Source organism: Pleurodeles waltl, chromosome 2_2 (assembly GCF_031143425.1).
Source record: "Pleurodeles waltl isolate 20211129_DDA chromosome 2_2, aPleWal1.hap1.20221129, whole genome shotgun sequence".
In the NCBI taxonomy this organism is placed as follows: Eukaryota; Metazoa; Chordata; class Amphibia; order Caudata; family Salamandridae; genus Pleurodeles; species Pleurodeles waltl.
Genome location: NC_090439.1, coordinates 916153225 through 916441582, shown reverse-complemented (window position 1 = coordinate 916441582; position 288358 = coordinate 916153225). Strand labels below are relative to the sequence as shown.

The following is a 288358-nucleotide window of genomic DNA, read 5'->3' as shown; positions in this document are numbered from 1 at the left end:
CTGAGCAGCATGTGCAGCGTAGTGGTAGGCGGGGAACGGACATGGTTGGGCACCCCTTTCATAGCCACAAAAGGGGTAAAAAGCAGAATGAGAGGGATGAGAGGCAGCAGCGAGGCCAAGAGACCGGGCCGTAGCCTAGGACTTCTTAAAGCGCTCGAGCGCTGAGTCTACTTGGTCCGTGAAGAGACTGGTGCCATCAAAGGGCATATCCATCAGAGTAGATTGGACATCCCCTGAAAAGCGAGATGTTCGTAACCAGACGTGGCACCTCAAGGCCACCATCAAAGCAACTGGTGTGCTCAGAGAGACGGCCGTATCCAGCCCACATCTTATTGTGAACTTGGCTGCGTCTATCCCATCAGCAACAGCCTAGGAGAGAATGGTCTGGGCCTTCTCTAGGACCTGTGGCAGGACCTGCATGACAGCATCCCATAAAGAATGGGTGTAAGGGCCCAAAAGGCATGCGGTGTTCACGGACAGCAATGACAAGCTGGAGGAAGAAAACAACTTCTTCTCAAGGTGGTCCAGCCTCTTTGATTGCCTATCCGGAGGTGCGGAAGGGAATGCAACATAGGACTTTGAGGCTTGGATGACAAGGCTCTCGGGGTAGGGTGCTGGGTCAGGAAAGCCGGGTAGTTAGGCGCAGGCCTATGAAGGTGGGCTATTGTCCTATTAAAAGGAGCCCCTTTGCTGGGTTTGGACCAGGTCCCCAGCAGGAGATCGTGAGGGCTTCATTGAAGGGCAAAAGGGATTCTGATGTGAAGCCCCAGGCTGAAGCACCATAGGTCAGGAGATTGGTTCTGGTAGCCACTAAAGGCAGCTCAAGGCCCAGGACCTCGGCAGCTCTCTGCACCATCATGGAGTAGGAAGCCCCCTCCTCTGTAGCTATGGTAGTGAGAGAAAGCAAACCAGTGTCAAGTGAGGTATCCAGACCGATGGCTTCCCCCAGTTCCTGAGCCCTGTCCATAGGGTCTTCAAGCTGGAATTCTAAAAGGTCCAGCGACCCTTACATACTCGCACCAAATTCGTACCCATAAGAATAAGGGTCAGGATCCGATCTAGGGACCAAAGTCCCAGTGGAAGTTGGAATCGGCATCAATCTATGCCACCCCAACTCTTTGTCAGAATCGGTGATGAGATTAGGATTGATGCCGTCCACAGGCCCAGGTGACGCCAGGAGCGTCAACACCGGAACCGTCTAGGACGACCATAAAGGTGCGACTGACACAGATCCAAAGCAGATCCTTGGTTTCCCCTCGGAGCTAAGGCTCAAGCCGCCAGCGTGGAAACCAAAGGGGCCCCTTCCAACCGTGCGGGCCCAAAGACTTCCCAACAGGACCAAACTGCCCAAAGATGAGGTGCATGGCCTCGTAAAATTCCTTTAATTGGGCCGGGTTGGCCCCGGATCTCAGAGATTCTGGGATGTGCGGAGCTGACCCAGAAACAAGCTCCAAAGATAGAGGTCTAGAGCAATGATGCTCCTTCCGGGTTGCATTGTCCGACCGACAGGTTGAAGTCAAAGAACGTTTGTGCTTCTTTGACTTCTTCTTGTGCTTCCCTGAGTGAACCGACGATTTCAAATGGGATGAGGTGGAGTGGAGATGGCTCTGCGAATGGTCTCAGGACCTGCCTCTCTTCCGAGACCAGGAGCGAAGCGGAGCCAGACGCCGGGCTGTAAGTAGCTTTAGGGACCACTCCCTCAAAGCCTTCGGGTTCATGGCCCAGCAGTTGGAGCATGATTTCGGGTTGTGGTTACTCTCCAAGCACCACAAACACACCAGGTTGAGATCCGTCACCGACATCATGCAGTGACAGGAGTCACTGGGTTTGAAGCCAGTCTTCCTTGATGACATCTCGATGCACCAGAAGTAAAAAAACTTAAACAAAAAGTTGAAAGGCCAGTCAAAAAGTGACTAAGGGTATCTCTCTCCGGATCTCGGCGTAGACTGGTGTGGAAAAAAAAGAGAACTGACATCAGCATGCTGCAATTTCGTATCTAGTGATCACAACGCCAACGACGGACACACAGTCCACTGATGCCATCTAACGCGCACAGAGGTACTGCTCGAAGAAAAATCTCTGGATCCAGACTGATGTCTGGGGAAAATTCTAAGCTAAGAAATCTGCAAGTAGAAGTCTCTATCAGATATTGGATGTACAAATATTTCCACTATGGACCCAATACTGAATAATCCAGAAGGAGTTAAAAGGTAACTCTAAACTCATCACTGATCCAGATTAGGACAGTAAGCACAGCCACAAAGTTGAATGCCATCTTTTAGAGGTGTGCTCATTTCTCTCATCCCCATTTCTCTTGTGTTACGTTTCAGTGCATGTACATTTTAGGGCATTGGGTGTCCTCTGTCAATTCGTGGGTCCCTTAGCAATGATAAAAGAACCAATGCACATCAAGAAAAGAACAGAAAATGTCAATGACATGGAGAAAAAAACTTACATTATACAGTATTATGTTTAGGCTGTTCAGGTGATGGGCCCCCAATATCTTCTAAATCACATTGTTAGAAATGGGGTCTTTGGTTGGCAGTCAGGTTACCTCCTGTCCAAGCAAGGACCCTCACTCTAGTCAGGGTAAAGGAGAATCACCCTCATCTTACCCCCGCTCACCCCATTGGTAGCTTGGTACGAGCAGGCAGGCTGAACTTCAATGTTCTAGGTTTAACGTATTTGTACCAACACACACAGTAACTTAATGAAAATACTACAAAATGACACAACACAGGTTTAGAAAAATAGAAAATATTTATCTAAACAAAACAAGACCAAAACAACAAAAATCCAACATACACAATTCAAGGTATTAATTTTAAAAGCAAAAGAGTCTTAAATCCTTTTGTAAACCGGTAAAACACTGTTAGCGTTGAAAAGTACCTGCATAGCATCAAAATAACACACACGGGCGAGTGTGTGTCAAAAAAGGTAAGCAGTGTGTCGATTTCTCACCCGCAAGCGAGACCGTGCGTCGTTTCTCCTTCTCCGGTCGGGTCGGCGTGCGTCATTTTTCCTATCCGCGGGAGAGCGATGTGTCAATCTGGGCAGGACTCAGGTCCAGGCAGGCGTTGCATCGTTTTTCCATGCGCTGCAAGCGGAGTGTCGATTTCAGCCGCGAAGCCAGTGGCGCGTCGTTTCTCAGCCATGCTCAGGAGGTTGCGTCAAAAATGTCCCCGCACAGCAGTCTGTGTGTGGATTTTCAATCTTGTTCTGCCAGCTTCACCTGTCAAGGCCCCACGAACTGGATAGGGCACCACTTGGCAGGGCAGGAGTCTCAGCAGAGAGTCCAGGGGCTGGCAGGGGAAGTCTTTGATGGCCCTGAGACTTCAACAACAGGAGGCAAGGTCAGGACAAGCCCTTGGAGATTTCTTCACAAGCAGGAATGCAGAACAAAGTCCATTCTTTGTCCCCTTTCACCAGGAAGAAGCATCAACTGCAGGATAGCTTCGCAAAGCGCAGTCACAGGCAGGGTAGCACTTCTCCTCAGCTCTTCAGCTCTTCTCCAGGCAGAGGTTCCTCTTGATGTCCAGAAATGATCTAAAGTCTGTGGTTTTGGGTACCCTTCTTATACCCATTTTGGCCTTTAAAGTAGGCTTACTTCAAAGGAAAGTCTCTCTTGTTTGTGAAATCCTGCCTTGCCCAGGCCCGGCCCCAGACACACACCGGAGGGTTGGAGACTGCATTGTGTGAGGGCAGGCACAGCCCTTTCAGGTGTGAGCAACCACTCCTCTCCTCCTTCCTAGCACAGATGGCTCATCAGGATATGAAGGCTACACCCCAGCTCCCTTTGTGTCACTGTCTAGAGAGAGGTGCAAACAACCCAACTGTCAAGCTGAGCCAGACAGGGAATCCACAAAAAGGCGGAGTCACAGAGTGGTTTAAGCAAGACAATGCTCACTTTCTAAAAGTAGCATTTTCAAACACACAGTCTTAAAATCAACTTCACTAAAAGATGTATTTTTAAATTGTGAGCTCAGAGACCCCAAACTCCACATGTCTATCTGCTCCCAAAGGGAATCTACACTTTATTCATATTTAAAGGCAGCTCCCATGTTAACCCATGAGAGGGATAGGTCTTGCAACAGTGAAACCCAAATGTGGCAGTATTTCACTGTAAGGACATATAAAACACATTAGTATATGTCCTACCTTAAACATACACTGCACCCTGCCCATGGGGCTACCTAGAGCCTACCTTAGGGGTGTCTTACATGTAAGAAAATGGAAGGTTTAGGCCTGGCAAGTGGGTACACTTGCCAAGTCGAGTTGGCAGTTTAAAACTGTACACAGAGACACTGCAGTGGCAGGTCTGAGACATGATTACAGGGCTACTAATGTGGGTGGCACAACCAGTGCTGCAGGCCCACTAGTAGCATTTGATTTACAGGCCCTGGGCCCCTGTAGTGCACTGTACTAGGGACTTAGCTGTAAATCAAATATGCCAGTCATGGAGATCCAATTACATACACATTTTACACAGGAGCACTTGCAATTTAGCACTGGTTGGCAGTGGTAAAGTGCACAGAGTAACAAAAACAGCAAAGACAGCGTCCAGCACACATCAACAACCTGGGAAACAAAGGCAAAAAATTAGGGGAGAATACGCCAAGGATGCCAACTCTAAAACACATAATGTAAATTTTCCACTTCTATAATTCCACATACATGGGCACTTGGTGGTCACTACCTACACCCTCAATCCCTTTTCTGCTTACAATGCCCTTGCAGAGTTTTGGCAACTGTTTTTAGCATTCGGTATACAAAGTTCGAAATTACCAAATGCTTTATAAAAAGTAAGAGTAAAAGAGTAATAGTAAGGCTTGAAAAAAGTCTGCTACTGGTCTGACTTTTCCTATTTCTGTGAATCTCGGGGTATCACTGTAATATGTTATCTCTTGTGAGAGAATCATCCCCATGTCCATAGAGCACAAATTAGCTAACTAAAGTTCATAATCGTGTGGGTGCAACATGGTAATGTTGAGCCAGGTCAGCAGTCCAGTGCCATCAGCCTTTCTCATGTGTCCACCTTGCCTCCACTTGCCCCACGGAATCCTGGGGTCTTAGTTCGATTAGTCACAAGAACCCTTCCGCAGGATTGGCATAGAATCCTCAGATGAATAATGTGACTTGCACACACCTGTATCCCAAGTCAACGAGTATGACAATGAAGATTTTCCCATTCCATTTTCCCAAAGGGAGAAAGGTGAGTTGGGCAAGAGAGAAAAGTTGGTGCTAGAGGTCATCTGATCTTCTTTTTAGGACAAGGTTGCTACTATCAGCAAGTCCTCACTTGACCTTTTACTGTGAATGTAGCAACACATTACTAATATATTTTTTTAATGTGCTTCCTGTATTGTGTGCATTCTGAAAAACCTGTTCATTTTACATCTGACTCTCAGTTATCCTTCCTTATTATCTAAAAGCGGAATGTAGTCATTAGTACGGTAATCTTTTACTCAACAAGTAAGTCAGGCCTAGAGGCTTTCTCATAACTTTTCATAGCAGATCAAATCCATGAAATCCAAGAAACCTTTTCCCAATGAACCAATAAGGTCTATAGCTTTTACCATTGGCTTGACACCATAACCAACACAGACCTACTGAAGTGAGCATATGCTGGCAACCATCATGTATACAGTTAAAAATACAACTATGTACAAAATTACCATTGGCAAAACAATATACAACCCTCTCAAAAGGTCCCATCAAGGATTATTACAGCCACATCTTCTACCCTCTGGGTTTATTACACAGGAAGACAAACACTAAACCATTTGCCTTCAATAGTAATATCTGGTATTTCATGTAACAAAATGCCAGACTATACAGCCTGTAACACCACATGATCACAGTCCATCGTAAAGGCCTATTAGCTTAATAAATGATTTACACAATTAATAAGACAAGCCTACTGCCTTTGTCCTAATGTTTAGTAATAAAGAAATTAGACCTATGGCTTCTGCCATAATTTTTATTAGTGAACCAATTAGGCCTTTATCCTTTATCTTTGCCATGTAAGCATAACCAACTCAGGCCTACTGCATTGACTGTGAGTGTTCCAGCAAGACGATTATCAAGAATACAGTCATAAAATTAGAAATATAAACACTGAAGTTGGCAAAGCAAAATACTAGGTCTCCTAGGAGGGTCTAAAAAAGGATTATCACAGTGGCATTTTTTTTATTCACACGGTCTGTCAAAGGGAATAACCAGCACCAAAACCCTTGCCTTCTACTGGTTTGCCATTTTAACGAACAAAGCCCTGCTGTATTGAGCATACTTTTTCACACATGGCAACCAAAGAAGAAGAAACACCATAATTATCTAATTATCTAGAAGTTAATTAATAGAATCTGAAGAGCCATTTGTGTGACCCAAAGGCCGAGCACAATAGATTAGCTCTATAAACATCCTGGCTCAAGCAGCTGGATAAACACATGATCACAGCTGTTTAGAGGGTAAGCTCTCTTTCTATGGACGCATGCAGCATTTGACAAACCAAAAACTGTACTAAGGTGGGTCAATGTCTGATTGGGTCTAGAAACCGTTTCTGTTTTACTCCTGAAAGCTCTTTTTTATCACATAAGATCAGACAACAGCTGCGTGGTCAAGCCAGATCTAAACATGGTTCTCATGTATAACGTTTGCTTCCAACATAAAACATTTTCATTCCTTGGGTTAAGTTCACACTAACAAAATTCAACAAAAAAGTGTAAGTTCACTCACCTTCCAATAGCCATCAACACAGCTACTGTGGCTATCAACACTTCTACTTCATTCTAGGGAATTATTCTTTCTACCACTGCTGTGTGCGCTCTTTGACTGTGATATATTTTTAGGTTTGGTGTTAGCCAAGACCTAAAAAAGAAAAAAAAAAATATATATATATATATATATATATATCTTCCACCAATAGACAAGACGTCACACACGGCACTCACAGGAATCCTTTTGTTTCTTCTTTATTCATTGAACAAAGATCGAGTTAACCCAAACACCACCAATGCGTTTCAACCAACAAGGTCTTGATCACGGTGAGTGAGTGATCCATTTACACATAATTTATAGTCTCTCCCATTGCATGCCTTTATGGGTATATATATATATATATATATATACATATATATATATATATATATATATAACCAAAAAAAAAAACACGACTTATCGGGGCTCAATTGTGGCGGTCTTGATATGGGATCGGAAATCCCATAAAATATTTTCAAGCTTTCTCACCCAGTCGGACAAAAAATCAAGACACCAGACGAACAGTTCAAAATATATTAAAGAAAGTGAAAATGTTCTTCCTCCCAACGCGTTTCAGCCGTAGCCTTGTTCACGGAGGTCAACACATGGCTTAGAAGGGAAATGTGCAGAAGTGTACATTGTGCGAGACAAGTACAGACACTGTGCTCGTTAGAGGATGTATATGTATGTTATATATGCTACAGTTGCACTTTAGTGACAAGTAGTCAGATGCTTTTTAGAGAGTTATTGCTTGTGCTAAGAATGAATAGAGATAACAATGTATTGAGCTACTGTGCTAATTAGGAATGTGATAAGAGATGTGAAGTCTCCATTGTGGACCAAGACTATAAAAGATGCTGTTTGTAATAGCTGAGTTGAGTGTGGTTTCAGTTACAGAACAGAGCTGTGCTCCCAGCCGTATTAAGGAAACACCGCCTGCGTCACTTGAATAGAACACTGCGGACAAATCAGGTGAGCATACACCTGCATATTCTAGCGGGCAGACCGGGGTCCAGAGGCTGCTGTCCTAAAGGGTGAAGAGAGGTTGGGCTTTGAACTTTATTAATGAAAGTGCATGATTCTGTGGCAATTGTAGTATGGGGGAATAAGTGCATGCAGGATTTGTGTGAGTTTTGAAATACAATGGTGATGCAGAAATGAAAAATGTTTCCTGGCCAGGCTGAAAGACTAGCTAGTAGAGATTCCCTTTTGTGATAGAAAGGAGGCACAATGAGTACTAATGCATTACCCAGGAGATAGCTCCTGGAAGAGGTAGTTATGTACTAGTGCATTACCTAGGGGACAGCTCCTGGAAGAGATAGTTAGGTGCTAGTGTATTACCCAGGGGGGCAGTTCCTGGAAGGGACAACTCATGTAAAGATTAATCAGATATCCCAGTTAGATCCAGAGGGTTAGAGTAGAGAAAGTGAGCAGAATCGGGTAACGCGTACGAAGTCTAACACTGCAGGAGATGGTCACTTTACCGGCACCAGCAGGCCTTGCTCTAAAAGGTCAGATGCCCAGGTTACAAATCCCCAGATTTAAGACATCGGGAAGGCGTCTTTGAGTGAGAGCAATCGAGGCTGAGGTGTCAATGGGGAGTCTGATGTTTAGGTAAGGGGACTACTGGATGGTCGGTGTCAAATTATTTTAGCCTGAGCATGTAACAGTAAAATTATAGAGAAGAGGCAAGGGTTCTTGACAGTGGTTATACAATCTGAAATAATATTTTTGATATCCCAATAGAAAAACTCAAAGTGGGGAAACATTAATGCAGATAAAACGCAAGAATTAAAAGTAGAAAATACCAAAACAAGTGGAAATAAATAAAAAGATCATCTGAGTGAGACTGATGATTCCCTGTGGCAGGAAACAGACACCCTTGACCTAGTTCTAAAATTTAAATGGACTCATGGCCAAACCCCATGCCCATGTGACACCCCTCGGTTTCAAATAATAATGCAGGAACCTACTGTATTAGAAGCCCTTCTTGCTGCATTTTTCTCAGACTTGTATGATTCTGGGATTTTAAATGATGGGAGGCGCACCACATCCTCTGTCATCACTAATAGTCATTTACATTCATGGTAACGTTATAACGCATATTGCGTCAGGCAACAATCCACTTCACCCCTCTATAAATGCACTCGATATTAGTATAGAAGAAGTGCTGCATAGGTCAGCAATCAGTATCGCTGATGTTCACCAATATGGTCTTACAGCGAAGTATGTCAAGTCAGGTAACACTGCATAAGAGCACTTTCCAACCCAGACTACTGCTATAGGTTAGCAACATTGATAAGTGCATATAAATAGTAGTAACGGAGATGAAGGGCAAGGAAAGGACACAAAGAGTGGACAGTAATAAGAGGTACATACAGGAAGCGTAAGTCCTGGGGGAAACCATGGATGCCCCCCTGGAACATATGATAAAAACCTTCCCATCAGATAAAAAGAAAATACACAAATATTGTAAGCAAAGGCGCAGAGATACTAAAGACCATGCCCAGTCATGGCCAAAGAAAGGGACATTTGATGAAGACATAGTTGAACATACACTGACTTACATTAGATCTAAATATCAGAAGAAGAAGAGAAAGAAGAGGGAAGCTATTCTGTCATTATGGTGGGTCTTCTGTGATAAGAAGACAAATGTAAAATTGACAGTGCCTAACGAGGCAACATCGCAGGACCAAGAGAAACCCCCAGAAAAGGCTCTAGAGGAGCCCCCACCATATGGTCTCTACTCTATTCTGCCAGGTACGGGATATCAGGATCCAATAAGGGTTAAACCCGAGGAGAAGAGACAGATGTGAAGGGGGCTTGGGGAATGTCTGGTCCCATTCCAACAGCTCCTCAGGCAGGCCCTGAACAGAAGGGAAGAGACAGGGCACAACTAAGTTGTAGCACACTAGAGAACAGGCAGAAAGAGACAGGAGCCTTGCCCCTCTTTGAGGGAAATGGACTACTGGGCAGGTCGTTCCAAGGTTGGGAGACACATCTGCGGAAACAATGAGAGAGCAGCTGGGGAATGGATGCAGGAAGAAAGGGATTGCGAAGAAGAGATACAGAGATCACAATATGGCGAACATCTCGTTGAGATAGAAAGGGGAGCATGGGCAGAAGTAGAAGACGAGGACTGGAACGAAGGGTCTGATATGAACGAGGATGCACACGGAAGTGACAGAAGTCTGTATGATCTTTGACCGCGCCCTACACGAAGGCTACAATTGATGGCAAGAGACCCACTGGAGACAAAGAGAAGGTCAATTCTAAAAATAACCAGATTGGGTCTGGCACCCATAGAAACGATAAAACAGAAAGAGGGTAGGTAATATTGTCAACCCTTTTCAGACGAACTGGCAATATGGACTGAAAAAGCTGGGAGAAAACCGTGGCCCAACAGAGGTCTTTCCAACCTTATGACTTAGCCATGGCAAAAGACTGTATACGACAGGGACGGGGTGCCCCAGGCTGGAACTATCCATACATGCAGGAATGCCTTGTGGTCTGGGAGATGTATGCCAACGACAAACTGACTGAAGTAATACATAGTAAAAGACCCGAGGTTAAGCCATAGGCCAACAGAGTTTATTATAAGAATGAAAGAACAATGGGTGCAGGAGGTCGGAAGTAATTGGGAAAATACAGGAGGAAATGCTCTTTTATTTTACAATGTGTTGAAGTGAAATCTTCACACCAAAATATAGTCAAATTTAGAGGGTTAGTAGGAATTGAGGCTTAACCATGGCCAGAAATACAGGCTCACATAATACATTATTTTAAACGAAAGCAAGAAAAGGATAAAGAGAGAACAGAGCAGGCAGGGAGGGGCACAGCTAAGTTGGTGCAACAGAAACTTAAGAAACTGAGCACGGAAGGGCCACTTGTGACAGCACCACCAGCAATTGTTGCAACGTCACTGCAAGGGCAGGCATCAGGAGGGCAGATAGTAAGTGATATGGGGAGGAGACAAGGAGGTCCGTCAGAAGAGCAAGGAATAATGTAGGGGAGAAGACAAGGAGGATATCAAGTGGGACAGCAGTGCTATTATTGCGGCAAGATGGGTCATTCTGCAAGAGAATACAGAGAAACGATGAACTCATGCAAGGGTGGCCTACCTCTCAAAGACAGGCTGCAATGCCACCACAGATGCAATGGGGCCACAACAATATGTGAGACAAGAATACCCCCAGACCCTTCAAACTCAGTGGATTGCACAACAGGGGCCAATGCCACAAAGTGGGCCCCAGGGTGGCAACAGCACCATGGGAGGGCAAGCGCAGGTTCAAGTAGGAGGAGTATTGGTGCAAGGAGTTAAACCCTTTTACGCACCGCCCCAAGTATCCAGTGGGACACTGACACTTAACTATGTCCAATGACAAAGCTCGCAGGTAACAACTATGGCCCGTATTTATACTTTTTTTGCGCCGCATTTGCGTCGTTTTGTGACGCAAAAACAGCGCAAACTTGCAAAATACCATTGTATTTTGTAGGTTTGCGCCGTTTTGCGTCAAAAAGCGGCGCAAATGCGGCGCTAAAAAAAGTATAAATACGGGCCTATGTGTCCATTACTATCGGTAACCCTCAGGTCAGAAGAGGAACCAACTGTGACGATAGCCATAGAAGGTCCCCCTATCAGTTTTTAATCAACACTGGGGCCACCAAATCTTGCATAAAGGAAGGAACACTACCACTTTCGTGCAACTCAATGGACACATAAGGGTTTTCTGGGGCTGTCAGGCAGGTTCCTTTCAGGAAGTCAGTAAACATGACTGTGGGTGACGCACAAATTGACGGGTCTATGTTGTATTCTCCAGAGTCACCTGTCACCCTTCTTGGAAGAGATCTAATGAGCAAACTGAATATGACCATCTTGATTCTAGAAGATGGATCGATGGTGTGTTAAACACCCGGTGTCACGCCAGGCAGGATACTGTCCCTCATAGCTCATGAGGAATTAAGGGAGCAGGCCAGAGCAGTACCAGTTGATTCAGAGGCTTTTTTGCTTGGCATATTCGCTCTGATAGCGCACACACCAGCACTGCAAGGGAAGACAGTGCAGTTACCAAAATAACTATTGTTTAGACCTTGCAAACCCCTGGACCCAATAACAGAACGAGAGATGGTACTGGACATATCAGTTCTTGACATATGACCAACATATGCAGTGTTCATCACATTGGATCAGAAGGAGGAAATGTGGGCATCAATAGTGTTCACAGAGCCCGGGGTCAAATTAAGGGATATCACAGAAGAGAAATTGTTTGATGATCACCCTTTAATTGGAACGTCATGTTTGAAATGGATATCTCCATTAGAGTGCATTTGCAATCTAGGACAGTGCCAAAACATGCACAAGACACTACAATTAGAGAGATTAGGCAAAAGTACCGGAAGGGCTATGGATAAAGGGGCCACATGACGTGGGACTGCTTAAAGGAGCTGAGCCTGTGAGAATTACATTGAAACCTTAAGCTATATTGCCCAGGATACATCAGTACCCTTTGTCCAAAGAAGCAGAAGAAGGTATCTTACCTACAAATCAGGTGTTACTTGAGCAGGGAGTGATATATATAAAAAAGACCATCACCTTGTAATATGTCAATTTTTCGATAAAAAGGCCAAGGGAGGAACATGGAGAATGATTAAGGATTTGCGATCTCTGAACGATATAGTCATTCCAGAATTTCAAGTGGTACCCGATCTATCAGTTATACTGACAAAAATCCCTAAAGATGCCACTTTATTCTCTGTAATCGATTTCAAAAATGCATTTTTTAGCACTCCATTACATCCCAAAAGTCAATATTTGACCAGGTTCACATTGGAAAATACGCAATATTGTCACAGGAAGCTCCAACAAGGCTTTTGCGAGTCTTCGATCATTTTTAATCGGACAGTGAAAAAAGACTTAGTCAACATAGAATGCAAGAGTATGCATTTACAATATGTGGACGACATTCTGATTTGTAGCGCCACTGAAGACGTATGTAGAGATGACACCATTGGCTTCCTCTGAATGCTTGCAGACAAAGGATACAAAGTTGGCAAAAATATTACAATATGTACAGACAGAGGTCCACTATGTGGGACAACTAATATCTAAGGATGGGAGAAAGTTGACACCTGAAAGAGTAGAAGGCATTAGAAACATGCCCAAGCCCACTACTACCAAACAACTGCAGCAATATTTAGGACTCTGTAATTACATGAGGCAGTAGGTATTTGATTATGCTATGTTGCCAGCACCACTTCTCACCGCATTAAAAGAGTCCCACGCAACTGCAAACAAAATAAATTGGACAGATGAGGGGGAGACAGCGTTCCTAGAGCTAAAGAAAGCAATCACAAATGCTCCAGTGTTAGGTATACTTGACTACAATAAATAATTCTACCTGTTTTGTCATTGTAACAGAATGACGATGACTGCAGTACTGACTCAAAATACATCTATGGAACACAAGCCAATTGCCTACTACATTGGGCTGCTAGATCCTGTCATGAAAGGTCAATATCCATGTGAGCAAGCCCAGCTACAGCAACATTTGAAGTCCGGAAGAGCACCACTGTAGTGATGGGATCACCTTTAACACTGTATGTAGAGCATGCGGTATTTGCTATTTTGCAAAGAAGCAAGAGCAATCTTACAACACAGAGAGCATCTGGGTACGAAGTAATACTTTCATTTCCATCCTTGTAAGTGGTCCGATGTCACCCCGTTAATCCAGCAACAATCATTGCACACCCAGTTACAAACAACAAAAAAGTACATGACTGTGCCAATTATGTGCCAGAAGAAGAGAACAAGGTGGGAGAGGACCACATCCATGGGAGCATACTGCTCTTTATGGATGGATCCTCTTTCATAGATCAGAAAACAGGGATTAGACATTCAGGAGCAGCAGTTGTAAGAGCCAAACAGCAGGGACCCTCTGATACCTTACAGATGGTGAGTCATGTACAACTACCCTCTCATTTTGCAGGAGTAGCTGCAGAACTAGTAGCTATTATTGAGGCACTGCAGCATGCTGAGGGGTTAGAAGTCACCATCTATTCAGATTCAGCATATGTCACCACCACTGTACATTCTAGCATTCACGAGTGGGAAAGGAGGGGGTTTCTTAAATCTGATGGGTACCCTGTGATGCACAGAGATTTACTTGTAACATTGATATAGGCTTTATCTCTACCATCCAAGATAGCAGTGATAAAATGTGCAGCCTATACAAATAAGCAAGTCCTTGTCTCCAGGGGTAATGCTTTGGCAGACTGGGCAGCCAAGGAGGCAGCCAAAACATCTCCACCTTATACTGAACCAGAAGAGCACATATTGGAAATGATGATGATAAGGCAACAAAATGATACTGAATTACCACCCGTACACAGAAACAGCATAATTACATCTATCTAGTTGCAAGAGCAGGCACAACCACATGAGAGGGAGCTCATACAATCACCAACAGTTTTCATTTATAGGCAGGAAAGTACAGGGAAACCTGTAATGCCACAAGCCTTGTTGTATACAGCGCTGGAGCAACTGCATCTCCCCACACACACAGCCAAAGAATATCTTCTTGCTACATTGCAGGCAGATTGGTTTATCCCACAATTATCTGAAACAATTACTGTATGTTGAAGAATGTGCAGAATGCCAACAATACAGCCCAAGACCCACACTAAAAGTTATTATGTCAACAATTCCCCGCCCAACAGGTCCATTTAAAAATCTACATTTAGATTTTGTTGACATGATTGATAGATGTAACAACTACAGGTATCTAATCGTAGCAGTCTGTCCTTTCTCAAGGTGGATTGACGCAAGACCCGGGGAACATAATGATGTCATGGCAGCAGCTACCTTTTTGATAAGAGAAGTGATACCTAGGTGGGGAATCGCAGAAGTGATCCGTTCAGATAACGAAATACATTTTGTTAATGCCATCTTTCAACATATCTGCACCTCCCTGGGGATAAAACGTAAATTGTCAGCTGTCTATCACACCCAAAGTAATGGTATAGTGGAATGCTTTAATGGCCTGTTTAAAAATAAAATAAGCAAACTGGGCGCTACATTGCATAAGAACTGATTCCACTGCCTTCTGTTAGCCTTGTATACTCTCAGAAACTAACCAGGAAGTGATCATCACTGGACCCAGCACCAGATAGTGACAGGGCGTCCTATGACGACCCCCTTAACAATAGTAAGACAAAAGACAGATGCTCATAAAACAGCTGAGGTTTTGGGGAATGAAATGAGCTGTTATTTGTCTCAGTTGCTAAAGTCTGCTAAGTTCTTCTCTAAACAGGTAGCACAACAGTAGAAGTGCACCATCGCAGCCCAGCAGATCAGTCCAATTTCTGTGAGTCGAGTGTACATTCGCAATTTTATAAGGCGATGGAAAGACCACAAGTTTGAGGGGCCTTATCCAGTCACCCAGAGCACCCCCAACGCAGTGAAAGTGGAGGATAGGAAACCATGATACACTTATCGGACATTAGACTGTCCCCTGCTCTGTTAAACATCGCCATCATTACAGGAACATTTACAGGAGAGCGAAGAGAAGGAGGAGTCACACTGTTTTCTTTTAAAGAGCGAGCGGTGTACCTTATTGGCTCTGCCAGCAGACATTTATGGATTACTGTTTTGTTTTTCTGCTTATTGTTGGAAAATGGGTTATTGGTAGGGCAGGTAGGTACCTACACCTAGCAACAAGCCACTAACCTCCACATAGGTACAGTTAGGTCTCAGTAAATTAATCCCAGCTCAACCCTTGGTAGCTTGGCAACGAGCGTCAAGGCTTAACTTAGGAGACAAAGTGTAAAGCATTCAAATATCACAAAACAGTAATTAAATAAAACACAGGAAACAGTTTAAAAATCCAAAACCAATTTATAAAAATAGTTTATATTTTTATCTTTAAAATGACACAAAAACGATTAAAATCGGTTCAGGGGAACCGGAGATATGAATTTCTAAAGAATTATTACTTTTCTAGCGCTTAGAAACAAAAAGCGCCAATCGGGTCATCTGGTTGCACCTCGACCGGGGCAAAGTCAAACTTTCAGGCCGACCGCGATGGAGCCCTGCTCGGCTACAGGTCGCGGGAGGCCTCGGTTAAAAAGTTACCTTCTGACTTAGTCTTTATTTTGAAGTTTTTCTTCACCGGGACGAACCTGCCAGTTGAATCCGACCTCCTGGAGCCCTTGTCCGGATACGCGATGTGGGTTTCCTCGGTGGAGTCTTTTACCTTCGGACTTAGTCGTTTTTTCGAGATGAAAATCCTTCGACCGGGGTAAACCTGGATCTTGATCCGACGTCCATGGAGCCCTTCTCGGATACGATGGCTGGGAGGTCCCGGTCAACTTTTTACGTTCGGACTTAGTCTCTTTTTTGGATGTTTTTCTTTACCGGGACGAACCACGAAGTCAGGCCGGGTCGCGGTTGAGGCAAGCCGGCTAGAATTTCCGCGGCGGGTCGGTCCCTCTCTGGAGCTTTTTTCCAAAAATTCTCAAATCTTTTCCAAACTTCTGGGGCTTCACCCAGATGTTCTTTTAAGGTTCTTTTGGGGTCCACAGCTCACCCCAAGGGTCCAGAAGTTCTGTGATGGTCCTTGGGGGGTGCGGACTTCAACTCCCAGAATGCACCTGGCGCAAACTCCTTTTTGGCCACTGGACAGTGGTCAGCTGGTCGCTTTCTTCAGGAGTTGGTGCAGGGGACTCTGGTTTAGCAATTTTTCACCTGTAGCAAACAGGGAGTCCCTCCTTGATCCAGTTGAAGCCAGGCAAAGTCCTTCTTGTGGTGAAGCCCAAGGTTGCAGCTGGTGCAGTCCTTCTGAGTGCAGGGTCCAGGTGCAGGCCAGGGGTCCAGCAGGGCAGTCCTTCTTCTTCTTTAGTTCCTTTCTTGTTGAATTCTGGAGGGGATCTGAGGTGTGGGTGCAGGTCTGCCAGTTTTATCCTTGCTCCTGGGTGAAAAGCAGGGGGGCCCTGGTTCTCCAATCAGGGACAGGGTCGTCCCCCTGTGATGACCACTTCCTGGGAAGTGTGGCAAAAATCCACCCCAGAAGGCAACAGTCTCTAAAAATCCAACATGGATGAATCTGATTTTTGGAGGTTACATCTGGCTGAGCCCACCCACTGGTGTGGCTAAAAATCATAAACACACCCCTCTCCTGCCCTCTCCTAATCTAATCAAGGGGGCACCTAATTGTCTGGGGTTGCAGGATGTGGGGGTGTTGCTGGGTGCTACAAATGTCCTTCTCTGCCTTTGAAGACCAGTTTGGCAGCCCTCCCCCTTCCTGCCTCACCATCTGCTGAGGGGAGATTCTCTCCCCCAAGCACATTCCTTTGTGTGAAGCCTGGCCACGTCACACCTCATCAAGGCAGCCTGGCAGAAGCTGCTGCAGGCTGGCCAATCAGAGCACAGCAGCAAAAACAATGCAGAGCTGAAATTGGCAACTTTTTAGGTAAAGTCTAAACTTTTTACCTGGACAAGTTATATTAAATCCAACAACTGGAAGTTGTGGGATTTATTTCAACAATCAATTTGATACCAAATTCTTGGTATGTAACATTTAAGGAGACTTTAAAATTTAAAATAAAGTCTGCCCATTCTAGCCTATGAAGGCCATTTACTTCAATGAGGGAAAAACGAATTTGGCTGTTTTTACCTCACCGGGCTTATAAATCTATTTTTATAAAGTCCCTGCTTATAGTTACATGGCACCCAGCCCTAGGGGCACATAGGGCACACCTTAGGGGTGACTTATATGTAAAAATAAGGTAGTTTAAGACTTTGGAAGTACCTTTAATTCCAAAGTCGAATTTGCATATAACTTTAATTTAAAAGCAGCCAGCAAGGCAGGCTTACTTTTAAAATGACACTGGGCACCTCAGCAGTGCACCTAGGTGTGCACCACCTATGCTGTGGTCCCTAAACCTACATGCCCTACCATATACTAGGGACTTATAGGTAGGTTAACTTAGCCAATTATAATTAGCCTAATTTGCATATCCATTTTACACAGAGCACAGGCCCTGGGACTGGTTAGCAGTACCCAGGGCACCTTTAAAGTCAGGAAAACACCAGCAAAAAGTGGAAAATGGGGGTAAAAAGTTATGGGGCCTCTGCAATCAGCCCTGTTTTCTCACACAACCCCCCCCCAGCCCACACGCCCAGGAGTCTCAGCCCAACCCTGGGAGAGTCTTCCTGGCTTGTTAGGCGAGGAAGACAGTGAAGAAAACTGGCTGTCCCTTTGCAGGGCCTACTCTGCCTTATATCCTCCTGTCAGGGTCACTCCCTATGGGTAGTGAAGCCATCCCAACAGTAAAAGGACCCAACTCAAACTGAAACTTCCCTCTAGGGGGGTCTTCCTCCTTTCTCTCTGCCAACTTGGGTAGTGAGGTGCCCACCTCCCCTACTCCAAACTTTGCTAGGGCAACACCTAGCTTACCCAAAGAGGTCACCCAACACTTGAGCAACCCCACCATGACCAATAGGGTCAGGGGGCCTAATTTGCTATTGGCCCTGGGGTCTGCCTCCCAGGCCAAGTACAGTGCTGCCAGGAAGGCTAGCACCCAGCAGAGGCTACTGACAGCTGTCAGTACCCAGAACCACACCCTAAGCTCTCCACTGACAGGTGGCTGAGCTGCTTTAAGGGCAACTTTGGGGTCCTGGCACCCCTCTTGCTGTCTAGAGTGGGGGGCTACCACCTCCTGTGGCAGACACCCTCCTTCAAGTCTCCCTTCTGTCAGTGCAGGGGCAACACCTTGCATCTGGACAGCTGCCTGACTACTCAGGACTTCCTTGGGGTCAGGTGAGGCCTCACCAGTGCCAACTCTGGGCTCCCCCCCTACTGGGGCAGAAGGCCTTTGGCTCCCTGGAACTCTCTTTAAGAGTGGCCTACCCTTCCTTTTCTTCTTTCCTTTTCTTGGGGACCCCTGTCTCCTAACTGTAGGGACTGACTCCCCAGGACTTTGGGTTGGGGGGGCGCCCTTGGCGACCACCCCATCTGTGACCAGACTCACCTCTGGGAGGTCATTGCCCAGGATACAATCTAGGGGAAGGTCAGCACTGACTACCACCCTAATCCAGTCAAGGATACCCTCCCTCTCTAGGGGCACTATGGCTACAGGTTTGGAGGTGACCTCCCCTGTGGCTATCCTGACTTTCTTTGTCTTTCCTGGGACATACATGTCTGGGGTCACTAACCGGTCACTCACTATAGTGTGACTGGCACAGGTGTCTCTCAGGCCAGTGGTAGGGATCCCATTCACTTGAATGTGGTGGAAGTGCCTACTCCCACCCTCAGGGATCACCAGCTTACCATCTGGTCCTGTCTCCCAGCACAATGCTAGGAGGACTTCATCATCTGAGGAATCCTCCTCTATGGCTACACTGGACAGCCCAGTGCTAACCACCTTCTTTGGACAGGCTGCATCTCCTCTGAAGTGACCTGTCTGCTGACAGTCAAAGCAAGCCCTACTGTCCAAGAGCTTTTTTAACCCTGGGTCTAACTGTCTCTGCTGGTCAGAGTGGGATTTACTCTCCTCCTTCTTAGGGTTCTGGGGTACAGAGGGAGTCTCTGTGGTGGGCTTACCACCTCCCTCCTTAGGTTTTTGGGGACCTGAGGACCCCCTTCCCACCACTAGCTTTGGATCTGCCCCTAGTGACTGTATTTACTGAGGACCGTTCTTCCTCATCCTCACTTGGGCTCAGATGCCTTCCCTCCCCTGAGTGGTTAGAGCTTGCACCCTCCCTTCTTTCTCCCTCCTCTGGAGCTTCTTCTGACTCTACCTCTTGGGCCTCAGCCCATGCTGTCAGGGATGTGATCAGGATTTGCTTCCTGAGATCAGTGGTTGCAGGCAACCCTCTTTCAATACACAACCCCCTAAGCTGGACTACTGTCAGTGTGGGTAGGCTAGCCAGATCAAGCTCCATGGTTCCCTAGTTTTGTGTCAACAAAAACTTTTTGCAAAAATTGGAAACAAGAATTTAGAAAAATTACAAAAATTCAATAATTGAAATTAATCCAAATTAAAAATTAAAAACAATTTTTGCACTAGGACAATTTAAAGGATTTTTAATTTGTTTTACCTAAAACTGTAACGTGATATTGAACACAAGTACAGGATCCCGTCGCTGCTTCCAATTATGTTGGAAAATGGGTTATTGGTAGGGCAGGTAGGTACCTACACCTAGCAACAAGCCACTAACCTCCACATAGGTACAGTTAGGTCTCAGTAAATTAATCCCAGCTCAACCCTTGGTAGCTTGGCAACGAGCGTCAAGGCTTAACTTAGGAGACAAGGTGTAAAGCATTCAAATATCACAAAACAGTAATTAAATAAAACACAGGAAACAGTTTAAAAATCCAAAACCAATTTATAAAAATAGTTTATATTTTTATCTTTAAAATGACACAAAAACGATTAAAATCGGTTCAGGGGAACCGGAGATATGAATTTTTAAAGAATTATTACTTTTCTAGCGCTTAGAAACAAAAAGCGCCAATCGGGTCATCTGGTTGCACCTCGACCGGGGCAAAGTCAAACTTTCAGGCCGACCGCGATGGAGCCCTGCTCGGCTACAGGTCGCGGGAGGCCTCGGTTAAAAAGTTACCTTCTGACTTAGTCTTTATTTTGAAGTTTTTCTTCACCGGGACGAACCTGCCAGTTGAATCCGACCTCCTGGAGCCCTTGTCCGGATATGCGATGTGGGTTTCCTCGGTGGAGTCTTTTACCTTCGGACTTAGTCGTTTTTTCGAGATGAAAATCCTTCGACCGGGGTAAACCTGGATCTTGATCCGACGTCCATGGAGCCCTTCTCGGATACGATGGCTGGGAGGTCCCGGTCAACTTTTTACGTTCGGACTTAGTCTCTTTTTTGGATGTTTTTCTTTACCGGGACGAACCACGAAGTCAGGCCGGGTCGCGGTTGAGGCAAGCCGGCTATAATTTCCGCGGCGGGTCGGTCCCTCTCTGGAGCTTTTTTCCAAAAATTCTCAAATCTTTTCCAAACTTCTGGGGCTTCACCCAGATGTTCTTTTAAGGTTCTTTTGGGGTCCACAGCTCACCCCAAGGGTCCAGAAGTTCTGTGATGGTCCTTGGGGGGTGCGGACTTCAACTCCCAGAAGGCACCTGGCGCAAACTCCTTTTTGGCCACTGGACAGTGGTCAGCTGGTCGCTTTCTTCAGGAGTTGGTGCAGGGGACTCTGGTTTAGCAATTTTTCACCTGTAGCAAACAGGGAGTCCCTCCTTGATCCAGTTGAAGCCAGGCAAAGTCCTTCTTGTGGTGAAGCCCAAGTGTGCAGCTGGTGCAGTCCTTCTGAGTGCAGGGTCCAGGTGCAGGCCAGGGGTCCAGCAGGGCAGTCCTTCTTCTTCTTTAGTTCCTTTCTTGTTGAATTCTGGAGGGGATCTGAGGTGTGGGTGCAGGTATGCCAGTTTTATCCTTGCTCCTGGGTGAAAAGCAGGGGGGCCCTGGTTCTCCAATCAGGGACAGGGTCGTCCCCCTGTGATGACCACTTCCTGGGAAGTGTGGCAAAAATCCACCCCAGAAGGCAACAGTCTCTAAAAATCCAACATGGATGAATCTGATTTTTGGAGGTTACATCTGGCTGAGCCCACCCACTGGTGTGGCTAAAAATCATAAACACACCCCTCTCCTGCCCTCTCCTAATCTAATCAAGGGGGCACCTAATTGTCTGGGGTTGCAGGATGTGGGGGTGTTGCTGGGTGCTACAAATGTCCTTCTCTGCCTTTGAAGACCAGTTTGGCAGCCCTCCCCCTTCCTGCCTCACCATCTGCTGAGGGGAGATTCTCTCCCCCAAGCACATTCCTTTGTGTGAAGCCTGGCCACTTCACACCTCATCAAGGCAGCCTGGCAGAAGCTGCTGCAGGCTGGCCAATCAGAGCACAGCAGCAAAAACAATGCAGAGCTGAAATTGGCAACTTTTTAGGTAAAGTCTAAACTTTTTACCTGGACAAGTTATATTAAATCCAACAACTGGAAGTTGTGGGATTTATTTCAACAATCAATTTGATACCAAATTCTTGGTATGTAACATTTAAGGAGACTTTAAAATTTAAAATAAAGTCTGCCCATTCTAGCCTATGAAGGCCATTTACTTCAATGAGGGAAAAACGAATTTGGCTGTTTTTACCTCACCAGGGCATATAAATCTATTTTTATAAAGTCCCTGCTTATAGTTACATGGCACCCAGCCCTAGGGGCACATAGGGCACACCTTAGGGGTGACTTATATGTAAAAAATAAGGTAGTTTAAGACTTTGGAAGTACCTTTAATTCCAAAGTCGAATTTGCATATAACTTTAATTTAAAAGCAGCCAGCAAGGCAGGCTTGCTTTTAAAATGACACTGGGCACCTCAGCAGTGCACCTAGGTGTGCACCACCTATGCTGTGGTCCCTAAACCTACATGCCCTACCATATACTAGGGACTTATAGGTAGGTTAACTTAGCCAATTATAATTAGCCTAATTTGCATATCCATTTTACACAGAGCACAGGCCCTGGGACTGGTTAGCAGTACCCAGGGCACCTTTAAAGTCAGGAAAACACCAGCAAAAAGTGGAAAATGGGGGCAAAAAGTTATGGGGCCTCTGCAATCAGCCCTGTTTTCTCACACAACCCCCCCACAGCCCACACGCCCAGGAGTCTCAGCCCAACCCTGGGAGAGTCTTCCTGGCTTGTTAGGCGAGGAAGACAGTGAAGAAAACTGGCTGTCCCTTTGCAGGGCCTACTCTGCCTTATATCCTCCTGTCAGGGTCACTCCCTATGGGTAGTGAAGCCATCCCAACAGTAAAAGGACCCAACTCAAACTGAAACTTCCCTCTAGGGGGGTCTTCCTCCTTTCTCTCTGCCAACTTGGATAGTGAGGTGCCCACCTCCCCTACTCCAAACTTTGCTAGGGCAACACCTACCTTACCCAAAGAGGTCACCCAACACTTGAGCAACCCCACCATGACCAATAGGGTCAGGGGGCCTAATTTGCTATTGGCCCTGGGGTCTGCCTCCCAGGCCAAGTACAGTGCTGCCAGGAAGGCTAGCACCCAGCAGAGGCTACTGACAGCTGTCAGTACCCAGAACCACACCCTAAGCTCTCCACTGACAGGTGGCTGAGCTGCTTTAAGGGCAACTTTGGGGTCCTGGCACCCCTCTTGCTGTCTAGAGTGGGGGGCTACCACCTCCTGTGGCAGACACCCTCCTTCCAGTCTCCCTTCTGTCAGTGCAGGGGCAACACCTTGCATCTGGACAGCTGCCTGACTACTCAGGACTTCCTTGGGGTCAGGTGAGGCCTCACCAGTGCCAACTCTGGGCTCCCCCCTACTGGGGCAGAAGGCCTTTGGCTCCCTGGAACTCTCTTTAAGAGTGGCCTACCCTTCCTTTTCTTCTTTCCTTTTCTTGGGGACCCCTGTCTCCTAACTGTAGGGACTGACTCCCCAGGACTTTGGGTTGGGGGGGCGCCCTTGGCGACCACCCCATCTGTGACCAGACTCACCTCTGGGAGGTCATTGCCCAGGATACAATCTAGGGGAAGGTCAGCACTGACTACCACCCTAATCCAGTCAAGGATACCCTCCCTCTCTAGGGGCACTATGGCTACAGGTTTGGAGGTGACCTCCCCTGTGGCTATCCTGACTTTCTTTGTCTTTCCTGGGACATACATGTCTGGGGTCACTAACCGGTCACTCACTATAGTGTGACTGGCACAGGTGTCTCTCAGGCCAGTGGTAGGGATCCCATTCACTTGAATGTGGTGGAAGTGCCTACTCCCACCCTCAGGGATCACCAGCTTACCATCTGGCCCTGTCTCCCAGCACAATGCTAGGAGGACTTCATCATCTGAGGAATCCTCCTCTATGGCTACACTGGACAGCCCAGTGCTAACCACCTTCTTTGGACAGGCTGCATCTCCTCTGAAGTGACCTGTCTGCTGACAGTCAAAGCAAGCCCTACTGTCCAAGAGCTTTTTTAACCCTGGGTCTAACTGTCTCTGCTGGTCAGAGTGGGATTTACTCTCCTCCTTCTTAGGGTTCTGGGGTACAGAGGGAGTCTCTGTGGTGGGCTTACCACCTCCCTCCTTAGGTTTTTGGGGACCTGTCCCCCCCTTCTTGGAGTCTCCCCCCTGGGACTTGACAACCACCCTGGTTCTCAACCACTCATCAGCTGCCTCCCCTAGCTCTCTAGGGTTGGTCTGCTTAGAGTCCACTAGATGCTGGCGTAACCTTTCTTGGATACAATTGGGCAAGATGTGCTCTCTCATGATCAGATTGTATAACCCCTCATAAGTATCTACTTTGTTACCAATAATCCAGCCCTCTAGTGCCTTTAGTGAAATGTCCACAAAGTCAACCCAAGACTGGGTACTGACCTTCTGGGTGTCCCTGAACTTCATTCTATATTGCTCTGGGGTCAGACCAAACTTCTTGGCTAAGCACCTCTTCATACTAGGGTATGAATCTGCTTCCTCCCCCCTTAAGGTCAGAAGCCTATCCCTCCCTGAGTTGGGGACCAACTCCCACAAAAGGGAACCCCAGTATTGAGGCCTAACCCTTCTCATTTGGAGTGCCCTCTCAAAGGCCCCCAGCCACTTATCTATGTCATCCCCCTCTACATAAGCAGGAACTACCCCCTTGGGTAATCTGGGGCAAACTCCCCCACCCATGGACACCTCAACTTCTTTATCGCTGCCTCCATCTCTTTTCTCTTTGTATGCCCACTTTTTCTTTTCTAGGGCCAGCTTCTCTGCTTCCAAAGCTATGTATGCTAGCTGGGCCTGCAGCTCTCTTTCTCTGATGGATGGGTTCTCTCCTCCTGAAAGGACCCCCTTCCCACCACTAGCTTTGGATCTGCCCCTAGTGACTGTATTTACTGAGGACCGTTCTTCCTCATCCTCACTTGGGCTCAGATGCCTTCCCTCCCCTGAGTGGTTAGAGCTTGCATCCTCCCTTCTTTCTCCCTCCTCTGGAGCTTCTTCTGACTCTACCTCTTGGGCCTCAGCCCATGCTGTCAGGGATGTGATCAGGATTTGCTTCCTGAGATCAGTGGTTGCAGGCAACCCTCTTTCAATACACAACCCCCTAAGCTGGACTACTGTCAGTGTGGGTAGGCTAGCCAGATCAAGCTCCATGGTTCCCTAGTTTTGTGTCAACAAAAACTTTTTGCAAAAATTGGAAACAAGAATTTAGAAAAATTACAAAAATTCAATAATTGAAATTAATCCAAATTAAAAATTAAAAACATTTTTTGCACTAGGACAATTTAAAGGATTTTTAATTTGTTTTACCTAAAACTGTAACGTGATAGTGAAAACAAGTACAGGATCCCGTCGCTGCTTCCAATTATGTTGGAAAATGGGTTATTGGTAGGGCAGGTAGGTACCTACACCTAGCAACAAGCCACTAACCTCCACATAGGTACAGTTAGGTCTCAGTAAATTAATCCCAGCTCAACCCTTGGTAGCTTGGCAACGAGAGTCAAGGCTTAACTTAGGAGACAAAGTGTAAAGCATTCAAATATCACAAAACAGTAATTAAATAAAACACAGGAAACAGTTTAAAAATCCAAAACCAATTTATAAAAATAGTTTATATTTTTATCTTTAAAATGACACAAAAACGATTAAAATCGGTTCAGGGGAACCGGAGATATGAATTTTTAAAGAATTATTACTTTTCTAGCGCTTAGAAACAAAAAGCGCCAATCGGGTCATCTGGTTGCACCTCGACCGGGGCAAAGTCAAACTTTCAGGCCGACCGCGATGGAGCCCTGCTCGGCTACAGGTCGCGGGAGGCCTCGGTTAAAAAGTTACCTTCTGACTTAGTCTTTATTTTGAAGTTTTTCTTCACCGGGACGAACCTGCCAGTTGAATCCGACCTCCTGGAGCCCTTGTCCGGATACGCTATGTGGGTTTCCTCGGTGGAGTCTTTTACCTTCGGACTTAGTCGTTTTTTCGAGATGAAAATCCTTCGACCGGGATAAACCTGGATCTTGATCCGACGTCCATGGAGCCCTTCTCGGATACGATGGCTGGGAGGTCCCGGTCAACTTTTTACGTTCGGACTTAGTCTCTTTTTTGGATGTTTTTCTTTACCGGGACGAACCACGAAGTCAGGCCGGGTCGCGGTTGAGGCAAGCCGGCTAGAATTTCCGCGGCGGGTCGGTCCCTCTCTGGAGCTTTTTTCCAAAAATTCTCAAATCTTTTCCAAACTTCTGGGGCTTCACCCAAATGTTCTTTTAAGGTTCTTTTGGGGTCCACAGCTCACCCCAAGGGTCCAGAAGTTCTGTGATGGTCCTTGGGGGGTGCGGACTTCAACTCCCAGAATGCACCTGGCGCAAACTCCTTTTTGGCCACTGGACAGTGGTCAGCTGGTCGCTTTCTTCAGGAGTTGGTGCAGGGGACTCTGGTTTAGCAATTTTTCACCTGTAGCAAACAGGGAGTCCCTCCTTGAACCAGTTGAAGCCAGGCAAAGTCCTTCTTGTGGTGAAGCCCAAGTGTGCAGCTGGTGCAGTCCTTCGGAGTGCAGGGTCCAGGTGCAGGCCAGGGGTCCAGCAGGGCAGTCCTTCTTCTTCTTTAGTTCCTTTCTTGTTGAATTCTGGAGGGGATCTGAGGTGTGGGTGCAGGTCTGCCAGTTTTATCCTTGCTCCTGGGTGAAAGCAGGGGGGCCCTGGTTCTCCAATCAGGGACAGGGTCGTCCCCCTGTGATGACCACTTCCTGGGAAGTGTGGCAAAAATCCATCCCAGAAGGCAACAGTCTCTAAAAATCCAACATGGATGAATCTGATTTTTGGAGGTTACATCTGGCTGAGCCCACCCACTGGTGTGGCTAAAAATCATAAACACACCCCTCTCCTAATCTAATCAAGGGGGCACCTAATTGTCTGGGGTTGCAGGATGTGGGGGTGTTGCTGGGTGCTACAAATGTCCTTCTCTGCCTTTGAAGACCAGTTTGGCAGCCCTCCCCCTTCCTGCCTCACCATCTGCTGAGGGGAGATTCTCTCCCCCAAGCACATTCCTTTGTGTGAAGCCTGGCCACTTCACACCTCATCAAGGCAGCCTGGCAGAAGCTGCTGCAGGCTAGCCAATCAGAGCACAGCAGCAAAAACAATGCAGAGCTGAAATTGGCAACTTTTTAGGTAAAGTCTAAACTTTTTACCTGGACAAGTTATATTAAATCCAACAACTGGAAGTTGTGGGATTTATTACAACAATCAATTTGATACCAAATTCTTGGTATGTAACATTTAAGGAGACTTTAAAATTTAAAATAAAGTCTGCCCATTCTAGCCTATGAAGGCCATTTACTTCAATGAGGGAAAAACGAATTTGGCTGTTTTTACCTCACCAGGGCTTATAAATCTATTTTTATAAAGTCCCTGCTTATAGTTACATGGCACCCAGCCCTAGGGGCACATAGGGCACACCTTAGGGGTGACTTATATGTAAAAATAAGGTAGTTTAAGACTTTGGAAGTACCTTTAATTCCAAAGTCGAATTTGCATATAACTTTAATTTAAAAGCAGCCAGCAAGGCAGGCTTGCTTTTAAAATGACACTGGGCACCTCAGCAGTGCACCTAGGTGTGCACCACCTATGCTGTGGTCCCTAAACCTACATGCCCTACCATATACTAGGGACTTATAGGTAGGTTAACTTAGCCAATTATAATTAGCCTAATTTGCATATCCATTTTACACAGAGCACAGGCCCTGGGACTGGTTAGCAGTACCCAGGGCACCTTTAAAGTCAGGAAAACACCAGCAAAAAGTGGAAAATGGGGGCAAAAAGTTATGGGGCCTCTGCAATCAGCCCTGTTTTCTCACACTTATGTTTTATCGTATTTGCAGCTGTATTACAATGGTTTCTTAATTCATGTATACTATTATGTCCAAATATTGTGCACTTGCAGAGAGAAGCGTATACATATAAGAATGCATCTCATAATATTCATACTAGCTTTTTAGATAATATGTGGTATCAGCATATGACAGAAGTAGGCATGCAAAGTACTAATGAGTCTTGCCTGGTATGCTCCTTAATTCTGCATGCCAGTGACTCAGATAGATTACACTCATCAAAAGAAGTACCTCCAAATGTCACAGAGTGTCTGTTACACCTTTTCCTGTGTAGAATCCGAGCACAGATGCAACCTTCACAGGTACAACAGGGAACCTTTTTAGTAAACATCACACAGTATGAGGAAGAGATAGCTGACATGAAGGATATCTTGACCGACTGTAAAGAGATAGAAGTGAAGCTAGAGGCAATGGCTGAGACAGGCGTTCTATGGTACAAGGGGGATAGGTCAAAGGCTAGAATATTAGAGTAGTGATTCCTCTGGGTATCACAACCTACTCTTATGTAAGGACTATTTAGCCACACCTAGGCCCCACGATTGTCAGGAGGCCATAACTCAGGGTAAACGGCTCAGTATACGTCCATGGTCAATGGCACCACGGCGCAACATTTGTGTGCAGAGCTCTCTCCTTATGGAGAGAGTGTAAAAAAAAACACTAACACACAACAGAACTCTCAGGCTATATGGGATAGGAATATACAGAGCCTAACCTGGGTATAACCACCTTCAACTCTTTGAGTGGGCCAAACACCCATTACCTTTTTCTTATGTTTCAGGTGAAACAGAATGATCTTGATAAGGAAGAATGTCAATTGCATCAACACAAGGTATAAGGCTGACATGCAATGGGGCACCTCCAGTCTGATGGACTACTATTTGCAGTGTGGAGAAAGGCTATATATGCAACTTCCTCCAGATGGAGAGGTCTCTGTTCCTTAGTTACTGTGCACACCCCCTCCATGGTGATTCCAGGAGTGGGCGTTTTGAAGCTACACGACCAGCACATGAGCCATTCAACAACCTTCTTACACCATCATTGGAGGAGAAGAGCTGCTGAGTATTTTGCCACTACAACTTGGGCAGAAATCCCACAGGAGTATCGGTTGTTCAATGATGCCCAGTTGTTTTTTGGAAGCATCTCCCATTTCTGCAAGCGAAAGCCATCAATGCCACGGAAGACGGTTTCAATGCAGTCAGAGAAGAGTTGTAAGCAGTGCAAGTAATGCTTATACAACATAGGTATGTGTTAGACTTGATGATGGCTATGGAAGGAGGGGTATGTGGCAAGATCGGTACAGCTTGCTGGTACGTACCAGCTAACAATGAGGACAATGGACCAATAACAGAGGACATACAGACTTTGTATAATTAACGGAAGAGAATGTTGGAAGAAGGGGGTGCCCCCTACGAGTGGTTTCCGAGGGTTGTTTTTGTGGATGCCGTCCTGATTACCAGAATTGCTTAAAGGACTTCTTCCAATCCTTGTGGTGATCCTTTTGGATGTATTGTCTTGTCCAGATTATTATAGGGTGTTGTAAGTCCAGTAGTTAGAAGTTGGGAGAGATGTTTACTAGTAGAGTAGTTACTAAAGTGTGGAAGGAGAAAGCAGAATGCATACACTGAGATAGGTACAATGGACAGGAAAGGTGAGCGGGTAGTTGAAAATTCAATACAAGGGGGGAATGTAATAGGCCTCAAGAAAAAGAAAGAAGGCTCACTCTGGTCAACACATGGCTTAGAAGGGAATTGTGCAGAAGTGTACATTGTGCGAGACAAGTACAGGCCTAAAACTGGGTGCGATGTTAGAATGGAGCGCAAGGACAGAAAGGAGAAGGGAGAGAGAGGCCAGGTGCAGGGCAAAGTAGTTACATCCGGTCCTTGCATACCTCAGATAAGTTAGAAGGTCACACACGAGAGCCTGTGCCACTTTCGGATACATCATGGCATTCCTAAAAGGGAGACACAGGATGCTTGTGTGCGTCAAGGTTGGTAGAGGGAGGAGGACAGGCTGTAAAACTTAAGAGCATGGAAGTAGCATAGGGAGGCTACACTGATAGAGTTCAGAGGGTGAGATCATAAGACACTGTGCGCGTTAGAGGATGTTTACTATATTATATACGCTACAGCTGCACTATAGTAGCAAGTAGTCAGGTGCTTTATTAGAGAATTATTGCTTGTGCTAAGAATGAATAGAGATAATAATGTATTGGGCTACTGTGCTAATTAGGAATATGATAAGAGATGTGAAGTCTCCATTGTGGACCAAGAATATAAAAGATGCTGCTTGTAATATCTGAGTTGAGTGTGGTTTCAGTTATAGAACTCAGCTGTGCTCCCGGACATATTTTTATTTGATAAACATATACTATATTGCCATCAGAGTAGTATGACTTCTTTATTCCTTGAAATTCAACACATAGATATATACATACACACACACACACACATATTACCAATACTCACCTGGGCTTTCAGTCAGCCCTTTTCATCCACTGTTCTACTATAGTGTCAGTCCCATTTTAATTCGGTCCACTACCGCATAGAGCATGAGGCTCAAGATCAGCCATTTATTTACCTGACTGAGTGATGGCATTCTGCTATTGCACAATGTGCACATTCACACAATAGGTAGTACTCTTCAGCAGCAGGGACTGCTGGTGCAATCTTTTTTTAATTGGAAAAAATACTTTTAGACAGTGCCAACAGGACGCCTGACCTATTGACTTTGCCACTGCTTGTTACCTTTTTATTTATCCGATAAAGGTCTGACCCAGTCTCAAGCCTACTAATGAAGTCAATACTCCAAGACCTTCAGTCTGTACTCGGGCAGCATGACAAACAACAAGTTAAAGTTCTAAAATTGAGTCTTCAGTAGTCCCCTCTCCAGAATGCCCCTTTGGATGGGCCATTCACAAGTGGGGACCTTTTGCTATATTTGTCTTGTGAGTGTCCAAGCAGAGAACCTCTGGCTATCTGGATCCCTCTCTGCACAAAAGGGATTCAAGAATTGGGTGAAGGATTAGAAAACATTGTATTCTAAATATATACATCAATACTCACTTCCACTTCTCTTCCTTCCCAGGGTTCTTATTCCTGAAGATATGAGAGACTTTTCACAGATAGCCACAGCCTTAAAAAACACACCCACTACAAACAAGGAAAACAAGTCTGTCACACTTTTGATCTGCAAAGTAGATGGTTTCACCCTGTCAGAACTAGGATAAAATCCCATACCAGGGATACCCACTAGTAAATGGAAATAATCCATAATTTACCCTTTGCCCTCCACACGTTTAAAGAAATATTAAAAGCCTCAGTCCATGAGATGGATAATACTCTTACAGAGTGAGGGTGACTCATGGAGACGGGGGGCCAATTGTGATAACTCAAGGAAACAATCAGACGCGGCTCCTCCGTGTGGGCGGAGGAGTGTCTCCACCCCACCCACGCCAGCAGCAACCGCTGCAAATCCTTTTACATGGAAAGGATAATAAACTCTTTTTAATATCCTTTCCATGTAAAAGGAGCAGGGCTTTGGAGGTGATGAGCTGAGGGGAGTGCACTGTGCACTCCCATCAGAGCACATGTGTGTTTGCTCGGCCGTCTCGGGCCAGCCAAACACAAATGCGCACAGGGCCCTGTCCAGCCCAGCAACACGGTTGATGGGCTGGAGAGAGCCTGCACAGGCTCCCAGTCTGCCTGGGAGCACCCTGGGTAGGCGCTCCCAGCAAATCCTGACGATGCTCTGAGCAGCATCAGGATTGGCGCAGGGCAGGCTGGCAGCCTGTGCCTGCAGCAGCAAGACGGGAGAGGAGCACGGCGCGGGAACAAAGCAGGCCCGTTTTTTTTAATTAATATCTCTTAAATTATTTTTTTCTCACGACCATCACCCCCCCCACACCTCACACGCCCCAACCCCCGCTCAGCCTCAGCCATGCGAGCCGCTCCTGGAAACAATACAGCGCTCCTAACCCAAAATCTCGGGTAGATAGATGATGGTTGCCTTCCCAGAGAGGGCGAACAAACTACCGCCTGTCCTCCATGACTGGGCCAAACTTTAGTGAGCACTGCTCATCTCTCACCCAGCACAAGTAATCCCTTCTCTTCCTGAAAAGAAGGTTGTAGATAAATGGGAGATTGTGGAATCACCAGATCTAGATTAAAATATGAACAATGTTCAGCAGAACCCCTTGTCTATGGGATAAACCCTATGCAGTACTTAATTTTTTAATAATAAATAAATGTATGTCAGTGCCTAAAATGTTCCTTAAGTAAGAGCCTCCTCCTTGCAGTGGGAAGCGCCCACTTCCACTACTGGTGTTGATCAATGCACTATGTTGGTCTAAGTGGCAGACTGTCAGTGTAACAGCTGTTGAACTTCTGTGCTGAGGCATAAACATGCAGTCAAACATGACCGTCCTACTAAGCCTATTTTTTTTTGCTCTTTTTGGGAAAATGTTGACAAATCAGTACTGAATAGCGAATTTTACATTAGCAGAACAGAAACCAAAAGATTCTACAGGGGCCCCAATAACGTAATAGAGATTACTTGCGGGCCTGAGACGGCTTCGGGTACCGCTGGCATCCGTGACTGGCTCCCCTCCTCCTCTTAAAGTTACCTTTGACAACATACATGATTTGCTGACCAGTTTGTTCTAACATCTTTGCTAGTAGAGAAACACATCTATGGAAGCCCAACACCTCCCCATGACTGCTGTTTTATTTCAGGCTGCGAACTGCAGGTTAATAGCATATTTGATGGTGTTTCATGGATAAATCGATCTCCTACAAAAACATGGTACAAAACCTGCTAAGTGGCAATCACTGGTTTAATAAAGCGGGAGCATTCACTTAACTATAAAAGCAGTTCCAATTATTATAACTCAGCAAACGGAAAGCACATGCGGGAAGCAGGGCTACAGGGATGGACTTTAAAGCAGTGGTGGGCAAACGATTTTCAAAGATGAAGCGCCACCCTCCAGCTGGCGACATTGATCTCAGTGGGATTGGGTAGTGAACAATCAGCCTTGGTATATTCTGAGGGGACGTAGGAGTCGCATTGGAGGAACCAATGGAAAGTGCTTTATGCCCAGTATTTCTACATGGGGTGAGGAGTCCACACTGAAAGGAGGGAGGTGGGAGGAGCATCACTGATTATATGCAGATACAGTACAAACTCACCGAAAATAAACTGATGCGTGCGCTTAAGGCCAGTGAGATAGCTCAGTGGGTTGAGTCCCAGCTTTGGAGATCTCTTTACAAACTACAGCTCACACTTTTGGGGAGACCAGCAACGCCAATCGACTTATGTTCCAGATGATAAAGAAAAGCAGTACCAATGAGCTTGAGAATAATTTCAGTTTTAACATAGCTTTCGATGGTAGTCTAATATAAAGTGCAGAAACTTGTTGCTTATGAGTGTTGGGGGTAGGGAACTAGGCATGCTTCTGATCATTAGTGATTAAGAACCGAGACCGGCTGGACACTGCTCAAAAATTAAGAATTAAAAAGTGGTTAATGTGATGGACTGCTGAACACACACGAGTGAACTAGGCACAGTTTTGCACACAGGCAGTACTCCATTCAGCACTTATTTACGCAGCTTTTCTTTAAAACTGGAGACTGGGATAGACTGAGGGCAGTTCAGTAAACATTGATGGAATAAGGGACAATACCACTAGTTATGTTAATGCCAAGATACTTTGAAAATGAGTAATGAGCCATACATAACCTCAATTTTATCACACACACAATGGCGTCAAAGGTTTTTAGGGTCTAGCACGCAAAGTGCTCTGTCCCTGTTGTAATCTCTCTATGGGCTTGAAATCACACCCAAATCACGCCCATCAGTTTGGTTGGTTCGTGGGCTTGCCTTTTAAAATTCGCTTGATTTCATTAGTGAAAGGCATGCATAGGACCTTTTCCGGTGTTTAGCCCGCCTCGAGTGCACCGGTCAACTACTGAAAACATACGAGGCTCCATGTTTTCCGTATGGTTTCTTGACTACTTTTTCTCTTTATTTCGTAGGCAGTGCGATCTAGCTGGGCAGTAGTCGAGCGCTTTGCATGACATCGACCCTGTTACATGTATAATTGCACTTTTGCCGGTAACATGGATAATTGCACTTCTGCCGATACGTTTCATTGCAAGCAAACTTCTGTTTCCTTTTGTGTCTCTGCTTTCCGCTCATGGTCGCCGTCGGCTTGCTTATGTGAAACTGTTTTACTTTTAATTTTCAGTTTATATGGCAAGAAATGTCTGGTTAGGAGTTTACAACGCTAATAGCTCTAACTCGAGCACACACAAAACCCATTGCATTGCAAATGCTTGTTTAAATATGTTCTAGATATAGAAAATAAAACACGTTTGCTTCATTAGTATAATTTTTCTGAATAAAAACTAAATATGGATGGTTTGTATTGTATCATTTCTACAGAGACTCATAGCCATTATCATATAACAGCAACATTTGTGTTGTTTTCTGATTAACCTTTTTCAGTACATAATACTAACAACTTTATTGTTCAATTAATCAAAATCATTACAAAAATTGACATAAGTGTACAATTTGAAAAGGATTAAAAGACTCGTCACAATATAAGGGGGAGAAAAAAAGCAGTCTGTCATGGTTTGGAGTATATGATTGAAAAGGATGCAGCAGGTAGGTCTATTTGACAGGGGCGTTTTAAGGCTTTAGACAAATGGGGGCAATTGCCCAGGACCCCCTCCTTCCAAGGAAAGAAAATTAACTTTTTCTCCATTTTACTTTTGTCTATTTCTTTATGTCAGCCTTTATCATATGGTTTACTTTTATTTGCTATCATGGGCTTTAATTAGCAGGAAATGTGGAATAAAGGTGTTCTAAACATGGGACACGAAAATATTTCTTGCCAGGGGCCTAAAAGTCCTTAAGATAACATTGTCTCACCTAAAGTAAAAATATTAAATATTTAAAGATGCCTTAATAATTATTAAAGTTGATGTATACAATTATTATAAGTACTTTACTTATAGTTAATAACATTTGTTGCAATATTTTTTGTAGAAGCAATAAAAACTGTTAAATGTTTTCTTATTAAATTAAAATATGCACTATTGTATAAATGTTAGCATTAAATTACATTTAGTTATATATTTTAACTATTTTAAATTATTTAATTTAAACTAATATTATCTTTTTTGAGTTTTACATTTAAATCCCTGCATTTATTATTTTCCTTGGGAGGGAGTTGCAGTCTAGTGGTTGGCCATGTGTGGTGCTGGACTTACAACTGTTTTATTTATTTATTTTAGTATTAACTTACACTCGTAAACTTAGCTTTGCCCCCTTTTTAGGAGGTTAGGACACTAAGGCCCTGATTATGACTTCGGAGGACGGAAAAGACAGTCTGCTGGAGTACGGACGGGTAGGTTTCTGCCAGTGTGGCAGCCTCCCCGCCAGGGCAACTACGAGTTCCCCGCTGTGTCAGTGGGCGGAAACTCAGTTTCCACCCACTGGCCCAGCGGGAAACAGCCTACAGCATTGTCTCCGGCTCGTAACAGAGCCACGGCAATGCTGTAGTGTGTAGGGTGCACCAGCACATGTCACAATGTTCACTGTCTGCAAAGCAGACAGTGAACATTGAGACGGGCTGGCCATGGGGGCCCCTGCACTACCCATGCCAAGTGCCCCCTGCACCCTGTCTCTGCCAGCCTTTTCATGACGGTGCTGCCACCATGAAACCGCAGGTGGAGAAGGGGGTAGTAATCCACAGGGCAGTGCTGCCATGGCAGATTAGGACCACCAGCACCGCCAGGCCGTCATGTAGTCAAATTCTGCCGGCCGACTGCAGTGCTACAGCTGCGGTCATAATATGGAGCTCGGAACGCCGCATTGGCGGCGGTACAACTGCTAACGCGAATCTGGTGGGCATTAGACTGCCAGGGTCGTAATGAGGCCCAAAGTCTACACTTCTGAGTAACTTAACAATCCAATTTTGGGAAGGGCCAAAAGCAGTAAAGTTTCTCAAAAGTTAAGAGTAAAGTTAAATGTGTAAATTGTTCACAAGTGTAACTTACTTTTGTGAAAGAACGCTACAGTCAAACAGACTCAGTGTTGTTCAATATTTCCGCCCAATATTTTGTGAGCTAGGATAATATCACAGCAGATGTATGAGTGTGCCGTTCACACCATACCCCTCTCTAACACTCTACGGACCTGAAGCTGTCCCATGCATGAATTTTCTCTGGAGTGTAATACCAATAAGTAGCTATTTTATTTTAGTTTTGTATTATTGGCTGTGCTCGAACCCTAGTAGATGGTTGAGGAAGATGTGCTTGTAGATTTCAAGGAGTATTTGTTTAGCCCCGGATGTTGTAATCAGCCACTTTTCAAAGAGTAGAAGCGTATGCCTAGCTGTAGGTCTGACAAACCAACTTGTGCTTAATTTGGTAGTATCTATGTCTCTCCCCAGGTACATAATTTGTTAGGATTTAATTCTCTTGTGATCATACAGATCACGAATACCTTTACAACACTCCTCCTGCAAAACAGCAAAACCATTGCCCCCATAGCAGGTGCAGTTAAGCTTACACATTATGGGAGTAATGGGGGATGGGATACTAGAAAGGCCAGGCTTAATTACTGCGGCATTGCATGGGCCAAGGTTACTCATGTTACTGGTGAAGAGTACAGACCCATGCCCTTTGCTTCTTGGGTAGTCAGAACACCTTCTATATATGTATCCCAGCAATCATCTGGTCTATAAAGCACCAGTATTTCGTCCTTTCCCTGCGATGCCACTCCACTATATGGCAGAGTTAGGATGCATAACAGTAGTTGGTTACGTTAGGCAATCCCAGACCTCTCCTCCTGCAATGGTTGGTACATTAGTTTAACTACCAGTCAAAGCTTCTCGTCGCCCAGACAAAACTGTAGATCATCCTCTGTATGATATGCAAAGTGCCATTAGGGGCCTGTAGCGTCGCTGTTATACCACATGTAAAACAATCTGGCCACGCTGTCATTTGGATCACTTCCATTCCCAGCCACGATAGCCCCCAATATGATAGGACTGAAAATCTGCCCTCAGCAACCTCATCAAGTTGGAGTACTTTTCCATTCTGTTGGGGGGGCTGTTTTACCCCCAGGTATTGTAACCATTTCTTCAAGTGTTCTTTTTGCTTAGTCTGGCCGTTGGCGTGGAGAAACTGAGAATATGAGACTACAGCCAGAGACCTGCTCATAAATTGGAACACCTCCACTGCCACCGGAACAGAATGTTCAGGGTCCAGGAATGTCACTGAAATATAATCCGAATACACGAATGTCTTATTCTCAGTGCGGCCAATGCTCACATCCCTCACACTGACATTCCACCTGATCGTTATCGCTAAGGGATCCGTGAACAGTCAAAAAACAATGCTGAAAAGGGGCAGCTGCCTCGTTGCCTTTCACAACTGAAATGGAGCTCTCGATGTCCCCTTTATTCTGATTTCTGGCTTGAGGGTTCTTATAGTTACTGAAAACCCAGGACAGGAACTGAAGCCCTTCCAGCGCAGCGTGTTTTTCCAGAATGGGCTAGTGAATCCAACCAAATGCCTTCCCTGCATTGACCGAGCAGGACTGCTGCCTTATTTTCCCTTCCTACGATGTCGACATGTAAAATAAACTTTATATATTTTTTTTTGTTTAGCAATTTCTTCCTTGGGTGAACCGGGCTCCCCTTTCTACATTGTCGATACGTAAAAAAACTCTTTGTATTATTGGAGCAGTTTCTTCCTTTGGTAAACCGGACTTGATCAGGGTCGGCACGGCTCTGCAAATGGGTGCTCAGCCTACAGTCCAAAATTCCCAAGAGCAGCGTGGTGTCTTCATTTAATAGAGAAATGGCCGGTAGGATGGGCATAACTGGGAGTCCTTGCACAGTTTGGGCTGGGCTGTGATAGAGACCTATTGCACTGATGGTGTTGTTACCCAGATTCGACCACAATGTTGAAAAGTTGTGTAAGCAAAGGCGCTACAGCCTAGCAAAAGGTCTTGTAAAACAGGGGTGGATATGTGTTGGGTTTTATCCTTCCTATTCTATTACCTCCTCTAAACTCTCTTCCTGGGCGGCAGCTACTCTGGCTGCTGAGATATCGTACAGGAGACTTGCAATCGTGTTGTTATAGATGTTGTGTGCCCTGTACACTGTGACTGAGTTTCTTAACATTCATGGAAGGTTTGTTTAACACCTGTGTCTGAGGTGGTTAGCGCCCGTGCGCTGGGTTTAATGGCAGACGTGTGATCCCACGATATTAAGTCCCTAGGTTTGCAGACTAAAAACGTCCTTGCTCTCTTCTTGTCCTTATAATATCTGTTTCAGCCTAAATAGTGCTTGTTCTACCCTTTCCGTGTTGAGTGCCCTGAGCTGCGCTCCGGTAACTGTGAGCTTATACCAGACTTTCTGTGCCCGTCCTTTTGAGCGCCTTCATTTTTTCTCCTGGCCTTTTGCTATCACGTTTTTTTCGTCTTTATTAGTCTTTGTAGATAACTAGATAAATATGTCCCTTGGAAATGTTTTCTATGCATCTGCCACACCCCTGTTGTTTTCTCGAAAATACAAAGCTATGGCCTTGTTAATTTGGTCTCTGTGTCTATGCATACTGAAAAGAAGGCTCTACGTTGCCTTTTTGAGAAGCTTTGGCGCACTAGGGAACTGTACTACGACGTGAATCGGTACATGCTCTGACACCTATGTCGGAGGCTGTTATCTGGCTCATCATGTTGAGCGAACCACTGAAATAATCTAGTCTGGATGTTTTATGTGCTGCCAAGCAATGTTCGACTTTTGGGTTGGTATGTTTACTGTGCCACCAAGCATCGCACCAGGTCTGTGTCTCTCGGCTATTCATTACTCTCTGCAGACAATGTCCCTATCCGCGCCATTCGATGTGCTGTCCTTTCCATATCTTTGCACATAACTAAGTATACGTACCACTCTAATTTTAAAATCCTTGTCTAGAGTTATGATGTTTTTTGGAATGACTAAATGTACGTAGATTCTTACACCACTCTTCCACTGCGGAAAATATGCAGTCAACGTATGCACATTAAAGCTATGAAGGACTTGCAGACATTAAACAAGTACAATTAGTGTGGACTTTCTTCTCTACTTCAGTCAACTCTTCAGGGGCGTCCCAATGCCTGAGTGTCCCAATCAAAAGGGGAACACAGATAAGGGCATTCATTGCCTGTTTGGACATATTAGGGTCAGGAAGGGCTCTGGGCCAGAAACCCTGTTCCAGTTAAATCAATAAGATGAAAAACAATCATGTCACTCAACAAGCACCCAATACTGCCAATTCCCACAATCTCACATAGATGTCACAAACAGTTAAAAACAGTATCCTCCCGTTCCACTAACTACTAGACACTCAATCTACAGCACACATATTCCGAATCATGCATATTAACGTTCGCTCTACACTAGTCTGCAGTACTCCACAAACCAGAAATTGCAGTCCTCCTCACCTATTACTACAAGCATGATGCCCTTTTCCTCACATAAAAACAAGATGCTTACCTTCAGCAACTTTCTTTCTAGGGAATACTGTATTTAACCACAGATTCCTCACTTTGTGAATACCCTAGCTGCAAGACTGAATCTGGATTTTTTCTCAGCATTACAGAGCGCCAGCAGGTGGCATTGTGCAGCTACACCTTGCCCAAGAAGTGATATCACAGCTACATATATATGCCACACCTGCTTGCTGACGTCAGTTTCTTTCTCAACTCTGTCTTCGCCATCAGAGGTGGAGACCAATAACTGGACAGATGTGACAGTGTGCAGATCTGTGCAGTGGAACCTTCTTATAGTAGAAAAGTGACCATTCCACAGAACAGGGTGGTGTTAGGACAGTGAAGAACGTAAAGTTTCTTACTTGTCGTGTAGTTTTGCAGCTTGAAGAATTTTCTGGATTTTCATACTGTGCATTATTGCGCCATCTAGTGGTTGGGCCCGGACTTGTCTCCAAAAACCTTTTTGTCCCTTCTTTGTTTTTGTGTTTGTCGTTGGCCATCCACATATCTCCATTTGGTGTCCCCTGTGACGTTGTCGCACTTCATCCAGAAGTTCCCACCTTTAGTCACCATCTTTGATTCTTTTTTTTCTTTGTCTTCTTGGCAGAGGTGGGTGGACCGCTTGTGAATCCAGAAAATTCTCCAAGTTCCAAAATACACCAACAGGAAAGAAACTTTATGTTTTGCAGCATGAATCTTTTCTGGATTCACAAGCTGTCCGTTGACTCTGTAGAGGTTTGCTCTTACTGAGGTGGTTGGGTTGAAGATGAAAATTGAATACTAAACAGATGTGAACATTTTTGTCTGGCTTGTGCTTCTTTATACATTTGTACATTTATACATTTATACAGTAGTGTCTAGTGAAAGAGTAAACTGATGACCATGTTGCAGCCAATGTCTGGTAAGGGTGTATTTACCAGAAAGGCGATAGTTGCTCCTTTTTTCCTTGTTGAATGAGCTCCTGGAGCTGCTTGCAGGGGTTTCCCTCCATTCTTGTGACATAACTGCATTGTTCATGCTATCCACTTTGCTCCTGAATTCTTGCTTACTGGTCATTGGAGAAAACTGTTTGTGGAGGAAACAAGGAGTTGTTTTGTTTTCTCAAAGGGCTTTGTTTTTTCAATATAAAACATAACTTCCTGTCTTGCATCTAGTGTGTGCAATGCTTTTTCCGCCAGATCCTTTGGATTTTGATAGCAACTTAGTATTTGTATACTTTGATTTAAGTGGAATTATGAAATCACTTTAGGTGAGAACTGAGGGTCAGTTCTCAGCACATACCTGTCCTTGAGTATATGAAAATATGGCTCTTGTAAAGTGAGTGCCTGCAATTCGCTTACCCCGCGTAGGGAAGTTATTGCTACTAGAAAGGCAGTCTTTAGAGAGAGCATTTGTAGATCTGCTTTATGTAAAAGGTTCAAAGGGACACTTCATTAACTGTGTGAGAACCACATTTAAGTTCCAAGCAGGAGCTGGTGCCCTCTTTGGTGATGCAATCCTCTTTGCCCCTTCCAAAAACCTTTTCACTACTGGTGATGTGAAAACACATCTCCCTGTGTCCTCTTGTGAAAGATGTACTTTTTTAAGAAGCATAGCTTAAATTGCATTCCAGAAGATGTGTTAAATATTTTAAAACCGTCTTTTCTTTTGTATTCTTTTTTAGAAGTCCTTGTTTGTAACATTAAAGTGTAGCATTTTCCAGTTTAAGGTTTCCTTGCCTCTCTAAGTGCAACCACTGTTTTTTTCTTAGGAACCATGTGGCCAAGTTCAAAGATTCTGGCTCTGAATGTAGAACCCTGTCTTTTTCCATTGACAATAGGTCTTGTCTTATTGGTAGTTATATTATTTTTCCCTGTGCCAATTTGATCAGTTCTGAGAGCCATGGTTGTCTTGCCCATTGTGGTGCAAGTAAAATTAATATAATTTTGCTGATTCTGCATTTTCTTATCACCCTCTGCATTAAAGGTATTGGTGGAAAAGTGTATGCACATCTCCCTAATAAGTTTATCAACTGTACATACCACAGTGATTGATGGTATGGTCGCCTGGAGGCAAAGCTTTGGAATTTCAAGTTTAGAGGCGTTGCGAATAGGTCTATTTTTGTAGTTCCCTATCCTGAAAGACCCTCTGAAGAACTGACTGGTTGAGTGCCCATCCGTGGGCGCATGACGCTTGTCTGCTCAATCTGTCCACCTCGAGGTTGTTCTTCCCACTAGATGCACTGCTAATATATCCATCTTCCTTTGGATTGTCCATCTTCAAATTTATTGTGCTAATTTGGATAGAGGTAGGGATTGAGTTCCCCCGTTTGTTGATATAGAAAGGTTGTAGTATTGTCTGGATAAAAACTGTCCTTGCTCAAAGCCCTTTCTGAAATGCTTTAAAGGCTCTGAGATTGGCCATGGGTGCACACCATCTCAAATGTGAACTGTCTGCTGTGATGTGCACTGTAAGGGTTGATTGTAGAAATGTTTCCCCTCCCCCAAGTTATCTGTGCTATGCTTCACCCCGCTCTCTTCCTCCACCTTCTGCGTGGCAACCACTAGATTCTTCCAATTCCCTGTTGCCTGGGACCATTGATTTTGCAGCTAGTCCTGAAATGGTCTCATGCAAAGTCTTGCATATGGAATCAAAGGGATACAGGAAGCCATCATTCTCACTAACTCACCCCCCCCCGTCCTCACTATCAGAGTTTGCCCCTTCTATTTAGTGCTGTGTTACGCTCAATAGGGTGCAAAAGCGCTGACATTGTGCGTTCTTGGCAATGAAGAGAATGAGGCAAGGGTTACCTCATTGTTGACGACGGACTGCACACCCCCAGGATTTAACTGCCATTCACACTGACATTCAAAAAACCTGGCAAGTGGTTAATGACTATCAAAATCTCTCGATGGCCCAGCCATTTCCAGAGGTAAAGAGAATTCTGGCACAGCCAATGAAAATGACACAACTCCAACAAACTGATGTGAAGCTCAGTCTCTCTGGTCCCACTGTAGTTGAGCAGTCACCACTGCATGTCTTTCGCAGTTATCTCCGAAGCCAGGATGAAATTCGAAAGGCTGACCTAGTATTGAGCCCACTGAGACTTCAGATTTCACTGCAGAGCCACCTGGCAAAGTTCACAAGCGAGAGGATGCAAGAGGCCAAGATGTCCCAAAGCCACTCTCACTGAGGTTGAAACATTAGTATCATAGCCTGAACATCCTGGACTTCTTGTGCTGGACAAAAAAGGGTCAACAGGGCACTCTATCCAGAATGGATCTGACAAACTGGAGCCTCTTCAATGGAGTCTGGTGTGTCTTTGGCACACTGATTGAGAACCCCAAAGATGTTAGGAGATCTGTCACCTGAAAGTGGTTCACGGTGGACTGCAGTCAGTCAGCCTTTAACATCTAGTCGTGGAGGTAGGGGAAGACTGATTCACCTGGCCTCAGATGTCCTGTGACCAACACCATCAGTTTCATGAACACTCGAGGTGAGTTAGGCTGAAGGGGAGCTAAAAAAACAGCAAATGCTCTTGGCCCACCTTGAACCGCAGGTCTCTCCTGTGAGGATGCAAAATTAGGCATCCTAAAGGTCTAGTGGCAACATTAAGTTTTCGTGATCCATGGCAAAAGAGAACCTGGGCCATTGTGAGCATCATTTATTTGTCCCTTATCAGGAAGAAGTTGAGATGGCAAAAGTCTAAAACAAGAAAAAAGCCTCCTACAGAAGCACCAGGAAATAATGGGAGTAACACCCAATATTTATTTCCAATGCAAACCCGCTTTATGGCTACTTTGTCCAAAGTAGGTGTTGTAGGGACAATTTGGATTTAGTCTACTCATAGATGCAGGTGTAGGCTGTTCAATAAGGAAGGCAAGTTCCCATAGGACAGATCAATGACACTCCTATTTACTAGAGGGCAAGAGCAAGGACTGACCCAAGTTTCCATTAGTGTGTTTGTGAGGGGCTTGTTAAAAGTTAGGAGTGGTTCTGTGGAGGATTGCCCAGGTTACAGGACATGCGTCAGTACATCTGTTGTGACCTCATTTGATGGCAGCTGCAAGTCAAGAACTTCAGCAGCATGCTGGATAACTACAGAGAAAGAGATTGATTATTTTGTGGAGGGGCCATGGGAAACTCAACCTCCTGTCTGGAGAGGTATTAAGCCTGGCCTTTGGAAGGTCCATGAAAAGGAGCTCATTATCATAGTAGTGAGATGCATCATCCCTGTCATATCCATTCCTCCACCCAAACCATGTTGGCTATGCTCTGAATTAGGGCAAAAAAGACTCTGGGGTTCTTGAGGGCAACTCCTGGACAGTAGAAGCGACCTATCAGTTTGAACTGGTGGCTTGGAATATGTGCAGACACAGCTTTGATCAAAGTCATGGCATATTCATCTTGGATATGGACAAGACAATTGGGTCTTCCTCTGGCAGCGGCAACGTTGCACAAACTTGTGTGAATCCTAAAGCTTTGTTCTAATTTGGCATGGTGTAGGAAGTTGGCTCTGTATGCACTATTTCAAAGTAAGGAATAGTATGCACAGAGTCCAAGGGTTCCCCTTAGAGGTAAGATAGTGGCAAAAAGAGATAATACTAATGCTCTATTTTGTGGTAGTGTGGTCGAGCAGTAGGCTTATCAAAGGAGTAGAGTTAAGCATTTGTTGTACATACACACAGGCAATAAATGAGGAACACACACTCAGAGACAAATCCAGGCCAATAGGTTTTGTTATAGAAAAATATATTTTCTTAGTTTATTTTAAGAACCACAGGTTCAAATTCTGCAAGTAATCTCTCATTTGAAAGGTAAGTACTTTAGGAACTTTGAATAATCACAGTAGCATTTATACTTTTTACATAAAACACAATAAGCTGTTTTAAAAGTGGACACTGTGCAATTTTCACAGTTCCTGGGGGAGGTAAAGTAATGTTAGTTTTTGCAGGTACGTAAACCACCTACGGGGTTAAGACTTGGGTCCAAGGTAGCCCACCGTTGGGGGTTCAGAGCAACCCCAAAGTCACCACACCAGCAGCTCAGGGCCGATCAGGTGCAGAGTTCAAAGAGGTGCCCAAAACGCATAGGCTTAAATGGAGAGAACGGGGTGCCCCGGTTCCGGTCTGCCAGCAGGTAAGTACCCGCGTCTTCGGAGGGCAGACCAGGGGGGTTTTGTAGGGCACCGGGGGGGACACAAGTCAGCACAAAAAGTACACCCTCAGCAGCGCGGGGGCGGCCTGGTGCAGTGTGCAAATACGCGTCGGGTTTTCAATGGTTTTCAATGAGAGACCAAGGGGTCTCTTCAGCGGTGCAGGCAGGCAAGGGGGGGGCTCCTCGGGGTAGCCACCACCTGGGCAGGGGAGAGGGCCTCCTGGGAGTCACTCCTGCACTGGAATTCCGATCCTTCAGGTGCTGGGGGCTGCGGGTGCAGGGTCTTTTCCAGCCGTCGGGATGTTAGAGTCAGGCAGTCGCGGTCAGGGGGAGCCTCGGGATTCCCTCTGCAGGCGTCGCTGTGGGGGCTCAGGGGGGACAACTTTGGTTACTCACGGTCTTGGAGTCGCCGGAGGGTCCTCCCTGAGGTGTTGGTTCTCCACCAGTCGGGGTCGCCGGGTGCAGTGTTGCAAGTCTCACGCTTCTTGCGGGGATTGCAGGGGTCTTTAAATCAGCTCCTCTGTAACAAAGTTGCAGTCTTTTTGGAGCAGGGCCGCTGTCCTTGGGAGTTTCTAGTCTTTCTTGAAGCAGGGCAGTCCTCTGAGGATTCAGAGGTCGCTGGTCCTGGGGAAAGCGTCGCTGGAGCAGGTTTCTTTGGAAGGCAGGAGACAGGCCGGTAGGACTGGGGCCAAAGCAGTTGGTGTCTTCTTTCTTCTTCTGCAGTGGTTTTCAGCTCAGCAGTCCTCTTCTTCATGTAAGTTGCAGGAATCTGAGTTCCTTGGTTCTGGGGAGCCCTTAAATACTAAATTTAAGGGTGTGTTTAGGTCTGGGGGGTTAGTAGCCAAACCTACTAGCCCTGAGGGTGGGTACACCCTCTTTGTGCCTCCTCCCTGAGGGGAGGGGGGCACATCCCTAATCCTATTGGGGGAATCCTCCATCTACAAGATGGAGGATTTCTAAAAGTCAGAGTCACCTCAGCTCAGTACACCTTAGGGGCTGTCCTGACTGGCCAGTGACTCCTCCTTGTTTTTCTCATTATCTCTCCTGGACTTGCTGCCAAAAGTGGGGGCTGGGTCCAGGGGGCGGGCATCTCCACTAGCTGGAGTGCCCTGGGGCATTGTAACACAAAGCTTGAGCCTTTGAAGCTCACTGCTAGGTGTTACAGTTCCTGAAGGGGGGAGGTGTGAAGCACCTCCACCCAGAGCAGGCTTTGTTTCTGTCCTCAGAGAGCACAAAGGCTCTCACTGCATGGGGTCAGAAACTCGTCTCTCAGCAGCAGGCTGGCAGAGACCAGTCAGTCCTGCACTGAACATTTGGGTAAAATACAGGGGGTATCTCTAAGATGCCCTCTGTGTGCATTTTTTAATAAATCCAACACTGGCATCAGTGTGGGTTTATTATTCTGAGAAGTTTGGTACCAAACTTCCCAGTATTCAGTGTAGCCATTATGGAGCTGTGGAGTTCGTTTTTGACAGACTCCCAGACCATATTCTCTTATGGCTACCCTGTACTTACAATGTCTAGGGTTTTGCTTAGACACTGTAGGGGCATAGTGCTCATGCACCTATGCCCTCACCTGTGGTATAGTGCACCCTGCCTTAGGGCTGTAAGGCCTGCTAGAGGGGTGACTTACCTATGCCATAGACAGTGTGAGGTTGGCATGGCACCCTGAGGGGAGTGCCATGTCGACTTAGTCATTTTCTCCCCACCAGCACACACAAGCTGGCAAGCAGTGTGTCTGTGCTGAGTGAGGGGTCCCTAGGGTGGCATAAGACATGCTACAGCCCTTAGAGACCTTCCCTGGCATCAGGGCCCTTGGTACCAGGGGTACCAGTTACAAGGGACTTACCTGGGTGCCAGGGTTGTGCCAATTGTGGAAACAACGGTACATTTTAGGTGAAAGAACACTGGTGCTGGGGCCTGGTTAGCAGGGTCCCAGCACACTTCTCAGTCAATTCAGCATCAGTATCAGGCAAAAAGTGGGGGGTAACTGCAACAGGGAGCCATTTCTTTACACAAGCCCCCACCAGCCCACAGGCCAGGAGACTCAGCCAACGCTGGGAGAGTCTTCCTAGTCTGTCAGGCGAGGAAGAGTAGAGGAAATAGGCTGGTTTGTTGCAGGGCCTACTCTGCCTTACATCCTCCTGTTCAGGTCACTCCCTCTTGGAAACTGACCCACTTCCACAGTGATAGGACCTAATCTGAACTGCCTCTTGTCTGTGCTTTTAATGTCTTCACCCATTCTCTCTATTTTGGGGTTAGAGGTATCCACCTCTGCTAATCTTATCTTAGCCAGGGTCACCCCTAGCTTACCCAAAGAGGTTACCCAGAGCTGGAGTAACCCCACCATGACCAACAGGGTCAGGGGGCCTAACTTACTATTTGGCCTGGGGTCAGACCACCATGCCAAGTATAGTGCAGCCATAAAGGCTAACACCCAGCAGAGGCCACTGACAGCTGTCAGTGCCCAGAACCACACCTTTAGCTCTTCACCTACAAGGGAAGGGGCTAAGTTACAGGCTTCTTTGGGTTCAGGGTGCCTGTCTGCTGTATTAGAGTGGGGGGTTACTACATCTTGCAGTAAACACCCTTCTTCCACTCTTTCTTCTGTTAGCTGAGGAGCCACCCACACAGGCTTAACAGTTGCCTGACTAGCCAGGACTTCTTGTGGGTCAGGTTGGACGTTACCAGTGCCACTTTTGGATTTCTCCCCTATTGGAGCAGAATCTCCTTGGCTTGCTGGAACCTTGGCTAAAGGCTGTCCACCCTTCCTACACTGTTTTCTTTTCTTTTTCTTCTGGGGCCTACTTGCAATTACTGCAGAGGCAGCACCTCCAGAATCCTTGGGAGAGGACTGGCACTGGACCAGTTCCTCTCTTGGGCTCTGACTAACCTCTGGGTAGTCATTTCCATAGAGACAATCAAGGGGGAGGTCTGTACTGACTACCACCCTTCTCCAGCTAAAAGTCCCACCCACTTCTATGGGCACAAAAGCCACAGGCCTATCAGTGACCCTGTCTGGGCTAACTCTTACTCTGGCTATCTCACCTGGGATGTACTGGTTTGAGAACACCAGCCTGTCATGCACAATAGTGTGACTGGCACAAGTGTCTCTCAGGGCAGTGGCTGGGATTCCATTCACCAGTAGGTGGTGGAAATGTCTACTTCCCTCTGGAATCTCCAACTCACCTGTTGGGCCCTTTTTCCAGTTGAAGGCTATGAAGACCTCCTCATCTGAGGAGTCATTCCCAATGGCTACACTGGTCACCCCTGGGATTTTGCTAGGGGGTTTGTTTTTGGGACAAGAAGTGTCCTTGGTGTGGTGCCCTGTCTGTCTACAGTTTTGGCACCATGCCTTAGTGGCATCCCAGTTCTTACCTTGGTACCCACCTTTGTTTTGGGTTGTGTCTCGGGGCCCACCCACCTGGTCTGGTTTTTGGGGGCCTACAGAGGACTCTTTTTCTTTGTTTCTAGTGTCACCCACTTTCTCCTGAGGAGGTTTTGTAACCCCTTTCTTTTGGTCACCCCCAGTGGAAGTTTTGGTTACCCTAGTCTTGACCCAGTGGTCTGCCTTCTTTCCCAATTCTTGGGGAGAAATTGGACCTAGGTCTACCAGATACTGATGCAACTTTTCATTGAAGCAGTTACTTAAAATGTGTTCTTTCAGAAACAAATTATAAAGCCCAACATAGTCATGCACTTCATTTCCAGTTACCCAACCATCCAGTGTTTTCACTGAGTAGTCTACAAAATCAACCCAGGTCTGGCTCGAGGATTTTTGAGCCCCCCTGAACCTAATTCTATACTCCTCAGTGGAGAATCCAAAGCCCTCAATCAGGGTACCCTTCTTGAGGTCATAAGATTCTGCATCTTTTCCCGAGAGTGTGAGGAGTCTATCCCTACACTTTCCAGTGAACATTTCCCAAAGGAGAGCACCCCAGTGGGATCTGTTTACTTTTCTGGTTGCACAAGCCCTTTCAAAAGCTGTGAACCATTTGGTGATGTCATCACCATCTTCATGTTTAGTCACAATCCCTTTAGGGATTTTCAACATGTCAGGAGAATCTCTGACCCTATTTAAGTTGCTGCCACCATTGATGGGACCTAGTCCCATCTATTGTCTTTCCCTTTCTATGGTTAGGATCTGTCATTCCAAAGCCAATCTTTTGGCTATCCTGGCTAGCAGGAGGTCCTCTTCACCTAGGCTATCCTCAGTGTTTCCAGAGGTGCTGGTCCCTCCTTTGAGGGAAGCAGCATCTCTGACTAGCACAGTTGGAATCAGGGATTGAGTGTCCCTGGGTTCCCTAGTTAGGACTGGAAGGTGGGAATTCTCCTCCAGGTCACTAACCTCCTCCTCTGGGTTGTCATCCTCAGAGGGGTTGGCTTTTTCAAACTCTGCCAAAAGCTCCTGGAGCTGTAGTTTGGAAGGCCTGGAGCCCATTGTAATTTTCTTTATTTTGCAGAGTGACCTTAGCTCCCTCAACTTAAGATGGAGGTAAGGTGTGAGGTCGAGTTCCTCCACATTCATCTCTGCACTAGACATTATGCTTCTAAAAGTTGAAATACTTTTTAAGAATCTAAAACTAGTTCTAGAATCTAATTCAAACTTTCACAAAACTTTTAAACTCTAAAAGAAATGCTAAACAGGGACTAACACAAGGCCCTAGCAGGACTTTTAAGAATTTAGAAAAATAGTTCAAATTGCAAAAATCAATTTCTAATGACAATTTTTGGAATTTGTCGTGTGATCAGGTATTGGCTGAGTAGTCCAGCAAATGCAAAGTCTTGTACCCCACCGCTGAGCCACCAATGTAGGAAGTTGGCTCTGTATGCACTATTTCAAAGTAAGGAATAGTATGCACAGAGTCCAAGGGTTCCCCTTAGAGGTAAGATAGTGGCAAAAAGAGATAATACTAATGCTCTATTTTGTGGTAGTGTGGTCGAGCAGTAGGCTTATCAAAGGAGTAGTGTTAAGCATTTGTTGTACATACACACAGGCAATAAATGAGGAACACACACTCAGAGACAAATCCAGCCAATAGGTTTTGTTATAGAAAAATATATTTTCTTAGTTTATTTTAAGAACCACAGGTTCAAATTCTACAAGTAATATCTCATTTGAAAGGTATTGCAGGTAAGTACTTTAGGAACTTTGAATAATCACAGTAGCATATATACTTTTTACATAAAACACAATAAGCTGTTTTAAAAGTGGACACAGTGCAATTTTCACAGTTCCTGGGGGAGGTAAAGTAATGTTAGTTTTTGCAGGTACGTAAACCACCTACGGGGTTAAGATTTGGGTCCAAGGTAGCCCACCGTTGGGGGTTCAGAGCAACCCCAAAGTCACCACACCAGCAGCTCAGGGCCGGTCAGGTGCAGAGTTCAAAGAGGTGCCCAAAACGCATAGGCTTAAATGGAGAGAAGGGGGTGCCCCGGTTCCGGTCTGCCAGCAGGTAAGTACCTGTGTCTTCGGAGGGCAGACCAGGGGGGTTTTGTAGGGCACCGGGGGGGACACAAGTCAGCACAAAAAGTACACCCTCAGCAGCGCGGGGGCGTCCGGGTGCAGTGTGCAAACACGCGTCGGGTTTTCAATGGTTTTCAATTAGAGACCAAGGGGTCTCTTTAGCGGTGCAGGCAGGCAAGGGGGGGGGGCTCCTTGGGGTAGCCACCACCTGGGCAAGGGAGAGGGCCTCCTGGAAGTCACTCCTGCACTGGAGTTCCGATCCTTCAGGTGCTGGGGGCTGCGGGTGCAGGGTCTTTTCCAGCCGTCGGGATGTTAGAGTCAGGCAGTCGCGGTCAGGGGGAGCCTCGGGATTCCCTCTGCAGGCGTCGCTGTGGGGACTCAGGGGGGACAACTTTGGTTACTCACGGTCTTGGAGTCGCCGGAGGGTCCTCCCTGAGGTGTTGGTTCTCCACCAGTCGAGTCGGGGTCGCCGGGTGCAGTGTTGCAAGTCTCACGCTTCTTGCGGGGATTGCAGGGGTCTTTAAATCTGCTCCTCTGTAACAAAGTTGCAGTCTTTTTGGAGCAGGGCCGATGTCCTCAGGAGTTTCTAGTCTTTCTTGAAGCAGGGCAGTCCTCTGAGGATTCAGAGGTCGCTGGTCCTGGGGAAAGCGTCGCTGGAGCAGGTTTCTTTGGAAGGCAGGAGACAGGCCGGTAGGACTGGGGCCAAAGCAGTTGGTGTCTTCTTGCTTCTTCTGCAGGTGTTTTCAGCTCAGCAGTCCTCTTCTTCTTGTAAGTTGCAGGAATCGGAGTTCCTTGGTTCTGGGGAGCCCTTAAATACTAAATTTAAGGGCGTGTTTAGGTCTGGGGGGTTAGTAGCCAAACCTACTAGCCCTGAGGGTGGGTACACCCTCTTTGTGCCTCCTCCCTGAGGGGAGGGGGGCACATCCCTAATCCTATTGGGGGAATCCTCCATCTACAAGATGGAGGATTTCTAAAAGTCAGAGTCACCTCAGCTCAGTACACCTTAGGGGCTGTCCTGACTGGCCAGTGACTCCTCCTTGTTTTTCTCATTATCTCTCCTGGACTTGCCGCCAAAAGTGGGGGCTGGGTCCAGAGGGCGGGCATCTCCACTAGCTGGAGTGCCCTGGGGCATTGTAACACGAAGCTTGAGCCTTTGAAGTTCACTGCTAGGTGTTACAGTTCCTGCAGGGGGGAGGTGTGAAGCACCTCCACCCAGAGCAGGCTTTGTTTCTGTCCTCAGAGAGCACAAAGGCTCTCACCGCATGGGGTCAGAAACTCGTCTCTCAGCAGCAGGCTGGCAGAGACCAGTCAGTCCTGCACTGAACAATTGGGTAAAATACAGGGGGTATCTCTAAGATGCCCTCTGTGTGCATTTTTTAATAAATCCAACGCTGGCATCAGTGTGGGTTTATTATTCTGAGAAGTTTGGTACCAAACTTCCCAGTATTCAGTGTAGCCGTTATGGAGCTGTGGAGTTCGTTTTTGACAGACTCCCAGACCATATTCTCTTATGGCTACCCTGTACTTACAATGTCTAGGGTTTTGCTTAGACACTGTAGGGGCCTAGTGCTCATGCACCTATGCCCTCACCTGTGGTATAGTGCACCCTGCCTTAGGGCTGCAAGGCCTGCTAGAGGGGTGACTTACCTATGCCATAGGCAGGGTGAGGTTGGCATGGCACCCTGAGGGGAGTGCCATGTCGACTTAGTCATTTTCTCCCCACCAGCACACACAAGCTGGCAAGCAGTGTGTCTGTGCTGAGTGAGGGGTCCCTAGGGTGGCATAAGACATGCTGCAGCCCTTAGAGACCTTCCCTGGCATCAGGGCCCTTGGTACCAGGGGTACCAGTTACAAGGGACTTACCTGGGTGCCAGGGTTGTGCCAATTGTGGAAACAACGGTACATTTTAGGTGAAAGAACACTGGTGCTGGGGCCTGGTTAGCAGGGTCCCAGCACACTTCTCAGTCAAGTCAGCATCAGTATCAGGCAAAAAGTGGGGGGTAACTGCAACAGGGAGCCATTTCTTTACACATGGGCATCAGTCCAGGAGTCGGAACAGAACCCGTTCCAGTGTCAGGAAGCACAGACAGCATCCTGGACAGATCCACCAATGGTAATCCAACAGGAGTCCTCCTCACATCCGTGTGGCCCAAATGTGTGCCAAAGGGATCAGGCAGGCTGCCGAACATCTGCAACACAGCCTCCTTGGCGGCCTCTACCTGTTGCCATGTTGCCAACGGACCTGGAAAGACAGGTTGCATTGAGACCAGTTGTGGAATCGGTTGCTTGGTAGGAAATCAGGATTGAGAAGCACCTTGATGTCCCTGCGACTCCTCTGTTTCAAAGTGGTGAGATGGAGAATCCTCTTTTTTCTTCTTGTTTTTCTTCTTTTATTTGGAGTTACCTGAAGAATAGGAGTGGGAGGAAGATCTTTTGTTGGAATGGCCTTGAGAGGAAAAGGGTCTTCGACTGGGAGCAGGTTGTATCTGACAGTTTGGCTTTGCCTTCCTGGATCGCCTTAGGATTCATCTGGGCAGTTATCACAGGACTTGGAGTCATGAAACAACCCTAGACTCCACAGATAGGCCTCACAGGAATCGGTCACAGACATTTCTTATAACACCCCCATATGGTTTTATGTAGGGACACGTCCCTCACTGGAAAAAGAAGAAAACATTTGTCAGACACAACGTAAATTCTTTCGGAGCGAGCTCTGGATCTGCATCTGAAGGTGTGAAAAGAAAGGAAAGGACAATCAGGGCGCAGGGGTGGAACATATAAGCCACTCCAAGTCACTTCCAGGGCAGGAAGAGGCCAATGCCAAGCCACACACCACCTCCTGGTGCACAGGAGCAATGCTGAGAAGAGTCTCTGGTTCCAGTCTTGTGTCTTGGGTATTCACAAGGTGAGGAATGTGTGATTAGAAGTGTCCATCAATAACATAGTTCACTACCACCCAGAAGTCCTTCTTCCTACAGGCTACAGTATCCATTTCGTGGACTTGCACATATACAAAGGCTTGATACCTTCCTCTCATCAGTAAATCCCCTACCACAGGCAAGCGACACAAACTGCAAGATCTTCTGACATGCCAATCCTCACTCTTCACCTCAGAGTGGGGAAGCATCACTTACATTGCGGTGAATGCAACGAAATGCATTTACAACGCATAGCTTTACCGCACATGCTTTTACCACGCATATACCTTTACCACACATGCCTTTACAACAAATTTCATTGTAAAGGCATGAGTAGTAAAGGTATTTGCGTGGTAAAGGTTTTAAAGGTAAGTACAGGTAAGTATTAAGAGGGTTGAAATTATATATATATATATATAAATATATATATATATATATATATAAAGACATATATATATGTGGGCATTTTTAGATTTTAGGGTGGGCATGGGTTTTGGGGTGGTAAGGGCAGTTTTAGGTTTTAGGGTGGGTATCGATTTTGGGGTGGTAAGGGAACTTTTGGGTTTTGGGGTGGGTAAGGGTTTTGGGGTGGTAAGGGTATTTTTAGGTTTTAGGGTGGGGTTGGGTTTTGGGGCGGTAAGGGTATTTTCAGGTTTTAGGGTGGGCATGGGTTTTGGGTGGTAAGGGTATTTTTAGTTTTTAGGATGGGTATGGGGTTTTTGGGTGGTAAAGGGTGTTTACGTTTTAGGGTGGGTATGGGTTTTGGGGTGGCAAGGGCATTTTTAGGTTTTAGGGTGGTTATGGGTTTTGGGGTTGTAAGGGGTGTTTAGTTTTTAGGGTGGGTATGAGTTTTGGGGTGGTAAGGGCATTTTTCGGTTTTAGGGTGTGCATGGGTTTTGGGGTGGTAAGGTTATTTTTAGGTTTTAGGGTGGGTATGGGTTTTGGGGTGGGAAAGGCATTTTTAGGTTTTAAGGTGGATATGGGTTTTGGGGTGATAAGTGCATTTTTAGGTTTTAGGGTGGGTTTAGGTTTTAAGGTGGGCATGGGTTTTGGGGTGGTAAGGGGTGTTTAGGTTTTAGGGTGGGTATGGGTTTTGGGGTGGTAAAGGGTGTTTAGGTTTTAAGGTGGGTATAGATTTGGGGAGGTAGGGGTATTTTTAGGTTTTAGGGTGGGTATGGGTTTTGGGGCGATAAGGGTATTTTTAGGTTTTAGGATGGGTATGGGTTTTGGGGTGGTGTTTTTTCAGGTTTTAGGGTGGGCATGGGTTTTGGGATGGTAAGGGTATTTTTAGATTTTAGGATGGGTATGGGGTTTTTGGGTGGTAAGGGGTGTTTACGTTTTAGGGTGGGTATGGGTTTTGGGGTGGTAAGGGCATTTTTAGGTTTTAGGGTGGTTATGGGTTTTGGGGTTGTAAAGGGTGTTTAGTTTTTAGGGTGGGTATGAGTTTTGGGGTGGTAAGGGCATTTTTAGGTTTTAGGGTGTGCATGGGTTTTGGGGTGGTAAGGTTATTTTTAGGTTTCAGGGTGGGTATGGGTTTTGGGGTGGGAAAGGCATTTTTAGGTTTTAGGGTGGGTTTAGGTTTTGGGGTGGTAAGGGCATTTTTAGGTTTTGGGGTGGGCATGGGTTTTGGGGTGGTAAGGGGTGTTTAGGTTTTAGGGTGGGTATGGGTTTTGGGGTGGTAAGGGGTGTTTAGGTTTTGGGGTGGGCATGGGTTTTGGGGTGGTAAGGGGTGTTTAGGTTTTAGGGTGGGTATGGGTTTTGGGGTGGTAAGGGGTGTTTAGGTTTTAGGGTGGGCATGGGTTTTGGGGTGGTAAGTGTATTTTTAGCTTTTAGGGTGTGCATAGGTTTTGGGGTGGTAAGGTTATTTTTAGGTTGCAGGGTGGGAAAGGCATTTTTAGGTTTTAGGGTGGGTTTAGGTTTTGGGGTGGTAAGGGCATGTTTAGGTTTTGGGGTGGGCATGGGTTTTGGGGTGGTAAGGGGTGTTTAGGTTTTAGGGTGGGTATGGGTTTTGGGGTGGTAAGGGGTGTTTAGGTTTTAGGGTGGGCATGGGTTTTGGGGTGGTAAGTGTATTTTAACTTTTAGGGTGGGTATGGGTTTTGGGGTGGTAAGGGGTGTTTAGGTTTTGGGGTGGGCATAGGTTTTGGGGTGGTAAGGGGTGTTTAGGTTTTAGGGTGATTATAGGGTTTGGTGTGGTAAGGGGTGTTTAGGTTTTAGGATGGGTATGGGTCTTGGGGTGGTAAGGTAGTTTTTAGGGTTTAGGGTAGGTAGGGTTTTTGGGTGGAAAGGTGTGTGTGTGTGTGTGTATATATATCTAACTATCAATCCATATATATATATATATATCCATATATATATATATATATATATATATATAGATATATATATACACACACACACACATATATGTATAACATACATTATTAATTTATATATATAAATGTATGGAAAATGTCACGTACCCAGTGTACATCTGTTCGTGCCATGTTCCGCTGCAGATTCACATGCTATGCACAGGTCCTGCCATCTAGTGTTGGGCTCGGAGTGTTACAAGTTGTTTTTCTTCGAAGAAGTCTTTTCGAGTCACGGGACCGAGTGACTCCTCCTTTTCTGCTCCATTGCGCATGGACATCGACTCCATCTTAGATTGTTTTCCCGCAGAGGGTAAGGTAGGAGTGATAGAGTGTAAAGAAAGAGATGTCCATGCAATGGAATAGAGATATATATACACATACGTACAAATTTAAATGTAACAAACGGCTACAGGCTCCCGGGGAGGAGGGAGGGCGCATGTGAATCTGCCACAAACAGATGTACACTGGGTAAGTGATATTTTCCATTCGATGGCATGTGTAGCTGCAGATTCACATGCTATGCATAGACTACAAAGCAGTTCTCCTCTCATAGGCAGTGGCTAGCCTGTAAGAGTTGAAGTTGTTTGAAATAGTGTTCTTAGTACAGCCTGCCCTACTGTGGCCTTTACAGATTTCTGTCATTGGTATATTCCCTAGAAATGCCACTGTTGCTCCCTTCTTGCTGGTGGAGTGTGCTTTTGGTGTTACTAATAGCTGTCTTTTTGCTTTTAGGTAACAGGTTTGGATGCACTTTACTATCCATCTGGCTGTTCCTTGTTTTGAGATAGGATTACCAGTATGTTTTTTTTTAATGCGACAAATAACTTTCGTTTTTTCTAAATGATTTTGTCCTGTCAGTGTAATACATTAAAGCTCTTTTAATGTCTAATGTATGTAGCGCTCTCTCTGCTGAGTCTGGCTGTGGGAAGAAGACTGGAAGTTCCACTGTTTGATTTATATGAAACGGAGAGACGACCCTAGGTAAGAATTTTGGGTTTGTGCGAAGTACGACTTTATGTTTGTGTACTTGTATAAAGGGTTGTTCAATAGTGAATGCTTGTATTTCACTAACTCTTCGTAGTGAAGTGATTGCAACGAGGAATGCTACTTTCCATGTTAGATATTGGATCTGACACGAATGCATGGGTTCAAACGGTGGACCCATGAGCTGTGTGAGTACAATATTGAGATTCCATGAAGGCACTGGTGGTGTTCTTGGAGGTATGATACGTTTTAGTCCTTCCATGAAGGCTTTGATGACAGGGACTCTAAATAGAGACTTGTTTTGTATATTTTGTAAATAGGCTGAAACAGCTGTGAGATGTATTTTAATGGATGAAAAAGCTAAATTTGCTTTTTGTAGATGAAGTAAGTAACGTACAATGTCTTGCATGGATGTGGAAAGAGGTGTTGTGTGTTTGGATTGGCAGTAAAAGACAAACCTTTTCCATTTGTTTGCATAGCACTACCTGGTAGTGGGGTTTCTTGCCTGTTTAATTACTTCCAAACATTCTGATGGAAGATGTAGATATCTAAACTCTAAGACTTCAGGAGCCAGATTGCTAGATTGAGTATTGCTGGACTGGGGTGCCTGATCAGTTGTTTGTTTTGTGTCAACAGATCCGGCCTGTTTGGTAGCTTGATGTGTGGTACTGGTGACAGGTCTAACAATGTTGTGTACCATGGTTGACGCTATAAGTATGAGTTTGAGTTTGTTTTGACGCAGTTTGTTGACCAGAAATGGAATGAGCGGGAGAGGGGGAAAAGCGTAAGCAAATATTTATCTAGTGTTGGGCTCGGAGTGTTACAAGTTGTTTTTCTTCGAAGAAGTCTTTTCGAGTCACGGGACCGAGTGACTCCTCCCTTTCGGCTCCACTGCGCATGGGCGTCGACTCCATCTTAGATTGTTTTCTTTCCGCCATCGGGTTCGGACGTGTTCCTCTTCGCTCCGTAATATATATATGATTTATGTTATACTTACCTCTAGTTTTTACCATGCATATGCCTTTACCAACTATGCCTCTACTACGAAATTTTCGTGGTACAGACATTTGTGGTAAAAGCATATGCATTGTAAAAACTTTTCGTGGTAAATACATGCGCGGTAATGACCATGCATTGTACTTACTGCGTTGTAAATGCATGCGCTGTTCCATCATACAACCCTCAAGAGTGCTACATTCCATTTCATCCACAAACCTCCTGGAAAGAACAAGTTCTTGGTTCTCCTCACCGATCCGACACACCCACACCTGGACCTACCACCATGTTACCCCTACCCTCCTGCTTAGTATCCTACCAACAAACTGAGATCAACCCCAAAGAGAAGACCAAACCCTTGAAATTAGTTTTATTATTATATTTCTCCATTGACAATCTAAACTCATTTATCATTTCCCAACTCCACGTCCAATAGCAATAACTTTCTAAAACACCATACCTGGTGGACTCCATCAGACCAGAGTTTAAGCTGTGTAAGAAAGAAAAAACAAGGCAACAGGCCTTTTAAATGTATGCACCCAGGATCCGAAACAACATGCCTGTGTCCATGATGAATGCCCCAACACTGTTCCAATTTACAAAACAGTTGAAGACACAACTCTTTAAACAACACTATATCACAGTGCAACAAAGGTGCACTTCCACTCCCAAATCCAGTTGCTTCTCCCATCTGTCATTGACCATACACTTGCCTGTGACCCTGTCCAGTGCCCTGCTACCTTTTGGATAGATTTGCGGTATGCAGATACATACATACATGATTTCTTATGCAAGTCAACTCTAAAATTGTACATTAAAATATCTGGAAAATACAAATACATCCCAGTATTTTCATTTGGTAGCCATTCAGTTTGCACTGATTACTTTTATTAGAATATCAAGAGATTGCATTTTGATATTCATACTCATGTTCTATTAATGCTGCATGACTGAAGTACAAAGGCAAGCGTACCAGCGCGTAAAACAATATTGCTGCTGTACATTTCAATCAAAGGTATTATCCAGAAATAGGTGGAGCCTTTACACTTTTTGATTGTGGTGTCAATTAAACATTCGGAAAGAAAATGGGATTTAGCAGAAAATGTTAACTACTGAAATGACATTTATCCATAAATAATTATTTGCGCTATGTTACAAAAGACATTTACAATGTGAGTGTTCCAGTCCATGACCCTGTGGATATGGTACATACGTCTGCTTGAATAATGAAAAACAAAACAGAGTATTTAATTATCTTTTCAAAAAGTTAAACAATTGCCTAAAATCCAAGGTAATTTTCCATTTAAATAAATAGAATGTGTAGTAATTTAATCACTCAAACAGAACATTTTAAGGTGGAGTTCACAATGACAAAACAATGACAAATTGAGAACTCCGGAAGAATAGATAGCGTCAAGGCAATTACATAAATCAGGCATTTTAAACAGTGTTATTAGAAGGACGTATTTGCTTTCACGGAGAACATTTTAGAGATACTGGCTCCTGCAACGGCTGGCAATGATTTTTAAGTAGGATTCTGTGACAAGGCAACCAAAACATGTCAAAACCATGGACTGACTTTACATCACTTCTGATTCAGAAAGACAGGTTTTGAAAATGTTGCACACTTTCCATGGCAAAAAAAAACAAACAAAATAAACTTGCTTATTCAGAAATGACTTAGTACGAATTTGTCTGAATCCAGGATTTCAGAAATGCTTGGGGGGGGCATCAGAATTTATGACTGTGTGATCTGAAGTGCTTCCAGCATGTCTTCTACTGCCTTTAGAGAGTACTTGGTTTCTTTTTTACTCCGGCCTGCAAACTAAAATAGGGAGATGAAGTTAACGCTATAGCAACCTCTTTTGTAAAAAAAAAAGCTTCATTACTTAAAGTAAAATATTTATTCCAATACAATTGGCGAATAACACTCCTAAACATAAACATAACTCAAATACAAATAAAAAAGCAGGAATCAGACTCATATACTAATAGAAATAGACACCGTTCCACACACAATGGAAACACGTTATTTTAAATATTATCAACAACTGCCATTTGACAAATCGTTTTGAAAACATATCTCACCATAAGGATTTTTTTTTCAGATATTTCTATAATGCAGAATTTTAAATCAGATAATTTATAATGAACACGTCACTGCAATTCTATCATTGCGGAGAAAAGATACTTGTTATGAGGTCAAACCTTTAAACAACACAAATGTGTTAAGTATCTTATCAAACCTTGTGGTGCTTGCGTGTCATCAAAATGAACCTTCCACTGACTCACCAGTCGGAGCACTTCTTTATCTTTACATTACCAAAACACAGTAACGATTTTTACAGCTATCAGAAGGCTGAAAAACAAATAGCAGCAATATAGTACGAAACTTGCAGCCTGAAACACACTAGGTATATGCAGCCACAAGGAAGGAACCCACCATCCTTCCATTCACTACAACTATTGGTACACGCTGTTTATCCCCATCTAAATATGCACTTTCAAAATAGTACAGAGGCAAGGATGGGAGGAGCAGATGGGACAAGTAACATGGGTTCAGGGGTCACGGCCATATCGTCGGAATCTATGCACAAGTGTACTCAGACAGATTCTGAATCAGAGAGGGCTCTGCTCCTAACCCACCAGGAGCAGAGACCTATGGTTCGTCACTGCCTTCCGCAAAGAGATAGTGTCATCATTAATAGCTTGTCAGGTTTTCCTCTTTCAAGCAGGTCCTGCTACTTAGTGCCTAGTCTGGAGGGATCATGCAGCACCTATAATCATTTCCCAGATGAAGACAGAACACAGAATGGGAATAATTTGTCCCAAAAAGGCCCTTGAGGGTGGAAAGACACTAACCTTCCTAGTAGCTCTCACTGGAGGGGTAGCTTCCATGGAGAGAAAAAGACAGAAGTTGGGAGAATTATGTTGGGACAAAGAGTATTCATGGGCTCTAAAGATAGTCAGCAGGGAGAAAATCCTTACCACCAGTCAAGTCAAGTAAGGTAGAAAATGTCCTAGTTCATTTGGTATTGGGGCGGGACCACATTGTAACCATCTGATGAAGAGGAAGGGATGCCGTTAGCTCAGAAGTCACACACTCTTGAGGGTGGCCTGATCAATGATCGGGTTCTTGGTTAACATGCCCAGGAAGTTTATGATCTCATTTTTGAGCCTCAGGTAGACTTCCTGTTTATTACAGAATCCTGGTTAAAAGACTGGTGCAATGCAGACATCGCTTTTGCACTCCCCACTGGTTATACCATCTCCAGGCAGGATAGACCTGACTTCCTCAGGGGTGGGTGGTTAGGGGGTGGGGGGCGTTAGGGTAAGGCTTTGCCATTATCTTTAGAGACTCACTCCAGGTTGACACTTTCAACCTCAGCATTTTAACTGGTGTGGAGAGCCTTGGATTTTGTTTTAGGCTCAGCCCCTCTCAATCCTTTGCTGGGGCTTTGATTTATCACCTGTCTAGTTCAGGGGCTACCTTTCTGTCCTCGCTGGGAGAAGCTCTAGCTCCCTTGGTGCTTCGATATTCAAACTTCACCATCTTGGGGAGATTTAACTTAGATTGGGAGCTTGAAAATAAACCAGAGGTTTTGAACTGTTTTGACACCCTGAGCTCCCTAGGACTTCATAAAGGGATTTTAGGACCTATTCATGAGGGAGGCCATACCCTGGATTGCTTTGTTCTTATAATTTTAACCTATCACTAGAGTCTCCCATTCCGATGAGCTGGTCAGACCACTATCTCATTCCTCCTAACATTAAACAGGGGCAAGACTACTCTTTGCTTTTGACCACCCAGTCAGTTCCATCTACTACTTTTATGTGGGGCAAGCTATCAAAGGACCCTGGATTCTTAAATTTCTATTTGAATCCACCAACATCCTACGAGGTCAATCAACAGACAATGCAACATCTTTTAACAATTGAATATCACAGTCAGCCACTAGCTTAGTGTCAGAGACTCCTGCGAGGAAAGTATCTAAATCTTCACCTTCACCCCCACTGGTTTAATCAGGCTTTAAGAGACAAACACTTACTCTGTAAGCAACTTGAAAGAAAATGGCACACAGCCTATAACCCAGAGGAATTGGTGCAATATAGATTAGCTTTAAAAGTGTATCACAAGCAGATTAAGTCTGCGAAACAGGCTTTTTTTGCTACTCTGAGGACACCCACAATGACCCAAAACTAATTTTTAAGATCTCAAACTCTTTTTTAAAACCTAGAGCATTTGCAACACAGATTCCTCCGTCACAAGCACTATGTGACAAGATCGCACTCTTTTTTTGTAGATAAGGTACAAGCCATCCAAAGGGATTTTATCACTCCGGCTTTCCCTACAATCGACTTGGAAATTGATAATCCATCGAAAGCTGGGACTGGTATTTTAGAATTCTTCCATACTATTCTGCTGGTCCATTCTCATCAGGCTATCCTAACTTTTACTTCGGGTTAACCCAATGATCCTTTTCCTCTCCACGTCCTTCATAAAGTGGTAAATCAGATATTGAATAAGTCTCTGATGACAGCTGAGGTCCCGGAGGAATGGCAGTTGTCTGTTGCTAAACCTCTGAAGAAAACACCCCTCTTAGATCCTACAATTCTATCTAACCTAGGTCCTATTTCACTGCTGCCAGCCCTGGCAAATTAACAGAAAAACTGGCAAACACCCAACTAATAACATTCATAGATGAAAACAATGTACTGCACCGTCTGCAATCAAGGTTCAAACCTAAGCATTCCACGAAATTTGCCCTGGCCCAGACATGCTAAAACCGACGTTGGACGCAGGAAAAAATGCTGCACTGATTTTATTTGACCTATCTCCAGCATTTGAAACAATTTCTCCTGAAATCCTTCTCCAGCACGTCAGACTGTGGAACTGTCGGACTGGCCTTTTTCTGGCTAAAATAATTTCTCACCAACCAAAGACAGATGGTTAAATGGTTAAGTTGGGCCTGTATTCTTCTGAAGAATACACAGTCACCTGTGGGTTCCTGCAGGGTTCCTCATTAAGCCCGGTTTTATTTAACATCTATATGGCGCTTTCAATTTCCTTGATTACATCTTTTGGAATAGATACAGATTCGTACACTGATGACACCCTGTTGATACTATTACTGGGTAAATCCTCACTGGGATCTGAGCAGAATTTTAAAAACAACTTAACTGTGATTATCCAGTGGATGCATGCAAATCACTTGAAAAGTAACACAGATAAAATTGAGATCATGCTTTTGGACAAGTCAAATGATTTTGTGCCCTCCCAGTGGTGGCCAGACAGTACTCCCCCCAACCTGCTAGTGTTGAGGTTGTTAGAAACCTATGAATAAAATTTGATGCTTTCCTGTACTTCTGCCCCCAGGCTCTGTCGGATGCAGGGACCTGTTTTAATTTAACTAAATCCCTTAAGAAATTCTTCGATCTCCTGCCTCTATCAGTTAGGAAAATTGTAGCCTGTGCGCTCACTTACCTCTACGTTAGACTATTGTAATAGCTTGTATGCTGGCTCCCTAAGCAGACCATACACAAACGTTAAGTTGCTGAACACACAGCTGCTAGAACAGTTCTTAAATTACCTACAAGATCATCAGCCTCTGCAGCTTTAAATACTCTTCATTGGTTGCCAGCCCACAAGAGAATTCTGTTTAAAATTCTCCTATTGACTTTCAGAGGTTTTATAGTGACTGGTCCCAAATTTCTTATAGCTAGGTTCTCTCATCACTTGAGTGCAGGAACCTTGAGATCCTCACAGGCCAATCTGCTTACATCAGCATCTTTCAGACTGAAAACCAGAGGAGGTAAATCCTTCACTGTCCTAGGCGCAAAAGCCTGCAACTCCTTGCCCAGACAACTAAGGTTCATAAACGTGGAATCTCTATTTAAAAAGCAGCTTAAAACATGGATCTTTGAGATCACTGGCAAGCTCTGCTACTCCATCATCATGAAGACAGTCAACTCCTTCTTGACTAGGAGCCTTCTCTTTAAGCAGACATTTTCCAACTAGATCCTCATTGCGTTAGGAAGCCCCCTTGGGAGTGACAGCTGTGCTCTATAAATGTTCAAATAGAACAGAATAGAATAGGAAGGGCTACACTCTAGGCAGACTACAGCGTGTATAAAAGGAACTCATTACATAAAGTGGGGTGGAAGCAAAACTAGGAGAGATGCTAAGCCAATCTCGCTTCTCCCATTTCCTTTTAAAATCTGTATGAAAGTGCATGGTGAAGGAGGTATGAATTGGCTTTCCAGCAGTGCCACAAACCTACTGTGTGCTTGGTGATTTCATCCAATGGGGAGAGGGGAGACACCTGATCACATTATTCTATAAAGAGCTCTTGGGGCTGGGGAGAGGGGAGACACCTGATCACATTATTCTATAAAGAGCTCTTGGGGGGCATGCTGAGCAACCCCTATGTAGCACACCAGGACTGGGAGAGGGAGCTGGAGGAGCCCATTATGGATGAGGACTGATGTGCGTGCATGCAAATTGGTGAGAACAATGTCTTGCAACCATAGATTTAAGTTACTACACTTTAATTTCCTAGACCGCACCTAGGTGACTTCTAGTCAGCTGAATAGAATGGATCGTTGAGGGCGGTAAGATGAATGCAGTGCAGGGAGCTGGAGGCCAACATTTTGCATCAGGCCTGGGCTGCAAAGGGGTCCTGAGGTTCTGGGGGGAAGTGGTGCCAAGGATTGTAGGTGGTAAGGGTCCTAGGGGGCATATGTCTGCGTATAGATTTCCCCTGCTCATGCTGCTGTTGTCTAAACAGTGAGTAGCCATTGGTTGGTTGAGAACCAGGGTATCAATGGCATCCTTATGGCTGAGAAATGTGCTCGAACGTGGTGTGGCGGAGGAGAGCCACATGCGGGCCTCTCGCACAGATAAAGGGTCTGCAGAGGCGATTAATGCATGGGGGCTTTCCCTTCACAAATGTAATGCCAAGGAGGATTCAAGCTTGGATGACAGCTCGGATGGGATGGGTGTGACTTATGCGTAAGGTGTGTATTACTGTACAACAGATGTGGCAGACGAGTGTGATACGGATGGCTTTTTTGCTATGACCCTAGCTCGATGACTCAGATCATATAAAGTATTAATCCCAATAACACATTCTTCTGATACTCCTTTTGCAATGTACAAGACTTTTCATTATTAAGAAAATCATGCAATATGTTGATTTGGGGGCTCTCCTACTTTATCCTTGAGACTTTCGCACAGCCTGTGTGGTGGTATTCAGTTAACTGTAAAAGCAGGTTCAATTGCTATAACTCGGCAAACAGAAAGCACTTTAGACAGGGAAGGTTTCCGAGATGCATTTTACAGCAGTGGTATTAACACAATTTTAAAAGGCAAAAGGTCACCCTCTAGTGGCAGGTTAGTGTCAACCAGCCTTGGCATTTGTTCTGATGAGTACACAAAGGAGTCCCTTTGGATGGACATAAGAAAATTGGCTTTATATGCCCAGAAATGCTATGTGGGGTGAGGAGCCACACTAACAGGAAGAAGGTGGAAAGATTACGCAGACTGTTACGTGGTGAAGGATGACATAGTTTGAACGCAGAGCCGGCTCTTGTTCGGAGTGCGCCATGGGCGAAAATACATTTTCTGCCCTCGCTGCTCCCGGAGAATGAAATGAAGCAGCTGGGGGCCCATTTCATAGGTATGTCCCTGGCTGGCTACATCAATAAAGATCAAATACTTAGCATAGCAGCAGCTACTGCCCTTGCTGCAGCTGGTGAATTGCATCTGAATACAAATATCTTGCATCTCCCCCAACTCCCCTGAATTGCCCATAGATTGGCTCCATCAGGCTGGTGCCAAGTTGTTTGTAGTGGTGGGCAGGGGTGTTAGCATGTAGCGGGATAGGGAAGATAGATGGGAGGACAGGGAAGGATGTTAAATACAGCGGTTGCAACAGGTTAAAAATAATTAGCAGAACTTTAAACTAAATCACTGGAGCCAATGTAGAGGGGTGTTGCTGTGTGCAGGGCCTTAATGCAGAGGGCTCTGAAAACCACTATGGAGACTGCACCATAGGCTGTGGCCCAGCCTGCACATTCCAAAAGCCAGCCCTATTTAGAAGGATGGTAGCATTAAAAAACTGAGGAAGGAGAGGAAAGGAGGAAGGAATACCTCACAAACACTAGGGAGAGGTGCAAGGGTTGCCACCGACTAGAAGCAGAGGTAGAACAAACTCACTGAATTGGAAATAACATGGGCACGCTTAATGCCAGTGAGATAGCTGAGTGGGCTCAGTCTCAACTTTTGATATCTATGTATAATCCTACAGGTTATAGCTTTGGGGCCCAACAAAGCAAACTCATTTATCCTCCAGAGGATACACATTCTGTAACAATGACGTGGATAATAATTTGAGTTTTAACTTTACCTTAAATGGCAATTGACCTTTAAATATTCCTCTCACACTTAATTATTAGGGATGCTGACACCTGTAATGTTCTGTTCTCACTTTAAAACTGAATACTTATTTATCCAACAGATTGACAAAAGTGATAATCGGGCCGAAGTCTAAAAAACTGTAGCTGGGATTTTAATACTAAAAGAAGCCGCATCCTTTAAATATTGGTTGGTACATTCATAACTATAACTGTTACTGGGAATAGGGAACAAGTTACCTTCGGTAACGCATTATCTGGTAGAGACTCTATCCAGCTGCAGATTCCTTACCTTTGAATTCCCTGGCGTCAGCTTCGAATCTGGAATCTTTTTGCTGAGCAATACCCTGCGTGCGCCGTCAGGGGGTGTCGTTCGGATCCGCGTGCGTCATCCGGCTCCGCTTGGCTTCGTCAGCGTCGTTGCAGCCGACGGTGACGTCATGGTCGCCTATTAAGGTGCCACCCTGGCATGCGTACAACAGTTCTTTTATATACAAAACTTCCACGCAAGAAGCGCAGAATCATGGATAGAACCAACAATTGTGCAAAACTAGGGCCCTGAAAAGGGATAAACCCTAACCCTACCAGACATATGCACAGAGCGGGGAGGCATGGGTGGGTGTAAGGAATCTGCAGCTAGACAGAGTCTCTACCAGATAATGTGTTACCAAAGACAAGTAACTTGTTCATCTGATAGAGACTTCTAGCTGCAGACTCCTTACCTTTGAATAGATACCCAAGCCATAACCTCATGGCGGTGGGCTGCAGATAATTCTCCTTACACTAAGAAGTCCTGTAGGACTGAACGGGCAAAGTGCCCATCTCTTTGTACGTGACTGTCCAGGCAGTAATGTTTTGCAAACGTGTGCAAAGATGCCTATGTTGCCGCCTGACAGATCTCCAGGACTGGTACGCCCGAGCTAGTGCAGTGGTAGCAGCTTTTCCCCTGGCAGAATGAGCCCTCAGTAGGCTGCTTCTTGGCCAATGTGTAGCAGATCTTGAAGCAGAGAATGACCCATCATGAAATGGTTTGCTTCCGCACTGCCCGACCCTTCTTTGCTCCAACATACCCCACAAAGAGTTGGTCATCCACCCAGAACTCTTTTGTGTGGTCAAAGTAGAACGGCAACGCCCTTTTTGGGTCCAGTCGGTGGAGTTGCTCTTCTTCCTTAGAGGGATGTGGTGGAGCAAAGAAGGTGGGCAGGGTGATGTTCTGACTCTGATGAAATGGGGTCACCATCTTGGGGAGGAAAGAGGCACATGTTCTAAGAACCAACTAGTTTGGGAACATGGTGCGATATGGTGGCTTGGATAACAGAGCCCTCCTGGCAGATGTTATCGCTACTAAGAAGGCTGGTTTGATGGTAAGCAGCAGGAGGGGACAGTTGTGCAAAGGCTCGAAGGGAGCACACATCAGAAATGTGAGGCCCAGATTTAAGTCCCATTGGGGTACAACAAAGGGTGTTGGGGTAAACATATGTACAAGCCCTTCAAGGAATCTATGTACAATGGGGGATTTAAACAGAGAAGGCTGAACAGGCAGCCGAAGAAATGCTGATAAGGCAGAGAGATAGCCCTTGAGAGTCCCCAAGGCAGAACTCTGCTGGGCAAGGAAAAGTATGAAGAGAGGAATATCAGAAAGAGAAGAAGAAAAAGGGATCAATAGACCTTTCTGTACAATAATATACAAAGTGTTTCCAACAGCAGGCATATACCGTTTTAGTGGAGGTACGCCTGGCTGGCAAAATAACTTTACAGACTTCGGAAGGAATGTCAAATGCCATCAACTGCTGCCACTCAATCTCCAAGCATGAAGGTGCAGAGTTGAGAACCCTCCCCTGCTGCTGCGACAGAAGATCCCCCTGAAGGGGCAGCATGATGGGAGAATTGATGCTCATTTTGAGTAGCTCGGGATACCAGACTCTTTGTGCCCAATCCGGAGACACTAAGATGACTTGGGCCCAGTTGCTCTTGATCTTCTTGAGAACTCTGGGCAGAAGTGGTTTGGGCGGAAAAGCACACAGGAGGCCTGATTTCCACTTGTGTCGAAAAGCGTTGCCGACCGATTTCCGCCTTGGAAACTCCAACGTGCAATACTGTAATTAACTACTGCACCAGTAAAAGGCATGGTGAAGGGCTTCCTTACCAGAAATTCAAAGGTTTAATTAAAGACACTGAGCAGGCATCAACGCCTTATGACTCCGGAGGTAGACAGCTGTAGATGGGTATTGTGTAGATAAAGGAGAACAGAGATTTGCATGAGCCACCTAGCAGCTCTATACATAGCCTGATAAGTCTAGATTTGACACCAGACAGCTGGCCAACAAGCACAACTAAAATCAATAACCATTAAAATCTTTCAACATCTAGGGAGGAACTTTATCTGTTTGATTGGTCTGTAGTATTTAGGTTTCTGGTAGAACATCAATCTTAGGTCAACAGGTATCTATTACAGTCACCCTTATCTCCACAAAAAACAATCGAGCACAGCTTAGGTTTGCAAAATCGCACGATAATGAACCACTTGGGAACAATGCCCTGTGTAGAGATCAGACCAACGTGCAGTTGTGTGATAGTAATGCATGACATTTTTGGTGAAAAATAAAGATTAAACATAACCACAGAAACTTCATACCAACCATCAAGCAACACAGTAGAAAGGTGATGATTTAGATCTGCTTTACAGCTGCAGGACCTGGACCACTCATATCCACAGAGCCCATCATAAATTTCTCTTTATAGCACAACATTCTAGAGGAAAATATGAGGCCATATGTCCAACAGCTAAAGCTTAGGCAAAAGCAGCTCATGCAAAAGGATGATCTTCTAAAATACACCTGGAATGGCCAAGTCACAACTCCAAATCTTAACTCCACTTGAGATGTTTTGGCTGAATGTAAATAAATGCCATCAAACATTATTGCGCTTAAACAGTTTTGCAAGAAGGTGTGGAACAGGGTTCCTGCTAAGAGATGTCAGAGATGGATAAATCCTTTCAGGAGACAGGGACATTCACTTTAAGTAAATGATGCCACACGTTACTGAATAAGAGAGTGCACTTAATTTTCCAGACAAGGCTAATGACTTTTGACTGTTTTTAATAACTAAATATTGACAAACTAAAACACGTGGGAGGACCTGGTCTGGCAGTTCGGGCTGGACTGTTCCAATGGGGAGCAGGGTCAAGACTTATTTGCATATGGCTAGGTCCAACCTGGGGTGATGTGGTGAGCATAACAACATTGGATTAAACACAGATCTGCCACTGGGGGTGAGCGTTTAAAAAGTTTCAACACTCCATCCGTCATTTTATTTTGTGGTGTTGCTATGTTCGCCCTAAGTCGCCAAGTTATGCCCAGACGTGGGTCCCATGCTGGCTGCGCCACTGGATTCAAGTTAGCCTGGCTGATGAGGAGTGATACCCCGAAACCAGTCTCAGGATGCTTGTTTCCAGTCCAGGGAGGACCTGGCTTGGCAGTTCAGGCTGGACTGTTCCCATTGGGAGCAGGGTCAAGACTGATTTGCATATGGCTGGGTCCAACCTAGGGTGACATGGCGAGCAAAATAACATTGGATTAAACCCAGATCTGTGACTGGGGGTAAGTGTTTGAAAAGTTTCAACATTCCGTCCATCATTTTGTTCTGTCGTGTTGCCAATGACTTTTGACTGTTTTTAATAACTAAATATTGAGAAATTGAAACACGTTTGATTTGTTATTTGAGGTTAGATTAATTCACGGTTAGGACTAGGTGAGGTCTAAATGAAGGCCGGCTATGTCTAGGCATGCACAGCCATACTGCACGTTAAGAGTCAGCAGGCTAAGGTGTAGGAGAAAGCTTCAAGGGTGACAACTCTAAACACAAGTTGTTTTTCTCTTTTTTGTGCCTCATGGATCCTGTGCCCTAGTGATTGGCACAGGAAGTGGGGACACAGTTTACATTTTTTATTGCATCGAGTCTTAAATAGTTTTAGATTTTCATACACATAAAAGATGTATCTGAACCCTTACAGCTACATTTTTATGCTATGGTAATGTGATTAGAAAGATAAAGCTTGCAGTGAAGAACAAATTACTTACCTTCGGTAATGCTCTTTCTGGTAGAGGCTCTAGTACCAAGTCACAGATTCCTCACCTTCTGATTATAGGCGTCAGACTAGATCTGGAAATGGCGCTGTGCGGCTCTACACTGACACCGTTTAGCTCCAGAAATGATGGGTGTAGTCTATTGAGGAACAGCGGCCGCATGATGATGTCAGTTGCTTTCAGCACTGTCAGCGCCCCCAATGAAGAACCCAAAAGCTAATTGGGAAGCAGTGTCCATATTCCTAGACTTGGGGTTCTTATTAATAGATAGGAGTCCAATCACAGTACAGTGAGGATGAGAGGCTCGGTGAGGAATCTGCAGCTAGATAGAATTTCTACCAGAAACAGAATTACCAAAGGTAATTAACATGTTCTCCTGATAGAGATTTCTAGATGTAGATTCGTCACCTTTTGAATAGACATTAAATCAATACCCACTTGGAATGGACTGAAACAAGAAAGTCCAGAGCAGACAAATGCCCCTTTCGGCCAACATGACTGTTCAGGCAATAGTGCTCTGTAAGCGTATGGCGGGATGCCCACAGAGCCACACAGCATACTGGGAACCCATGTACAAATGCAGTCGTAGCAGCTTTGGCCGTGGTAGCTTAGAGTGCTTTGGAAAGCAGTCTTTCTGGAGGTTGCTATATGGTCAATGCATAGCAGCTTAATGCAGAGCATGATGCGGCAGGAGATGGTTCTCTTCTGTACTACTTTGCTTTTTTGCGCTCCAGAAAATTACACAAAGACCTATAATTCACCCAGTGGTCCTCTATACAAACTATGTAGAACCTCAGTGCTCTCTTCGTGTCCAAGTTATGGCATCTCTCCTTCTCAGAGGGGTGAAGTGGCACATACAACGCTGACAGGGTCAGGGTTAGATGAGGAATGGCATCACAACTTTTGGCAAAAAAAGGATTTCCAGGCCTGCAGAACCAGTTTGTCTGAGAAGAAGGTGTATGGTGGATTGACACAAACAGCATGAAGCTCACTCACATGTCCTGCCGAAGTGATGGTGAGGAGGACCACAGCCTTAATAGTAGGAGCTGTGAAGCGGCACAAACGGAGTGCATGTCAGATACGACAGGATCAGATTAAGGTTCTTGTGGGGCATGACAATGGAAGAAGGGGGAAACATGTTGCAGCCCTTTTAAAAGGGTGAGTTAACTAACGAGGACTGATCTGGCAACCATAAGAAGGCCGAAAGGGCCAAAAGATAGTACTTAACTGTACTTAATGCAAAGCCTTGTCAGGTAAGAGACAAAACAAACAAAAGAATGTCAGATACCTTGGCCTGGAGGGGGTCAATTTGGTATGTACTGCACCAAACCACAAATTTGACATAACAACAGGTGTATACAGTTTTTATTGAGGGACGCCTGGCTGCCAAGATGACATCAAACACCTCCAGAGAGAGGTCAAAGATGCTCTTCTGTTGCTTCTCAATCTCCACGCATGATGTTCTTACTCTGACCTGAGGATTCGCTCCAGAGATTTGTATTTGTCGACTCCAGGAATGGGAAAGAAACCGAACCTCGGCAACAAATGTGAGCTGAGATGGTCCCAGCAAGGAGCCTTATTATGCTTGGCGACATCAAGTTTCATCTTGATGAGTTAGGGTGCTCCGTCAGGCGGAGCTGAAAGAAAATCCCTGACATCAGCATGTAGGAATGGTGCCTACGTAGGCCTTGCATGTCACTGCCGGAGTGGAATGGCACAGGAGCTTCTAAAACATTTCTGGATCTAGTCTGACATCTGAAAAATATTCATAAGGTGAGGGAATTTGCAGGCATAATAACAGAATGTGTATTGGTAATTTAATGGGGCCCTGCAACATGCTTTGAAATCTAGGTCTTTCAAAAAAGCGTATTTTAAACTGCAACTTTTACAGTAGCTTTAATTGAACAGGTTACAAAAGATTTTTTTTTTTTTTTTTTTTACAGTTCAATTTCTTGGGTTAGATACAAATTAAAAGTCTATTAGTTACTAATTTTCATGCTCCTGTAAAATGAAAATTAACAAGTTACTTGAGAAATACATCGATTTAAATTTAATAAGCATTTCTAGGAAGTCTAATAAAATAGTGAAAAACAGATAGAACCTACTTAAAACGCTTCTAGTTTACACAATGTTTTCTTAGAACACTGAACACAGTGAAAAGACAGCTGGTGACGGCCTCATGCTGATTTCAAAATGAGTTTTCTTACCAACTTGACAATTCCCATAACTCTTCAGCCCAATGGAACACATAACACTTAGTGGTGGTTCTTTCTGTCACTGAAATCGCAGATTTTAATATACCTGTACTAAAGTTAAACTGCAATAAAGAGTTCTGGTTTTAATTGGCTCTTGGAAAAGTACGCTTTCTACTGACTAAATGAAAACATCTAAAAACCCATTAAATTTAAAAGCAATGATTTTAAATCAAATGCCGTCTATCTACTTAGCACTTCGATTTAAGACGTGTTTCTTCTGTTTTCTAATAAACTTAATTTAGGCAACTTTTCATGACCTGCAGAGGGCGATTAAAGGATCAATAGCAGGTAAAATCACCATCAAAAGCTGTCAGACCTGTTAACCTCACTCCGACCCTTAGACTAGGGTCTGACCTTTGTATTTCAGAATTGCCTACCCTAGACTTCCTTTCATCCCTTGTTAAAATTCAATTTGTAGTAATGACAGGTGCAGAACATGTGCTAGGATATGGAAAAGGTTAATATTGTTGCAATTTAGCTACCATGGGCCGACGGTATTTAAAATGCGCACAACCTTTCATTCTGAAAGCACAGTTGTGTAGCAACCCACTTTCAAAATTGACTGCTTCTCGTAACTGCCCAAGGTAACAGAAACATAAATGAATACCACGATTTGAAGCGTGACAGGAAATGCCCGTTTCCTTTACCCATAATCAAAACTAAGCTACGCCTGGGTTAAAAGAGAACAAAATGCCCTCTCTACTCACCCACCTAGCTCGCAAACTGTAATTGCCTTTACGTGAAATTTGTGTTTCTTCAGTTCCCTACGAAATATGTTTGTTGAGTACTATAGAAACACACTATGGTAGAAACCTTATATATAATCTATGGGTACCCTGGCTAATCAAAAAACTGAAACAAGATGACAAAAAAGGCACATACATAAAAAGAGAGATGTACATTTTTAACCTTAAATATGAATTGGTAGGGGCTTTTTGGTTTACAGCCTCATGGAAAAAGGGTGAAGATGAGTTGCGTTTAGCGTTTTATAGGTAATATGATGGTTTCATTTTAAGTAACATTAAAGAATGCGGTGAGAGAAAATAGTCTTGCAAATTTTTTAATGAATGTTGAGGCTTTGCGCTTCTTTCAGCTTTACAAGAGGAAGGGGCGCGCAAACTCTTGAAAACAAATAGGAGATCAGTGATCTTGTTAAGTGTCTTTTGTGTAGGATCTGACCATCATTTGTACGGCGAACCATGATGCAGATGGTGAGGGGGCTTTGTCAATAATACCCTGGACATTAGGATCTTCTGTTTAGGTGTTTGTCCAAATTAAACATGAAGTTATGCTCTGTTTCTTGGGCCGCTAACAGTAGCAGGATTTACTTATCACATCTATGTCACAAGTAGAGCCTATGGATAAATCTTGGCAGAGGGCCTTTTTGTATTTTGGGTCGCTTCATAATCTGATTTGTTGGCCATTTTAGTTGAAGTAAGCCTTTTCTTTAACCCATTCGGTGATGACGGCCTGGCCATTCATCAGATGGTGCCGGAAATGCACTGGAAACCAGGCTTCCAGGAGAGCAGACTTTCTCTAGGTGAGTCCTTCCCTGGGAAGAGCGGCTGGGATGCGGTTCAGCAACCAGGCACAGGTGTGAAGGAAAGTACCTTCGTTCTTGGCATGGTTACCCCATTATCTGCCTGTTGTCAGTGTGTTTGACTGTGTCACTGGGATCCTGCTAACCAGGACCCCAGTGAGTATGCTCTCTACCTTCTAACTTGGTAACTTGTACCATTTTCACCCCACATTTGGCACACTGGTACCCCCATGTAGGTCCCTAGTATATGGCACATAGGTACCCAGGGCACTGGGGTACCAGGGGATCCCCATGGGCTGAAGCATGTACTATACCACCCATGGGGAGCCCATACAAAGTGTTCTGCCGGCCTGCCATTGCAGCCTGCGTGAAAGGGTGCATGTACCCTTTTTCACCATAGGTCACTGCACCAGGTCACTGTAAGTCAGCCCTATGACAGGCCCTCCTAGCTCTGAGGACAGGGTGCAAGTACCTGCGTGTGAGGGCACCCGTGCACTAGCATTTTCAAGGACTTTGTGAGTGCGGGGATGCCATTATATGCATGTACTGGACACAGGTCACTACTTATATTCAGCTATATAATGGTAACTCTGAACCTATGCGTGTTTGGTATCAAACATGTCCGAATCATACCTCAATACTGTTACCAGTATTGGAAGTATGATTCCATGCACTCCGGGGGCTCCTTAGAGGACCCTCAGCACTGCTCCTACTATGGTTTTCCGGGCAGCCCAAGCTGCTGCCACCCCTCAGACAGGTTTCTGCCCTCCTGCTGCTTAAACAGCTCAAAACCAGGAAGGCAGAACAAAGGATTTACTTTGGGAGAGGGGGGTAACACCCTGAAGACTCCCAGACTCGCTGATCAGGAGGATGATGGACGGAGTGCTGAACAATGTAAACACTCACCCCCAGTCACAGATCTGGGTTTAATCCATTGTTCTTTTTCTCACTGTGCCACCCCAGTTTGGACCCAGCCACATGCCAATCAGTCTTGACCCTGTTCCTCATGGGAACAGTCCAGCCCGAACTGCCAGGCCAGGTCCTCCCTGGACCGGAAACAAGCATCCTAGGACTGGTTTCAGGGTATCACCCTTCATCAGTAAGGCTAGCTTGAATCCAGTGGCACAGTGCGCACAGGACTCACGTCTGGGCATACCCTTCTCAATTGAGGCAACTATAGCAACACAAAAAGTGATGCTTTGACCAACATGAAGACATGTCACCAACTTCAGTAAAAAGGAGGCACGGGTGCTGAGAAACAGTTTATCTAGGAAGAAGTTGGTGTATGCAGGGTTAACTTAAAGCTCTTTCTGTGTACTGACTTGCTGATGCGACTGTCTTGATTGTCAGGAGTCTTAATGTGCAACATTAAGAGCGTTAAAACCAAACTGAGGTTCAACTGGGTGGAGACATATGTTGGAGGCCCTTCAGAAAACGTGCCACAACAGGTAACTGGAACATGGAGGGCTGAATTGGAAACCACAAAAAAAGAGAGATGGCCAAAAGATTGCCTTTAACTGTGCCCAGATCAAGAACTTGCATGGTAAAAGACAAAACAAACAGCAACACTTCAGACAAGGGTGTGGACAGAGGATCAATGTGTCTGTCAGTGCACTAAGCCAAACTTTTTTCAATGGTAGACGTACATGGTCTTTGCTGCCAACATGACTTCACATACTTGAGGAGGAAGATATAAGACTCACAACTGTCGCTGCTCAATCTCCATGCATAAAGGCTGCATGTGTGCAGCCTGCAGAACTCTGACCTGTTGCTGCGACAGAAGTCCCTTCCAAAGGGACAGCCTGATTGGAGGACCGATGTACATTCTCAGGAGTTCGGGTTACCATACTCTCCAATCCCAATGTGGAGCCAAAAGGATGACTTAAGCTTAGTCTACCCTGATCTTACTCAGAACTTGGGGAAGGACAGGTATCCGCGAGAAGCAGTATATGACTCCAGAGACCCATGTAAGTACAGACACGTCTCTGAGCAAAGGTCACCTTGGAAACTCAAACCTGCACTTGGGGTTCTCCCAAGTAGCAGAAGAGACATTGTACCACCTCTGGATGTAGATGCCGTTCGTGACCTGCAAGGCATCAATGATGACTTGGTCCACCCTGGCATTTAGAGACCAAGCCAGGTGCTCTGCGACCAGGAAGATGTACTGATGCTCCAGCCATGTCCAGAGGCGCAGAGGCTCTTGGCACAGGGTACAGGAACCCATCCCATCCTGTTTGTTGCAGTACCATATGGGGATGGTGGTGTATGTGAACATCTGAACTAGCCTTCCCTTGATGGAAGGGAGGAGGACCTTCAATGCCAAGTAAATTGGTTTCAACTCCAACAGATTGATGTGGAGCTCAGACTCCGCCATAGACCAGAGTCCTCTGATCTCCATCTCTCCCAGGTGGCTACCCCAACCCAGGAGTGGCACATCTGTCACTACTGTAAGATCTGGGTGGAAAAGGGAGAGGGGTTTGATGCGGACCCAATCTCAGTACATAAGCCGCCACTGCAGTTCTTCTCCTGTTCACTCTCATTATCTGGACCAGGTTGGAGATACTCCTCTGATGCCGTGCAGACCAAAACTTCAGGTTCCACTGCATAGTCTGCATATGCCAGGTGGCATGCTGTACCATCGGATGAAGGAAACCAGAGGGATGAAGGAAGCCAGCGGGATGAAGGAAGCCATGAAGAACCAAAAACCTCAGAATCAGTCTCACCAAATTCTCGATTACAGTCTGAAACATCAGAATCATAGCCAGAATAGCCTGTACTCATCATTCTGGAGGCCAGGTATGGAACTGCACTGTGTCCACAATGGCTATCATGAAAGGTAACGTCTAAGAGGGAGTTTGGCATAGTGATAGAAACCCCCAGTGAATGCAATAGATCAGTTGTACCCTGAGGGTCCGGTCAGTGACGACCACCTGGGGCGAGCACACCTTAAACAACCACTCGTCAATGTAGGGGAAGACTGGAACCCCTGACCTATGCAGATGGACTGCAACCAGTACCATCACTTAAGTGAACACCTCTGTGGCACTGGAGAGTCCAAAAGGGAGCACAGCAAAACAAAGTGCTCACAGCCTACCATGGACTGCAGGTAACGTCTGTAGGTCAGCAGGATGGGTACATGAAAATATGCATCCTGCAAGTCCAATGCTACAATCCAGTTCCCAGAGTCCAAGGCAGACAGAACCTAAACCAACATGAGCATTTTAAATGTCTCCTTTTTCAGGAATTATTTAAGAGGGCACAGGTCTAATATAGGGTGCAGGCCTCCATTCTTCTGCGGCAACAGAAAGTAGGGAAAGTAGGGGAATAGCATCCACAACCTACATCTGATGTTGCGACTCTCTCAATAGCACATTTGGCAAAAAGAGCCTACATTTCCTGACACAGCAAGGAGAGGAGGTCCTCCATCAGCCGATCTGAGACTGGTGGCTTGGGTGGCAGGATTCCCTTGAATGGATGGGCGTTACTGTGCTGAACAATTTGGAACACCCAGTTGTCCGAAGTTGTGGACTGCCAGCAGAACAAGTGGTGATTGATCTTAACATCGACCAGTTGTCCATGATGTTGCAAGGGCATATTATAGGAGTATGGAAGCTGCGGCTGTAGGTCAGGGTGGGGGATGGTGGTGGCGGACTGGGCAGATGTCTAGACATGGGATCCTATGAGGCTTGTGGGAGCCACGTCCTTAGCCACAAACTAACCAAGGAGTCTGCTGGCCATGGTGGGTAGATGGAAACGGACACGGGTGATAGCCCCCCATTATAGCCAGAGAAGGAATGACAGGAAGAATGGGGTTGGTGTGGGGCATGGCCAAGGAGAATCCCAATGGCCGGGTGGTGGCCCTACTGTCCTTAAACCGCTCGAGCTCTGAATCTGCTTCATCGTCAAACAGGTGAGTGCCATTTCCATAACGGATGCCTGGACATATCATGAGAAGCCAGTTGACCTCAGCCAGGCATGGCGATGAAGTGTTACTGATGAGGCAATCACTCTACCTAGGGAGTCTGTTGTGCCAAGTCTGCAGCCCATCATATACATTGCACCATATCTGTCCCTGGCAACACCCTTTGTTAGGATGGCTCGGGCCTCCTCCAAGACTATGGGCAACACTTGAGCAGTGTGTGTGAGAATACTGGCCCAAGAAGCACACTGATTACTGACTGCAGAGCAAGGCTGATGGAAGACAAAAATCTCTCACCAAAGGTGTCTAGCCTCTTGGACTCCATATCCAGTGGTGTGGTAGGGAACATGCCAGGGTTAACCTTGGAAATGGAGGCCTGGATGACCTTGGTCATTGGGATGGAGTGATTGTGGAATACTGGATCCCCAGGAATGGGGCGATGATGGTGGGCCATTGTCCTCTGCACAGGTGCGTCTGTGCATGGCTTGTCCCAGGTGCCAAGCAGGTGAAGGCTTCATTAAAGAGATTACGTTACATGGAGGTTATGGCAGGTTGAAGTACCTGTTCCAAGAGATTGGGTTATGACTGACACTAAGGGCAACGTAAAGTTCAGGACATCAGCTGTCCTCCGTACCACCCTGGCAAATGAATCCTCTTCCTTTTCAGACACACTAGGAGGAGAGACCAGGTCAGTGTCTGTTGAGGTTTCCAGACCACTGGTTTCAACCAGATCCTCACACCAATTATCCTCTGCTATGGTCTCCTCTAGGAGGTCAAAATAACCAGACCCGCCCCAATCTAATTCTCCACAGGGCTTGCCAACAAAAGAAAGCACTGTTTCCGATCTGGAGGGTCGTGGTCCAGTTGGAGCCGGAGTCAACACTCGATGACACCCGTCTGGATCTGTACTGGAGTCCGGAATTACAATGGGGTGGGCGGTGCCAGGAAAGTTGCCACTGGAACGGACACCAGTGGAGGTTGTGGATTCACAACCAGAGCCAGTCTGGATCCAGGAATGGAACTAAAGGGCCCAACTTGCGCAGACGGCAAACCATCTGGTAGAAATCTAGTCTGGGCACCTTCCGAACCCATAAGGGCCGAAGGGTTGGCTAAGCCAAGTGTTAAGTGCACAGCGTCATAGAATTTCTTTAGGTGGGGGGGTCTTTTTGACTCCAGGAAATTCAGGGAGGCATGAAGTGGACTTAGACTCATCTTCCGCAGGGAAGTGTGGGAGCGGTGCCTAGAATTGTGGTTTTGTTCCTGTGCCTAATTCGATGACGTGGACTAGTGCTGTGATGTGGAAGAGCATTTCAGGTTCTCAGTTTTCTTCTTCTTGTGGGACTTTTAAGATTTAGACCTCAACAACAACTGACAGGAGGGACTCTGAGAGCGGGCCTGAGGCCTTTTCTGCGGCCATATCTGAACCAGTGTGGAGTTGTCTGTACTGAGCAACCAGGAACCTTAAGATGCACTTTCGGACCGCCTCGAGGTTCATCGCATGGCAGTGTTGGCAGGTCTTGGAGTCGTGGTCTGGTTCCAGGCACCATATGTCAAAGATATCTACATGTGACAGGCTCCACAAGGTTTTTAGACAACATTCCTAATGCACACTGGGAGCTGAAAGGTCTAGTTTCACAAAAGTAAAAAGAAGTCAAAAAAATAAATGACTGAGGTAGTTCTTCCAGATTTGCGCTGATGGTGCAGAAAGAAAATAAATATCAGCCCACTGCGGTTGTGCGTATATAGACATCACAAGTCAAATCTGGTGTGGACAACACTGGCGCAGAGCCGATTGGTATACCCTACCAATATGCAGAGGCACTACTCAAGATTTACGCGATCCAGTATGACTTCTGGGGAATATTCTGTGGTAAGGAATATGTGGATAGAAGTCTCTGTCAGATACAGAGTTTATGATCGGCAGATGCTCGACTGAGAATACTAAAGTTCTCAGTCACATTACAGAACTAGCATCAGCAAAGCCAAAAAGTCTGAAACGTGCTAATGACTATAAGCACATGCACACACAAAAAAGTGCAAACTATTTGTGTGCTGTCTTCATGCAGCCTGCCTCTTTCTGTGTTAATTATTTTTTTTGTTTTCCCAAGTTTGTGGAGCAGCACCTCAAGTTTAGGGTGCACAGAGAATTGTTTTAAGTCTGTGCACACTGGTGCATGCCTATATTATACTTGTTAGGTTTCCGGTTTTGCATGGGGGTGGTTTGTTAGGGTCAGGATTTTGAAGGGAATGAAGACGTGGTCTGACCAATCTAACATGAGTGAGATACAGCTCTTTATAAAAATCAGGTCTGAAGTAGGAAGAAAATAGCAGTGCTGCAGTTCTTTATCATCCGACAGGAACGATTTGAGAGGAGATATCTCTGTCTTTTTCCCTAGCGGAGACTGAAATTTCCCAGAAAAAGAGATCCCAATTAGTGCTACAACCAAGAAAACATAAATAAAACTCTTTTTGTTCATAAGAGGGCAACACATGATGTCCATCCTCAGTGGTTTAGGAGTCGTGTTTGTAATCTCCAAGGTAATTGCTAGGGGAAGACATTTAATGAGTTAATCAGTTTGCATTTAGAGGACTTTTTGTGCGTAGAAAGATAGCCTATTGTCTGTTGACCTAGAGAGTGGCATGAAGGATCATCAAAGCTAACAGTATTGAAGGTAAAAGGTTTGGATGAGGGCAGATATGGAAGTTGCATTAGAGAACACATTGGAAACTGCTTTAGAGACTGCAGACCTACTACTGTTTAATAAAACAGCTTTGATGTGATGTGGAGGTGATGTGACACAAGTGAGACTAGGGCAGTCTTCTAAGGTTGCATGAGCAGAATTATTTTTGTGTTTTGTAAATCTAGCTCTGGAGAGTGGGCCAGATTTAATGGAGTTTAGTTTGAGACTATTGTATTTATCAATTTATATTTCGTGATTGATCAGCAGGGCCTGATGTTTGTGTTATTTGAGGGTTGTTTCGGAAAAGTTGGGGGGTAGAATCCCTCAGATGATCCTGAGATCATCCTGGAACCTGATCTGATTAGACACACTTTGTTTTAGGCCTAGCAGCTTCACACTGAATGCTCGTTAGCTCTTGATTTTAAGAGGTAGGTTTAGCAAGGCACATTAGCAAGATGGTGCCATGAAGTACCACTTATTAAACAGACAGAATAATGTAGTAAGGTGTCACAAATGCTCTAAAGGGAGTACATCAGTGTCATCTCACATTTGACTGATAGGGAAGTGTCAAATCATAATCAGTGCAACATCAGTATGAGTGGGTAAAACATTTAAATTAAAAGTGTGTTTAGGTGTAAAACTGTGCCGGTGCAAAAATGTTTAGGGGCAAAGTTGCCATTTCTGCAAGAACATTATCGTGGAGGCATTTTAGGTGTAAAAAATATTTAGGAAGAAAAATCACATTTAGGTTCACACCCACAGGTGCAAAATTACCTTTGTGCTAAATAAATAGGAGTGTGGTATCACAATGATGCAAACTATCTACGTAAAAAGATAAAATGTGATCCTGGTCCCTGAGAGAGTGGAGACATGGCTGGGGCTTCCCCGTCTGCAACATCGCCTCTACTCGCTGTAGATTTGGACACCAGCCGCAAAGCCATTAAGGATTTGAGGGAGGCAGCTGAGGCCAAGCTGGATGGCCTACATGTGGACCTCTCACCACTACAACAGGACCTGCGTGGTGTGGCCAACAGGATGACTGAAATCAAGACAAGGATCTCTGCTACTGAAGACGGCGTAGTGACCCTCAAGAGCCAAGTATTTACACTGACAGCCTCTGTGGCTGCCGTAGGCGAGCGACCAGAGGACGCTGAGAATCACTATAGGTGCAATAAACCGCCCCTAGTTGGGTTCCCTGTGACCATGGAGGGCCCAGACTTGGGCACCCTCCTTGAATCCTGGTTTAGATCATGGGTCCTGTGGGACAACTACCTAACTGTTTCGTAACTGAAAGGGAGTATCGGGCCCTGGCCAAGAAGCCTCCTCTGGCGGCCCAGCCTCACCCAGTGATACTGTGTGTACTTAATTTCCATGACTGCGACTCCATCCTTTGTGAGGCCCGCATTTGTCGAGATCTCTGGCATGAGAACTCTAGGGTACTGATCTCCCAAGACTACACAAGGGTGGTTCAGCAGCGGTGTCACTCATACAAGTAAGTCAAGTAGAAACTTCATGCTCTTAACCTCGGCTACATACTTCTGATCTCGGCCCTCTGCATTCATTTTCCAATCCTCGACCTACTTCTTCAACCCCCCTGGAGTAGGTCTGGAAGTGGGCTGTGGAAAGGCCCTTCCTGCAGAGCCTGGTGTCCATGGGTGTCCGTACGGGGCCGCAAAGGGGGTGCTCCAGGACTCGGATGATGGGGCCCACCCAGCGGGAAGTCGGAACTTCAGTGGCGGACGACCCAGATGCTGGGGTCCACATGAAGGCTCTGTGGCTATTTAGCTCCCTTGACAGTGTTCCTGACTCTCTGGCCTAGCCATTTCCATATCCAGACCACTCCTTGCTTCACTGAGGGACTGCGGCGAAGGAACACTGTCTGGTGACTCCTGCAGTGGTATTGTATTGCTTGGTTTTGTGGCCCCAGGGGTGTGTGTGGGGTGTGTGTCAGGTAAAGGGTTTTATTCTCACCTGAGCATGTTACCCTACTGACCCAATGTCTATCTGTCTAGCTGGCATTCGTATTTAGCTGAGTGCATTTTAGCTGTCAGGCACGTAACTCACTCTACGGGCTACGCTGTCCTCCGACCCCCTCAAGTTCCTTGTGCATTTTATTATTCTTTTTGTGATTTATGTTTTGCTCAAGAATGATAGATGCTTCAGCGGGAGACATTGGAGTGTGCGGATTTGTTTTACTGTCCCATGTTTGTTCTTGTGTTTCAGGTTTTTTTCTAACAAGTTCTTCATCCAAATACTCTTAAATTCCTGCTACAATTATGGGCCTTAATCTATATCCCGTCTCACGATGCTGGGTTCCTATCCGTAATGTTCATTGCGCTCTTCCACCCCCCATCATCTCATGGAACGTTAACGGTCTTCTTGACCATATCAAGTGAGCAGCAATCTTGCGCCGAATTAAACCCACAACCCCGCCGTTGTCTTACTTTAAGCATTTGCTGGGCTCCAGGTGCTTCTTTCTGGGCCGTTTTGGATGCAACAAGGTCATCTACTCTGGCTTTGCCATGGGGTTCACGTTTCTCCTACACAAGTCCTTTCCACTGATGGTCACCGAGGTACATATTGACCCGCTTGGAAGGTATGTGGCCATTGAGGGACAAATAACTTAATTTCCTGTTATGTTCCTCCCCCCTTATTGCAACCCACTTTACAAGCCCTTCGCTCTCCATTAGTGTTCCCTACCCCAGGCACTATCTTAGTGGGTGGGAGCTTCAATGCAGTCCCTGACTCTGGCCTTGATATTTCGGGCCCCCACCGCCCTGGCAGCGGATGCATGCCTCTCTACCGGTCATTCTGCTGTCGATGGCCTGAGACCTTGACTTGGCCCCTATGGCTGAGAAAAACGGCAAAGCCCTCTCAGGGCTCCAACCCGGGACAACGCGAGACACAGACGACCTCCACACTGAATACTATTTAAAGTTACAAACTATCTTGCTTCCGCACCTATCAGCCCGACATGTGGATGCGCTTCAACAGGCATCATTTCCCTCTGACTTGGACTGCGCCACCGTAGTTGTCCTTCCAAAGCGGGGCTCCTGGCAAATCAATGCTCCTCCTACCTCCAGATTTCCCTCGTCCACAATATTAAGATCTTTGCCAAACTCCTGAAGAACAGGCTACAAAGCACCCTTCCCTATCTTATTCACCCCAACCAATGTGGCTTCATTAAGTCATCTTTAAACCTGTAGCCGAGTGGGAGCACCACCCTGTAGTCACACACTTGTCAAGGGACCAGTGCCTCCTGACACTGTGTGTCTGGGTTTAAAGATGACTTAATGAAACTCGATACCCAGAGTGTGTATACGAACAGGGGTCAAATGCACCCGGATACACAGAGTAATAGAAGCTCTGACTTATGACAGGTAGGGGGCATAAACAAGGGGGAATCCAAGAGGTCCTGATGAAGGTCAAGTGACCCTGAGGGGCAGTAATAGCAGCAGAAACATGTTGACTGGTGAACAGGTACTGGGGTGAACAGGTAATGGTATCCTGCATGTCACCACCAGGAATCTATTTTTAATTCTGTCCAGGGGGTCCCTTAATAAAATTGAGGAGTGGACACCCATGAGATAGTTTTATGTATTGTTGAATGTTCAGAACCCTATTTTGTTTTGTATTGTTGTGTAGTGCTGTATTTTCCCCGCCCTTACTGCTCTATTCCTAACGTGGGTTTACGTAGGATTATGTTAGCAGAAGACCAATGATGAGGCATGTCACGATTACTGGGTGAGGGCAGTTTTTCTAACAGGCAGTCGCCCGCCCATAGGGGCGGGGAGACGGAGTGGTTATCTTGTCCCTTTTGTGATAAGTGGTAGATGTTTTGGGAGGTAGGACAAGGAAAAACTTTTCCTCTCACCCCTTCTTAAGTGTTTTGATGATGAAGCCCTCTCTCAGTCCTAAAGTCTGAGTCGTAATTTAGCCCTCTTGTTAGGTGAGTTCCACACAGCATTTAATACAGTCTCTTGGCCCTTCATGGATGCTGTCCTCCTGCAGCCTGGGATTAGCCCTAGGTTCCATAAGATGGAGTAGCTCCTGTAAAAGGCTCCTACTGCCAGGATCTGTGTCAATGGAATTCTTTTCTCCTTATTTCCGATCCGGCAGGGTAGATGTTAGGGCTGCCCGCTCTCTGTGTTACTATTCACCTTGGCTATCAAGCAATTGGCCCGCCTGATCCGTTGTGATGCTCAGGTCTCCGGCTGGGGATGGGCCGCCGGGCTTGAAAACTGGAATTCTTTTTATGCTGACGACATTCTTCTTTTTCTTGCCGATCCCTTATCCTCCGCTCCTCGTTTTATGGAGATTCTTCGCCTCTATGAAGAAACCTATGGCCTGCAATTTAACATGCACAAATCCTTGTTGGTGGAAGTTTCCAGGGACAAGGAGGGGTGGTGCTGATGCCATGATATACCGCTCAGGAGAAACGTTTTACTTTACTTGCATGCCCATGTCTCTCACCTGCCTGACTTGGCTATGACTCAATTTGCAGCCTTTGGCGGCTTCCCTAGATGGTAACCTGCGCAGGTGGCACCAGATGCCTCTCAATCCCATGGGCCACATTGCACTATTCAAAATGATGTGCCTTCCTCGCTACTTACACACTTTATCTAACTATCCTTATCCCATCCCTTGGGGATGGTTCCGTTCCCTAACTTATGAACTGATGTCTTTAGAACCACCACGTGGCATTCAACTCAACATGAAAATCCCCCTTCAATGGCCGACTGGGTGTCCCTGACATCTACGCCTACTATCTGGTGTTACATTTAGAGCCCATAAAAAGTTGTTCACTGGGTATGGGAAGATCCCGCATATCGCCTAGATCCTCATTTTACAGGCTTTGAAGGCCTTCTTCATTTGCTCTACAGTGGTCAACTGACCCTAACTACCCCATTGTGCACCCGCGCAGCACTAAAACTTACTCGCTGGAAAAGCCGTTTGACTGCTTTGATGCCCCTTTGGAGGGGAACCTGGCTTTAACAGGTGTCCAGCCACGAGGGCTTCATCCAGAGGGGCATCATGGGATTTGATGTAAATTAAGGGATTACAGGACCAATATGCTCTGCCACATACAGTTATACCGCTTCCTACAGTTGCACCTCACTTTGCAGGCTTACCTGCCCTCATTATCCCAGCTTCCAGAATTCAGCCCACTCAAAGCCAAAATTCTGATGGGCAGCTTGGGCCAGGAATCAGTCTCAATGATATATTGTTCTTTGGTAATTAATGCCCCTGATGCCTTCCCCTCTCTGAGGCAGAGATGGGAGAATTAGGTGGGTGAATTAAATGATGATGAATGGAGGGAGGCTTGCCTCGCTCTTCGGGAGCTGGTGATTTCCTCCCCCTTATGTATGGTTCAGGTCAGCTACCTACGTGCGACCCACCTGTCCCCAAATCATATACTGCATATGACCCAGTCTACATACTCTACCTTCGCCCACTGCGCTCTGCCCACTGCAGACTTTTACCACATGGCATGAAGCTGCCCTGGGTTACGTCCCTTATGGGATGGGGTTGGCTGTGAAGTATCAGATGTCTTGGGGCGTTCATTCGACCTGGACCCTAAGGTGGTGCTGCTGGTTGTCTTGGAGGCATTGGGGGTCCCCGCTCAGATGTTGCTTGCTTGTGGAAGCTCCTCTCGCCCTGCTCCCTGTAACAATGGTGCAGGGAAGTCGACTGGTGCGCCCGTCAGGAGAAGCTACTGTATGAGGCATGCAGACATCCCTAGAAACATGACAAAATATGGGGGAGGTGATGGGCTTTCTATTGATTACCATTGTGATTTCCCTTTTGGTGGGGTTGATGTTTTCTCTACATAATGCTATGCTACAGAATTGTTTTATGATTGAGTGCGCTGTACTGGATGACACTCGTTTTCTAAAATTCAATAATATGTATTTATCAAAAAAGAAAAGAGAGAAATTGTAGTAAGATGTCACGTAAGGTGGAAAACGAGTGCATCAGTTTGCTCTCACATTTGACTGACAGCACATTGGAATGCAAAAATCACATTTGGTCAACATCAGTGTAATAAAATTTTAGGGACACATTTATGTGCAATGTGACAGTGGTGTAAAGTAACAATTTAGGTGCAACATTAAGTAAGAATCAGAATAATATTGAGGACGCAAGTGGACACAATTATAAGTATAAAAGTACAGCTCACGCTTAGCTGCAAAATAATCCTATCAATAAGCGAATGATAACACTTGTGAGCATAAATGAGCACTGAAGTACATGATCACCTTGCTTCACTGTCCATGCACTAAGGTGGGCTACGAATAGGAACATGTTAGACTTCTGAACCCTAAAGCTCCTTTATGTCTTAGGTATGCTGTGTGACATAGGACTTGGATGGCAACCTAAATGCTCATTACACCTGGAGATATTTCTCAGTGTCACAAAAGAATGTTCTTAATACAATTATAATCTAACTGCCACTATGTTCTTTTAGGTTCTAGACTCTTGGTCTCCCAGATTTTTGATTTGGTCTGGAGTCAATTAAGACGATAATCATGTCAGCTTTTTCCACGCCGCCTATCAAGTAACTTCTACAAACTGAATGACCAGTTAATTTCCAAATATCTTTGGAAAGACAAAAATCCTAGAATCCTTCTCTGTCCATAAATGCTTGGGAAGAAACTGGGTGATGTTACGTTTGCGGACTTCTTCGACTACCATATTATTTAACAATGCAGGGTGCACGTTGGTTCCTTCTTAATTGTGTGGGACCACTTATGTGGCTTTCTCATGGAGTAAATCTGCAATGCTATTGGCTTCTTCCTTCTGTAGGAATTTCTCCCTCGATGGTGCTGCATGGCAAGAAGAGATTACATAACATGTTGACTTGTAGCCCTGCTCAAATCAAAGCAGCTTCCTCTTACCAGATGCTTTTAACAATAGTCAAATAAAAGGTTTTCTGTCTTTTATAAAAAGAGAAAAAAACGTGTTTACATTCTGAACAACATGCATGCTATGTCAAACAATTTCCGAGATGCACACTCATATGTTGAAATGTGGTGCTGTCACACAATTTCTTTTCAAAAGCCTATTGCCCTTTGGTTGTGAAAGGTAACATTCACATTAACTACATCGATACCATTCATTAAATTACCAACCTGATATGCTCGATTTATTTGGCTGGCTGCCCAGGCTGCATATTTAATGTTGTCTTTTTTCATCTTTGCACTTGCTTTGGGATTTGAAGCAATATGGCTAGCGGACTAGAAAACAAAAGAACAATTAACAGCACAAATACATTTAGATGGACCTCACCAGTCTAGCTCAGCCTTTCATTAAGTGTAGACTAGAGACAGCTTTACCAGTCTCTTTCTCACATCTAATAATGCATCTACAAAGCGAAAGAGGGGCAATGGGAGGGCCCCCTTCAGCCATTAGCTATTGTCAGCTCAAAATTCTAGAGGCACTGCTTGACTGAAATGTCATTCATGATGCACTGCATCTTGCTCGGACACAGCATCAACTATTTAACCGGTAATGCCCACAGATACTTCCACCTACGGAGTACTTCCATTTCAGAGCTTGGACAGTGAAACACTTATGCACTGAGGTAAAGGGTGCCTTGATAAACTTTATTTAAATGGTCTACTCCATATTGCATTGTGAGCTAGAGCATCCTGAGACATAAGAAATCTGGAAGGACTTGTGGCAAAACTGCCGCTGTGCGTGCTCGGCACATCATTCAGACGGATTAAGCAGACTGACCATGAATTACCAAATTAACAGATTTGCCTCCTCCTGCTTCCACATCCTCTACATGATCCGCAGAACCTTCAGATGCATTCCCATCAATACCAGGCCCTCATCATCAGCAGCCTTCACTACGTCAACGCACTCTATGCTAGCATCTCCACCCAGCGCCTCAAAAGACTCCAAACCATAGAAAACCCCATATTCATCCTGGAACCCCCCAAACAGACCCAAACCACCTCCCCACCTCAGAAGCCTCCACTGGTTCCCCATCTAGAAAAGAGGACAGTTCAAGATCCTCATGCACGCCTACAAAGCCCTACACAATCCAGGACCAGCTTACATCAATTCCGGACTGAACTTCCATCAACCCGCCAGACACCTCGGCTCCTCCTCACAAGCCATTGAGCAAAACCCCTGCATCTGTTGCAGCTGCAGTGAAGGTCGTTCCTTCTCCTACATCGACCCCAAAACCTGGAATGACCTGTCCCTCCACCTTTGAACAGCACCTGCTCTTGCGGACTTCAGAAAGAAACTCAAGAACTCTCCTCTTCGACAGAGAGTTTGCATCACAGTGCCAAACCCCCTAGGGGTGATTGTGCTGTGCTTTAAAAAAAAAAAAGTGCTTGAATGATTGATTGATACTGCTCTTCTTTTACAAAAGGAAAATAGAAAACAAATAAGAGAAAAAAACTGGGGCGGCCTGGGGCTCTTTAACAGAAGGAACTGGGAGTTGTGGTTCCAGATATATCGTAGGTTTCAAACTTGGAAATGATCTTCATTAATCCTGGACAAAAGACTTTACCTCTCGGAATGTGTCCCCACACAAACAGGCTATCAAGGGGCACAATAACCATTTTTACTGCTTGCGTGCAAGGTTGCTAGCAGAATTTTGCCCGGTTGATAACTGTGTAAATTGATGGTGTATGAGGAGAAGCAGTGCAGGTGCGCAGGACTTAACCTCTCAACAGAGTCCAGCAAAACCTGCAACAGTATTCAGTACACACAGAAGTAGCAATCTCCACAAAATGCAACACAAGCTTATGATGTCCGGCTTGTTGCTCTGCTGCTTTGGGCCAAACAGTGAAACGTTTTGTGCACTGAGTGCCCACGGTCCATATACACTTCACTCATCATTTGAGATGAACAAGTTACTTACCTTCGGTAACGCTTTTTCTGGTGGATACACTAGCTACCTGTGGATTCCTCACCTTGTAAATTCGATCCTTGCGCCAGCATCCGACGGAAAGTCTTCTTCCTAGCTGTCTACGTCGACAAGGACGTCATAATGGCACGGCTCCACGTGACTCCGTCTGACGTCAACGTGCCAATAAGAGGTCCTCGTCGGCGTACTGATGTCAGTTTCACCTCATTTTTTTCATGCCCTTAAGGCAAACAGGTGTAAACCGACCAAGAAAAATGATATTTAATATAGAAAGATATACGCACACAAAAACCTTGTCCATTTAAACCATATATTCTTGTTAAGAGCCTAAACACACCAATATACAACAATATGTAGAGAACAATCACTATATATATATATATACAGACATATATATATATATATATACATACAAATATATAAATATAAGAAGAAATATTAAACCAAAAACTGCAAGATAACTGTGAAATCAGGCAGGCAACGGGGAGGCGGGAGGGACCGTGAGGAATCCACAGGTAGCTAGTGTATCCACCAGAAAAAGCGTTACCGAAGGTAAGTAACTTGTTCTTCTGATGGATACAACTACCTGTGGATTCCTCAGCTTATGAATAGAGTCCCAAGCAGTACCGCACTCGGTGGTGGGTGCCCGCCTGATTACACCAAGAAATCTTGCAATACCGAGCGAGCAAAATTACCATCCCTCCTCATCTCAGAGTCTTAACAGTAATGTTTCATGAAAGTATGGAGGGACGTCCAAGTTGCCGCTTTACATATATCTATTAATGGAACTCCCCTCGCCAGAGCCGAGGATGCAGATTTAGCTCTAGTAGAGTGGACCCTGATACCTTCAGGAGGGACCTTTTTTTGCCAAAGAGTAACAGATCTTGATACACAAGATGACCCACCTGGAGAGTGTTCTTTCTGAACCGCTCTGCCCTTTCGCTGACCAGCACATCCAACAAACAGTTGCTCATCTAAATGAAAGTCCTTAGTCCTTTCTAGGTAAAAACTCAGGGCCCTCTTAGGGTCCAACCTATGGAGTCTCTCTTCTTCTTTAGATGGGTGGGGAGGAGGGTAAAACGCAGGAAGAGTGATAGTTTGCCCTATATGAAAAGGGGTGACAACTTTCGGTAGAAAAGCAGCCCTGGTTTTTAGAACCACATTATCAGGGAAAAACATGGTGAAAGGAGGCTTAACGGAAAGGGCCTGAAGCTCTCCAATCCTTCTGGCAGAAGTAATTGCGATTAAGAAAATGGTCTTCAAGGCTAAATATCTCAATGGACATGAATGCATGGGCTCAAAAGGCGAACCCATTAAGAATGTTAAAACAAGATTTAAGTCCCACTGAGGCATATGAAAAGGAGTAGGAGGAAAGCTATTCAACAAACCCTTAAGGAACCTATGTACAATTGGAGACTTGAATAAAGATGGCTGGTCCGGAAGGCAAAGAAACGCCGACAGAGCTGCCAAGTAACCCTTAACTGTAGCTATCGCACAGCCTTTCTTCGCCAAACTAAGAACAAACAAAAGTACATCTGAAAGATGGGCCTTTAAGGGATCTTTTTGGTTCTCTCCACATCACAGCACAAATTTTGCCCACCTTCCGGCATAAATAGATTTAGTGGAGTGTCGCCTGGACGATAGATTAACATCCACTACATCTGGTGGGAGAGAAAAGGAATTCAGGTTGCCCCGTTCAATCTCCAGGCATGAAGGTGCAGGCTCTGGAGGTGGGGTGTAAAACCTGCCCCTGCGATTGAGAGAGGAGATCTGCCTTGAGCGGGAGACGGAGCGGAGGGCACTGAGAGAGTTGAAGCAGGTCTGTATACCATACCCTTCTCGGCCAGTCCGGTGCCACCAAGATGACTTGGGCCCGGTCTTGACGAACCTTCCTCAAAGCCCGAGGAATCAAGGGTATGGGGGGAAACGCGTAAAGCAACTGGCCGGTCCAGGACAACTGAAACGCGTCCCCCAACGCCCCTTGCATCGGATACTGGAGGCTGCCGAATAACGGGCAATGCGCGTTCTCCCGAGTGGCGAATAAATCCACCTGAGGAGTACCCCACATCTCGAAGATGTGGAGGACTAGATCCGGATGGAGACGCCACTCGTGATCTAATGAGAAGTGACGACTGAGAACGTCCGCACGTACATTCAACACTCCGGCCAAATGATTTGCCATCAAGCAAATCTGATGGTCCTGAGCCGAGGACCAGAGTCGGAGGGCTTCTCGGCAGAGAAGATACGACCCCACACCTCCCTGCTTGTTTATATACCACATTGCGGTAGTGTTGTCCGTCAGGATCTGAACTGACTGACCGCGAAGAGAAGGGAGGAAGGCCTTGAGTGCCAAACGTACCACCCGCAATTCCAACAGATTGATATGCCAAATCTGTTCCCCTGGAGACCAATGACCCTTGATCTCCAGGTCCCCCAGATGAGCTCCCCACCCTAGAGTGGAAGCATCCGAAATCACTGTGGCCACTGGAGGAGGCAGTGAAAACGGTTTCCCTTGGGAAAGGTTGCCGTCCTCTGCCCACCAAAGAAGATCCGCTACAGCGTTCTTGGAAATCTTTATTGTGTCTCTGAGATCCCCCTTGTGCTGGAACCACTGTCTGCGGAGGCACCACTGAAGAGCCCTCATATGCCAGCGAGCGTGAGTGACCAACAGAATGCAAGAAGCAAACAGACCTAGCAGGCGTAAGACCTTGAGGACTGGAACTGCTGCTCCACTTTGAAACAAAGGAATCAGCGCCTGAATGTCCCGAACCCGCTGAGGCGGGGGTAGGCCCGAAACATTGTCGTGTCCAGTACTGCCCCTATGAACAGGAGGCGTTGAGAGGGCTCCAGGTGAGATTTGGGTACGTTTACCGAAAAACCCAGATCGAACAACAACTGGGTTGTCAGTCGTAGATGAGACAACACAAGCTCTGGAGACTTGGCTTTGATCAACCAATCGTCCAGGTAGGGAAAAACCGCTACTTCCCTCTTTCTGAGATGTGCTGCAACAACTGCCATCACCTTTGTGAAAACCCGGGGTGCTGAAGTAAGTCCAAACGGAAGGACCGCAAACTGGTAATGTTGCGATCCGACCACAAAACGGAGATACTTCCTGTGCGACTTGATTATGGGAACATGAAAGTACGCGTCCTGCAAGTCGACAGACACCATCCAGTCTCCTTCATTGAACGCCAATAGTACCTGCGCTAGGGTCAGCATTTAGAATTTTTCCTGCTTGAGGAACAAATTCAAAATCCTCAAGTCTAGGATCGTCCGCAACCGACCGTCCACTTTGGGAATCAGGAAATATCTCGAGTAACACCCCTGACCCCTTTCCTGCAACGGCACCAACTCTATAGCGCCCTTTGCCAACATGGTTATAACCTCCTGTTGCAACAACAGAAGATGGTCTTCTGAACAAAAGGAGGGACGGGGGAAAGGGAGGAGGGAACTCCTGAAAGGGGAGAGCATAGCCCTTTTCCACAATTCTAGCACCCACGAGTCCGTTGTAATTGACCTCCATTTCTGTAGAAAAAGACTCAACCTTCCCCCTACAGGAGAAGTATGACTGATAAAATGGGGAAAACTAGGGCTGCTTCTGCTGTTGTCCACCAGAGGAGGATGAAGAAGAAGAAGAAGAGAGCTGCTGGGCTGGACCTCTAGCCCTAGCCCTACCCCGCCCTCTAAAGGCACGATAGGGCGGATTGGCAGGTTGCTGGGCATAAGATTGGGACCTTCGAAAGGCAGAGCCTCTAACAAATCCTCGAAACCTACGAAAAGGTCTGTACGATGTAGCAGAAGGGGCCTGTAAACCCAGGGACTTAGCTGTAGCCCGACAGTCCTTAAACCGTTCAAGGGCAGAGTCTGCCTTGTCCCCAAATAGCTTTTCCCCATCAAACGGAAGGTCCATTAAAGTGGATTGTACATCTGATGAGAAACCCGAAGACATTAACCAGGCATGCATTCTCGTAGCCACCGATGTTCCCATGGCCCTGGCAATAGAATCTGTGGTATCCAGGCCAGATTGTATGACCTGCTGTGCAGCAGCTTGTGCGTCCAAGAAAAGGGACACAAAAGATTTTTGTATTTCCTGTGGCAGATCTTTTGCCATCTCCTTAGCAGAGTCCATTAGAGCATGGATGTATCTGCCTAGCACACAGGTGGAATTGGTAGCTTTTAGGGCCATGCTGCAAGAGGAGAACATTTTCTTTGAGGACTGCTCCATCCTCTTGGATTCCCTGTCAGTCAGAACACCTGGGAATGTACCGGGGGCAGACTTTGCAGAACATGATGCCTGAACCACCAAGCTCTCCGGAGTAGGGTGACGAGACAGAAAAACTGGATCTCCTGGGGCACTTCTATGCCTCCTCGCCACTGCCCTGTTCACAGCAGGAGATGTAACCGGCTTTTTCCATAGGTCTAAAATGGGCTCCGTCAAAGCCTCATTAAAAGGCAGCAAAGGGTCAGCACTGGAGGAAGATGGATGAAGAACCTCTGTAAGCAGGTTAGTCTTTACTTCTGCCGTGGACAAAGGCAAATCCAGATAATCAGCTGCCTTCCTCACCACCGCATGGAAGGAGGCGGCCTCCTCAGTAAACTCCCCCGGAGACACAATGTCCCACTCCGGGGAAGTATCTAAACCACTTGCAGTGGCAAGACCCTGGAAGTCATCGGAAGGCTCTATCTCACCTTCCTCAAGCCTTCTGTATTCTTCCTCCTCCAGAAGACTCAATGCCTTCCTCCAAGATCTAAGATGAATTTCCAGAGCCGGCGTTGACAAGGAATACATCGACGCCGACGATCTCGAACCCCGAACCGGTTCAGACAGGCTCCTAGATTCAACCGGCGTCGGTGCCGGCGCCGACCCGAAGTCGGCAGATGACCTTCTCGAAGCCGAATGGACGGAAGGAGATGGAGCCGGTCTGGATGAGGCCATCAATGGCGCCGGATGGCGCGGAGAAGGATTCAGTTGACATGCCTACGGATCCACGGTCCCAGGCGAAGGACTCTTGCCAGGGGAGACCCCCGACGCCGAACCACCAGTCTCTGCATGGCAGAAGGGCATGAATGGAGCAGCCCTGTACGACGCCGGCGAGCCCAAATTGAAAGCCAATGGCCCCATGGGACCCGCCGGTGCACCAGCAGGGGCCATGGATTGGAAAACAGCATACATCGCATTCAAAAATGCGGCCGGATCCGTCCCTGGAGTCGGGAAAGCTGGGTACTGCTGTGCAGATGTCTGCTGAACATCAGGATCCCTCGGCGCCGGTGAAAAGTGAGGACTACCTTGAGTGACCTCATAAACTGAAGGCGCAGGTGACAACCCCGGACTCTCCGGCTGAGGCGTGACAGTAGGACTCATCTCCCACATCCTCTGGCACCGTGATGAACTCGACCTCGATCGACTCCGCTCCGAACGGCACCGAGAGTCATGATGACGCCGCTTCTTATGTTTTTTGGGAGAAGCATGGGAGGAAACCTTCTTGTGTTCCTTCTTCTTTGCCTTGGCTAAGAAGAGCTTCGCCTCGTGTTCCTTCAGAGCTTTCGGATTCATGCTCTGGCACGAAGAACAACCTTCCACATCATGTTCGGAGCTTAAACACCAAATACAGTCCGAATGGTGGTCGGTCACTGACATCCGACCCCCGCATTCCCTACACGGCTTGAAACCGGACTTCTTCGGAGGCGACATTGTAACTTTGAGAAATCGTTACTGTTACCAACGGGCCAGGAAGAATAACCGTTGGCGTCGAAGCACGGAAAAAAGGAAAAACTGACGTCAGTACGCCGACGAGGACCTCTTATTGGCACGTTGACGTCAGACGGAGTCACGTGGAGCCGTGCCATTATGACGTCCTCGTCGACGTAGACAGCTAGGAAGAAGACTTTCCGTCGGATGCTGGTGCAAGGATCGAATTCATAAGGTGAGGAATCCACAGGTAGTTGTATCCATCAGAAAGTAACAAATAACGACTGAGACCTGTAGACCATGGCTCCTCGGTTCTCTGACATCCCTGCAAAGCAGGCAACCCTCTCTGCCACTTCAACAGGCTATCAATATTTTCTTATTTTAAAAATAAAGGACCTTTCACTAGCATCACAATCCATCATTTGGCATGCCATTCATATGTCTTTCTATGTAGGCTCTCCACAATGTGGCTTTGTCAGAGTGAAGTGTCCATATGATTTCTGATAGAAAAGTTCAAAGAGTTCAGCTATCACAGCCAGAAGTCTGCCTCTCTAGAAGCACAGTAAGCAGAGAAAACTAAAGAAGCTGAAGAAAGGTGTTTTAACTGTGCTGTATTAAAACCTGCCTAATCACTGCAGGCTAGCACCCTTCGTATAATCTGATCTTACCCTTTACACACTAGACATATCTGTGATTACCACACTGTGTGCATAAGTTAGGCCCCCATGGAGAAGGGCTGTACAAGTTTACTGCCTTTCCTTCAAGCTAGTGAAGAGTGAATTTCTAGGGGAGCCTTCATGTCTGAGTGTGCACAGTGCATTAAAAGCATGCAAGCATTTCTTTCCTTTACCATCTGGCAACCACCCATCAACATCCCATAACTTGTGTATGACCATAATAGTAGTACCTCTACCTTACCAAGCCCTTAGTAATATGTTAACCTCTGTCACTTCAAGCCTATTCCCATCATAAAATTACCAGACATACAAAAAAATGTTTTGCCAAAGTCTTCATCCAATGTTAAGGCTTATATTATCCTACATACAAACAACATTTTTAAAAAGCATAACAATTCAATACCGGTGAAAGTTGTTAAGAAAACAACCAATAGAGCATGAAAACTCCACTCGACCATTTCACACAAAAATTTACACATTTTGAAGGTGGTGGCAAGCGCTTGTCCAATCACCTCCAACAACGTTATTCCTGTCCATTCACAAAAATCTACTGATGGATGTGATAATCTAGTAAGATGTTAAAAGCTCTCACAGTGGGTCAAATAGATACAGAATGGCCGACTTTGCAGTGTTACAAAAATGAATGGAAGAAACCCCTTGTTTTTAGTTTGACGCCATGCTTTATAATACAGCTTTTTACTTCTACCATCTGCAATTGGAAAATGAGCACAATTCAATGCTTTGTGGCAGCTTGTGTTTCCAAACCGTTAAAAAGCAGTGTCAAGTTATGTATAGGAAAGCTGAAGAATTCTGCAGAATCTAGCAAGACCCAAGTGAGAAAGCACAGCAGAGCAAAGGACTAGTTAGTGAGATTGTCAGTTATGTTTTACACCAGGGATACAAAGATCAGGAGCGTTCGTGTCAGCCCACTACATGCTAGACTCTTCTCTGACAGGCTTGTTGGGACTAAGGTGAAGTCAGAGCAGACAATTTAGTCGTTGTTTAAAAGACTGGATATGTTGGTTCACAATCAGTCTCCTGTCATGCGAGAGGCAATCTTGTGGAACTATGGTGTAAAGTCGCCTACAAAGATCATTCCAAACGGACAGGCAGGGCTGAGGTACAGCGGAAGCGGGTCATGTAACATGCTAGTGACTGAAATGTCATAGCTGCTTAAGCACAGTAAGTACATTTTAGAAGGTCCTCTGAAAGTCTCTTAGGATTAGGGCAAATACAGTCAAATGTCGGACACACCGCTGAAAAACAAGTATGGTTGTAAAAGAGCCTGTTATGCATCCTAACAGGTTATGGACTTGCTTCAGCCTTACTTCATTAAACGCTTAAAATAAAGTCAATAGCACAGGGGTTGAGGTGATCATTGCTGCACCTTCATCCATAGTTTTGTACATAGTTAATAACACCATTGGTGCTCAAGTCTTGAGGACCAACCCCATAGGCCTCAAATAACCATGGGTTTTAGACATTAAGAAAGGACCCGGCACATCAAAGTGTTTATTTGTATAGTGGATTATGTAATTTTATTCTGGATCAATAAAAACAGTGATTCTATGAAATTGGATTGTGGAACTATGTGATTTTAGATGAAACTTGAAGAGATGGGCCAAAAAGCTCTTGGATACTAACAAACACTTTGATGTGCCGGGTCCTTTCTTAATGCTTAAAATAAAGTATGCAACTATTTTTGCAAATTAAAATATATATTATGGTACTTAAAATGATGTGTCAAATGGCCAAACATTAATGTATGTTTTCTAGAAAACAACACTTATGGAAACTGTACTTCATTAAATAATTCGATCTTTGTGTTTATTAGTAATCTGGTGACAAAGGAAAAGTAGAAAACACTTAAGGGTACTGAATAAAAGTGTTGTAAACTGCAATTTTAAAAGTACTGAACTTACCATATAAAGACCAAACAAAGCTCTCATGTTTCGATTATTTAGTTTCAGTGCTTGAGCAAAGTACTTTCTTGAGAGCTCTAAATTTTCAAGTCCACCCTGGGTATATTTTACCTATTTAAATAAGAGAAGCCTTTTAGAAAACTAATACAGACACATTAAATCTGAGCAATCACAGCAAAGCCAATAATAGTCCTGTGAAACACTACATGGAAAGCAGCAAAACCTCTGAACAAAACCCTTACCTTCAATAGCGGCACATAATTTTTCGTTCCTGTAGATATCGGCCATCCAGAAGATAAAGGAACAACTGTGGTGCTCATTAATAGGCTACAGATTGTGTGGATGTTTGCAGTTCTGAATACATCTAGCCTTTTTGAGTTTTTCTTTTTCACACAGTGTAAACCAGTAAAAGGAAAGGGCTCCTTCATAGAGTCATGATAAAGGGAACCTTGCTACTTAATCACTGCCAGGGATAAAATACAATTGTATGCGTTTATAACATATCTATACTTTATATGGGCAGACCGATACCCTCTCTGTCTTTAAGTGCTCTTTTAGACATTTTGCATATTCTGTACAGTGAGAGGTTGGGAGGAAGGTAAACACATATATTGGGTTAGGGTATGTAGCCACTATTTTTCTACTTCAAGTGAGACGCTTCACAAAAACCGAAGGCATGATAAAACTAGCACTGGCAAAGCCAATAGGTTTTGCCTATGCAATATCTCATCTTTGTCATTGCTTGTGTCACAGTGCTTTTCTTAAGTTATATTGTACAGCAACATTGACAAAGTTAATAGAATTTGCACGGGTGATCATATTTAAAAAAAAAAAAAAAAAGAAAGGTGATGAAAGGCAGTGGCGAAGGTCGAGAGTATACATAGATGCCACATCAAGACCTGAAAATCAAACGCCTACAGTGAGCACAAAAGAAACTATACACAACCTCACAACAATGAAGAGAAAACAGTTGCAAATTAGTTTCATTTTACCCAAGCTCTTGTCCTAATGTCTTTCATTGTCTACTTTCAACTGCCCCAGATCATGTTTTCAAACAAAGGTCAGGAACACTGTTTATAAACTGTTCCCTGTTGTTTGTCTTTATTTAACCATTTTGATGCAGCACTTTCACCGAAGCGATTTATGTATATCAAACCAGTACATAATGCAGAGACAGTTTTTTCCGTACATATTATAATAAAAAATGACAACCATATGCATTGCAATGTTATACAAGTTTAGCAACTAGTATTAACGTAAAAGAAAAAAGTAACATATAATAAATATAATAAATAGCAACTTAAAAAAATAGAATCAGAATATACAATTGTAAATTACAAGTAACCACATAATTAGTAAATGAATAGCATGTATTTCAGACATCAAATTTTAAATCAATCAAAGAACTTGTAAAGTGCACTACTCACCTGTGAGGGTCTCAGAGTGCTGAAAGGCAGGGGGGGGGCTACTGCTCGAACAGCCATGTCTTGAGATGTCTCCTGAAGGTAAGTAGGTGCTTAGTCTTTGCGGCGAGGTGGTAGGCCGCTGTCGGTTATTCTGCGGATGCATGGGATGGTGGCGAGAGCAAGGTCAGCGGAGCGAAGCTGTCGGGTCAGGATGTATAAGGAGAGCCGTCGGTTGAGGTATTCTGGTCCGGTGTTGTGCATTGCCTTGCGAGCGTGGGTGAGGAGCATGAACGTGATTCGCTTGTTGACGGAGAGCCAGTGTAGGTCTCTCAGGTGGGCTGTGATGTGGCAGTGGCGGGGGATGTCCAGGATGAGACATGCAGAGACGTTCTGGATGCGTTGCAGGCTTTTCTGGAGTTTAGCCGTGGTTCCTGCGTAGAGGGAATTGCCGTAGTCCAACATGCTGCTCACAAGGGCTTGGGTGATTTCTGGTTTCCGTGGGGATCCATTTGTAGATCTTCCGAAGCATGTGGAGGGTGTTGAAGCAGGAGGAGGTGATGGCGTTGACTTGCTGGGTCACTGATACTGAAGAGTCCAGGATGAATCCCAGGTTGCGTTTGTGGTCGGTGGTTGTTGGTGCGGTTCCCAGTGTGGCAGGCCACCAGGAGCCGTCGCAAGCGGAGGGGGTAGAGCCGAACATGAGGACCTCAGTCTTTTCGGAATTCAGTTTCAGGCAGCTGTTCTTCATCCTTTCGGCAATGGCCTTCATTCCTTCGTGGAGGTTGGTCTTGGCATTGTCCTTAGTGAGGGAGAGGATCAGCTGGGTGTCATCAGCATATGAGATGATGTTGAGGGCAATGTTAGCAAGCAGAGCCATGTAGACGTTAAATAGGGTTGGGCTGAGGGATGAACCCTGGGGTACGACGCAGATGATTTTGGTGGCTTCAGAGCGGAATGGAGGGAGGCGATCTCTCTGAGTTCTGCCGCTGAGGAAGGAGGTGATCCAGTCAAGGGCTCTGTCACGGATTCCTGCGACATTGAGGCGTGTGCGTAGGGTATGGTGGCAGACGGTGTTGAATGCGGCTAAGAGGTCCAGGAGATGAGGGTGGTTTTGGTGCTGTGGTTGCTAAGGAATCCGGATTGGGATGGGTCCAGAGTGTTGTTCTCCTTGAGGAAACAGGTCAGTTGTTTGTTGACAATTTTCTCTATGACTTTTGCCAGGAAGGGGAGCAGGGAGATGGGCCGGAGGTTCTTGAGGTCCTTTGGGTCCGTCTTGGGTTTCCTGAGGAGGGTGTTTTTTTCTCAGCGTCTTTCCAGCTCCCCGGGAAGGTGGCGGTCTCAAAGGAACTGTTGATGATCTTCCGGAGTAAGGGTGCGATGACGGAGCTTGCTTTGTCGAAGATGTGGTGAGGGCGGGTGTCAGATGGTGAGCCGGAGTGGATGGATTTCATGATTTCGATGGTGTCGTCGTCGTCACTGACGTGGGTCCAGGAGAGCAGAAGGCTGGTGAGTGGTGAGTCTGTGGTGTTGGTAGTTGACGGGTGGTAGTGGGGGGGGAGTCTGAGTGCTGAAGGTGTCATGGAAGTTGGCGATCTTGCAGTAGAAGAAGGTGGCTAGGGAGTCGCAGAGGTCTTGTGAAGGCAGGATGCCGCTGACGTTGGAGCCGGGGTTGGAGAGCTCCTTCATGATGTTGAAGAGCTCCTTGTGGCTGTGTGCGTTGTTGTCGATGCGTTCTTTGAAGGCAGTTCTCTTGGTGGTTCAGATGAGTTGGTGGTGTCTACGGATGGCGTTCTTGAAGGCTGTGTGGTTGTCCAGTGTCTGATCTTGGCGAAAGCAAAACATTGCTGGAAGAGTGTAGCAACTAGGCTGGCTGGTTGTTTAGCCGGAAAGATGTTACCTTGCACAATAACAGTTTGGCAAGTCGAGCAACTGAATTAGCCCTAAACACTGTGAATTGGCCCACATCATCATATGACTCAAATGGTCATTTGGACCGGTGATTTCTCTCTGGTCTGTGATAGAAAGCAATTTTCCTGAGGAACTAATTTTAAAAAATAAGGGCAGGAAGGTTTCAGTAAATCAAAAGCATGTTTTTTTTATAAAGTGCACTTTACATGAAGCACAAAAGAAGATACACAAGACCTGTGGGGAGAACACAACTGCACATTAGCTTGATTTTAGCCAACCTCTCGTCCTAACAGCTTTCCTTGTCCACTTTCAATTGACCCAGATCATGTTTTCTAAAGATCAGGACTTTAACTAACTCAACATGAACTAACACCAGGTCCACAGTACACATGCAGTAAACTTGTAATAATACAGTGCAACAAATGCCCAGAGAGGTTTACTAATTGAAAAAATTATGAAATAATAAAGTAATTCTATTACAAAATATGCTGCATTATGACGCATAATTTGCCTAATCTGGACGCATAATTCCAGTGACCCTGGTCAAGGTCACTGGAATGATGCGATTGTGCAGCCAAGGCGAGTTTTGCATAATTATAGATTTGCCGCATTTGCCACATAATCCATCATCTGCCGCACAATCTGCACACAGTAGTTTTTATTTAGCAAGCCACTTTTATACAGCGCTTTCACCAAAATCCCATACAATAAAACCTCACAAAGTAAAGCACCAAGCACTTTAAGATGGCTATAAAAAAAAAAGAAAATAAGCCTATGTTAGTAAGAAATTAAGAAAGCGCCTTGATAAATTGTACTACTAAAAGTGTGAACATATAAAGGTTTTATCGAGGCACTTTGTTCATTTTTTTACTCACATTTGCTTACACGCTATGTGTCTACACAGCGATTATTACAATTTGAGATCATATTAAGAAAATGAGATGATGAAAGGCAGTGGCTAACACAGTGACTCGAGGTAGAGGATATACATAGATCCAGCATCAGTGGTGAAAACCAAACGTCTGCATGGAGCACAAGAGAAGCGATACGCAACCTCACAACAATGGAGAGATCACAACTGCAAATTAGCCTGATTTTACCCAAGCTCTCGTCCTAATGTGTTTCCTCATCCACTTTCAACTGCCCCATATTATGTTTTCTAAAGGTCAGGGTACAAACTAACTCAACACAAACTAACTCCAGGTCGGAAGTAGACAATACAGTCCAAAGAACACATGCAGTACAAAAGTAAGCTGAATTAAAAAGGATATAAAACACAAATTAACTCCAGTCAGAAGTACACATGCAGTAGAAAAGCAAGCTGGATTAAAAAGAAAAAAAAAAACACGAACTACCTCCAGCTCTAAAGTACACATGCAGTAGACAAGCAAGATGGATTAAAAAGAAAAAAGTAGCCTTTCAGAGCGGAGGAAATGTGAAAAAGGAAGTAGTACGTGGGCCACGCTCCACAGAACAGAAAAACACATGAAAAGCATGATTTAAGCTAGAAATCACACACCCAAACCGATAAAGCACAAGAAAAAAAACAGACTATTGGGCAAGAAAACAAATGGTAAGTTAAAATGTAGTTGGAGGCAGATTTAAGCCCCTCTAAAGTAATTTTTCCACTCACAATAGTCTTCGCAAGTGCTGTGCAGAAGAAACCTAAAAATGTAGCAGAAAAAAGCCTAAAAAACAACTTAAAAGCCAAGCCCAAAATAGATTACTTCTGTGAAAAATTCTTCAGAAACAAAGGAGAAATCATCTGTCAGTGTTCTAACTTCCAACACTTGAGAGCTAAAAATACAGAGCCAATTCTTTGAGACAACTTCTTTAAGCACCATGTGAGATGGAAGCCTGGAGTCTTAAAGAGACAAGATGCTTTGCAGGCTCCGTATCACCTTGTCTTTCTTTGATGATAGTTAAGATTCCTTTAAAGCAGAACCAGGACTACAAGAATGCAACAGTTTCATCCATTTACATGTACACATAAGTGTACTGGTTACTTTATATGTTGAGTAAAGTCCCTTCTAGTGCCAGTGTATGTTTGCATGGCACTCCCCTCCCCACCTATCCTGTTCTAGTACCCTCTAGCCTTTGATGCCATGGCTTAAGAACAGGCCCATCACTTGCATTAGCAGCCTTGACCCCCCTCACCCCCCAGCCATGCCGTGCTCAGCAGAAGTGTTGCCCCCACTAGATTGTATGTCAGCTGAATCCAGAAAGCTCAGAGAGATTCTGCATAGTCCTAGTGTGTACCCAGGTGTCTGTGTGCCCACACCCAAAATGCAACACCAAGAAGGTCAACGCACTTTTTGCACACCCTTCACCAGCAATACCCGTCGAAACTGACGGCACTCAGTGTCACTATATCTCTTGATCTTTACTCACGAAGAGGCAGAGTTAGGCAGCAAAATGTGTTATAAGTGCTATGGTGTAGTTCTTTGCGGGGTGCTTTCTTTCTACAGCTCAAAGTATTTTGAAAAACTCAGAGTCTGGTAAGCTCTATCAGGTTCTTCTTTGTACTGGATGTGTTAGCCTCTTCAACCTCTCCAATATATGGGGGGGGGGTGAACGTGTTTAGGAGGGCACAGATGCAGCTGATTATTACTGCAATATTTATGACTAGCAATGAAGACACTATGATGAGGATATTTGGCGGCCTTCCTTTGATCTCTTGTGAGTGGTAGTTTTGGCTTTTTGGTGCTAAATCTCAAAATATTTTGGCACCTTGAAATGGCCAGGTGCTTCAATAAAAGAAAGATCGGAAGCAGGGAAGGCGTGCAGAATTTCGACAGGTCACAATCTTATACTCTAGGAAATTGAATACACGAAAGTCTGATTTCTGAATAAATATAGTTTTTTCCCCCAATCCGATGGCTATAATCAATTGGTCCAGTGGCAGTGCATCCTCCAGGTGTAAATAATGTAACAATTCAAGTTAGGAATGATTTTCCCTTCTCCAGAAGGATGCTGGGTGTAAAAGGCCTGCTACCAGAATACAGGTCTTGTGTCTACGTGACAGCAAGCTGTACACTTTCCATTGATCTACTCCTGAGTGAAACATTATGCATTCCTTTCTGTCATGCCTTAGATATAAAAGAACACGAAAGAGCAATAGGAAGCAAGGGCGGAGCAGGCCTTATCCCTTCTCAAAAGGAAGCAGCTAGATTCTACTTTTCACAGATCTTTCATACCAAAATGATGAGTGCAATTACATAAGGGTATACCCAAATGCAGCTTGCATCAACTGGGATTGTGTTTACAAACAATGAATTCATAATCTACTTAACTTTTCTCTACAACTGTGACAGTAGAAAATGTTGAATGAAACCTGCCACTATTATAATAAGAAAAACTATTAAGAAAAATGATTAGTGTCATCTATCAAGACATTATGTTAAAATATAAATATTACTAAATTAAAATAAACCACTTACTTCGGCAAACTGCTGACAATAAAGGTGATTGTGTGGATTAGTCATCATGAGCTCCTCCAAACAAAAGGCGGCTTTGGCATAGCTAAAGGAAATCAAAAGTAAAGATGTAACAAAGCCTACATCATGCACCAGGAGACATCAACTTCACACATACCATTCAGGGTATCCGTACTGTAACATGTCACGACAAGAATATGAATCTGGCGATCATAAAATTCGATGTTTAATATCTTTCAGAAAGCAAGCTAACCCCGTACTGCATTTTGCACAAAAAAAACAAAAGTTGGGAATCTATTCTTAACTGAACCCGAAACTGCATCACAAATACCTATAGCAAGTAAAAGTACCGGTAAGTAAAAGAAGCAGCTTAAGAAATTACATGTCCAACACGGCGCAAAGTATTGCTTACAATATCAAATATAAAACGTGCTTGTGGAGGGGGTTAAATGTTTAGCAGTCAAGGTCCATTGGAAAATATGATTTTGCCACTATGGTTCACATGTGTAGCAATCAAAGGAATAAACACTAATGGAATGACTGCTGATAAAAGGAAAGCTATGTTAAAACTGAAATGGCTTGTGTGTTTAATATTTTATTATAAACATAAATATATAAAAGGCAAAGTGATTTAAAATAACTTTCATTCCAAATGGACTGTACTGTTTTTTCTGGTCCATCGATAAAATCGGAACTGATGCTTAGATGTCAAAGAATTTCAGCAAATTAAACAAACTGTCACTCACGCACAACAAATGTATTTAATGGTCTGAAATGGAAGCAGTATTTTAAAAACAAGGCACGGTGTCGTACACAAACTACTGTTTAACATTAACAATAACTTATTCCGTACAATGCCAAATCTACCTCACCTGGCCTGGTTAGAAATTTTAACAGGTAAAACATACATAAAACTGCGACCAGGGCAAGACTTTAAATGTGCAGCTTTGATGCAATACCTATGGCACGTGATTTAAGGATGCAAAAACATACACATTCGCTTAGTGTTAATTCAGTTTTAAGAAGCAAATTAAACACCTGCTTAAATCTCAAACGAACGGGGAGTACTTTTGAACAGATTTACACACAATACACGCTTTTTAATATTTATTTGCAAAATTATCAGTTTTTATCTGTAACCTTAACTGAGTTCAAAAAGAAAATTGATCTTGTGATACTACAAAAAAGACGGTTTATAATGATAATTTCCTGCTCATTCCCCAAAAAACCTATTTCAATTGCTTTTCATATAGTCACTTGCTTTGTGTATTTTTTTCTTGTCTGTCCAACAGCACTTGTATACACTTGCAAACAGGGCGCCTGCATGGTGTGTCTTTCAGTAAACCATGTAACAGTATATTATAATTTGCTGCCATAGGAAATTTGCAGAAGCAATTCAGCTACATCTCACAGTAGCAAGTGTCTGACAGGAAATGAAACTAAGGTTATCAAAATTCTCACATAACTGCTTCAACTTAATAAATGGTTTTGTGTCAACAGGAGCCCATCCCTTGCACATGGCAGCAATAGGAGGGTGAGTATATGAAGGAGTACTTACTACACATAATTGTGAGAGAAGTATCATTCCATTTGGTTTATAACTAAAGTTTTAACAAGGAGTATATTTGTTGTGGTAAGGTGGATGAGGGTGAAAGGAGGTTTACCAAATATTAGTGGAAAATCAATTGTAAAATTATAATTTAGTATTCCACAATTTAAAATAGATTTGACCCACAAAGCTTAAAGGCAGACACGGAGATAAGATGATGGTGGTCATAAACATGATCACCTAAATGATATCAGTACACCCACAACACGCAGAATAGATGCAAATTCTATTTACAGGGCTTTTTTAAAGCCTTAAATATCACACAAAAGGCCTGGAGACACCATTCCATAATGCTTGTGCTGTGTAGCCATTTTAGTTATAGCTCCATGCACGTTATTTTAACACACTAGGCCGCTGTGCACTTTAACCTAGATATATTTTATTCAGCTTCACTTTATTATTATTACAATAACCATTTTTACGGTCTTGTTTATTTTCACCTATCTAACAGTTTTTGCCTATGCTAGCACTCTGTTCTTAAACAAGACATTCTTGATCACTCTGTGCTTCATTCAAGGCTGCAGTTCGGTACATTGCCGGTGAACGTGGTAGAAGAAGTTTAGTCTCCAACATTCGTAGAAAATACACATCCTTAAGTAGGGACATTTTCTCAGAACATCAGCTGTGTTATTATATAAACACTTCCTTGTCCCTTACACGTTAGAGGGAGATTCCAGCCAGGGAATCACAACTGTATGCTAATTGCTTCATTACAGATGCGAACGCAGACGACAGGCCTTTACTCAGGTATGGGGGTTGATGTCTTCCCAGGGGAATCTGAAAGGCAGAACTTGAGCTTAAAATGCTGAGCTCCAATTATAACTTAGATAGGAAATAGTCCATCGATCATAGTGACAATATGGTAGCGTTGTTTTTATGCTTCACTCTTCTCGTCACAATTTTAATACTATCATGTTGTGTCGTCCTGGTTATTGCAGCTCACACTTTGCTAGCTAAGATGCAGTTGTTTTATTAAACTTATTATTGAAACATATACTGCCTCTGTTTGTCGTTTATATATGAGACAATTGTAAATGAGAGAACTGGATGCAACCTGAGTGACCACGACTTCCCTGAGAAGCCTAGTATGTCATGCGCTCGGTTGCCCAATCATCACTATCCGTTGGTAGAGGTGAGGCACTGCTAGTTAGCCGGAGGAAAACCCGGATTAGAGCTTCAGGTGTCACCCGCAGTGGGTTAGACTCAGTCTCCCACACCGCAGATGATTCTGCTGCTCAAAATCCAGTAGTCTCATTAGAATAATGAGAGCCTACGCAACACTTGTACTTACTTGTATCGAATTTATACAACATTTTTAAAATACACATCCACACAACAATACATATTCAAGCTGTCTAACCAAAATAACACATCATCTCAGTCGGTTCACACAATTTCTTCAGCTAAAACGTTAATCTCTGAAGGTACAGAAAATAACTAACCCTTCATAAGCAAACCTTCTCAGTGCATTACCAATCTCTACATTTTACTACCACTAAAGGTAAAAATAAATAAACACACTCACTGAAACTCCACCTTGCTGCTCAGCACAGCCGAGGTCTGTTGTGCTCGTGGATGCCCACTCACTCCTGCTTTCCCCAACCCTTGCCCGCCAGCTTTGCAGCCACAGAGTAGCAGTGCCGCAGAGCTACAGAGCCAAGCTCGACAAGCTGGATCAAACGGTCCAACCCATAACTTTATCTTCTGGAGCATCAGGACAATAAGCTCTCTAGTGGACCGTGGATGCCCGGTAAGCTTTCCCCCTGTTCTATCTCCACAGTGAGCTGTTGGAGGCAGTTTGTCTGTGTTGCTTGGGCGAAAATGTCAGCGAAGAGGGCACCACTACGAGACTTTGGGCTTGGGTTCTAGGCAGGCGATTGGGCAGGCACAATAGAGACTCCTCCCCCACTGTGTTCTAGCCCCTTGGGTAGCAGTGGGGCTTAGACGTGCAGCAGGGTGGGCTGGCTAGGTGTCTTTCACACCTAGCCAGTCCCTTGGTTTCTGCGTGAAACTATCTGAAGCTAAGTGAAGCCTAATGTGCTGCAGTGCTTCTCATTCTTTCCATGTGGCCTCCTCTAACATTTTTATCTGGGAGTTTTTTTGGATGAAGTAGACTCTTTCCTTACCTTCTGGCTCTATTGAATATGAAGTAGAACTGGGCAGCACTTGGCTTGGTGTGGTGGTGGCAGTGGCAATCCAGGGGCGTGATCAAGGAAGACGTAAGCATCACTTTTTTCCTTTTTCTTCTTTTTTTGCTCTTCTGCTTAATTGGAGTGGTTTGCTTTTTCTCGTTATTGTCTGTAATGGATACTTTCTCTCATGTTTCCCCTCCCACACTTTGCCAAAAGAAAGCCCTCCATGGTGTCTCAAAAGGAGTGGGGCGGGGGAGGGAGGCTGCAAAAGAAAAAGAAAGGCAGGACGGAAAAAGGCAATCTCCCAGCTTGACTTAGCTCCCTATCAAATGGGAATGTTCCTCTCTCTCCCTTGCCACGTCAATAAGGAATTTTATCTCCAAAGATTTCAATATTGGCTCCCTTTCTCCTTCAGGTGGGGGATGGGAAATGCCCAATGTCTCCTGCCCAGTAACTAAGGGGACGTTCTCAGCAGCAGACTCGGCCTACCTAACCCAGCCTTTGGAAGCTTCTCCGAAGACTAGGGGCAAACGTCCCAAAATTGTCGTCTTCACGTCGCCTTGACATTTTTCTTTCCCAATTGCCATTGGAAGGGCTCAGGTCCCCATGGTCTGATCACAGCGTTGGCTCCCTGGATCAGAGTGCTTCTTTGGTCTCAGAAGGCCTCCTTGTCCGAGGAACCTAACAGCTTTTAACTCTGGGAGCACCCATTAATATTCAGCCGACTGGCTCCTTATCTCTGCTGGATGTAATGTAGCTTATGCAAAAGACTTTACAAGGGATCTTAGAAACTCTTGTAGCCGTAAGATCCAATCAGGTGGACCAATCGAAGTTAATGAAAGGCATTTGGTGTGAACTCTGTAATTCTAACAATGGTGTGCTAACTGCACGTAAAGGCATTGGTCCCCACCCCCCAACCTTCTCGAGTCTCTAGGGATCAAATGCTATTCATATAAGAAAAAAGAGGCGCTTTGTCTGACCCAAGGACTCAGTCTATATTTCCAAATGCCTAATGCTTGTTAGGACATGGTAACATCTTTTGTGCCCCCTTAAATTCTCCTCAAGTTATTATCTTTCTCAGTGGGCTAGAGGCTGGAGTACAACAGCAAGACCTCACCATACATGTGTTTGTAAAAAAAATGCCTGAGATTGAAGACACGGCCCATACCATCCCGTCAGAAGGTCCCCTGTCTAGATCAGCATTTAAGGTCCCCTGTGCCGTCTAGCGGCACCCTAGCAACCATATCCTTTCATAGGAAGGCCATATCACAAACGTGTGCTATGGTTTAGCTACCTACGATTTCTTTAACGCCAAATCTAAGTTCAATCCAGGGTCCCCGGAACTGCTACTGGAGAGTATTCACCAGGGAAAAAAAAGGAAGTTACGGCCCTTGAATCATTAAAAAATACTTCATATTTTCCATCAAATCCCCTCACTCTAAGGGGTATCCATGGGTGATCTACTATCCGTTGGGTTCCAGAGTGGTGATCAAGGAAGGGAAGTTTCAAGAGTCTCTTTCATTTTCCCCTGCATAGACCAGTTAGTGCCCAAGGCGGTAGATGACTTGGACAAGGCAGGCTTACAAGCCACCTGCCCCTCTAAAAGAATCCCTGTTCGGCTTGGCCCTAAGTCTGAGTCCATCCTTTCATCTTTTTTATGCGTTCATGGCGGGATAACTACCAGCCAGTGGGGGTGGCTTTCACCCTGTTCCTATGATACGTCTCGTTCAAGCCTTAGGAGGACATGGAAAGCCCAAGGATCGGAGGGTGGTATTAGTTAACGACAGGCTGTCTGAGCAGAGAGAGGCCACTGCCTGGCGCCAGGGTAACAGATTTGCCACCCTGCTGCAATTCCCCAACACCTGGAGGGGAACAACTGGCCCAATTCTCCCTAGAGCGAGTATTCTGCTGAGTTGGAATATTCACAGGTTTGAGTGTCTCATGAATAGTAGTGAATTGGACGTAAGATTGAAATCTTACAATGTGGTGTTCCTCCAGGAGTCTTGGTTGCGAGAGGAAAAGACCATAGTAGGCTTCATGGTACTGAATAGAAAAGGGTTGAGACGAGGAAAGGGGAGAGCCTGATAGGGGTCTTAATCCTAATGTCCACTAAGGTGATTAAGAAATCATAGCAACTGATAAATATGCCAAGCAGTTTGCAGCTCTCTGTGGTTGAACTTGGCCTGAGTAATAATATTTGCAGGTGTTTTCTTTTTATAAATGCTTATGTTCATAAAGAAGACTACCGGCGAATGAAGGACTGGTTGGAATCTTTTGAGCAACCTTTCCAGAACTGGTAGCAAAATTTCCAGAAGCAATTATAATTATGGCTGGTATTTCTATGCTCGTATTTTTCCTGCCCAGGTGGACTTACAGGTGGAAGATGCTCTAGACTTTTATAACATCTCCTCTGCCCTGTTTCCTCCTGGTTCCATAAAATGGGAGGAAAAAAGCCCTGAGTCAATGGTTGGTGAATAATGGAGTGATCTGCTTAAATGGCCAATTTAATAATGATATGCCTGCAGCTGCAATGCTCTGGTATGTCCGATTGATTACATGTTTACGCCCACCTGGCACTTTGGCAAAGTACGAGGGAGGTGACCACTGGCCACTTCGGCAGTTCTTAACCTTTGTGAACCGGAGGCTGCAGAGAGGGTACTCCCACTGGAAGTATCTTACACGCGGAGGCTCACAATTCGTCTAGATCCCGCCCATCTCCAGCTTCTAACCTCGTACCATTTAACAGAAAAAACAGAGATTCTCTCTGTGTGCTCCGAGAATAGAATTGGGTGGTTTAGAGAAATTGTGTCCAATGTGCTGCAAAACTCTGCATACTGCGGCAAAGTTTTTTGGTCACTTAGCGGCGTTCCGCCACCCAGTCCTAGATAAGATGCAGGAAATTATCTTATCAGGGGATCAACAAAAGTTTTGGACAAAAGTAAATGAGTCCAGTGACCAAAATATGGGGAATCTTGTATGCATGATTCCTAAAGATATATGGGCAGCCTATGCGGCAGATTTATAAAGGCAGCTCTTCCTCCCCAGATAGGTCCCACGGTACTGCTGACAAGAAGCTCCATCCCATTAGGTTTTCAGTAAAGGAGGAAAGGGCAGTCATTGATAGAATAAAGCTCTCAAGGGTCACCGGCCCCAAAACTATTCCAAATGTAATAATTCAATCAAAAAGTAATTGGTGAGCAACAGTGTACTCTCTCGTTACGCTGGATAGCCTCAACGGGCCTTCAGCCCCCATCGTGGAAAGGGCCAATAGTGAAACCCATTTTAAAAAAATGGAATGGCTCCCATCCTACACATTATAGGCTGATTAACCTTGAGGACATTTCAGTCAAGGTGTTTTCCAAAATCATTTTATCCAAGATGGAGGACTGAGACTTAGAATCTAAGATCATCCCAATTGAGCAAGGGGGCTTTCTATAGGGCCATTCAACTATAGATCATTGCTTTGCTCTATGGGCTATCATTCATAAGGCACTGCAAGTGAATCAAAAGCTGTGTTGTTGTTTTGTTTATTTCCAGACAGCCTTTGATTCAGTGGACAGGGATACCCTATGTACCATGGCAAAATGGTACATCAAAAAGAAAGTTAAACTTAGAAATCACTTTACCTGCCTGGCCTGTCAAAATTCAAAGTATGTTTATGTGCATAGGCAGTCACGATCTCCACAATATAGTCCAATTAAAACAGACAAAGCTGATAGACAATACATAAAAATTAATTTCTAAAACCAGAAAGCAATATTTAAATGGGTGATTTACAGTACACTCACCAGCTGCTCAGCCTAAACATAACTGATTGCTCAATATTAATTTCAAATCTGATTTGTCACGATTCACTGCTAAAACCAAGGGGAAATATAATAAAATCAACAAAGAAAAAATGCTGATGATGCCTAAACAGTTTCAGTTTATTTATTATGTTACGGAACTCCAGTCGTGGTCCACATAAAATAATACACATTTATAAAAAATCATAGTGAAAATAAAAAGGATAAAACTTTAGTTAACAAGTTGATTAAACTAGTACAATGTTAAGAAACACTTAAAATAGTTAAAAACTCTAGCACAAAACGTTTCATTAGGCGGGATAAGGAGGGCTTGTAATAAATTGGAAGCAGTACTAAAAAAAAAAAAAGTAAACGAATAGAGCGCAGCCACCTGAGGCGATGAAGCAATAAGGCCTGGCAGATTAAAACGTTTCAAATCTTGGATGCCGTTATGGCAAAGATTACAAATAGCGGAGGAACCAAACCATCTGGCTTGTAATGTATTAAGGGGAAGCTGCCCCTGTCGCAGCAGCAGCCAGAATCTTCTCACCCCATGAAACATGTTCCAGATGAGGTAGGGCTGTGTGACCCTTGGCCTGAAGGAATCAGATATTATGTGAAAACTCTGCAGTGTGCGCAGGCATGGCTGTCCTGGAGGAAACTCGACGCCCAAGTTGCTTTCCTGAGTGTGGATTTGAGCGGTGCTGGAGAGAGAGTAGAAATTGCAGATGGAACTAATTATAGATGATCCATGGCATATAAAAAATTCCTGCAGATGGTATACTTTGCTCTATGACCAGCTAATATTTCTTTATTTGGCAGTGACCGCAAAAAGTCATCACTGCACGTCATCAGGTTAAACATCCAGTGAATTACGGCAGCCAGGCCTTGAGTAAAAGAACACTGCAAGCCCAACTCAAGTCTTAATATTGGTGCCGAAAAGGCAGAGTTTACAGTTAAAATATTCCTTAAGACACGTCCCTCGAGTTTTTCGAGAAAGATCCATTTTGATACCGCGATATGCTTTATACCATATAGTAGGGACGGGGTAGCTTCACCCGATAAACCTCTAAGAGATGTTTAAAGTGCCTTCTGCCCGTTGCCCTATATAAGGCATTCAGACCATTAGCTTGGGATTGGGCCTTCCTTTGGTTGTGCTCAATGTGCTCTCCGTCTTTAAGGCTCCAACAGACGATTTTACCCAAAAAGGTGTAAGAGGTTACTCTTTCGAGGTGTTGAGCTCCCAAGGTCCAGCAAAAGTTGCTGTCATTAAGTCTTTTATTCCCATGAAAGCACAACATTTTGCTTTTAGAGCAATTTATCATTAAAAAGTGGGCTTCTGTGTGTTGTTCAAGGGCTTGAAGACGATTATTAAGCTCCTTTGGGATGCGATCTAAAATGATTATGTCACCTGCATAAAGTAGACAACATAACGATCTACCTCCTAATTTAGGGGCAAATCCCTCATACTTAGTTAAATGCGCAAATAAGTCCGAAAGATACAGGTAAAATAACAATGGGGCCAACATACATCCTTGTTTTAGGCCATTTTTTATTGGAATGGCATGAAATAGACCTTGTTACCCCCTTAGCAAAACTCTGCACCAGGTGGAGGAGTGAAGGGCTACCACAAGGTCAAAGAGAATACAGGGCATGCCTAGTCTTAGGAGCTTCTTATACAACAAGACACAATCTACCTTATCAAATGCTGTGGAGAAGTCTACAAAGGCTGCGTAGATCACTTTCCCCTTCAGAGTGACATATTTTGTCGTTAATTACTTGCAAAACAGAGATATTGTCGATTGTGCCATGATTTCTCCTGAATCCTGACTGCTCCAAGGGGATAATTTTATACCTTTCTGCCCAATCATCAATCTGTGACAGCAAACATTTGGTAAAGATGTTTTCGACCGCATCCAAAAGTGCAATCTGGTGGTAATTCCTAGGGCAACTTTTAGCCCCTTTTTTATACAAAGGGACAATGATGCTACCCTTCCAGAATTGAAGGACATTCCGGGCTTCGTAGCAATGGTAATATACCGGGAATAAAATCCTACACCAGGAGGATATGTTGTGTTTTATTAAATGTATTGGGATTTCATCCTGGCCCATCGCAGCAGAACTACGGATTCCTCTTATAGCGGCCTCAATTTCTTTCAGAGTGGGATATGAATATAAGGAATCAAATCTGGTTTGGGGGAATTCCACTGTGGTCCCATTAGAAGCATAAAGGTCAGAGAGAAACGCCGACCAACTTAATTTGTTGATGGACGTTGGGAGCGGCTCGGTTCTTGTACCACACTCCTCTGCGATCAAAGATCAAAACCACCTAGTGTGGCAGGAAGAGGCTGCTTCTCTTACTGCAACCCAGAATCAATCTGTAGCATCCTTTTTTATGTGCACTTCTCCTTCTTTTCAAGATGTCTAGCTGGGATTGCCTCACAGATGTATGATTCCTATACTGATATGAATAGGAGCATTCATTTCTCTATTCAATAACAGTAGGGAGTGGGATTTTGCTATGTGATTATTCTGGGGCTTCTGGCGGGGGATCAAAAAAACTAGTTGCATAAAAACAATAAAAGTCTCGATTACTTTTCCTACCAAGCTGCTGAGATCATTCAGGGTACTTTCTAGGATACCTTTGAGCCCCTTGAAACTACCCGGGGACAAATTTGTTCTTCCAGTTTTAACATTAAGCTGGGGGTGCAGCCCTGATAAACTCCATGAATCAGCAGATTGCGCCTTCAAGTCGAAAGAGACAACCAAAATATTATGATCTCAAGGATAGTCTGTAATACTATTATATCCTTTAGCATGGAAAAAGACTGATAGCTTGATACCAGATAGCCCAGGATTGCAGCACCCCTGGGTGATTTATGTGTAGTCTGGGCTGGGGAGTCAGATGGGAGTCTACCATTAGCAACAATAAAATCATTCTCTCTCAGATACTCGAGAAAGAGCTTCCCACGCTTATCAGGCCTTATTTAGTGAGGGACAATACGAGGAGGTTGCCCAAATGCTTCCTCCTTTTCCTCATCCCAAAAGGATGCAAGCCCCAGGTTAGAAATCTTACAATTTCGATCTCCTACCATAATGACTAGGGTACCTGGATCCCTGTTGCAAAGCTCCTTAAAGTAATAAAATACCTTGACTAAAAGATTATTAAAAGGTACGGGGGGGGACATAAGAGTTAATCAAAGTAAGGGAGGTTACCTTGTCTCCAACTCCAATGCAGTGTAAGGTTACAGCTACAAAACAGGTGCCTAAACAGATAATCCACACAATTTACCAAACAAGGTACTAACATCGCTAACACTCTTTCTGGCAGAGCCTTTATCTAGCAGCAGATTTCTCACCCCATGAGGCAAACTGGAATTGGAAACTTTTCAGCACTACCTATGCATCACAGGTGGTGCCCTGTGGCTCCGCGCTGATGCCGTTTCGCTCCAGAAATGATGTGCGGCCCTAGATAGGCATCACTTCTGCATACTGACATCAGTCTGTATCCCCAAAGCCCCAAAAGCTTATCAGCAGACAGTGAGCAGATTCCTAGACTTGGGATCTTATTATTAGATAGAGTCAAATCACAGAATGTGGAAGATGGGAGGGTTGGTGAGGACTTTTCAGCTAGTCTCTACCAGAAAAAGCATTCCCAAAGGTAACTTTCTTTATCTTCCATAGAGACTTCTAGTCACAGTTTCCTCACCTTCTGAATATATACCAAAGTGTAGGAAGTTGGCTCTGTATGCACTATTTCAAAGTAAGGAATAGTATGCACAGAGTCCAAGGGTTCCCCTTAGAGGTAAGATAGTGGCAAAAAGAGATAATACTAATGCTCTATTTTGTGGTAGTGTGGTCGAGCAGTAGGCTTATCAAAGGAGTAGTGTTAAGCATTTGTTGTACATACACACAGGCAATAAATGAGGAACACACACTCAGAGACAAATCCAGCCAATAGGTTTTGTTATAGAAAAATATATTTTCTTAGTTTATTTTAAGAACCACAGGTTCAAATTCTACATGTAATATCTCATTTGAAAGGTATTGCAGGTAAGTACTTTTGGAACTTTGAATAATTACAGTAGCATATATACTTTTCACATAAAACACAAATAGCTGTTTTAAAAGTGGACACAGTGCAATTTTCACAGTTCCTGGGGAGGTAAGTTATTGTTAGTTTTAGCAGGTAAGTAAATCACTTACAAGTCTCAGGTTTGGGTCCAAGGTAGCCCACCGTTGGGGGTTCAGAGCAACCCCAAAGTTACCACACCAGCAGCTCAGGGCCGGTCAGGTGCAGAGGTCAAAGAGGTGCCCAAAACACATAGGCTTCAATGGAGAGAAGGGGGTGCCCCGGTTCCGGTCTGCCAGCAGGTAAGTACCCGCGTCTTCGGAGGGCAGACCAGGGGGGTTTTGTAGGGCACCGGGGGGGACACAAGTCAGCACAAAAAGTACACCCTCAGCAGCACGGGCGCGGCCGGGTGCAGTGTGCAAACACGCATCGGGTTTTCAATGATGTTCAATGAGAGACCAAGGGATCTCTTCAGCGGAGCAGGCAGGCAGGGGGGGGGCTCCTCGGGGTAGCCACCACCTGGGCACGGGAGAGGGCCTCCTGGGGGTCACTCCTGCACAGAAGTTCCGTTCCTTCAGGTGCTGGGGGCTGCGGGTGCAGGGTCTTTTCCAGCCGTTGGGACTTTAGGTTCAGGCAGTCACGGTCAGGGGGAGCCTCGGGATTCCCTCTGCAGGCGTCGCTGTGGGGGCTCAGGGGAGACAACTTTGGTTACTCACGGTCTTGGAGTCGCCGGAGGGTCCTCCCTGAGGTGTTGGTTCTCCACCAGTCGAGTCGGGGTCACCGGGTGCAGTGTTGCAAGTCTCACGCTTCTTGCGGGGAGTTGCAGGGGTCTTTAAATCTGCTCCTCTGTAACAAAGTTGCAGTTCTTTTGGAGCAGTGCCGCTGTCCTCAGCAGTTTCTTGTCTTTCTTGAAGCAGGGCAGTCCTCAGAGGATTCAGAGGTCGCTGGTCCCTTGGAAAGCGTCGCTGGAGCAGGTTTCTTTGGAAGGCAGGAGACAGGCCGGTAAGTCTGGGGCCAAAGCAGTTGGTGTCTTCTGTTCTTCCTCTGCAGGGGTTTTTCATCTCAGCAGTCTTCTTCTTCTTGTAGTTTCAGGAATCTGAAGTTTTAGGTTCAGGGAAGCCCTTAAATACTAAATTTAAGGGCGTGTTTAGGTCTGGGGGGTTAGTAGCCAATGGCTGCTAGCCCTGAGGGTGGGTACACCCTCTTTGTGCCTCCTCCCAAGGGGAGGGGGTCACATCCCTAATCCTATTGGGGAATCCTCCATCTGCAAGATGGAGGATTTCTAAAAGTTAGAGTCACTTCAGCTCAGGACACCTTAGGGGCTGTCCTGACTGGCCAGTGACGACTCCTTGTTATTCTCATTATTTTCTCCGGCCTTGCCGCCAAAAGTGGGGGCCGTGGCCGGAGGGGGCGGGCAACTCCACTAGCTGGAGTGTCCTGCGGTGCTGGCACAAAGGGGTGAGCCTTTGCAGCTCACCGCCAGGTGTGACAGCTCCTGCCTGGGGGAGGTGTTAGCATCTCCACCCAGTGCAGGCTTTGTTACTGGCCTCAGAGTGACAAAGGCACTCTCCCCATGGGGCCAGCAACATGTCTCGGTTGTGGCAGGCTGCTGGAACCAGTCAGCCTACACAGATAGTCGGTTAAGGTTTCAGGGGGCACCTCTAAGGTGCCCTCTGGGGTGTATTTTACAATAAAATGTACACTGGCATCAGTGTGCATTTATTGTGCTGAGAAGTTTGATACCAAACTTCCCAGTTTTCAGTGTAGCCATTATGGTGCTGCGGAGTTCGTGTAAAACAGACCCCCAGACCATATACTCTTATGGCTACCCTGCACTTACAATGTCTAAGGTTTTGTTTAGACACTGTAGGGGCACAGTGCTCATGCACTGGTGCCCTCACCTATGGTATAGTGCACCCTGCCTTAGGGCTGTAAGGCCTGCTAGAGGGGTGACTTATCTATACCTGCATAGGCAGTGAGAGGCTGGCATGGCACCCTGAGGGGAGTGCCATGTCGACTTAATCGTTTTGTTCTCACCAGCACACACAAGCTGGCAAGCAGTGTGTCTGTGCTGAGTGAGGGGTCTCCAGGGTGGCATAAGACATGCTGCAGCCCTTAGAGACCTTCCTTGGCATCAGGGCCCTTGGTACCAGGGGTACCATTTACAAGGGACTTATCTGGATGCCAGGGTGTGCCAATTGTGGATACAAAAGTACCGGTTAGGGAAAGAACACTGGTGCTGGGGCCTGGTTAGCAGGCCTCAGCACACTTTCAATTCAAAACATAGCATCAGCAAAGGCAAAAAGTCAGGGGGTAACCATGCCAAGGAGGCATTTCCTTACACAACCCCCCCCCCCCAAACGAAAGAGGATGAGACTAACCTTTCCCAAGAGAGTCTTCATTTTCTAAGTGGAAGAACCTGGAAAGGCCATCTGCATTGGCATGGGCAGTCCCAGGTCTGTGTTCCACTATAAAGTCCATTCCCTGTAGGGAGATGGACCACCTCAACAGTTTTGGATTTTCACCTTTCATTTGCATCAGCCATCTGAGAGGTCTGTGGTCAGTTTGAACTAGGAAGTGAGTACCAAAGGGGTATGGTCTCAGCTTCTTCAGGGACCAAACCACAGCAAAGGCCTCCCTCTCAATGGCACTCCAACGCTGCTCCCTGGGGAGTAACCTCCTGCTAATGAAAGCAACAGGCTGGTCAAGGACATCATCATTTGTTTGGGACAAAACTGCCCCTATCCCATGTTCAGAGGCATCTGTCTGCACAATGAACTGCTTGGAGTAATCTGGAGCTTTTAGAACTGGTGCTGTGCACATAGCTTGTTTCAGGGTGTCAAAGGCCTGTTGGCATTCTACAGTCCAGTTTACTTTCTTGGGCATTTTCTTGGAGGTGAGTTCTGTGAGGGCTGTCACAATGGATCCATATCCCTTCACAAACCTCCTATAGTACCCAGTCAAGCCAAGGAATGCCCTGACTTGAGTCTGGGTTTTTGGAGCTGCCCAGTCCAGAATAGTCTGGATCTTAGGCTGGAGTGGCTGAACTTGGCCTCCACCTACAAGGTGTCCCAAGTAAACCACAGTTCCCTGCCCTATCTGGCATTTGGATGCCTTGATAGAGAGGCCTGCTGATTGCAGAGCCTTCAAAACCTTCTTCAGGTGGACCAGGTGATCCTGCCAGTTGGAGCTAAAGACAGCAATATCATCTAGATAAGCTGCACTAAAGGACTCCAACCCAGCAAGGACTTGATTCACCAACCTCTGGAAGGTGGCAGGGGCATTCTTTAAACCAAAGGGCATAACAGTAAACTGATAATGCCCATCAGGTGTGGAGAATGCTGTTTTCTCTTTTGCTCCAGGTGCCATTTTGATTTGCCAGTACCCTGCTGTTAAGTCAAAGGTACTTAAGAATTTGGCAGCACCTAATTTGTCAATCAGCTCGTCAGCTCTAGGAATGGGATGGGCATCTGTCTTGGTGACAGAATTAAGACCTCTGTAGTCCACACAAAACCTCATCTCTCTTTCCATCTTTGGTGTGAGGTTTGGTGAATAAGACCACTGGGCTAGCCCAGGGGCTGTCAGAGTGCTCAATTACTCCCAATTCCAGCATCTTGTGGACTTCCACCTTGATGCTTTCCTTAACTTGATCAGACTGTCTGAAGATTTTGTTTTTGACAGGCATGCTGTCTCCTGTGTCCACATCATGGGTACACAGGTGTGTCTGACCAGGGGTTAGGGAAAAGAGCTCAGCAAACTGTTGTAGGACCTTCCTCCAGTCAGCTTGCTGTTGGCCAGAGAGGGTGTCTGAATAGATCACTCCATCCACTGAGCCATCTTTAGGGTCTGATGATAGGAGATCAGGGAGAGGCTCACTCTCAGCTTCCTGGTCCTCATCTGTTACCATCAACAGATTCACATCAGCCCTATCATGGAAGAGTTTTAGGCGGTTTACATGGATCACCCTCTTGGGGCTCCTGCTTGTGCCTACTGTAGGTCCACCAGGTAGGTGACCTGACTCTTCTTTTCCAGGATTGGGTAAGGGCCACTCCATCTGTCCTGAAGTGCCCTGGGAGCCACAGGCTCCAAAACCCAGACTTTCTGCCCTGGTTGAAATTCAACCATTGCAGCCTTTTGGTCATACCCAGTGCTTGAAATGGAAAAATTAAAGTGCAGGTACTCTGTGCCAGAGTACCTGCTTGTTTCTGAGAAGTGCCGGTACTCTCCAATTAAAAGTATTACGGTTTTCTCGAGATGTGCCGGTACTCTCTCTCTCAAAATAAAAAAGTGCCGGTACTCAGTACCGGACAGTACCGGCCCATTTAAAGCACTGGTCATACCAAAACTTCTGGAGCTGTTGGCTGGCCTCAAGGTTTTTACTTGCCTTTTCCATGTACTCTGCCATTCTTGAGCGAAGGCCAAGTACATAGTCCACTATGTCTTGTTTAGGCTCATGAAGAGGTCTCTCCCAGCCTTCTTTAACAAGAGCAAGTGGTCCCCTTAATGGTGGCCAAACAGAAGTTCAAAGGGTGAGAACCCTACTCCCTTCTGAGGCACCTCTCTGTAAGCGAAAAGCAGACATGGCAGGAGGACATCCCATCTCCTTTTGAGTTTTTCTGGGAGCCCCATGATCATGCCCTTTAATGTCTTGTTGAATCTCTCAACAAGGCCATTAGTTTGTGGATGATATGGTGTAGTGAATTTATAAGTCACTCCACGCTCATTCCACATGTGTTTCAGGTATGCTGACATGAAGTTGGTACCTCTGTCAGACACCACCTCCTTAGGGAAGCCCACTCTGGTAAAGATACCAATGAGGGCCTTGGCTACTGCAGGGGCAGTAGTCGACCTAAGGGGAATAGCTTCAGGATACCTAGTAGCATGATCCACTACTACTAGGATGTACATATTTCCTGAGGCTGTGGGAGGTTCAAGTGGACCTACTATGTCCACACCCACTCTTTCAAAGGGGACCCCCACCACTGGAAGTGGAATGAGGGGGGCCTTTGGATGTCCACCTGTCTTACCACTGGCTTGACAGGTGGGACAGGAGATGCAAAACTCCTTAACCTTCTGGGACATGTTGGGCCAGTAGAAGTGGTTGACTAACCTCTCCCACGTCTTGGTTTGTCCCAAATGCCCAGCAAGGGGAATATCATGGGCTAAGGTCAGAATAAACTCTCTGAACGCCTGAGGCACTACCACTCTTCTAGCGGCACCAGGTTTGGGATCTCTTGCCTCAGTGTACAGGAGTCCATCTTCCCAATAGACCCTATGTGTTCCATTTTTCTTGCCTTTGGACTCTTCAGCAGCTTGCTGCCTAAGGCCTTCAAGAGAGGGACAGGTTTCTTGTCCCTTACACAACTCTTGCCTTGAGGGTCCCCCTGGGCCCAAGAGCTCAACCTGATAAGGTTCCAGCTCCATAGGCTCAGTTCCCTCAGAGGGCAGAACTTCTTCCTGAGAAGAGAGGTTCTCTTTTTCTTGTTGTGTTGCAGCTGGTTTCCCAGCTGACTTTCCTTTTCTCTTGGTAGGCTGGGCCTTTCTTCCAGACTCCAGCTCTACTTTTTCACCCTGTGCCTTGCACTGTGCCCTTATCTTGACACACACCAGTTCAGGGATACCCAGCATGGCTGCATGGGTTTTCAGTTCTGCCTCAGCCCATGCTGAGGACTCCAGGTCATTTCCAAGCAAACAGTCTACTGGGATATTTGAGGAGACCACCACCTGTTTCAGGCCATTGACCCCTCCCCACTCTAAAGTTACCATAGCCATGGGATGTACTTTAGTCTGATTGTCAGCGTTGGTGACGGGATAAGTTTGTCCAGCCAGGTATTGGCCAGGGGAAACCAGTTTCTCTGTCACCATAGTGACACTGGCACCTGTATCCCTCAGGCCCTCTACACTTGTCCCATTAATTAAGAGATTCTGCCTGTATTTTTGCATGTTAGGGGGCCAGGCAGCCAGTGTGGCTAAATCCACCCCACCCTCAGAGACTAATGTAGCTTCAGTGTGACACCTGATTTTCTTTGGGCACACTGTTGATCCCACTTGGAGACTAGCCATTCCAGTGTTAGCTGGAGTGGAGTTTGAAGTGGTATTTTTCTTGGGACAGGCCTTGTCTCCAGTTTGGTGTCCAGACTGACTACAGCTACGACACCAGGCCTTTTTGGGATCAAAGTTTTTACCCTTGTACCCAGAATTGTTTTGTGAAGAGGCTCTGGGCCCACCCTCCTGTGCAGGTTTTTGGGGGCCTGTAGAAGACTCTTTACTATTTTTGCTTTTGGCTGTCTCACCACCCTTCCCCTGGGGAGGTTTTGTGACCCCTTTCTTTTGGTCACCCCCTGTGGAAGTTTTGGACACCCAAGTCTTGACCCAATGGTCCGCCTTCTTTCCCAATTCTTGGGGAGAAATTGGTCCTAGGTCTACCAGATGCTGATGCAGTTTATCATTGAAACAATTACTTAATAGGTGTTCTTTCACAAATAAATTGTACAGCCCATCATAATTACTTACACCACTGCCTTGAATCCAACCATCTAATGTTTTTACTGAGTAGTCTACAAAGTCAACCCAGGTCTGGCTCGAGGATTTTTGAGCCCCCCTGAATCTAATCCTATACTCCTCAGTGGAGAATCCAAAGCCCTCAATCAGGGTACCCTTCATGAGGTCATAAGATTCTGCATCTTTTCCAGAGAGTGTGAGGAGTCTATCCCTACACTTTCCTGTGAACATTTCCCAAAGGAGAGCACCCCAGTGAGATTTGTTCACTTTTCTGGTTACACAAGCCCTCTCAAAAGCTGTGAACCATTTGGTGATGTCATCACCATCTTCATATTTAGTTACAATCCATTTAGGGATTTTCAACATGTCAGGAGAATCTCTGACCCTATTTATGTTGCTGCCACCATTGATGGGTCCTAGGCCCATCTCTTGTCTTACCCTTTCTATGGCTAGGATCTGTCTTTCCAAAGCCAATCTTTTGGCCATCCTGGCTAACTGGATGTCCTCTTCACTGGAGTTATCCTCAGTGATTTCAGAGAGGTTGGTCCCTCCTGTGAGGGAGCCAGCATCTCTGACTATTATGCTTGGAGTCAGGGCTTCAGAGGCCCTGTCCTCCCTAGATAGGACTGGTAGGGGGGAATCATCCTCCAATTCACTATCCTCATCCTCTGTGTTGCCATCCTCAGAGGGGTTGGCCTTTTCAAACTCTGCCAACAGCTCCTGGAGCTGTAGTTTGGAAAGTCTGGGGCCCATTGCTATTTTCTTTATTTTACAGAGTGACCTTAGCTCCCTCATCTTAAGATGGAGGTAAGGTGTGGTATCGAGTTCCACCACATTCACATCTGTACTAGACATTATGCTTCTAAAAGTTGGAATACTTTTTAAGAATCTAAAAACTAGTTCTAGAATCTAATTCAAACTTTTCACAAACTTTTAAACACTAAAAGAAATGCTAAACAGGGACTAACACAAGGCCCGAGCAGGACTTTTAAAAATTTAGAAAAATTTCAAATTGCAAAAAAATCAAGTTCTAATGACAATTTTTGGAATTTGTCGTGTGATCAGGTATTGGCTGAGTAGTCCAGCAAATGCAAAGTCTTGTACCCCACCGCTGATCCACCAATGTAGGAAGTTGGCTCTGTATGCACTATTTCAAAGTAAGGAATAGTATGCACAGAGTCCAAGGGTTCCCCTTAGAGGTAAGATAGTGGCAAAAAGAGATAATACTAATGCTCTATTTTGTGGTAGTGTGGTCGAGCAGTAGGCTTATCAAAGGAGTAGTGTTAAGCATTTGTTGTACATACACACAGGCAATAAATGAGGAACACACACTCAGAGACAAATCCAGCCAATAGGTTTTGTTATAGAAAAATATATTTTCTTAGTTTATTTTAAGAACCACAGGTTCAAATTCTACATGTAATATCTCATTTGAAAGGTATTGCAGGTAAGTACCTTTGGAACTTTGAATAATTACAGTAGCATATATACTTTTCACATAAAACACAAATAGCTGTTTTAAAAGTGGACACAGTGCAATTTTCACAGTTCCTGGGGGAGGTAAGTTATTGTTAGTTTTAGCAGGTAAGTAAATCACTTACAAGTCTCAGGTTTGGGTCCAAGGTAGCCCACCGTTGGGGGTTCAGAGCAACCCCAAAGTTACCACACCAGCAGCTCAGGGCCGGTCAGGTGCAGAGGTCAAAGAGGTGCCCAAAACACATAGGCTTCAATGGAGAGAAGGGGGTGCCCCGGTTCCGGTCTGCCAGCAGGTAAGTACCCGCGTCTTCGGAGGGCAGACCAGGGGGGTTTGTAGGGCACCGGGGGGGGGACACAAGTCAGCACAAAAAGTAAACCCTCAGCAGCACGGGGGCGGCCGGGTGCAGTGTGCAAACACGCGTCGGGTTTTCAATGATGTTCAATGAGAGACCAAGGGATCTCTTCAGCGGTGCAGGCAGGCGGGGTGGGGGGGCTCCTCGGGGTAGCCACCACCTGGGCAAGGGAGAGGGCCTCCTGGGGGTCACTCCTGCACAGAAGTTCTGTTCCTTCAGGTGCTGGGGGCTGCGGTGCAGGGTCTTTCCCAGCCGTCGGGACTTTAGGTTCAGGCAGTCGCGGTCAGGGGGAGCCTCGGGATTCCCTCTGCAGGCGTCGCTGTGGGGGCTCAGGGGGGACAACTTTGGTTACTCACAGTCTTGGAGTCGCCGGAGGGTCCTCCCTGAGGTGTTGGTTCTCCACCAGTCGAGTCGGGGTCGCCGGGTGCAGTGTTGCAAGTCTCACGCTTCTTGCGGGGAGTTGCAGGGGTCTTTAAATCTGCTCCTCTGTAACAAAGTTGCAGTTCTTTTGGAGCAGTGCCGCTGTCCTCTGCAGTTTCTTGTCTTTCTTGAAGCAGGGCAGTCCTCAGAGGATTCAGAGGTCGCTGGTCCCTTGGAAAGCGTCGCTGGAGCAGGTTTCTTTGGAAGGCAGGAGACAGGCCGGTAAGTCTGGGGCCAAAGCAGTTGGTGTCTTCTGTTCTTCCTCTGCAGGGGTTTTTCAGCTCAGCAGTCTTCTTCTTCTTGTAGTTTCAGGAATCTAAAGTTTTAGGTTCAGGGAAGCCCTTAAATACTAAATTTAAGGGCGTGTTTAGGTCTGGGGGGTTAGTAGCCAATGGCTACTAGCCCTGAGGGTGGGTACACCCTCTTTGTGCCTCCTCCCAAGGGGAGGGGGTCACATCCCTAATCCTATTGGGGAATCCTCCATCTGCAAGATGGAGGATTTCTAAAAGTTAGAGTCACTTCAGCTCAGGACACCTTAGGGGCTGTCCTGACTGGCCAGTGACGACTCCTTGTTATTCTCATTATTTTCTCCGGCCTTGCCGCCAAAAGTGGGGACGTGGCCGGAGGGGGCGGGCAACTCCACTAGCTGGAGTGTCCTGCGGTGCTGGCACAAAGGGGTGAGCCTTTGAGGCTCACCGCCAGGTGAGACAGCTCCTGCCTGGGGGAGGTGTTAGCATCTCCACCCAGTGCAGGCTTTGTTACTGGCCTCAGAGTGACAAAGGCACTCTCCCCATGGGGCCAGCAACATGTCTCGGTTGTGGCAGGCTGCTGGAACCAGTCAGCCTACACAGATAGTCGGTTAAGGTTTCAGGGGGCACCTCTAAGGTGCCCTCTGTGGTGTATTTTACAATAAAATATACACTGGCATCAGTGTGCATTTATTGTGCTGAGAAGTTTGATACCAAACTTCCCAGGTTTTCAGTGTAGCCATTATGGTGCTGTGGAGTTCGTGTAAAACAGACCCCCAGACCATATACTCTTATGGCTACCCTGCACTTACAATGTCTAAGGTTTTGTTTAGACACTGTAGGGGCACAGTGCTCATGCACTGGTGCCCTCACCTATGGTATAGTGCACCCTGCCTTAGGGCTGTAAGGCCTGCTAGAGGGGTGACTTATCTATACCTGCATAGGCAGTGAGAGGCTGGCATGGCACCCTGAGGGGAGTGCCATGTCGACTTACTCGTTTTGTTCTCACCAGCACACACAAGCTGGCAAGCAGTGTGTCTGTGCTGAGTGAGGGGTCTCCAGGGTGGCATAAGACATACTGCAGCCCTTAGAGACCTTCCTTGGCATCAGGGCCCTTGGTACCAGGGGTACCATTTACAAGGGACTTATCTGGATGCCAGGGTGTGCCAATTGTGGATACAAAAGTACCGGTTAGGGAAAGAACTCTGGTGCTGGGGCCTGGTTAGCAGGCCTCAGCACACTTTCAATTCAAAACATAGCATCAGCAAAGGCAAAAAGTCAGGGGGTAACCATGCCAAGGAGGCATTTCCTTACACAAAGCAATACGTATCCAGAAGTGGGTCTGTGAATGGACTCAAACCAGAAAGTCCTGAAGAACCAATAGGGCAAAATGCCCCTTCCGGCAGACTTGACTGTCAGGCAATAATGCTTCAAAAATGTATAGAGGGATCCTACGCATCCGCTTGGCAAATGTCCAGGCAGGGCCTCCACACGACAAAGCAGTGGTACCAGCTTTGGCCCTGGTAGAATGAGCATGCAGTCCTTCAGAGGCTGCTTTTTAGACAGCGCATAGCAAATGCTAATGAAGAGCATGATCCAGCGCGTATGGTTCGCCTGTGCACTGCTTTGCCTTTTTGTGGCTCCAGAGAACCCCACAAAGAGCTGATTGTCCACCTCATGGTCTTTGGTACAATCTATGTAGAATCATATCGCTCTCTTGGGGGTCTAAGCGATGAGGTTTTCCCTACTCTAGCAGGGTAATGGTTTGACTGACGTGCACCATCATCACCACTTTCTGCAGGAAGGATGCCAGTGTGTTCAGAACTAGTTTGTCTGGTAAAAAGATAGTGTATGCTGGATTAGAACTAAGAGCCAGAAGCTCACTCACATGTTGCGCTGAGATGATGGCAATGAGGAACACAGTCTTTAAGGTAAGGAGTCATTAAGGACAGCTGTGAAGCAGCTCAACTGAGTGCACATCAGATAAGTTATCACTAGATTAAGGTACCCTTGGGGCACGACGAAAGCAGAAGTGTGAAATGTGTTGCAGCCTTTAAAAAAAATAACATCACAACTGTTGACTTACAAACAACAAGGGACAAAAGATAACCCTCTGCCCCATGATTCATGCTGATGTGGGTGTAAGAAAAATGGGAATGACACAACAGACAGATGAAGAATGTCTGAAATCTCATAACTATGTTATACACATTTTATTAAAATCAAAAGTCATGGCTAACACTAAAAAAAGCAAAGATGCTAGCTGCATATTTCAAAGTCTTAATTGGTTTATATTTTTTAGTTTATATGTTATGTGTTGTACAGTGGTTCTCTGCAGCGACAGTATAGCTGTTTCTTATGCTAAAAAAAATCCAAACATTGATAAGTAGAAGCAGTGTTTTCCTAAATGATAAATGACAACTTTGCAAAACTTCAATGTCTACCAAACACAAATTAGTGTCTGTCAGATTTTACAGGGAGACACTTTAAAAAATAATTTACTGTTTATAAAATTAGTTAACAATGAGACTGTTGCACAAAAAGATAGCTAATCAAAATCCCTGTTGAAGTCACAAGTGGAACAACTTTCAAAGAAATGGACATGATCCACGGGAAAAAAAAAAATACACTGAGCATTTGATTGTCTCTGAACAATAGGTAGGACTAGCGAAATCTGTGATGTTTATTATTGTAAAACGAGCAGTCACTTTTTCCTGAGAATCTTATTGCTTTCCTTCACTCTAACTCTCTTGTTAGGAAGGAAAAAAAGTAAATATGCAACATGATTCACACCAGCACGCACAAATGAACGCAATGAAACTGGCATGCCTCTAGACAGAGCTAAGAATTAATGCTAACATTAGAAATCTGCCACTAAAGCTTGAGCTAATCCTCTCTCACTGGCATTTCCTCTCCTAAATACAGCAATAAAAAGGGAGCTAACAAAAACATTAAAATATCTAATAAGCAAGTCCCAGTAACATTCAGCATTCCTGAACGAGGGAGGCTTAGTGCCCAGGCGACAGAAAATCCTGCCTTAGAAAAGGGAGCCTCTCTCTCCTAATACAGAGATGTTCCTCTTAAGTGAGGATACGCTTTAGGAAACACTTGACTATCAGCATACCCAATAACTATTTGTGAGTGATCACGGGTGACAACGAGGTCAATAAAACAGATTAATGAAGGGATATTCGACTTACATTCTTGTGTAGCCTACTCATTCTTCAATATATGGTCTGACTTACAGTTCCTACTGTGACCACGGACAACTGAGCTGGGAAAGGGATGCGTTTTGTTTCTGTCGGCAACTATATATCAAACATAAACATCTTAAATGCAAGATAAGCTACCAAATGAACGCATTAACGTTATTTTAGGTTGTTGTTAAATGTGAAGAACATGAATATGGAAAATCAAAGACTCAAAACTACATGAAATACAACTTACTCATGTTCATTTATGTAAAGTTCTGCAAGTTCATGCCAGGCTTCTTGGTCCCCAACAAACCTGTGAAGAAATATTCAAACAAAACTGCTTAAGGCAATTGGATGAAACCTCTGCATTAAAGGCAAATGCGCAAGGGGGGTAAATTAAATGCAAATTCCCTTTTAATTAAAAAATATCAGTACAAGCAAAAAGAAAATTCTCTTGTAGACACTCACTGTTCCAGATACTCATTCAGCTCTCGGATGGCCTCAGAAGTTTTCCCCTGAGCTTTTCGAATGGCAATCTTTCGTTTTCTTGCTGCCTGGGGTTGACATTAATAGAGGATTAGACACTGCTAAATCCCTACCTTTTTGTAAAGAAGGTAATTTGACTGTGCAAATTATTATCACACTGCCAGCGAAATTCCATCACAGAGCAAGTTCTTAGTTCGAGTTTATAAACATAGCTCACAAAGACCTGCTGGGAGAATGAAAACTCTTCACAATCACATTACGTATGCCTTTCTTTTTGGGTCAAACGCTGTATGCATCACTGGATCAAAATACATTGGGCGTTGTGAGGGGGGGGGAGGGGAGTCTTCCTGGCAATTACAAATCAGCATGATATTTTAGTCTTTATCTACACCAATGGTCAATTTATTCCTGTCACTTAGAAATGTGTGTTTTGGGGGAGCTGGCGACTGGAACATCACTCTAGCCAAAGCGACAAAGCAGAGGTTGTTCCACATAAATGTTATAATGGAAATGTTATCCTTTCCATCATCTTCGGAGAGACAATTCCAGCTTAATAGCTAGAAATGTAAAATACTGATATTTTGAGAATGCATTTGCAATGATTAAAATTGCAACATGTGAGAAAATATTTCGATTTACTGTCCAGTGCATTTAATGGATGTACGGGACAATATAGCATAGATAACTATTTTTTTATATAAATGCATTTTTTTATTGGGACATTTTATATTAACCACTTTCTTTCAGGAATGTGGGCCAAGATGCTTTGACATTTAGGAACCACAACGGTTAAGGACTATTGTGACAACCTAAAGGTGACATAGATTCCCGTGTATTTAAGTGAAATTCTGTTCAGTACATCAAAAGTACCAAAGGAGGACAGAAAAGCCAAAGACAAAACACTCAGGAAGAAGAATTCAGGAGGCTATAATGTAACCTTCTGTTACCCTTCATTATCAGACACCTGCCACAATCGACAGCAGCCAGCCAACCTACAAGTACCGATAACGCAGAAAGAAAGAAAAAATAACATAGAAAGAAATTTAAAGAAGAACATAAGGCACTAGGCTGTCACTATAATGACAGGTTCTGTAGAAACTAAGACTAAACAACAAACATAACTACCCAGGAGGAGTAGTCCAGGCATTGCTGACAGTGATGCCATTATCATCTCCATAGCTGGAACCAAGACCTACTTGCATCCTCACCAGCAGCATCTACTGTCCAACCTAGGGCCCACCAACAAAAGAAAACGCAAAATTCTGTTCCAGTATCGTAAAAAAAGCACGTCCTTCATGCATAATGCTGAAAAGGCACTTGCTGGGCAACTGCTTTCACAAGCACCTGTGCCATTATGCAGTATCAGAACACCAAGCACCTCGGCGTACAGCCTTGACAAGACCCCAGAAAGAAATTACGCACCTAGCATCATCTGTGGACAGGTTACAGACTAATTGCTGAACCATGCACATCTACACTATGCTCTGGACAACCACTTCTGCAATCAATCTAAAACGTGCACTAGTCGAAGGCAGATATTTATTGCTTACCACTGCCAGCTCTGTACGACACCATGTGCAATGTAGTTCCGTAATTGCTACCTACACCTGTTGATGGTTTCAGATCCTGCCCCTCCTCCTCTCACTGCAGCAGCTGCGTAGATATGAAGAGATATCTCAATTTTCCAGGGCACCTTAGGACCGTAAATATCTCCGGTCTTCTTTTCTGAGCTGTTGCACCACAGTTCGTTTCTTTCAAACAGAACAACTGCTGAGGTCCACTGCAGAGGCAGCCTCTCACCTTCCTTGAAGCATAGAATACTCTAGGCTGCAGACGCTGCCCTAGCCTTTGTGCTATCTGGTGATGAAAGAGCTCAGCTGTGAATATTTGTTCTTCATGGGATTCCTTTCACAGTGCGCCTTTATGTTTCTTTGGCTCAAATTCTCTAAATCTTGATGGCCAATGTAAAACAAAATATTGCTGTGCAGGGAGATACACTTTAGAAGGTCTAACTATATGCAAGTAAAGATTGCTGCTCTAATAAGTCTTCATACACACGCCACCATGAGGTATGACGTTAACTCTCGTTGAGCACATCTCCTACTGAGTCCACAGACTGACTCCTAGAAACCCACCCTCATCCTGAACACACTTGCATTACAAATTACATATACGTCATGTTGAGTATAACAGCACGCACAATTTCTTCTTATTTCTTTATTGAAGATAATCCATTTAGTAAAGGTCAACATGTCTACTCTGAACTGACAAGAGCCATCTCATTACCCAACGTTCTTTAATACGTACAATTATTCTGAATTCAAATGACCTATATAGCATTCCATTAAAACATAACTACATTTACTTACAAGACGACACAACATATCGCTCAGCTAGGATGCTCATCGATACAGCCTGTTCAGCACACCTATATACCACATGTTGAAGCAAAACGTAGTTAAAGAAAAAATCAGCAAACGCCATTCGAAGTCTAACAGGACATGCCTGGATAGTAGAGAGTAGACTGAAGGGGCAGCCTAACTTTTGGGTGCTGCTCCAATGGAGCATGGGCAGCACATCTATTCAGGGAGCTCATTTCCTACTGCAAACAATCATGTTACTGCCCCACCCACTGAAGACGGCAGGCTAAGAACGTATGAGCTAATAAGGCCAAGACAAGAGGGAGCAAAAGGTCTAACTCACGGAAAGAAACCTATCACTTACAAAGTGAAAAGAGTCAAAGGGGCATTTTCCAATTAATAACTTCTAACTGAGAAGTCATGTAGGACATAGTAAGTGATGAGTATGTGAATGCCAAGAAGGATAGTAGCATACCAAGCACTTAACAGAGCATGCTGCATCATGTGACATAAATGTTTCTTCAGCAAACAAGATTCTTTTGATAAATATCTGTCAAAGACCATTTTTCACCACAGCCTTGCATGGCGTGTTAATTCCAGCCCACTCGATAAGAAATTCATTAAAACAGATCGAACATGACAAACATGCATAAATCTGTGCAGCAAAATAAAAATGGGGACACATAACTCACAGCATCAAAGAAGAGAGAAAGTACATTTCACTTATAAATATAGGGCATAAAGCAATTAATAGTGGTCAGTGAAGACTGCCAGTCTGTTATGTCTCAGCTATAAAGAATCAGTCCTCAAAATTACATTTCAAATGGTAAAATCATCAACTAGTGTACAAAGTACGTCCCAATAATTAAGAGAATAGAGAACCGATGGAGTATTAGACAGATGAAAAAATAGTCACAAAATATGAATATTGAGAACATTTTCGTTGGGAAGATAAATCTCTGGTATAAGACAAATTTGGGTATGGACGTCATATTAGTGCCTCATTTTATCCTTTCGGTGAGATAAACGTGCTATATTTGAAGAAGACTATCAAACTGAAAGATTGATTGCACGAAAACTGTAGGTTTTTTTATTCTCACTGCCACAAGCGAGGGTAGGCAAAATAATATCTCACTCAATATGGACTCAACTGACCTCTGAACACTTACCTTCACTTGCAACTACAGAACAATTAACGTATGTACACAAAAAATACATTCACGTTAATGTTGTCATGAGATACAGCACAAAATATCATCAGCAACACAGAGTAGGGGATTTAGGGTTAAGGTCTGTGTATATTGAGCGCTTCATTACTTTTGCACACATATACTGAAGTTTGTGGCACTAATGTTTTATTCTTTTATTTTTTAAGTACTGACTTCGCCAATCTATTGTTTTTCTAAAAAAATTTAAACAAAGTATTTATAGAGGGGGGTGGAGGGGGTTTGGTCAGAGGACTTCACCCATTGGTATGTTTGATTGTCATTCACATTTTGCTTCCATTCACTACAGTATACAGCCTGGGGCAACGGGTGAGCCCACTGATCGCATTGGCTTTATTCACTTTGAGTGGCAGCACAAAATCTGTGCACTTTTTCAGATCCACCTAAACATTGTTCCTCATCTAAGTGACAACGCTGGGTTAAAATGTATTTTTTTTTTATATTAACTTAAAAAATGGCTTTTTATTTTGTTTGCAGCTTAGGTATTTGGAGAAATGTGGATTTATTCCCTCTTTCTTTTTTAAAGTTATAAAGCGTTTAAGTAACACTGCAGCTGCCCATGTCATGGATTCTTAGTGATGTACTGATTTATTTGTGTATAATAATAATAACAATAGTAAGAACTCAAAGAAGAAGAAGAACTCAAAGAACAAGAACTCAAAGAAGAAGAAGAACTCAAAGAAGAAGAAGAAGAACTCAAAGAACAAGAACAAGAACTCAAAGAAGAAGAAGAACAACTAGAAGAAGAAGAAGAACTAGAAGAAGAAGATGAACAAGAAGAAGAAGAAGAACAAGAACAAGAACAAGAAGAACAAGAACAAGAACAAGAAGAAGAAGAACCAGTAAAGTGACATTCATGTTTAGATGACTGCAAGTTTCATTTTTGTGGCATATGCTTGCAATCAAAAAACTTAGCCATCGCTCAGCTTACAAAGGGCAGACCTGTTAGATTTGACAGTGCTTCTTTTTCTAACATTATATAAAATCAATATATCAGGGTGAAACTTAATGTGAGTTTACATGAGGAGTGCCCCTATTTCTTTGGATTGTATGATGCAACTGGTACAAAGAATCACAATTTCAAAGTCACAAAGAAATCATAACAAGCATTGGGAATTCCAATACGTCTGGCTTTAAAAGAAATGTATGGTAATGTGAAGCATTACAAATAAATACCGTAGAAATTAATATGTATATGTGTGAAAGCAAAGAATTGTAGAGTAACAGTAATGTAGGTTGAAAGGTAAGGTGACCGTTACACTGTCAAGCCAGATCTAAAAGTCCATGTAGGTTAATGACTGTCCTCCTCCCATCTGAACTGCTGCCAGAGAAAAAGAAACACCAAAAACAATGTAGTTTTCCAAGACACCTTTCACAGCATTAGGATGTCATGTGTGTGTCTCTGAAAAATCATGCTCAACCAGCTGGATGAGCAAAAATTGTCACAGCTAGGTGGGAGCAAGCACTTTTTTGTGGAAGCACATAACCTTTGCCCAATCAAAATGAGTACGCCTTGATTCCAAAATGTGGGCAGAGCCAAAGCTCCTCTGGTGATGCTCACATGTCTGGCAACAGATGCGCTTTCAAGCCAGACCATAAAAACTGCCTGGGGGCAGAGGTTGCTGCTCTCAAGCACAGCAATGTAAATATCGCAGTCAAGGGACCATCTGTCCCCAGAACGCGTGTTACCAACGTGGACACTTAAGCGTTTTCCAAACTTATGAATCAAAACAACATCTGGAATATAAACGTGGATCTTCCAATTCACATGCCGAATTCCACACAGATTGCTCATTTTATCTTGGTTATTAATATGTATAAATTCCTCTCAAATCTGAAATATTTAAGAATTGTCATTTCAAAACAGCTTAACAAAGTTTCTTCAGTTTGGCATGGAAACAACTTCAGACATAAAACTGCATCACATCGGCACCCCTCCACATAGAATTGTATGTAGCAGTGGATTTTTAAACAAAAAAATGCTTAAGAAATGCAATATCAATTATGTACTTTGCAGAGTAATGAATTGTAGTTCATTTTATTCACATATTTACAAGATTTATTGCATAATAATTTATTTGGCTCGACCAACATATGCTCCTACATGCAGTCAGAACATGTAACAATAAAAAATAACATGCGGTTTGGAATCATCTGTGATACTATTTTACAGACCTGGGGACAACACTGGTTACAGGAACAGGTCTTCTTTCTTTCATTTCCCTCCCTTACGTACACGATTGTCCCCTTAGATTTGCAAAAACCTTTATTGTCCCTCTCAAAATGTACAATTTCCCTCTTTTATAAAACAATATCCGTGGGGTAAAAGTTATTAGTAGCACAGGTCTGAGTACTTCATTTGTCGGGACAACTAAGTACAAAGTATATCTTATTTGGGCAAAGAAGGTACATGATTTGTCCAATGCCAATGCTCAGTGGGAGAGAACTGCTTTTTAGGTCGAGCCTAGGCAGCATGCATGAGCTGTCTGCTGCTTACCATTGATTCAGACCTGTGTTGCTCTTCTTTGCTGCCTCCTAAGTGGTTCCCGCAGCGCTCCATCACTTCTGTTTTCGCAGAGGAGCACCGTCCAATTAGTTTCCTTCCCATTGCATTTTCACCTGTTCTAGGGCCAAACTGATTGTTATTTTGTCATTGTTGCAGCGTGGCACGCTGCGCTTTATCTTTAAGTATGGCGGCCACGCCTTTCTTTCGTTCTGCACAAAACGGCTCATCCCCCTCCATTTTTTAATTACTTGGAACATACTTTTACTTTCCTGCTCGTTTTTGTGTGCCAGAGCCTTGAGGCCGTCGGGTGAACTGCTGCACTTTATAAATTCTTGATTGATTAATTGATAAGAATAAAAAAAAAAATCGTACATTAACTTTCTTTCTGAATACCAACATTTCCCTTACTGTCTGCAAGCAAAGATCACATACCAATGAAAATATCTTTGACTTATCAAAACTCAATCTCCTACTGTGAATGCCAAAATGACCTTGGGTGTTTATCCAATGCATAAATTACACATACTGCGTGCCAATGCAAATGTTTTTACTCAATGAAACCTTTTAATTCACACACCTTCTAAGTTAGGAGTTTTTGTCAATAATTTTGAGAATTGGTCACTCCATGCCCGCTACCCTTCCTTCTAAGTTCTCCACCATTCTTAAACTCTGCTCAAAGCAACCGTTTTAGTGATGTCAACGCCTGCAATAAATTCCTGTTTATCTGTTGACCTTACAGATGCAGGCTATGCATTTCCTGATTGGCTGATATTTGTTAACCCTTGGACGCCCGGCTATTATTAGACGTGGATTCCAAAGCCTCTGATTAACCACATCCAAAGTTAAGAGGGGTGAATGAAATGCGGTGCTCTGATAGGCAGCAGCCTGTCACTGGGGTGCAGTTGAAGCATTTGAAATGGAGGTTTAAGTAACAATAAGTGCCTTAGCTCGCTTCTATTTACAGCACTTGTTATAGCAGAGTTGCAGTTTCACAGTGCTGTAAAAAAAAAGTGTTAACACTAGTAGTCCATTCACATATACAACGCCAGTGGTCTAACTCAAGCAAATGTGAGACCTATTGCACTGAAAATGCTTGCTAATATAAAGTGGTGAGGAATAGCTGACAGTTACAAACTATGTTTAAAAATGAGTTTCTTTTACAAGTGCAATGTGGTGCAGCGATTTACCGTTCACAACACCAGTGTCTTGGTGATGTTTCACTCTTCTGCACTCCAGCGCCATCTACACTAAACGGGGATATTTGGTTAAACATCTGCGCACAATCTCCAATACAAAGAGTATTCTTCAAAATCAGAGGCAACAAATACGACGGAAGCTACTTCATCACATTTCTCAAACTTTATATCTAAATTGCCTTAGAAATATGAAATGAAAGCAGAATGACCATTTTATCTTGAGTGCAGTGATAATTTCATGTTAGAATCATCTTTTCTCTGCACTGGACTGTTTCTTGTCTCATGTTAATGTTTACTGGGGAGGCCTCTAGGGAAAATGTACAATATGCGACAACTTTTTCTTTATCATTAAAATAAAAGGATTTCTATATTTTGAAATGGCATATAAATGGACTGAATGGTTTGATACCCGAACAGAAGCTGCTGGCATGCATGGTAGGAACGACTACTCTTAAATCATCTGGCCCGTGGAGATTTTCTGACGATGGCGGATTAAACCACAAGCCAGGATGATGACAGTGACAGCAAAAATTCCTCAGGACTCCAGCAACAGTGGCTCCAGAATGACCTTGGGAACGTTGGGCGGGCCTAAAACTGCTAAAACCGCAGGCTTCAGAAGATCTATATTATTTTTAGAGGTTTGCACATTTAGATGCACATTTTTGTGAGGAATAAAATAAAAGCAATGAAAGCAAGTGGCAGAAAGGATAAAATAACGGTACCACTCTTGCAGCTGACAACAAAAAAACCCTTTAGGAAAATACTTCAAGCGCTTCTAAGGACAGTAAATAGTGGTCTTATGAACAAGGATTTTGATGTAGGAATTTGTACACCCTGAGTAAGTGAGTACCTGTTTGGAGGCAATCTTGCACAGAAACGACTGGTTTATTTACTGAATAAAGACTTGAAATGTTCCCGCTGGAAAGTAAAACAGCAATTGGAAAACTGCATCAGACAGGCAGAAAAGAGACATTAAGAAACGTGTGCTAGGTGAAGATAGATATCACCTCAAGGTCAAATCCTAAGGAGAAATACATTTTTGAAATAGAGGTTCCGTTCCTGAGTATTTGCATTGTCAAGGGAACACTTATAACAACTCATTTTGATTTGAAGTCAGAAAACACTTTCAAAAGGGTTAGGAGGCATTGCATTCTCTATGCTCAGAGACCCAATGTACGGAGTAGAAAATAACAGCTCAATGATGGATAAATATACTTTTTAATATAAAAAAAAAAAATCAATACTCAATAGATAAACACATTTTATAATGTAAACTGACACATCTTATTATGTTAAAATCAATAAAACAAACTGCTGTGCCTACTGAAAGAGATTAAAAACGTTTGTTACATGCATGCGAAGAAAATGAACAACTTTTACTTAGTGATACCCAGACATAAATGAACCATGAATGACCCAAGTGTAAAGTTATTTAATAGTAATTTTTAACTTGCTATCTAATGCCAAAACTGGTACTGGAAATATTTAGCTCAACTCAAGGAAACACTTCTGCTTTAATAAGAATCATGTGGACAAAGGTGGTATATTATGTCACATATTTGCGTTCCACCAGTTAACCCTGCCAACAAGCTTCTTTGGAAAGTGATCAAACATCTTAGCACAGCAACTAATCCTCAATTTGCCATGATTCCTTTTTATTAGCATTAAGTGGACTCAGAGGGAGAACTCAAACACCATCAACGGCTGCATTTTGTTAGAGCATTCCAACCCGACGCCTGATACAGAAGACCGAGTACTGACAAAAAGAACAACTTCTGAAAAGCAAGTTGCTTCAAATGTTGTGAAGTCGATACAAAACTTACAAACCAAAAAAGTTAGGTTTCAACAGATCGCAGTGTTGCATTTTGTGTTACCTCACGAGGCCCAAGCTGCAGAAAAAAAGAAAACCGACCGGCTATATATCTGACTTGACTCATGAAGGTTGTCCAGACAATAACGAACTGGCCCAGAAGCTATAAAGGTAATATCTCATTTGCAGAGTACACTCAATTGACTGTTTTGGAGAAGACAGTATATTCAATTGTAAGGTAAGCTGGAGAGATCAAAGTATATTTCAACGGCACAAACAGAAATGTTTAGATGAGCAGGAATCCGTGGAGTTCCATTGATTTGGCAAGTAGTGGCTGCAGAAGGCACAGAGGAACACAGTTTAGGATCACACGTTTAATATTGCCTGATATCTGTATGAAATTTGATGGCTGCAGCAGGAGCTCAAGGATGACTTAAAACAATCGTAGTACAGTACCAGTTGAAGGCAGGTAAGTCAATGTCTTGGGCAGGCAAGTCATCCCATTTAAAACGTGCCTAAAATCTGTAGTCATTGGGCCAAAGAATTGCTCATCAATCTCTTGCGCTAGCTGCATAATTAATAAAATCAATAACAAATACATTAGTGAATGTGAGATAACTGAATATTAATGTGGCGAACATTAATCCACCAAAGGGACAAGGCTGAATGCTGCAGCTAGGCAGAGCTCCATGAGTCTGGATTCCTTCAGAGCAATATTCCACTGAAGGCTTCTTCTTTGGGGTAAAAAACAAGTTTGCCTTATGGTCTTGGCATATCGTCCTGTCCACCTGAAAGCTGAAAATTCACCAAACAATAACAGTTTGCAAGTGCTGGAAAACATTGTCCCATTCACTCGTAAAGCGCCCAAACTGCAGTAGGAGTAAAACTCAACCACACAATCCAGACAGGGCGTGAGAAAGGTCCAGTCCAGTTCACTCTCAACTACTCAATCACATGGTCTTCCACACAGCATTTACTGTCCCTGATACCGGAGGCCATGTGGTTTGACCCTTAAGAGCACTTACAAAGTAATGGTATAATCAGAAGTAGCTCCAGGCCTCTGTCTTTTTCTAAGCAGAAAACATCAGATTTCCAATACTTTACTCTGACAATTTCAGTTGTATTCCAAGGCACTGTTGGTGGGAAGCCAATTTTAAAACATACGATGGCTAGTGATTGCTGACAACTCCTAATAAAATTCTAACAGTATTTCAATAACCCAGCCTGAGCTCTTTTGCAGTACCTTTCTCTTGCTGTATATCAAATCAACACCTTGTCCTTGGCCTCTCTATAATTCCAGAACCTCTATGCTGGTATGCAGACCTCTAAATCTTTACACAACGCCTGTCTTATTGAATCAAGTGAACACGTCTCCTCTTAGCAACCTTCCCTGACTTCTTCCATAGGCAGGCTCCCAACCTTCCGGCAAACACATACAGTTTTGGCTGAATATCAGGCGTTACCATGCACTCATTTACAATATGGTATGTCACAAGTAAGAGTTTGTGTGTGAGAGAGAGTGTGTGTGTGAGAGAGAGAGTGTGTGTGTGTGTAAGAGTGTGAGTGATTATAAGCCCAAAATATCCAGAAAGCAATTTCACGTCAGTCATTGAAGAAATGTCACACACTCATGTATATACAAATTGATTGTAATCCAGTAAATGGCTGCAAGCCCGAACACATTACAGTGCAAGCCTTTATTATAGGTCAGACTTCAAGAACCATTTCCCAAAACAAATACTGAAATAATGAACAAACGACAAGTGTGACAAAAGGAGCTATATAAAAGATAGCACTGGTCGCCATTTTGTAATGTCCTGGTTAGTAAATACTGGTTCTGATCTACAAAGAAAAGTTTTTAAAACATAATCCTGGATTGTTTCAAGTATCACTATATAGGCATGGGTGTAAATTGTACAATAAGTCAAACATACACAATAAATACAACAGAATGATATTCAAGTGGGTCCAGCCCAAAAAGGTCATAAGTATGTTTAGAATGTTTACTTGTGTTCTGTGTATGTTGCTTGCAATTCCTGATATATTTAAAAAGGATTGTTTGGGCCCACAATGGCATCATTCTGTTATTTCTATCAGTCTTGGTGGGATATGCATTTTGGATGCTGTTACACTCAATCTGGACTTTTTCAGGTGGGCATCATTCTGTTATTTCTATAGTCTGTGTATGTCATTATTCAGCCAGTGTCTTTGTCAAGGTCACTTGCTGTTCTTGTTCACTTCTCTCGCCTACATTTTAAGAGAAGTAGCTAGTAATTACTCTTATCAGCAAGCCCAGACCTACTGGTCCCTCACAGAAGGAAAATATTACTTACCAGTTGACACCTGTTCGTGGCATGTAGTGCTGTAGATTCACATGCTGTGCATAAGCTCACCATCTAGTGTTAGGTTCGTAGTAGTACTTGTTTTTGTTTCAAAGAACGTTTTCGAGACAGGTGATCGAGTGACTCTTCCTCTCGGCAAGACTGCAGGGGTATCGAGTCCTTTGTTAGATTGTTTGTCCGCAAGCGGGAAAGTGAGGTAGTGAAAAGAAGATAAGTTACTTACCTGTAACTGTGGTTCTCCAGTATTGGTATCTTTCATAGATTCACATGCTTGAATTATTCCCCGTCGTCGAACTGGGAGTCCCACGGTACATAGAAAGCAGTAGAAAAAAAAACATTTCTCTCCTTTTTTTTTCTCGTAGTCAATGGCAAAAATATATCCACTTTCCTAGCTTTTTAGCCTTATAAGGAAAGACCCTAGACCACCCCTTTAGAACACTCAGCATAGAGGCTCAGTCTCTCAGATTTGCTAGCACTAGTGAATTCAAGAGAGAGACGAAAGAGGTGAGCCTCCATGGGGAGGTGGGTGGGCCGCATGTGGATCTATGAAAGATACCAATACTGGAGAACCACAGTTACAGGTAAGTAACTTATCTTCCTCTCCAGTATTGGGGTATCTTTCATAGATTCACATGCTTGAATCAGAATAGTCAGCAGTAAGGAAGATGCTAAGCTCTGTAACTATAAGAAAACATCTTTCTTTACATTTCTTATATATATATATATATATATATATATATATATATATATATATGTACACACACACACATACACACACATAGAAGTTATACAGCTGGCCATATATCCATATCAATATCTAGAAACATATACATACATATACTTTATCTGTGTGTATATATATATATATATATCTATATATATATATGATAAATATCAGTGTGGAAATAACATACGAGGATGGCGGGTAAAGAAGATTATTGGCTTACCTTATGCCAATGCTTGTCCTACCGCTGCATCAATCCTGTCAGCAGCATCTAGGCAGTAGTGTTGAGTAAAGGTGTGGCTGCGAGTCCATGTTGCCGCTCTGCAGATCTGATTTAGAGGCACCCCTGCGAAGAGAGCTGCTGACGTAGACACTGCTCTAGTGGGTGCGCCTTGACGTTGGCTGATAGAGGTCTTCCCACTAGCTGATGACAGAACTGTATGGCTGAGGAGATCCACCGTACTATAGTTTGTTTGGAAACATCATTTCCCTTAGTGAGTTGGCCATAGCTAATAAACAGCTGATCAGCTTTTCGGAAGCTGCTAGTCCTCTGCATGGAGAATTTCAGACACCTCTTAAGGTCTAGGGAATGTAATTATCGCTCTGCTGGAGTTTGAGGATTTGGGAAGAACGTTTTCAGAATCACTGGCTCATTTAAATGAAAATTCGCAGGAACTTTGGGAATGAAGTTAGGGTTAGTTCTTAGAATGACCATGTCTGATTTAAATTGCAGAAAAGGTGGTGAAACTGTGAATGCTTGAATGTCACTAACTCTCTTTGCTGAGGTAAGGGCCAAAAGGAGCGCCGTCTTCCAAGAGATGTATTTCAGGTCGGCTTTGTGAATAGGCTCAAATGGATGCCTCATCAATTGGGACAGCACAATATTTAGATGCAAGGAAGGAGGAGGGCGCTGTATCGCAGGAAACATTCTGAATAAAGCCTTTTAGAAACTGTTTTATTATCCTGGATGACCATGAAGATGGTAACACGGCCGTACGGCGGAAACGAGATATGGCAGCTAGGGGAACTTTGATGGGAGAGGCCTGACTTTGCCAAGTGTAAAAGGTATGGAAACATCTGCTCTGGAGAAGACTTTAGAGGGTGAATATTGAAGGTTTTGCACCATATGCAGAATTCTCTTCCACTTGAGTTTGTATGTCTTATTCATAGTCTGGGCTCTGGCACAGGCAAGCACCTCACGACAGTCTGAAGGGATATCTAAACCATCAAACTCATGGAATTCAGGAGCCAGGCCGATAACTGAAGTGAAGTCAAGTTGGGATGATGGACCTGCCCCTGACTCATCGTTAGCAAGTCTGGTGTTGTTCTCAGTCGCATGTGAGGCTTTTCCAAGAGGAGTAGAAGCTCTGTGAACCAAAACTGGTGCGGCTATCTGGGAGCGATCAACAGAAGTTGGCATGGTTCTCTATTCATCTTCTGAATAAGTCTCGGGGTGAGCGGGAGCGGTGGAAAAGTGTAGGCATAGATCCATGACCATTTGATCAAAAACAAATTCCCCTTTGACCCTCTCTGAGGTTGCCAGCTTGCGAAATGTTGGCATTTTTTGTTTTCCCTTGTCGCAAACAGATCTAGACTGGGTTTGCCCCAAAAACGAAAGAGGCTGTCGAGGCCTGGTTCAGCTCCCATTCGTGACAGGTGGCCAGAGTTCTGCTTAGGGCATCCGCCAAAGTGTTGGTAACCCCTGGGAGATGTTCCGCTCTGATTGAAATTTAATGACGAAGAACCCAATGCCACAGTTCCTGTGCCTGCAGAGACAGCGCCCGTGATCTTGTACCCCCCTGCTTATTGAGGTAATGCATGACTGTGGTGTTGTCGGTTCTTATTAACACCGAGGAACCTATGATCAGGAAAACTGCTTTTAATTCTAACATGTTGATATGGAGAGATGATTCCTGTGTGGACCATCTTCCTCTCACTGATAGGTCCTGTAAATGTGCGCCCCATCCCTCCAAAAACCCATCCGTTGATAGAATGAGTACTGGTTTGTCTTTCAGGAAGGAGAGACCCTCTGAGATGAGAGGTGTGTTCTTCTACTACTTTAATGCTTGCCTTGCTGGTAAGGTTATTTGGACTACATCGTTGAAAGATCCGTTTATTTGTTTTCCCTGAATGTCCAATTGTTGCTGAAGTGTTCTCATGTGGAGGCAACAGTTTGCTATCAACGGAATGCATGAGCAAAGCATCCCCAGAAAAGACTTGTAAGTCCGGACAGAAGCAGACCTTCTGCTGAGATGGCTCGCTAGATCTTGAAGTTTTTTCCGTCTGTCGTGAGAAGCAAAAGCTCTTGCTCGCTTTGTGTCCAAAACAGCTCCTACAAAGGTGATGTTCTTCGAAGGGTCTAGGCGAGACTTCGGGTAGTTGACTGTAGACCCAATGCCTTGAAGAGAGATAAGCATGTCCTTGTGTCTCTAGCCGCTTTGGACGCTGTTCGCGCTTTTATTAACCAGTCGTCTAAGTACGGGAACACCTGAATTCCCAGCTACCTGAGGTAGGCTGCAACTGGTGCCAGGACCTTGGTGAAAACTCTTGAGGCTGATCAGAGGCCAAAAGGTAACACTCTGAACTGATAATGGGTGCCTGCAACCTTGAACTGTAAGAATTTCCTGTGACTGGGATGAATAGGGACGTGGAAGTATGCGTCCTGGAGATCCAAGGACGCCATGAAATCTCCTTGGTTGAGTAAGCGCAGCACATCTTGAAGGGTGATCATCTGAAATGATTGTTTTTTTCAAGAATTTGTTCAGAGAGCTAAGGTCTAAAATAGGTCATCAGTCCCCGGTCTTCTTTCGTATGAAGAAGAAGCGAGAGTAGAAACCTGTCCCTCTCTGATTGCTTGGTATGATCTCTACTGCTCCCTCCTCTATCAAGATGGCAATCTGTGCTAGGAGTTCTTTTAGATGGGCAGGTAGGGGTCCTCCTGGTGGTACTTGTGGGGGAGGTTGACGGAATTCTAGTGTGTGCCCCTTGCTGACAATATCGAGGACCCATCTGTCTGATGTAATCTGGGACCACTGGTGAAAGAAGTTGGAAATTCTGCCCCCTATCAAGGTGCTGGAATAGGGTTGGGTGCAGGCAACTGATGGAGTTCAGTGTTTTCTCACCCCGTCCTTGGCCTTGTAAGAGGATTTTCCTCTTGTGGCTTGCCAGAAGTGTGCGGATGGTGGTTGCCGATAAGCATGCGGCTGCTGTTGATCAATGGTGGAGCGAAATTGGCCTTGGTAGGATGGATATTGTAGGTACTGGTGTGATCCGCCTCTGTAAGAATAAAGCCCTCTTCCCCTCGCTCCTCGAAAGGGCTGTCTTTTAAATTGTAGTGGACCCAGGGATCTGGCTGTTTCTGTGTCTGCCTTTATGGACTGAAAAGCATCATCAACATGCTTACCGAATAATAGTTCACCATCATAAGGCATGTCTAAGATCCTTAGTTGCACCTCTGGGCGAAAAGATGTAGACTTCAGCCACCCCTGATGTCTCAGTACAGTAGCCCCAGCTAACTGGCGGAAACCCATAGATGAAACATCGATGGCACAGTCTATAATATCAGCAGAGATCTTCTCACCTTCCAGCAATATCTTACGCGCCTCTGCTCTACTATCCTCAGGCAGGAGGTCCATAAACTAGGATATGTCTCACCACATCCGACAGTCGTATCTTCCCAAGATTGCAAGGGAATTCGCTGCTCTGACCATGGTGGCTGCCATAGTTGAAAATTTCTTCCCAATTGAATCTAACCGCCGCCCCTTTCTATCCGGGGACGCAGTCAAAGGTGAAGACGTATTCCTGGACCTTCGCTGGGCTGCCTGAGATATCACAGAGTCCGGCTTAGGGTGACTAAGCAGGCTGGTGAGTTGTCTGGTGCCTTGTACTTCTTTTCCAGTCTTGGTAGCACCGCTGGGATTGAAGACGGGGTCTGCATGACCTTAAGGCCCTCTTCCCAAATAAAGTCAACAATCGGTATTGCTCTCACTGACTTTCTAGTGTCCGCTTTGAAATCATATAGGAAACAGTCCGACTGCTTTGATGTTATGGGCAGCTGAAAATCTCTTTGCTGCTCTCTCCATCACACTGTGTAAGCCACCGATGTCTTGCGGTGGAGATTCAACCGGTGGTGGCGTAGAAGGAGATGGTGTCTGAATTTGATATTTATCCCATTCCTGGATAGGCGATTCCGAGTCCTGTATTTCGACCTCCTCTTGTTCGTCATCCGACGAAGGCAGATCGTTATCCTGGCCCGATGACAGGACTGGGATAGGCCGTACAGAATCGGATGGCTGATTTGGAGGGCCCAGCGGCATGGGTGGAGAATGCACCGGAGCGGTCGAGCCAGGTCGAGGAAATCTAGTGTAATAATCTTGCGCCATGTGCTGAAGGTTGGCAATCAAGGACAATGTCATCTGGATGGTTTGCTCCTGTTGCAACTCCTGACGTTCTGTGTCTCTCCCTCCTGTAAGGAGTGTCCCAAATACAGTTGTTCGCTCTCTTCCTCATCATCTTCCTCCTGACATTTTATGCGCAAGTCTACGTGCCACCGGAAAAAGCCCATCGTCTGAGTATATATCCTCCTCCTCCTCATCAAACAGATGTTGTGGAGGCGCTGGCGACACTTTACTAGGCGACGTGTGAGAAGGCAAAAGGGTTGTTGAGTAGATTTCCTCTTTATTGCTAAAATCCTTACAGGCAAGAAAGAAGATCCTTCATATTCCTTGGTTGTGGATTCAGAAATTTGAACTGTCGACGGTTGGCTGTCAACGGTATGGTCGTCATCGGAGATTTCATCGACAGTGCTGTCGTTGACGGGGTGATAGTCGACGGTGAAAATGTCATTGACAGCAAAGTAGATTTTCGTGCCGTTGTCGACGCAGCCGTCAGTGGAACCTTTGGCGATGGTCTTTGCAGCTTACTCGTTGATGTCGACAGTGCGCGCGTCAATAATAGAGACCTCACCTTCTTCTCAGTAGACGGTCTCTTTCAAATCTTGATGGTTTGAGCAGGTGAGGGAGCATACTTTAAACTCACCGACGTTATAGTAGAGGCTGATAATGGTGAGGAAGTCATGATCATCAGCGACGACGGAGTTGTAAATGTCGCCGTAGTTGTCAACGGTGCACTCGCCGACGGTGTGGAAATCTTAGATGCTGACGGTGGCAGGGAGCTTGATGATTTCTTTAACTTCTTTGAGGTGGTAGCTGGATTAGATGGCTCAGGACGAACCTTACCACCATGTTCTCTGGAAGTTGAGGGATGTTCCTCAGCTCTATCATTGAACGCATGCAGCCTCTTGAATGACTTACTGGTTTTGGAGAGGAACTCTCCACAGACCTCTTCCTTGAGGCCACTGAAGTGTCATTGTCCTCCTCATCAGACAAAGACTCTCTGGACTTCTGCTTTTGTAGCCAAATAAGGAGTCTGGCTTCTCTATCTCCAAGAGTCTTGCTGGGAAATGTTCTGCAGATCTTGCAGTCTTTCACTTTATGTTCAGGATGCAGACAGTAGATACAGTCCTTGTGAGGGTCTTCACAATGAAGCCTTCGCTTCCCACAGGTACTGCAAGGTCTAAATAAACCTTTTTTAGATGTAGACATGATGACAAAAAATATAGCCAAAGTTAAGAATGAAAAAACTGGATAATATCTCCTGAAGAGAAGGCAAACTGAGCAGAGCTCAGGGAGACTCCCTTACACACAACGTGCAGTAGAAAATCCGAGAGACTGAGCCTGTGCGCTGAGGGTTCTAAAGGGGTGATCTCGCCTGATTGGCTGAACTTTGGGTATTTCTAATGAGGCTAATAAGCTGGGAAAGTGGATATATTTTTGCCACTGACTACAATGAAAAAAAAAAAAAAGAAGATAATTTTTTTTTCCTACTGCTTACTATGTACCATGGGACTCCCACTTCGATGACGGGGAATGATTCAAGCATCTATGAAAGATACCCCAATACTGGAGAAGCATATATAGTAGATTAGAAAAGATGTCCATGCAATGTATTTACATATGTACATTTATATGGAAAATGTCACTTCCCCAGTGTACATCTGTTTGTGGCATGTAGTGCTGCAGATTCACATGCTCTGCATAAAGCGCCATCTAGTGTTGGGCTTGGAGTGTTACAAGTTTTTTTTTAAAGAAGCTTTTTTCGAGTCACAGGATCGAGTGACTCATCTCGGTGATAGTGCATATGAGCATCAACGCCTTTGATAGATTGTTTTCCTGCAGGAGGGTGAAGTAAGGAATGAAGAATTGTGTATGTCCAAATTATATATATATATATATATATATATATATATATATATATATATATATATATATATATATATATATATATATAAAAAAAGAAGTTGTCCATGCAATGTATATACATATTTACATTATAAAGTACTACAACGGCTACAGGTTTCAGGGGAGGAAGGAGCCCTCCATATGAATCTGCGAAACTACATGCCACAAACAGATGTACACTGGGTAAGTAACATTTTCCATTCAATGGCATGTGTTGCTGCAGATACACATGCTGTACATAGACTGAAAAGCTGTCCCTCTCCCAAGTAAGCAGTGGTTAGCCTGTAGGAGTTGAAGTAGTTTGAAATAGTGTTTTAAGCACTACTTGACCAACATTTGCTTGTTGTCGAGATAACACATCCACACAGTAGTGTTTAGTAAATGTGTGGTGTGCACCATATGGCTGCTTTGCATATGTCTGCCGTTGGTAAATTTCCTAAAAATGCCATTGAAGCTCCTTTCTTTATAGTTAAATGTGCTTTAGGAGTTACGAATAGTTGCTTTGTAGCTTTAAGATAGCAAGTTTGGATACACTTTATTATCCATCGGGCTAACCCTTGTTTGGAAATGGGATTACCCTTATGAGATTGTTGGAAAGCCACAAAAAGTTGTTGAGACTTTCTAAAGTCTTTTGTTCTGTCTATATCGTACATGAGAGCTCTTTTAAGATCAAGAGTGTGGAGAGCTCTTTCAGCAACTGAAATCGGGCTGTGGAAAGAAGACTGGCCATTGCACTGACTGATTAATGTGAAATGGTGAAACAACTTTGGGTATACATTTTGGGTTTGTCCTAAGTACTATTTTGTGTTTCTGTACTTGGAAGAAGGATTCTTCTAAAGTGAATGCTTGAATTTCACTTACTCTTCTTAAGTAATTGCTACAAGGAAAGCAACCTTCCATGAGAGAAACTGATGGGCACAAGAACGCATGGGCTCAAAAGGTGGACCCATAAGTCTTGTGAGCACAATGTTAAGATTCCATGCAGGAGCTGGTGGAACTGTAGGTGAAATAACTCTTTTAAGACCTTCCATAAAAGCTTTTATTACAGGAATTCTAAACAGAGAGGTATGTTGTCTGTTTTGGAAGTAGGCTGATTTTGCTGTTAAATGAATCTTAATAGATGAATATGCCAGATTTACTTTCTGTAAGTGAAGCAAATAACATACAATATCCTGCACTGATGCTTTAAGTGGATCAATGTTTTTAGGTTGGCAATTATATACAAAACGTTCCCATTCATTGGCATAAAACTGCCTGGTTGTAGGTTTACGTGCTTGTTTTAGAATGTCTATACGTTCTGGTGGAAGCTGTAGATATCCAAATTCTATGACCCCAGGAGCTAAATCACCAGGTTCAGCCTACTGGGATTGGGATGCCTGATCTGACCTTTGTTCTGAGTCAATAGGTCAGGCATGTTTGGGAGATTGTGATGTGGTACTACCGACAGTTCCAATAATGTTGTGTACCAATGTTTATGTGCCCACGTGGGAGCTATGAGTATCACAGTTAGAAAAGTGTGATGGATTTTGTTGATTAGAAATGGAATTATTGGGAGAGGGGGAAAAGCGTAAGCAAATATCCCTGACCAATTGATCCATAGAGCATTTCCCTTGGATTGAGGGTGTGGGTATCTGGACGCGAAGTTTTGGCATATTGCGTTTTTGCTTGTTGCGAAAAGGTCTATGTTTGGTGTTCCCCACATCTGAAAGTAATGTTGAATTACTTGTGGATAACTCTCCCATTCGTGTATTTGTTGCTACGTCCTGCTTAAGAGGTCTGCTAACTGGTTGTATATCCCTGCGATGTACTCTGCTAGCAGGTGAATGTGATTGTGAATTGCCCATTTAAAAATTGTTTGTGTTAAGAATGACAATTGGGATGAGTGAGTCCCCCCGTTTTGCAGGTAATACATTGTCATGTTGTATGTCCTTATTAAGATTTGTGTACAATCTGTGGTTGAAATACTTTTATGGCTAAGAACACTGCCAGCAATTCCAACTGGTTTATGTGGTAAGTCTGCTGGATTGAGTCCCATTCTCCCTGTATTGTAAGATTGTTGAGATGGGCTCCCCATTGATGCATCCGTGATAATTATGGTCTGTGGCACAGGATCCTGAAATGGCCGCCCTTTTGGTGTTGGTGTGATTCCACCATTGCAGAGATTTGTAAGTTTGGGGATCTAACAACAGTAGATCCTGTAATTGACCCTGTGCCTGAGACCATTGTTTCGAGAGACTCTGTTGTAGTGGTCTCATGTTTAGACGTGCATTGTGCACTATTGCTATGCATGATGCCATCATTCCTAATGGCTCATGAAAAATCTTATGTGTAGGTTTGATTGACTTGTAACTGGGATATGAGATTGTGAAACGCTTGGATTCGTTGTGGGTTTGGGTAGGCTAATGTTGACTGAGTGTTCAGAATTGCTCTAAGATATGGTTGAATTTGTGCTGGCTGAAGGTTAGATTTCTGGTAATTCATTGTGAACCCTAACCTGTGTAGGGTATCTATTGTGTACTGTGTATGTTGTTGACAGTTCTGAATGGTGCTGGCTTTTATTAGTCAGTCATCCAGATATGGGAAGACATGTATATGTTGTCTTCTGAGGTATGCAGCAACTACTGCTAGACATTTTGTGAATACTCTTGGTGCTGTTTTTTACTCCAAAGGGTAGTACTTAGAATTGGTACTGCTTGCCAGCTATTACACATCTTAAGTACTTGCGGTGTGCTGGATGTATAGGAATAAGGAAGTAAGTGTCCTTTAAATCTAATGCTGTCATGTGGTCTCGGTTATGTAACAAGGGAATGACATCCTGTAGAGTGACCCTGTGGAAATGGTCTGACAGGATATACTGATTTAGAGATATGAGATCGAGAATTGGTCTGAGAGTGCCATCCTTTTTTAGTCTGAGGAAGTATAGAGAATATACCCCTGTACCTTGTTGACTGATTGGAACAATCTCTATTGCACCTTTGAGTAGAAGAGATTATACCTCTTGTTTCAACAGACCAAATGTGTTTGAGAGGAAGCCGGTGTGATCTGGGTGGAATGTTTGTGGAGTGGAGATGAGTTCTAGGCAATAAACATTGCAGATAATTGACAGTACCCATTGATCTGTTGTAATTTTTTTGCCAGTGAGGATGGAAATATTGCAGTCTTCCTTCCACAGGAGATGTATGCTGTTTGGGAATGCAGGGGAAGTCACTGCTTCGATGAGACTGAAGCACCTTGCAGCAGGAGACTTACCTCTGCATCTAAAATTATGTGCTCTATAAGAGCCCCTGAAAGATCCCCTGGGAAAATATTGTTGTCCCCGTTTTTGCTGGGATGTAGGGGCCTCTGTAACTTGTTGTTTAAACCTCCTCTAAATTGAGGTTTGCGAAATGAGCCCCGAAAAGTTGTTGTATAAAGGGCCCCCATGGCTTTTGCTGTTTCAGAGTCCTTTTCCTTTTGGGTTCACTTCCGGTCCAAATAGTTGCTGCTTATTAAAAGGCATGTTAAGGACCGTTTGTTGTATTTCAGGCTTAAAGCCTGAGGACCTCAGCCAAGTATACTTCCTAATTGTAATGCTAGTGTTTATGCCTCTAACTGCTGTGTCAGATGCGTCTAATGCTGACCTGATCTGGTTATTGGCAATGGCTTGCCCCTCTTCCACTACCTGCTGTGCCTTTTTCTGGTGTTCCATTGGGAGGCATTGGAGAAACTCCTGCATCTTATCCCAATGAGCCCTGTTGTATCTAACTAAAAGGGCTTGTGAATTAGCAATACGCCAGTGATTTGCAGCCTGGGTTGCCACCCTTTTGCCTGCTGCGTCGAACTTGCGGCTTTCTTTATCAGGGAGAGGAGCATCCCTTGTGGACTGGCTATTAGCGCGTTTCCTGGCTGCACTGACTACAATGAAGTCTGGTGGTAACTGTTGGGAAATTAAAACTGGATCTGTTGGTGCTGGTTTATATTTCTTTTCTATTCTAGGTGTTAACACTCTGGCTTTGACTGGCTCTTCAAATCTGCGTGTTTGAGCATACCAGGCAGCACTGGCAAACATTGGTATTGCTTACGCGTTGAGGAAAGAGTGTTAACAAAAAAATCCCCTTCCAAAGGCTCAGAGTGCATCTGCACACTATGATATGCTGCTGCTCTGGAAATGACCTGGTAATATGCTGTGGTATCCTCAGGTGGAGATGGTCTTGTGGGATACAACTCAGGATCATTAGGTGGGACCGGATCAGAGTCGTACATGTCCCATGGATCCATGTTATAAATACTCACCTATGTAGTCCCCCATGTGAAGAAGCATGAGATTGAATGGGTGAAGTTGGTGGTTGTGGAGTAGGAGGTGGCAGAGAAGAGGAAAGATAATGTGAAAGTGGAGGAGAAAGCTTAACAGTCTTTGACTTTTCCTTATGCTTAAATATTTTCGCCAGTGAAGGTCCAGCATCCAAACTCTTCTGGAATGCTAATTTCCTCTTTGTCAATGGACGAGGAGAGGCAATAATCTTTCCAGTCTCTTTCTGGATTTGAATCCTCCTATGTTGCTGGTCCATGACCTCAAGAATGGGTCTAATGTCTGACTCATCTCCCTCTTGTTCTGAAGATGAAGCATGTTTTTTGCCTTTTAAAGAATGTTCCGAAGGTTTGGTGGCAGTATGCTTCGAACTGGAGAAAAAAAAAGTTTGAGTAGATGGAAAAAGTTTTTGGGGCTACGAACAAGGACTTCAATGTCTCGGCTCTGAAGAGGAGGATGGATGATTCGGTTCAGATGTACTTGGAAGCCGACTCGGTTCGGAGGTGGAAGCCTTCATCTTTCTATTCGACATTGAAACAGGCGTGACAGTCTGTTGCTGGGGGTGAGTTTTGGCCCGCATCGGCGCTGAACTTGAGGGTCAGTCGACGAGTTCATGTTTTCGGGTGGAACCATGGCTTACAAGCAGTGGTGTTCCCAAGGCCTTGTGAGGTCTTTTAGTTTGATGGGTAGAGGCTGGTGTACTCACGTATTGCGCCGCAGGGCGTGCCTGGCTGTCCTCCTCTGAATCTTGGTCCGAGTCTCAAATGGAGACTACCTTCTGAGCCTGTTCTTCACCAGGGATGTTGTGCGTGGGCTCTGTGGATTTCGACACCATCTCCAACCGTATTACTCTCTGATCTCGTAATGTCTTCTTTGATCTAAAAGACCGACACGCCTCTCAGCTTTCTTCTCTGTGGTCTGGAGAAAGGCAGAGGTTACACACTGCTTGTTTGTTGGTGTAGGGAAAATTGGTGTGGCACCGAGGACAGAATCGGAATGGAGTCCTGGAGTCCGAGCCTGTGACACAATAGGCCCAAAGAGGCCCGAGAAGGGGGCGGGCGCCCGAAAGGGCGTTCAATCAATCCCGGCGCTACAATCGGATCGAATTAGTGGGAAACCGCAATCTAAACTATACCGACAGTAAGATAAAAGATAGAGAAGTTCAGATAGTACTGAACCGAAAGCACCGGAGCGAGAGGGAACACATCCGAACCCGACGGCGGAAAGAAAACAATCTAACAAAGGAGTCAATGCCCATGCGCTTTATCATTGAGAGGAGGAGTCACTCGATCCCGTGCCTTGAAAAAAAGCTTCTTCGAAGAAAAACAACTTGTAACAATCCAAGCCCAACAATAGATGGCGATATATGCACAGTAGGTGAATGTAGGAAGTTGGCTCTGTATGTGCTATTTCAAAGTAAGGAATAGCATGCACAGAGTCCAAGGGTTCCCCTTAGAGGTAAGATAGTGGCAAAAAGAGATAATACTAATGCTCTATTTTGTGGTAGTGTGGTCGAGCAGTAGGCTTATCAAAGGAGTAGTGTTAAGCATTTGTTGTACATACACACAGGCAATAAATGAGGAACACACACTCGGAGACAAATCCAGCCAATAGGTTTTGTTATAGAAAAATATATTTTCTTAGTTTATTTTAAGAACCACAGGTTCAAATTTTACATGTAATATCTCATTTGAAAGGTATTGCAGGTAAGTACTCTAGGAACTTTGAATCATTACTTTAGCATGTATACTTTTTACATAAAACACAATAAGCTGTTTTAAAAGTGGACAGTGCAATTTTCACAGTTCCTGGGGGGAGGTAAGTTTTTGTTAGTTTTGTCAGGTAAGTAAATCACTTACAAGTCTCAGGTTTGGGTCCAAGGTAGCCCACCTTTGGGGGTTCAGAGCCACCCCAAAGTTATCACACCAGCAGCTCAGGGCCGGTCAGGTGCAAAGGTCAAAGAGGTGCCCAAAACACATAGGCTTCAATGGAGAGAAGGGGGTGCCCCGGTTCCAGTCTGCCAGCAGGTAAGTACCCGCGTCTTCGGAGGGCAGACCAGGGGGGTTTTGTAGGGCACCGGGGGGGACACAAGTCAGCACAGAAAGTACACCCTCAGCAGCGCGGGGGCGGCTGGGTGCAGTGTGCAAACACGCGTCGGGTTCACAATGGTTTTCAATGAGAGATCAAGGGATCTCTTCAGCGTTGCAGGCAGGCAAGGGGGGGCTCCTCGGGGTAGCCACCACCTGGGCAAGGGAGAGGGCTTCCTGGGGGTCACTCCTGCACCGAAGTTCCGTTCCTTTAGGTGCTGGGGGCTGCGGGTGCAGGGTCTTTTCCAGCCGTCGGGAAATGGAGTTCAGACAGTCGCGGTCAGGGGGAGCCTGGGGATTCCCTCTGCAGGCGTCGCTGTGGGGGCTCAGGGGGGACAACTTTGGTTACTCACAGTCGTAGAGTCGCCGGAGGGTCCTCCCTGAGTTGTTTGTTCTCCACCAGTCGAGTCGGGGTCGCCGGGTGCAGTGTTGCAAGTCTCACGCTTCTTGCGGGGAGTTGCAGGGGTCTTTAAATCTGCTCCTCGTAACAAAGTTGCAGTTCTTTTGGAGCAGTGCCGCTGTCCTCGGGAGTTTCTTGTCTTTTTCGAGGCAAGGCAGTCCTCAGAGGATTCAGAGGTCGCTGGTCCCTTGGAAAGCGTCGCTGGAGCAGGTTTCTTTGGAAGGCAGGAGACAGGCCGGTAAGTCTGGGGCCAAGGCAGTTGGTGTCTTCTGTTCTTCCTCTGCAGGGGTTTGTCAGCTCAGCAGTCCTTCTTCTTGTTAGTTGCAGGAATCTGTTTTTCTAGGTTCAGGGGAGCCCTTAAATACTAAATTTAAGGGCGTGTTTAGGTCTGGGGGGTTAGTAGCCAATGGCTACTAGCCCTGAGGGTGAGTACACCCTCTTTGTGCCTCTTCCCAAGGGGAGGAGGTCACATCCCTAATCCTATTGGGGGAATCCTCCATCTGCAAGATGGAGGATTTCTAAAAGTTAGAGTCACTTCAGCTCAGGACACCTTAGGGGCTGTCCTGACTGGCCAGTGACTCCTCCTTGTTGTTTTCTTTGTTTCCTCCAGCCTTGCCGCCAAAAGTGGGGGCCGTGGCCGGAGGGGGTGGGCAACTCCACTAAGCTGGAGTGTCCTGCGGTGCTGTGACAAAGGGGTGAGCCTTTGAGGCTCACCGCCAGGTGTTAGAGCTCCTGCCTGGGGGAGGTGTTAGCATCTCCACCCAGTGCAGGCTTTGTTACTGGCCTCAGAGTGACAAAGGCACTCTCCCCATGGGGCCAGCAACATGTCTCTAGTGTGGCAGGCTGCTGGAACCAGTCAGCCTACACAGATAGTCGGTTAGGTTTCAGGGGGCACCTCTAAGGTGCCCTCTGTGGTGTATTTTACAATAAAATGTACACTGGCATCAGTGTGCATTTATTGTGCTGAGAAGTTTGATACCAAATTTCCCAGTTTTCAGTGTAGCCATTATGGTGCTGTGGAGTTCGTGTAAAACAGACTCCCAGACCATATACTCTTATGGCTACCCTGCACTTACAATGTCTAAGGTTTTGCTTAGACACTGTAGGGGCACAGTGCTCATGCACTGGTGCCCTCACCTATGGTATAGTGCATCCTGCCTTAGGGCTGTAAGGCCTGCTAGAGGGGTGTCTTACCTATACTGTATAGGCAGTGAGAGGCTGGCATGGCACCCTGAGGGGAGTGCCATGTCGACTTACTCATTTTGTTCTCACTAGCACACACAAGCTGGTAAGCAGTGTGTCTGTGCTGAGTGAGGGGTCTCTAGGGTGGCATAAGACATGCTGCAGCCCTTAGAGACCTTCCCTGGCATCAGGGCCCTTGGTACCAGGGGTACCAGTTACAAGGGACTTATCTGGGTGCCAGGGTGTGCCAATTGTGGAATCAAAAGTACAGGTTAGGGAAAGAACACTGGTGCTGGGGCCTGGTTAGCAGGCCTCAGCACACTTTCAATTCAAAACATAGCATCAGCAAAGGCAAAAAGTCAGGGGGTAACCATGCCAAGGAGGCATTTCCTTACACAACCCCCCCCCCCCAAACGAAAGAGGATGAGACTAACCTTTCCCAAGAGAGTCTTCATTTTCTAAGTGGAAGAACCTGGAAAGGCCATCTGCATTGGCATGGGCAGTCCCAGGTCTGTGTTCCACTATAAAGTCCATTCCCTGTAGGGAGATGGACCACCTCAACAGTTTTGGATTTTCACCTTTCATTTGCATCAGCCATCTGAGAGGTCTGTGGTCAGTTTGAACTAGGAAGTGAGTACCAAAGAGGTATGGTCTCAACTTCTTCAGGGACCAAACCAGAGCAAAGGCCTCCCTCTCAATGGCACTCCAACGCTGCTCCCTGGGGAGTAACCTCCTGCTAATGAAAGCAACAGGCTGGTCAAGGCCATCATCATTTGTTTGGGACAAAACTGCCCCTATCCCATGTTCAGAGGCATCTGTTTGCACAATGAATTGCTTGGAGTAATCTGGAGCTTTTAGAACTGGTGCTGTGCACATAGCTTGCTTCAGGGTGTCAAAGGCCTGTTGGCATTCCACAGTCCAGTTTACTTTCTTGGGCATTTTCTTGGAGGTAAGTTCTGTGAGGGCTGTCACTATGGATCCATATCCCTTCACAAACCTCCTATAGTACCCAGTCAAGCCAAGGAATGCCCTGACTTGAGTCTGGGTTTTTGGAGCTGCCCAGTCCCGAATAGTCTGGATCTTAGGCTGGAGTGGCTGAACTTGGCCTCCACCCACAAGGTGTCCCAAGTAAACCACAGTTCCCTGCCCTATCTGGCATTTGGATGCCTTGATAGAGAGGCCTGCAGATTGCAGGGCCTGCAAAACCTTCTTCAGGTGGACCAGGTGATCCTGCCAGGTGGAGCTGAAGACAGCAATATCATCAAGATAAGCTGCAGTAAAGGATTCCAACCCAGCAAGGACTTGATTCACCAACCTTTGGAAGGTGGCAGGGGCATTCTTTAAACCAAAGGGCATAACAGTGAACTGATAATGCCCATCAGGTGTGGAGAATGCTGTCTTTTCTTTTGCTCCAGGGGCCATTTTGATTTGTTAGTACCCTGCTGTTAAGTCAAAGGTACTTAAGAATTTGGCAGCCCCTAATTTGTCTATTAGCTCATCAGCTCTAGGATTGGGATGAGCATCTGTCTTGGTGACAGAGTTGAGACCTCTGTAGTCCACACAAAACCTCATCTCTCTCTTTCCTTCTTTGGTGTGAGGTTTGGGGACTAAGACCACTGGGCTAGCCCAGGGGCTGTCAGAGTACTCAATTACTCCCAATTCCAGCATCTTGTGGACTTCCACCTTGATGCTTTCCTTAACTTGGTCAGACTGTCTAAATATTTTGTTTTTGACAGGCATGCTGTCTCCTGTGTCCACATCATGAGTACACGGGTGTGTCTGACCAGGGGTTAGGGAAAAGAGTTCAGCAAACTGCTGCAGGACGTTCCTACAGTCAGACTGCTGTTGGCTAGAGAGGGTGTCTGAGTAGATCACTCCATCTACTGAGCCATCTTTAGGGTCTGATGAGAGGAGATCAGGGAGAGGCTCACTCTCAGCTTCCTGGTCCTCATCTGTTACCATCAACAGATTTACATCAGCCCTGTCATGGAAGAGCTTAAGGCGGTTCACATGGATCACCCTCTTGGGGCTCCTGCTTGTGCCCAGGTCCACCAGGTAGGTGACCTGACTCTTCCTTTCTAGTACTGGGTAAGGGCCACTCAATTTGTCCTGAAGTGCCCTGGGAGCCACAGGCTCCAGAACCCAGACTTTCTGCCCTGGTTGAAATCCAACCAGTGCAGCCTTTTGGTCATACCACAACTTCTGGAGTTGTTGGTTGGCCTCAAGGTTTTTACTTGCCTTTTCCATGTACTCTGCCATCCTTGAGCGAAGGCCAAGTACATAGTCCACTATGTCTTGTTTAGGCTCATGAAGAGGTCTCTCCCAGCCTTCTTTAACAAGAGCAAGTGGTCCCCTTACAGGGTGGCCAAACAGAAGTTCAAAGGGTGAGAATCCTACTCCCTTCTGAGGCACCTCTCTGTAAGCAAAAAGCAGACATGGCAAGAGGACATCCCATCTCCTTTTGAGTTTTTCTGGGAGCCCCATGATCATGCCCTTTAATGTCTTGTTGAATCTCTCAACAAGGCCATTAGTTTGTGGATGATATGGTGTAGTGAATTTATAAGTCACTCCACACTCATTCCACATGTGTTTTAGGTATGCTGACATGAAGTTGGTACCTCTGTCAGACACCACCTCCTTAGGGAAGCCCACTCTGGTAAAGATACCAATGAGGGCCTTGTCTACTGCAGGGGCAGTAGTCGACCTAAGGGGAATAGCTTCAGGATACCTAGTAGCATGATCCACTACTACTAGGATGTACATATTTCCTGAGGCTGTGGGAGGTTCCAGTGGACCAACTATGTCCACACCCACTCTTTCAAAGGGGACCCCCACCACTGGAAGTGGAATGAGGGGGGCCTTTGGGTGCCCACCTGTCTTACCACTGGCTTGACAGGTGGGGCAGGAGAGGCAAAACTCCTTAACCTTCTGGGACATATTGGGCCAGTAGAAGTGGTTGACTAACCTCTCCCACGTCTTGGTTTGTCCCAAATGCCCAGCAAGGGGAATATCATGGGCTAAGGTCAGGATAAACTCACTGAAACCCTGAGGCACTACCACTCTCCTAGTGGCACCAGGTTTGGGATCTCTTGCCTCAGTGTACAGGAGTCCATCTTCCCAATAGACCGTATGTGTTCCATTTTTCTTGCCTTTGGACTCTTCAGCAGCTTGCTGCCTAAGGCCTTCAAGAGAGGGACAGGTTTCTTGTCCCTTACACAACTCTTCCCTTGAGGGTCCCCCTGGGCCTAAGAGCTCAACCTGGTAAGGTTCCAGCTCCATAGGCTCAGTTCCCTCAGAGGGCAGAACTTCTTCCTGAGAAGAGAGGTTCTCTTTTTGGTGTTGTGTTGCAGCTGGTTTCCCAGCTGACTTTCCTTTTCTCTTGGTAGGCTGGGCCATTCTTCCAGACTCCAGCTTACTTTTTCACCCTGAGCCTTGCACTGTGCCCTTGTCTTGACACACACCAGTTCAGGGATACCCAGCATGGCTGCATGGGTTTTCAGTTCTACCTCAGCCCATGCTGAGGACTCCAGGTCATTTCCAAGCAAACAGTCTACTGGGATATTTGAGGAGACCACCACCTGTTTCCGGCCATTGACCCCTCCCCACTCTAAAGTTACCATTGCCATGGGATGTACTTTAGTTTGATTGTCAGCATTGGTGACTGGATAGGTTTGTCCAGTCAGGTATTGGCCAGGGGAAACCAGTTTCTCTGTCACCATAGTGACACTGGCACCTGTATCCCTCAGGCCCTGTACACTTGTCCCATTAATTAAGAGCTGCTGCCTGTATTTTTGCATGTTAGGGGGCCAGGCAGCCAGTGTGGCTAAATCCACCCCACCCTCAGAGACTAATGTAGCTTCAGTGTGACACCTGATTTGCTCTGGGCACACTGTTGATCCCACTTGGAGACTGGCCATTCCAGTTTTAGCTGGATGGGAGTTAGAAGTGGTATCTTTCTTGGGACAGGCCTTGTCTCCAGTTTGGTGTCCAGACTGACTACAGCTACGACACCAGGCCTTTTTGGGATCAAAGTTTTTACCCTTGTACCCAGAATTGTTTTGTGAAGAGGCTCTGGGCCCACCCTCCTGTGCAGGTTTTTGGGGGCCTGTAGAAGACTCTTTACTATTTTTGTTTTTGGCTGTCTCACCACCTTTCCACTGGGGAGGTTTTGTGACCCCTTTCTTTTGGTCACCCCCTGTGGAAGTTTTGGACACCCTAGTCTTGACCCAATGGTCCGCCTTCTTTCCCAATTCTTGGGGAGAATTTGGTCCTAGGTCCACCAGATGCTGATGCAGTTTATCATTGAAACAATTACTTAACAGGTGTTCTTTCACAAATAAATTGTACAGCCCATCATAATTACTTACACCACTGCCTTGAATCCAACCATCTAGTGTTTTTACTGAGTAGTCTACAAAGTCAACCCAGGTCTGGCTCGAGGATTTTTGAGCCCCCCTGAATCTAATCCTATACTCCTCAGTGGAGAATCCAAAGCCCTCAATCAGGGTACCCTTCATGAGGTCATAAGATTCTGCATCTTTTCCTGAGAGTGTGAGGAGTCTATCCCTACACTTTCCTGTGAACATTTCCCAAAGGAGAGCACCCCAGTGAGATTTGTTCACTTTTCTGGTTACACAAGCCCTCTCAAAAGCTGTGAACCATTTGGTGATGTCATCACCATTTTCATATTTTGTTACAATCCCTTTGGGGATTTTCAACATGTCAGGAGAATCTCTGACCCTATTTATGTTGCTGCCACCATTGATGGGTCCTAGGCCCATCTCTTGTCTTTCCCTTTCTATGGCCAGGATCTGTCTTTCCAAAGCCAATCTTTTGGCCATCCTGGCTAACTGGATGTCCTCTTCACTGGAGTTATCCTCAGTGATTTCAGAGAAGTTGGTCCCTCCTGTGAGGGAACCAGCATCTCTGACTAGTATTTGTGGAGTCAGGGCTTGAGAGGCCCTGTCTTCCCTAGATAGGACTGGTAGGGGGGAATCTTCCTCCAATTCACTATCTTCATCCTCTGTGTTGCCATCCACAGAGGGGTTGGCTCTTTCATACTCTGCCAACAGCTCCTGGAGCTGTTGTTTGGTAGGTCTGGAGCCCATTGTTATTTTCTTTATTTTACAGAGTGACCTTAGCTCTCTTATCTGTAGATGGAAGTAAGGTGTGGTGTCGAGTTCCACCACATTCACATCTGTGCTAGACATTATGCTTCTAAAAGTTGGAATACTTTTTAAGAATCTAAAACTAGTTCTAGAATCTAATTCAAACTTTTAACAAACTTTTAAACTCTAAAAGAAATGCTAACAGGGACTAACACAAGGCCCTAGCAGGACTTTAAAGAATTTAGAAAAATTTCAAATTGCAAAAATCAATTTCTAATGACAATTTTTGGAATTTGTCGTGTGATCAGGTGTTGGCTGAGTAGTCCAGCAAATGCAAAGTCTTGTACCCCACCGCTGATCCACCAATGTAGGAAGTTGGCTCTGTATGTGCTATTTCAAAGTAAGGAATAGCATGCACAGAGTCCAAGGGTTCCCCTTAGAGGTAAGATAGTGGCAAAAAGAGATAATACTAATGCTCTATTTTGTGGTAGTGTGGTCGAGCAGTAGGCTTATCAAAGGAGTAGTGTTAAGCATTTGTTGTACATACACACAGGCAATAAATGAGGAACACACACTCAGAGACAAATCCAGCCAATAGGTTTTGTTATAGAAAAATATATTTTCTTAGTTTATTTTAAGAACCACAGGTTCAAATTTCACATGTAATATCTCATTTGAAAGGTATTGCAGGTAAGTACTCTAGGAACTTTGAATCATTACTTTAGCATGTATACTTTTTACATAAAACACAATAAGCTGTTTTAAAAGTGGACACTTAGTGCAATTTTCACAGTTCCTGGGGGAGGTAAGTTTTTGTTAGTTTTGTCAGGTAAGTAAATCACTTACAAGTCTCAGGTTTGGGTCCAAGGTAGCCAACCGTTGGGGGTTCAGAGCCACCCCAAAGTTATCACACCAGCAGCTCAGGGCCGGTCAGGTGTAAAGGTCAAAGAGGTGCCCAAAACACATAGGCTTCAATGGAGAGAAGGGGGTGCCCCGGTTCCAGTCTGCCAGCAGGTAAGTACCCGCGTCTTCGGAGGACAGACCAGGGGGGTTTTGTAGGGCACCGGGGGGGACACAAGTCAGCACAGAAAGTACACCCTCAGCAGCGCGGGGGCGGCCGGGTGCAGTGTGCAAACACGCGTCGGGTTCACAATGGTTTTCAATGAGAGATCAAGGGATCTCTTCAGCGTTGCAGGCAGGCAAGGGGGGGCTCCTCGGGGTAGCCACCACCTGGGCAAGGGAGAGGGCTTCCTGGGGGTCACTCCTGCACCGAAGTTCCGTTCCTTTAGGTGCTGGGGGCTGCGGGTGCAGGGTCTTTTCCAGCCGTCGGGAAATGGAGTTCAGACAGTCGCGGTCAGGGGGAGCCTGGGGATTCCCTCTGCAGGCGTCGCTGTGGGGGCTCAGGGGGGACAACTTTGGTTACTCACAGTCGTAGAGTCGCCGGAGGGTCCTCCCTGAGTTGTTTGTTCTCCACCAGTCGAGTCGGGGTCGCCGGGTGCAGTGTGGCAAGTCTCACGCTTCTTGCGGGGAGTTGAAGGGGTCTTTAAATCTGCTCCTTTTAACAAAGTTGCATTTCTTTTGGAGCAGTGCCGCTGTCCTCAGGAGTTTCTTGTCCTTTTCGAAGCAGGGCAGTCCTCAGAGGATTCAGAGGTCGCTGGTCCCTTGGAAAGCGTCGCTGGAGCAGGTTTCTTTGGAAGGCAGGAGACAGGCCGGTAAGTCTGGGGCCAAGGCAGTTGGTGTCTTCTGTTCTTCCTCTGCAGGGGTTTGTCAGCTCAGCAGTCCTTCTTCTTGTTAGTTGCAGGAATCTGTTTTTCTAGGTTCAGGGGAGCCCTCATATACTAAATTTAAGGGCGTGTTTAGGTCTGGGGGGTTAGTAGCCAATGGCTACTAGCCCTGAGGGTGAGTACACCCTCTTTGTGCCTCCTCCCAAGGGGAGGGGGTCACATCCCTAATCCTATTGGGGGAATCCTCCATCTGCAAGATGGAGGATTTCTAAAAGTTAGAGTCACTTCAGCTCAGGACACCTTAGGGGCTGTCCTGACTGGCCAGTGACTCCTCCTTGTTGTTTTCTTTGTTTCCTCCAGCCTTGCCGCCAAAAGTGGGGGCCGTGGCCGGAGGGGGCGGGCAACTCCACTAAGCTGGAGTGTCCTGCGGTGCTGTGACAAAGGGGTGAGCCTTTGAGCCTCACCGCCAGGTGTTACAGCTCCTGCCTGGGGGAGACGTTAGCATCTCCACCCAGTGCAGGCTTTGTTACTGGCCTCAGAGTGACAAAGGCACTCTCCCCATGGGGCCAGCAACATGTCTCTAGTGTGGCAGGCTGCTGGAACCAGTCAGCCTACACAGATAGTCGGTTAGGTTTCAGGGGGCACCTCTAAGGTGCCCTCTGTGGTGTATTTTACAATAAAATGTACACTGGCATCAGTGTGCATTTATTGTGCTGAGAAGTTTGATACCAAACTTCCCAGTTTTCAGTGTAGCCATTATGGTGCTGTGGAGTTCGTGTAAAACAGACTCCCAGACCATATACTCTTATGGCTACCCTGCACTTACAATGTCTAAGGTTTTGCTTAGACACTGTAGGGGCACAGTGCTCATGCACTGGTGCCCTCACCTATGGTATAGTGCACCCTGCCTTAGGGCTGTAAGGCCTGCTAGAGGGGTGTCTTACCTATACTGTATAGGCAGTGAGAGGCTGGCATGGCACCCTGAGGGGAGTGCCATGTCGACTTACTCATTTTGTTCTCACTAGCACACACAAGCTGGTAAGCAGTGTGTCTGTGCTGAGTGAGGGGTCTCTAGGGTGGCATAAGACATGCTGCAGCCCTTAGAGACCTTCCCTGGCATCAGGGCCCTTGGTACCAGGGGTACCAGTTACAAGGGACTTATCTGGGTGCCAGGGTGTACCAATTGTGGAATCAAAAGTACAGGTTAGGGAAAGAACACTGGTGCTGGGGCCTGGTTAGCAGGCCTCAGCAAACTTTCAATTCAAAACATAGCATCAGCAAAGGCAAAAAGTCAGGGGGTAACCATGCCAAGGAGGCATTTCCTTACAGTAAAGTTGCAGCTACACATGCCATCCAACATATGTATATATATATATGTAACAAAACAGTAAATTGCAACCTGTACACACTTCCGGGGAGGACGTATGTGAATCTACAGCACTACATACCACGAACAAATGCCTACTTGTAAGTAACATTTTCTATTCAATGGCCTGTGTGACTGTAGATACACATGCTGTGCATAGACTGTAAAGCAGTCCCTCCATAAAGTGGTGGCTAGTGTGTAGGGGATACAGTTGTTTGAAGAAGTGTTTCAAGTACAGGTTGTCCAACATTTCCGTGTTATCTGGCAAAGACATCTACACAATAATGTTTAGTAAACGTGTGTGGTGTAGACCATGTTGCTGCCTTACAAATGTCTGCCATAGGTATGCTACCTAAAGAGGCCATAGATGCACCTTTTTTCCTAGTGGAATGTGCCCTAGGTGGTACAGGTTATTGACGATTTTCTTTAGTAGAGCAAGTTTGAATACATTTGACTATCCATCTTGCTATAGCTGTTTTAGATATTGGGTCTCCTTTAAGTGGTAAAGAGAAAGCCACAAAAAGCTGTTTTGTTTTCCTAAAAGCTTTTGTTCTATCTATATAATAGATTCAAGCTCTTTTAACATCTAGAGTATGTAGAGCTCTTTCTGCCACTGATTCTGGCTTTGGGTAGAAAACTGGCAATTTTAATGTTTGATAAATATGAAATTGCAAAATGACGTTTGGAATTTTTTTTGGAGTTGTTCTTAATACAATATTTTCCTTATGAACTTGAAAGAAAGGTTCTTCCAAAGTCAATGCCTAAAGCTCACTGACACGACTAAGAGAGGTGATAGCAATTAAGAATGCTACTTTCCATGAAAGGAATTGTAAGGAGCAGGAGTGAAGTGGCTCAAATGGTGGAGCCATGAGTCTTGTGAGTACAATGTTTAAGTTCCAAGATGAAGCTGGAGGAATCATTGGTGAAAATATTCTTTTTAGTCCTTCCATAAATGCTTTGATAATTGGAATTCTAAACAAGAAAATATGTTGTCTATTCTGCAGATATGCAGCTATAGGGGCTAAATGTAAACAAATAGAATTATAGGCTAAATTTGACTTATGTAAATGTAATAATATTGTACAATGTCCTGGACTGTTGGTTGAAAAGGGTCAATGTTTTTTGTTTGAGAGCAACAAACAAAACATTTCCATTTTGCTGCATAGCGCTTTCTAGTGGTAGGTTTGCATGCTTGTTTAAGAATACATTCCTTTGGCAAGTGTAAATATCCAAATTCTATGACTTCAGGAGCCATATCGCTAATTTGGGTGATTTGGGAGTTGTATGTTTTGTGTAAGAAGATCTAGTCTGTTGGGAAGTTTGTGAAGAGGAATAACTGAGAGTTCCCAAAGTGCTGTATACCATGGTTGACGTGTCCATGTACGGGCCACTAAGATCATGCTGAGGGAAGATTGTTTTATCTTTCCTACTAGGAATGGTAAGAGTGGGAGAGGGGGAAAAGTGTAAGCAAATATCCCTGACCAACTCATCCATTAAGTGTTGTGTAGCCATTTTAGCTATAGTTTCATACACGTTATTTTAGCAAACTAGGCATGCCGCGGTGCACTTTAACCTAGATATGTTTTCTTTTAGCTTTGTTATTTTATTTTAACAGTAGCCACATTTGCGGTCTTGTTTTATTTTCTTTATCTAGCTGTTCTTCGCCTAGGTCAGCACTGTATCTTTAAACAAGACATTTCTTTCATTCTGTGCTTTTCTCAAGGCTGCAGTAAGATAGGTTGCCGGCAAAAGTGATACGCTTCGTCTCCAATGTTCACAGAATCATACACACTCTTAAGTGGGGATCCTTTCTTGGAACATCAGCTGTTTTAGTATAAAAACACTACTTTGACCCATGTACGTTAGAGGGAGATTCCAGCCAGATGACCACGGCAGTGTGCTGATTGCTTCTCTGCAGCTGCTTATGTAGACTACAGGCCTCTTGCTCTGGTATGAGGGATGATGTCTTCCCAGAGGAAACCTAAAGGGCAGAATTAGAGCTCAACATGCTGTGCTCTAACATAGCCTAGGTAGGAACTATCATTAACAATCTTAGTGAAACTATGGTAGCGTTATTTTTCTGTTTTACTCTCCTTGTCACAATTTTAATCTTAATGTGCTTCATCGTCCTAGATATTGCAATACATACTTTCTTATCTAAGATGTAGTTACTTCAATAAAACCTTATTGAACTATACACTGCCTCTGATTGTGCTTGCATATGTGAGACTAATGTAACTGAGAGAAACGCATGAGATCTGAGTCACCACAATTCCCCTGACGAGTCATTTATGTCATGTGCCCGTTTGTCCAATAATCCCTGCTCTTGGGTGGAGGTGAGGCACTGCTAGTTAGCCGGAACAAAACCCGGATTAGGTCCACAGGTGTCACATGGTGCGGAATCAGACTCAGTCCCCTGCAGTACAGGTGATTCTGCCACCCGAATCCAGTAGTCCCATTAGGATAATGAGAACCTATGCGACAAGAGCATTGCCCTTGGACTGAGGGTGCAGGTACCCGGAGGCGAGGTTTTCACATTTTTTGTTTTGCTTTGTGGCGAACAGATCTATTTGAGGTGTTCCCCACTTTTTGAGGTATTGTTGAAGGACTTGTGGGTGGATTTCCCACTCGTGTGTTTGTTGATGCATCCTGCTTAGCAGGCCTTCTAGATGGTTGTCTGTCCCTCGGACATATTGTGCCACTATGTCAATATGGTGACGAATCGCCCATTTCCATAGTGATTGTGCTAGTTAGAACAGTTGTTGAGATTGTGTCCCTCCAAACCCCCCCCCCTCTATTTTTGGAGATAGTACATGGCAGTCATATTGTCAGTATATACCAATACTGTTTTGTGTTGCAATTGTAGAAGGCATGCTTTCATTGTGAAGAATATAGCTTGCAATTCGAGTTAATTGATATGAAGAGACAACTGAGTGTCATCCCATTTTCCTTGAAGTGATAGGTTGAGGAAATGAGCTCCCCAACCGTTGTTTGAGGCATCCGTTGTGACAGTAATCTGAGTCACAGGGTCTAGAATGGGCCGCCCCTTCATAAGGTTTGTGGTATTCCCCCAATGTAGAGAGAGATACGTCTGGTGGTCCGACAACACTAGATCTTCCATTTGACCATGTGCCTGAGACCACTGACGAGACAGACACTGTTGAAGAGGACGCATATGGAGTCTGGCATGCAATACAAGATGCCATCATTCCTAACAGTTTCATAACAGTTCTTGCTGTGTATGTTCAGTTCTGTCTTAATGTTGAAATTAATGTTTGAAGAGCTTGGACCCAGTTTTGGTTGATAAATGCTATTCCCAATTCTGTATTGAGGATAGTTCCTAGATATGAATGTGTCTGCAGAGGTTGGAGATGAGATTTGACGTAGTTTATGGTGAATCCTAGGGAATGTAGGAGACAAACTGTAGTTTGAGTATCTTTTTGACACTGTGGGAAAGAATTGGCTTTGATGAGCCAATCGTCCAGATAAGAAAAAACATGAATTTGTTTTCTTCTGAGATGTGATGCAACTACTGCGAGGCATTTTGTGAGGACCCTGGGAGCAGTTGTGACTCCGAATGGTAAAACATTTAATTGGTTATGTGTTCCTGCTACTCTAAACTTTAGGTATTTGTAGTGTGCAGGATGAATGGGAATGTGAAAATAAGCGTCTTTTAGATCTAAGGCTGTCATGAAATCTCCTAGTTGAAATAGAGGAATAACATCCTGAAAATGTTCTGATAGGATGAAGTGGTTTAAGGGTCTATGATCTATTATTGGTCTGAGAGACCCATCTTTTGGGGGATTAGAAAATACAGGGAGTAAACTCCTGTTCCTTGGTATTGCAGTGGTACTGGTTCTGTAGCTCCTTTCAGCAGAAGGGAATGTATTTCCTCTTTGAGAAGAGATAGATGATCTTGTCAGAGTCTGTGTGTACGAGGGAGTATATTTGGTCGAGTGGATATGAGCTCCAGACAATAACCATTTTGGATAATTTGAAGTACCCACTGATCTGTGGTAATCTGAATCCACTGGGGGTAAAAAGGTTGTAACCTTCCCCCTACAGAGGTGGTGTGTTTTAGTACTGTGTCTGGTAAATCAATGCTTAGTGACGGATGAGGAACCTCTCGGTGTAGGATGGTTTTCCTCTTCCTTTATTATTGTTTCCTCTATATGAGCCTCTAAAGTAACCTCTGTTGTGTATTGAGAGGTGGGTTTAGTTTGACTTGTGGCTTGTTCTTGAAATGATGACCTAAACTCTCTGCTACACCCTGCACAACTAAAATTACTCCTATGTGTGCTGGCTTGTAAAGTTCCCATAGCTCTGGCGGCTTGATTGTCCCTATTTAATTGTTGAAGTGTGGTATCCACTTGTGGACCAAAGAAGTGCTCCTTACCAAAGGGCATGTTTAAAACTGCCTGCAGTACTTCTTGTTTAAAGCCTGAATATCTGAGCCATGCATGATGTCTTATGATGACACTTGTATTAATACTACATTCTGCTGTATCAGCAGCATCAAGTGCATATCAACAGAGTTAATGGATATTGTTTGTCCCTCATTTACAATCTCTACCCCTCTTTTATGATGTTCTTCAGGTATGTATTGTAAAGGTTCTTCCATAGCATCCCAGTGAGCTCTGTCATATCTGGAAAGTAAATCCTGAGCATTAGCGATTCACCAGTGTTTGGCTGCTTGAGCTGCCACTCTCCTCCCTGCAGCATCTAATTTTTTACTTTCCTTGTCAGGAGGAGGTGTGTCTCCTGTTGACTGGCTATTAGCTTTTTTTATGTAGTAGATGCCACAATAGAGTTTGGAGGAATTTGTGCTCTTACATATATAAGATCTGTGGGTGCAGGTTTGTACTTTTTATCAACTCTAGCAGTGATGACCCTTGCTCTAACAGGCTCTTTAAATATTTATTCTGCGTGTCTGGTCATTTTTGGGAGCACTGGAAGGAATTGGCTTTCCTAATGTGTTGTACCAAGGGTGTCAAATAAGAAATCCTCCTCTATTCGATCAGTGTACATATTTAAATTGTGATATGCGGCTGTTCTCGCTACAACCTGTTGGTAGGATGTGGAATCCTCAGGAGGTGAGGGTCCAGCTGGGTAAAGCTCGGGATCATTTGGTGTGAAAGGATCCGGAACATACTCATCCCATGGGTCTTTTAATGCATCCTCATATCCTGCAAGTCACTAGGTGGTGAACTAGGTGGTGTGAACCATAAATGAGTGGGAGATGTTGGTGGAGTATGTTGTGGAGAAGTAGGTAAAGGTGGAGATGTTTGAATATGAGAAGAAGTATTTTCTTTGGAAGTTTTCTTTGGAGGTGCAGATGAATTAAGACTTTCTTCAAAAGTTAATTTCCTCTTTAGAGGTGGCGGGGATGATGTTATAATCTGCCCTGTTGCTTGCTGAATTTGAAGTTGGCGCTGCCTAGCGTCCATAACTTCCAAAATTGGTTCCACCTGCGGTGTACGGCAGTGGTTCCCAACCTTTTGACGTGTGTGGACCCCACTTCATCATTTTGGAACCCAGGGACCCCCACTGAATCATTATTGGAATCCGGGGAACCCCCGAGTGAGTTATTACTGAAAGCTAGGGACCTAGTCTGTTGATCTTATTTAATTTTCTAAGTAGTCGTGGACCTCCTGAGAAGGTTTTCCGGACCCCCAGGGGTCCCCGGACCACAGGGTGGGAACCACTGATGTAGGGGATGTTACAGACTTTCCAGAGTCACTGAAAGTCTTTTGGTGTTTTTTCGGTTCCAAATGTTTTTTCGGATGGAACATTTTCGGTGCTGAAATAGTAGCTACATGTTGTTTCTTTTTCTGTGTCGAAGTAGTCGGTACCCAAGCACCATATAGTTTTTGTTTTGTCGGTGCCAATATGGAGGCACTGGAAGTCGACGCTGAAGACTTCTCTTTGGTTTTTTCTGGTGCCGAGCTGGTATGCAGGGCATCCAAATAGGTTTCTGGGCTCCGACCATGGCTGGAAGGCAGTGGCGGATCAGTGAACTCTTCGGATTGTTTTATCCGAAGGGAAAGGGGGCATTTTACTTACAGTTTGTGCTGGCTGTAATGGTTGACTCTCGATGTCTTACTGCACATCAGAGTCCGGATCTTGAAGCGAGAAGCCCCCTCTTGTTCCACATCTTCTTGTGCATGCTCATCTCCGAAGGTGTCTGGTGTATCTTCTGTCTGTCGAGATGCCATTTCCATTCGACGGGCCCTTCGGTCTCGAAGCGTCTTCTTCGATCGAAAAAAATGGCATGCTTTGCAGGTCTGATCATTGTGGCCTGGTGAAAAACACAAATTACACACCTGGCGTTGGTTGGTGTGTGGAAACTTTGAATGGCATTGAGGGCAAAACCGGAATGGAGTACGTTCTATCAGGGCAGCATTGTTCGATACCACATGGAAGAGGTAGATGCAAGGAGGGTCAGAACGGGCCTTTCTGTCCCCGAAAAGCTTGAAAAAATTTGATTCCGAGTGTAGAAAAAGGAACTGAGAGTTGAATATTAAGGAATACGCTTTCGGAAACAATGCCGACGACGATAGAAAGATGGAAAGAATCCTGTTTTAGACTGTTTGGAGCCAAGATCTCGGAGCGAGAAGAACACAGATCCGAAGTGGACAGCGGCGGAGAAAAACAATCTAATAAAGGACTCGGTGCCCATGCACAGTATTATCAAAAGGAGGAGTCACTCGATCCAGTGACTCGAAAACTTTATTCGAAACAAAAGCAAGTTGTATTACTCCGGACCTTATGCACAGCATGTGTATCTACAGCTACACATGCCATCGAACTGAACTTTTCATGCCATATCAAGGTAATCATTACTTCCACAGGACAGTCAATCAGAAATAAATTATTAAGGTGCAAACTTGTAAAGCAGAGATAAACCAGTTTAAAAAAAAAAAAAAGTCATCTCTGTTACATACTTAACAAAAATATATGTTTACTAATGATTCAGGTGGTTTATAAATATTTAACAGTGAGCAGCTGTCTGTATTAGTTTCCTAGCATGACATAAACAACACTTATTCATAACGATTCTCATAGTGTGAGAAAATAGGTTATTTGTTGAGGGGGTGAAACCCTACTCAGGTAACAGGCACACTCCTTGTCAGGGTGAACGACAAAAAGTCACCAAATCAAACTGTGCTTAACTTTCTAATAGCATGGCACAAAAGCAGTCAGGAATACCTTAGTGTAGTGTCTAATGTATTTATGCAGCACTTAAACAGAAATAAAGTGAAAATACAACACAAGATAAATCCCTCAACAATTTAGAAAAATAGTCTACATTTTAAGAAATTATTTGACATTAAAAGACAAAGATCTAAAAAGTAGAATAAGAGTTATGAACTTTTAAAGTTTAAAGTGAAAAACAGCACCTAAAAGATCAAAGCACCAACCGCGGACATATCATCGTACAAGACCGGGGCCCGATTCGGATGAACAAAGTAGACTGTACCACCCAGTCACCGCTTAACTTTAGACTTAGAAGAAATTTTAAAGACAAAATGCCTGAGAAGGTAAAGTTCAGTGGGGCTAGGTGGTGTCCAAGGAGGAGGAGGTTGTCATCAGTGAGCCCCTGGAATAAGACATAGTGAAGATTGCTACATTTGGACTTCGTCTCTTTAATGGAAGTTGAAAATTTCCAGCGGGACGAAGCTGCAGAACGTGTCCAGCGAGGGCTTTATGAGGCCATATACCCCTTCTGTGTGGAGCCCCTGAAATAGATTTGCTGTTGTGGAGAAGAACGTAGTGGGATCTGTCACCAAGTGAGGCAGACTGGCAATGCACCTTGGAGAGCAGGTAGGTCCCAGTATATTCCTGGTTCTCAGAGAATTTTTTTATATCCCAAGATTTGGATTTAGGTTATCTGAGCAACTTTAGCACCATTTCCTAGAGACCAGAATTGGAAGGGCATCACATTGAGGGTCAGGACCCACTAAGGCTGGATCCAGGAGTGGGTTAAAGATGGTTGGAAGCCTGTTTTGTCCCTTAGGCTCTGATCAGGAGAACAGCCAAAAAGCCCTTGGAGTCACTCTGGAACTCCTGGTTTCAAGCAGGAATGCAGGGTCCCAAGCAGCAGGACAGTTCTATGAAGACACAGGGCAGGTTGTTTCAACAGGAGGACAGTCCTCTGAAGTACACAGCAGGCCACAGGTAGCAGGACAATCCTCTGAGTCTTTGCACAGACCCAGAAGTGGACTTAAGAGTGAGTCTCAGGGTCCTGATTTTGTACCTTGTGCCAGCTTTGAATTGTAAGAAATGTCTCCGAACTGTGACAAAATCTGACTGTATCTTTAAAAAGGATTTTATTATACAATTTCTTAGGCACCAAACATGACATTTTTAACTGCTCCCAAGCAGACCTCTGTCCTAATCAATTTCCTGGGCTGCTTGTTGGAAGTCAGCTCAAAGGGACAAAAAGGGTGCAATAGCCCTTGACAAACCTATCATATCCAGTGAGGGTCAAAAAGGCCCTCACTTCTGCGTGCGTTTTGGGTGGATCCAAGGCCATGATAGTTTCAATCTAGGCCTTTAGCAGCTGCACCTTGCCCACGCCAACCAGGTGTCCCAGATACACCACATTTACCCGGCCCTATCTGGCACTTGGTGGCCTTGATAGTCAGGTCTTCCAGTTGCAAGGCCTGAATTACCTTTTGGAGGTAGTACAGGCGGTCCTCTTAGCTGATACTGTAAACAATTAAGTCATCCAGGTAGGCAGCACTGAAGGACGCTATCCATAAGAGGACCCTGTAGACTGAACCCTGGAAGCTTGCAGGGGCATTCTTTAATGGCATCATCCTAAATGGAGTGGCCCTCTGGGTTAGAGAATGCAGATTTTTTTTTGCCTACATATATTTTTACCCTCACTCAGCCCACATTGAGTTCATGTAGGCAGACATGAAGTTGGTGCCCCTGTCAGACACCACTTCCTTGGGAAACCATACTAGGTAGGAATCTTCATCAGGGCCTGCCCCTGCAGGAGCTAAGTCACTGATTTCAGAGGTATGGCTTCTGGGTATCTAGTGGCATGGCCACAAAACCAGAATAAACCTGGTGCCAAAGGTAGTTTTATTTTGGGGTCCAAGTGTCCAACAATGTTGATGCCCAACCTTCCAAAGGGGGTACTACCAAAGGGTATGGGAACCAGGATAGATTTTAGCTTTTTCTCTGGTTCCCCACTGGGCTGACAGGTAGGACTTGCAATACAGATATCATCTGAGGTTGTCTTAATCCAGGGCCAACAGAAGTGGGTGACAGACCTTGTAAAGGTATTGCCCTCCCCCAAATGTCCTGATAGGAGCATATCATGAGCGAGCCCCAGTACGAAGGCCCTGTAGCACTGGGGGCCCACCAACATACAGGCTTGCTGAGGCTCAGAAACCTTGGAGAGAGATGATCTCCAGACGTGTCACCAGCTGCCTGGGTCTCAGCCTGCTACATTCAAGCCCTCTAGGGTTGGGCACTCATTCTGTACCTTACGGAATTCCTCCCTCTGGGCTCACCGGCAACTTGCCATCCAGCAAGCTCAGGCAGGTCTCTCAGGACAGCTGCCCTCCTTGGTTAGCTCCGGGCTGCCTCCTTTGGAGCCCCATCAGCCTGGACCATGGGAGATTCCCATGCCCATGTCCTTCCCTTTCTTGGCAGCATTGTGGGCTATTTCTCCAGGTTTCTTTGGCTACCCTTCTAGGCAGCCATGGACCATATGGTCATGCAGACCCACTCATGCAACCCTAACATCTCCAGGTGTGACCTAAGCACCACTTCTTTCAAGGCGGAGTGCTATAGATCTCTGCCAAAGAGACAATCAACAGGCATGGCAGGGCTTACAGCTACACCAAGATAACTTGAGCCACCCCCTTTACTCAAAGGGAATCAGAGCCACAGGCAGTGACTCTCCTGGTTGTCTGCCACTACAACCTGGTGGACATGTTTTGGGTAACACCTGCTCGGAGCGTAGTCATGTTGGCTCCTGTATCTCTCAGAGCTTCCACCTTCGCCCATTGATGGTGATCCGCTACCTATACCTAAAGGTATTAGAAGGCATGTTGGTTTTGGGCACCTTCTCTGTCAACAAGGGTACCTCTGCTCTTACCCCACACTAACTGGGACAATCTCCTCCTCAAGCGCTACACTAGTCAACCTGGGGGTCTGCCCACCAGTGGGGGGCTGTACCCTCTTGGGACATTTGGCACCTCTTTCCATGTGCCCAACATTGTGGCACTCCTGGCACTTGCTGACATACTTAGCTGTCTTGTTATTCATGGCTCTTTTGGCCAGAATGAGGCTGGGTTCCCTTTCCCTGTCTACTGTGTTGGGGCCTTCAGAGAACTCCTTGTTTCTATTCCCCTCCTTTGTTTCTTCTGATGGGGACCAGCCTTTTGGGAATCTCCCCCAGATGCATTTTTGGACACATTTGTGATTTCCTAGAAGTCCGCCTTGTAGCTTATGCTCTCATTACCCTATTCGGGCAGCACAATCACCTCAATTGTGGGGAACTGAGTCCTTTTCTCTTAGTTACATTAGTCTCACATATGCAAAGACAAATAGAGGCAGAGAATGGTTCAATAAGGCTGAATGAATTAGCTGTATCTTAGAAAAAATGGCATGAATTGCAATAACTAGGATGATAAAACGCACTAGAAGGAAAATGGTGACAAGAAGAGTGGAAACACAGGAAAAATCCCACCATAATGTCACTAAGAGAAATATATGTGGTTCCTACCTAAGATATGTTAGAGAACAGCATGAAACGCCTTAGTCCCCCTTCAGGTTTCCCCCTTGGGAAGACATCATCACCTATACGGGAGTAAGGAAGCTTCTTGTCTAGAAAGACACCATCCCCATGTAGGCCAGGGGTCCGGTAGTCTAAGCAAGCAGCTGTAGTGAAGCCAATCAGCATGCTGTCGTGGTCATCTGGCTGGAATCCCCCTCTGACGCGTATGGACAGAGAAGTGTTTTAAAGTAAAACAGCTGATGTTCTGAGAAAATGTCCCCACATAAGGATGTGTATGTTTCTGTGAAAGTTGGAGACACAGCATGCCTCTTTGCCAACAACTCCATCTGGCTGCAGCCTTGAGGAAAGCACAAAGTGAAAGGAATGTCTTGCTAGAAACACAATGCTTTCCTAGGCTCAAGAACAACTAGATAAAGAAAACAGTACTGCAAATGTGGCCTATGCTACAAAAATAAAATGAAGTGGAATAAAATGTAACAGGGCTAAAGTGCACAAACGGCAGTCCTAGTTGCTAAAATAACGTGTCTAAAAATTTGGCTAAAATATCTATCCAACAGCCTCCTTAGCAAGTTCCCTATGGTCAGTGAGCTTACTATTAACCAGGTGCTGCCACAACTCTGTAGAAACAGATATTGAACATGTGCTCTCTCAAGATCAGAATGTACGGCCCAGTAAAGTCATCAACTTTGTGCCCCTTACTCAAACACTCAGTGCCTTGCTGGAATAGACCCGGAAATCTAGCTGCGACAGCTTCTGATGGTTCCTAAATCTCAAGTGGTACCTCTCTGGGGTGAGTCCAAATTTGAAGACAAGAAGGGCCTTCTTAGGGGCATACTTCATTTGGTTCCCTTCCTCTAGTGTAAGGAGGGTGTCCCTCCACACTGTAGGTAAGTGTTTCCATAAGCTGGCACCCAATACTCCTCACGAACCCTGTACATCTTCAGGGCTACCTCATGGGCGGAAAATCACTTGTCTGTCATCCTCTGCCACACAGCTAGGCACCAGGTCTTGTGTAATGCAAACCTTCACCTCTCCAATGGATGTATTTTACGCTTCCGCCATTGCTGCTGGATTCTGCTTCTTATTTAGCTTTGAGGTCCAGCTTGCTCAGGCTGCCTCATGAGCCAATCCCTGCTCCCCACCCCCACCGCTCTCTCCTGAGGATCTCTCAGTCTTCTTTTCCTCAGCCAGCCTCCGGGGCTGGTTTCCTTTCCTCATGTGCCCTCTTGGCAGCGACTTCCTTCTTGGGATGCCTCGAATTTGAATTTAACCAGATGCAGCTTGAATTCTATTGCAGCCCTTTTGTCCTCCAGCTCCTGCAGGAGGGGGCTTCACTCCTGGAGGTCAGTTGTTCTCGTGCTCTGGGTGCTGCAGCTCAGTACCCATTCCCAGGTTCTCCTCTTGCTTGCTCTTCCACAGCCACCTCCTCTCCTCCAACTTGCAACTGGTGATCCTCCTCCAAGGCCTTGAGGGCCTTCAGGAGCGCCAACTTCTTGAGGGAGCCCCTATTGGCTGGAAACCCCCTCTCTATGCAGAATCTTCAGAGCTCAGCTGCAGTGTAGCTCTACTGGTTCCAGAGCTCAAGCGCAATACTTGCTGGCAGGGTCACAGGCACAAGCTGTCAGGTAAAATAGGAGAACATTTGGAAAAAGCAAAAAAGGCCAATTAAGAAGAATGTAAAAGGAGGTCAAATCTGGTACTAAATTATTTATGTGAGAAAATGAGGAGAGTGAAATCCTACTCAAGCAACAGACACAATCCTTGTCAGGGTGAACCACAAAAAAGTCACTAAATTAACCTGTGCTTAACCCTCTGGTAGCTTGGCACAAAAGCAGTCAGGCTTATCTTAGAGGCAATGTGTAAAGTATTTATGCAGCACTTTAAACAGTAATACAGTGAAAACAGAACACAAGAAAAATCTCATACCAATTTAGAAAAATAGAAAAAAGCAAAGTTGAAAGTCATGTCCAACTGCAATGGAGACTGGTTTGGATCCACTAAGCTGTCTGGTAAAGGGTAATAACACACCATCAAAGGAGGACACCCTCGATTGAAGACATGACGGAAGAAAGGGAATACGCACTGCAATGACTCTGCACACTGGACAATGAGCGGCGGAAGCACCTAACCACATATCCCTGAATACAGTAAAATGGCTCATGTTAACAAAACACATTAGAAGTAGGAGAGGAAAAGTGAAGGGTGCTACGTCATCAAGCACCTGGGCAGCAGAAGGATCCAACTTGAGGAATGAAGTACACCTTAGGCAAAACAATTAAAATATAGCCTGGTGCACAGTAATCATATTTATTTAATAATATATACACACCTTCAGTCATAGTCTACAATAGAAAGTGTAGGTAATGTAATCCAAAGGTCCAAAGGTATATGTAGAAGAATCAGTAAATTGGCCGCATTGCTCTGGTATGCAATTGCTACACCGGCACATCACACTTTTTGGCATACAGCGCCTACTAGTCTGGCGGACTCAAATCCATCACCATTCGTTTTTTTACCCTAATCAACAAACAATTTTAGCCTTCAAAATGTCACATAGACAAATTGTGTTGGTGGTCTCTACTCATTTCAACTGCCCTCAACACCTTTTGATATTACTGTATGGTCTTCTTGCTACAAGGGCTGCAATTTGTATAATTCACATTGTAAACATGACATCAGTAATGCTCAGATATGTAGACTTTGATTTAGCCTGTGTGTAAATAACAGAGGAACGAGGTATACAATACAACTTTTAAATAAAACAGGATGGCAGGGTCCATCTGTATGACTTTCTGAACTTATCTTTGTATATGTTATTGACTATTGCTTATGATTACTTCCCTGCTGTGCTCCAGACTATATTTCAATGATGAAGCAACACTTTGCAGTTCTGATGCTAAGCAAAGAAATCCCCGAGACAGAAGATGACACTTAAATGTTTACTAACTGGCTGGCACTGTATCCAGATTGTAGGTAGAGATCAGTAGTCGGAGACGAGGTTGTGGGGCAGTTCTTTTGAGTCTCCTGTGAAAAGGGCTAACTTTGGGCTCCATCAGTGCCAGAGAGTTAGCACATATATCGGAAAGGCTGGAAACTTGTGAGATGCTTGTGCTAGCATCTATTCATGTTAGATCAGTTTTAACACTGTGGCACGGTAATTCCACATTGATCCACTTAGCAATTCTAAATATATTGCTTTCCATGGGGGATGAGAGCTGCTTGCTGCAAGAGATAATAAGGAACGACTGGTTCCGTCTACGATCCAAATGGTTTCCCAAGCAGTACTTTTCTTCTGGTCTGAATAATGGCTGGCTGCCCTCTCACTTAGGAAGCAATTTCTAGAGTTAATTTATTCAAAGTGGGTAAGATAATGCAAACATGCTGCTGACATTGCTAATCTCGCTCGACTTGTACACTTTCACAATACATCTAGATCCCCAATACTGGTCAGGAAAAATTGCAAAACACTGAATAAGGCACATGCACTTGTAATTATGGGAAGACATATACAGTTAGTTATAAATGTGGTGCGTAACAGATCAGTCCAAAAATTTAGATATTCAGTTTCATTTTCTGTTGAGGGACAGACTGCCCCTAGAGTGTGGGACTGACAACTAGCATGCACAACATTCCCTCGACATCGGCTATACATTTCACTCAGCAGCCCATCCACCATACTTATGCAAGGCTACACTAATTCTTGGTTTCGTCCATGATCTCCTCCAAAGAGATAGGACACACTGCACTTTCAAATCATGAGCCGTCATGCAGACCTTGTGAGCTCCTTACTATGTAACGTATGAGTGTTGATGGAGGGTGAAAGTCAGCTTACTGCAGAACAATGAAATAGTGAAAGAACGTAGCATGTCTCTTTATTTGTCAGACTGGCACAGGTGAGGTGGATAACACCACCCTGTGGAATGCACTGAAAACTATTACTAGGGAGCATCATGTCAGATTTGTCTATGCTAAAAATAGAGACAAAGAGAAACATGTTTACATGAAAGCTAAACTCTCTGAACTAGAAGGTAACCATAAATGCACAAGCTCCATTGGGATATGGTATAAATTCAGTGTCACTAAGGTTACGATACCACATGAGGACAGTTTAGAGTATGCAATACTGTGTGTCAAACAGTGGTATTAAGCAGTGGGCAATAAAGCTGGTAAACTTCTGGCATGTAAACTGAGGGCCAAGGTAACCAATGAAAAGGACAATTCTGTCATAATGGATGTCTTTCAAAAATTCTACAGGGCACTATACACTACTGAATAAAATAAGAATAACTGCAATTTGATCTGTGTTAATTTTGTTTCCCCTCCTGGAAATCTTCAAAATCGTAGAATGCTTTATTGTTGTGTATGTGGTGGGTGGAGAGGTGTATGTGGTTTTCGAAGACTCCACTGTATAGCGAAAGCATTAAACCTTTTTCATACAATGTTTGTCACCAAAGACTTGGAATGCAGTAGCTCAGTACATAGAGCACAAACACCTGTACAATTCTAAGTAAGAGCTTAAAATAACAAGTGGGAATCAAACATCTGCATATTGACAAAAGGGTAGCAAGGAATTGGGCAATCCCTAGTACAACATATGCATCGTTCTCCTTTGCACTTGCCTCGTGGCAGTGACTGAACTCAAGGGGCCATAATGTTAACCAAGGAGGCACACTTCTAGGGTGCATTACATGAGCATTCACTTTTCAATCATATGTGGATAAGGTGGAACCTGCTGAAAGATTAACAATGGACACAAGTCGAAATTTGAAAAGGTAATTCAAATAGAGTAAATGGTGCCAGAAGGCCTCCCATTGATACTTTCCATTATGCAAAGCTAGAAGTATCTATTTGTCACTCACAACAGTATAATTAATTTTTCTCACAGATCCATTTTTTTCAATCATAATGAGACGTTTCTTTCAGTGCAGTGTGTGCCAGAAAAATAATGAAATCGAAAATCAATCTATCAACGTGGGTCCACGGATGAAGACCTCGTCTTTAGAGAAGCCATTTCATTCTATTGTTATTGCTCGCAGTTTGGCCAGTTGTTTATGTCATGCCACCTCCAGTTAGGCAAAGAAAGCACGATGAGCTAGGTTGGTGAAACCCCCTGGTTCTCTTACTGAATGCATTTACCCATTTTCCTTTTAGTCTTGCCCAATTCCTATACCTCCAATCACTTCCCACATGCCCTATTTTGAAGGAGGCGATGCAAATGCAACCATATTTCCTTCAACAAAGATGGAAAAATCAAACTAACTAAAAACGCACAGTTCAACAACATAAATCCGATGCTGCAAAGTTATTGTAAGAAGAAGGAAGCACAGAAATAGTATATGTAATTTGACAATTCGAAGTTTTTTTTTTTTACCCAGGTATAGTCAAAACTAGTTTTGGCTATCTCACTATAAGTAATGAAATATTTTCTTGGCAAAAGTAAAATCTCTTTAATTTCCTCTTTTCGGCAAACCACTCTACTTACTGTGTTAGTTGGATCCTCCTGCAGTATCCTGTCATATATCTGGAGAGCTTCATCATACCTGTTCCAAAAGAGAAAATGAAATCCACTTCCTAAAAATTATTTCCAGACATCCAGTGTCAACTGCAACTGGATAACTATTATGCTCACAAAAGAGCACTTGTTCAGATATTTGAGGAGAAAACATGCATTCAGTTCAACTGCTGAATAATTTTGTTATGAACGTTTTATGCAGAATTTGTCTTGGCAGGTGAAACGAAATTTGAACAACCCCATATGTTCACCGGTTTGTAGAGAGACATTGTCAACTTATTAGCAAAAGAATTCGATCACTCATTTCGACAGTCCTAGGCCGTTTCAAGTAAACAGCAAGCAAACCTATAAATGTATATTGAAATTAATCTACATCTATTCACAGCACATCCTATGTTTTAAATGGTATCAGATATTATTAAAAAGAGATTTCCTATTTGGGGAGATTAAACGAATTTCTTGTACAGCGTCGAGACAGCAATGATATAAAGTAAAGCAAAATAAATCGAGCAACATTTTAAAAATCAATCCAATGTAGTGAAAAAAACATTCAAATGTCTAAAATACCGCTGGCCACCTGCAACATGTAACATGAAATATATGCATGCATGCAATTCAATTGTTACTTGAAAAATACAGACTTCAATCTGTGGTGCATAAAACGTGATTAACAACACACCGTACCAGAAACGTTTTGTGGCTTTACTTTGACATTTCAGTGACCCCATTCTTGATCGCAGCTTTTTGAAGCAGCATGCCAACTGTTGAAACAGTGTGGTCATTCAGTTCACAAGGGACAGGGTTAGAAACCACCAAAGTCTTTTCCCTGAACACCTCCACAAATACAAGAGCTGCGCATATCCCATTGCACCACATTGTGATTTTAGTCTTGAATTTAGAACTTCATGATTTACCTTTCCATCGCTTCGAATCTCATGCCAGTTAATCGCTTTACTCTGTGGCTGCCAGGGAACTGCCGTCGTAATTCCTGAAGACACGTCTGTGAACAAATTGTTTTTTTTTAACAAGTTAAGAAACTAAAAACATATATTAACTAGAATTGGAAACGTTTAAGCATCAACTTGAAAACAGAAAGCTAGTGATTCGTACTGCATTAACAGCTGATTATTAACAAGAGCTGTTCAATATCATAATTCTAAACTCACTGGAAACAGACGAACATCAAACTAAGGACTCAAAACAAAAGCTAATTTGTTCTCTCATAGGACCACTCCTACCTTTGGAGCAGTCGCCAAATTCTTAATGATGCACGCTGCAGCATCACCATCATCAAAATACTTTATTCGGCTCAACTGAGCCATAAAAGTCACAAGAACAAGCAATACATTAAAAGAAAAAGAAAATACAAAGCATAAGATTAAAAACAGGCCTCAATATCCACAGCGTATTTTCAAAGCACTTATTATATTTTTTATTTACTTTATGTTTTTATGTATGGGGAGCGACCCCTTAGGCAAGGGTCCCTCCCTTGTATTTAGGCTATTTGTTTTAGGCCAATCTGCACCCAAGGGGGGCAGAAACCTCTAGACACCAGGGATTGGTGCGTGTGTATGTGTGTGTTTGGTTTGGAGGGACAGCCCCTTGGGCAAGGGTCGCTCCCCATGTGGGCACATTACTGTTGGTCATATCTGCCCCCCTTGGGTCAGATCGGCCTATTTTTGAAAGGCCCATCTGCCACCAAGAGGGGCAGAAAGCCCACCAGAGACCAGGGAAGATTTCCTTTTTCAAAATAAGAGGTTGGGGGTATGGCCATATCCCCACTCCAAATAAATGGGGCCAAGTTGCTCTGCCCACCAGTGGGCTGATTGGACAATTACCCTCGATCCACACCCTGGGGGGGAGAGGAGGCAGGGGGGAGGGGCAGAAAGTCTACTAGATTCAAGGGAATAAAAAAGAAAAAAGTGGCGTGGTCGCTACCAACCAGCATGGGCCTGGTTATGCCCCCACCCTAACTGAAGGGGTTAACAGTCTTTCAGCCCTCCCCAACACAAAAAAACATTTTATCCCACGTCAAGCAAGAGGACATTTGTTTATTTTGGGTTTGGTTCTACATTTGGGCCATGAGAGCTAGGTAACTCACAAATTCGCCACACTTGGAATGGTGAGGGCTGCAGTTTTTTTACTTTGGGACGCTGCCATGTAGAAAAATCCACAAGACCTAGAGACATCTGAAAAATAAAAATCTGGTGGATTCCAGGGTGGTGTGCTTCACATGCACCCCACACCATTTTCTTACCCACAATGCCCTACAAACCTCCAACTTTGCTGGAAATCAAACATTTTTCCCACATTTTTGTGATGGAACCTTCCGGAATCTGCAGGAATCCACAAAATTCCTACCACCCAAAGTTGTCTTGTGTAAAATTCTGCTGTACTTGTCAGCCTAAAATTTTTTTTTTTTCAACTGCCCTTTTGGACCCGCTTTGGTTCCCCCTCAATTTTGACTTGTTTTTGGCTCTTCCCTGTCACAGGCCCACCTACACAAGTGAGGTATAATTTTTACCAGGAGACTGAGGGGAACGTTGGGTGGTAGGAAATTTGTCCCGGTGTAGTGATCCCACACAAAAATGTGGGGAATTCTTTTTTTTTTAGCTAAATTTGAGGTTTTCTGAGGATTCTGGGTAAGAAAACATTGAGGGATCCACGCAAGTCACACCTCCCTGGACTCCCTCAGATGACTAGTCTTCAGAAATGTCTGGGTTTGGTAGGTTTCCCTAGGTGGCTGCTGAGCCCAGGCCCAAAAACGCAGGTCTCCTTCCCCGCAAAAACAGGTAGTTTTGTATTTGATAATTTTGATGTGTCCAGATAGTGTTTTGGGGCATTTCCTGTCGCGGGCGCTAAGCCTACCCACACAAGTGAGGTACCATTTTTATCGGGAGACTTGGGGGAATGCTGGGTGGAAGGAAATTTGTGGCTCCTCTCAGATTCCAGAACTTTCTGTCACCGAAATGAGAGGAAAATGTGTTTTTTGGGCCAAATTTTGAGGTTTGCAAAGGATTCTGGGTAACAGAACCTGGTAAGAGCCCCACAAGTCACCCCATCGTGGATTCCCCTAGGTGTCTAGTTTTCAAAAATTCACAGGTTTGATAGGTTTCTCTAGGTGAGCTACAGGCCAAAATCTACAGCTAGGCACTTAGCAAAAAACACATCATGTTGTGTTTCCTGTTGCGAGCATTTGGCCTACCCACGCAAGTGAGGTACCATTGTTATCGGGAGACTTAGGGGAACACAGAATAGCTAAACAAGTGTTATTGTTCCCTGTCTTTCTCTACATTTCTTCCTTCCAAATGTAAGACAGTCTGTAAAAGAGACATCTATTTCAGAAATGCCCTGCTATGCCGTGCTAGTATGGGCACCCCAGAATTCAGAGATGTGCAAATAACCACTGCTTCTCAACACTTTATCTTGTGCCCATTTTAGAAATACAAAGGTTTTCATGATACCTATTTTTCACTCTTTATATTTTAGCAAATGAATTGCTGAATACCGGGTATAGAATGAAAACCCATTGCAAGGTGCAGCTCGTTTATTGGCTCTGAGGACCTAGGGTTCTTGATGAACCTACAAGCCCTATATATCCCCTCAACCAGAAGGGTCCAGCAGACGTAACGGTATATTGCTTTAAAAAATCGGACATCACAGGAAAAAGTTACAGAGTAAAACGAGGAGAAAAATCGCTGTTTTTTTTACTTCAATTTCAATATTTTTTCATTTCAGCTGTTATGTTCTGTAGGAAACCCGTGTAGGATCTACAAAATGTACCCCTTGCTGAATTTATAATATTGTCTACTATTCAGAAATGTTTGGATTTCCGTGATCCAGCATTGGTTTCACACCCATTTCTGTCACTAACTGGAAGGAGGCTGAAAGCACAAAAAATAGTAAAAATGGGGTATGTCCCAGTAAAATGCCAGAATTGTGTTGAAAAATTTGGTTTTCTGATTCAAGTCTGCCTGTTCCTGAAAGCTGGGAAGATGGTGATTTTAGCACTGCAAACCCTTTGTTGATGCCATTTTCAGGGGAAAAAAACTGCAAGCCTACTTCTGCAGCCCTTTTTTTCCTTTAAAAAAAATAATAATAATACTCCTCTGTATTTTGGCTAATTTCTTGGTCTCCTTCAGGGGAGTCCACAAACTCTGGGTACCTCCAGAATCTCTAGGATGTTGGGGAAAAAAGGACACAAATTTGGTGAGGGTAGCTTATGAGAACAAAACGTTATGAGGGCTTAAGCGCGAACTGCCCTAAATAGCCAAAAAAAGGCCTGGCACCTGAGGAGGAAAAGGTCTGCCGGCGAAGGGGTTAAGGCGAAAGCTGGTCCATAAAAACGTACGTTTCTCACTGGCAATAATCTGCAAGTAAAGTGCCGGACATGCAGGCGAACCGCAGGGGATCCTCACTATCTCACCACATGTAGTGTTAGGGCATACAAATGAGTTGAGGTTTTGAGCCTGAAGGAATAGGCAACAAAATGAAGCTGGCATTAAGAAGAGTTGGTACAAGTTGGTCAATGGAATGGCATATCTCTCACACATGGTCTTCATGAGCGGATCGCAGTCTTGCTTGCTTCATCAAAATTCAGGCTGCCTGCTTTGGTGGAATAGGCACATTCATCAGGTCCTTGGTTTGAATCTCTTTAATTGAATCACAGTAAAATATGTATAGATCTGAATCTGTATTCTGAATGATCTTCCTTAAGGGCTGCTTGAGAGAGCCATTTTCTGCAGTTCAAGCGAGGTTCAACGCAATTGCAGACTGCCCTGTATACTTCAGACAGTAGCTGTGACATTGTGTACAGTCAAGCCAGGGAAACAAACACTCCCTGTATACAAATGAACCATATGTCAGATTAGGCATCAGCTTGTTTCAATGACTTTGCAGATAACTGTTAGGTCTGGACTGGAAAGACTGCTGTGGAGCTGCTGGAAAGCAAAATTTAAATAATTCTCTACTGCGGTCAATGCTTCAATCTGGGAGGCAGACGGGCCACAACTGCTTAGTAAAACCCCCAAATACTTTATTGAAATGACTCTTTCAATTTCTTGTCCATATACATGGCAAGTGCTAAACTTGATTTTCCTGTTGCCGAAGACCAGAATCTTGAACATGTTGTTACACAGCTTAATAGCTTTGTAAAAGGCTGCAAGCATATGGAAAGAACTTTGTAATCCTATTGTGGTACGTTCCAAAAGAATGGTGTCATGGGAGTATTTTAAAAAAATGTCAACGGCTGCCCTCAATTTTAGGAGGAAATCCCTTGCCTAGCTCTGATCAGCTAAATAAAGATTGAAACATAGGCCACAAGGATGCAGCCTTGTTTCAGGCCTCCGTTTGTATAAATCATTGCTGAACTGGCAAAATTTCAGAATACTCGCACCCTGACTGATGTATTGGAATATATGCTGAGAATGGCCGTTAAGAGGCAGGCCAGGATTTGAGTAAAGAGGTGTAGAGTGAATTGGTGTAGAGTGCAGTAGGAGAGTAGAGTGACACTGAATGCTGTGTCGTAGAGCACATTATTTCAGAGTAGAGAGAAGTGGCATACAGTGGAGTAGTTCATCAGTCAATTGAGCGGTACTTATATAGCACGGCTTACCACCTGAGATGATATCCAGGTGCTGCGCTGCAGATATCAGTTGAGGTCAAAGAGCTAGGTCTTGGGTTTCTTCCTGAAGTGAGTCAGCAGGTGTGATGGGGGGAAGGAGGGGTGCTTCAGGACTTGGAGCCAAGTTTGGGAGAAGGACCGTCCTCTGGTGAGGCAGTGGTGAATTTGTGGTATCTGTGTGAGGGTGAGGTGAATGGAGCTGAGGTTCTTGTGAGGTAAGTGGAAATTCAGGCGGTGGTTCATGTAGGTGGGTCCCTGATCGTTGAGGGTTTTGTAGGTGTGGATCAGAAGCTTGAATTGGCATCTCTTTCAGATGGGAAGCCAGTGAAGCTCTTTCATGTGCTGGGTGATGTGGGTTCTCTTGGATAGGTTAAGAATTAGTCTTGCTACTGCGTTCTGGATCATCTGGAGTCTACTCATGATTTGGATGGTTGTGCCTGTATAGAGTGCATTGTCAAAGTCTGGTCTGCTGGTGATGAGGGCCTGTGTCACAGTTTTTTCTTAGTGCTGATGGGGAGCCACTTGAACACTTCGCAGAGCATGAGAGCATAGACAGTGTTGACCTGACGTTTCATGGAGAGTTCGCTGTCTAGTATGATGACAAGGTTGTGGGTGTGGTGTGTCGGCGTGGGGGTGGGTCCAAGTTCAGATGGCCACCAGGATTCGTACCAGAGGGAGGTGTGTCTGCCGAAGATCAGTACTTCCATTTTGTCCATGTTCATCTTCAAGCAGTTGTTCTTCATCTAGGCTGAGACGTTCTTTATACAGTTGTGAAAGTTAGTCTTCCATGTGGTCGGGTGCACTGAGAGAGAGAGGACGAGATGGGTGTCGACGACGTAGGAGAATATGTTGATGTTGTGGGTTCTGACAATGTTTGGTAGGGGTGTCATGTAGATGTTGAAGAGGGTTGGGCGGAAGTCTGAGCCTTGCAGGACACGCAGATAGTTTACATGTGTTGTGAGGTGAAGGGCGGAAGACGGATTCTTTGTGTGCAACCCATGGGAAAGAATGGCATCCATCTGAGTGCATTGTCAGTGATTAAGATCTGGTGCAGTCGGTCGATGAGCGTGTGGTGGGAGACAGTGTTGAAAGCTGTAGAGAGGTCGAGCAGGATCAGGGCAGTTGATTCTCCTTCATTGAGTAGGATGCGGACATCGTCTGTTGCAGCGAATCCTGATTGGGAAGGGCCAAGTAGGTGGTTTCTCTCCAGGTGAGTTGGAGGTTGATGGCCTTCTCCAGGACTTTGGTGGGAGCAGCGAGATGGGATGATAGTTCTGGAGCTCGCTGGGGTCTGCGGAGGGTTTCGTGAGGATGAGTCTGATCTCTGCTTGTTTCCAGGCATCGGGAAAGGTGGCCATGGCGATGGAGGCGTTGAGGATGATGGTGAGCTTGTGGCTCATGTTGTCCCTTTCATGGTTGAAGAGTTGGTGGGGGCATGGGTTGGAGTGAGCTCCCGACTGGGTTGAAGTTCATTAGCCTGGTTGTGTTTAGTGTACTGAGTCCCATGGTGTAAGGAAATGCCTCCTTGGCATGGTTACCCCCTGACTTTTTGCCTTTGCTGATGCTAAGTTTTGATTTGAAAGTGTGCTGAGGCCTGCTAGCCAGGCCCTAGCACCAGTGTTCTTTCCCTAACCTGTACTTTTGTTTCCACAATTGGCACACCCTGGCATCCAGGTAAGTCCCTTGTAACTGGTACCCCTGGTACCAAGGGCCCTGATGCCAGGGAAGGTCTCTAAGGGCTGCAGCATGTCTTATGCCACCCTGGGGACCCCTCATTCAGCACAGACACACTGCTTGCCAGCTTGTGTGTGTTAGTGGGGATAAAACGACTAAGTCGACATGGCACTCCCCTCAGGGTGCCATGCCAACCTCACACTGCCTATGAAGTATAGATACGTCACCCCTCTAGCAGGCCTTACAGCCCTAAGGCAGAGTGCACTATACCATAGGTGAGGGCATAACTGCATGAGCACTATGCCCCTACAGTGTCTAAGCAAAACCTTAGACATTGTAAGTGCAGGGTAGCCATAAGTGTATGTGGTCTGGGAGTCTGTCATGCACGAACTCCACAGCACTATAATGGCTACACTGAAAACTGTGAAGTTTGGTATCAAACTTCTCAGCACAATAAATGCACACTGATGCCAGTGTACATTTTATTGTAACATACACCCCAGAGGGCACCTTAGAGGTGCCCCCTGAAACCTTAACCGACTATCCGTGTAGGCTGACTAGTTTTAGCAGCCTGCCACACACCAGACATGTTGCTGGCCACATGGGGAGAGTGCCTTTGTCACTCTGTGGCTTGTAACAAAGCCTGTACTGGGTGGAGGTGCTTCACACCTCCCCCTGCAGGAACTGTAACACCTGGCGGTGAGCCTCAAAGGCTCACCCCCTTTGTTACAGCACCCCAGGGCACTCCAGCTAGTGGAGTTGCCCGCCCCCTCCGGCCACGGCACCACTTTTGGCAGCAAGGCCAGAGGAGATAATGAGAAAAACAAGGAGGAGTCACTGGCCAGTCAGGAGAGCCCCTAAGGTGTCCTGAGCTGAGGAGACTAACTTTTAGAAATCCTCCATCTTGCAGATGGAGGATTCCCCCAATAGGGATAGGGATGTGCCCCCCTCCCCTCAGGGAGGAGGCACAAAGAGGGTGTAGCCACCCTCAGGGCTAGTAGCCATTGGCTACTAACCCCCCAGACCTAAACACCCCCCTAAATTCTGTATTTAGGGGCTCCCCAGAACCTAGGAACTCAGATTCCTGCAACCTAAGACGAAGAAGGACTGCTGAGCTGAAAAACCTGCAGAGAAGACGGAGACACCAACTGCTTTGGTCCCAGCTCTACCGGCCTGTCTCCCCACTTCAAAAGAACTGCTACAGCGACGCGTTCCACAGGGTCCAGCGACCTCTGAAGCCTCAGAGGACTACCCTGCATCTAAATGGACCAAGAACTCCCGAGGACAGCGGCTCTGCTCCAAAGAAGAAACAACTTTGAAACAAAGAAACAACTTTAAAAGGACTCCACGTTTCCCGCCGGAAGCGTGAGACTTTGCACTCTGCACCCGACGCCCCCAGCTCGACTTGTGGAGAAACAACACTACAGGGAGGACTCCCCGGTGACTGCGAGCCCGTGAGTAGCCAGAGTTGACCCCCCCCTGAGCCCCCACAGCGACGCCTGCAGAGGGAATCCAGAGGCTCCCCCTGACAGCGACTGCCTGCTTCTAAGAACCCGACGCCTGGTAAGGACACTGCACCCGCAGCCCCCAGGACCTGAAGGATCCGACCTCCAGTGCAGGAGCGACCCCCAGGTGGCCCTCTCCCTTGCCCAGGTGGTGGCTACCCCGAGGAGCCCCCCCCCCTTGCCTGCCTGCATCGCTGAAGAGACCCCTGGGTCTCCCACTGAACTACATTGCAAACCCGACGCCTGTTTGCACACTGCACCTGGCCGCCCGGCCGCCCCGTGCCGCTGAGGGTGTACTTTTTGTGCTGACTTGTGTCCCCCCCGGTGCCCTACGAAACCCCCCTGGTCTGCCCTCCATAGACGCGGGTACTTACCTGCTGGCAGACTGGAACCAGGGCACCCCCTTCTCCATTGAAGCCTATGCGTTTTGGGCACCACTTTGACTTCTGCACCTGACCGGCCCTGAGCTGCTGGTGTGGTAACTTTGGGGTTGCTCTGAACCCCCAACGGTGGGCTACCTTGGACCCAACTTTGAACCCTGTAGGTGGTTTACTTACCTGCAAAACTAACAAACACTTACCTCCCCCAGGAACTGTTGAAAATTGCACTGTGTCCAGTTTTAAAATAGCTTATTGCCATTTGTGTGAAAACTGTATATGCTATTTTGCTAATTCAAAGTTCCTAAGTGAAATACCTTTCATTTAAAGTATTGTTTGTAAATCTTGAACCTGTGGTTCTTAAAATAAACTAAGAAAATATATTTTTCTATATAAAAATCTATTGGCCTGGAATTGTCTCTGAGTGTGTGTTCCCCATTTATTGCCTGTGTGTGTACAACAAATTCTTAACACTACCCTCTGATAAGCCTACTTGTCGACCACAGTACCACAAAATATAGCATTAGAATTATCTCTTTTTGCCACTATCTTACCTCTAAGGGGAACCCTTGGACTCTGTGCATGCTATTTCTTACTTTGAAATAGTACATACAGAGCCAACTTCCTACACATGGGGTGAGCGGATGATTGGCGGCAGTGGTCGATGAACACTGAAGAGGTCTGTGGGCTGGGTGTCAAAGTTTCTATAGATGGTTGCTATCTTGTTATGCAAGTGGACAGCAAGGGTGTCGCAGAGTTCCTGGGAAGAAGGGGTCGGGTTTTCGGTGGTTGACAGGCTGGTGAACTCTGCCGATGGCTGGTCGGCGCTGGTCTCGATCTAGCGGGTCAGGGCCTCCTTTTTCATGGCTTTGAGCTGGTGGTGGTAGCTGTTGAAGGTTGATTTGAAGGCATCTCAGTCAGTGTTGGTCCTGCTGGTTCACCATCTTCGTTCGAGAAGCTTACATCTTCATTTCGACATACTGAGGTCTGGGGAGTACCAGCTGAATTGGTTGGTGGATTTGTGTGTTTCAGCAGGCTTGGTGGGACCGACCCGGTTGGCGCCGCTAGTGATCCAGGCGTTGAAGTTCTCTACTGCTTGGTTTAGGTCAGCGGTGCTGGCGATGGGATGGGTGATACTGAGGGCATCGCTCCACTTGTGCTGACTGACCGTGGTCCAGCTGCGGAAGGGGGTGCTGTGGCGGATAGGGGGTGTAGGGAGGTCCGGTGATGGTGAAGTGTGCGATGGAATGGTCGGTCCAGCTGAGTTCCGTGGTGTGGCTGTATCTGAGTCTGTGACAGGCCTTGAAGGTGGGGTCCAGTGTGTGCCCTGCTCTGTGCGGGGTTCTGCGACCAGCCGCTTGTGGCCGATGTTGTCCAGTCATTCCTCGAGGTCAGTGGAGTTGGTGTTAGTGGGGTCGTTCATGTGGAAGTTGAGGTCTCCCATGAAGATGTAGTGTTTGGATTCTATGGCGATAAAGGTAATGAAATCAATGATTGCGCCGCTGAGGCTGGTTAGTGGTCCTGAGGGTCTGCAAGTGACGAAGCCTTTGATGGTGGTTTTGTCATCTGTGCAGAGCTGGAAGTCCATGTGTTCCTTGATCGGCATTGTCTCATCGTCAGTGGTGGTGTTCGATTCTTTGTGTATGATGACAATGCCACCTCCGTGTCTGCTGGCACGGTCACAGTGTTCATGGTAGAGTGGAGTGGTGCAAGGTAGAATGGAGTGGTGCATGGCAAAGTGGCATAGAGTACAGTGGTGTAAAGTCCAGTGGAGCAGAATACATTAGAGTGGCGTAGAGTGCAGTAGAGCAGCACAGAGTTGAGTGGTGCAGAGTAGAGTGCAGTGGGTACAGTGCACTGGGTAGAGTACAGTGGCGCAGAGTAGAGAGGCGCAAAGTAGAGTGGAGCAAAGTATAGTGGTACAGAGCTGAATAGAGACGTAGAGTCCAGTGATGTAGAGCACAATGCTGTAGAGTGGTGTATTGTAGAGTACAGTGAGTGTCTTTGCTTTCAGTGGGAAAGAGTGAAGTCTTGCAGAGTAGAGCGTCATACAGCGCAGTGGCGTAGAATGCCTCAGAATAGTGGTGAAGAGTGGTGTAGATTGCTGCAGAGTAGCATGCAGTGGTGTAGGGTGGTTAAGAGTGGAGTATAGAGCAGTGGCACAGAGTTTAGCGGTGCAGAGTAGAAAAGAGTGGTGTAGAGGGCAGTAAGAGTAGCGTAGAGTACAATGGTGTGGTGTGCAGTGCCATAAAGTATTGCAGAGTAGAGAATACTGGCATAGAGTGCAGCGGTGCAGAGTAGACTGGCATAAAGTGCAGTAGTTTTGAGTAAAGTGGTGTAGCATGCAGGGATGCAGAGTAGAGTGGAGTGATGCACAGTAGAGTGGGGTTGCACTGAGTGCAATGGCACACTGAGTGCATTGATGCCGAGTGCAGTGGCATACAGTTTCAAAGTAGAGGAGCAAAGTACAGTGGCATAGAGTGGCATAAACTGCAGATTAGATTAGAGAAGAGTGCTAAGGCGTAATGTGCAGTGGCAAAGAGTGCAGTGTTGCAGAGTAGAGTAGTGTGGGATAGAGTGCACTGGCATAGAATGGAGTGGTGTAGAGTAGAGAGGCATGGAGTGGAGTGTCGTTGAGTGGAGTCTAGCAGAGTAGAGTGCACTGACGCATTGTGGAGTGGCGTAGTGTGGAATGGTAGAGTAGAGTGGCACAGAGTAGAATAGGCATGGTGTGGTAGCACACTGCCATTACAGACAACACATCTTCAAGTGAAATGACCATTACATCTGATAGACACAGTTTTACTGATAAAAGTATACGGTGCACAAATGAAATGTCATCATCTGCTGTACTGATTTGTGTTTATAATATTAATATATGTTTCCACACACTTCAGAATTACCCAAAAATAAGCTTAATTTTTGCTTTTCTAATTCTGATATAATCTGAAATATCCTCACAGTTCATTTACAGACATTAAAATGTTGTGTGCTAAAAAAAGAAAATAACATTACACAACCTTCCTCAAGCACTCCCCCAGCAGCCATCATGACTGTCATATAAATCCTATCACTAGAAGTTAGGGAAAGAAAAGTAAACACTGAGCTCCCTGGAAGACAGAGCCTGACATTTAACCTCTGTCTTTGAATGTACAGCAAATCTGACAAGATTTACTGTAACAAGAGTTAATGGTTTGTTTACTGAAATACAGAACTGGTGGAAGAATACAGTAAATAGGGTTTGGGAAAGGGAGGGGCTGAACTCAAGCTGGATGGCTTCAAATACAGTTAGTAAATACATAGCAAGCAAATATTAGTTACAAACCAATACGCCAATGGTAAGCAATATATGGAATGCACTCCAGGGAAGCTTTCCAAATGGCCCCAAGATGTCGTTAGTAAAACGGACTGCTGTGCTGTCTGGTAGGCTTTGACCTGAAAAGGGACCTGTGTACTAAATGTAAAAACCCTTCCTATCATATCGGGCAACTGGTTCACTATGTAAAATCCCATTGCTACTGCATTTATCAGAGTTCACAATCCCTGCCACCTTTTTGACACAAGAAAATGTAAAACAAAGAGGAAATATAATATATTCTCCTAAAGTTCAAAGTGTAGTGAAACGTGGCAAAACATATATCAAAGTAAGCTGCAACATAACACATTTTGTGCCCCCTGACGGTCAGCGCAAGGCAGAATAGCCGCTCTGAAAATATTGCAAGAAGAAAGTTCTTGATGACCAAAACCATTTAAGTTTTACAAAATGACATTGCATCTTAAAACTGCAAAGAAAGGCACAGTCACTTACCATAGCTAAGTCGTCGCGGCTGCAGTCCAATGCAGCAGTCATCAACTGCTCGTATATTATCCAAACTAAAAATAGAAAACGAGACAGTGTATGTCATTATTAAACAACACATCATATTACTCTTAAACAGAAAAGAAACACAAAGTAACACTGACATGTATTTTGCCTTTTGTTCAGAATATTGTTACTAAAGTTTGTACTTGTTTTTGGTTTTTTATTAAACTTTCATGGTAATACCCTGAGTCGGGGTGATGACATGGATAAAACGGAGTGATGGCACCCATTGATGATACACTGTAAACCTAAAAGATACTGGAGTCTGCCTGAATAGAACGGCTCAAGAAAAATAAGATGGTAAATGTCCTACAAATACAGAATCAACACAGATTGAGGGAGAAGAGCAGACTGACGGAACCACATTTGAAGTTTCACTAAAATGAATGTGAAGTAATTAGATAGGTGCATAGAGAATGTCCGAAAACTGGAGACTGCTTGTGAACTTTGTGGCAAAGAATCATGCTGAAAAGTTTCAGTGACAATATGAGTGAGCTACGTTCCCACATCTTTTAATGTTGAAGAAAGTGAATACTAGAACAAAATTTGTGTGTTGCAGATGAAGCGTTTAGCTTTCGTCTTATATGATACTTGGTGGGGAGAGGATTTTTCTCTTTATTTCGCCATCATATTGGGAGTAGAGACTGTTGAAAGAGGGCTCCTAAGCCAAAGTCTGGCCTTTCAGTGTAAGAAAGTGTGTTTAAACTAATAAGATCATAGAAGCTGTACCTATAATATCCATCCCTACTACGAGGCTCCCTCTGTGCAACTGCACTCTACGTCACTGCACTCTACCCTATGCCAATGCACTCTATGTCACTCTACACCACTGCACTCTACACCACTCTACTGTGCAACATTGCACTCTCCGCCACTGAACTCTATGCCACTCTATTCTGCACTCTATCCAAATGCACTCCACGCCACTCTACTCTACCTCACTGCACTCTATGCCACTCCACTTTGTACCACTCTACGCCACTGAACTCTCGCTCTACACCACTGCATTCTCTGCCACTCCACTCTAATCTGTACTACTGTACTCTAAGCCACTGCACTCTAAGCCGTTCTACTCTACACCACTCTCCAGTGCACCCCTCAAATCTACCCAACTGCATTCTAAAACGCTGCATTGTGTGCCACTGAATTATATGCTTCTGCACTCCATGCCACTATACTCTGCAAAACTCCACACCAAAACACTCTAAATGAGTCCACTCTCCACTGCACCATTCTACTCTGTGCTACTGCACTCTATACCACTGCAATATACAGCAGTCCACTCTACATGAATGCACTCTACACCACTGCACTCTACGACTCTACTCTGCAACAATGCACTGTACGCCACTGAACTCTACACCACTCTACTCTGCACTACTGTATTCAATGTTAATTACCTCTACACTGCATCACTCCACTCTAAACCACTGTACCCTGCAGCACTTCACTCTATGCCACTCTAATCTGTATCACTGCACTCTACGGGACTATACTCTACATCACTCTGCAACACTTTACTCTGTACCACTCTACACCACTGCACTCTGTGACACTTTACTTGACTATGCACCACTGTACTTTACGCTACTCTACACCACTCCACTCCACTGAACTCTACACCACTGCACACTACTATGCAACACTTTAATCTGTGCCACAGCATTCGAAGATGCTGCATTGCACACCGGTGAATTCTATGCCAGTGCACTATATGCCACTATTTTCTGCAATACTCTTCCGATAAACTCAATGCAGCTCCACTGTGCGCCACTCTACGTGTATCCACTTTGATACACGATACTCTATGCCACTCAAATCTATGACATTCTACTCCACTTCCACTCAGTGACACTCCACGTCACTCACGTGTATGCAACTAACTTATAGCCATGTTGAACAACAGCCACGCTTATGTACAACATGGCTAAAACACATTGACAAAGCCAATAACTCAGTTACAGGCAAGACCCATTGGCTTTGGCAAAGCTCGTTTTTGTTGCCTTGGTGCAACAAGTGGTGCTACTTTGAAGATACCATCACTGTACGGAAATGCCTCCTTGGCATGGTTACCCCCTGACTTTTTGCCTTTGCTGATGCTATGTTTTGAATTGAAAGTGTGCTGAGGCCTGCTAACCAGGCCCCAGCACCAGTGTTCTTTCCCTAACCTGTACTTTTGTATCCACAATTGGCACACCCTGGCATCCAGGTAAGTCCCTTGTAACTGGTACCTCTGGTACCAAGGGCCCTGATGCCAGGGAAGGTCTCTAAGGGCTGCAGAATGTCTTATGCCACCCTGGAGACCCCTCACTCAGCACAGACACACTGCTTGCCAGCTTCTGTGTGCTGGTGAGGACAAAACGAGTAAGTCGACATGGCACTCCCCTCAGGGTGCCATGCCAGCCTCTCACTGCCTATGCCAGTATAGATAAGTCACCCCTCTAGCAGGCCTTACAGCCCTAAGGCAGGGTGCACTATACCATAGGTGAGGGCACCAGTGCATGAGCACTGTGCCCCTACAGTGTCTAAGCAAAACCCTAGACATTGTAAGTGCAGGGTAGCCATAAGAGTATATGGTCTGGGAGTCTGTCAAACACGAACTCCACAGCACCATAATGGCTACACTGAAAACTGGGAAGTTTGGTATCAAACTTCTCAGCACAATAAATGCACACTGATGCCAGTGTACATTTTATTGTGAAACACACCCCAGAGGGCACCTTAGAGGTGCCCCCTGAAACCTTAACCGACTATCTGTGTAGGCTGACTGGTTCCAGCAGCCTGCCACAACCGAGACATGTTGCTGGCCCCATGGGGAGAGTGCCTTTGTCACTCTGAGGCTACTAACAAAGCCTGCACTGGGTGGAGATGCTAACACCTCCCCCCCAGGAAGGAGCTGTAACACCTGGCGGTGAGCCTCAAAGGCTCACCCCCTTTGTTCCAGCACCACAGGGCACTCCAGCTAGTGGAGTTGCCCGCCCCCTCCGGCCACGGCCCCACTTTTGGCGGCAAGGCCGGGGGAAATAATGAGAATAACAAGGAGGAGTCACTGGCCAGTCAGGACAGCCCCTAAGGTGTCCTGAGCTGAAGTGACTCTAACTTTTAGAAATCCTCCATCTTGCAGATGGAGGATTCCCCAATAGGATTAGGAATGTGACCCCCTCCCCATGGGAGGAGGCACAAAGAGGGTGTACCCACCCTCAGGGCTAGTAGCCATTGGCTACTAACCCCCCAGACCTAAACACGCCCTTAAATTCAGTATTTAAGGGCTTCCCTGAACCTAAGAATTTAGATTCCTGCAACTTACAAGAAGAAGAGGACTGCTGAGCTGAAAGACCCCTGCAGAGGAAGAAAAGAAGACACCAACTGCTTTGGCCCCAGACCTACCGGCCTGTCTCCTGCCTTCCAAAGAAACCTGCTCCAGCGATGCTTTACCAAGGACCAGCGACCTCTGAATCCTCAGAGGACTGCCCTGCTTCAAGAAAGACAAGAAACTCCAGAGGACAGCGGCACTGCTCCAAAAGAACTGCAACTTTGTTTCAAAGGAGCAGATTTAAAGACCCCTGCAACTCCCCGCAAGAAGCGTGAGACTTGCAACACTGCACCCGGCGACCCCGACTCGACTGGTGGAGATCCAACACCTCAGGGAGGACCCTCTGGCGACTCCAAGACCGTGAGTAACCAAAGTTGTCCCCCCTGAGCCCCCACCGCGACGCTTGCAGAGGGAATCCCGAGGCTCCCCCTGACCGCGACTGCCTGAACTCTAATTTCCCGATGGCTGGAAAAGACCCTGCACCCGCAGCCCCCAGCACCTGAAGGATCGGAACTTCGGTGCAGGAGTGACCCCCAGGAGGCCCTCTCCCTTGCCCAGGTGGTGGCTACCCCGAGGAGCCCCCCCTTGCCTGCCTGCACCGCTGAAGAGACCCCTTGGTCTCCCATTGAAATCTACAGAGAACCCGACGCTTGTTTGCACACTGCACCCGGCCGCCCCCGCGCTGCTGAGGGTGTACTTTCTGTGTGGACTTGTGTCCCCCCCGGTTCCCTACAAAACCCCCCTGGTCTGCCCTCCGAAGACGCGGCTACTAACCTGCTGGCAGACTGGAACCGGGGCACCCCCTTCTCTCCATTGAAGCCTATGTGTTTTGGGCACCTCTCTGACCTCTGCACCTGACCGGCCCTGAGCTGCTGGTGTGGTAACTTTGGGGTAGCTCTGAACCCCCAACGGTGGGCTACCTTGGACCCAAAACTGAGACCTGTAAGTGATTTACTTACCTGCTAAAAATAACAATACTTTACCTCCCCCAGGAACTGTGAAAATTGCACTAAGTTTCCACTTTTAAAACAGCTTATTGTGTTTTATGTAAAAAGTATATATGCTACTGTGATTATTCAAAGTTCCTAAAGTACTTACCTGCAATACCTTTCAAATGAGATATTACATGTAGAATTTGAACCTATGGTTCTTAAAATAAACTAAGAAAATATATTTTTCTATAACAAAACCTATTGGCTGGATTTGTCTCTGAGTGTGTGTTCCTCATTTATTGCCTGTGTGTATGTACAACAAATGCTTAACACTACTCCTTTGATAAGCCTACTGCTCGACCACACTACCACAAAATAGAGCATTAGTATTGTCTCTTTTTGCCACTATCTTACCTCTAAGGGGAACCCTTGGACTCTGTGCATACTATTCCTTACTTTGAAATAGTGCATACAGAGCCAACTTCCTACATTGGTGGATCAGCGGTGGGGTACAAGACTTTGCATTTGCTGGACTACTCAGCCAATACCTGATCACACAACAAATTCCAAAAATTGTCATTAGAAATAGATTTTTGCAATTTGAGCTATTTTTCTAAATTCTTAAAAGTCCTGCTAGGGCCTTGTGTTAGTCCCTGTTTAGCATTGCTTTTAGAGTTTAAAAGTTTGGTAAAAGTTTGAATTAGATCCTAGAACTAGTTTTAGATTCTTAAAAAGTATTCCAACTTTTAGAAGCATAATGTCCAGTACAGATGTGTAGGAAGTTGGCTCTGTAGAAGAGAAGGGGGTGCCCCGGTTCCGGTCTGCTTGCAGGTAAGTACCCGCGTCTTCGGAGGGCAGACCAGGGGGGTTTTGTAGGGCACCGGGGGGGACACAAGCCCACACAGAAATTTCACCCTCAGCAGCGCGGGGGCGGCCGGGTGCAGTGTAGAAACAAGCGTCGGGTTCGCAATGTTAGTCTATGAGAGATCTCGGGATCTCTTCAGCGCTGCAGGCAGGCAAGGGGGGGGTTCCTCGGGGAAACCTCCACTTGGGCAAGGGAGAGGGACTCCTGGGGGTCACTTCTCCAGTGAAAGTCCGGTCCTTCAGGTCCTGGGGGCTGCGGGTGCAGGGTCTCTCCCAGGCGTCGGGACTTTGGATTCAAAGAGTCGCGGTCAGGGGAAGCCTCGGGATTCCCTCTGCAGGCGGCGCTGTGGGGGCTCAGGGGGGACAGGTTTTGGTACTCACAGTATCAGAGTAGTCCTGGGGTCCCTCCTGAGGTGTTGGATCTCCACCAGCCGAGTCGGGGTCGCCGGGTGCAGTGTTGCAAGTCTCACGCTTCTTGCGGGGAGCTTGCAGGGTTCTTTCAAGGCTGCTGGAAACAAAGTTGCAGCCTTTCTTGGAGCAGGTCCGCTGTCCTCGGGAGTTTCTTGTCTTTTCGAAGCAGGGGCAGTCCTCAGAGGATGTCGAGGTCGCTGGTCCCTTTGGAAGGCGTCGCTGGAGCAGGATCTTTGGAAGGCAGGAGACAGGCCGGTGAGTTTCTGGAGCCAAGGCAGTTGTCGTCTTCTGGTCTTCCTCTGCAGGGGTTTTCAGCTAGGCAGTCCTTCTTCTTGTAGTTGCAGGAATCTAATTTTCTAGGGTTCAGGGTAGCCCTTAAATACTAAATTTAAGGGCGTGTTTAGGTCTGGGGGGTTAGTAGCCAATGGCTACTAGCCCTGAGGGTGGGTACACCCTCTTTGTGCCTCCTCCCAAGGGGAGGGGGTCACAATCCTAACCCTATTGGGGGAATCCTCCATCTGCAAGATGGAGGATTTCTAAAAGTTAGAGTCACTTCAGCTCAGGACACCTTAGGGGCTGTCCTGACTGGCCAGTGACTCCTCCTTGTTTTTCTCATTATTTTCTCCGGCCTTGCCGCCAAAAAGTGGGGCCTGGCCGGAGGGGGCGGGCAACTCCACTAGCTGGAGTGTCCTGCTGGGTTGGCACAAAGGAGGTGAGCCTTTGAGGCTCACCGCCAGGTGTGACAATTCCTGCCTGGGGGAGGTGTTAGCATCTCCACCCAGTGCAGGCTTTGTTACTGGCCTCAGAGTGACAAAGGCACTCTCCCCATGGGGCCAGCAACATGTCTCGGTTTGTGGCAGGCTGCTAAAGCTAGTCAGCCTACACAGATAGTCGGTTAAGTTTCAGGGGGCACCTCTAAGGTGCCCTCTGTGGTGTATTTTACAATAAAATGTACACTGGCATCAGTGTGCATTTATTGTGCTGAGAAGTTTGATACCAAACTTCCCAGTTTTCAGTGTAGCCATTATGGTGCTTTGGAGTTCGTGTTTGACAGACTCCCAGACCATATACTCTTATGGCTACCCTGCACTTACAATGTCTAAGGTTTTGTTTAGACACTGTAGGGGTACCATGCTCATGCACTGGTACCCTCACCTATGGTATAGTGCACCCTGCCTTAGGGCTGTAAGGCCTGCTAGAGGGGTGTCTTACCTATACTGCATAGGCAGTGAGAGGCTGGCATGGCACCCTGAGGGGAGTGCCATGTCGACTTACTCGTTTTGTCCTCACTAGCACACACAAGCTGGCAAGCAGAGTGTCTGTGCTGAGTGAGGGGTCTCCAGGGTGGCATAAGACATGCTGCAGCCCTTAGAGACCTTCCTTGGCATCAGGGCCCTTGGTACTAGAAGTACCAGTTACAAGGGACTTATCTGGATGCCAGGGTCTGCCAATTGTGGATACAAAAGTACAGGTTAGGGAAAGAACACTGGTGCTGGGGCCTGGTTAGCAGGCCTCAGCACACTTTCAATTGTAAACATAGCATCAGCAAAGGCAAAAAGTCAGGGGGCAACCATGCCAAGGAGGCATTTCCTTACACAACCCCCCCCCAAACGAAAGAGGATGAGACTAACCTTTCCCAAGAGAGTCTTCATTTTCTAAGTGGAAGAACCTGGAAAGGCCATCTGCATTGGCATGGGCAGTCCCAGGTCTGTGTTCCACTATAAAGTCCATTCCCTGTAGGGAGATGGACCACCTCAACAGTTTAGGATTTTCACCTTTCATTTGCATCAGCCATTTGAGAGGTCTGTGGTCAGTTTGAACTAGGAAGTGAGTCCCAAAGAGGTATGGTCTCAGCTTCTTCAGGGACCAAACCACAGCAAAGGCCTCCCTCTCAATGGCACTCCAACGCTGCTCCCTGGGGAGTAACCTCCTGCTAATGAAAGCAACAGGCTGGTCAAGGCCATCATCATTTGTTTGGGACAAAACTGCCCCTATCCCATGTTCAGAGGCATCAGTCTGCACAATGAACTGCTTAGAATAATCTGGAGCTTTTAGAACTGGTGCTGAGCACATTGCTTGTTTCAGGGTGTCAAAGGCCTGTTGGCATTCCACAGTCCAGTTCACTTTCTTGGGCATTTTCTTGGAGGTGAGTTCAGTGAGGGCTGTCACAATGGATCCATATCCCTTCACAAACCTCCTGTAATACCCAGTCAAGCCAAGGAATGCCCTGACTTGAGTCTGGGTTTTTGGAGCTACCCAGTCCAGAATAGTCTGGATCTTGGGTTGGAGTGGCTGAACTTGGCCTCCACCTACAAGGTGGCCCAAGTAAACCACAGTTCCCTGCCCTATCTGGCATTTGGATGCCTTGATAGAGAGGCCTGCAGATTGCAGAGCCTTCAAAACCTTCTTCAGGTGGACCAGGTGATCCTGCCAGGTGGAGCTAAAGACAGCAATATCATCAAGATAAGCTGTGCTAAAGGATTCCAAGCCAGCAAGGACTTGATTCACCAACCTTTGGAAGGTGGCAGGGGCATTCTTTAAACCAAAGGGCATAACAGTAAACTGATAATGCCCATCAGGTGTGGAGAATGCTGTTTTCTCTTTTGCTCCAGGTGCCATTTTTATTTGCCAGTACCCTGCTGTCAAGTCAAAGGTACTTAAGAATTTGGCAGCACCTAATTTATCTATGAGCTCATCAGCTCTTGGAATTGGATGAGCATCTGTCTTGGTGACAGAATTGAGCCCTCTGTAGTCCACACAAAACCTCATCTCTTTCTTTCCATCTTTGGTGTGAGGTTTGGGGACTAAGACCACTGGGCTAGCCCAGGGGCTGTCAGAGCGCTCAATTACTCCCAATTCCAGCATCTTGTGGACTTCCACCTTGATGCTTTCCTTAACATGGTCAGATTGTCTAAAGATTTTGTTTTTGACAGGCATGCTGTCTCCTGTGTCCACATCATGGGTACACAGGTGTGTCTGACCAGGGGTTAAGGAGAAGAGTTCAGGAAACTGTTGTAGGACTCTCCTACAATCAGCTTGCTGTTGGCCAGAGAGGGTGTCTGAGTAGATCACTCCATCTACTGTGCCATCTTTTGGGTCTGATGACAGAAGATCAGGGAGAGGTTCACTCTCTGCCTCCTGATCCTCATCTGTTACCATCAACAGATTCACATCAGCCCTGTCATGGAAGAGCTTAAGGCGGTTCACATGGATCACCCTCTTGGGGCTCCTGCTTGTGCCCAGGTCCACCAAGTAGGTGACCTGACTCTTCCTTTCTAGTACTGGGTAAGGGCCACTCCATTTGTCCTGGAGTGCCCTGGGAGCCACAGGCTCCAGAACCCAGACTTTCTGCCCTGGTTGGAACTCAACCAGTGCAGCCTTTTGGTCATACCAAAACTTCTGGAGCTGTTGGCTGGCCTCAAGGTTTTTGGTTGCCTTTTCCATGTACTCTGCCATTCTAGAGCGAAGGCCAAGTACATAGTCCACTATGTCTTGTTTAGGCTCATGGAGAGGTCTCTCCCAGCCTTCTTTAACAAGAGCAAGTGGTCCCCTTACAGGATGACCAAACAGAAGTTCAAAGGGTGAGAATCCTACTCCCTTCTGTGGCACCTCTCTGTAAGCGAAAAGCAGACATGGCAAGAGGACATCCCATCTCCTTTTGAGTTTTTCTGGGAGCCCCCTGATCATGCCCTTTAATGTCTTGTTGAATCTCTCAACTAAGCCATTAGTTTGTGGATGGTATGGTGTAGTGAATTTATAAGTCACCCCACACTCATTCCACATGTGCTTTAGGTATGCTGACATGAAGTTGGTACCTCTGTCAGACACCACCTCCTTAGGGAAACCCACTCTGGTAAAGATACCAATGAGGGCCTTGGCTACTGCAGGGGCAGTAGTCGACCTAAGGGGAATAGCTTCAGGATACCTGGTAGCATGATCCACTACTACCAGGATATACATATTTCCTGAGGCTGTGGGAGGCTCTAGTGGACCAACTATGTCCACACCCACTCTTTCAAAGGGAACCCCCACCACTGGAAGTGGAATGAGGGGGGCCTTTGGATGCCCACCTGTCTTACCACTGGCTTGACAGGTGGGGCAGGAGAGGCAAAACTCCTTAACCATGTTGGACATATTGGGCCAGTAGAAGTGGTTGACTAACCTCTCCCACGTCTTGGTTTGTCCCAAATGTCCAGCAAGGGGAATGTCATGGGCCAATGTTAGGATGAACTTCCTGAACAGCTGAGGCACTACCACTCTCCTAGTGGCACCAGGTTTGGGGTCTCTTGCCTCAGTGTACAGGAGTCCATCTTCCCAATAGACCCTATGTGTTCCATTTTTCTTGCCTTTGGACTCTTCAGCAGCTTGCTGCCTAAGGCCTTCAAGAGAGGGACAGGTTTCTTGTCCCTTACACAGCTCCTCCCTTGAGGGTCCCCCTGGGCCTAAGAGCTCAACCTGATAAGGTTCAAGCTCCAAAGGCTCAGTTCCCTCAGAGGGCAGAACTTCTTCCTGAGAAGAGAGGTTCCCTTTCTTCTGCTGTGTTGCAGTTGGTTTCCCAACTGACTTTCCTGTTCTCTTGGTAGGCTGGGCCATTCTTCCAGACTCCAGCTCTACTTGTTCACCCTGTGCCTTGCATTGTGCTCTTGTTTTCACACACACCAGTTCAGGGATACCCAGCATTGCTGCATGGGTTTTTAGTTCTACCTCAGCCCATGCTGAGGACTCCAGGTCATTTCCAAGCAGACAGTCCACTGGGATATTTGAGGAGACCACCACCTGTTTCAGGCCATTGACCCCTCCCCATTCTAAAGTAACCATTGCCATGGGATGTACTTTTCTCTGATTGTCAGCGTTGGTGACTGTGTAAGTTTTTCCAGTCAGGTATTGGCCAGGGGAAACCAGTTTCTCTGTCACCATGGTGACACTGGCACCTGTATCCCTCAGGCCCTCTATTCTAGTCCCATTAATTAAGAGTTGCTGTCTGTATTTTTGCATGTTAGGCGGCCAGACAGCTAGTGTGGCTAAATCCACCCCACCCTCAGAAACTAGAGTAGCTTCAGTGTGGACCCTGATTTGCTCTGGGCACACTGTTGATCCCACTTGGAGACTAGCCATACCAGTGTTACCTGGATGGGAGTTTGGAGTGGAACCTTTCTTGGGACAGGCCTTGTCTCCAGTTTGGTGTCCATGCTGTTTACAGCTATGACACCAGGCCTTTTTGGGATCAAAGTTTTTACCCTTGTACCTATTGTTTTGTGAAGAGGCTCTGGGCCCACCCTCCTGTGCAGGTTTTTGGGGGCCTGTAGAAGACTCTTTACTATTTTTAGTTTTGGTTGTCTCATCACCCTTCCCCTGGGGAGTCTTTGTGACCCCTTTCTTTTGGTCACCCCCTGTTGAAGTCTTGGACACCCTTGTCTTGACCCAATGGTCCGCCTTCTTTCCCAATTCTTGGGGAGAAATTGGTCCTAGGTCTACCAGATGCTGATGCAGTTTATCATTGAAACAATTACTCAATAGGTGTTCTTTCACAAATAAATTGTACAGCCCATCATAATTACTTACACCACTGCCTTGAATCCAACCATCTAGTGTTTTCACTGAGTAGTCAACAAAGTCAACCCAGGTCTGGCTCGAGGATTTTTGAGCCCCCCTGAACCTAATCCTGTACTCCTCAGTGGAGAATCCAAAGCCCTCAATCAGGGTACCCTTCAGGAGGTCATAAGATTCTGCATCTTTTCCAGAGAGTGTGAGGAGTCTATCCCTACACTTTCCAGTGAACATTTCCCAAAGGAGAGCACCCCAGTGAGATCTGTTCACTTTTCTGGTTACACAAGCCCTCTCAAAAGCTGTGAACCACTTGGTGATGTCATCACCATCTTCAAATTTTGTCACAATCCCTTTGGGGATTTTTAACACGTCAGGAGAATCTCTGACCCTATTTATATTGCTGCCACCATTGATGGGTCCTAGGCCCATCTCTTGTCTTTCCCTTTCTATGGCTAGGAGCTGTCTCTCTAAAGCCAATCTTTTGGCCATCCTGGCTAACAGGAGGTCATCTTCACTGAGAGCATCCTCAGTGATTTCAGAAATGTGGGACCCTCCTGTGAGGGACTCACCATTTCTGACTAACACAGTTGGAGACAGGACTTGAGGGGTCCTGTTCTCCCTATTTAGGACTGGAGGAGGGACATTGGCCTCCAAGTCACTAATTTCTTCCTCTGTGATGTCATCATCAGAGGGGTTGGCTTTTTCAAACTCTGCCAACAGCTCCTGGAGCTGAATTTTGGTAGGTCTGGAGCCAATGGTTATTTTTTTGATATTACAGAGAGACCTTAGCTCCCTCATCTTAAGATGGAGGTAAGGTGTGGTGTCGAGTTCCACCACATTCATCTCTGTATCAGACATTATTTTGCTAAAAGTTGGAAGACTTTTTAAAGAATCTAAAACTGTTTCTAGAATCTAATTTCAAACTTTTAACAAACTTTTAAACTCTAAAAGACAATGCTAAACAGGGACTTAACACACAAGGCCCTAGCAGGACTTTTAAGAATTTAGAAAAATTTCAAATTGCAAAAATGAATTTCTAATGACAATTTTGGAATTTGTCGTGTGATCAGGTATTGGCTGAGTAGTCCAGCAAATGCAAAGTCTTGTACCCCACCGCTGATCCACCAATGTAGGAAGTTGGCTCTGTATGTGCTATTTCAAAGTAAGGAATAGCATGCACAGAGTCCAAGGGTTCCCCTTAGAGGTAAAATAGTGGTAAAAATAGATAATACTAATGCTCTATTTTGTGGTAGTGTGGTCGAGCAGTAGGCTTATCCAAGGAGTAGTGTTAAGCATTTGTTGCACATACACATAGACAATAAATGAGGTACACACACTCAGAGACAAATCCAGCCAATAGGTTTTTGTATAGAAAAATATCTTTTCTTAGTTTATTTTAAGAACCACAGGTTCAAATTCTACATGTAATATCTCATTCGAAAGGTATTGCAGGTAAGTACTTTAGGAACTTCAAATCATCAAAATTGCATGTATACTTTTCAAGTTATTCACAAATAGCTGTTTTAAAAGTGAACACTTAGTGCAATTTTCACAGTTCCTAGGGGAGGTAAGTATTTGTTAGGTTAACCAGGTAAGTAAGACACTTACAGGGCTTAGTTCTTGGTCCAAGGTAGCCCACCGTTGGGGGTTCAGAGCAACCCCAAAGTCACCACACCAGCAGCTCAGGGCCGGTCAGGTGCAGAGTTCAAAGTGGTGCCCAAAACACATAGGCTAGAATGGAGAGAAGGGGGTGCCCCGGTTCCGGTCTGCTTGCAGGTAAGTACCCGCGTCTTCGGAGGGCAGACCAGGGGGGTTTTGTAGGGCACCGGGGGGGACACAAGCCCACACAGAAATTTCACCCTCAGCAGCGCGGGGGCGGCCGGGTGCAGTGTAGAAACAAGCGTCGGGTTCGCAATGTTAGTCTATGAGAGATCTCGGGATCTCTTCAGCGCTGCAGGCAGGCAAGGGGGGGGGTTCCTCGGGGAAACCTCCACTTGGGCAAGGGAGAGGGACTCCTGGGGGTCACTTCTCCAGTGAAAGTCCGGTCCTTCAGGTCCTGGGGGCTGCGGGTGCAGGGTCTCTCCCAGGCGTCGGGACTTTGGATTCAAAGAGTCGCGGTCAGGGGAAGCCTCGGGATTCCCTCTGCAGGCGGCGCTGTGGGGGCTCAGGGGGGACAGGTTTTGGTACTCACAGTATCAGAGTAGTCCTGGGGTCCCTCCTGAGGTGTTGGATCTCCACCAGCCGAGTCGGGGTCGCCGGGTGCAGTGTTGCAAGTCTCACGCTTCTTGCGGGGAGCTTGCAGGGTTCTTTCAAGGCTGCTGGAAACAAAGTTGCAGCCTTTCTTGGAGCAGGTCCGCTGTCCTCGGGAGTTTCTTGTCTTTTCGAAGCAGGGGCAGTCCTCCGAGGATGTCGAGGTCGCTGGTCCCTTTGGAAGGCGTCGCTGGAGCAGGATCTTTGGAAGGCAGGAGACAGGCCGGTGAGTTTCTGGAGCCAAGGCAGTTGTCGTCTTCTGGTCTTCCTCTGCAGGGGTTTTCAGCTAGGCAGTCCTTCTTCTTGTAGTTGCAGGAATCTAATTTTCTAGGGTTCAGGGTAGCCCTTAAATACTAAATTTAAGGGCGTGTTTAGGTCTGGGGGGTTAGTAGCCAATGGCTACTAGCCCTGAGGGTGGGTACACCCTCTTTGTGCCTCCTCCCAAGGGGAGGGGGTCACAATCCTAACCCTATTGGGGGAATCCTCCATCTGCAAGATGGAGGATTTCTAAAAGTTAGAGTCACTTCAGCTCAGGACACCTTAGGGGCTGTCCTGACTGGCCAGTGACTCCTCCTTGTTTTTCTCATTATTTTCTCCGGCCTTGCCGCCAAAAAGTGGGGCCTGGCCGGAGGGGGCGGGCAACTCCACTAGCTGGAGTGTCCTGCTGGGTTGGCACAAAGGAGGTGAGCCTTTGAGGCTCACCGCCAGGTGTGACAATTCCTGCCTGGGGGAGGTGTTAGCATCTCCACCCAGTGCAGGCTTTGTTACTGGCCTCAGAGTGACAAAGGCACTCTCCCCATGGGGCCAGCAACATGTCTCGGTTTGTGGCAGGCTGCTAAAGCTAGTCAGCCTACACAGATAGTCGGTTAAGTTTCAGGGGGCACCTCTAAGGTGCCCTCTGTGGTGTATTTTACAATAAAATGTACACTGGCATCAGTGTGCATTTATTGTGCTGAGAAGTTTGATACCAAACTTCCCAGTTTTCAGTGTAGCCATTATGGTGCTGTGGAGTTCGTGTTTGACAGACTCCCAGACCATATACTCTTATGGCTACCCTGCACTTACAATGTCTAAGGTTTTGTTTAGACACTGTAGGGGTACCATGCTCATGCACTGGTACCCTCACCTATGGTATAGTGCACCCTGCCTTAGGGCTGTAAGGCCTGCTAGAGGGGTGTCTTACCTATACTGCATAGGCAGTGAGAGGCTGGCATGGCACCCTGAGGGGAGTGCCATGTCGACTTACTCGTTTTGTCCTCACTAGCACACACAAGCTGGCAAGCAGACTGTCTGTGCTGAGTGAGAGGTCTCCAGGGTGGCATAAGACATGCTGCAGCCCTTAGAGACCTTCCTTGGCATCAGGGCCCTTGGTACTAGAAGTACCAGTTACAAGGGACTTATCTGGATGCCAGGGTCTGCCAATTGTGGATACAAAAGTACAGGTTAGGGAAAGAACACTGGTGCTGGGGCCTGGTTAGCAGGCCTCAGCACACTTTCAATTGTAAACATAGCATCAGCAAAGGCAAAAAGTCAGGGGGCAACCATGCCAAGGAGGCATTTCCTTACAAGATGTGAATGTGGTGGAACTCGACACCACACCTTACCTCCATCTTAAGATGAGGGAGCTAAGGTTACTCTGTAAAATAAAGAAAATAGTAATGGGCCCCAGACCTTCCAAACTACAGCTCCAGGAGCTGTTGGCAGAGTTTGAAAAGGCCAACCCCTCTGAGGATGGCAACTCAGAGGATGATGATAGTGACTTGGAGGGTGATTCCCCCTACCAGTCCTATCTAGGGAGGACAGGGCCTCTCAAGCCCTGACTCCAAGCATAATAGTCAGAGATGCTGGCTCCCTCACAGGAGGGACCAACCTCTCTGAAATCACTGAGGATAACTCCAGTGAAGAGGACATACAGTTAGCCAGGATGGCCAAAAGATTGGCTTTGGAAAGACAGATCCTAGCCATAGAAAGGGAAAGACAAGAGATGGGCCTAGGACCCATCAATGGTGGCAGCAACATAAATAGGGTCAGAGATTCTCCTGACATGTTGAAAATCCCTAAAGGGATTGTAACTAAATATGAAGATGGTGATGACATCACCAAATGGTTCACAGCTTTTGAGAGGGCTTGTGTAACCAGAAAAGTGAACAAATCTCACTGGGGTGCTCTCCTTTGGGAAATGTTCACAGGAAAGTGTAGGGATAGACTCCTCACACTCTCTGGAAAAGATGCAGAATCTAATGACCTCATGAAGGGTACCCTGATTGAGGGCTTTGGATTCTCCACTGAGGAGTATAGGATTAGATTCAGGGGGGCTAAAAAATCCTCGAGCCAGACCTGGGTTGACTTTGTAGACTACTCAATAAAAACACTAGATGGTTGGATTCAAGGCAGTGGTGTAAGTAATTATGATGGGCTGTACAATTTATTTGTGAAAGAACACCTATTAAGTAATTGTTTCAATGATAAACTGCATCAGCATCTGGTAGACCTAGGACCAATTTCTCCCCAAGAATTGGGAAAGAAGGCGGACCAATTGGGTCAAGACTAGGGTGTCCAAAACTTCCACAGGGGGTGACCAAAAGAAAGGGGTCACAAAACCTCCCCAGGGGAAGGGTGGTGAGACAGCCAAAAACAAAAATAGTAAAGAGTCTTCTACAGGCCCCCAAAAACCTGCACAGGAGGGTGGGCCCAGAGCCTCTTCACAAAACAATTCTGGGTACAAGGGTAAAAACTTTGATCCCAAAAAGGCCTGGTGTCGTAGCTGTAGTCAGTCTGGACACCAAACTGGAGACACGGCCTGTCCCAAGAAAAATACCACTTCAAACTCCACTCCAGCTAACACTGGAATGGCTAGTCTCCAAGTGGGATCAACAGTGTGCCCAGAGCAAATCAGGTGTCACACTGAAGCTACATTAGTCTCTGAGGGTGGGGTGGATTTAGCCACACTGGCTGCCTGGCCCCCTAACATGCAAAAATACAGGCAGCAGCTCTTAATTAATGGAACAAGTGTAGAGGGCCTGAGGGATACAGGTGCCAGTGTCACTATGGTGACAGAGAAACTGGTTTCCCCTGGCCAATACCTGACTGGACAAACCTATCCAGTCACCAATGCTGACAATCAAACTAAAGTACATCCCATGGCAATGGTAACTTTAGAGTGGGGAGGGGTCAATGGCCTGAAACAGGTGGTGGTCTCCTCAAATATCCCAGTAGACTGTTTGCTTGGAAATGACCTGGAGTCCTCAGCATGGGCTTAGGTAGAACTGAAAACCCATGAGCCATGCTGGGTATCCCTGAACTGGTGTGTGTCAATACAAGGGCACAGTGCAAGGCACAGGGTGAAAAAGTAGAGCTGGAGTCTGGAAGAAAGGCCCAGCCTACCAAGAGAAAAGGAAAGTCAGCTGGGAAACCAGCTGCAACACAACAAGAAAAAGAGAGCCTCTCTTCTCAGGAAGAAGTTCTGCCCTCTGAGGGAACTGAGCCTATGGAGCTGGAACCTTACCAGGTTGAGCTCTTAGGCCCAGGGGGACCCTCAAGAGAAGAGTTGTGTAAGGGGCAAGAAACCTGTCCCTCTCTTGAAGGCCTTAGGCAGCAAGCTGCTGAAGAGTCCAAAGGCAAGAAAAATGGAACACATAGGGTCTATTGGGAAGATTGACTCCGGTACACTGAGGCAAGAGATCCCAAACCTGGTGCCACTAGGAGAGTGGTAGTGCCTCAGGCGTTCAGAGAGTTTATTCTGACCTTAGCCCATGATATTCCCCTTGCTGGGCATTTGGGACAAACCAAGACGTGGGAGAGATTAGTCAACCACTTCCACTGGCCCAACATGTCCCAGAAGGTTAAGGAGTTTTGCATCTCCTGTCCCACCTGTCTAGCCAGTGGTAAGACAGGTGGACATCCAAAGGCCCCCCTCATTCCACTTCCAGTGGTGGGGGTCCCCTTTGAAAGAGTGGGTGTGGACATAGAGGGTCCACTTGAACCTCCCACAGCCTCAGGAAATATGTACATCCTAGTAGTAGTGGATCATGCTACTAGGTATCCTGAAGCTATTCCCCTTAGGTCGACTACTGCCCCTGCAGTAGCCAAGGCCCTCATTGGTATCTTTACCAGAGTGGGCTTCCCTAAGGAGGTGGTGTCTGACAGAGGTACCAACTTCATGTCAGCATACCTGAAACACATGTGGAATGAGTGTGGAGTGACTTATAAATTCACTACACCATATCATCCACAAACTAATGGCCTTGTTGAGAGATTCAACAAGACATTAAAGGGCATGATCATGGGGCTCCCAGAAAAACTCAAAAGGAGATGGGATGTCCTCCTGCCATGTCTGCTTTTCGCTTACAGAGAGGTGCCTCAGAAGGGAGTAGGGTTCTCACCCTTTGAACTTCTGTTTGGCCACCCTGTAAGGGGACCTCTTGCTCTTGTGAAAGAAGGGTGGGAGAGACCTCTTCATGAGCCTAAACAAGACATAGTGGACTATGTACTTGGCCTTCGCTCAAGAATGGCAGAGTACATGGAAAAGGAAAGTAAAAACCTTGAGGCCAGCCAACAGCTCCAGAAGTTTTGGTATGACCAAAAGGCTGCAATGGTTGAATTTCAACCAGGGCAGAAAGTCTGGGTTTTGGAGCCTGTGGCTCCCAGGGCACTTCAGGACAGATGGAGTGGCCCTTACCCAATCCTGGAAAAGAAGAGTCAGGTCACCTACCTGGTGGACCTGGACACAAGCAGGAGCCCCAAGAGGGTGATCCATGTAAACCGCCTAAAACTCTTCCATGATAGGGCTGATGTGAATCTGTTGATGGTAACAGATGAGGACCAGGAAGCTGAGAGTGAGCCTCTCCCTGATCTCCTCTCATCAGACCCTAAAGATGGCTCAGTGGATGGAGTGATCTATTCAGACACCCTCTCTGGCCAACAGCAATCTGATTGTAGGAAGGTCCTGCAACAGTTTGCTGAGCTCTTTTCCTTAACCCCTGGTCAGACACACCTGTGTACCCATGATGTGGACACAGGAGACAGCATGCCTGTCAAAAACAAAATCTTCAGACAGTCTGATCAAGTTAAGGAAAGCATCAAGGTGGAAGTCCACAAGATGCTGGAATTGGGAGTAATTGAGCACTCTGACAGCCCCTGGGCTAGCCCAGTGGTCTTAGTCCCCAAACCTCACACCAAAGATGGAAAGAGAGAGATAAGGTTTTGTGTGGACTACAGAGGTCTTAATTCTGTCACCAAGACAGATGGCCATCCCATTCCTAGAGCTGACGAGCTGATTGACAAATTAGGTGCTGCCAAATTCTTAAGTACCTTTGACTTAACAGCAGGGTACTGGCAAATCAAAATGGCACCTGGAGCAAAAGAGAAAACAGCATTCTCCACACCTGATGGGCATTATCAGTTTACTGTTATGCCCTTTGGTTTAAAGAATGCCCCTGCCACCTTCCAAAGGTTAGTGAATCAAGTCCTTGCTGGGTTGGAGTCCTTTAGTGCAGCTTATCTTGATGATATTGCTGTCTTTAGCTCCAACTGGCAGGATCACCTGGTCCACCTGAAGAAGGTTTTGAAGGCTCTGCAATCAGCAGGCCTCTCTATCAAGGCATCCAAATGCCAGATAGGGCAGGGAACTGTGGTTTACTTGGGACAACTTGTAGGTGGAGGCCAAGTTCAGCCACTCCAGCCTAAGATCCAGACTATTCTGGACTGGGCAGCCCCAAAAACCCAGACTCAAGTCAGGGCATTCCTTGGCTTGACTGGGTACTATAGGAGGTTTGTGAAGGGATATGGATCCATTGTGACAGCCCTCACAGAACTCACCTCCAAGAAAATGCCCAAGAAAGTAAACTGGACTGTAGAATGCCAACAGGCCTTTGACACCCTGAAACAAGCTATGTGCACAGCACCAGTTCTAAAAGCTCCAGATTACTCCAAGCAATTCATTGTGCAAACAGATGCCTCTGAACATGGGATAGGGGCAGTTTTGTCCCAAACAAATGATGATGGCCTTGACCAGCCTGTTGCTTTCATTAGCAGGAGGTTACTCCCCAGGGAGCAGCGTTGGAGTGCCATTGAGAGGGAGGCCTTTCCTGTGGTTTGGTCCCTGAAAAAGCTGAGACCATACCTCTTTGGTACTCACTTTGTAGTTCAAACCGACGACAGACCTCTCAGATGGCTGATGCAAATGAAAGGTGAAAATCCAAAACTGTTGAGGTGGTCCATCTCCCTACAGGGAATGGACTTTATAGTGGAACACAGACCTGGGACTGCCCATGCCAACGCAGATGGCCTTTCCAGGTTCTTCCACTTAGAAAATGAAGACTCTCTTGGGAAAGGTTAGTCTCATCCTCTTTCGTTTGGGGGGGGGGGGTTGTGTAAGGAAATGCCGCCTTGGCATGGTTACCCCCTGACTTTTTGCCTTCGCTGATGCTATGTTTTGAATTGAAAGTGTGCTGAGGCCTACTAACCAGGCCCCAGCACCAGTGTTCTTTCCCTAACCTGTACTTTTGTATCCACAATTGGCACACCCTAGCATCCAGGTAAGTCCCTTGTAACTGGTACCTTTGGTACCAAGGGCCCTGATGCCAGGGAAGGTCTCTAAGGGCTGCAGCATGTCTTATGCCACCCTGGAGACCCCTCACTCAGCACAGACACACCGCTTGCCAGCTTGTGTGTGCTGGTGAGAACAAAATGAGTAAGTCGACATGGCACTCCCCTCAGGGTGCCATGCCAGCCTCTCACTGCCTATGCCAGTATAGATAAGTAACCCCTCTAGCAGGCCTTACAGCCCTAAGGCAGGGTGGACTATACCATAGGTGAGGGCACCAGTGCATGAGCACTGTGCCCCTACAGGGTCTAAGCAAAACCTTAGACATTGTAAGAGCAGGGTAGCCATAAGAGTATATGGTCTGGGAGTCTGTCAAACACGAACTCCACAGCACCATAATGGCTACACTGAAAACTGGGAAGTTTGGTATCAAACTTCTCAGCACAATAAATGCACACTGATGCCAGTGTACATTTTATTGTGAAACACACCCCAGAGGGCACCTTAGAGGTGCCCCCTGAAACCTTAACCGACTATCTGTGTAGGCTGACTGGTTCCAGCAGCCTGCCACAACCGAGACATGTTGCTGGCCCCATGGGGAGAGTGCCATTGTCACTCTGAGGCCAGTAACAAAGCCTGCACTGGGTGGAGATGCTAACACCTCCCCCAGGCAGGAGCTGTAACACCTGGCGGTGAGCCTCAAAGGCTCACCCCCTTTGTTCCAGCACCACAGGGCACTCCAGCTAGTGGAGTTGCCCGCCCCCTCCGGCCACGGCCCCACTTTTGGCGGCAAGGCCGGGGGAAATAATGAGAATAACAAGGAGGAGTCACTGGCCAGTCAGGACAGCCCCTAAGGTGTCCTGAGCTGAAGTGACTCTAACTTTTAGAAATCCTCCATCTTGCAGATGGAGGATTTCCCAATAGGATTAGGGATGTGACCCCCTCCCCTTGGGAGGAGGCACAAAGAGGGTGTACCCACCCTCAGGGCTAGTAGCCATTGGCTACTAACCCCCCAGACCTAAACACGCCCTTAAATTCAGTATTTAAGGGCTTCCCTGAACCTAAGAATTTAGATTCCTGCAACTTACAAGAAGAAGAAGACTGCTGAGCTGAAAGACCCCTGCAGAGGAAGAAAAGAAGACACCAACTGCTTTGGCCCCAGACCTACCGGCCTGTCTCCTGCCTTCCAAAGAAACCTGCTCCAGCGACGCTTTACCAAGGACCAGCGACCTCTGAATCCTCAGAGGACTGCCCTGCTTCAAGAAAGACAAGAAACTCCAGAGGACAGCAGCACTGCTCCAAAAGAACTGCAACTTTGTTTCAAAGGAGCAGATTTAAAGACCCCTGCAACTCCCCGCAAGAAGCGTGAGACTTGCAACACTGCACCCGGCGACCCCGACTCGACTGGTGGAGATCCAACACCTCAGGGAGGACCCTCCGGCGACTCCAAGACCGTGAGTAACCAAAGTTGTCCCCCCTGAGCCCCCACAGCGACGCTTGCAGAGGGAATCCCGAGGCTCCCCCTGACCGCGACTGCCTGAACTCTAATTTCCCGACGGCTGGAAAAGACCCTGCACCCGCAGCCCCCAGCACCTGAAGGATCGGAACTTCTGTGCAGGAGTGACCCCCAGGAGGCCCTCTCCCTTGCCCAGGTGGTGGCTACCCCGAGGAGCCCCCCCCTTGCCTGCCTGCACCGCTGAAGAGACCCCTTGGTCTCCCATTGAAATCTACAGAGAACCCGACGCTTGTTTGCACACTGCACCCGGCCGCCCCGCGCTGCTGAGGGTGTACTTTTTGTGTGGACTTGTGTCTCCCCCGGTGCCCTACAAAACCCCCCTGGTCTGCCCTCCGAAGACGCGGGTACTTACCTGCTGGCAGACTGGAACCGGGGCACCCCCTTCTCTCCATTGAAGCCTATGTGTTTTGGGCACCTCTTTGACCTCTGCACCTGACCGGCCCTGAGCTGCTGGTGTGGTAACTTTGGGGTTGCTCTGAACCCCCAACGGTGGCCTACCTTGGACCCAAAACTGAGACCTGTAAGTGATTTACTTACCTGCAAAAAATAACAATACTTTACCTCCCCCAGGAACTGTGAAAATTGCACTAAGTTTCCACTTTTAAAACAGCTTATTGTGTTTTATGTAAAAAGTATATATGCTACTGTGATTATTCAAAGTTCCTAAAGTACTTACCTGCAATACCTTTCAAATGAGATATTACATGTAGAATTTGAACCTATGGTTCTTAAAATAAACTAAGAAAATATATTTTTCTATAACAAAACCTATTGGCTGGATTTGTCTCTGAGTGTGTGTTCCTCATTTATTGCCTGTGTGTATGTACAACAAATGCTTAACACTACTCCTTGGATAAGCCTACTGCTCGACCACACTACCACAAATTAGAGCATTAGTATTATCTCTTTTTGCCACTATCTTACCTCTAAGGGGAACCCTTGGACTCCGTGCATACTATTCCTTACTTTGAAATAGTGCATACAGAGGCAACTTCCTACAATCACGCTTTTGTGAAGACACAAGGAACACGTTGCTGGGGTTGAAAGAGTGCAAACAGAACAGCAGAAAATGTTCCCGTACTTATGTCTATGTAAAATGTGATGTTTTGTACTGTGAAACTGTGATCTAATGCTCAAACATCAATAATGAAATCACATTTCATCATATTTCCATAAGGAAATACAAAGTTTATTAAGTGACGAGGAGAAATGAGAAAACTACTGGAAAGTACATAAAAAAATAAGGTGATGAGATGAGGTGCACTCTGTATATGTTAAATGAAATAAAACACGTTCTGAGATGGTGTCGTATGGTGAACATGCTACCAATTTAAGCAGAGTGAAAACTGAACACTTAAAACACAATGGGAATAACCTTGAGTGAGACGTCATTTGTAATATATTGGGTATTATTAATCTTTGGGCAAGCTTGACGATGTTCTTTAAATCAATGAAAAGAATTGCGTTAGAAACTTTAGTTGCTATAAAGAAACAGCTTTACAGCCAAATATCACACATTATATTTCTGACCCATTTCTGAAAACTTTCTCTTAGGGGCAGATGGCTAGAGCAAGACACTACACACCATTTAAGCAAGGTGACTTGCTTTTATCGCACTCAAGAATCCTGTTTAACATTTCAATCTTTATGATTTCATTCGGCCTCTTAGCTGCTGATCCGCTTTGAATTCCCACTGCTGCTTGTCTTTCTTTATTTCGCTTGTAAAAGCAGAGATGGTGTTTGGACACATGTGCATTAAAAGCGTCCACCCATATTTGAAAAGAAGAGAAAGAATATGAAAAAAAGGTCTTAATAAAAAAAAAAACTTGTATTGTGGACAAACAATGCTGATAAAAGTTTACTTTATTGCTTTGACGTGTTATTAACTTGCCAAAACAGGTAGCAATGAGAATCATATCTGTCAAATTAGCACATGGCCGATTTCTTAAATTTGAGCATGCGGAAGTACACCATCAAACTCTCTTTACTTGGTCTAGTGCACAATACAATCCAGTTTCCTTGAATCTCAATATTTAACAAGATTGAAAATGAATTATTTGGGGCATATCATCACTTTCTAGTCTGAGGTCAATCATATAATCATGTAGGTCAGTAAAAGGTGCTAGAAAAACAAAGGCGTACTCAACCACTGCTTTAAAGATAGGCGTAAAAGGTGACTATTTAGCCAGCTGGACCCCAGGGAACCAACCTGCCTTTCAACAACCTAACTCAAGAAGAGTACTGAATAAAAATACCCCTTTTTGGGGGTCTTTGCACTGAATTCTATGTCAGTACCGTAGGCGAGGATTATGCCTTCTTTCTTCTCTAGAATAGGAGCCATCTCAGAACCAAGTAAACTATAGCTCCCATGAACAACTGGGAAAAGCTGGACAAACAAACAACCAACCAATCAGGTAGAGACACAGTCCATTATATGCTGCTTTCCATACACCATCTTCCTCCTTTTCGTTGCTTCTCGCAGCTGTCAAATAAGTGCTTCTCCTTGTGATTTATTTGCTTATTGCACTGTGTTGGCTTTGTACTTGCCGTTTGTTCTTTTAGGTTACCCACACCCGTGGAGGCACCGTTTCTTCTACGTGGAGTGCCTTTTTTAATGTCAAGGCTGCGCTGTGCGGTCCACTCCACCTGGTGGCGCCCGCACGTTACTGCAACATTTCGCCTCAACGGTCTCTATGGTCACTGCCTCATTGAGCGTTCTTTGATTCTTGTCAGAAGATCAACGCGCGGAGAGATGCAGACTTCAGCCGTCCCAGCTGGCCTGGAGTGTAACGCTCTGCAGGGCCCATACAACCCATGCAGGCTCACTGAATTGGCTTGGTTGCGCTGGTGCACATTCGATGCCCCATTCAGGGTGCCTACTGGAGGTCAGTGACCTCACTGCTGAACACCTGTTTGGGTCGGTAATTAGGGCCTTGGGCCCTCCTGTGCTGCGCATTAGTGGTGTACTAGGGGCACCTCACCCATGCCCATAGTGCAAAGTACAAACAGAGAAGTAAATACATAAATACAAACACAGATTGTGTGTTGCAGCATACCGCTGCTTCAGGGTTCAGGTTGGGGCTCCACATTTACGCTTATACTTAAGCCCTGTGAGTGTGTGGATGCCAGTGTTCCCCATAATCTTGGTGCAATCTGCCCCCCCCCGATCTTGTGCCTTGCCCTTCTACAGCCCCAACAATGCAGGAGATTTATGATTCCTACTCTGAGGAGAAGGCCATTACCTACCTCCGTACTGACTAGCATTTATGTGGCATTATGGATGCCTCCATTTACATGGCTGTCTCGGAAGCAATGGAAGCACTGGAATGAAAAACTAATGAACCATGCAGTGCAGTGCTTTAAACCCCTCAACACAAGTACAGACTCCAAGGGATTATTCTCCCTGCCGCTGTACCTGCGATACCTCAGCCATCCAGGAAGCGCACAAGCGTGGATCTCAATGCCTTTGCCCAGGTCAAGAGTGTTTTTCTGGACCAAGCTTCCTTTGAGCCTTCAGGCCCTGCCACCCCCCCCGCCACCTGACCAGAGCCCACCTTCCCCTCTCCTGATCTTCCGGGGCAGATGATTCTCCAAACAACAACGACTAGCTCACGCTGGGCCAGCCATGGCATCCTTGTTCAGACACTCCCCTACTGATGGTGCAGCACCCATGCCAGAGTAGGACTTGATGGATCCCGATCAACTCCTCCACCCACACTTCTCCGATTGTGTTCTCTCTGATGAAGTGTCTTCCTATGTGGCGAGGCACTTGAGGTAACCTCTTGAGAAGGAGGTTCATAACTGCCTCAAAGCGGGATGCCTGCGACCTTCGTTGGCAGATAAAGTCACCCTTACCCCGGATATTGACACCCCACCACCTTTTTTGCAAAATACATCCGGGATCGTACAAAATGGATTGACCACTCCTGATGTTCTTGCCAGAACTCATTGTTGGACCTGGCAAAAATTCTAGATACGGTGTAAGATGCCAAGGCCTCCCGCTCTTTGATTTCACCAGAGATCCTCTCAGGATGGGCGCAGGGGCCACTATTTTTCTTGGCAGCGTCCACTGCGTTTTCGGCCAAAGTAGCTTCTCTTTCATGAGTCATATCTTGACAAAGAGTCTCTGACGTCAGGGCTCTGGACATCACTGGCAGAGTTTTTACTCCAGGTGACTTTTTGTATTTCCCAAAGGATGAAAACAGATTCCAAGAAAGACTATCTCATACCCATCTTTCCCTGACTCTCCTAAGTTACGTGTGGTCAAGTGTCTGAAGGTGTCAACTCCTTATTGCTCTCTCCAAGTCGCATAAAGCAGTCTCTTCCCCACAGCCTGGTGGGTAAAGTGTGCTATGCAGGAAGCCGGCCTGGATACTTGATTTTTTGGACCTCATTGCTCGACTGGAAGATATCATGAATGAAGTGGATTGGTCTTCGGACTCTGTACTTAAGGGGTTTTATTTTGAACCACTTCATTTTATGGCATCTTTAGTGGTGGATACGCTTTGAACTAGCATAATCCTAGTGGACGTGGTTCGAAAGAGCCCACTCTGAGGACAGGCAGCTTTGTAACTTACATAAGTAACTGTTTATGAGCATACTTCTTATTTGCAAAAGTTGTGTATTTGCCCTTCTGGTTATCTCAGTCACACTCATGTTTAACTTTTACTCTCAGGCTGTTGAAGTTCCTGAGGTTCGTCTTTGCTTACAGTTTTCCTTCTCTTCATAGGGAATGATATGGGTAAGAAGCACTAGAAGATGATCTTCAGCTGCTCGTCGCTCGAAGAAAGAGGAAGACATCGTACGGAAACAGAAATATAGTGGACTGTGTATCTACCTAATTGGTTCTTTGTTTGTTCAGCTATCTTCCAGTTGTTCATGGGAGCTGTAGTTTACTTGATTCTGACATGGCTTCTATTAAAATAAAGCGAAGAAAGAAGACATAATCCTTGCCTCTGTGTCCTTAATAGAACTGACACTTTCCATTACAAAAGCTAGGAAATTTTATATTGGGAACGGGGGCTCAGGAACTACCTGTGTGCGGTCCAGGTTGGAAGACTTCTTGTTGTCAAATGTATAAAATTGGTTTAGATTGAAACCCCGTGTTAAGATGGCTTCATGGTCTACAAACATCAATATAACCTGGTAAAGTTGATCTACAAAGGAACTTATAAGGGAATATTTTTTATTCAATTAGGGTGAACACACATGTTGATGAATAGAAATTTTGCATATAGTGATAGATTATTTTTTACCATGATGAAAAAAAGCAAATATATTTCAGGAAATGTGTCAAGATGTTTCAAGGACACAATTAGTGAAGCTGTCAAAAGGACTGTAAGACCACGAGCTAACCAGCCCCTTTAAAAATACTCACAAGCTGTAACGTAAGTGAGTCATGAACTGAGGCAGTAAATCTCTTGCACTCATGTTTCATGTGAGTCTGCAACATTGCAAGAGAAAAGTTTAATGCACCCTTGAGGCAATTCCGGTGCGAAGGAGCAGCTCTAAGGGCGCACCTAGGGTAAAGGTTTGAGAAAGTTTGTAAGGGCACAGTGAGTGCGTCCTGTCTATGTTCTGTTTGAAGTGCCTGCCACCCACCGCCACTTTATCACCTGTGGACTGTTTCCTTAACAACATGGTAGAGTCGCTCCTTCCTTGCAAGAGACCACAAGTTGTTCTCTGATTTTTGAATGCCTTCCGAATCGATGGTGTGCAACAGTAAACGCATCCTGAGTGTTCTACTTCTCCTCCATTTCATTACTAAGGGAATTAAAACTGATGAATATTTGAGGAATTTTAACAGTAATATCTCAACTTAGAAAGGTATGTTTTTTTAGTGAATACTGCCTTAACATCACCCGCCGAACACTATACTGTTCCTGTTCCCTCCAGAAAGCAGTCAGTTAACGGAGAGTAGAAGCTCACATTCACCAATGCTGCACTAACTGAATGGCCTTGTGAGGGGACTGACTTGATTAAGCACAGGATATTCTCTCACTTAAGGCTGTCAAATGTTCCTCTCCAGAGTTGTTGGGGGTGAAAAGAAGTGCAGTCCCCTAACATATAGCACTAAAAAGCATCTATTGTCATGCTGGGTTGCACAGGCAGGGTGCACTCCATTTTTCCTCCAGTGGCCCTCAAGATGGATATTACTATGTATAGAACTCAATGCCCTTTCCATTAGCAAATAGGACGATGTAAGGGAGATGCGAGAGGATGTGGCATAACAGCATGAGCTGCTGACTTTGTAGCTGGGGAACCAGGTTTGAGTCTTGGCATCGGCTCAACATGGGGTGATTCAGAGCAAATCACTTAGAGCCTGATTACAACCTTGGCAGATGGGATACTCCATCATAAACGTGACACGGATATCCGGCCGGCCGTTTTACAAGTTCCATAGGATATAATGTAACCTGAAAATACACCAGTCGGATTTCCGTCACGTTTGCGACAGAATATTCCATCCGCAAAGGTCGTATTCAGGCCCTTAATCTCCCCGTTTTGAAAAACAATTTAATGTTTCCTTATATAACCTAACTGGTGCTTAAGTAACACACTCTAATGTCGTCAAGAAGGGTTTGCACTATATAAAACTGCAAAAATTAAAGTCCTTTGACATCGACTTGCTGGATCGGGGATTCATTACCGAACACAACTGGGAGCTCAGATAAAACTGAGGATGAAAGGAAAGAAAAAAGCGGATGCATCAGGGTTCAAAATAATGTTGGTGGTTAGGAGGGAGACCTCAGTGGTACAAGACTATTGTGAGTGTCATGGTTATGACATGATACTGGTGGGGCTTTGGCTTAGTTAACGACTGAGATAGCTCTCCCACCAGAATAATGTGTGCCAACATAACTGAGTTTATTGATTTGTGACCATAAGCATCTACCATAATTTGTTTCAATACTTTGATCGTAGGTATATCCAAGACCACAAAACTATGAGTTATTGCGGTCTGCTTTTCAAAACCTGCCTTTATTTGGCGCAGAAAACAGGAAATAATTTTTCTGGTTGGCTGTTCTTCAACTGTCAAATGTGATTTACATTTTTGCTTTGGTGTTTGATTAACCTAGCAAGTTTTTTTCCCATTTTTTTAAATGTCTAAACTAAAAGGTTCCCCCTTGTCCAAAGTAGCCTCCATCCAAGAATTATTAGTCATGAAGAGCTGTGGATGAATTGTTGGTAGGTTTTAGGTGGTTTGAGTTACTTAAAATGCCTGCCAAAAGACAAATAGGCATACACAATAAGGCTCCAATTTTGCCATGTATACTACATTTGTTTATCTATAATACATAGCATTAAGTTGTACTGGTGTACAACTAAATTATAAACTAGTATACAGGATTAAAACAAACACATTACAGTCCTTCAACAAAAAGTTTTGAATACACATCGGAGTTCATGATACACACACGAGAGGTAAGTTGTATTCTTTTGAGACAAAGCAAGCACCTAGACCGGAAAGGAAGGGGTTATTACCAGTCTATTATGGTCCATGGAAGTGTGCGGTCATAGTGTCTCTGTTATTGCAGGGGGGTTTAAAAAAAAATCAGTTTTAAAGTACTCTCTAGAGAGATACTGTATGGTCATAGAGAAACAGAATTACTGACTTGTGATCCTAGTCCTACCTCATGGGTAATTTATTGCAACACATTAAGAGGTCAATGTATCTTGGATTCAGAAACACATTTTAAATACATAAATGTTTTTTTTTAAATTTGTAAAGAAAACATGCAGATAGGAGACAACGGGCCAGATGTACAAAGTCATTTTGCATTTTTTAACGGTCCGAGTTGCTATTTCGGGAAGTTAAAAAATGCAAAATGGGTTTTCAGATGTACAAAGCGCTACAGGGAATCGCAAATAGGGATTACCTATTTGCGATTCCTATTCAGATGTACAAAGCATTCCCTAAATGCGAATTCGGCATTTCGGAAACGCAATTACCATTGACTTCAAGTCGATGGTAACCATGGGGTATTTCCAAAAGGCACCCCAAAATGCTTTTTTAAAGTGAAATAGGGCACATGCATGCCCTTAGAAATATCTGTGCTGTAAGTGTGCATCACTATTTTTGGGGTGCATTTCGTGGGGGGGGGACTTTTGCCCATAGCCATCCTTGGTTTTGCATTTCCCAAATAGCGATTTCCTTTTCCTTTTAGGAAATCGTTATTTGTGAAATTCAAAACAGGCCCACTGTCACAAATTGCATCGGATTTCTTTTTTGTGATTCCCTAATAGTCATTATCTAGGTGTAAAGAAATGGCTCCCTGTTGCAGTTACCCCCCCCACTTTTTGCCTGATACTGATGCTGACTTGACTGAGAAGTGTGCTGGGACCCTGCTAACCAGGCCCCAGCACCAGTGTTCTTTCACCTAAAATGTACCATTGTCTCCACAATTGGCACACCCTGGCATCCAGGTAAGTCCCTTGTAACTGGTACCGCTGGTACCAAGGGCCCTGATGCCAGGGAAGGTCTCTAAGGGCTGCAGCATATCTTATGCCACCCTGGGGACCCCTCACTCAGCACAGACACACTGCTTGCCAGCTTGTGTGTGCTAGTGGGGATAAAATGACTAAGTTGACATGGCACTCCCCTCAGGGTGCCATGCCAACCTCACACTGCCTGTGGCATAGGTAAGTCACCCCTCTAGCAGGCCTTACAGCCCTAAGGCAGGGTGCACTATACCACAGGTGAGGGCATAGGTGCATGAGCACTATGCCCCTACAGTGTCTAAGCAAAACCTTAGACATTGTAAGTGCAGGGTAGCCATAAGAGTATATGGTCTGGGAGTCTGTCAAAAACGAACTCCACAGCTCCATAATGGCTACACTGAATACTGGGAAGTTTAGTATCAAACTTCTCAGAATAATAAACCCACACTGATGCCAGTGGTGGATTTATTAAAAAATGCACACAGAGGACATCTTAGAGATGTCCCATGTATTTTACCCAATTTTTCAGTGCAGGACTGACTAGTCTGTGCCAGCCTGCTGCTGAGAGACCAGTTTCTGACCCCATGTGGTGAGGGCCTTTGTGCTCTCTGAGGACAGAAACAAAAGCCTGCTCTGGGTGGAGATGCTACACACCTCCCCCCTGCAGGAACTGTAACACCTAGCAGTGAGCCTCAAAGGCTCAGGCTTCGTGTTACAATGCCCCAGGGCACTCCAGCTAGTGGAGATGCCCGCCCCCTGGACACAGCCCCCACTTTTGGCGGCAAGTCCAGGGGAGATAATGAGAAAAACAAGGAGTCGTCACTGGCCAGTCATAACAGCCCCTAAGGTGTCCTGAGCTGAGGTGACTCTGACTTTTAGAAATTGGAGGATTCCCCCAATAGGATTAGGGATGTGCCCCCCTCCCCTCAGGGAGGAGGCACAAAGAGGGTGTAGCCACCCTCAGGGCTAGTAGCCATTGGCTACTAACCCCCCAGACCTAAACACACCCCTAAATCGAGTATTTAGGGGCTCCCCAGAACCTAGAAACTCAGATTCCTGCAACCTAAGAAGAAGAGGACTGCTAACCTGAAAAACCCTGCAGAGAAGACGGAGACACCAACTGCTTTGGCCCCAGCTCTACCGGCCTGTCTCCCCACTTCTAAAGACACTGCTCCAGCGACGCTTTCCCCAGGGACCAGCGACCTCTGAATCCTCAGAGGACTGCCCTGCTCTAGAAGGACCAAGAACTCCCAAGGACAGCGGCTCTGTTCACCCAAGACTGCAACTTTGTTACAAAGGAGCAACTTTAAAACAACTTGCGTTTCCCGCCAGAAGCGTGAGACTTGCCACTTTGCACCCGACGCCCCCGGCTCGACTTGTGGAGAACAATCACTTCAGGGAGGACTCCCCGGCAACTGCGAGACCGTGAGTAGCCAGAGTTGCCCCCCCCCTGAGCCCCCACAGCGACGCCTGCAGAGGGAATCCCGAGGCTCCCCCTGACCGCGACTGCCTGTTCCTCAGATCCCGACGCCTGGAACAGACTCTGCACCCGCAGCCCCCAGGACCTGAAGGATCCAAACTCCAGTGCAGGAGTGACCCCCAGGAGGCCCTCTCCCTTGCCCAGGAGGTGGCTACCCCGAGGAGCCCCCCCCCCTTGCCTGCATCGCTGAAGAAACCCCTTGGTCTCCCATTGATTTCCATTGGAAACCCGACGTGTGTTTGCACACTGCACCCGGCCGCCCCCGTGCTGCTGAGGGTGTACTGTCTGTGCTAACTTGTGTCCCCCCCGGTGCCCTACAAAACCCCCCTGGTCTGCCCTCCGAAGACGCGGGTACTTACCTGCTGGCAGACTGGAACCGGGGCACCCCCTTCTCCATTGAAACCTATGCGTTTTGGGCACCACTTTGAACTCTGCACCTGACCGGCCCTGAGCTGCTGGTGTGGTAACTTTGGGGTTGCTCTGAACCCCCAACGGTGGGCTACCTTGGACCCAAACTTGAACCCCGTAGGTGGTTTACTTACCTGCAAAAAACAACTAACTCTTACTCCCCCTAGGAACTGTGAAAATTGCACTGTCTAGTTTTGAAATAGCTATATGTGATTTATGTGAAAAGTATATATGCTATTTTGATTATTCAAAGTTCCTAAAGTACCTACCTGCAATACCTTTCATATGAAGTATTACATGTAAAATTTGAACCTATGGTTCTTAAAATAAACTAAGAAAATGTATTTTTCTATACAAAAACCTATTGGCCTGGAATTGTCTCTGAGTGTGTGTTCCTCATTTATTGCCTGTGTGAGTACAACAAATGCTTAACACTACTCCTTTGATAAGCCTACTGCTCGACCACACTACCACAAAATAGAGCATTAGTATTATCTCTTTTTGCCACTATCTTACCTTTAAGGGGAACCCTTGGACTCTGTGCATACTATTCCTTACTTTGAAATAGTGCATACAGAGCAACCTCCTACACTAGGTACACAGCATTTCACATTTCTTAAATAGCGATTTCTATGAAGTCGCTATTTAGGAAATCCAAAAGTGCATCTACGTACATCTGGCCCAACATTTTCTATCCTACCCTTTAAACAAAACCATTTAGATTAAAAAGTATTCACTATTAAAGAATATTAGATTTAAAACCCAACCCCATCACATTAAAAGAGAAAGCAAACAGGGAACTGGGGGTCCTTGTTTTCACACGTTTGGATTTCAAACCAAAGGGGCACTATCACAGAATGCATTTTTGCTTTTGAAGATCAGCAATAGATAGGGCTACTACACAGAAACAAACCAAACTACACTCCTTACTTAATGGGGAAAAACGTGGGATAAATTCAAATGAAATACTCAACAGAGTAGGAAAATGCCACTTAACTGTAACAGTTGGCAGGTTTTTCGGTTTTCTTTGTTGCTGAGGTATTTCTAAGGTGGACCCATCTGAATGCTGTGTGTTGCAAATGACATCCCTTGTTCTAACCCACTGAGAAATGCATCTTTTAACTAATTCTGATGGAGAATGGCTCCAGATCTGCCCATTCCCTAACATCACTGTGGGTGCATCTCTAAAGTCCTCTTTGCCAAAGGATTCCCCGAATAATTTGTTAAAAACTCCTTGGTAGATCCGGACAACATAATGAGACTAATGCTCTGTCTTTTCTTGCCTTTTTGCTGTACAAACTTCACATGCTTGAGACGTATGGTGTCTTTATAAGTACATTATTAGAATCAGGGACAAACATCGCCATGGGCAATATGGTTTGTGCTTGGCACAGGGCTGTTTTTTTGCACCAGATGTCTGCAAAACATGTGTCAGAATTTTCTGCACAGCGGATTCTAGGATGCCAAGGTCAACACTACAGCATTTGTTTTTAGTTCGATTGTTTCTAAGATGATTGATATTTGACATGGTGGTGGGACTGCATCAATGTTTAACTTCTCTTACAGCCAGCTCAATTACTAATCTCATGGAGCAGCCTTGTCATTGATAAATGATCGATGAAGGAAATAAATTCAATAAAATACGTGGCAAAAATATTTCAATGAAATCCAAGATTTCCGGTAGTGTAACTAATTAGGTATCTCTTTTATTGGCCATCTTTTCCCTTAGAGACTTCTCTTTAGGCCCCTCTTTTTTATGGTCTACTATGTCATAATTTGTTTCCGTCTGTGGTGTCCTTTTTACTGTTACAACGTTATACGGTTGCCTCAAGAAGCAGGATAATGTATTAATTAGGATGACAGAACTTCAGGAGATAGAAACCTGAGTCAGTCTCACCATCAGGGAATGTCAGCCCAAGTCCTAGCTAGCTCACAGTGCCCCACCTGAACACCTGACCCTCCCAAGGTAGATGATTTAGGCAACCTCGAACATGACCACTCAGTTTACAAGGACATCGTGGAAATAGATATGACCCTTTTGTTGTTTACTCATGCATTCCCAGGGTAAACAGAAGCAAAATACACAAATAAAGGTTTTCAAACATTTATTGAAATAATCGTAAGAGAGAATGGGCTGTGATTATCAGGCAGGTGAAACAAAGCAGTCTAACCAGCATCACCAGCATAGTGAACAGAATAAAGAATCCAACCATGGCAATCTTATTTCTATATATTCCTACTTATTTCTACCTCCAGTCAGAGGTGTAACCCTCTGCCAGATCTTGAAGGATAGCCTGACTCCTCCACACCTTGATAGCTGGGCCAGGGAGCCAGTCTAGAATAGAGTTGGCAATCCTTCTTTGCAAGATGAAAAGCCATCATCAGCAGATCTGCACACTGAACACAGGATTCATTCCAGGACAATCATGGCTGGAGTGTTTCTCTGACCTGTGTAAGGCAGTGCATCACTTATATAATCAAACCACACTGTGTTAGAGGCACGGCTCTGATGGGATGCTATGTCTAGGATTCAGAAGATGTCTCCAAACTGAAACACTAGGATAACTTGTTCTATGTTCCTAGCCATGATAAAGTATACATATACAGCGTGTTCTCAGAATAATATCATGCAAGCATAAACATGTAAAATATCATTGCTAAAAAGAATGTGAGCCTAAAACGTGAAACTAAAATGGAGAAATAAAGTGGGCCCAAGAAGGTCTCATGACACCCTCCCCTTGGCCAGGAGATTTAAAGCTTCATAATAAATACTAGTCAAAGCACTTAATAAAACCATATACCCTAACAACCAGAGCAAACAAAAGCCATCTAAAAAATGCCAATTGAAATATACTATTGAAGGAAGATAATGAATGAAAAACAATTTAATAAAACAGGGGCCAAATTAAAAATCAAATGAGGCCCGCAAGATGTTTTCCATGTCCTCAGTGTCAGTGGGACCCAGAATGGAACCTGCATCTGCTGATGACAGAACCACAATGGCCTTGGCTGTTAAGTGGAAGGAAAAGATATAGTCATCACTATCAGGCGACTCTAAAGGTGTAACATTTTATATTGTATCCGCATTAGAAAAGCCAGGATCTGGGAATCCAGGAGCCATGGAATCCACAGCCAATGAGAGGAATGGCTCATAGAAAGCATCCTGTGCAGTGGCAGGCTGATCTGACAACACTGGAAAGGGGTGCTTAACAGACGCATCTGCAGCCCCATATCCATGGATTGTATCTGTTGCATTGCAAGTCAAATGTCAAATGCACATTTGAAAGGGTACCAAAGACAGCGGAACACAGATTGGGCACAGTGCAACCATACCAGCCTGAAAGACAGGAACCAGCTCTCACTCGGTACCTCAAGCAAAGACACTCCAAAGTACTGTATCATGCATTTATGAAACAGCTGGAAGTGCAGTAGTTCCATCACCATTTGGCCTCAACGAGGGACATCCATTGAAGCGCAACAAAAACAGGACTAGAACCACAGATCAGGAGTAACACAAGTAGTATGCCTCCAAATACACTAGGAAACAGAGTGTATAAAAGATATCACTCCAAAAACAGAATCAAACGTGCTACCAAAACAAGAGCAACCACTTTAAAAAGCATACTACATCCATGGTGTTAAAAGCATTAAATATGTAATGCACCAAAATGCAAAGGGAAGTTTGTGCTTATCAGCAATTGTATTTCAGAGGACGACCTTCAAATTTGTAATTCAAAGGTTTCAAGGGCAGATGTAAGTGCCACGTCTTTTTGAAACAATAAGGCTTTTAGCCTGCTCAGTTTGTCAAAGTTAATCTTGAAAGATGGGATGGAAGGCCACAGCCTCACGACCTTAATCGTGTGCGTGGGTGAGAAGAGCATGTTATTACAACATTTCACTATCTGAGAGACAGAAACCACATATGGGACACCTGCTCTCATTCCACAGCAATCTAATCGTTCTACATCAAATAACTTCCATTTGAAAGTAATCAAAACCCTGGATGAATCAAGGAAACTGGTACTCCCTTCAAGTAACACGGTAAATTGGCCATTTAAGAATTACACACCCAATGCACTGTCACCTGTTTACAAATTGAGTGGTCAAGCTAAGATTCAAATTTGTTTCTGCTAAGAAACACTTCTTACTCTCTACTCATACATTTGTATTCAAAGGGCAAATACCACAACTCATGGAGGAGACACTCCCCCAAAGCTTCAAATCTGCCAACTGAAAAATGTTTCAAATGTGAACTAAAACATTGAAATTGTCAACAAGATCACACCATAAATCAACCATACTGCTGATGGTGTCTCAGCTAATCTAAAAGGCAACTTTTCTAATATTTCATTATTTAACATTGTATAAGTGGTGTCTTTCTTCATCATTAATTTGTTGCCTGCATGTTAAATTAAATGGCAAAAACAATTCTGTTTCATTCAGGTGCTTTCAGGGCATGCGGTTTGATTTTAAAACCTGTAGTGTCCAGGTCAACTGCAGAATCGATCTAAACTGACTTTGCCAATGTTGTAAGAAAGACATGTCATCTTGTATAATGTCAATTGCAGATGATTATTCAATGTGTATATGCGAGCTGACGACATATTCATTCAATTATGAACAACAGCTAATGCCTTTTCCAAATTAGCCTGATCAATTTGCCTTAAAGGAGCTTGTAGGAGGCTGGACTGGCTTGTAGTGAGTACCAAGGGGTACTTGCACCTTGCACCAGGCCCAGTTATCCCTTATTAGTGTATAGGGTGTCTAGCAGCTTAGGCTGATAGATAATGGTAGCTTAGCAGAGCAGCTCAGGCTGAACTAGGAGACGTGTGAAGCTACTACAGTACCACTTAGTGTCATATGCACAATATCATAAGAAAACACAATACACATTTATACTAAAAATAAAGGTACTTTATTTTTATGACAATATGCCAAAGTATCTTAGAGTGTACCCTCAGTGAGAGGATAGGAAATATACACAAGATATATATACACAATAGCAAAAATATGCAGTATAGTCTTAGAAAACAGTGCAAACAATGTATAGTTACAATAGGATGCAATGGGGAAACATAGGGATAGGGGCAACACAAACCATATACTCCAAAAGTGGAATGCGAACCACGAATGGACCCCAAACCTATGTGACCTTGTAGAGGGTCGCTGGGACTATTAGAAAATAGTGAGAGTTAGAAAAATAACCCTCCCCAAGACCCTGAAAAGTGAGTGCAAAGTGCACTAAAGTTCCCCTAAGGACAAAGTAGTCGTGTTAGAGGAATAATGCAGAAAAGACACAAACCAGCAATGCAACAACTGTGGATTTCCAATCTAGGGTACCTGTGGAACAAGGGGACCAAGTCCAAAAGTCACAAGCAAGTCGGAGATGGGCAGATGCCCAGGAAATGCCAGCTGCGGGTGCAAAGAAGCTTCGACTGGACAGAAGAAGCTGAGGTTTCTGCAGGAACTAAAAGGGCTAGAGACTTTGGTGGACGGATCCCTCTCGCCTTGGAGAGTCGTGCAGAAGTGTTTTCCCGCCGGAAGGACGCCAACAAGCCTTGCTACACGCAAATCGTGCGTTTGGCGTTTTTGGACGCTGCTGGGGCCCAGGAGGGACCAGGAGGTCGCAAATTGGACCTGCAGAGAGAGGGGACGTCGAGCAAGACAAAGAGCCCTCACTGAAGCAGGTAGCACCCGGAGAAGTGCCAGAAACAGGCACTACGAGGATGCGTGAAACGGTGCTCGCCGAAGTTGCACAAAGGAGTCCCACGTCGCCGGAGACCAACTTAGAAAGTCGTGCAATGCAGGTTAGAGTGCCGTGGACCCAGGCTTGGCTGTGCACAAAGGATTTCCGCCGGAAGTGCACAGGGGCCGGAGTAGCTGCAAAGTCGCGGTTCCCAGCAATGCAGCCCAGCGAGGTGAGGCAAGGACTTACCTCCACCAAACTTGGGCTGAAGAGTCACTGGACTGTGGGGGTCACTTGGACAGAGTCGCTGGATTCGAGGGACCTCGCTCGTCGTGCTGAGAGGAGACCCAAGGGACCGGTAATGCAGCTTTTTGGTGCCTGCGGTTGCAGGGGGAAGATTCCGTCGACCCACGGGAGATTTCTTCTAGCTTCTGGTGCAGAGAGGAGGCAGGCTACCCCCACAGCATGCACAAGCAGGAAAACAGTCGAGAAGGCGGCAGGATCAGCGTTACAGAGTTGCAGTAGTCGTCTTTGCTACTATGTTGCAGGTTTGCAGGCTTCCAGCGCGGTCAGCGGTCGATTCCTTATCAGAAGGTGAAGAGAGAGATGCAGAGGAACTCGGCTGAGCTCATGCATTCGTTATCTAAAGTTTCCCCAGAGACAGAGACCCTAAATAGCCAGAAAAGAGGGTTTGGCTACCTAGGAGAGAGGAAAGGCTACTAACACCTGAAGGAGCCTATCAGCAGGAGTCTCTGACGTCACCTGGTGGCACTGGCCACTCAGAGCAGTCCAGTGTGCCAGCAGCACCTCTGTTTCCAAGATGGCAGAGGTCTGGAGCACACTGGAGGAGCTCTGGACACCTCCCAGGGGAGGTGCAGGTCAGGGGAGTGGTCACTCCCCTTTCCTTTGTCCAGTTTCGCGCCAGAGCAGGGGCTAAGGGGTCCCTGAACCGGTGTAGACTGGCTTATGCAGAATTGGGCACATCTGTGCCCAACAAAGCATTTCCAGAGGCTGGGGGAGGCTACTCCTCCCTGCCTTCACACCATTTTCCAAAGGGAGAGGGTGTCACACCCTCTCTCAGAGGAAGTTCTTTGTTCTGCCATCCTGGGCCAGGCCTGGCTGGACCCCAGGAGGGCAGCTGCCTGTCTGAGGGGTTGGCAGCAGCAGCAGCTGCAGTGAAACCCAAGGAAGGGCAGTCTGGCAGTACCAGGGTCTGTGCTACAGACCACTGGGATCATGGAATTGTACCAACAATGCCAGGATGGCATAGAGGGGGCAATTCCATGATCATAGACATGTTACATGGCCATATTCGGAGTTACCATGGTGAAGCTACATATAGGTAGTGACCTATATGTAGTGCACGCGTGTAATGGTGTCCCCGCACTCACAAAGTTCAGTGAATTGGCTCTGAACAATGTGGGGGCACCTTGGCAAGTGCCAGGGTGCCCTCACACTAAGTAACTTTGCACCTAACCTTTACCAGGTAAAGGTTAGACATATAGGTGACTTATAAGTTACTTAAGTGCAGTGTAAAATGGCTGTGAAATAACGTGGACGTTATTTCACTCAGGCTGCAGTGGCAGGCCTGTGTGAGAATTGTCAGAGCTCCCTATGGGTGGCAAAAGAAATGCTGCAGCCCATAGGGATCTCCTGGAACCCCAATACCCTGGGTACCTCAGTACCATATACTAGGGAATTATAAGGGTGTTCCAGTAAGCCAATGTAAATTGGTAGAAATGGTCACTAGCCTGTCAGTGACAATTTGGAAAGAAATGAGAGAGCATAACCACTGAGGTTCTGATTAGCAGAGCCTCAGTGAGACAGTTAGTCACTACACAGGTAACACATTCAGGCACACTTATGAGCACTGGGGCCCTGGGTTACCAGGGTCCCAGTGACACATACAACTAAAACAACATATATACAGTGAAAAATGGGGGTAACATGCCAGGCAAGATGGTACTTTCCTACACAACCCCCCCCCCCAAACGAAGGACAATAAGACTAGCCATTACCTGATGAGTCTTCATTGTCTAAGTGGAAATATCTGGAGAGTCCATCTGCATTGGAGTGGCTACTCCCAGGTCTATGTTCCACTGTATAGTCCATTCCCTGTAGGGATATGGACCACCTCAACAATTTAGGATTTTCACCTTTCATTTGTTTTAGCCAAAGTAGAGGTTTGTGGTCTGTCTGAACAATGAAGTGAGTGCCAAACAGGTATGGCCTCAACTTCTTCAGAGCCCAGACCACAGCAAAGGCCTCCCTCTCAATGGCAGACCAACGCTTTTCTCTAGGGGTCAACCTCCTACTAATAAAAGCAACAGGTTGATCCTGGCCCTCAGAATTAAGTTGTGATAGGACTGCCCCTACTCCTAATTCAGATGCATCAGTTTGGACATAGAATTTTTTAGAGTAACAAGGGCTTTTCAGGACAGGTGCAGAGCACATGGCCTCCTTCAGCTCCTCAAAAGCTTTCTGACAGCTTGCTGTCCATAATACCTTTTTAGGCATTTTCTTGGATGTGAGGTCATTAAGAGGGGCTGCAATGGAGCCATAGTTCTTAATGAACCTCCTGTAATACCCAGTGAGGCCTAGGAAGGCTCTCACCTGAGTCTGAGTGGTAGGGGGAACCCAACCAATAATAGTTTGGATTTTCCCCTGAAGTGGTGCAATCTGTTCCTCACCAACAAGGTGTCCCAGATAAACCACCTTACCCTGCCCTATCTGGCACTTTGAAGCCTTGATAGTGAGGCCTGCTTTTTGCAGGGCCTCCAAAACTTTCCAAAGGTGGACCAGGTGATCATCCCAGCTGGAGCTAAAGACAGCTATATCGTCCAAATATGCTGCACTGAAAGCTTCCAGCCCTTGCAGGACTGTGTTCACCAACCTCTGAAAAGTGGCAGGTGCATTTTTCAAACCAAAAGGCATTACAGTAAACTGGTAATGTCCTCCAATGGTAGAAAATGCAGTCTTAGGTTTAGCATCTTCTGACAGTTTGATCTGCCAATACCCTGCAGTCAAATCAAAAGTGCTTAGATACTTGGCAGATGCCAGTGTATCTATAAGCTCATCTGCCCTGGGTATAGGGTGAGCATCAGTTTTGGTTACCAAGTTGAGACCTCTATAGTCTACACAAAACCTCATTTCCTTCTTTCCATCTTTAGAATTGGGTTTTGGTACCAGTACCACAGGAGAAGCCCATGGACTGTCAGAGTGCTCAACCACTCCTAGTTCCAACATTTTCTGAACTTCTTGCTTTATGCAGTCCCTGACATGGTCAGGCTGCCTATAGATCTTACTTTTGACAGGTAAACTGTCTCCAGTATCTATAGTGTGCTCACACCAAGAAGTGGTGCCTGGCACAGTAGAGAAGAGTTCTGAAAATTGTCCTAGGAGATTTATGCAATTATCTTTCTGCTCAGCAGTAAGACAATCAGCCAAAACTACACCTTCCACAAGAGCATCTTGTTCTGTGGAAGAGAAGAGATCAGGTAGAGGATCACTGTCTTCTTCCTGTCCCTCATCTGTTGCCATGAGCAGGGTGAGATCAGCCCTGTCATAGTAGGGTTTCAGGCGGTTGACATGGAGCACCCTAAGGGGACTCCTGGCAGTGCCTAAGTCAACCAAGTAGGTGACTTCACCCTTCTTTTCAACAATTGTGTGGGGACCACTCCATTTATCTTGGAGTGCTCTTGGGGCCACAGGCTCCAAGACCCACACTTTCTGCCCTGGTTGGTACTGAACCAAAACAGCCTTCTGATCATGCCATTGCTTCTGGAGCTCTTGGCTGGCCTGAAGGTTTTTACTGGCCTTTTTCATGTACTCAGCCATCCTTGATCTGAGGCCAAGTACATAATCCACAATATCCTGCTTAGGAGCTTTTAAAGGTTGTTCCCAACCCTCCTTTACAAGTGTGAGTGGACCCCTAACAGGGTGTCCAAAAAGAAGTTCAAAGGGGCTGAAGCCCACTCCTTTCTGGGGTACCTCCCTGTAGGCAAAAAGGAGGCATGGTAGGAGGATATCCCATCTCCTGCGGAGTTTTTCAGGGAGACCCATAATCATGCCTTTGAGAGTTTTATTAAATCTCTCCACCAGTCCATTTGTTTGTGGATGATAGGGTGTTGTGAACTTGTACGTTACACCACACTCCTTCCACATGGCCTTTAAGTATGCAGACATGAAATTGCTTCCCCTGTCTGATACTACTTCCTTTGGGAAGCCCACCCTGGAAAATATTCCCAGGAGGGCCTTTGCCACTGCAGGTGCTGTAGTGGTCCTTAAAGGAATAGCTTCAGGATATCTTGTGGCATGGTCCACTACCACTAAGATAAACCTATTGCCTGAAGCAAGAGGTGCGTTTGGAGTGCCACCTGTCTTGCCACTGGCTTGACAGGTTTCACAGGACTTACAAAATTCCTTTGTGTCCTCAGACATCCTAGGCCAATGAAACAATGGAACCAATCTGTCCCAAGTTTTCATTTGACCCAGGTGCCCAGCTAGGGGAATGTCATGTGCCAGTGTTAGGAGGAACTTTCTGTACTCCTGAGGAATCACTAATCTCCTGGCAGCTCCAGGTTTAGGATCCCTATGCTCAGTGTACAAGAGGTTGTCCTCCCAGTAAACTCTGTGAGAGTCACTGACATCCCCATTAGCCTGTTTGACAGCTTGCTGTCTGAGACCCTCTAATGTGGGACAGGTTTGCTGTGCCACACTCAGCTCCTCTCTGGCAGGCCCCCCTTCACCCAAAAGCTCAGCAGTGTCTGCTTCCAGCTCCTCTGGTGTAGGTTCTGCACAGGGAGGGAATTCTTCTTCCTCAGAAGTAGAATCCACTGTAGAGGGAGGGATAGTAGGAAGTGGTTTGCTTCTACTAGCCCTAGCTTTAGGGAGCACTTGGTCCATTGTTCCAGGATCCAAGCTTCCCTGTCCTTTTTGCTTTTTGGCCTGAGCCCTTGTCAAAGCAAAAATATGCCCTGGGATGCCCAGCATTGCTGCATGGGCCTCCAACTCCACATCTGACCAAGCTGATGTCTCCAAATCATTCCCTAATAGACAGTCTACAGGTAAATCTGAAGCTACCACAACTTTCTTTGGACCAGTTACCCCCCCCCAGTTGAGATTTACAACAGCCATGGGGTGGCTTTGTGTTATGTTGTGAGCATCGGTTACTTGGTACTGGTGTCCAAGTATGTGTTGTTCAGGGTGCACCAGTTTCTCAATCACCATTGTGACACTGGCACCTGTGTCCCTGTAGGCCTGGACCTCAACACCATTTATTAGGGTTAGTTGCTTGTACTTCTCCAAGTTATGGGGGCAAGCAACCAAAGTGGCTAAATCAATAGCCCCTTCAGAGACTAAAGTAGCCTCTGTGGTCTCCCTAATCAGACCAACCCCAACTAAATTACCAAAAGTGAGCCCAGCTACTCCCTTGGATTGGCTATTAGTAGGTTTGCTCCCACCACCACTGCTATTAGTAGGGACACTAGGTGTAGCAGTAGGGGTTGTAGTGGTAGGAGCTGTGGTGCCTTTCTTTGGACAACTGGGATCTGTTGTCCAATGGCCTTTTATTTTACATAAATAGCACCATGGTTTCTTTTCCTTGTTCGGATTAAAGGAGGATTTGGACCCACCACCCCCACCAGAGTGTTTTTGTGGGCCTGATGAAGACTCATTTTTAGATTTGTCCCCACCCTTGTCAGAAGACTTACCATCCTTCTTTTTGTTGCCATCTTTGTCACCCCCTGTATGAACTTTTCTGTTCACTCTTGTTCTGACCCATTTGTCTGCCTTCTTTCCCAATTCTTGGGGAGAGGTCAGATCAGAGTCCACCAAGTACTGGTGCAACAAATCAGACACACAATTATTAAGAATATGCTCTCTCAGGATTAAGTTATACAGGCTGTCATAATCAGTAACTTTACTGCCATGTAACCACCCCTCCAAGGCCTTCACTGAATGGTCAATGAAATCAACCCAGTCTTGTGAAGACTCCTTTTTGGTCTCTCTGAACTTTATCCTGTACTGTTCAGTGGTTAAGCCATAACCATCCAGGAGTGCATTCTTAAGAACTTGGAAATTATTAGCATCATTTTCTTTCACAGTAAGGAGCCTATCACTACCTTTTCCACTAAATGATAGCCATAGGATAGCAGCCCACTGCCTTTGAGGGACATCCTGTACAACACAGGCCCTCTCAAGTGCAGCAAACCACTTGTTAATGTCATCCCCCTCCTTATAAGGGGGAACTATCTTGTGCAGATTCCTGGAATCATGCTCCTTTGCAGGATGACTATGGGGAATACTGCTGCTGCCACCATGGGTATCTAAACCCAACTTCTGTCTTTCCTTCTCTAATTCAAAAGACTGTCTATCCAAATCCAGCTGTTGCTTTTTAAGCTTCAGTCTGGTTTGTTCCACCCTCAACTTATTGAGTTCCCTCTCTAACATTCTGTCATCAGGGTTGGTGGGAGGGACATTTCTAGAAACAGAGCTATGATGGGAATGAACAGAAGGAGACCTGTCCCTTACAGAAGCCAACTTAACAGCTTGGTTTACAGAAACATTACTACCAGTATGGTGAGAATAAATGCTTTTGCTATGATGTGAGACAACACTATTTCTATGGTGTGGCTCATCATCATTACCATCTATGCTAGATTGTCTAGTAATGGGCAGGCTAGGAAGTTTCTTTCCTGAATCTTTTCCTGGGGGAGTCCTTGAATCTGATTGGGAACTATTAGGTACTTTTTCAACAGATGGGGCACCTATGGCCTTATCCTGTTCTCTAAGCATGTTAATTAATAGTTCTAAGGCAGGATTCTTCCCTACACTCAAACCTCTCTCTATACAGAGACTCCTTGCTCTTTTCCAGCTAAGGTTGTCATATGCAAGTTTGGACAGATCAACACTTTGGCCTGTGCCAGACATTTTTTAGAGAGAGTTAAAGTGATAGAGAAAGAGACAAAAGTTTTCAGAACTTTTTGGAAAGACAGAAAAAAACTTTTTAAACTTTTAAGAACTTTTTGAAAGTTTAGAGGTACTTTTCAGCACTTAGAAAAGAGTGAAAAGAGGAAATGCAAAACTTTTTGGCTATGTGTATATACACTGACCTTGTTTTGTATATTTTTCTCTTATGAAAAGTACAATGACAAAAGTGGTAAGTAGTCTCAAGCACTTATCCCACCACTGCACAACCAATGTAGGAGGCTGGACTGGCTTGTAGTGAGTACCAAGGGGTACTTGCACCTTGCACCAGGCCCAGTTATCCCTTATTAGTGTATAGGGTGTCTAGCAGCTTAGGCTGATAGATAATGGTAGCTTAGCAGAGCAGCTCAGGCTGAACTAGGAGACGTGTGAAGCTACTACAGTACCACTTAGTGTCATATGCACAATATCATAAGAAAACACAATACACAGTTATACTAAAAATAAAGGTACTTTATTTTTATGACAATATGCCAAAGTATCTTAGAGTGTACCCTCAGTGAGAGGATAGGAAATATACACAAGATATATATACACAATAGCAAAAATATGCAGTATAGTCTTAGAAAACAGTGCAAACAATGTATAGTTACAATAGGATGCAATGGGGAAACATAGGGATAGGGGCAACACTAACCATATACTCCAAAAGTGGAATGCGAACCACGAATGGACCCCAAACCTATGTGACCTTGTAGAGGGTCGCTGGGACTATTAGAAAATAGTGAGAGTTAGAAAAATAACCCTCCCCAAGACCCTGAAAAGTGAGTGCAAAGTGCACTAAAGTTCCCCTAAGGGCAAAGTAGTCGTGTTAGAGGAATAATGCAGAAAAGACACAAACCAGCAATGCAACAACTGTGGATTTCCAATCTAGGGTACCTGTGGAACAAGGGGACCAAGTCCAAAAGTCACAAGCAAGTCGGAGATGGGCAGATGCCCAGGAAATGCCAGCTGCGGGTGCAAAGAAGCTTCGACTGGACAGAAGAAGCTGAGGTTTCTGCAGGAACGAAAAGGGCTAGAGACTTCCCCTTTGGTGGACGGATCCCTCTCGCCTTGGAGAGTCGTGCAGAAGTGTTTTCCCGCCGGAAGGACGCCAACAAGCCTTGCTACACGCAAATCGTGCGTTTGGCGTTTTTGGACGCTGCTGGGGCCCAGGAGGGACCAGGAGGTCGCAAATTGGACCTGCAGAGAGAGGGGACGCCGAGCAAGACAAAGAGCCCTCAGTGAAGCAGGTAGCACCCGGAGAAGTGCCAGAAACAGGCACTACGAGGATGCGTGAAACGGTGCTCGCCGAAGTTGCACAAAGGAGTCCCACGTCGCCGGAGACCAACTTAGAAAGTCGTGCAATGCAGGTTAGAGTGCCGTGGACCCAGGCTTGGCTGTGCACAAAGGATTTCCGCCGGAAGTGCACAGGGGCCGGAGTAGCTGCAAAGTCGCGGTTCCCAGCAATGCAGCCCAGCGAGGTGAGGCAAGGACTTACCTCCACCAAACTTGGGCTGAAGAGTCACTGGACTGTGGGGGTCACTTGGACAGAGTCGCTGGATTCGAGGGACCTCGCTCGTCGTGCTGAGAGGAGACCCAAGGGACCGGTAATGCAGCTTTTTGGTGCCTGCGGTTGCAGGGGGAAGATTCCGTCGACCCACGGGAGATTTCTTCTAGCTTCTGGTGCAGAGAGGAGGCAGGCTACCCCCACAGCATGCACAAGCAGGAAAACAGTCGAGAAGGCGGCAGGATCAGCGTTACAGAGTTGCAGTAGTCGTCTTTGCTACTATGTTGCAGGTTTGCAGGCTTCCAGCGCGGTCAGCGGTCGATTCCTTATCAGAAGGTGAAGAGAGAGATGCAGAGGAACTCGGCTGAGCTCATGCATTCGTTATCTAAAGTTTCCCCAGAGACAGAGACCCTAAATAGCCAGAAAAGAGGGTTTGGCTACCTAGGAGAGAGGAAAGGCTACTAACACCTGAAGGAGCCTATCAGCAGGAGTCTCTGACGTCACCTGGTGGCACTGGCCACTCAGAGCAGTCCAGTGTGCCAGCAGCACCTCTGTTTCCAAGATGGCAGAGGTCTGGAGCACACTGGAGGAGCTCTGGACACCTCCCAGGGGAGGTGCAGGTCAGGGGAGTGGTCACTCCCCTTTCCTTTGTCCAGTTTCGCGCCAGAGCAGGGGCTAAGGGGTCCCTGAACCGGTGTAGACTGGCTTATGCAGAATTGGGCACATCTGTGCCCAACAAAGCATTTCCAGAGGCTGGGGGAGGCTACTCCTCCCTGCCTTCACACCATTTTCCAAAGGGAGAGGGTGTCACACCCTCTCTCAGAGGAAGTTCTTTGTTCTGCCATCCTGGGCCAGGCCTGGCTGGACCCCAGGAGGGCAGCTGCCTGTCTGAGGGGTTGGCAGCAGCAGCAGCTGCAGTGAAACCCCAGGAAGGGCAGTCTGGCAGTACCAGGGTCTGTGCTACAGACCACTGGGATCATGGAATTGTACCAACAATGCCAGGATGGCATAGAGGGGGCAATTCCATGATCATAGACATGTTACATGGCCATATTCGGAGTTACCATGGTGAAGCTACATATAGGTAGTGACCTATATGTAGTGCACGCGTGTAATGGTGTCCCCGCACTCACAAAGTTCAGTGAATTGGCTCTGAACAATGTGGGGGCACCTTGGCTAGTGCCAGGGTGCCCTCACACTAAGTAACTTTGCACCTAACCTTTACCAGGTAAAGGTTAGACATATAGGTGACTTATAAGTTACTTAAGTGCAGTGTAAAATGGCTGTGAAATAACGTGGACGTTATTTCACTCAGGCTGCAGTGGCAGGCCTGTGTAAGAATTGTCAGAGCTCCCTATGGGTGGCAAAAGAAATGCTGCAGCCCATAGGGATCTCCTGGAACCCCAATACCCTGGGTACCTCAGTACCATATACTAGGGAATTATAAGGGTGTTCCAGTAAGCCAATGTAAATTGGTAGAAATGGTCACTAGCCTGTCAGTGACAATTTGGAAAGAAATGAGAGAGCATAACCACTGAGGTTCTGATTAGCAGAGCCTCAGTGAGACAGTTAGTCACTACACAGGTAACACATTCAGGCACACTTATGAGCACTGGGGCCCTGGGTTACCAGGGTCCCAGTGACACATACAACTAAAACAACATATATACAGTGAAAAATGGGGGTAACATGCCAGGCAAGATGGTACTTTCCTACAGAGCTTCCATCTGAGAAGCTTCCACATTTCATTATAGACAGCATAAAGGAATCATTTAGAATTTGGAGACCTAGAACCTAACAAGAAATCTTGCAAATCCATGTCTTTCAGAAAGGAAAGATTTTTATTTACTGCAGACAGGTGGAATGTTGTAATAACTCCTGATATAACTTTCCTACGCTATATATAGTAGCTACCCCTGTCTGTTGGGTCTGGCTGTAATAAGGGTCTGGCCTGATTGCTTTAAAACCCAATGAGTTTAAAAAGGTACATTGCACCCATTTGTGTTTTTTGGCTGCAAAAAAAACACCTGTTTGGCCGCAAAAGCGTAGAGTTGTATGTACCATTCTAAAACATACTATTGAGCTGTTCTTCTATGTAATTTACAAAGTGTTACCAGTTATCAAATTGTGCAATAGAGGGAATGATAGGCAATTCATCTTTTAATTTTAGTTATACGCAAGCAAGTAGTTTGCTGCACTGTTTCATTAAAATCATCTGTATTGGAATTAAACAGGCTTTAAATAAGGAACCTATTCCATGCACCTGCCTGTGTTTTATTCCCCAAACGTATTTTAAATCAATAGTTTCCTTCCAATAGTTATAGCCTTTTACTACCAGTTGGCAAATTAATGATTCAGACTAAGTTAATTTCATTTGGGTCCTCATATTTTTCTTTGCTTATAAAGAGTAAGTTTATAATAATAAGATGCTGGATCTACGGTATTATGACCAGAATAGTATGCAAACTGGTCCAAATATGTTTTGGAACAACCCACTGGTGGAGTCGAGCAATGTTCCTATTGTGTGTAATTGAAAACTACACATAGAGTACTAGCTCTATGTAAATAGTTACGGACATAGTAATGGTAACAAAACATTTCAACATAATTAGCACAATTCAAGTGCAAGTACTGTATAATATTCAAGCACAGAGAGCATATATTTTACAGTCTTAACGTCCCAATCACCAGAAATAGAACCTGGGGTAATCACGTCATTCATGGATACCTTAAACACATAAGGAATCTTCAGAGTTTCTGTAGGACCAAAAATATCAGACCAGACACTTCCATCAGGGACTGAAAAAGCAGAAATGTTCACAATAGGTCTCTTCATATTTTGTGTAAAGACAAATGAGGTTTCAACACCTCAGCTACCAGTTCTACAGCAGAGCGTTCTGTGATATAATATATATTTATGAGCAAAAAGAAAACAGCCACAATTCCAATCCAAATTACTAGGAAAAGCAATGAAATGGTAAACCAAATGCAAGACTATGTAGGATAACCATGTTTCAACCAGAGAAGAAAATCACGTACACAATGTAGTGAAATATGCAAAGAATCAAAGAGAAGTTATCAACAGCGACAAAATAATCCAAAGCAGTCTGTGTAAAAACAGGGGCCTCCACTGGTAAAAGAGAACTGGTAGACACCTCCAAAGGTGGTTCATTATAAACAACTCTGTTGTTTGGGGTATCAGTAGAAAACTGTAAACTTACATCTGATGTATGCCGTGCGCTTGCAGAGGTAACAAGAACCACCAAAAGTTCATTCTCTGCCCGCGCCAGCCGAAGGAAAACAATATTGGTATTACTCTATACTTATAGAGGTATTTCCTGTAGGGTAGGGAGAGGACTTGGGGAGCTACCCAGGAGTCCTTATAGCCTAGTGTGAAGAATAGGCCACATGATGCAATTTTACTTGATCAATTGGACAAATACTTTGTCTTTACAACCAGCAAGCAGTGGCAAAATCACTGTTCTGGTACCTTGAATGCCTAGAACTAGCACTGGTGCACGGTATTTCTGGGCCAAATGCCTTCTTCACTGCAATCTTCTCTCAAACTAGATCCCCTACTTTTGGAACCACGCCTGAAGATGCTGGTTCTACTTCCCTCCTTCAGTGGCAAAATATTGGAAAAGTTCATTAGAGTGCTCATCTCGGAAGTCTTTTATTTCCCGTCAGACAACAAAACGTTCACTTATATCAAAAGGTAAGTCACTGCACCATGATTGTTGAGACCTGGAGCATACATCTGTATGCAAAATAGGACCTCAGGGGTGTCTAGCAATCCAAAGATCATCTTGGCAGATTATTTAATGATCTCTGGACCCCATACAAGTGCGGATCCAACTACAACCTGCACCTAATACTCTACCTGGTAAGAAATGCTTTACGTCCTGGTTCTTCCTCTCCGCAGTCAAATTTCCCTCAGGATGTTATGGAGAGGAAAAATGCACAGCAACACCCAGAGTGTACATAGTACCCTTGTAAGCCCTAGAGGCAAAAGCAGGGCTCTGGTCCAAGTGGAATGCTACTGCTGCATATGTACCCACAAAGACTTTGAAATCTTTAATAACAGTTTGAGTGTCAGCTGATCGCTGTGACCACACTTATAGGAATCTAGAGCAAGAAGCTTCAGTCAGCAGAATAAATTTAAATGCATCATCTCAATTTAGAGGTCCGCAATGATCCAAATACATGCATTGAAGTGGTTCATTTGAAACTCTGAGGGGGGTCTGCGGTGGGGAGGCTTGTACAGAGCCTGCCACCAATTGTTAGAGTAGAAACGGAGGCAGCCACTCCTGCATGAGCTGATGCTACATGCTAATGAGCAGCTACTATTAATTATAGCCTGCGGTCCTGGTTGAGAATCACATGATTACCTACCCCAGGAATGCTAGCAAAAAGAATGTTATGGACACTCAATGGATAGGAATATTTTGCTGGATAATTTAGGTAAGGAGTTGCCGTTGTGCAAAGAAGGGCAGCTATAAGATCTCCATGCACCCGCATATGTGAATAAGTAATCGCAACTACAGTTTCAGTCTTAACTGCAGATCTGGCTACTGCATCAGACAATGAATTTCCAACATGTATTCCAACATACTCATGACTCAGTATATGTATCACAATTGCCTGCCGCAAACTGTCTTTAAATTGTGCCACCTTGCCCCAAAGCAATTTATGCTTGATAGTTTTCCCCTTTTAGCCTCTGAATCAATCCAGGCGCCATTAAAAGACTGGACACAATAGTACGAATCACACACTGAGTGTGGGAAACTCTAGATCTGTATTTTCTAGTGCCAGAATTAAAGCTTTCAATTCAGCCTATTTTTAGATTCCACTTGACCCTTCTGGTGAGTAGACAAAGAAGAGGTGTTCTGTTCAGTCAGAAACTGAATTAGCAGTTAAGATGCCTTTAAGGGCCAGATGTAGCAAAGGGTTTTACCCATTCTGGGTCTATGGGAAAAAGTGTTCGTACATATGGCCCTAAATCTCTTTCTTGTCATATTTGCTCTGAGTTCAGAGACAGAGGCCAAACGTCAGTTTGTCTTCTTGCAATGCAAATACTTTTCCTTGTGACGGCAGAGTTCCAGGATTTTGTAAGGTGAAATATCTGACCTATGTGAAATGAAAGGCTTTTGGTATCAGGTTTTTCCTAACACACAACATTTATATAATTAAGTCAACTTTACAAACATTTCAAATTATATTTCAGTAACTGTGAAAGACCATTTTTTGTACTTTGGTGTGATGAAACAAAATATTTTAATTGGATGAAAAAAAGTCAGAACACTTTACTTGGTGATGTGCAAATGATAAATGTTTTCTGAAACCCATTTTTCACATAGTGTATTGTTAATACACTATGTAGTTTTATCAGTAAAGCTGCAAGTTAGTGGGAAGGTTTTTGGACATTTCTTGGAAAGTTACTGTAAATGACAGTGCGATACCGCATCACGCTTTAGTAATATATTTATTAAAAGTGGGTGTTTGAACATAAACTGAGAAACACTTGTGCCCCGATGGCAAACCTATTAGTAAACTAAGAGGCAAGTCATGTATGGATCATATGTACCCTATATATGGGCTAGATTTGTTATACATGGAGCAAACGTTTAGTGCATTTAATCAAACAAAAGAGTATTTTTTGTGCAGCAGAAATGCTGAACTCACATATTTGAAGGTGCACTCATATGTGAGAATGAAGAAAAAGGTGACTGTAAAATACCATTTTTGCCTAGGATCACACAATTTAAGACCTGTTTCCGGGTCAAGTACATTACAGTTAGGTCGAGTAGATTATTCAAACTACTCAACCTGCAGGTCTAGTAACATTTTTATGATTTTTCCAGGCCTGAATACAATCCCTTAACAATTTGTAATTTGTTTTAGCACATGGAATTGTGCATCCTTCACGACAGTCATGTACTGCAGCGCAGGCCACCGAGAACTGGTGTTTTAGTGCTGCACCATCAGTGTATAGAATGTATGCATACTGTTCAAAAGGCAATATATCTTTTGGTACAGGGTATTCTTGTTAATATTGGAGAAATTATTGAGTTTGTAAAGTAGGGTCAAAAACATAGTCTACATAAGTTTGTGTCACTGAAGTGGCCCATTACATCCATCTAGGATGTGAGGCATTCAGGTTAGGAAAACTAGCCTTTGTGACAGCCTCTAAGGCTGGCATGGGAGTTACCACAATTATGCGTTTCTGCTGAGATCTTTCCTTCTTGACAGCCATCTGAAATGCAGTCAGCATTTGTTCAGTGGATGCAAAATGCATTCCAGCAATAGAATATAAATGTGATTTGTATGCAATAAACACTTTGTCACCCTCATTGAGTGTGGCATATCTGGAACCAGTGGATCCTGAAATTATACGGATTACCAAACTTGTTTTAGTGGCATGTGTGTAAAAGTTTAGATGCAAGCATTTCAATCTGTATTGGCCTCAGAATTTGTGTATAGTCTAGTGCCCAATGTGTTTGGGATAAATCAGGGAAAATTAAATAGTACAATGGATTTATGTGTTGTGCATAATCTAAAATGTATGCTCTACCAAAGTTGAGAAACCCTAACAATGACTGTAATTTTTAAATGGTGTTTAGAAGTTGTAAGAGAGCATACTTCTCTGTAGTGCAAGGCTTTTGCCTTCATTTGATAATTTGCATCCTAAAAACAGGACAGCATTTTTTTTTTTTTAATTTACAGACATGCTCTGCAAATCTCAAGACAATGCGAGGAAAAGGGGAAAATTAAATAGTACAATGGATTCATGTGTTGTGCATAATCTAAAATGTATGCTCTACCAAAGTTGAGAAAACCTAACAATGATTGTAATTTTTAAATGGTGTTTAGAAGTTGTAAGAGAGCATACTTCTCTGTAGTGCAAGGCTTTTGCCCTCATTTGATAATTTGCATCCTAAAAACAGGACAGCATTTATTTTTTTAAAATTAACTTTACAGACATGCTCTGCAAATCTCAAGACAATGCGAGGAAAAGGGGGTTATTCATAGGAAATACAAGGTTCAATCACTACCTAGTACTCTAGTTGTGAGAGAACTTGTGAGTGAAAAGGGGAACCACTCGAAGTGGTAGGCACATGGTAAGAATTCTATGATTGTCCTTGGGTCCCATGTGGAGAAACATTGCTTCAAGCTAGTTTCTGTTTGTGAAATCCGGAACGTAATGTTCTCCTGTCTGGGGGGTATTTTACCCATAATTACATTAATAGTCACTGGACTTATCACAGGCACAGCTTGAGAAGCCTTTGGCGGGGCAGCTGTTAGTGTGCGCATAATGAACTGTGTTAAACGTCTACATAGTCTAAGTAGACCTGTGCACAGAGTACGTAAATTATCCATATTTAGCGGTGCAAATTTGGACATGGTGTGTACTTGGCTGAGACTGGCCATACTGCCCCATCATTGCTGGGGGGGACCTAGTCTAATTTTTTCTAATATATGTGGAAAGGAGCCTTGGGACAATTTTGATGTCCCTGACATGTTAGTGCTACTTCTAAATCAATATAAGCTCTGCATTGGTCAGGTATGGAAGCTTCGGTGCATGAATGAAATATCTGTGTATTAGCATCAACTGCAGAAAAAGTGACCCATGAGTAAAACATTTCAGTTTTGTAAGCTTTGTGAGCCTCAGCAACAAAGGTAACATCTCCACCCTGACAGGTAGCCCATGTAATGTTAAACAAGCTGCAGTTAGCAGGATATTAATAATTTGCATCATTTTAATGAAAGGAATTAAGAGAGCAAAACACTAAAGTGGGGTATCCTGTTAAATGTTCAAGCCTGAACAAACTGTAGACAGAAATATGCACTTCCTATAATTCTGATGAGGATTAATCCTTTACACCATAGACATCTTTGTTTTAAAGGTTAACAGAGGTCCTTGGTGTAGGAGGTTGGCTCTGTATGCACTATTTCAAAGTAAGGAATAGTATGCACAGAGTCCAAGGGTTCCCCTTAGAGGTAAGATAGTGGCAAAAAGAGATAATACTAATGCTCTATTTTGTGATAGTGTGGTCGAGCAGTAGGCTTATCAAAGGAGTAGTGTTAAGCATTTGTCGTACATACACACAGGCAATAAATGAGGAACACACACTCAGAGACAAATCCAGCCAATAGGTTTTGTTATAGAAAAATATCTTTTCTTAGTTTATTTTAAGAACCACAGGTTCAAATTCTACATGTAATATCTCATTTGAAAGGTATTGCAGGTAAGTACTTTGGGAACTTTGAATCATTTCATTAGCATGTATACTTTTTACATAAAACACAATAAGCTGTTTTAAAAGTGGACACTGTGCAATTTTCACAGTTCCTAGGGGAGGTAAAGTAATGTTAGCTTTAACAGGTAAGTAAGTCACTTACAGGTTTCAGTTTTGTGTCCAAGGTAGCCCACCGTTGGGGGTTCAGAGCAACCCCAAAGTTATCACACCAGCAGCTCAGGGCCGGTCAGGTGCAAAGGTCAAAGAGGTGCCCAAAACACATAGGCTTCAATGGAGAGAAGGGGGTGCCCCGGTTCCAGTCTGCCAGCAGGTAAGTACCCGCGTCTTCGGAGGGCAGACCAGGGGGGTTTTGTAGGGCACCGGGGGGGACACAAGTCAGCACAAAAAGTACACCCTCAACAGCGCGGGGGCGGCCGGGTGCAGTGTGCAAACACGCGTCAGGTTTACAATGGTTTTCAATGAGAGATCAAGGGATCTCTTCAGCGTTGCAGGCAGGCAAGGGGGGGGCTCCTCGGGGTAGCCACCACCTGGGCAAGGGAGAGGGCCTCCTGGGGGTCACTCCTGCACAGGAGTCCCGTTCCTTCAGGTGCTGGGGGCTGCGGGTGCAGGGTCTTTTCCAGCCGTCGGGAAATGGAGTTCAGGCAGTCGCGGTCAGGGGGAGCCTCGGGATTCCCTCTGCAGGCGTCGCTGTGGGGGCTCAGGGGGGACAACTTTGGTTACTCACAGTCTTGGAGTCGCCGGAGGGTCCTCCCTGAGGTGTTGGTTCTCCACCAGTCGAGTCGGGGTCGCCGGGTGCAGTGTTGCAAGTCTCACGCTTCTTGCGGGGAGTTGCAGGGGTCTTTAAATCTGCTACTTGAAACAAAGTTGCAGTTCTTTTGGAGCAGGGCCGCTGTCCTCGGGAGTTTCTTGTCTTTCTCGAAGCAGGGCAGTCCTCAGAGGATTCAGAGGTCGCTGGTCCCTTGGAAAGCGTCGCTGGAGCAGGTTTCTTTGGAAGGCAGGAGACAGGCCGGTGAGTCTGGGGCCAAAGCAGTTGGTGTCTTCTGTTCTTCCTCTGCAGGGGTTTTTCAGCTCAGCAGTCCTCTTCTTCTTGTAGTTTCAGGAATCTAAATTCTTAGGTTCAGGGAAGCCCTTAAATACTAAATTTAAGGGCGTGTTTAGGTCTGGGGGGTTAGTAGCCAACGGCTACTAGCCCTGAGGGTGGGTACACCCTCTTTGTGCCTCCTCCCTGAGGGGAGGGGGGCACATCCCTAATCCTATTGGGGGAATCCTCCATCTGCAAGATGGAGGATTTCTGAAAGTCAGAGTCACCTCAGCTCAGGACACCTTAGGGGCTGTCCTGACAGGCCAGTGACTCCTCCTTGTTTTTCTCATTATCTCTCCTGGACTTGCCGCCAAAAGTGGGGGCTGTGTCCAGGGGGGCAGGCATCTCCACTAGCTGGAGTGCCCTGGGGCATTGTAACACGAAGCTTAAGCCTTTGAAGCTCACTGCTAGGTGTTACAGTTCCTGCAGGGGGGAGGTGTGAAGCACCTCCACCCAGAGCAGGCTTTGTTTCTGTCCTCAGAGAGCACAAAGGCTCTCACCGCATGAGGTCAGACACTCGTCTCTCAGCAGCAGGCTGGCACAGACCAGTCAGTCCTGCACTGAACAATTGGGTAAAATACAGGGGGTATCTCTAAGATGCCCTCTGTGTGCATTTTTTAATAAATCCAACACTGGCATCAGTGTGGGTTTATTTTTCTGAGAAGTTTGATGCTAAACTTCCCAGTATTCAGTGTAGCCATTATGGAGCTGTGGAGTTCGTTTTTGACAGACTCCCAGCCCATATACTCTTATGGCTACCCTGCACTTACAATGTCTAAGGTTTTGCTTAGACACTGTAGGGGCATTGTGCTCATGCACATATGCCCTCACCTTTGGTATAGTGCACCCTGCCTTAGGGCTGTAAGGCCTGCTAGAGGGGTGACTTACCTATGCCACAGGCAGTGGGAGGTTGGCATGGCACCCTGAGGGGAGTGCCATGTCGACTTAGTCATTTTCTCCCCATCAGCACACACAAGCTGGCAAGCAGTGTGTCTGTGCTGAGTGAGGGGTCCCTAGGGTGGCATAAGACATGCTGCAGCCCTTAGAGACCTTCCCTGGCATCAGGGCCCTTGGTACCAGTTACAAGGGACTTACCTAGGTGCCAGGGTTGTGCCAATTGTGGAAACAATGGTACATTTTAGGTGAAAGAACACTGGTGCTGGGGCCTGGTTAGCAGGGTCCCAGCACACTTCTCAGTCAAGTCAGCATCAGTATCAGGCAAAAGGTGGGGGGTAACTGCAACGGGGAGCCATTTCTTTACACTTGGGCACACACAAAGCCAACTCAGGAGACCCGTTAAATAATAAGTCCCTGGCCTAGAACACTGGTGGTGCCATGTTATAAGATATTAAAACCAGCATTACCAACATGGTAAAAAGAATAAATAATCCAACTATGGCAATTCCTACGTATCACTACCTACACTCTGAAAGCATACTGGGTGTACCCCTCTGCCAGATCTCAAAGGATAGACTGATTTCCCCCCCCATAGCTGGGCCATAGAGCCGGTCTAGAGTAGAGATGGTGATTTGACTCTACGAGCTGAGAGGTCAGAAGAGCTGCATATCGGACTCAGGATTCGTTCCAGGACAATCACGTGTAGGACAGTGCATTGTTTATCTAATCAAAACCACACTGTGTTAGAGGTACAGCTCTGATGCAATGATATGTCTAGGCTTCAGAAGCTGTCTCCAAACGGAGAACACAAGGACTAGGATATCTTGTTCTATGTTTGTAGCATTAAACTGAGTGTACAGTCTACATGGTGAAAAATCCTTACTGAAAATAAGCAGCAAGTACAGCCTATTCTCAGAATAACATCAAGCAAGCCTAAACATGTAAAATATAATAGTTGACAAACAATGTCAGCCTAAATGTATAAAATTGTGAAACTAAAATGGAGAACCAAAGTGAGCCCAAGAAGGCCTTGCAACAACGACGAATGAAGCAAAACTGAATTACATTGAAAGAAGAAAAGCAGTGATGTCTAACTTTGTCTGAAAAACCTCACGGGGTATCATATGAAAGTCTCCCACGTGCCAAGGTGGCGGAATCATCGCTCTTGACCATTGCTGTAGGAACTCCAAATGAACTTGATCCATCCTCTTCGCCAAACCATCTCCCTATTCCTTAAAGTACTCTATTGCATTTCCTGATGCATTCCACACTTCTAATTGGTGTTAGACGTCTGAAGCCAGACTATGCAGTTTGTGTTCATGTTTCCAGGATTTCTTCCCCGTACAGGAAGGATGATTATCAAAAATGCTGGGATGGTAGCTAAAGAAAGTAGAAGTGGAGAAACTGCCTTTGAGAAAAACAGAGAGAAAAGTATTTCCCTTAAAAAAAAAAGTCAAAATAAGCATTGGCAAAGCCAATAGTTCTCCCAGATGTAGGAGCTATTCACTTTGTCAATGTCTTTGCGTCATGTAGTATCACAGGCAGAACAACACAGTGACATAGACTCAAGATACTCTTTAAACAGAAAGCTCTACCACCACCCAGAATAGATCAACTGCATCTTACCGCCACTTGTAACGCAAGATACTAGAAAGTATTACTGCTATTCTTCAAATTACAAACAATATAAAGTATCTTACAAATGGACTGAATTAAAATTAAGCAGTGTAAAAAGACAATAATACTGCCTGCCTGCCTGTTTATGCACCAGCAAGCTTTAGGTTTGTCATATGTATAATTGCAGTTCAAAAGAGTTATTTGGGCAAGTGCTTTTTTGGACAGAAGGCATGGCATGCAATTGATGAATTGTTCACCAGTTTTCACACAGGTTTAAGATTTCTCATATTTCTAGGCCATTAGGTTATTGCTAATTGACAACCACTATATCGTCTGCTGGTCTACACTGATGCCTTTGTGAACTGAGCTGGTGATCTCACTCAGTTACACAGTATGCCAGCACCCCATTCAGTAAAACTCATTATAACTGACACTCACTGCAAGTGTTTGCAACAGAGCTACCAGCTGAAGAACCGTGAAATGTGAAAGCCCCCTCCAACTCCTGTGCTAAGCTGATGCATTTTTTCCAGTCACTGGGGGCACATATGCACTGCTACTGTGCATGCTTTGTGGTCTGTGATGGAGTAATCAGTTTTTCAGCTGCTCAGACCAAAGTTTGTAACAGATATGTACAGCTCTCCATATCTGACACTGGTTCATTCTTAACAAAACTAGAAACAAAGAGCCTAATAATAGAAAAACTTTTTTCCAACCACCTACCTTACACATTAACTAGCATTCCTTTTTCTGCAGTGCGTCCTTTCTAGGACACACATTATAATGTTGCATGCCATAAAAAGAGGTATAACGAGAACAGACACATCATATTGCTTTGTATTTCTGGCATGAGGGGCATGGCAAACGTACTGCAAAGGGGTGGGAGGTAAGCAACACAACGTGGGAGGTAGGATGGCACAAACCACATAATGCAGGATGGAGGCCGGGCGGTGAGCAAGCAACAACAGGGGCAGTGCTAGGACCAACACAGACAGCGGGAGGAGGGCAAGAGGCAGCAAGCAATACGGAGGGGTAGCAGGAGGAGACAATTAACACCACGGACAGCAGGCTGGCATGGGAGGGAGCAAACAACACCAATAACAGAGTGAGGAACAACCAACATGATAAACAAAGTAAACACATTGACTCTTGAAGTGCTTCCACAAGTATGAAAAGGGTAGTTCTGAAATCTTGAGCAGTTGAAGAACAATGAGCAAGGAAGAAGTACATGCTCCAAGACAGGACCAAACACAAGAGGAGGATGTCAGCTGGTGCGCACTGACTTAAGAGGAGAAAGCAAACAAGAGTGACAATGGAGCCAATCAATGGTAAGCAATGGGCAGGTTCAAAGCCCCCTGTAATAAAACAAAATGTCTCACAACCAACAGTACATGTGATGTCACAGTTAAGACCTAAAAAACAATGCAACCTGAGAGAGACACTCAGATGGTGAGAGAAAATATAAGATAGTGTTCTGGGATGCGTAATCAATAAGCAGCACAAAAAAAACCCTGCTGTGCATCATGGGGCAGTGAATTTTCTAGAAATGGTAAAATGTTAGTGCCACAAATTCATGCAAGTGAAAGTCTGAAGACATGAGTACCTTTTCTTGCTATATTTTTTTCTCTCTAGAGCTCAATTCTGGATCAGTGATTTTAGACAAATGTAGTTTATTATTAACACATTGGTTTAATTGGCTTTCATTGAAAACATATGGGCAATAAAATGTGCACAAGCGGAAATATGCTACTGTTAATGAATATGAAAAACAATTCATGTATGTATAGGGTATTTCTATAGCGCACATCTAACCAAACGGGAGCAGAACACAGTACAAAGTCAAAGACAAGCATAAAGCCAGTGAGTGATAGGCAAGGAAGCACATGCATTAAGACAATTAATGCATTGTGACGTAGTGTTCTTTAAGGAGGTTCATCTTTAACTCTTTCCTAAAGTGGAGCAGTATTGTTGTGTACTGATGGATAAAAGGATGGTGTTCAAACTCCTGGGAGCATGAATGGAAAAAAGACTAGCTGTCTAGTTCTTCATTTTTTACAAGTCTTATTCTGCAAGCTGACAAATCCCTGGCTGCAGGTGTGCTGAGAATCTCCAGAGATAGTGAGCTTGACTGCAACATAACAGGAGGTTCTGGTTTTGATGCCTTTGCAAACGAAGCAGTTAGCTATGAAAAAGGAGTGAACCAGCAAGGAAAGTCAATTTATCTCCATACCGATGAGGGCAACGTGATCTTATTTCTTCAGGCCCTGGATGCCGTTGAGAGGTACTAGTGTGGATTCTGGGAGGCCAAGAAGCAGGGAGTGTTATCCATACAAATGCAAAAGTAGGAGGACTTAGCAGCTTTGATTCACTTTCTGTAAGAAAGAGAGAGCTGGTATCAGGTGTTTTTTTTTTTTTTGCCTTTGCCTTTGCGAGCCTTGAATGTGAGGCTGATGTCCAGGTTGAATCCAAGTCACTTTGCATTTATTGATGGTTGTGGTTTAAAGCCACCAAACTTCATGCAATTGCACCAAGTTTGTGCTGTTTCTTGTTTGTTTATCTAGGGTAATAACAGGAGTTCTAACTTGGCTGGGCTCAGCTTGTTTGAGATGCTGGACTTCCAGGTCTGAATGATGTGTAAGCATTATTTGAGGCGTTGTATGTTTTATGCACAGGAAACTTTCAAGTACAGTTGTGTATTATCTAGATATTGGTGAATCTTGATCTTGTTTTCTGTAAGCAGAGCATAGAGGGAATCCAAAAAGAGGATGAAATAACAGTGGGTAGTATGGAACCCTGAGGACTCATGATGGAAATACTGAAGATGAGTGTTTATATTCTGTGGCACAGTCATGTCAGTTATACTAGCTCTTGGGGAAACCCAAGTGGAACAATTAAAGGGCAGAAACTATCTCCTTGTGTTCCAGATGGTGCTGTATGACCTTCTGGCCTGCAGTGACCGCAACCTATGAACACAGAATATCTGAAAGAGCACACACACTATATTATTTAGTCTGCAGTCACAAGTCAAGTATAACAGAACAGGATAGCTAATGGCAGAGAACCAGAATTGCCTTATTTTGTGGGTATACTGTGTGTTCATAACATAAACTCATATCTAGGTCTACAATTCTCAGCCTATAGTATGGAAAGACTGAAGATGAGTGTTTTTATTCTGTGGCACAGTCATGTCAGTTATACTAGCTCTCAGGGAAACCCAAGTGGAACAATTAAAGGGCAGAAACTATCTCCTTGTGTTCCAAATGGTGCTGAATGACCTTCTGGCCTGCAGTGACCGCAACCTATGAACACAGAATACCTGAAAGAGCACACACAATATATTATTTAGTCTGCAGTCACAAGTCAAGTATAACAGAACAGGATGGCAAATGGCAAAGAACCAGAATTACCTTATTTTGGGGGTATACTGTGTGTTCATAACAAACTCATATCTATGTCTACAATTCTCAGCCTATAGTATGGAAAAAGAAAAATACAGGAGACCCCAAAGCTGTGGACACGTGGTCTCTCAATTCCTTACATACATCCTTTTGGCATTCTTTTAAACAGATAAGGTGGAAATCTCACTTAAAATATAGAATGTCTGTTACATTAAACAAAAATTAGTACATGCAGAAAACTTCACAGCTGAACTCATACCATCGTCTCCAAGTTTTGAAGCATATTCACTTATTAATTCTTCACCAACATCAACTATTTGTTCACTGTTTCGACAATTTTCTTCCCTCCATTTTCTCATTTTATCACGCATGTCTGAAAAACAAAATTTGTTTTTTTATAAATCGTATGCAAGTTATCTATGATTCTACTTACTTAGTCTTACTTCAAATAGCTATGTTTTAGCTAATGAACAATGCATACATGTAACTGTTTAGCACTCAAAATAACATAGGTAACAAAACATAGTTCCCTAAAACTCAATGTTGCCTGGTGGTAAGACAGTTCAAAGGCTGAATCACCCACATGCAAAGACAAGAATGCACAAACACTATTAAAGCCTAAACTGTTGGCTTTGACCGTCCTATGTGCTCCAAGGGTGAACAGAACTTGCCTGCAGTATTTATATATAAAAAGAGGCAACAGTGGTACAAATGTTGCACATTCCCGTACTAAGAGCATTGTGATAAAGTAAGAAGCGGTGCGCTACACATTAATGACACATCTGTCGCCACAATGTGTCCCAGCTAGACACGCAAAGAACGTTCATCACAGCCCGAACAAAGTTGACAAATAAATAGCAGAGTACTCTTAATGTATATGTATTGTTCACTTTCTGCATTCAAGCCCCATAGTTTGTGGTGATACAACCAATGCCATATGAAACATTATTCTCCCATTCCACAGTATTAAGGCAGAAATTCCTTGAGAACTCCGTATAGTATTTTAGGTGGTATTTTTACTTCTTTTCAATACAATCCAAAACAATCACGTTACAATGATGATACTTCATAAAGGATTTAGCTGACACGTGTTTCGCCCCTACTTGGGACTTTTTCAGGTCTATATATCTGTACATCTCCAAAGTGAACAGATGAAAGGTATGCAATGTGTTTCCTTCTTAGTAAGACAATATGTCAACAAGTAAAAGGGAAATAAGCAGCCTTCTCCTCACATAATCAAACATTCAGCAGAAAACCACCACTGAGGAACAGGTAAGTTATATCCTTTCGCGGTCTGAGATAAGTTGACTTGTTTCAAAAAACGGTCGCCAGTCCTTGGACCTTGATACATCCCAATAAAGAATGCCTCTCGACTAGGGGTGCGCCGCAGAAATTTGTGTTTCAAACATTGCCGATTATGGTGGGAGAGGCAGCATCCAATTTAAATGGACGGGAGTGTTGGTTACTGCCTTTTAAGCACTTACGGTAGAACGCACATTTCTGTGGCTTGCCACTGGCCGAGACACAGTCCTTTCTGGGACATATACAATACATTTCTAAAGCAAGCAGTTACCTCAAAAAGGTGTCCCGGTGCTAGCGGAAGAGATCACTGCATGAAATCAAGAAATGACCATATATAAAAACTGTTGATACAGAATCAAAAAGCAGCATTTTCAGATTATTTCTAAATGATGTTTCAGGACAACTTTTCGAAGCAAGAGGAAGCGCATTTCACAGCCTAGTAGCCAAAAAGGTGAAGGGTCTGCTTCCTCTTCTGGATTTAAATATGCGTGGTGTAAAGAAATGGCTCCCTGTTGCAGTTACCCCCCACTTTTTGCCTGATACTGATGCTGACTTGACTGAGAAGTGTGCTGGGACCCTGTTAACCAGGCCCCAGCACCAGTGTTCTTTCACCTAAAATGTACCATTGTCTCCACAATTGGCACAACCCTGGCACCCAGGTAAGTCCCTTGTAACTGGTACCCCTGGTACCAAGGGCCCTGATGCCAGGGAAGGTCTCTAAGGGCTGCAGCATGACTTATGCCACCCTAGGGACCCCTCACTCAGCACAGACACACTGCTTTCCAGCTTGTGTGTTCTGGTGGGGAAAGAAATGACTAAGTCGACATGGCACTCCCCTCAGGGTGCCATGCCAACCTCACACTGCCTGTGGCATAGGTAAGTCACCCCTCTAGCAGGCCTTACAGCCCTAAGGCAGGGTGCATTATACCACAGGTGAGGGCATAGGTGCATGAGCACTATGCCCCTACAGCAGAGGTCTTCAAACTGGGGGGCGGGCCCCCCAAGGGGGGCCTGAAGTGATCCCAGGGGGGCCCCCAGATTCTGGCCAAAATAAATATCATACAGATAACAGGCCTTTATTTTAAGCAGGAGGATGTTATTGCAGTTTTAAAAAGGTAACAGTACCTAACTGCAATGTTTAAATAGGTTTAGACATATTTAAACATTGCCATGTTTATAAAATAATTGTGAAAAATTCTGAGGGGGGCCCAATGATTTTTATTTTTCAACTGGGGGGGCGCAGCATTAAATAGTTTGGAGACCTCTGCCCTACAGTGACTAAGCAAAACCTTAGCCAGACATTGTAAGTGCAGGGTAGCCATAAGAGTATATGGGCTGGGAGTCTGTCAAAAACGAACTCCACAGCTCCATAATGGCTACACTGAATACTGGGAAGTTTGGTATCAAACTTCTCAGAATAATAAACCCACACTGATGCCAGTGTTGGATTTATTAAAAAATGCACACAGAAGGCATCTTAGAGATGCCCCCTGTATTTTACCCAATTGTTCAGTGCAGGACTGACTGGTCTGTGCCAGCCTGCTGCTGAGAGACGAGTTTCTGACCCCATGTGGTGAGGGCCTTTGTGCTCTCTGAGGACAGAAACAAAAGCCTGCTCTGGGTGGAGATGCTTCACACTTCCCCCTGCAGGAACTGTAACACCTAGCGGTGAGCTTCAAAGGCTCAAGCTTCGTGTTACAATGCCCCAGGGAACTCCAGCAAGTGGAGATGCCTGCCCCCTGGACACAGCCCCCACTTTTGGCGGCAAGTCCAGAGGAGATAATGAGAAAAACAAGGAGTCGTCACTGGCCAGTCAGGACAGCCCCTAAGGTGTCCTGAGCTGAGGTGACTCTGACTTTTAGAAATCCTCCATCTAGCAGATGGAGGATTCACCCAATAGGATTAGGGATGTGCCCCCCTCCCCTCAGGGAGGAGGCACAAAGAGGGTGCACCCACCCTCAGGGCTAGTAGCCATTGGCTACTAACCCCCCAGACCTAAACACGCCCTTAAATTTAGTATTTAAGGGCTCCCCAGAACCTAGGAAATCAGATTCCTGCAACTTACGAAGAAGAGGACTGCTGGGCTGAAAAACCCCTGCAGAGAAGACGGAGACACCAACTGCTTTGGCCCCAGCCCTACCGGCCTGTCTCCCTCCTTCGGAAGAAAACTGCTCCAGCTGCGCTTTCCCCAGGACCAGCGACCTCTGAATCCTCAGAGGACTGCCCTGCTTCCAAAAGACCAAGAAACTCCTGAGAACAGCGGCCCTGTTCAACAAAGACTGCAAGGAGCAGATTTAAAGACCCATGCAATCCCCGCAAGAAGCGTGAGACTTGCAACACTGCACCCGGCGACCCCGACTCGACTGGTGGAGAAACAACGCTACAGGGAGGACCCCCCGGCGACTCCGAGACTGTGAGTAACCAAAGTTGTCCCCCCTGAGCCCCCACAGCGACGCCTGCAGAGGGAATCCCGAGGCTCCCCCTGACCGCGACTGTCTGAATCCAAAATCCCGACGCCTGGAAAAGACCCTGCACCTGCAGCCCCCAGGACCTGAAGGTTCGGAACTCCAGTGCAGGAGTGACCCCCAGGAGGCCCTCTCCCTTGCCCAGGTGGTGGCTACCCCGAGGAGCCCCCCCCTTGCCTGCATCGCTAGAGAGACCCCTTGGTCTCCCATTGAAACCTATTGAAAACCCGACGCGTGTTTGCACACTGCACCCGGCCGCCCCAGTGCCGCTGAGGGTGTACTTTCTGTGCTGACTTGTGTCCCCCCCCGGTGCCCTACAAAACCCCCCTGGTCTGCCCTCCGAAGACGCGGGTACTTACCTGCTGGCAGACTGGAACCAGGGCACCCCCTTCTCCATTGAAGCCTATGTGTTTTGGGCACCACTTTGAACTCTGCACCTGACCGGCCCTGAGCTGCTGGTGTGGTGACTTTGGGGTTGCTCTGAACCCCCAACGGTGGGCTACTTTGGACCCCAATCTGAACCCCGTAGGTGGTTTACTTACCTGCAAGAACTAACATTACTTTACCTCCCCCAGGAACTGTGAAAATTGCACTGTGTCCACTTTCAAAATAGCTATATGTGTTTTATGTAAAAAGTATATATGCTATTGGGATTATTCAAAGTTCCTAAAGTACTTACCTGCAATACCTTTCAAATGAGATATTACATGTAGAATTTGAACCTGTGGTTCTTAAAATAAACTAAGAAAATATATTTTTCTATAACAAAAACCTATTGGCCTGGAATTGTCTCTGAGTGTGTGTTCCTCATTTATTGCCTGTGTGTATGTACAACAAATGCTTAACACTACTCCTTTGATAAGCCTACTGCTCGACCACACTACCACAAAATAGAGCATTAGTATTATCTCTTTTTGCCACTATCTTACCTCTAAGGGGAACCCTTGGATTCTGTGCATACTATTCCTTACTTTGAAATAGTGCATACAGAGCCAACTTCCTACACGTGATATTTGGAACAGTTTAAGATTGTTGGATCACAGTGAGCGCACCTGAGAAGAAGACTTAAAGTGGTTTATAAGGTAGGGAGGACCTTTTGGTTTGAAAACTCTGGAAGCGAGGGTGAGGCCTTAAAGTGGATCTTTCTGTTCATTGGGAGCCAGTGCAGATGACATAAATAAATTGACTTAGCAAATCAACCAGCCAGCAGCACTGTGAATGGTTTGGGGATGTTGAATAAGAAAAGCCAGGAGCCCTAACAATAAGCTGTTACAATAGTCCAGCTTCGAAGTAATCAATGCATGGACAGTTGTTTTTCGATGTTCAATAGTAAGAAGATGGAGAATCCTTCTCAGTGATCTCAGAATGAAAAAAACAAGAGGAAGATATTGCTGCAATTTGAGGCTCAAAAGTGAGCTCAGAATCAAATTTCACCCCAACGTTTCTTACCACAGAGGAAGCAAGGGCATCTCAGATGGGCAGCAGAGGTTAGAGTCCAGATTGGAGTTAACTTCAAAGAAAATAACCTCCGTCTTGTCTGGGTTCAGCTTAAGATGGCATTCATCCAATTCATGACAGAGTTAAGGCATATCTTGAAGGAACTCAAAGACAAAGGAACATTTTCCTGAAAAGTCAAGGAGTCGAGTGTCATGAGCATATGGTACAACTCTCACTCCCAAAATTCAACAATTTTAGCCAAAGGAAACATGTAAATATTAAAGAGGGTCAGACTTAACACCGAACCCTGGGGAATTCCAGGGCCTAAAGGTTTTGCTGTGGACGTAAAAGGAGGAAGAAAAACAGCCTGCGTACGATCGCTATTAAAGGATTTAAGCCATAGCAGGGTGTGGTCTCTGATGCCGATCATTTCCAGCCTGTCATGCAAGATATCATGAGAGACAGTATCAAATGTGTTTAGATCCAAGTTTAGTTTCACATATTCAGAGACCTCAAGAAGAGCAGTCTCAGTACTGTACGCTGAGAGAAATCCTGATTGTGAGTCATGAAGTAAGTGGTTAGTCTCCAGAAATTGAGTGACCAGATTGTTTACATTTTTTCCAAACATTTGGCAGCTGTTGGGAAGAAGGGAGAGAGGTCTAAAATTGCTATGAATTTTAGGATCGGCTGACAGCTTCATAAGTGGAGGAAGTAAAAGAGCCTGCTTTTAACCAGAAGGGACAAACGTCTGGGTGAGGAAATCAATAATTAATCTATTCAAAATTGGATTCACCACCATTACCACCAATTTGAGAAGAGTCGGGGTCAAGCAGGTAACCTGACTTGCACTGTATGAGGTCCTTAAAGGATTCTTCAACATATAAGAGGGTAAAACAGGGCAGCGAGGGAACAGTAGGGGGTGAAGTACCTTGCAAAGTAGAGATCGACACAGGAATTTGGTCATAAGTTGCTTGAATTTTACTACGAAAAAAAGTCTGAAAAGCCTTTGCAAAGTTCCACCGAGGGAGTAAGAGTATTTTTGGAAGTGAAAGAAAGGATTTAATCACCTTAAACAATTCACGAGGGAGATTATCGGCTTCAGAAATGAACGTGCCAATACATGTTTTTTGCGCCGTCCTAATTGCTACTTTTTAAGGGCGAACTGATATATCAGTTTCTTTTGCTGATCATATTTAGTCCTCTACTGCCTCTCTAATTTCTTGCAGTGAGATTTCTCTGCTTTAAGAGCATCAGAAAACAAAGGTGCTGATGTCGTTGATCTCTTGAATGAGTGATGTTTCATAGGTGCAATGGTGTCCAAGGCATTCTCAATCCAATTGTTAAAGAGGCCAGTCTCTTGTTCTAAATCTCCAGTTACTTCCAAAGAGACGGACTGGAGAGCCTCTGCAGCTAGACTGACATTGTGCTAGATCCAATTTGTTCTAGTGCACCACAGCAGTAGCATTTTATTTACCATGGAATTTGTTCTAGGAAACGTAGATTGATTTTGTACTTTTTTCATTTAACTTGCCTTGGTTTTGAACTTTTTCATTAGGTTTTTCCTTCTTAATCTCATCTATTGGCATACTCACTTCCGAAACCTTTGCTTGATACTGTTTTACTAAATCAGTAGCACAACTTTTGTACATTTCCTTTTACCACATTTGTGTGTTATAATCCCTTAGCAATTTGTTTATCTTCCTCAAGCATTGGATCTTTGATCAACAACTTCCCCTTCACTCTTTTATTATTTGTGCACCTCACAACTTGATCCCTAAGAACGAGTCATTCAGGTTTTCAAACTGGCATGTTAACGACAAACCTCTTAATGCCCCTACATAAGATGCAATATCTTGGTACTTTCCTTGCCAGAGTACTTTCCTTGTTAACATCACTGGAAACTGCTCATGTCGATCCAAACAGACGGAATAGGACTATGCTGTCAGACTGTAAGAATTAGCGTAGCGTAGCCTAGCTAATGATTGGCTCTTACTGACTAAACAATGGATACTAAACTGTTTGTGATCACAATGAGTTTTGATTCTAAGTGACATGAGGCGCTTTTGCTGCATAGGCTAAAACTTTCACACCGTGCCCCTTGAAGGAAGCATAGGACATGCTTGACAACCAGCACCCTTTAAACGTGCCACTTACTGGATTCCCTTGATACGCACTGCACAGACTGCATGTGCACTGAACCTGCTGTTGGACATGCCTACTTCTGAAAGAATATACTGGCCATTCATAAGAAGTCTTTGGTCATGATGACCAAGCGCACATCAATGGGACACCAACAGCGGATAATACAACAATTTGACACCAACAATGGTGTCACCTGAATGTGACAAATGCATATGATACCATTGTTCAAATAATGCACTGGTTTGAGCTTTCCAATTAATGCGCTGGCCTCGCTGCTTTTTCAACTATACGCTGAGTTGCACAATATGTTTGTACACACGTCAATTAGTACTGCTTAAAAGAATACATCGCTATCATATATACCATTAATATACAACGCACAACTCATAAAGATTGGCATCTGAAATATACAGAAATCCCACAGACACCAACAGTACTTTCAATGCTAAGTCAAGTGTAATTACAATCAAATTAACTTTATGAGCTTTAGTAACAATCCACTATGACGCTGAAACTTATGTTAGTTCCAGTACACTTAATTTCCTGTGTTTAGTAATGCAAATTCCTCTTCCTCTCTTTTTGTTGTTTAGACACAAAATCAGCGTACACTTGAACTTAAAGTTATTCCAAAGACTTTCAAATGGTTGAGCAGCAACCATTTTCAAACAGTTTTTACTCACATACATAGCTAATTGTCCTGCTGACCAATTAATCCAGGGGTAGAGGACTTGACTGTGTCTGTCTCCTGCACAGACTTCAACTCCTCATCAGTTATCTAAAGATCCACAGGATATGTACTGGTACAAACATACGTTGTTTATTATGTAAAATAAGTCACCTCCAGCTACCGCTTCTCACCTCCAAATTGTCAGCCTCTATATCTATTAAACTTTTCTAAAGAATACATTCCTACACCACATTCTAAGTTCTCTCTTACATGGCTAGAATTCTACTAACTACACTTTCCTTATGGTTTGAGCATAGAAATACTCACGCTGAAAATCCTAGATGTCGTGCAGCATGCCTAGTCAAAGATGATGCCTGTGTACTCATAATTCTATTCTTGTCAATGATTTATGAAACAGTTAATCATGGTAGGCTAATCTGAACACTAGAGCACTGCAAGCGCTTTCATGGACAGGTTTAAAGTTGGTTTTCCTCCTTTCTCAACAACAGAAGTGGAAAAAATGGAATATGATTTCATGAAAATGTGAAACGGCTTGAGGTGTACTGCAAGACTTTGTCTCTCAACGGATCTGATCTTAGAGGATGTGTGTGTCACCATGTACAAATACCTAAATGACAAACAAGTCTACTCAAAAACCACTGACAACTGGTATCAGCCATTCTTTGCTGACAGGGGGCAAACAATAGATGTCTTAGAATGTTCTCATTCTCAGCCTACATAAAATGGAGAACAACCTTTTCACACCTCTCATATCAATAATTGTAACCAAACACTATGAGGCCAAATGAAATTGAAAGACTCCCCCCTTCTCTATCATATTGTAAACCTGCTCAGCTTCACACTGGATTCTTTGTTTATATCATATCACACATCTTTCGGATGACCACGTCAGCATCTTTACTCAACCACAAAAGTAATCACTTCAGACCAGCTGAAGACAGCAGTTATAGTGCTTATTCTCTCCAGACATGACATCAGAGATGCTCTTCCAGCAGGTGCTAGATAGTCCTCTCTTGCACATTTTACAGAAATACTTCACTCACCTGCAATACTGGTCATAAGCAACAGACAATTCGAAAACATCAACCACTTTCTTTCTGAAATAAGAATCAATTTCACATGACAATGCCTCACCTACCTTCACCTAAACACCCCCCCTTACTTATCTGATCTGCTCTCCAAGTAGGTGCCAAAGAGGACTCGGACACTAAAACTCCATACAACTGGTTGTAAGACTATTTAACATTTATTGAAGCCCTGCTTCACTAGAGCTCTAACTGCCACCAGTTATCCTCTGCCGCTTGACATTTAAACAATACCCATCATCTTTAGTAATAGCTTCTGCCTCTATTTTTAAGCTAAAACTCTGTATGCTCCTAAAAACATCAAACTAGCCTGTGATTTCTTTTTATAATTTCCTTTCAATGTCCATACTTCTACATCTCAGAGTTCAAAAAGCTCTTCTCTGGTAGTGTGTATTGGTATCAACATTGTTAGAACCGTGAGACCGTTCAGTGCAGGCACGACATATAACACTGGTATATAAAAAAAAAAACTTGCCATTTATTCTTAAGAAGGCATTTATTAGAGGCTAAATGTCTTCATTTATGCTTGAGGTGGCACTTGTCATGGTGCTGTGCATCAAAAAGAGGGCCTTCTGCTGCATATCTGAACTGCCCATTACCCCCTACAAGCACAACCAGAGCACATGCCATTATGGCTGGCCAGCAAGTTTTTGAGAGACACTTTGGAAAGTGACAGGAGTAATGATCTTTCTGCATGGTAGCAGCTCACAATAATTTGTGTCCATAAAATAGGTACTGCTCACGGGCAGACTTCTGTATAAGAAATGCATAGTTATTCCATGTAACATCAAGGCATCTTACCATCTTCTCCTGTGCAGCCATCTATCGACCTAGTCATCTGTCCATCCACCCCTTTCTATTCAAATGTATCTACCTATTCACTTTAAAAAATATCCATGTTCATCCACCCCTCCACACAGATCTACCCACACCTATGCATCCACCAATCAAGGCCATGTACCCACTATCCATCCTCACCCAAACACATATCCCTCAAACGACACCCAAGCATTCATTAATCATCCAAACCCTATCACTCATCAACACAGTCATGTATACTTGCTTCCATCAAACTGTGCCAAAACACCCATCCATCCACCACTCACCAATGTAGGCACAACGGTTGTACAACCATCTATTGATCCTTGTATATAGCCAACAATCATTTTATGCACCCACCAACAAGTCAGCATGTTTATTTGAAAATGTTGAATGTGTATGGTCACATGTACTAATCCAAGCATTGTCAGTGTGCATGTGAGTGCCTGTATGTGTGCACTGTGTTTCTGTATTCCAAACTTAATACAACAAATGACCATTAACACAGGCACATACACAATTAAAATAAGCCAAACCAAAGATGTTGCAAATGGTTGTTTAAATCATGGGATTTAATTTTGTTTACATCATTTCACTCACACAATAATTCACAATTAACTAGGCTACAGTAATGTTTGTCCTGATAATCTAATTATATGCACTACTATTGTAAACAGATTAAGGCTAAACTCTTCAGAGAGTGTGAAGCCAGAGCGGTGATTGATGAGGAGCCAATGCACATCCAATCTGCGCTGTAGGGGTGTTGTTGGAGTAGCTGAAGCCACAGAGAACTGGGGCTTCAGGGCCCTTGCAGATTGGAGAGCAGAGATCTGCATGGTATTTAAGTGCAATATTCAGCAGTCAAGAGCCTCAAAGCAACCAGTTGAACGAGTGGGTCTGTTGCTGATGGCAAGAAGGGTTTGGAGAAAGGTTCTTGCACATATGATACTGGTGGTAGAACACTATCTCTACAACATCATTTACTTGACATATCAATGACAGATCAGTATTGAAGAGGACTGCAAGTCATGGGACTTACAATGAATTTAGGTGGTGTAAGATGTCCAATGAATGTTCCAAGGTTGAGACAGTAAGAAGGTCTCACAGGAGTTCTACGAACATGATGAGTGTCTTTGCTGCAAGCAGGCAAAGTTACTCATGTTGCATGCAGTTCAGAACAGATTCTATAGGCTACTTTTGTGGGGGTGCATGTGAAACAATTATCCTGCTTGTTGACACCACCTTCTGAACCATCTGTATAATTTGAAATGCTCCCACATATCTGGGTCACAAGGTCATTACCTCTGGTGGCTCTCAGCACACAGGCAGCCAGGACATTATCAGATAGGACACAGAGAACTGTAAAAAACAAATGGCAACAGATCTTTTTCATCTATACACCCAGGACCTGAAACAACATCCCTCAAGCCATTAGGAATGCCCCAAAGCTGCTCCAATTTAGTAATGAGTTGAGAATATGCCTCTTTAAAGAACACTCATCATGACAAAGTAACAGTCCACAAACTAACCAACTTTCAAATTACTTCTTGACTGTATTCTTGTCTTTGACCCTGTGCTATAAACAAATACCATACGCGTACAATTGACAGGTAATCTCAGTTCAGCTACTGTTGTGTAGGTAGCACACTCTAACAAATAACAAAACATCAACATTTGTATGAGCAAGACATTTTCTGGCAGTCACGTCTTCAAAGCCAATAACTGAGGTCTTAAAAGGCCTCTCCTCCATATGAAGAAGCTACGCTGGTAAATACTTCTGGCTATATGGCACTGGTACAGTCTGTGTTCTCCCTTGGCCATAGCTCAGCATAAGGACGTGCACCTGAACGTCATGTGAAAAAGAAATCTGAACTCATGCAATCAGGAGCAATCGTCAGGAATGAGGAATCCAAAAATTATTTTTGTACGTAAATATTTGTTTGGACTTTTAAAATATATTAAGTATTAGCACTGGTAAACAGAAGTTAAGAGGCTTTGGTTTTCTTCAGGCGAGGAAACGTTTAGTTTAAGGATTCCATTCTGATTGTTAATATGTCTCTTTATCTACAACAATTCAAACATTTTCATCAAGTAAATTTCATTATCAAAAATTAAAATAAAAAAATTCTCAAAGGCAAGGTGCTTTATAGGAACAAAATGCAGTTTAGCAGGAAACTGTTACATTTTAATTTGGCGACCTAAAAGCCCCAGAGCTGGACACGGGTGATGAAATCGGGTACACCACGTTCAGGAGAAGAGTTCTGCCTCAAAGGTGCACGGAGAGTGGGAAAATAGGAAATACAGAGATGGAGAGCAGATGTGAAGCAAAGTCTATTTTAATGTGCCTTCACAAATTGCATTTTCTCTCACTATACTGATTTAATACTTTCTGCTCCAATATTACTAATTAAAAACGATGCCTCTCCACTGCATATGGTCCGACCATGCAGTAGAGGTTTGTTCTTTAAACTAGTCTATGAGGGGACATGGAAAAATGGTTGGGCAGGATGTGAAATAGTAACTTAGATCACAAATGGGCAAGGAAGGAGAATAGGGATAAGGGAAGCCTCACATCTTTACAATACGTATTTTAATTTTGAAGCAGATATTATGTTTTGTTATGCAGATTTGCAGAGCACACTTCATTCAGGAGGGTATCCGATCGCTGAGCACTTGTGAGTCTTGCCAAACCTAGGACCTAGTAGGACTACTAAAAAAGTCAGGTCTTCAGCTTCTTGCGGAATTCAAGAAATTGAGAGGAGCAGCTTATGTATAGCAGCAGTTCGTTCCACGCTTTAGGAGCAATGTAGGAGAAGGATGTACTGTCAGATCTGGTTTTCCGTATGTGCAGGATGTGTAAAAGAAGGAGTCTGGAAGGTTTGAGAAAGCAGATTCAATTGTTGAGGTATGCTTTAGCAATGTTATGTAGCAACTTGTAAGTCTGGGTGAGTGTCAGAACCTCTTTCAGGGGGACAGAGAGCAAGCAGGGGCTACTGGGCCCACCGTGGTGTTTGAGGTCTTTCGCTCCTGATGTTCCAGGGCCTGACCTACAATGGATCCTCATCAACTGGGCCAAGAACCTCTTCCCTCTTCTGTACTTGAGTCTCAGTGGTAGCTATGGACGAGCAGTCAAAGGCTCCCTCAGGGGGTTAGAAGTGTAAATACGGGTAACTGAGCCGATTCATAAATCAAATTGAACACAGTACAAATAATAAATCAATATCCAGCTCAACACTTAATTTCACAAGAAAAATAAGTATGTTATTTCCAACTGTACACATGTAAAGGAATAACAACATTCATGAGCACTAACAGAATACCCTTGATGTCAGGGTTCTAGTAGCTGTCAGGCAAATCCCTGCCCCACCCACTTTCTTCTAGTGTGGTAGAGTTACTCCCCATTCACTGGTGCCTGCATCCAAGGAATGCGTACACTAGGCCATACTCAAGAGTTTCCCTTTGACGCCCTAATAATTAACCAAAAGTGTAAATGGTGCTGCAGCAGCATTAGCAGGAGTCCCCGGGGTCCCACAGGCCTAATTCCAGTCTTGGCTGCCGCAATACTTCCCATCTTGGTGCAGACTCTTCTGGTGCCATCGCCCCCACCACAGCAGCCCTTTCTGGCATACGGGGTCATCCATAGTATGTGTTCTATCCACCTCTACACAAATATGTCTGCACAGATTCCTCATGTCTTGCCAGGCAGGTCTATGCTTCCCGAAATGGAATGTACTTTCCTCCATGTAATATACCATTGCAGGCACACTTGCACTCAGTTACTTTCACAGGAGTTCATGCCCTCCAGTACTGTTATCTCCATGCACTGTGCCACTATAGACACATACATTAGGCTCACACATTCAGTTTACACGCACTCTTCAGTACAGTAGCTTCTCTGTATTATACCACGGTGTGCTATTTGCAAACATATTCTGCCAGCACACATACACCATGTGCATGCTGCACAACACTTCAACTTTCATATATTGTACTTCACAGTAGCACAAATATACTAAGCAGATGCTTTAATTGCACATGTACAGCACGCCACTACATCTCTCATGTAATGTTTTACTTGCAGGTAGACATACACCTAGCATATGTACTGCTCTATTCATATACAGTACCCTTCCCAGGCACAAACACATCAAGCGTAGAGTCACTACCCCTGTGTTGTGCTGCTTTCCACATCTACCTGATGTAGGTCCATGGTGGACTAAGCACACAGCAGCTGAACTTTTCAAATGGGAATGAGTCTGTAGACCTCACTCCATTGACACAGGGTAAAAAGGACCTGTTAATTACACGGTATGGTGCCACTACCTGGCTCGTGCTGCTTAATTCTTGATCAAGATGGTAGCCATCCACAACTATAATAATAGCTCTTTGGGCGCCCCTCCCGGTCCACAACAAGACAGCAAAATGTGAGACAGGCCTATGTCATAGCACACAAGCATATTCCATGTTTAACTATCACACAAAAAATCAGCATTAGTGACCTAGATAACAGTACAGTTGGACACTTAGGGCAGGATTACACATCTTTAATTAAGCAGAGCACATTTCTGTCCCAAAAGTGAGGAATTTGAATTGTGCTTATTTGAATATGGGCAGCCAGTGGAGCTCCTTTAGGTGTGGTGTGATGCGAGTGTGGTGTGGTAGGTTGAGAATGATTCTGCTGCTGAGTTCTGAACGGTCTGCAGCCTTTTGAGTTTTTGTTGATCTAGCATAGAGGGTGCTTCTGTAGTTCAACTTGCTATATATATATATATATATGTGTATATATATATATATATAAGGAAAGGGAGAGAGAGAGAGAGAGAGAGAGAGAGAGAGAGAGAGAGAGAGAGAGAGAAAGAGAGAGAGTGTGTGAGTGTGAGTTCTCTGGGTGCTGACTGGGAGCCATTTGAAAATCTTCCTCAGTATCTTCAGGCTAGGAAGGCATGAAACGGTAATAGCGCTGACATTGGCAGTCTTATCAAGTATGCCATTGATGATGATCCTGAGGTTCTCGGCATGGGTGGTGGGGATGGATGTTAACCCTAGGTCTGATGGTCAACAGGTCTTGTCTGTGTTCAATTTTACACAGTTGGTCTTCCAACAGACAGTGATTACAGTTATGTAGGCACTGAACTTGATCTAGGTACTAGGCGTGTTGTCAAAGACTGAGAGAATGAGCTGTGTGTTGTCTGCGTAGGACCGGACTTTGATGTCGTTAGAGCAGATAATACTGTCTTGAAGAGGGTCTTGTGAAGAGTATGTGTCTTCTGAAATTACATTTATTAAATTGGAATGAATGCTATCTTCTTCGATAAAGCACAAGCAGTGATCAAGGAACTTATGTAACTATTCTGATGCACAAACATGTAAAAGATAATATATAAAAATAGGTGGAGAATGGAATGATCCAAAGGATAAAGGTGGCCAGGAGAGTTTTCACCTCAGAATCAAAGGAATAGCATGCTTTTTGCATCAACCCTAAATCCTATCCTTACCTCCTGCATCTTTGTCTACTATCTATTCCCATGGTGACAATGTACCCATACTGAGCTCTATCCCAGAAATGCATGGTGATGTATGAGAAGCACCACCCATAATACTTCCAGGAGATGTGAATTCCAGAGTCATCCCTCAACTTATCAGAGGCTGCTGCATGGCCGCAGTCCCTTTTACCGAGATCACACTACAGGGGAGATAACAAGCAAAACATAATTTTGTCTGAGGAGATAGCAAATCACCATGCTCTTGCCCTTCCCTTGTACAAGTGTCTATTGCTGGCTGGCACTCCAAAACAAAAACAAAATGGAATACACATACAGCTGAAAATTTGATAACAAGATGGCAACTACCTAAACGCAGGAGACTAAGCTTTGAATATTTCACGTTTTCCTTTCAGCAGTTATGGTCTTTATGAGGAGAGGAAAGGTCTTGGAAATAAGTTGACCAGACTCTGATCAGCAACGAGTTTCAGATGGTTAGTTAGAAAGATCATTACATGTACACAGTTACAGACCTACGGTATTCAGTTGAAGTTTAGATTGAATGGTTAAAAAGTACAGGTACAAGTACATGAATGTATGTCAAATTGTACACTGAAGTTTTAGGAGAGGTGCCTCTGATTAAGAATTTAGCTCAGACATAAAGGTTGGCTGTAAAATAGACACAGAATGCAAAACAAAATGCTGAAAAAAAAGTTTGTCTTGACAGATATTTATTTCCATTTCTTCACATTTGAGAGCAACGGTTTTTGTAATTCAAGACATGTTATACTCTATGCATTTTTAAAAGGGTGCACAAGCATTTCGCTATTTTAAAGTCTTATTTTTATTGTTTAACTCCACAATCTGCATACCTCAAAACCAGACTGAAAACGTGTACCATTTTTGGTGGTACACATTTTCAGTAGGCTAGATGGCAAATGAATACACAGTCAATTTGAGTGACAACTTAGGGGTGTTTTTCACCAGGCAAATATGGATTTGATTAGGATGGAATGTGTCACACTTAATTTAAAAGGCAAGCCTATACAAACTGCGTATGGGTGTGCATTGCAATGTGTGTGCAACAGCAAAGCTTATATTTAATTCAATAAGACTTGCACATGTGCAAGAGTGCTAATGTCATACAAATATGTAACGTTATATTCTGTGAGGTTTAAACATGCGTAAATTACTTTAGAATGATTTCAGTTTTTGGGAAATTCTATGTAGTATTCCGTTTTATAAAGAGCCTAAACTAAAAGCCAAAAAATGCAGTTTGAGATGTAATATTGTATGAGACACAGCCCTCACACACTTGCAAACGTGACATTTACTGGACTTCGCTTGAAAAAACAAATGCCAAACTTAAAGGCAAAAAATTATTGCCGTAAAGAAAGTATAATATAACCATAACTATGCATACCTACTGTGCTAAAACAGTTATGCCCCACCATGCATATTCTTCTCATCAACTATGTTATTTCAAATGATGCAGTGATACTTTCAATTATGTCATAAAAGATGTTATAAGTGATGCAATGTGGGGGGGTAATAGTGCATGGCGAGAGGGCAAGTTATAGTTACCTTATTGAAAGGTACGTAGTCGCACACAACGTAGAGTTAACTGGATTTTTATTCAGTTACATCTATACAGCCTTTCCCTCCGACCGTCCGCTCCAATCCCCGGTTTCAACTGCCAAACCCTACCCGACCAACATTCTACTTCCTACATACTACATTCACTTTGTCCTCGCACGAAGGACACAAACCCAACACATCCTCTTCCCTTACAAAAATGTAAAATAACAACGACAAATTTTTTCCATAACAAGTAATATACCTTACATGAATAACTGTTGACATTTAATAACGTAATAACATCATGACACCTAAAAATAATGGTTTCCACCATGGAGATCTGCTTAACGTTGCATCATTACATAGTCATCAATTTTTTGGGGCATTTTGACAGATCTAGAAGTACGTACACCATGCTGTACAGTTGGAATAGATGTTCTGGAAACATTATTGTTATCACACATGTCCTGCAAGTTGGCATTCGCACCTTGTACATTTTTTTTTACTTACAAACTTCGATACAGATATTTTGCACTTGTTCCACCACTTGCCGTCATCCAATTTAACGGCACTGTCACCCACTTGAATTATTCTCTTCCAATCACTAAATTTGGACAAACCCTTGATCATGATTCTTGGGGATTTCACTCTCACCAAGTCACCTTCCTTCCACTCGCACATGCGGTTACGCATTTCCTGAGAATTTGACGTGTATCTCTGATGAGCAGTCGTACGTTTATCTACCACGCTATCAACCTTGTACCATGGTACACTAAAATGTCCCATCCATTCTCTAGATAATTTTGAGGACGGAATGCGACCACGTAACAACACGAACGGTGAGACCTGTGTATCAGAATTATTCGTGGTGCGAATTGCCCACAATAACTTTGCCAATTCAGACTTGCAATGTAGACCGCTTGCCTTGGATAACTGAATGTTGTCTTTAAGGACTCTATTGAACCTCTCTACAAGGCCATTACTCCTTGGATGGTACAATGAAGTTTTTAAATGTTTGATTCCCAACAACTGCATAAACTTCACAAATTGCGTAGAAGTAAACTGGGGACCATTGTCGGTCAAAATTTCATCAGGAATCCCCTCTCTAGCAAAGATACCTTCTAAACATTGAATCACACTACTAGAGTAAGGAATCTTCACAAATTTCACTTCGTGCCACCGGCTGTAATAGTCAATTAGTACCAACCCATATTCTTGGATCCCATGAGACAACCTCATAGGCCCAATGATATCAATTGCAAGTTTATTCCACGGTTTGTCCGGCACACACACTGCTTCTATCGGACTCGGTACTGTAACTTGGGACTTATCACTGGTAGCGCAATATACACAATCACTCACAAAATGTTCTATACACTTATCAATCCCAGGCCACCAAAAACCTTCTCTTATCTGCCGCTTCATGGCACGGATTCCAATGTGACCCTCGTGGGCCAAACATAGAACTTTATTCCTCATCCCACTTGGAACAACTAACTGCTTGGACCTAAATAATAAATCTCTAATAACTGACAACTCGTCAAAGACATGTTTATACTTATTCCTTAGTTCATCTTCTGAGGACCATTGTGACCACCCAGTGACCACCGCATTCATGACCGATTTCATCTTGTGATCTTCTTCACATGCATTTCTCCACTCTTGTTCACACAACGCACCATCCAATTGCTTGTTAACAGAACATACAACAATATCATCGTCGTCATTCTTAGGACCACACTCAGCACTAGACACACCTAACGGATCAGTGCTGGTCAATCTAGACAAACAATCTGCCAAAACATTTTTTTTACCCGGCACATACTCTATTTTGAAATTATGTTCACACAAACTATATTGCCACTTGGCAATCCTAGGAGTGGCTTTCTCAGCCCCCTTGGTAGTGAACAATTGAACCAACGGTTTGTGATCTGTCCTCACTGTGAATCTTGAGCCCCAAACAAATTGTTTAAAGTGATTAATGCTCCACCAACATGCCAAAGCCTCGCGTTCAATTACCGAATACGTCGCTTCAGCACCCTTCAAACTCCTTGATGCGAACGCAACCACCTCTTCCCTGCCGTCCCTTCTTTGTAACAACACAGCTCCCAACCCTTTTTGGCTAGCGTCGGTCATGATGACAGTATGATCCCTGGTGTCAAATGGTTTCAAAGGAATTGCCTGAGCTATTTCATTTTTTATATGTTCAAACTCACGATTACAATGTTCGTCCCACACAAACTTGACATTCTTTTTTAGGAGGTACCTTAAATTATACATCTTTTCCGAACAATTTGGGACAAATCGAGCGTAAAACTCTACCAAACCCATGAAAGACCTCAATTGATCTTTGTTCTCTGGGCTCCCAAATTTTTGTATAGCTTCCAATAAACTTACTTTGGGTTTGATACCTTCAGCCGACAATTCAAAACCTAAATAGTTAACAGCGGATACTCCAAAATGACATTTAGTAGGACTTAAGGTTACACCTTTCAATTTTAAAGTGTCTAATACACAACCCAATCTCTGATCATGCTCCTGCACGTCCTTCCCAATAAACTAAAATGTCATCCTGGAAATCCTTCACACCACTCAGCTCCCTAAACATACTATCTACAGTCCTCTGAAAAACTGCAGAGGCAGACGCAAGTCCGAATGGCATACGTTTAAATTGGAACAAACCAAACGGTGTGATAAAGGCGGTGTAGTGTCTAGAATTAGGATGTAGACTAATTTGATGGTACGCCGACGTCATGTCAAGCAAAGAAAATACCTTAGCACCATTAATTGAAGATAACATTTCAGTTATGTTCGGTAAGGGAAATTGGTCAACCCAAATTTAATCATTAAGATCGCGTAAGTCAACACACATACGCAACTGGCCATTCGCCTTGCGAGCCAGAACTACAGGTGCAACCCAATCAGAAGACTCAATTGGTTCTATTATATCCTGAGAACACAAATTATCCAGTTCTTTCTTAAAATCCAGTTAACTGGATCTTTATTCAGTTACATCTATACAGCCTTTCCCTCCGACCGTCCGCTCCAATCCCTGGTTTCAACTGCCAAACCCTACCCAACCAACATTCTACTTCCTACATTCTACATACACTTTGTCCTCGCACGAAGGACACAAACCCAACACTTATGGTATGAGTTAAAGTTACTTGAGATAACTTTAACTGGTGAATTTAAGTTTTGTTTTTGTTTAAAAAGTTGTTGTTACTGAAATTCTCACCTAACTATAATGCTACTTTAAGCTCTTCTTTTCAGAAAATTTCTACCGTTTATTATTTTATTTTTAACACTGACAACTTTCTTGACACTCTCCAGTCAGGTTTCATAAAAGTATGCAGCATGGAAACAGCCATCCTGAATGTAGCTAATGACATTATCAGGGCACTAGATACAAGAATATCTTGTCTTCTAATTCTCATGCCCCCTTGGGGGCCTTTGACAAGGTCAAGCACAAAATACTATTATATACCCTAAAGCAACGCATAGGTGTCAGTTGTACAACGCTAAACTGGTTCACCTTATATATCCAACGTCCGTCCCAAATAATAAAACTAAACCATTTCCCCACAAGTCCAGCACGTTTACATCAAGGGTTCTCTTAAGGGTTAATTCTCTGACCCACAAACTTTAATCCATACATGGACCCCCTCGCCTGTATACTAAAACAAGCTAATGTTGCTACATTACACAAAGAAAGAACAGCAGTTAGTTTATAATACAAACTAAACACGTGACTATCGCCAGGTTCCAATATAGTGCTCGCTGCCAGTCCTGCTGCTTCATAACAACAGGAAAACAGAGATTATCGTTTGCATCCTCCATAGTAACCGTTTAATTGAAAATACAAATTATGAGACAAATATACAGCCTGCAGAATGCCCTTAGTTCTCTGGAAAACAAAGATTTCTTGTCCATCTCATTCCTTGATCTCTAACTGAATCGCAAGCTTCAACTCTCTTGAATGATGCTACAATCCTCATATACTAAATTGTAGAGACATCAGCTCGTGGGCAATAAAATGCACTCACACTCTAAACGTTCTTAACGCACACCCCTCTTGTGATTCGGTCAGCTAGAGCATATTTGAAGGTTATGACGTGTACAAATTGAGAAGAGGTTCTGTTTGGCTATGATTCTGTGGAGAACGAACAGCAAATGAGGACACCAGCATGCGCAGGAGACCGAGACAGAGCAGGTACTGGATTAATGTGGCGGGTGATGGACTAAAGGGAACAGCGGGCAGATGGGCTAAATGGGCAATGCGAGCACACGACTGCAAGGGGCGGCTATTTAAACTGTGGTTGGCAGGCAGTGGGTATGGCAGGTGCTAGCCTCTCCTTTATATCGAGCGCTTCTTTCCAGAGTCAACGGTATTTAGCTGGTAATATAGACATACATGTAGTGGAGAGAAGGATTTATTTAGGTCAGGTGTCTTAAAACTGGGGGGCGTAGTGGGGCCTCAAGTGATCCCAGGGAGGGGCTCCAGGCTCTGGCCTAAAGATGTATTATGCAGATAACAGTGCTTCGTTTTAAGCAGAAAAGAATGTATTGCATTTTTAAAAAGGGTAACATAACTTAACTGTAATGTTTAAATAAGTCTAGACATATTTAAACATTGCCAACCTCGCAGGACATTTTTTTTTTAAATGATCAGGGAGGCCCGATTATTTTTTTTGTTTACACCTGGGGAGGCGCGGCATTAAAACGTTTTAAAACCACTGGTTTACGTGATGATGAAAGGTCACCGAGGACAGAAAAAATGAGAGGCATGGTTACTGGATAACTTAGTGTCAGCAAGGCGTTATGTTTTGGTGGCATCATTCACTGCGTTTTGATAACTGCAGTCTTTGAATACTTGAACTAAACTAACAAGACGGAAAATAATTATTTACAAAAGGAAATTCGGGGATTAGGAACATGCTGCCCAGAGGGGATGGTGGGATCTGGAAACCTTTAGGGGAAGGGTCGACTGCACAGTCATTGGATTGCTGAAGCACAGCGAACACTAGAAACACAGACCACTGGAGCTGAATGTCAGCGTATTAAGTCCCACGGAGCCCCCTAGGGGGCACCTTCTCCGAACTGAACAGGTGACGCCTGCCTCTATACCAGCTCTACGACATGTGCCTCCTGCCCGTTGCAAGTGCAGTGTACAGCCCTATACCCCAAACCCCGACATTTACCTTCCCATGTCACATCGTACATATCTGAAACCTTCGACATCTTTCCAGGGCTTGTTACAGCGCTGTGCGTGATGACGAGAACACGCACGAACGCGTTGACGTGCTCTGGGTAAGCTGTTTGAACGGGAAAGCTGAGCTGCTAGTGGCGAAACTGGCGGTCTGCGTACGGGGACAGCTTCTGGAGGAGACGCTACTCTTTGCGCAGACTCATTCACCCTCATCCAGGTGATACAGTTGTAACTAGTGGAAAATCAAGCGCGGACGCTCTGCTGTGTAGTGTCTGCAGCGCCTACTCAGAGCCGCGCACTAAAGGCACAGCCAGTGGCGTAACGAAACTGGAGGGGAAGCATGGAGTCTGGACTCACTGGAGCATCGCCCCCACCCCCAATCATCGCGGGGGCCTTCATTAGCGCCTGGGCACAGTCTACCAAATCCAGAAAAAGTACAGTCATTAATTTTAGATGCTGACTTCTGTTGCGAGTAATGCGCCTTTCACAACGACACGAAACATATTGCACCAACCTCATACTTGACACTGTGATAAAAATGTTTAGGATTTTTCACGTTTTTATAGGCTAGTTAGCATGACAGTGAATAAAGGAGAAATGACATGCCAAGAACTTTGGCATGAATGACATCGCAAGATGTCACTGTGTGCCCCATGAACCAGACCATACTAGAACTGGCTAGGCTACAATCTTAACCTTAGTGGTATAAGGTAGACTTTCAGCGTATACTTTTATACGCAGGCTTTCAAACTTTTTTTTCGTGTGGCCGATTTCAAGTGTGATGGGTGAGGAAAACTATATTCCCTGTTTCAGAGCACCACGATGAAACTCTCACCTGCTTGAAGTGTGAGGAAAGCAACCAAATTTCTCAGCAGTCGCTTAAAAACTGTTTCATCACTGACACATTGTTGGGACAGAAATGTCTCCTGCGTGGTGAACAGGCACGTGGCACTCCCCTAAGTACCCAACTGCATGTGAAAGTGTTATACTGACTGTACTGACCTTCCTGTTTGGCCCTCGTTTGATGCAAATCTTCTGTGCCACATGTATCAAACGTTTTTGCATTTGCAAACAGTGCGAATCCCTAAATTCCACAGTTTGAGAATGTAGAACTGCTTTTCCAAATGTATGAAAGGCATTGGGAACCAGAGTTAAGAAATGCTATTACCACCAACTCCAAGTTGGTGGTAACCATGTGCAATTTTAAAAAATGCATTAAAATGCCTGTTAAAGTGCCATGTACGCACACATGCCCAAAGAACGTGTGCGCTTTACATGTGCACAAATTATTTTTGGAGTGCATCTAAGGGGGCTATTTGGCCCTCAGCACCCTTGGTTTTGCATTTCCCAATTTTGTGATCACTTAATAGGAAATCGCAATTTAGATAATGCAAAACCATTTGCACCTATGGGCCTTCAGGCCCATAGGAAGGAATGGAGTTGCAATCCCAAATCGCGATTTCTTAATAGCAATTGCGAATCTGTAGGAATTGCTATTAGGGATTCACTATTTGGTACATACTATTTTGCATTCCGTAAATAGCAATCTCTTACAATTTGCTATCTAGGGAATGCAAAATGGGATTTTGATACATCTGACCCTTTATCCTAAGATTCAGAACCTGTTTTGTGGTATGGAAGGAAGCACAGGGTGTCCCTTTTAGCAGGTATAGGATTGATGCCCATTCAACTGGTTGAATTTCATAAAGCGGATATCAGTCTCTGTTCGGAGGTTTCGTAAAGGCAGGGGCTGCATGACCTTAGCCGTGAGGGTTGAGGATGTTTCCCACTGTGTCCCATGACCCATCTCGCTGTGGCCCTGCAAATTGGTCCAAATACTACGGCGTCTGCACTTAACCATCAGTGTAATTAGGGCGAGCAGTAACAGGCTTCTCAGAAAACTAGTGTAGCAGTGCTTGAGGCCAGAGTACAACAATCAGCCAACATAATTCATAAAGTTAATGCTCAGCCCAGTGTTTATCTTTGCAAGAAAGAAGTACTTTAATAACATAGTTTTACTAAATACTACACTCTTCAATGAATATATGCAAGCCATAGACTCTGGGTGCTATCACAAGTGTACTCTACACCTACCCGTTCTCTCCCACATGATCTCAGAGGGTTCTGGGTTCACACTGTTTCTAAACTAACCAGGAATAGAATTAATCAGGTTCAGGTGCACTCAATTTAAGTTTATCCCTTCTTGGGAAAAGTGAGTTTTCACCATTCCTTTCCTCCGCCACCACCATGCAACAATGTGTGGCACTCCTGTGTACTCAAGAGCTAGTGAAAACCAGTGAGTCCTTGATGGAGTTTGTAGGAATTAGCCACTTTCAGCAGCACATCCGTCCATCTCTCTTTCACAGATGAAAACACTGAGGGGGTGATTCTGACCCCGGCGGTACAAGACCGCCGGGGCCAGGGTCGGCGGGAGCACCGCCGACAGGCCGGCGGTGCCCCGCAGGGCATTCTGACCGCGGCGGTTCAGCCGCGGCCAGAAAGGGTAAACCGGCGGTCTCCCGCCGGTTTACCTCTGCCCTTAGAATCCCCCATGGCGGCGCAGCTTGCTGCGCCGCCATGGGGGATTCTGACACCCCCTACCGCCATCCTGTTCCTGGCGGTTCGCCCGCCAGGAACAGGATGGCAGTAGGGGGTGCCGCGGGGCCCCTGGGGGCCCCTGCCGTGCCCATGCCAATGGCATGGGCACGGCAGGGGCCCCCGTAAGACGGCCCCACAAAGTATTTCAGTGTCTGCCTAGCAGACACTGAAATACGCGACGGGTGCAACTGCACCCGTCGCACCTTCCCACTCCTCCGGCTCTATTCTGAGCCGGCATCCTAGTGGGAAGGTTGATTTGCCCTGGGCTGGCGGGCGGCCTTTTGGCGGCCGCCCGCCAGCCCAGGGCAAATGTCAGAATCACCGCAGCGGTCTTTCGACCGCGGTGCGGTGTTCTGACGGCGGTACCTTGGCGGACGGCCTCCGCCGTCCGCCAAGGTTAGAATTAGGGCCTGAGTCTTGCAGGAACAAGTATAAGAATCAAGCTGCAACAGAGTTGCAGCTCTGCCATGGCAGGTGCAGCCCACAGGTCAGGTGATCTGCAGTACTGGAGAGTTGCAGTCTGGGCAAGACTGAAGTTAGGCGTAGTTTCATGGGCGGTGGGGTCTTCCACAATCTGCAGTTGCAGCCCCCATCTGGGCTTCTTGCATTCAGCAGGTTCAGCTCCTGTCCAGGCCTTTAGCAAGAAGGTGTTGCCCTCACCCCTTCAAGCTGTGCTTTCACCAATTCACAGTTGCAGCACCACTTGGGCTATCAGTGGTCATTCATTTTCAGCATTGACCAAGGGTTCAGCAAGTTCATAATTGCTGTGTTACAGTTCTCACTAGGATGGGAGTGAGGGTCTGAAGAGGCCCGCAGGCACTAGGCCAATCCAAATTGTTCTTGTGCAGTCTGTCTTCACCTGGGCACCCAAAGCCACTCTTTCCTGGAAGTCTCTCCTCCTGCAGAGCCAGGCATGCTCCTCCTCTTTCTCAGCAGGCACACAGGTTTCTAGACACTTCAGAGCAGATATTCAGCTCTTCCAGCGGGGAATCCAGACATTATATGATTCCCCCTCACATCTGGCAGACTGGCTGTCACTCAGACATCAACCCTGGTTGCACATCAGTTTTCAAGTACTCTCTGGAGTACTGCTTTCCTTCGTTATAAAGGACAAGGAACAATGTAGCATGGTTTGGGTCTCACATTTACAAACACCTTGAAGACAGGGGATGTCAATTCACTGTCTCAAAAGTAGAGTCACTGTGAAGTGTTTTGTCTTTCAAGTGTCCTTTCTAGGCTGTTCTCCAGAAAGCTTTTCTTTAGAGTGGGACTTCTCACCAGAGATAGCAGTGAGACTTTCTTCATCCTGAGGTTCACACAAAAGAGGTGCAAGGTTTTGATCAACTGACTGTCATCAGCCCAACCAAAGAAGTAAACGGGGGATGGCAAAAGTGCAGGCCTCACCTAGAGACATCCTCATCTTACACAACAGATTCTGCAGTCCCACCCTTTAACCCTACCATTTAACAAATTACAACATTCTGGAAGACAAATCAGCTGCTCAAAGTTAATCAAATATCTCCTAGCATTTATAAAGGTAGCTCTGACTCCATTACTTACTCCAGTGTCTTGGTCTCTTCCCTTCAGCTATTGGAATGCAGGCAGTACACTTCCACTGTCTAGGAGCAGGGATAAAACGAGCACACTGCTCTCTATTACAATGGCACATTCACTCCATGCATGTGTTGAACTTGCTACACATGCTTAACCAGCCATTCTGGTGTCATCACAAGGGCCTGACCATGCACTTAGAACTGGAGCGTACACAGTTGTGCTAGTAGGCCTTAACTTGAGTGGCCCAGGTAAGAAGGTATGGGCATTCTCCTAACAACTGTATGCTGCCACTCATGTTGAATCATGCTTTAATCATGACAGTAGTAGTAGTATTGTTAGCTCTGAGGGCATTAGACTTGCCCTGGACCTCTTTTAGTCAGGCATATACTTCCACTCTTCATATGGGCTTTGATTAGCGATACTCCAGGGCCAAAAATAATAAGTCAGGATGCCAGTAATACATGAAATTTGTCTCTCTGGACCGGGGAACAAGCCTGTTTAACATGCGGGGGGATAGTCCCTCCCAGACGGAGGTTTGTGGTAGCATGCTGAGTTTTTGGTGAATTGATAGAAAGACCAGCCATTTTTCTCTGTGTCTTGTAGAAAATGGTGTCCCGACCCATTTAAAGTTCTACTGTTATGTGGACTCCACATCCTTGCAGTGACGTCTATGTGCATGTTGAGTGTGTGTATGTGTAATGTAGGTTTGACACATGTCCAGTATTAGAACTTTTTGTGGTGAAAGTATGAGTATGGGGACCAAAGGTATCCATTTTGAATGCTCCTGCTTTAACATAGCTCATGCTGGAGGGTGGATATAGCTCTCCCAGTTAGTGGAAGAGTACTTCAGTTGGCGGGTTGGATACAGTGAAGGGAAGGAGTTTGGAGATGTGGCACCCCTTAGAAAGTCAACGAGGACTATGTTAGTAAAGGGCTTTGGGTTAGATTTGGGTTAGATTTGCCTTAGAATGGCCATTCAGTTGATGGTAGCCATGAGAAATGATACTACAGTTTCTGTTGTATAAGGTGAGGAATTTTCTAAACAGGGCCTGTTCTTTGTCTGTCTCTGATTACTCTTTCATGAAGGCTGATGACAGCCAGGTGTAGAGTTCCCACAATTCACTGTGTCTTTGTTTTGGATAGTTTTTCGTGGAGCCAGCATCATTGCCACCTGCTCTGAGAGCCATCACCTTGCCTAGATGCTATGTTTAAGGAGCAGCCAGAAACATATATTTGAAAGAGAACCAACCCAACCCGGTTGTGGAACCTGAGACACTGGATACACATCCCCAATCTGGTAAGTGTGTATAATAGTGGCACCAAAACTACTCTACTTGTTTCAGTTCCAAGATCTTCATGGCCAGGTCAAGTAGCGATCCACAGAGCACTCAAAGGACTGCTCTGTGACCAGGACAGTGTCTGCTTGACAGCCCCAGAGGTGCTAGGACATCATCTGAACTTTGCACTTTCTGCTGAAGGACCCGAGGGCCTACCTAGAGCCTAGGAGCCCACCAGCCTGCTGAGAGAGGGAAGAAGTGTACCTGATTATGTAGGAGAGGAGACTACCCAGGAAAGCAGTCCAGCTCATACTCTACTCCATATGCCAGTGAGAGTAAGAGACTGCCAGGGTGTGAAGCAAGACCAAACTGTGTGTGTAAGAGGTCCGCCAATCCCCTTAAACACTTCTTGTTGTGAATTGCATCAAGTCTTCTACATAAATCAAGTATTAAGCAACATTGGCAGCCTGCCATGGCTAAAAGACTAGTTCTGCCAATGTTGGAGCCTAAGTGCTCCAGTAACACTGAGGTATGTGTCCTGATCAGCTTGAGGCTGCAACTGCTAAATTCATCCACTAGATAGAGATTGGTCCAGAGGCTGCACCTGCTATACATGCATCCTCTCAGCACCCAGCCTAGGGATGCCTCAACTGCTGAAGACGAGTTGCCAGAGGAATCCGCCACACCGGAATTCCCAAAGTCTTCAAGTTCCCAACGGTCGCTAATGCCCTGACACAGGAGCAGGCTCAGTGCACCTGTCCGGACTGGTAGTTGCAGGGCTTGAGAACTATTTTTGATCAAGAGGCTGAGTTACAGACTGAGGTGTGCAGCACAAACTAAAATTGTCTATGAATATCTCATTAAATGAAGAGCAAACAAAAGTTATAGGTTCATGTATACCTTGGGCGCTATTAAGTGAACTATACCTGTGCCAAGCCAGCGCTGTGTCCCAGATTGAGTGCCAGGAACTATAGATGCTGGGGAACTCTTTAGAGGGTGGTGGATACCTACGAGTCAAGATTACATGCCATATTGTTACCTTTGTTATAGTCCCCTATTTGCCATTTTTAGATTTTAAGTAACACTGTGTGATTAAAGTACTTTCTTTTATTCTAAAGACAGGCACTGGGCTGGACAATACATTGTTATGGTTATTGATCTATTACTGAGTCCCCTCACATTGCTCCTTGATGAACCTTTGTCTGCTCACCCTTGCTACCCTTAAACTGAAGTGTGTAAAGGGTATATTTGACCTATTTTACAGAGCTAAAGTAGGACGAACCCAGGGACACCTATAGCAAACAAGCTCAGCTACCATTGTTGGGACCCAGAAATCCTGTCTGACCTGAGCCTCCACCCCACCCCCTAATGGGGTCTGACCCACATTCACAGCAATCTAATGACATCCCTCTATCCCCTTATCTCTGCTACTGAGTGGGACATTCGCACAGCTCTCATGACTCACAACTGTCCTGTTATTGAGACATCTACAGAGCTTTGCCATCTCTTGCTATTTCCTATTACAATATTCCCCATAATCCAGGATTGATGTAGTTGCATGGATTTGACTGTGCACATGTTTTCTGATGTACACCTGGCATAATCATTCATCTGTAGAGACTTATACATATCTCTCAAAATGCAACTCCACACCGATATGTATCATGTACTTATATTAGTATTGAGGCATCCACACAAGTCTCACAGTGCATCTCTATCCTGAGTTGCTTCTTGCATTAGCATATTATCACTAAAATATCTACAGAGGCCCCTGATTCGAGATTAGTATACCAATAGAGATGCATACTCAAGCGTCCACAGCGCAACTCAACCTTACTTGCCTCATGCACTCATTTTTATCTGCAGCAATATATCTCTCACCTCTATCTTGACCAACAATATGCATTTGTAACCTAGTATTGAGGCGTCCTTTGAGCTTGTGTGTGTGTGAGTATATATGTATGTATGTATGTATATATATATGTAATCCAAAACTGGTGAAAAGCAATTCACCGGGCGGCTGCACAGTGTCACTTGAGGATCCAATATACAGCTGAGAAACAAGCAATCCAAAAGATCCCAAAAAGTAGTTCGTCCGCTATTTTATTACAATAATTCTCAAGAGTAGTCACAATCACGCTGTCCTGGCCAAATGTCTACGCGTTTCGGCTAGCCCCTTCAACTGGACATTGGCAAACATCTTTTCACACATCTATTTATAAAACACAACCCATCTTTTGTTTCAATGACACCATATACGTGCTGAAAACGGCGGCCATCTTTAAACATAATAGATATATATATAAATATATTAGAGAAAAACGTCATCATGTTTATTTCATTGCTGCTATTAATGGTTAAAAATTATTCTAAGATAAATAAACATTAATTACTAAGGAGTCAGCCGGCAAAATACGTTATATAAATATATATAAATAAATATAAATGCAATATTACCAATAATTTATATTTTAGTCCAAACCAGCAACCCCAATGTAAGATTCCAATTAAAAATCAATAAATATCTATCACATATGGGCGAAGACAGTTTGAAGTGCCAAATCGAGATTGTGGCCATAATTTGTACAAATGCAGAATTATAGCCTTAACTGGCACACAAAAATTGCAGATAATCAAAATATTGGCCTCAGCAATGTGTCTATCGTCCATTACGCTGTCTCATAGTAATTCCAACCAATTGGATAACGAATATATAATTAACCTCATATGTAAAAATATAAATATATATCAATATAAAAAGGAGAGATTTACAATCAAACCGCAAATATTAATAAAGTGCATAGTGTGAAAGTGCAACCATACCTAAAATACAGTGTGATAAACAATGTGTGCAAAATAAACATATTATTCAATTATGACTCTGGCTATACTAGTTCCAGCACCAATTTAAAGCAGCTCTTCAATTAAAAACGTCATCAACATAATACTATGACTCAGAGGACTCCTAGAGATCAATTCTAAAGAGGAGAGGGTATCAAAGAGGGACATAGAGCTCAGCATCCATATATATATATATATATATATATATATATATATATATATATATACTCCTACAAAATTGTTCCAAACTTGTATCACAATGCATCAGTTGTAAGCCACTCATAAACCTCTATCACTGCCCTTCTCTTATGTCGTTCACCATTCTTTGATATTCCTGATTCATGGAAAGAGCGTCTATATTTTACTTGAAGGTTAATAGCGATCCCATTATGGGGATATCGACCATGCACACAAATTAACCTCAATCCTTATTGACATCATTCCATCATACACAGAACCAGTTATAGCAGAACAGATATATCCACAAACATCTGGTAATATACCTCTAACTTTGTGTTACACAGAGAATTGAAACTTCTAATGGCTTAAAGAAAGGGTGTGCTTGCTCTGTGGTTAATTATGGCAGACCGGAATCAACATCTGGAAACCATAAACTCACACTCCCCCCAAATATGCAAATAGGCGCATACAAAACCTATAGTATGCTGACAATACTGTACCACTCAGTCACACACTCATAGGTTTACAGAGATTAACCAGCTCCCTTGAAGAATATTTTTCAATTAGTCATCTTGAATTGAACGTTAAGTAGCCCAAAATCATGTCAGTTGAGTCATCGACAGACAGATCTCAATCCTGGCATGCACGAGGAAAGCCAATCAAACTGTTTAAGAGCTACAATAATCTTGGCATTTTGTTTGATTGCAAAATCCCTTGAGCTAAAACATCTACTATTTTTGCTTTTAGAACACTTCAAGCCAAATTAATGTGCCCCACAAATGATCATCTGGTGAAAATTATGGCTGCTAAGATAATTTCAGCATTAGCTTATGGCTCAGCTATCGTCGGAGGAAAATACACTAAATTACTAGATCTGTTTGAAATTAAGGCTATAAAATCTGTCTGTATGATTCACAAGAACATTAGTCATGCAGAAATTCAGTTGGAGTTTGATCTTCAAGGGCAGGCTTTAGTGTGACAGGCCACCTTTTTAAAATGTTTACATTCTCTGTATCTGTACCTGGTTCCTTAGTCAATATGTGGAGGCAGGAAATCAGGAATTCCTCCTATACTGGCGCATGAAGGGCCTACTTATCAGAATGTTTCCAAATGTTTGACTTATATGTGTCTAGGCCTATAGAAACGAATAGAGTTTAAACGTCTTTTTAATCAAGCATCTAAACAACTTTTGTTTAACATTAATAAAGGTGTACTGTTAGCCAAAAAGCCTGCTTGGACAGTCATAAACGTCTATGAGAAATTGGACATACATCATTATCTGACCATCTCCTTTTCTTCAAACATGAGGGATGCACATGAAGCTAAGACTTGACAGACACCCAACTAAGGGCGGCATTCAAAAATGACTACATGAATGGCCAACTAGAAGCTGCAGACTCTGTGGTTATCCAAAAGAAACATTACTGCATAAAGTTTGCATCTGTCCAAACCTGTTATGTGTTCGCTGAATCCTTTTAACAATTCTATTTTTAAAGGCAGGAGTAAGAACAAGTTGCCAAGCACCTATGTTTTGCTTATCCTGCAAGTTAATTCTCCTTATTTGCCGTTTTTTTAACTTCTTCACTGAGGTTTAAAGAATTTTTTCAACCCTACCTTAATGTCCAGCACTTTATGCATTCTCTTTTAAATGCTTTATGTATGTTTTATCTATTCCCTATTGATAACCGGAAACTGATAAATAGTTAAAAGATGGTGAATCAATATTAAGCTCCTTAGTAACCTTTTGCACAGGTCCTGTAATGAGCATTTCATGAATACTGTTTAATAATGATTTACTAATGGAGTGTTAACATTAACAATTTTAACACTGTTTTATGGGTTATGTGAATCAATAATTAGAAGGTAGTGATGCAGTATTAATATCAAACTCTTTAACAACTCTTGAATAGCATGTGAATGATTTGTAATTGTTCCGTTTCAAGTGGTATTTTATGTCTGAGAGAATTGTGCTGCGCAAGCTCAGTGTCAAACAGCAAAGGGCCAGAGATTAAAGGATGAATAATCACTATTAAGCACTTTAGCTTCTTTTTGCACAGGTTTTTGAGAATGATTTGCACTTGCCCTATCTTGAGTTATCATGCATTATAGTTGTTCCTGATATCGCTTTATTAATTTGTTTAATATGATTGTCATGATTTTAATTATTCAGACAATAAACTTAAACTTCAATATACCTATAACCTAATTTTAAGAATTCACTGATATTTGAAAAATTCTACATTTGGAAAAGCAGAGGTTTCTACGTATGCTATTAATGTGAACAGCTATACTTGGAAGCCATAATTCTCTACACAGCAACAGCAGCCTCAGGTTTCGCGTGTTTTAGAATGTAGGACCACAAATTAATCTGGTGCAATTCAAAATGTTAAACATTCTGCAGGGCACTATGCTATTAGTAGGGGGGATCACCTTTGCAATGTCATAATATTCTATAAAGAGTAGTAGAGTGGAATTTGTTTATTAGAGTATTTAAATCTAACACTTGCTTAAGCTTTTAGTAGACCTGTAAGGTTTATGATAGCATCCTGTAAGAGTGGAGAGGTATTGAGACTTGAGAGAGTCTGTGAGTGTGTTGCACCGACTTCTATGCTTTGTACAGTCTTCCATAAGTCTATTGAACTCACTGCCAATGGGAAGACACAACATACGCTCCAACATTTCTCTTTTAAATTAAATATGAGCATTATAGCAATCACTGCCAAAAAGCTGCATGTTTTGTAAACAGTGGAAAATATAGTTTTTGGTTTTTTTGGTTTAGGTAGCTGAATAAATACTGATAAGGATTGATTTCAAAAGTTTGGAAAATACTGATTCACAGCAAATAAGCACTGACAAGACAGAAGAATTGATCTTCGGCAAGAACACCTCACCATGAGACTCTAAATGGTGGTTGTCCTATCTCGGACCCACATCCAGAACCCACACTAGGAACCTTGGAATAATCATTGACAGCCACTAGGCATGATTGCACAAGGTAACACTGTCAATGTGTCCTGCTTCTACACCACTGAGCAGGATGTTTAAATAACTCCCAAGCAACAGTAGAAAAACAAAACTGCCACTCACGCCGAACTCACAAGCATGTAGAACTATAGGAACATGTATGCCAGGATCACCAAGCAACTCAATACAAGACTACAAACCATCCCAAACTCAGTGACCAGACAAATCCTCAACCTCCCACACAGAACGCGCATCACACCACACCTCAGGAAACTGCACTGGCTCCCAATACACAAACTTGCTCAATTCAAACTCCTGACACACACACATTCAAGGCACTACACAACACAGGCCCAACCTACCTGAACAGTTGCATCTCCTTCCACCAACCACTCAGACACTTCTCATTCACAGGGCTCCTACTCACACACATCCCAACATACACAAAACCAGATCAGGAAAACGGGCATTCTCTGACTTTGCTCCTAAAGTGTGGAACAACCTCCCACTCCACATCAGAACCGCCTCCTCTCTTCTTGATTTCCGCAAGCAGCTGAAGATCTGGCTTTTCAATTAACCAACTTACCATAGGCAGGGCTATTAATTAAGCAGACAGGGCTAGGTTTACTCACCTGTCCTTGCCAGGATACCATTACAAGTGATAGTTCACTTTACAAATAAACGGAGCATAACAAAAAGGAAACCTATGTATATTATGATTGCTGAGATGACAGTAATGATTTCTATTATTCTGATACAGAAGGCTTTTGTGATGATTGTGCACAGTAAGTAACATTTTCTATAAAACACCAACACCTTTGTGTGTCTATTGTTTTCAGGGACCTGGGTTAGGTTTCACACATCTACATATGACTGTTGTCGATAAGAGCTTCTCTGGCAGTGTTGCCTGACTCATAACACTTTGGATCTAGGTGACTCTATCTTGTCATAGAAAAGATTGAGAGATACCTGTCTATTTTCATTTTCTCCAAAGGGAGTGGAATAAGCAATATACAATTGGAGTTAAGGAAATCTTTAGCATTGTGCTCCTTGTATTGAGAGGTTCTCTAGAGGGAATCTTGCAACTTCTTCAGCAGCATCACTTTAAAGAATTCTGTCAATCCTTTAAATTCTTCAAATAATTTTCTTGCATTCTTGAAACTCTTCAACCTCTTTTAGCACTGTCCTTGGAGACCTCAGGTTAGTGATTAGCTATGGAGAGGTAGATTTATTTATATTGATAGTGAAACTACTGTTGAATTATTGACCTGCACCTTGGACCTTCACACTGGAAGTGTCTTGCCTTCAAAGTTATGCATAACAACTAATTGTTGGGCCTCCACAGATTTATTTTAACAAATCCTGTGTGAAAATTGTTTCTGTTTGGTCTATCAAGTTGTTTAGCTTTATTAGCTCTGTGTACGACATTGGAACAGGAATAGTCTCACAATGTTTTCCTACGCTGTAGCAAGGTAAAGTCTCCATTTGATGGGACAAGTTGCATGACTGTACTCTGCCAACGTCTCTTGTGTGCCATCTTTCATACAAATATTCCCTTTCCCCT

At 44.8% G+C, this 288358-nt stretch overlaps 1 protein-coding gene across 1 annotated transcript; it reads right to left on the bottom strand.

Moving 5' to 3' along the window:
• Positions 1 to 57877: 57877 nt before the first annotated feature.
• On the bottom strand, positions 57878 to 275515 carry EMC2 (ER membrane protein complex subunit 2). Its single transcript, XM_069220622.1, has 11 exons — positions 275373 to 275515; positions 253435 to 253548; positions 192005 to 192069; positions 179932 to 180017; positions 178988 to 179045; positions 128111 to 128196; positions 127896 to 127955; positions 103856 to 103937; positions 97102 to 97212; positions 87057 to 87161; positions 57878 to 58853 (listed from the first exon to the last, which is right to left on the bottom strand). The coding sequence occupies exons 1-11, from the start codon at positions 275410 to 275412 to the stop codon at positions 58767 to 58769; spliced, it is 894 nt and encodes a 297-aa protein (XP_069076723.1). The 5' UTR covers positions 275413 to 275515; the 3' UTR covers positions 57878 to 58766.
• Positions 275516 to 288358: the final 12843 nt, after the last annotated feature.

Coding starts and splice junctions, on each gene's coding strand:
- EMC2 (XM_069220622.1), bottom strand. CDS start 275,412: ATGTCGAAGGTTTCAGATATGTACGATGTGACATGGGAAG. Junction 103,938..127,895: donor CTTTACATAAATGAACATGA/GTAAGTTGTATT, acceptor GATTTCCTTTAG/CTATGCCAAAGCCGCCTTTT. Junction 87,162..97,101: donor CTTTGTTTGGTCTTTATATG/GTAAGTTCAGTA, acceptor TTTGTTTTCTAG/TCCGCTAGCCATATTGCTTC.